The sequence below is a fragment of the Rhodamnia argentea genome, chromosome 9, assembly GCF_020921035.1.
Source record: "Rhodamnia argentea isolate NSW1041297 chromosome 9, ASM2092103v1, whole genome shotgun sequence".
Classification (NCBI taxonomy): Eukaryota; Viridiplantae; Streptophyta; class Magnoliopsida; order Myrtales; family Myrtaceae; genus Rhodamnia; species Rhodamnia argentea.
The window spans coordinates 22080588-22353275 of NC_063158.1; the positions used below are offsets into that span (position 1 = coordinate 22080588).

Genomic DNA, 272688 nt, shown 5'->3' on the forward strand with positions numbered 1-272688 from the left:
TTTTATGAAAAATGTGGCGTGGTGTGAAAAATATTTTTCAAAATTTCATTTTTCGGTGTTTTGCTTTTTATTTTTAGAACTTGATTTTTCCAATTAATTTATTTTTTCTTTTATTTTTGTTGTTTTATTTTTTAAATTTTATTTTCTTTCTCTTCTACCTTTCTTCTTCGGCTGGCCATTGCATTGTCATCTCTCTCTTCCATCCATCATATTCTGCTTCTTCAGCACACAATGAAGAGAGCTTTCGTATGGACACCACCTCGAGGAGCTTTGGGATTGCAGCAATCGGCAAGCAAGTCGTCTCTTAGATTTAGAGCCCGGCCAAAGCTATGATTGACGACCGATAATCGACCCCCAAGCCTTGCCACCAATGGGCGAGGCTTGAGCTCGCCAAATTCCAGCGGTTGAGCCTCAACCTTGCTCGAGGCTGGCGAGGCGGGCTTGAGGCCATGTGGCTCGAGCTTTCTAGCCTTGGGTGAGCTTGTCACTCATCGGTTTCGAGCGAGGCCAAGCCTTGCCGGCCTCGGACAAGGCTCCCTCTCGTCGGCCTTCGTCAAGGTCTACGATCGGCGGAGGAAGAAAGAGGAAGAAACCGCGAGCGAGCAAAGGAAGGTGGAAGAAGGAGAAGAGGAAAAAAGAAAAGAAAGAAGAAAATAAGAGTGAAAAAGAAAGAAAATAAAACAAAAGAATAGAAGAAAATGAAAAATTTTAAAAAGTACAAAAGAAAATAAACGTGAAGCAATTGATAGAGCAAAGAGATGGGAAAATGTTCTCCTCTTCCCAAAGAGAGGAAAACATTTTCCCCACTTATAACCGAGTTTTTGACATGGGTGGAAGATGTTTTCCTTGGCTTTTTTTTTTTCGTCGGAAAAAGATATTTCATTAACTCAGAGTAAAACGCAGTTTCTTGACATCTAAACAAAGGATATCTAAAATGACTTGTGGGGGGCTTAGACAGCCAATTAAGGGGGAGGGTTTTTTGTCGTTGGGCTTTTTGCAATCCAGTTTACCAGATGATTGGCTTCACGTGAACAGTAGGCTAAAGTTTAGTTTCGACAGGTAAGTTACTCTTATTAGCCCGATATAAAGAAAAAGAGAATAATTAGAGAATAAATAAATAAACAAAATTTGCAATAAAAATACAAAAAGTAATAATACAGGGAACGAGGTAAATTTGTGGATTAATGACAGTTTGATTCCTTGGCTTCCGCACATGTCATGCCATAATCACGTTCTTTGGAGCCTTTGCACATGGCTTCCGGGCATATGCACATTTTCACAAGTATTAAATCAGCGACCAATGCTAGCATTCAATCTTATAGTCTTGGTCGTAATAAATTACGACTTTCTGTCTGCACTAGTTTCTCATACTGTGACATCCCGTAATTCGGCTCGTTTTGAAGCCTTGAATAAATGAAAAGTCTCATTGATGTATTTCAGTTTAATCTCACTCGGGAATGGTCCATCTTGAGCAGACTAACCAAATGGGAATGGCTAGCTAGAAAAAATCAAGTACGTGGACCTAAGAACTTAGTCATGGACAGACTCGTTGGCCATGAAAATTGTCAAGGGAATATTTTGGACCAATATAGGCCGATCCTAGAATAATTAAGGAACGATTTGGATAATACCATACGCTTGGATCGCGGGTGGTTCCGTTTGACCTCGTATGGGTTCCAAACGTCCCTAAATTATTTTCTAACGATCGCGCCCATCGGGACTAGTGATTGACCCTCGCAATTGAATGACAACCAAGGTCGCCATGGCTCGAGTAATTCTTAAACGTGATTTTAATCATGGGTCGATACACGTAACTCCTAAAAGCGGCCTGTTAGTTTGAGATACGCTGAAAATTCTATTGATCGAGATTGATCGCGAATCGAGCTTCAAAATTTGATGTCGGACCTTCGGGGGTCTCAATAAATAAAATTTTGGACGTTTCCTCATCCTGTGTGCAATTCCTTCGCGGTTCGCCCCAAAGAGGTTCGGGAAAAGTAGATTTGGACTGGATTTGGGAAAGGACCCATTTGCCCTTGAAAAATATCCCATTTTTCACTTGGAACGAAGGGTATTTTGGTCATTTTTCCCTTTGGCCGAGTTTGACTAGTCATTGTGGGGAGAATTTTTTTTTTCCCTCTTGACTTTGTGGACCCAATTAATTATTCTTAACCTTTATTAATTATTATGTTGGCCCTCTTCTTCTTCATTATCCAAGAACACACACTCTCTCTAGCTCACTTTTCTCTCTCTCTCCCTCACTTGGCCGAATTCACTCTCTCTCACCCTCCATTGCCGAAATTCTTCAAGCTTTCACCGGAGTCGCTTTGGGTCGCTTGGAGTTGCTAGATCGTCGACGAGTCGCCGGCCATGCAAGGACCGCCGGAATCGCCGCTCGATTCAAGCTTTTCTCAACCGTTCAACGGAGGAGTTTGCTAGTTTTTGAGGTAGGATTATTTCTAAACCTAAATTAGGTAGTTAGGTTGCTAAGAGACCATGGATTTGTGAAATTTTGATGAAGAAATTGGTGGATTTGAGGTAGAAATGGTGCTGGCCGAAAATTGCAAATTTGGAGGAGAGAGAAGCATGTTCTTGCAAGGAATAGTAAATGCAAGAGGATATTGGTTTGGTCAAAGTTTAACCATGGTTACTTTACCAACCCTAGTTACTTTATGTCCAATTATAGTTATTTTATGCTATTATTTAATCATGGTTAGGTTAGATAATGACTCTAGTTAATTTTTGAACCATGGTTAGTTTATATATTAACTAGAGTTACTTTTATGTGACAATGTTGTTATGCCATGGTGCTAATTAAATGTGGCATGATTACTATAGTTTAGTACTATAGTAAAATTATTTGCACGTTAGAAAATTATTTTTGTTCGGTCCCGATAAATTCCCACGTTAGTATAATTTTAATTGTACGTTATTCATATATTGCTACGTTAGCATAATGTGGTCGAATGGCGTGGATTGGATACTATGGTAGTATTAATTGATCGGGTAGTTTGGATTAATCTTTGGATTAGCGTGAATTAATCGGGTGATCCCGAATTATTAATTCTCTAACGTAAGTGAATCACGTGGTCCCGAACTATTCTGAGAAAATATGAGGGTCGTATTCAATCAAGTCGTCTGAGGCCAAAGTGAGCCGTATTCGTCTGATTATTTGAGACCGAGGAAATGTGAGGGACGTATTCAATCAAGTCATCTGAGGCCAAAGTGAGCCGTAGTCGTCCGATTGTCCGAGACCGAGAAAGTATGAAAGTCGTGTTCAATTAAGTCGTGCGAGACCAAAGTGAGTCGTGTTCGACTAATTGTTCGAGACTTAATCCGGTCGTATTCCTTTGTGTCCGAGACCGAGATTTGTGGGTCGTATTCCATTGTGTCTAAGACCCTGGTATATATAAGTAGAGCCGTGTTCCATAAAGGTCCGAGGCTCAATGTTATGAACTTACATGATGTAGGCGGAGTAACGTGAAATATTTTGGAGTAACGTGGAATATTCTGCAGTAACGTGGAATATTCTAGAATATTTTCGGAGTAACGTGGAAATTTTCGGAGTAATGTGGATATTTATATTATGGCCCGATGCGTTAAAAATGGGCCCAGGAGCACGTAGAGTATTTTATTGTCGGACCGAGGCATGGAACGCCGAAACGGGAGTAACGTAGAATATTTGAGAAGGTGTGAGAATTTTCGGAGAAAGAATGGAATTTTCTGGAATTTAATTGTGGAATTTTTGGGTAAGAAAGAAAGAGTTGTTGGAAATTGTTGCTCGCCTAGATTGTGTCTGGAGACACTAGCGACCTGATCTAGGGTTAGAGATTTTCCTACCGAGATTTTATCTCACCCCGTCGTGGGTTCATTGTTTTTCGGACCCTCCGCCGCAAGCATGAATGATCCGACTCGGAGATTGAGACGTCGGGAGAAGTTGTGGAGCCTTTGGATGCTGAGTAGCCGCCTGAGATAGCGAGGTCGAGGCTCGGGATAGTTGGCCTCATAGTTTTTGTAGCATGTTGTATTTTGGTTGTGTAGCGGGCTTCGACCACGTGTCTTTTGTTATAGGTGGTCACGGGCTTGTACAGTGGCCCTTGAAGCCCTAGGTTTGACAGTTTGTAACAACTATGTATATGTGTACATATGTGTGTTTTTACCATCCCAAGTTATCGTAGTGTTATTGATTTTTTGAACGGAGATTGTTGTTGCTTCTGCGGAAAGATTTTATTTTGTTGGCCTTTGGATCTTGGAGAACCTGCATACGTCATGACCAGGTGAGATGTCGATGGCTCGTAGGGTTCGGGTCGTGACACATACACCCAAAAGATTTCATTGGCTTTCTTCTTATAACTACTCCATTATTGTCTCTTGATGTATTAAATTATGTCTTGAACTTGGGCCCCTCACAAAACTTAGGGGTGAGCGGTTCCAGGTTCCGGGTAGATTCCACCTGGAACCTGGAACCTACCCGCTATTACGAGTTCCTTATTTTTCGGAACCTAGAACCTACCCTCTATACCCTGGAACCTGGAACCTACCCCGTTACATGTTCCGGATCCGGTTCGAGGTACCCTAGAACCTGTCAATACAATTCGCTTTGCATCAAAATAGAAAAAAGAGTCCAAAACATCCACTTCGGAGGAAATGCCAAAGCCTATTTAGAACAATTTTCTGAGCGTTCAAAAAAAGTCCAACAATCTGGGAATATTTTTGAAAAGATCAACACCACGCCCCACATCGGTGCATGACGGGAAAGATCTTTTTCCCGAAAGGCACCCAATATTGAGGACAATGAGCTTGTACCCGGAGAATGTTAAAACTTGCAGCAAAAGTGCACAAGACTAAATCAATATAACAGGCTAAACTAGCAAACCGAAGCATCACACGTTACATAAAAATGACATCATGAAACAATTGGGGAATAGATTTTGGCTTCTAAACGAAATTGTAGTCCAGAACCATTGACATCCCATACACAATCGACAACTCACTTTAGGACAAGCATGGGAGAAATAAAGGACAGGATTGCCCAAACCAGAATCAGAGACTAGAGAATATAGCCTCCAGCCACAATTACAGGCAACTACACGCAACACACACACACACACACACACACACATAGAGAGAGAGAGAGAGAGAGAGAATTCGTTGAGAGTGCACCATCCCAGTTGAACTCGGAAGCGTCAGGGTAAACTTGTGATCAAAGGTATAATCTTTAGTCAACAGATTTGCATTTAAAACTAACAACGTTAGCCAAATCCAAAACACACAAAAGATTAGGGAAGATTAAAAGCTGCACACCACTACGAATTATTGGCAACTATCAAAACATTTGATTTTTCTGGGCCTTCTTATGTCGGGCATTCACTCTCAAAGATAGATGCTGGACCAACTAGAAGACTATCGTGCGTCCATCTCACTATCCCACTGATTTCACAAGTGCTGTGAAAAGTAGACACATGCAAGGCAGGTATCTTAAAGAGACACATACTATAATAGACCACGCAAACACAAAATGGCATTGCACTAAATTTGAGCCTGAATTCTTGACAGCTTTATGATCAAGAATTGATCATGTTTACTAAGAATTATATCATACAATCACTCCTCATTCTCACTTATGTTCGCTCCAAATCACTCAAATACTTGGAAAAGAGAATAAAGCAGTAGTAAAATTAACAAACAAGTGACAAAAGTTGTTTTGCTTGTCATCATGTAGCAATAAATTACCAGATAAAATCACAAAAATGCTCTCGCTATGTTTACCCATGAAAATGGAAACAGGTAGATTTTAGTACTAGCCATCACGTACCTGCAATTCTCAGCATAATAAATCAAGGCAATTTTGAAAATAATCATTTCTTCAAGAAATAGGTGCATCCACATGCCAAAATATTCTTTCAATGAATCAGTATAACATATCAAAGACCTTTCCAAAAATAATCATTTCTTCATGAAACAAGTGCATCGACATGCCAAAATTTTCTCCACCAATTAGCTATTGATAGGTAAAGGATCAAAAGTAGAGCTTACCCACAGCTATAGAGAACATTGTGAATCATATTTATCCCACTTCTCCTGTCAACAATAGGCAAAAAGCATTCATCCATTATTGTAAGCGCCACAGCTAGCTTGAAGTTGCATTCCACCCTCCGAGGAAGCCCTCGAAGAGGCATATCTAAATCCGCATCTATCCTGCGAATGAGAGACCATGAAAATCCACCTTCTATTTCCTGTTTGATCCCAAGATACTTCTGAAGATGTTCAAAAAGCTGCAAAATTGACAAAAACTTGAGTCACCAATACAAACTCTGCATAGATAATGTAAATCTACCCGAAAAGGAGGAGGAACTATAGGGCTAACTACACACAATCTAAGAGAGGCAACTAATGAGGAGAAGCCGTTATTTTTTAACCTTTAAACATAATCTTCTAACTTCAGATTTGTTAAAGTAAACAAAAAGAAAAAGAAAGTTGAATCAACAAGACTAGTAAATCAGCAAATCATTATTACTTTGCCGACATCGGAGATCATAATTTTCCTGGAAAACATTCATTCAATTTCCTAGCAGAATATCTGACTCAAATATAAATAGGGGCATTAGAAAGATGAAGAAGGACTGACAAGCTGATGCTTATGGCATCTATCCCTTAAAGATTAGTTAGGATGCCAATATCAATACAATCTTTTGCGAAAAGGAACATTACCTCTTGCCATTTCCCAATATCTAAGACCCAAAATCTAACCACCTGAAACCAAACGAAACAACAAACTAATATTAGTTTTAAAGTAAAATTACTGCTAACTAAACTAAAACAATTAATAGAAAGCCTCACCACATTTAGCAATTCCACTTCAACCAGTAAGCTTTAATTACCGAGGATAATATCCTCATTAAGACAATCCATATCTTAAAAAAAAAAGGAAGAGATTAAATAAAGCGTTCATTCGAAATATATACAAAGGAATTACAATATATAAACATATAAATATCACTTACCCGACTCAAACTTTTCTGCATTCTCAATGCACTCTTCAATGTTAATCGGCATACGAACGGCTCTTAACCAATCTTGAGTGCAAAGCAAAGCTTCCACAACTTTAGGAGTTAATGAACTCCGAAAGCCATCAAGTACACGACCCGATGTACTAAAAGTCGACTCCAAAGCAATAGTAGTTACGGGAATAGACAAAACATCCCGAGCCATCAAAGATAGAATTTTATATTTTGAGCCGGTAGTCTTCCACCACATCAGAAGATCAAGATCAAGAGCTTCTTCATCTTTATCTTGAAGATACTGATCAAGCTCGGATTTGTTGCCATCGTGTGCTTTTTTCTTTGAGAGAATATAGGTTTTCCGCCAAACTTGGATGTCATATTTACTGTTAGCTTCATTACCAACGGAATTGGAGCTACTACTACTAGCACTTAGACTTTGGCCACCACGGTTTTGTTTGCTTGAAGCAAAAGATTGCTCATAAAATTCATATAACTGCTCCAATGCGTTCTTCACCTTATCATACATCTCATCGATTCTCGATTCATCATCATAAATTTGTTGATAATAGAAACTCACATAATTCAACTTTTTTGTAGGATCCAACACAATGGCAATCAATACCAGCATATTCACCTTATCTAAATTCTCATAATATTTGTCAAATTTTTCTTTCATTGTCTTTCCCATAGGTCCAAGCTTAGGATCCAAAGAATCCGCCGCGTCTTTTAAATATTTGTACAAAGCAGCTATCCCCTCGAAATAACCATTTGAAGTAATATATGAACTCCCCGACATCACTTTGGTAGCTTTATAGAATTGTTCTAGAAAATCAGAAAGAATGATGGCATTTTTCCAATCATCATCTTTAAGAAGATCATGGTTAAGCTCACCCACGAAAGATAAATCCTCTTCTTCCATCCTTTCAAAGGCTTTTCTAAACTTTATGGCGGTGTTTAACATGAGGTAAGTGGAGTTCCATCTAGCAGCGACGTCAAGACAAACCGAACCTTTGTAAGTGATCCTTTCACTCTCAATGCAAGACTGAAATGTTTTGGCTCTCAAGGGAGAGCTCCTCACATATTTAATCACATTTCGGACACGTTCAATAGAAGAAGCTACCTTAGACAAGCCATCTTTCACAATCAAGTTCAATATGTGAGCAGTGCACCTCATGTGCAAGACCTTGCCATCTAAGATCAATGACCTTTCTTTTGAAAGTTTATCTTTCAAATAACCAACTGCAACATCATTCGAACTAGCATTATCTACGGTGATTGTGGACACCTTTTTTTCTATTCCCCACTCGTAGATGCATTTCTCCACCATTTTCCCAATCTCCCTACCTCTGTGACTATGCATCACCACAAAATTGATGATCCTCTTATGCAACTTCCAATTTTCATCGATAAAATGTGCAGTGAGACACAAATAGTTCATGTTTTGAATGGAAGTCCATGTATCGGTGGTGAGTGCGATCCTTGAATTATACTTACCAAAATAAGTCTTCAAGCAAGTTCTTTCACTAAAATATAATTTCATGCAGTCTCTAGCCTTTGTAAATCGTGATATATGCTTGAAGAGAGGTTGTAACTCACCGATATACTCACGAAATGCAACACGCTCAACCAACGAAAAGGGTTGTTCATCAACTATGATGAACCGAGCAAGCTTTTGCCTACAACGATCTTGATCAAAGGTCCAAGTTGATAAAACACTACCAAGACCAGGATCTCCCCCTACCTTGCCATCTACGTTGGCATTACGTGGTGCAAAGAATTTCTGCGTCTTATCTACATTGCGAGGAAACTTCTTGCACGTTGCCAAATGCTTTTTCATTGAAGAAGTACCATTAGAAACATTGTACTTTAACTGAACCCCACAATGCATGCACCTCACGTTATTTGCTTTTCTAGTCTCCTCATTTATGATTTTCGCAAAATGATCCCAGACATCAGCTGTATTTTTCTTATCACGAGGAGGAAGACTAGCGCCAAGTACCTTGTTTGTCGCTTTCGCACCCATGGTCGAGGATGGCTCTTCTCGACCTTCATTGCCCAAAAATTCCAATTCAGTGTCCGGAGTTATCTCCTCAAGTCCCTCCACCTCCATTGACATATTATCTTGATACATTAACTTCACACCTACAACCAAATAGTGTAATAAAGTTAGAAAGAGAAAAAGAAAGTTAGAAACCAAGAAGCCTAAACAGCATTTTTACATAGATGACGTATTAAGAAGACGTGCCCAAGTCTCCATAAACAACTCCAAGACTCTAGAATGAAAGCTGAAAAAGCAATAGAGCAGAAAATTTCTTTTCTCTATACATATTTCGTAGCCTACCAGCCTCCTCATCCATGAGTTGATCAAGCTTATAACTACAGAGAGCTTAGATAGAGAGCTTAGATTAGATCAAGAAATTTTTATTAATCACAGCAGCAAGAAGAAATTTTCGGATAAGACTATATTTAGCGGCGGATGCAGAGTACTCAAATAAGAGATGGACAAAGAACCCGTCATGGCTATGGGAGAAATTCACTTCATTTTATCGACTCTTCAATCACCTTTCAAATTAAAATTCAAACAAGTTGATTCACACTACAACCTGAGGTTCCGTGACCTTTTTTTGCTTTACAATAATAGTTGACTCATTCGTGCACGAGCAAATTCTGACATGATTGGACCAAAAAAAAAAAAAAATTCTGACATGATATATGGAACCCCGATTGTCTTAGACTTACTGCTCAAGAAGATCCTGAAATTGAATGTTAGCTCAACATATATGCACCACTAGTAATTGCCTGCTGTTTCTTGCAACTTTGTGCATTCTCTCAAGCATAAATTTCACTTGCGGGAGTTTGCGCCTTTAGCATATAACTCTATGCAACCATGTCCCCGTGACATGATCCGAATAAAACGTAGAAAAATCACGAGCTTCAAACATTCCTATGCCTCTGCAGCATAGTCTTCTCTGTTGCTATGTATTGACAAACGTCTACAAGTTCAGCTAACGATATCCGGAATTCTAAATCACACTATGAACAACGCCGAGATCCCTTAACGGAGAATCTAATCATGAACAACATCCTGGCAATGAACTCTCCGATCACGTACTCCCCGATCACCTTACCAATTAAAGAACTTGTGACATTGGGTGTAAATATTCTAGTTGATTCTTTGCAAGCGTCTAGGATAACGTGAAGGAAGAGATGTTCTAGTAAAGAGACAAGCAGCTACGCTAGTATTGGAGTATATTCCCGGGTCCTAAACCAGCAAAAGCATCATTCGCCTATCTATTGAACTTTAAGGGGTTCACTTAAGAGTCGCAAGAACAAGGAAAAAAGAGGCAAACAAATTGATTGTGTAAAAAGCAAAATCAACCCACAAAATCAACGAACCTCGGGCACCGTTGAGGGATGGTCGTCCGAAGTCGTCGAGGGATGGCCGTTGGGGCGTCGGTAAGGGATGGCCGTTGGGGCGTCGGTGAGGGATGGCCGTCGAGCATCGTTGAGGGGTGGCCGTCGGGCATCGTTGAGGGATGTCCCGTCGATGAGGCGATGGACGCGAGGGAAGGGCTGTCGTTGAAGGGCTAGAGAGGGAGCAAAGCTTGGTGCACGATGTGGGATGGCCGTCGGGCGTCTTGCGTTGGGAGGTTTCGGAGGATTGGAAAATTTCTCACGCGAGACAGGAGGAGATCGTCGGGCGTGCGGCGTTGAGGAAGAAGTGAGAATAGAAAGCAAAAGTACACCCACCGAAACAGAAAGTAGGAATTAGGAAATTAGGGTTTTAAAAAAGCCGATTCCGGTTCCGGTTTGGTTCCATATGGAACCGAGAACCGGAACCGGAACCGGCGATTCTTCAAAATGCGGAACCGAAAACCGGATCCTCACATATCATAACCAGGAACCGAACCGGAACCGGCGGTTCGATTCTCCGGTTTTCGGTTTTACCTCGAAACCATGCTCACCCCTAACAAAACTCCATATTTATTGGAACCGTATTGTTGCTTTATTCTTTCTTGTGATTGGTACGGTCGCTATTTCGTAATTGTATAAGGTGACCAGCACTTGGACCAAAAAAAAAAAAAAAAAAGGTGACCAGCACGAAGACTTGGACGTCTCTTTCTTCACTGGAAAAAAAAAAAAAAAGAGAGCAGTTTTTTGACCGTACAAAAGCAACTGGGAGCCCAAGGGGGTAATGAGAGGGAAAAAAAAAAAGAAAGGAAAGAAAAGAAGAGCACATAAAATATAGATTTTCTCTTGAGAGCGGCTATTCTGATAGTTTGACAATATGATCATTATTTCTGACCTCATGATTTTTTTAATTAATGAGTATTTTATATAAAACACGCGGTGATGGTGTGTGGATCTACTGTTAGAAATAACCGACAAGCACTATCGAATGTCAAGGAAGCATTTCCCATTTTCTCTTTCTTGTGTCGGGTGGTCCAAGAAGCCGTCAGAGGGGTTCTTCTTCTTCTTCTTCTTCTTCTTCTTTTCTGTTGTGGAAAGAGAGCTGTGCATAGTAGACTTAGAGAAATAGAGTCGCGAAGATAGAAAAAGGTGAACGCATTGTGATGTTCTCTTGATCGCGCGAAGGAGCCTTGAGCATAGTAGATTTTGTGCGTGAGTTTTTTTATATCCAATTGAGAGTTGTTTTAATTGTAAACACTTTGTGCTTGAGTATAATTTAGGTGTGAGTAGCACGGGCCTATTGAGCGATTGTAACTGCGATTATCCAATTATAGTGAATTATTCTTGCCGACTCTTCCCGTGGGCAACAGGTACCGACCTTTGGATCAAATCACGTAAATCTCTGGTGTCCTTTATCATTCTTCGTTTATTTCTTTGAGCTTTCACATTGACTTATTTGCAAAACTCTTGTTAGTCCCCCCGTTAATATTACAACATGATGTGTTGACGCGGTATCTTTCTCTTGCAAAGAACATCGAGTCAGAGGGAGAGAGGGAGAGAGAGATCTGCTTAAGCTGAGAAAATGACCACATTCTTTCAAACCTTTGCACATGGGGCCTGCAACTGCATGCGCGATGATCGATATAAATAGAGATGGATCGATGGGAACGGTGAAGAGGGCAGAGAAAATAACGTTTTGATTCCTTGGCTTCCGCACAAGCCAGCTATGTTGTCTATAAAAGTATTTTAAACGTCTTCAGATCTAGATCTCTAGGAGAGAGAGAGAGAGAGAGAGAGAGAGAGTATAACGTTTGATCCCTTGGCTTCTGCTCAGATATTTGTTAAAGAGGAAATGGCGATGTTAATGTACCATATGGAATATTAGCAGATCACTTCTATTTTGTTACGGTCCCATTACTTATCGGATCATTGTGTAGTTTATACCGTGCTTGAAGAACATCGCTTCTAGCTAGGAAATGGTGATTTCACATTTTTTTCCTCACATTAACTCGGTTTCTCGCTGTGGCGGCCATGGGGAATTGATCAAGTGTGATGGTAGAGGAAGTCATGGAAAAGTTGAAGATCAAACATAAATTGGTGATCGAACATTTAGCTGGACTTGACGATCAAGTAGTAGCGGTAAGCAGATTATTAGGCGTCAACTCCGGTGGTGTGCGAACGATTAAAATGTATGGCATGGGTGGTGTCGGTAAAACAACTCTCGCCAAGGTCGTATTCAACCAATTCTCTTCACATTTTGAAAAGTTTTGTTGTTTCCTTGAAGATGTTCGAGTGAAGTCATCAAAAAACGGATGGCTTAGTTGACTTACAAAAAAAGTTAATATCCGAAACTAGCCATCGGGAAGGAATAAGGATCATTGACGAGCTTGATTATGGAACGACAAGGAATGGAGAAGCACTCAATAATAAAAAAGTCTTTATTGTACTTGATGATGTTGATAACAACGAACAAGTGGAAAAATTAGTTGGAAATAGTACTTTCTACTTAGGATCTAGGATTTTGATCACAACGACAAATAAAGATGTTGAAACATTAATTATTAGGCTTATTGTGAGTAAGGGTAGTTTAGTCTTTTTCATTATTAGCGAGCCCTAATGCCCACTACATATATTGATGTAATCTGTAATTAGTTGAATAATAATTCTTCCACTTTCGTTTATAGAAACTTGCCGATATCTTAATATAAAATCTCTGCCCTCTCATTCCGCAAATCACTTAAAGGTAAGCGACAAAGTGTGGGTCAGCCTAAAAGCAGCTATTTCACTGTCATGCGGTACTTTATTTGGGAATAATACAGGTTGTATCATTGAGATTTGAATCAGGCTTGGCTCTTTGTTATCAGCCTTTGTAGCATTCGAGGTGATACTGATTTATTACGCAATTATCATTCCCACATGTAATGACAACACTTATTAACTAAGCATTTAAATCAAGGCATGGTTCGGCTGCATATGAATTTTTAGTACACTAGGGGCCTATTTGGTAACGTTTTTGTTCCAGAAAAGTGATTCTGATTAGAATCAATTTTTTTATTCTGTTCCCAAATGAGTTTTAGAAAATCATAACACATTTGGTAAATGCATAAAATTTCTATTTCCGAAACAGAAACACGTTTGATAACTGCACAAAATTTCTATTCTGAAAAATAATTTATCTTCTCAATTTGTCATTTAAATCAAATAATTACGTAATCACATTTGATGACTTTTCTCGGACCTTACAGTTGCAATCGTCTAGCACCATGACATCTGTTTGGCCAAAATAGAGATGCTTCAGGTTTATTCCTTGGAAGGATAATACGCTAAAATTGTTATTTTCTCATACTTCTCTTGAGGCTATGCATATGCTAAAGATTCTGATTATCTTTGATTGCTCATAATGAATAAATTCTATCTCCGCCATATAGGTGGCTCGGTTTTATTCTTGGATACCATACGGATGATCGCTAATGCATCATGGTGTTCCGGCAACAAATTAGATAGGGCTTAGGAAAAATTGAAAGGAAAAATAATCAAAAATAGGATTGGCCAATTAAATGTACCCATTTCTTACTTTTTGAGATTTTTTGGAAATGAATTGCCCATGAGGGGCAAAATCGTCATTTAGGAGAAATCGGAAGGTAAAATCATCAAAAATAGGATTGACCAGTTTAAATGACCCATCTCCTAATTTTTTATATATTTTTTAAAAAATTTCGAATTTTTTTTCTGATTTTTTTTCCTTTTTTCAGAATTTTTATGAATTTTCCATTTTTTGGATTTTTTTTAAAGATTTTCTGATTTTTTTATTTAATTTCCGAAAATTTTTGTTAAAAAAATTATCCGAATCGAGTCTGGTTGGCCCAGCCCACACGTCGTGGGTGCCCGACAAACGTGAGAGAAGACTTTCGTTGCCTTTTTGATTCTCAAAAAGTGTTCTTTTTTTGGAGAAGCAACTTTTTTTTGCTTCTTATTTTTGGTCCAAAAGTGTTCTCGGAAGCAAAATCAGAATCAGAATCATTTGCGTTATCAAACATGTTTATGATTCGTTTTTGTTACGAGAACAAAATCAAAAAAACAGAAACGTTATAAAACAGGCCCTAGATGTCTTAAAGAGTCTTCAGATGACTCGACTCTGAGTATGCTTGTTGAGAGAGATTTTCACATATCTCCCTGATTTCGTGAGTTGGCATGTAAAATTTCTAAGGCTAGATTATCGTCGGACTTTGCAGCTCTTTTCAAATGAAAAATTTCCATTCTCCATCATGATATTCTGAGACTGTAACATCTTCATCACTATCTATTGCTGCATACAAAATGTGAATAGAAAATGGAGGCGGGTACCGCAACGAGGACGAAGGCTTCGACATCGTTCACGACAGTGACGTTAGCATCTATGCATGGTGGCTTCAAAGAAGATGATCTAGTGTTGCATTAGCCGTGTCACACTTAGAAGCTTTCTTGGAAGAACAGGTCCAGGGTAGATTCCTAGAAGCATCTCCTAATTCGAAGTAAACAAAACAAGAGTAGACCCATACAAACCCATCACCATCCCACATTGATGCCGGAGCATCGGTACCTTTTTGAAGATGTCGATCCTCCAAGAGAGTTGCTGATTTCATGGTCATTGATCGGCTTTTTTGTTGCCGTTTTACAAGCTTGTTGTCCATTCAAAGCTACTAATCGGCTACCTATCAACCGGGAGCTGTTCTGGAAGATTTCTTTTAATGTTTGCTGACCTTTCAAGGCGTCTATTCAGCTGCCCATAAGGATGAACGGAAGTTGAGTCTAAGTTTAATGAGTCTTAAGTGTGTTGTAGTTCTTAAAGAGTCAAAAGTTCGAGTGTCTTAAGTTTTTAATACATTTTCTAGTTCCTAGGACTTTTTCTCATTTTTAGTTCTTATGTCTTTAAATGCTTAGTCTTTTTCCTATGTAGTTATCACTCATGCTTGGAGGATTATTCCATGCTCGTCTATATAAGCATGCTAATATGAATAAAAATTCAGATTCGATTGAATTCATAAACTAATTGAGTCACTGGCATAAGAAACAAGAAGGATTTCTTGTTTGGCTCTTGTCCCAAACGAGTGGCGAGCGATTTATCCATTTACGTTCTCATTTGTATTACCTATTACTTTTCTACATCAATTTGAGGTCATCCAACTCCGAACTTAGGTCTGATAAACCGAACCCGAGGTCGAGCAATGCAAATTGAGCTCGAGCACCAGCATCAATGGAGGTTGCGAGGAACCAAGAAAATGGAGAATCCGAAGTGGCCTCTTTCCTTCGACCCACAACTCCGATCTTAGGTCTGATTTGATTGGTTTTACTTTTCCTATTCACCCCACAATTATTTCCTCATGACGTGGCCTCTTTCCCTTCGACCAATATCATTCCAGCTTATGGTCTTCCTGGTCAAAAAGTCTCTCAACCACCACGTGTTGACCCGACCCCTTCCTCCGTTAAGAACATCGGGTCCGAGACAAGGAGAGAGAGAGAGAGATCTGCTGAAGCTGAGCAAATTATTGCTATGGCGAGCTCAGACGCAGGAACGTCGTCAGGAAGCGATTATCAAGTTTTCTTGAGTTTTAGAGGGCCGGATACTCGAATTGGATTCACGGACTTCCTCTTCCATAGTTTTAACGACGCTGGAATTTGTGTCTTTCGAGACGACGAGGAGGTCCGCGTCGGTGAAAGGATCGATGGATCACTTCTACGAGCGATCGACAACTCCAGGATTTACATACCCATCTTCTCTCGAAACTATGCTTCGAGCCCATGGTGCCTCCGCGAGCTCGCGCAAATCGTGGCAAGTACCTTCAAATCGGAAGGTAATAAAGCGATTCTGCCTATTTTCCTTGATGTGGAACCTAACGATGTTAAGCTGAAAACCCCATTGTATCGCGATGCCATACTCAATCTGGAGCGCGAGAAGAAGTTGAGCAGTGAGCAAGTCTATGCTTGCAGAGAGGCTCTCATGGAGGTTGATGCGATAAAGGGATGGGAAGCGAAGAAGTACAGAGGGTAAGTTAGCTAGATACTCGTGTTCCTAATTTTACCTAACACTCAATCGTAGATTTGAAAATTAGGGTACGATTGAGGTGGGAGTTTTATCATAGTAATACTGAATGATGAACCTTTGCCACGTCTTCAAAAAAAAGTGAAACTTCCTAACATGGATATTAATAGCTAGGAAGCCAAAAAAAAAAAAAAAAAAAATATTGTGGGAAGGGGAAGGAAAAAGAATGGGATAATGAAATGGCTTGCATTATTTTTAACCTGACATTTAATCTTTCAATGCATTGAACATTTTTCCTCATTTCAAATGAATAATATTTCATACATCCATTTTGCTCGAAAGTCCCAAGATGGCTGATCTCGTGGATGGAACCAAGTCAAATTTCGAGTCTTGACATGGCGCACAAATTGCCAAGAGCCTAAAAAATATGTTTTGGAGTGATGTTATTGTCCAATACGGACTTTTAGAAGATCACTACTTGATAACGTCAAGGTCTCTCTATTATCAAACCATTTCATAGTTTATACGGTGCTTGAATAACATCATTTCTAGTTAGACAATCATGATTTCGCATTCTTCCCCACTAAAATGATTTTCTATTATAACAGCCACGGGGAACCGATCGGATTGGTAGTTGAGGAGGTTGTGCAGAAGTTGAAAACAAAACATAGATCGGTGACTGAACATTTAGTTGGAATCGATGATCAAGTGGCATCTTTAAGCAAATTATTAGACGTCAATTCCAATGGTGTACGACTCATTAAGATTCATGGTATGGGGGGTATTGGTAAAACGACTCTCGCCAAGGTCGTGTTCAACCAACTCTCTTCTCATTTTGGAAAGTGTTGTTGTTTCCTTGAAGATGTTCGAGCGAGGTCATTAAGAACAGATGGCTTAGTTGACTTGCAAAAAAGGTTATTATCTGAAATCGGCCATCCTACAGGAACAAAGGGCATAGAGGAAATTGACCATGGAACGAAGAGGACTGGAGAAGTATTTTGCAGTAAGAAAGTGCTCATTGTACTTGATGACGTTGATAACAACGAACAAGTGGAGAAATTAGTTGGAAAGAGTACTTTCTATTCGGGATCCAGAATATTGATTACAACTAGAAATAAAGATGTTTTACGAATCAATACACAAAAGTGTCAAATTTTAGATTATGAAATGGAGGTGATGAGTACTGAATGTGCACTTGAGCTTTTCAGCAAGCATGCATTTAACAAAGACTCGCCTTTAGATGATTACAATGATCTTTCAAGGGAAATTGTATATTCTACTGGAAGACTTTCGTTGGCTGTTGAGGTAATTGGTTCGTTCCTTTACCACAAACCGCAAGAATTATGGAAAGAAACATTGGAAAAGTTAAGAAGAGCACCTCACGAGGATGTTTTTGGAAAATTGAAGATCAGCTATGATGCCTTAAATTTCGAGCAACAACAAATTTTCCTCGATATTGCAAGCTTTTTCATTGGTGAAGATAAGATGAATGCAATCTACATGTGGAAAGATTGTGAGTTTTTCCCGGATATTGGAGTGGATGTCCTTATTAACATGTCTCTGATAAAGATTGTGGAGAACAATAAGTTACGGATGCACGATCAACTTAGAGATCTTGGAAGAAAAATCATTCATCAAGAAAATCCAACAAATCCTAAGGAGCGGAGTAGGATATGGATGCGGGACGACGGCCTCGAAGCAATAACATCAAGGGAGGTAAAGCACTTATAGAGAACTAATTAGATTCTGGCAATAAATTCCACTACATTGACTTAGGATGCTCTATTTTTTTTTTACTTTTCCATTTTCTAATCTTTTTGCTCTATGAGATAGAATACCGATATCAGTAATTTCCCATTTCTCATTTGCAGATGAACAATAACGTTCAAGCACTATCGCTTAAGACATCTTTCCGACATCCCCATAATGTCGTCATTCGAAGTGAAGAGATTGGAAGGTTTGAACATCTAAGATTTCTCAAATTATCTGGTTTAACCCTAGTTGGCGATGCAGCAAATCATCTTACCAAATTAAGATGGATTTCTTTGAGTTGGCCTCGGCAAATCAATAAATGGCCCACCATGTCCCTAAAGAATGTAGTTGTTCTTGAATTTTATGCGGTTGGCTTCTTAGATGATTCGAGATTACGACGCTTAATTAAGGTGCATAGTACCTTTATTTCCACTTCAGTTTCATAGAAAGAAATATTTTGATTGTTTATCTATTGACTATTGCATTCATTTTGACAGATGGCAGCAAAATTGAAAGTTCTTTCTGTTAAAAATTGTTGGAACATAACTAGAACACCAGATTTTTCTGGATGCCCGAATTTAGAGAGGCTTACTTTCGAAGATTGTTTCAAATTGAGGAAAATTGACGGCTCTATTGGGATGTTGAAGTGTTCGATAGACTTGAAGATTAATCGCTGCAATTCTCTTAAACATTTGCCTGAAGAAATCGGAGACTTAGTGAATTTGCAGTATTTTTTCGTAGCTTATAGTGAAATAAAGAAACTCCCAGGTTCCTTATGGAAGATGAAATCATTACGTGAGTTGCACTTTCAAGACAACAATTATCAGGCATTAGACCTAGCAAATTCATGGGAGTTACCTAGTACTATTGGAATGCTCCAGAATCTGGAAGTGCTTCAAGTCAATAGTCCCTCCTTAAAAGGTGAACTTGCTTCGGGGATCGGAAGTTTGCCCTTTCTAAGAATCCTCAATCTATCAAGGACTGGTATTACTGGAATTCCAAAGAGCATCAGCATGCTTCCTCGACTGCAAAGAATTGAGTTGGTGCACTGTTATATGATTCAAGAGTTGCCGACGCTCCCAACAAGTTTGACTCATCTAAAAGTGTCGTCCGCATCGTTGTTAGTGATCCCGGATCTCGCAAACTTGACTAATTTGGTTGAATTGGATCTAAGTGATGGTAGAGGTTATGCAGGTCATATATTTCCTCCAGAAAAAGGAGTAGGGGATGAACTTCATCGTACCGGTGAGTTAGGGTGGATTGAGAAGTTATCCAAGCTGACCAAATTGAGCATCCGACTTCACAAAGTCCAAGTCCCTGTCCCTACTGTGATGGCTTCCCTTCCTCTGCTAAACGAACTGGCTTTGTTCGATTTGGACCTGCAAACCTTTCCGCAACTCCCCTTATCTCTGCAAAAGCTGAGCCTTCGTAATGTCAATATAGTTGGCTCACTCTCTCCGAACCTGAGAAATTTGTCATGTTTACACATCTGTTGGTCTCCAACGCAAGAAATTCAACTTGATGGGCTTCAACTTCCACAGCTAGAGGAGTTGCACGTGCTAGATTGTGGAGACCTCGGGAAATTGAGGCTATCAAGAATGAGGAAGCTGAAGGAAGTCAAGGTGTTCAATTGTCCAAAGCTAGTTGAGATCCAATTTTCTGCGGTGTTCGAATCACTGGAGGCATTGTCTATTGAAGATTGCGACTCCTTCGAAAGGATAGTTTACGAGTCTGCTGATGAGTTGATTAGTTGTGAGGGGAGACTAATCTTCCCATCTCGAGTCTTAAGTAAGTTGCGTAATCTCGCACTGTGGGGATGCCCTAAGATACTCGGCATTCAAGTCGTAGGTGCGTCGGAATCGTGGGAAGTCTTCAAACTTTGGGAGTGTCCTAATCTGCAAAGTCTCGGTGGTTTAGCAAACTTAAAGAACCTCAAGTCCTTGGATATCCGGTGGTGCGAGAGGCTACGGGTTGTCGAGGGCGTCGACGAGTTGGAATTTCTGGGCCAATTGGTGCTTGATGGATGCGAATCTTTGGAAAGGTTGATTGAAGTGTCAACCACCAAATTGCCAAATGATTGCGAAGTACTTATCGAAAGATGCAGGAGATTACGTGGAATTAAGAAAGGATTCTTCGATGGCTCCGTCCAGTCCTTAAAGCATTGTAAGGTGAATCTCATTCATTCTCTCTTCTTTCTCTTTTTGATTTTTAAGGGGGGACTTGTAATAATGCTGAGAAATAAATATGAAAAAAGAAAACAGTCAAGCCATCATCCATTAATATTTGATCTCACTTATTTTCAGCTCGTGTTTTCTCATTTTCTTCTCTTTCTTTTTATTGTATATGATAAAGTTCTACATGTGCACCAAATTAATTTTTAATGTGGTTTTCTTTCTGAAAAAAAGGTGGATGATGTATTTCTGCACCCTCCCCTGTTTTTTTTTTACCTTTCGGACATTTATTTTTGTGGTCGTCGATGCGTAGTTTGAGTCTTGGTTTTAACTTTTACTATAGTCTAAAGTTGATTCTGCACGTAAAAACTTATTAATCCGGCTAGAATTACGGACAAAACAAGTTTTCATCAAAATCGGGTAGATGGCTTCAGTATATAAAATGTGTGCGGTTGGTGATATGGGAAATCGAACTCGTGCGATGCACATAATCCATGTACACAATTTCGTTCCTTTATTATTACATGAGTCTAATTTGATTTACGATATTTTTTATATGATATTTCTTCATCTCATATAAGAATCTTTCCTCGTATTCCTATCTCAACAAATGCTGTTAAAAACTACACAAGTGACTTTCACCTGTCTCTTTCGTGGAATTTAGAACAGCTTCCGTCTATTTTCTTGTTCATAGTATACATTGATCGATATGTATAGCTAATTGATTTGATTGCATAATCTTAAACATTTCATTCCTCTTTTTTTTTTAATTTTAAACTTTGGCAATTGGTTGTGATTTTATTTTTCAGGAGTCACGCTTTCATGCTTGTTTGGATGCTTTTGAAGCTTTGAAGTCAAGTTGTGTATTGAGATGGTACTAGCATATTTCTCAAGAATGACTTGGGATACCGGGGACATCAAGTCGGGAGGCGGGTGAGACCTCATTTTCAATCTAGATAGACGAAGTGCCCTCAAAACAACATTTCCGACCCGTGAATCCATAACCGATTCTTCGCTCGAATTAGTGACTTCAGGATTGGCATACATCTTTCCTGTTGCTTTTGACAACTCGTTCAAATCGCCTGTCTTGCTTGGAGAACTGCAAAAGTTCAGTACAAGCAAATTGAGCATATGCAGAACAATGTTGTGTCAAAGGCCTAATGCAATATATGAAATCTACTTGTTAGAGCCGTGGACTCGTTCACATGACATGAGCAACGTCCTACATAGTTCAAATACGACATGACATTGATATGTCTTTTCTATAATCGGGAGTTATTTCGGTCTCAAGAGTGACTGTTATCTCAAAGAATATCGCTCTCCCGTTTCATTTGACTCAAAAGGTTCAACTCAACCATGAATATGTCTCGCTAGAGCAGATTGTGAACCCTACTTCCAGGCTTGTGGCCTTCTAGTAGTTAAATCAGTCGTATGTTACCGGAGACAAAGATGTCAATATCCTCTTTAAAGCATACTATGGTGAATTTAACACGAGTTTTCCTGGAAAATTAGAATGGGAGAAATCGGACTTGAGACACGATACAGCTAGTAAAAGTTTATAATTTCAGGTGAAAAGGCACCAACAGCAAGCAAATGATGCAGAACAACAAAAGATTTTTCACAAGAATAAACATTTGTGTTGATCAAACCGGTACATTCAGTCATTAGGAGAGTGGCCATTGTCTCAACACAAACTATGATATACAATCCAGCAAAACATAAGGTATGTTTTTTCCTATTTTTCCCTCCGGGGGGACGGTGTGGCGGTGGGAAGCACATAACCGACACTTTGATAACTCACTGTTAACTACTGTTAAGTGAAGATTGAAAATGTGGTCTAGATAGATGAAGTGCCTTCACCGATAACTCACTGGGAAAACGGAATAATAGAATTTGAAAAAAATTTCATTCAGCTAAAAAATGTATGAACATTTGTGTTGATCAAACTAGTAATACAGCAATTAGGAGAGTGTCCAATGTCTCAACACAAGCTATGATATACGCTCGAACCAAATATATATATATATATATATCTCATTCTACCCCAGTTGAAAGTTCATTGCATAGCTGAGGAGTGATCAACAGGGCACCTTCATACGTGAAGAATGTGAATTTTTTTCCTATTTTTCCCTCTTGGTGGGGGTGGGGGTGGCGGTGGCGGTGGGAAGCACATAACCGACAAATTGCTAACTCACTGTCATTCAGCTCTAAAATTACAACTTGACTAGGTACATATGCCTCACCCCTGTTGAGAAGTGGATCTCACACTGATATGGCTTCCAGTCAAAGGAGATTTGACTTTTGTCACTTTTGTGTGCTCCCTTGCACTCCCCCCCAACTTGAGAATCCTTGGTGTAACCTGTTGAAGATTGCATATAAACCATGTGATGTTATAAAGCACGGAATGTCCGATCAAAGATACTAGAATGACAAAGAAAATCTCCTCCTGGTTTCATTTAGATGTAGAGAGGCAAGTCTTTTGCTGCTAATTTGAGTAAGCTCTCTCCCAGTTGATGGATGGTTCTCAAGAAAACTGACTCTTAATTTCCTCTTATCTCTTTAAAAACTGGTGGACTTGTGGAGGCTCTCTAGAGGTAAATAAAGAGGACGACATATAAGTTGCAGGCTCTCTTCTCGGGACATTTACATGGTAGTAAAATTGAGTTAAGAGTTGCAAAAATGTCATGCTGTTGATCCACCAACTTTTCTACTGAACTCTGAAAAATGCCATCAAATGCGTCGACATGATTGCCTAAACTCGATGAATGAGTGCATCACACTGATACTCACAACAACGTGCATCTCCGTCCTTAGAAACCGGACAAGGGCCTTTTGGATCCCCTCGCCGACATATGCATGAGGGCCGCTTTCTTCAGGAAGGCCTTGGAGATCGTGGCGTGCAAGGAAGAGAATGGGATCTCACCTAACAAGACCAAGTGCAAGAGGATTTATGTGGAGTTGCATTCGAGAATGTTCACCAGCAAGCACGCTTCTCAGACGTGACAAGCCAGGAGGTCGGAGCGGAAGAGAGCGGCCGAGGCATTCAAGTTCCGGGTGGGCCTGCCGAACTCGTATTTGCGAGCGAGTGGCATTTTGGATCCGATTAAAGGCAAATTAAAGATATTTACAGTGGAAGACAGTCGATGGTAGTCTGAACTGAAGTGTATAGTTGGTTAGTGTAAACACAGAGTGACATTGGAAATTGTATGCGTCATAACGATGTAATTTCCTGTATAATAAAAGCTCAAACAACAAAATTGCAGTGTGATGGATAGCTGAACCCGCCATGAACCATTGGCTGGCGTGGTGGTCTCCATCAGCAAATACAGGATGAGCTCTGCGGTTCTTGGTTTCGTATTAGGTCGGCTGATTGCTTACTGATGAACAACAGGATTCACCTCCAGACGATGCGGGTGGACATTCTTTCGGCCGCGACGCCAAATCTGGTTGACTCTGTCTGATTAAGTGCGAGACCGATATTATCGGCCTATCCGTTCATACATGGATTTAAAATTTATTTTCTTTCTAAAAAAGGCAAGAAAGCAGAGATTTTGGCCATATTTCACTGGCTCCATTTGCCTCACCTTCTGTTCCTGGAACATGTGGCCCGGTTGGACTTTCTGAGCGTACTTTGCCGCGAGAATATGTGGCTTCCCCTACCAATTTTTCCCTGTTACTTCTGCTCTTCACAACAAAATGGAATTCAAGCTTTTGACAATTGACAAACTTTTCTTGGAATCTCTGGATTGTTACTTACATTTGTATCCACCCCGGGCTGCAAATATACTTCTGTTTGGCACTGTTTTATCTGAAGAATGACTTTGCTGATCAGATTCTCGAGTACACATGCTGTTCGACATTTCCAGAGATGATTCTTCTAGGTTTTAATGCCGACAGGCCGCGGACTTTGGCACCCAATCATCCATTCTTTGGTTGGACGTAGAAGTTGAAGTTACAGAAGTTTCCACCTCAATCTCTGGTGTACCCACACTGGCTGCAGATTGAACGTCATCAACAATACCATTATCCTCACGATCAGGAATTGCCTCAGGAAGGCGAGTTTTTGACCCCTGGTGCTCGTTCATCTCTGAAGATCTCCCTTTGCTTCCTATAATCTTCTGCCCACCTTTTTCTCCCCCAGTCATGGGTGAACGATTAAAGCCATCAACCTGTAGTTGCAATCACGAGTCGAGACTTTTGTTTCAGATGTTTCCTTTCAGTCAAAACTATAATCTCATGTATCGAAGAACAATCCGAGAAGGGTGCTTTGAGAACAAGTATTCACGCGTCTGCACTGCCATCCATCATTTGGATGATATTTGAAGTGGTTGAATGATATGTAAAGTATGGCTCACTTCAGCGCCGCGGGCATCATTCTCCACAGAGAGGTATTTGTTAAGGGGTGAATATACGTGATCCACACATGTTTGAAGACAGAATATCCAAGTTAGATTCCGCATCAGTCCCGATCTATTATCTAACGAACTATATAAGTTTCACTTACAGTTTGTCAAAGTTGAGTTTCTTTGTCTTGCCTTTGCCAACCGTATCAAAGCTAAAACCCATTGTGTCATCTTCCGCCACAGACAACGGTTTCCTGGAGGTAAGGAGCTCCTCTCCAAATTCGGCATCTGTCAATATTGGATTTAACATTGAGCTATGACCTACGTACCAGACTGTCATATAACATAGCCAGAAATAGTAATAAACAATCTTCCTTTTAACATTAATAACGCTTGAATTTGTATTTATTTTTCAAGTTTGTACGAAGTATGCTGCCCTAAGTAATTATCATGATATCAAAAAGAGTAATTAGTCATACCTCACTAAATTACCAACAATGTCCTAAACACCCATAAATACATGCCACTGTCATATATTTCTGAAGATTCGCTCTTCGTCGTTCCACAAATGCATTGTAAAGGATCTCCAATTTGAAAGCAGAGATGAAATGGACAGCTAAAGCTAATCACCACAATCATAGTAACGGTGATTTCAAGATTCCTTTACTTTGTTTCAAGTGGGACATCAGTCTCTCATACTTCTAATAAGGATTGTCTAAACAAGTTAAGCTGGACCGCAAGCGGCTCCACCATAGCTATTGCAAGTTTGCAATAATGAACAAATGCAGTACTAAAATGCTCATGCAGAGGCACAGCGTAGGGCTAATAGAGTATAATCTATGCCAAGCAAAGCCCATAGACACTAATTTAACATCAGAAGCTATAGCATTGAGTTTTAGCAAATAAATTAATGGCTGTATTATAGCTCCTCCTATCGCAATCAGATCATCTGCTTTCCAGCACAATGAAGTTCAATTAAGATGAATGCCACATAACATGTACATCAGAACAGCTACTTATAATGCCATCATTTCTCCGAAAAGCGATGCCACAGAATAGCATTATCTTCGAGTGAAATGTGTGCCCTGACAAGCGAAAAATCTCCTACTCATACCTCAGAAATCAAGACAGAGAGCAGGCAAATGCTGTCTACATAAGTGTTTATCGTGCGGTGATGGAGAGAGAAGGAATCTCCATTTCACACCCCGTTAAGTTCACTCTCATTGATTTTGGAATTCCAAAGAAGAGGAGTTGAGAGCGCAGCTCTTCGATCGGTTTGGTATGCATGCACATGAGGGACAGTGAGGGATGGGGAGGCGAGGGCGAAGATCGTGGAGGTGAAAGCGAGATTTTCAAAAAGAACACTAAGGAGTTCCGAGATTCTTACAAAGCAGAGCAAGAGAAGTTGCAGCAGCTAATCGTCTCAGCTAGGAGTAATCTCTCTTCTGTCCAGACTGACCAAGATCTCAAGGTGAAAATCTGCAGGGTTAGTGCTGAGCTGTGTCTATGGAATAAGAGGAGATACCGAGACTAACTGAGTCGCTGAGGCCTTGGCAGCTCTGAAGTGAAGAGACAATGTAACTGCGGAAACTGCTTGAGGCATCGGCTTTGCGAAGTTCCCTTGGAATCAAGTGACTCGGTACTACTGGTAATCAAGTTCAGCCGAGAGAAGTACGGAAATGTGGGCTTTTTGGTTTTTTTGTTACTATCGCTCCAAAAACTTGTTTATGCATTTGGAACATCCATGCTAGTGAAGTAGGTCTTGTTGTTGATCACGATATTGAGGGAATTGAATGGAAGAAGGAAAGATTGGTTATGGTTATGGATGGTAATACTGTTACCATGACCAAAAGTTCCTTTTCCTCCACAAGTTGTGCGCCGGAAAACTGCTGCCCTAGATGCAACATCCTTAGCACCCAAAGCATTCCCTCATCCTCCAAACAACCCAAACTCTTTGGCCTTCCGCTGTGATTTTGTGTGATGTCAGGTTGGATTTCGCCTGTGTGATAGGGACTCTATCTGCATTCGAAGCAAGACTTTCGAGTCAAGAATGCCTTTGACCTTCCAACGTTTGAAGATACCATGCGAGTTTAGCTGCAGCCTGTGCAGGGATGTGATGTCGGAGGTGTACTGATACGCTGCTGCGATCATCAACCACTCTTTCCATCCCCACCACCTTCTCTCTCTCTGGTTGATGGGGATCCCAGAGACATTGTAAGGCCTGTAGAGATTGTTTTAGGTCTGCAGGGTCTGCCTGTCGCCGCAACAAATGCGGTTTCTACCTTGACCAGAAGTGTGCGATATGCCTCTGCCTCCAGCATCTGCTCACGCCCTTAAATGCAAAAATGAGGACCTGGATTTCGTGCAGTGCTTATTGTAAGAACCTAAAAATCAGGCATATTTCACGGTTGCGTCAATTCACTCTTTCTTCCTCCACGGATCCTGCAACAAGCGCCTGCAGAGATACCACACTTTCTCCATCCAGACCACTCTCTCAAGCTCCCTCCTTACTTTCAAACCGACGAGTGAGCTGCTAGGATTCGCCTGCACAGATTCCAACTGCTCCCAAACGGGAATGCTTCCCTGATTGACATCGCCCCCATTTGTGCGAGCTTGCTTCTATTACTATCTGCAGTTGTGCGCTTCTATCTAGAAGCAAGAATTTCTTCTCAAAACTCTCACATATCATCAGCAAGGAGCGAAGGCGACGATTCCACTTTCCTAACACCCTCATGAAGTTACACTTTTGCATGCCAAGCATGCCTCTTCTCAGCATTGCGAGGCTTGCTCGGGTCCTATCTATAGAATTCCTCTGGAATATTGGAGTTGGCGTGTCCAAAAATTTTGTGCATAACAGACTATGAAAGTGTCCTGCCCTTGTCACCCGCAGCAGCTGCTAGCTCTTCATCACGCAGCGCCCGGAAGAAGACTCGTGTCGCACTTTCTACTCCTGTGACGGCAATTAATGGTGGCTTCAGATTTCCTGCGCAGAATGTGAATTCAGATTGCATCCTTCTTGTGCCTCTAGACCGATACTGAAACATCACTTCCATGAGCATAGTCTGATCTATCTCGAGGCAGCCACGGGTGCTGGAGAACGAAAAGCGAACCTGCGATGCAACTCTTGAGGTAACCAATGTGCAGTGGATCTCTACGAATTCCATCGACTTCGCATCACTTTTGAAATTAAAGTTTTACATTCTTCATATGAGATAGCCAACACCTTCGTCACCACCTATTACCGCAGGTTGGCAAATTTCGAAATACGAAAAAGGGAATGGAAGAGGATGGGGCGAGAAGGACTAGGGATTCGAGATTGATGACGACAGTATCGATAAACGAAGGTTCCGAAAAAGATGATCGGGGTCTACATCTATCCTGTGATTTCAATTAGTTCAAAATCGACCCGTTCTAAGTTTGAAAACATTTGTTTTGAGAAGTTGTCGGTAATATGTGTTGACATTAGCTATGACACAATAGAACAGTTATAAAACACGGAAACTTTGCACATGGGGCCTGCAACTGCAACGCGCATTTGAACCGATAGCATTCCATGTAATGGTCTTCGTCGTAAAAAATTATGGCTCTCTCTTTCCACCATTTTGTCATATAACATTTGATTAGTCTACCTAATGACGTGCTAACGCGGGCTCTTTCTCTGTTAAGAACATTGGTTAGAGAGAGAGAGAGAGAGAGAGAGGCAGAGGGAGAAAGTAGCAGAGAGAGATAGAAGATCTGCTAAGCTGAGCTAGCTACTGCTATGGCGAGTTCAGATGCAGGAACTTCTACGGGAAGCGAGTACCAAGTAGTCCTGAGCTTTAGAGGACATGACACCTGCACTGGATTCACTGACGTCCTCTTCCATGGCTTGACCGACGCTGGGATCTGTGTCTTTCGTGACAATGAAGAGCTCCGTGTCGGTGAAAGGATTGATGGGTTGCTTCTGCGAGCAATCGACAACTCCAAGATCTACATACCCGTCTTCTCTCGGACATATGCTTCAAGCCAATGGTGCCTCCGTGTGTGACATCCTCGTCCCACATCGCTTAGGAGGAGAGCCTTGGGCTTGTTTATAAGGCTTGGGTGCCCTTAGACTTGCAAGACGCGTTTTCCGAGCGTTGTATGGGCGACGCTCGGAGGAACAAAACCGTGAGGACTGTGTGTCCAAAGCAGACAATATCTTGCAAAGTGGCGCAGCGGAACGCGTGGGGCCCAGGCCGTTACAATTGGTATCAGAGCCGACCTCCGACCGCATGTGGGGCCGCAACGGGCGCTCGCTGGTGCCGCTGAGGGCACAGCTGGGACGCTGTGCCGCTAAGGGGGGGATTATGTGACATCCCCGTCCCACATCGCTTAGGAGGAGAGCCTTGGGCTTGTTTATAAGGCTTGGGTGCCCTTAGACTTGCAAGACGCGTTTTCCGAGCGTTGTATGGGCGACGCTCGGAAGAACAAAACCGTGAGGACTGTGTGTCCAAAGCGGACAATATCTTGCAAAGTGGCGCAGCGGAAGCGCGTGGGGCCCAGGCCGTTACAATTGGTATCAGAGCATAAGTTTGGATCTTTTAGATCTATCTAGGCATAGAAATGGGACGTTATGAGGTTGTGTGATAGATTTTAATGCGTTAGTTATTTAGATATTAAGGTAACGCTTCATTCTTGGATCCAGGTAATCATGAGTTCAGACTCAGAGCCGATTGTCTCTCTTCGTAAGAGTAAAAAGAGCAAGCGAGTTGTTACCTCTGATGCCGGGAATTTGTCTCATGATTCTCGAGGTAACGCTCCATTAAGAAGACGATATGAAAACAGTCCAGACTCTCAAGATATAAGAGATGCGCGCCAACAACCAAGGACCCAAAGCAATATATCTGAAGCTTGTCAGGTGGTGCTTGATTTCCATCGTCAGTTGAAAGAAATGGGCACATCTGGAGCGGTTCAAACTGGAGACAGTAGAGATTACACTTTTGCTCAGTTTAGAGATGCAAAACCACCGACTTATGATGGGAAAGCTGATCCTCTCGCAGCCGAGCATTGGATTAGAAAAATAGAGAAGATCTTCAGAGTTGAGGAAGTTCCCGAGAATCGAAAGGTTGATTTTGCTACCCATTGTTTGGAGGATGAAGCTGAATATTGGTGGGAGGGCATGAGGCCCGCTCTTGAAGGTAGAGATGCTATTGTAACATGGAAGGACTTTGTGAAGGCTTTTAACGCCCAATTCTTCCCACAGTCATTCCAAACGAAGATGAAGGGCGATTTTATCCATATATCTCAAGGTGACTCTACAGTTCTGGAATATGCAGGCTGTTTTAATCAGTTGAGTAGATTTGCAGAACGTTTTGTGGCCGATGAGAAAGATAAAGCTGAACATTTTCAAAGGGGTCTTCGGCCTGAAATTCGTTCTACACTTGAGCCTCTTCTTTTAACAACTTATCAAGACGTACTGGAACGAGCGATGAAGGTTGAGCAAGGAATCTTAGAGTACGGGACACATGCGACCTCTCAGCATAAGAGGCAAAAGTTTGCTAATTTCCAAGAGAGTCGTACAAGTGGTAGCGGAAAGCAAAGAGTTTTTAATCAGCTGGTGCCGCTGAGGGCACAGCGGGGACGCTGTGCCGCTAAGGGGGGGATTATGTGACATCCCCGTCCCACATCGCTTAGGAGGAGAGCCTTGGGCTTGTTTATAAGGCTTGGGTGCCCTTAGACTTGCAAGACGCGTTTTCCGAGCGTTGTATGGGTGACGCTCGGAGGAACAAAACCGTGAGGACTGTGTGTCCAAAGCGGACAATATCTTGCAAAGTGGCGCAGCGGAAGCGCGTGGGGCCCAGGCCGTTACACCGTGAGCTCGCACAGATCGTGGCAAACACCTTCAAATCAGAAGGTAATAAAGAGATCCTACCTATTTTTTTTTGAGGTGGAACCTGACGATGTTAAGCTGAAGACTCCATTGTATCACGATGCCATACTCAATTTGGAGCATGAGAAGAAGTTGAGGGATGAGGAAGTAGATGCATGGAGAAAGGCTCTCATGGAGGTCGACGCGATAAAGGGGTGGGAAGTGAAGAAGCACAGAGGGTAAGCTAGCTGCTTTTAAGATGATTGTTTCTCCAATTTTCCTTAGCAGTTCGTCATAGGTGTAAAAAATACAGTAGAAATTCCAGAAAGGCTCTCATGGAGGTCAATACGTTAAGCATTTCACCTCTTAAAGACACGATATTCCACTTCTATGGTCATCCCCTGAACAACAAATCGTAAGATGTCCACTTCAAATGCATAAATACTAATGCACGAACATTATTAACATAATCCCAAAATTGGTAATCTCATGTTGAAATCAAGTCATCACATGGGGCAATTCTAGCTAGGAAATGGTGATGTTAATGTACCGAATGGCCTATTAGAAGATCACTTCTAGATTGTTAAGGTCCCATTACTTTATCAGATCATTGTGTAGTTTATCCTGCGCTTGAAGAGCATCACTCTAGCTTGGAAATGGTGATTTTGCATTTTTCCCCCAATAAAACGGTTTTCTATTGTGGCAGCCATGGAGAACTGATCAAATTGATAGTCAAGGAAGTCGTGGAAAAGTTGAAGATGAAACATAGATTGGTGACTGAATATTTAGTTGGCATTGATGATCAAGTAGGAGAAGTAAGCAAATTATTAGACGTCACCTCTGGTGGTGTGCGACTCATTAAAATTTATGGCATGGGGGGTATTGGGAAAACGACTCCGGCCAAGGTCGTCTTCAACCAACTCTGTTCTCATTTTGGAAAGCGTTGTTGTTTCCTTGAAGATGTTCGAGCGAAGTCATCAAGATCTGATGGCTTAGTTGAGTTGCAAAAAAAATTATTATCCGAAGTTGGCCATCGTGCGGGAACAGGTAGCATTGACGAAATTGATTATGGAATGAAGAGGACTGGTGAAGCGCTATGCAATAAGAAAGTCCTCATTGTACTTGACGATGTTGATAACAACGAGCAAGTGGAGAAATTAGTTGGAAATACTACTTTCTATTTGGGATCCAGAATTTTGGTCACAACTAGAAATAAAGATGTTTTGCTAATCAATAGACACAAGCATCAAATTTTAGATTATGAAATGGAGGTGATGAGCACTGATTATGCGCTTAAGCTTTCCAAGAGGCACGCATTTAACAAAGACTCTCCTTTAGATGATTACAAAGATCTTTCAAGGGAAATCGTACGTGCTCTTGGGAGACTTCCATTGGCTCTTGAAGTAATTGGTGCGTTTCTCTATCGCAAACAGCAAGAACTATGGAAAGAGACACTGAAGAAGCTAAAAAAAGCACCTCGTGAGGATGTATTTGGAAAGTTGAAGATCGGCAATGATGCCTTAAATTTCGAGCAACAAGAAATTTTCCTCGCTATTGCATTTTTTTTCATCGGCGAAGATATGACTAATGCAATTTATATGTGGAAAGATTGTGAGTTTTTTCCGGACACTGGAGTTGCTGCTCTCATTAGCATGTCGTTGATAAAGATTGTGGAAAATAATATGTTTTGGATGCACGATAAACTCAGAGACCTTGGAAAGGAAATTGTTCGTTTAGAAAAATCCAATGATTCCTGAACAGAGGAGTAGGATATGGATTTGCAAGGAGGTCCTTGATGCATCAAGAACAAAGGAGGTAAAGCACTTCTAGAGAGAACTAATAGTTTGTGACCAAAATTCCTTTACATTGACTTAGGACACTCTATTTTTCTTTTTCTTTTTCTTTTTTTTTGGATAATTTGTTCAAGTCTATGTAGTGGAGTACTAATATTACTCATTTCTCATTGTCATTTGCAGATAAACAAGAATGTTCAAGCACTATCTCTTGATACATCTGCACGAAGTTTCTATGATGTCATTGTTCAAAGTAAAGAGATTGGAAGGTTTGAACACCTAAGATTCCTTAAACTATCTGGGTTAACCTTTGTTGGCAACGAAGCTAATCGTCTTACCAAATTAAGATGGATTTCTTTGAGTTATCCTTTACGAATCTATAAATGGACCAAAATGTACCCAAAGAATGTGGTCGTTCTTGAATTCTCAAAGGTTGACTCCTTAGATGATTCGAGATTATGAAACATAATTAAGGTATGTAATATGCCCATTTCCATTCTATTGCTAATATTTGATTGTTCATTCACTAAACATTTCATTCACGTGACAGATGGCAGAAAAATTGAAAGTTCTTTCTCTTAAAGGATGTGCTAGCATAATCAGAACACTAGACTTCTTTGGATGCCCGAATTTAGAAAGGCTTACTTTTGAAGATTGCTCCAATTTGAGGAAAATTGACGGCTCCATTGGGAAATTGAAGTGTCTGATTGGCCTGAAGATTAAAAACTGCAATTTGCTTAAAGATTTGCCTGAAAGAATCGGAGACCTAGTGAGCCTGCAGTACTTATCTGTGAATTGTAATAGAGTGAAGAAACTCCCAGATTTCATGTGGAAGTTGAAATCATTGCGTGAGGTGCACTTTTCAAACGACTTTGGTGTGTTAAGTTAAGCAAATTCGTGGGAGCTACCTAGTGCTATTGGAACGCTTCAGAATCTAAAAGTGCTTCAAGTCAATAGTCGCCTTTTAAAGGGTCAACTTCCTTCTAGAATCGGAAGTTTGCCCTTTCTAAGAATCCTGAATCTATCAGGTACTCGTGTTAGTGAAGTTCCAAAGACCATAAGCATGCTTCCTCGCCTACAAAGAATTGAGTTGAGGAAATGTCATAAGATCCAAGAGCTGCCGACGCTACCAACATGTTTAACCCATCTAGAAGTTGCATCTTCATCGTTGCGGGAAGTCCCAGATCTCTCGAACTTGACTAACTTGGTTGAGTTGGATCTAGATAATGGCGGAGGAGTAGGAGATGAACTTTGCACCCGTGAGTTAAGGTGGATTGGGAGGTTATCAAAACTGACCAAATTGAGCATCAGACTTCACAAAGTCTCTGTTCCTACTGAAGTGTCTTCCCTTCCTCTGCTAAATGAACTTGCTCTGTTTGATTTGGACCTGCAAACCTTTCCACAAGTTCCCTTATCTCTGCAAAAGCTAAGCCTTGATAATGTCAGTATAATTGGGTCACTCTCTCCCAACCTGATAAATTTGTCATGCTTAAAGCTCTGTGGGTGTCCAATGCAAGAATTTCAACTTGACGGGATTGAACTTCCACAGCTGAAGGAGTTGCATGTATCAGACGGAGCACCCCTCGAGAGATTGAAGCTGTCGAGAATGAGGAAGCTGAGAGACGTCACAGTGCAGTTCTGTCCAAAGCTAGTCGAGATCCAATTTTCTTGGGCGGTCGAAGCACTGGAGGCGTTGTCCATCCATTTTTGCGACTCCTTCAAGAGGCTAGTTTACGAGACCGCTGATGAGCTGATTAGTTGCGAAGGGAGACTGATCTTTCCATTGACGGTCTTGAATAATCTGCGTGCTCTCACCCTGTCCGGATGCCTTAAGATACTCGACGTTCGAGTCATAGGTACGTCGGACTCGTGGGAACACTTCAGACTTTTCCACTGTCCTCATGTCCAGGGTCTCGGTGGTTTATCAAACTTAAAGAACCTCAAGTCTTTGGATATCCAGAGCTGCAACAGGCTACGGGTTGTCGAGGGCGTCGACGAGTTGGAGCTTCTGGGCCAATTAATATTTTCTAGTTGCAGATCGTTGGAAAGGTTGATCGATGCATCAACCACCAAACTGCCGAATGACTGCAACGTGATTATCTCCAGATGCGGGAGACTAGGTGGGGTTAAGAACAGATTCGATGGCTCCGTCCAGTCCTTCAAGCATTATAAGGTGAGTCTGGATCATTCTCTCTTTTCCTTTTCAGAAGAAATATATGAACTCACTCTCAGACAGGAGAATCTAATTGGTGGATGATGTATTTCTGCATCCTCCCCTGTTTTTGGCAGTTCGATAAAAAGCCACTTCAAACAGGAACTAAAGCAAATCGACCATTCAAGCAGGGGGTAGAGTTGATTTCTGCTAATTACTGAACTTTTAATGCGTAGTTTGGGTATTGTTTGTAACTCTTACTATAGTTTTGTCGATTGTATACATAAAAGCTTCTTAATTTAGCTAAAAGATGAACAAAACCAATTTTCATCAAAGTTGTGATATAGCCAATAGGACGAAGTGAATTTATGTGTATGCAAATTCACAAAAACGAAATTTCATTCCGTTTTTGAAACTTTCATTGAAGACTGGTTGTGATTTTATTTTTCAGTACTCACGCTTCGACTGGACTACATGGTTTGGATGCTCGTGAAGTTTTGAAGACGACACGCGTGATAATTGTCACCATGCAGGGGACGGAACTAGCATATTTAGAAAAATGGCTTCAGATACCAAGACATCAAGTTAGGATCCAGGTTGCACCTCATCATTTTCATGCTAAGAAGATGAATTGCCCTTGTGGCAGATTCAAGAGACTTACTTTTCCTCAATTCAACATTTCTGAATTAGTTACTTCAGGATTGTCGCATATCTTTTTGATTGGTTTTGACAGCTCATTCAAATAGCCCGCCTTGCATGGAGAACTGCAAAAGTTTTAGTACAAGCAGATTAGCATATGCAATATGATGTTACGTCAAAAAGGTCTAATCCAACATATGAAATCTAGCTGTTAGCGCTGGCAATGTCTCTAACACGGGATACGGCATAACACGAGCAGCATCATACAGATACAACATGATGTTGATGCATCTTTTATGTAATCGGGAGTTATTTCGGTCTTAAAAGTGACTATCATCTCAAAGAATATCACTCTCCCATTTCATTTGACTCAAAAAATGTTCAACTCAAACATGAAAATATCTGGCTAGAGCAGATTGTGAACCCTACTTCCACGCTTGTAGCCTTCTAGCAGTTAATTCATGTCAAGTTACCAGAGACAAAGATGTCAATACCCCTCGTAAAAGATACTGTGGTGGATTTAACATGAGCTTTCCTGGAAAACTATAATGGAAGAAATCAGACTTGAGACAGAATTGCGGGTAAAAGTTTATAATCTCACCCGAAAAGGCTATAATTTCACCAACAGCGAGCAAATGATGGAGAACATCAAAAGATTTTTCGCAAGTATAAACATGTGTTGATCAAAGCTATGCAGGTAACATACAGCAATTAGGAGTGTCACGCCCCGATCCTCGAGCGTGCGGCATCCCCGCCAACTCGTCCCTCGGGTTAAAAGGATAGAGTCTCAGGCACGCTACCAACCCATGAGATTAACTATGCATGTGGAAACGTACAATATTCTCGGACAAATAAGATAGGGATAAATCAATAGGAAAAAAAACACATTAATTCAAAAACATGGTCCTATTTACAATCACGTCGTGAGTCAACTAAAATGACATGCTAATTGGTCCCATACTTCGGGACGGGGTAGGATCATCATCGTACCTACTCCAAATAGGGCTACGTCACTTTCATCCTTAGCAGTTTTTCAAGAATTACTAGCTCCATCACTTAGAACCTGAAAATGGTTTAACAACGATGGGTGAGATATAAATCTCGGTGCATCAACGTCTAAGCCCCGTTACGGCGTTGTTTCGTCCCTAGGGTCCTATCAGTCAATCACATATTGAAATATAAATATCTCAATCACATGCAGCTCCCTTGTTGAAAATCACACGGTATGCAATACTCAACATAATATGTCACACATAACAACCCATAGATATCATGTTAATCGCATACACGGATACCACACGTGGTCCAATTATTAACGGCCCATTGGTCCAATTGCACACGCAGTGTGACTTCACCACTACGCGTCACGTTGTCCCCTGTCACTACGGCAGCTACCATCGCCGTGTGATTCGTATATGGCGACACGACACGACATCTGTTCCCCGGTATCAGCTAGGGCTTCGTGCGTCCTCTGTCACCGCGGCATTCGACAATCCATGTGATCGCTTCGACTAGCAACCGCAGCTCGGCCATCGCGGCATCCGGCAAGTCGTATGATTACGTCCGGCACCTGCAGCAGTGAACTTACTTCGAGGAATAATCCATTGTGTGACCACTCAAGCATATTCAGACAAATAGCGGTTTATAATCCACATTTAGTCAAATGCTCACGCGATATGCTCACACGGCAAAACTTCTTGAGTAATCGCACAAATGCACATGTTATCTATGCAACCTCGCATTCATAAATCGGGTGGTCAAACTCCAACCAGTCAATCAATTTAACTAGCCATCCGCCAAGGTATTTCATCAATTAATCTATATGGATTATAATCGAGTGTAGATAAATAATTCAATGACAAACATTCAATTCAATTGTACATGATTAAATCCAAATCATCAATCAATCATACGCTCATCCTTGACCTATTGTTTGCTCGCGATCAAGCAAGACCAATTAATCGGTCAATTATTCAGTCCCAACTAGCCACAGTCAAATTAACCTAACTAATTAGGGCCATTTTACCTATACCGAGTCTCTAGCCTAAACCGGCCCTAATTAATCTACCTAAACATCCTAATAATCTAATTAAACTAATCCAAACATAATTAGCGACCTAATCAAGGATTAAAGGTTGACTCACAGTTAATAACTTAAGACGAGACCAGCGCCGATCCACGGAATTCCTCGGCACGAACGTTGGGCGAGGCCCGGACTTTTGGCCCACGAACTTGGCCGATCGGCCCAAATCCTCGGTCACACGGGCCAAAATTCTCGGCCCACTTGGCCCATGAGCCTGGCTCACGGCCCGGGCTCCCGGCCAACTTGGCCGGCCCACTCGGCACACCGTCCCGGCTCACGGCCTAAGTGGACTGGCTCACGGCCAGGCTCGCTGGCCCGCGAACAGGGCACCCGGGCGAAACAGGGCAGGCGAGCAGGGCACTTCGAATGGGGCTGAGGCGGCTCGTCTGGCAACCTACAGCTGGTGGCACATGGCTAGAGGTTTGTGGAAGCCTCGAGAGGTGTCGGGGGAGGTAATGGCTGCTCACGGTGGTCGGAGGCAGCTGCGGAAGGGCATAACTACAGCAGAACAGGGCTGAGGCGTGAAACAGGGGAACAAAGGCAAGGTAGGTTGGGTTAGGGGCTGTTTGGGGTTCCAACGGCTTCGGGGCTTCGTGGGGTTGCTGGTGGAGGTTCGAAAGGGCGTTGAGAAATGTGTGATGGTCAGAGGTGGGCGAAGAAGTGAGTTGGATGCAGCACAGGGTGCTGGTCCGACGCAAAACAGGGGAGGAAGCAGAGTCGGGGGCAGAGCAGGGGCTATCAGTGGCTTTTCTCCTCTGTTCCGAGCGCCGAACGACTGTAGGCTGAGGAACGGCGTCGGAGGAGGTCGTGGGTGTCGGGACAGAGGCGATAGAGCATGGAGGAGGTCGTGGTACAGCAGCTGCAGCGAGGTACAGCAGCAGCAACGTTGGTGGCAGAAACAGGGCAGTCGGGTCTAGAGCTGCTGTTCAGGCTTGATACGGTCTGTCCGGCGGCTCGCCGGCATTCGGTGGTGGTACGGTGACAACTAGGTGAGGTGGCTACAGGTGTTGGCTGAGGCTGCGGGCGTTTTGGTGGCTGGAAGGGGGCTGTCGTCCACAAAAACAGAAGGAAGGGGGGAAAAAGGCAGGGGAGTCGGTTTGGGGGGAGAGTTAACGTGGAGGAGAGAGAGAGAGAGATGATGGGTTGGCCAGCTGACTTTTGGGGGCTAAAGAGGTAAGGTGGGTCCCACTTTAAAAATTTCCTTGTCTTGAGCTCATAAAATCCTAGGGCGTTACATGGAGAGTGTCCAATGTCTCAACACAAACTATGATATACAATCGAACAAAAGATCAGTCATTTTACCCGAGTTGAAAGTCCCCTGGATAGCAGAGGAGTGATAACCAGGGCACCTTGTGTGGGAAGAAGGTAAATTTTTTAGTTTTTTTCCCCTGTGGTGGGAAAGGGTGGTAGCGGGAAGCACATAACGGACACATTGCTAACTCACTGTAAACTACTTTCAAGTGAAGTACTTGGGATTGTCTCCCAACCTGTTGAAGATTGCATAAACCCCGTGATGTTACCAAGCACGAAATGTCCGATCAAAGAAACTAGAGTAAGAAAAAGTAAATCCTTACCAAGTCTCAATTGGATCGGCAGAGGCTAGTCTTTTGCTGCTAATTTGAGTAAGCTTTCTCCCGGTTGATGGATAGTTCTAGAGGAGACTGACTCTTTAATTTCCCTTGATCTCTTTAAAAACTTTGAGCATCTCTACGGATAAAGAAAGAGGACAATATATAAGCTGCAGTCTCTTTGCAAATCCAATGAAATGCATCCACATGATAACAAAAACTCAACGAATGAGTGCATCAAACCGACACTCGGAAGAACAAGCATTTCTGTCCTTGAAACATTGAGCTACAGATGCATATGCTTTCTAAAATTTCATAAAATCAACTATCAACAGACCATGTTTCTTAAAAGGAGACATTCTCGTCCTTGTAATTTGCATGGCTGAAACTTTCCAATCTTATCTTAACATAAATCTCTGACCTTCTGAACGCACGTTGCCTCCGGAATATGTGGCTTCTCTCCACTACCATTTCTTCCCTGTTACTCTGCTCTTCACCAAAAGTGGAATTCGAACTTTTGACGATAGTTAAATCTTTTCTTGGAATCTCTGGATTGGTACTTATGCAGTGTGGTTAGAGGAAGATAAATGACGTAACAAATGATAAGAAACTACTAAAATGCACCTGATTATGAATTAAACTAGCAGTAAAAACTATATAAAATTCATGACAAATATGACTCAGAAAAATTACCATAGGATTCAAACGGGGGTCGACTATCGATCACGTGAACCCACACTTGAGAACCACATGATCAACGACCTCGATATCTGTGAAGAAAAGAATAACAAGTCTTTATTTCTTAACGTGATCAGTTACATTGACCTTTGATAAGTGCAAGACTTTAATTTAAGTGAAATATTCACTATTTAATATTTTGTGTCTTTATAAAAGATGAAACTTCAAAAAATGATTAACATTCACCGACGCCTACTATTATTTCAGGAAGCTTTGTAGTAATTTTTTTTTCTCAGTCCAATATAGAAACACTTTTGTTACCTTACTTCAGATACTGATCTACTACGCAATTATCTTTCCTACATGTTGTGAATACATATTAACTAAACCTTTAAATCACGGCGTGTTTCGGCTGCACATATATTTTTAGTACGCTGAAGTCCTACAGAGTGTTCAGATAACTCTGAATATGCTTGGTAAGAGAGATTTTCAATGTATCTCGCCAATTTCATGACTTGGCATGTAAAATTTCTCAAGCTAGATTAGCATCAGACTTTGCAGCACTTTTCAAATGGAGGTTTTTTCATTTTTCATTACGATATTCCAAAACTGCTAACATTTTTGCCACCATCTATTGCTACAGGTTGCAAAATCACAAACTGTTAAAAGAAAATGAACGTGGGTGCAGCGGCAAGGACGACGGCTTTGACATCATTCACGACAATGACAACAGCATCTACAAATGGTGGCTTCAAAAAACACAAAAAAATTGATCGGGGTCTACATCTTTCTTGTGATTTCAAATGGTTTATAATTAGTCTATTCTAAGTCCGAAAATCATTTGTTTTGACAACTTGCTTTTTAATATATGTTGCATTAGCTATGTCACACTTGGAAGAACAGGTTCTGGGAAGATTCCCAGAATCATCATCTCCTAAACTCAAAGGAAACAAAACAAGAGTCGACCCACACAAATCCATCGTCATCCCACATCCCCAGTAGAAGGACTCACCAAACGAAAACAGCCCAAAAACAGATACTTGAGTATAATTTGTCAACCAACTTTTGATTTTGCCCTCAACTTTTGTCGGTCACTTGACATCTTAACGGTGCGCGAATTTGTAGTTGTTGAGGCGATTATAAAAGGATTATTGTTATTAGTTGGTATATTTATAAGGCGTATATTTTGGCGTTTTTTTCTTTGTTGGATTTTAATCCTCGCCTAACTTTTCCCCCCTATCATTTTATTCATCGGTTGGAAAATTGTTGCCTAAATGTCAATTACCATCTTACCCTTATTATTCACTTGTGGACAAAGCTTTAATTGGTGAGTGGATTGTGGGACCGCTTGTCTTTTCCCAACCCCGTCACCACCCTTCTACCCAACCCCCTCTCTCTCTTCCACCCCAACCCCACCGAACCTCCTCCTCTCTTTTCTTCCTTTCTTTCTTCTTCTTTTTTTTCTTCTGTTTTTTTACGCCCCCCAACCGGTGCTGTCCTCCTCGCGCCACCGCACGCCTTGCCACCGTCCGCCACCCTCCGCCCGGTCGTCTGATCGTAGCCGAGCTCTTCCATCCACGCCCAGCTCCGCGAAGCCCGAGCTTCCTCCGCCGTGAACCGCCGACCTCGTGCCAGCTCGTCGCCGCGCCACCATCGTCCGCCGCTTCCTCCGTCATCGGTTGCCGCTCGCCAAGCTCGGCCCACCGCGGGCCGCAAGGACCCAGTCGGCCACCGTACCCTCAGCCGCGCGACCACCTAGATCCGCGCCTCACCCCACGCCGCCCGACCCGAGCCCCCTTCTCACCCGACCCCTCAGCCACCACCTGAGACCCACTAGATCTGGGTGTCCCGGCCGCCGGAATCGCAACCCCGCCGTCGTCCCGAGAGTGTGGAGCCGAGATTTTCCGCTCGGGTGAACAGTGCCGCGAACAGTGTTCTGGTGAACAGTAACGGTGAATAGTGTTCGGTGAACAGTAACTGAATGAACAGTGTTCTGTGAACAGTACGAGTGAACAGTGCTCGTGAACAGTACCGCGAATAGTGCCGCCGGCGGCCGCGGACAGTAATTCCGGCGGTGAACAGTAATTCCGACATGGCCTCATTCTCGGTATTTTCAGATTCAATAATGTGGGGCGCTCGAGTTAGCTGCTCGAGCTGTTATTTGTGATTAGCCCTAACTCTTGGTTGGCGCTAATTGCGTTCGATTATTAATTAGATTATTAGGTATTTAGGTAGCTCGATTAGGGCCGGTATATGTTAGAAACTTGGTTTAGGTTCATGGCCCTATTGGTTAGTTAGTCTATTAGTTAGGATTTTATGCCTAATTAGATTAGATTGGTTGATTGTCGATTGTTTGTGTTGATTGATCGCGAGCGATAGGTCGAGACAGTGCGCAATTGGAAATTGAAATTGAGATTAATAATTGGTTGTTGATAAATCGCCCAAATTGCTTGGTGTCAATCAATATAATTGCGTATACGAAAAGGCCTTGCCAATATTTGAACATGCGCGTGGCATTCGACCTAAATTTAAGAAATGCTGGTTGTAGTGCGAGTGGTACATAATGGGATAATTGTGATCATTGTCTTGGTCGTTGGTCTGGCAATCATTATCTTTTTGGATGCGCGTCTATTGTTTGCTTGTGTAGCAAGCCTTTTAAGGATTCTTGTTGTCTTTTGGGTAGCGATCATGGACTATCGGCGTCGAGAAAGTAAGGTGCGGTCCGCGAAGAGCACCAACCGACTAGTGTGCGGGACTTAGTCGGATCGTGTGGTGTATGTGATGCAAGTGCAGAATTGATTTGATTGGTTGTTTTTGGGTTTGCATTGTGTCTGGAGGGTGCTTGCGTGGTTGAATATTTGTTCTTGATGATGTGATTGCCTTTTAGGTGCGCGAATCAACGTCCTAACGGCTAGGCGTTGGCCGAGATTAATTTCTCACTTGGTAACAAGGGCGTGGACGATGAACCGGAGGATTGCGGTAGGATTTTGGGAGTGACGGGATTAACCTTACTCGCCTTGTATCTTTTGAGGTCCTAGGAAGTTGGGGTTGTATATATTTTTAGGGTTATATTGTTGTTTAATGAAATTGTTTTGATGAATTGTGTTGATTTTCTTTATATCTTTGATTATCGGGAGATTTGTTGCATGGTGTAATTTCATAGGTCGATAGCTCGGGATGCTATATTAACGAGCGTAAGGATCGTAATTAACTCCATGGTACCACTTTCCGCACCGTTTAAATTTTGAAGCTCTGATACCACTTGTTCGGATTTGGTATCGATATCAACGCTGGATTGTGCAGGGGCGTGCAATTTTGATACCACTGATGATTTATGATTTGATGTGCAAGTGCATGTGTTTGTTTGGGACATATTTCAACGAATTAGACATGTAAATGTCTTTGCATTTGTCAAGCATTTCAACTCAAACTTTGAGAAAAGTAGTAATTATATTAGCCTCCATTTTTCACCTTCCTCAGCCACAGTTTTCTGAACTACAAGTCTTCCTCTTCAACTTGGACACTTGCTGCTGCACATGATTTTGAATATCCTTCCTTCGCTCTGAATTTCCACGTCATAGGGAGCGTGCCATTTCCTTATCATCTAGAAAATGTTATGGTTTGATTGGTTTTCTTTTCCTGTTCACTGCACCATTATTTCCTCATGACGTCGCCTCTTTCTCATCGACCAATATCATTCCACCTTATGGTCTTCGTCCTAAAAAACTAAGACTTTCTCTTTCAGCCTATTCTCTCAACCACCGCCTGTTGACGCCACCCCTTCCTCTGATAAGAACATCGGGTCCGAGACAAGGGGAGGGAGAAAGAGAGAGAGACAGATCTGCTGAAGCTCAGCAAATTATTCCTATGGCGAGCTCAGATGCAGCAACGTCGTCGGGAAGTGACTATCAAGTTTTCTTGAGTTTTAGAGGGCCTGATACTCGCGTTGGATTCACTGACGTACTCTTCTATAGCTTGACCGATGCTGGAATCTGCGTCTTTCGAGACGACGAAGAGCTCCGTGTTGGTGAAAGGATCGATGGATCCCTTCTGCAAGCAATCAACAACTCCAGGATCTATATACCCATCTTCTCTCGAAACTATGCTTCGAGTCAGTGGTGCCTCCGCGAGCTCGCGCAGATCGTGGCAAATACATTCAAATCGGAAGGTAATAAAGTGATCCTACCTATTTTCTTCGACGTGAAACCCAACGATGTTAAACTGAAAACCCCGCTGTATCGCGATGCCATACTCAATTTGGAGCATGAGAAGAAGTTGAGCAATGAGCAAGTCCATGCTTGGAGAGAGGCTCTCATGGAGATTGATGCCATCAAGGGATGGGAAGTGAAGGAGTACAAAGGGTAAGCTAACTTCTCTCAAGATGCTTGTTTTTCCAATTTTCCTTTACACTTGATTCATAGATGTGAAAATTTCAGTTTGATTGAGGTTGGGGGTTTTGCCGTAGTAATACTAAATGTTGAAGCTTTGCTACGTCTTAAAAAAATATGTGAAATTGCTTAAAATGGAGTGATGTTAATGTCCAATAAGGACTTTTAGAAGATCACTTCTAGATTGTTAGGGTTTGCATTACTTTATCAAATCATTGTTTAGTATATACGGTGCTTGAATAACATCCCTTCTAGCCAGGTACTCGTGATTTCACATTTTCCCCCCACTAAAACGATTTTCTATTGTGGCAGTCACGGGGAACTCATCAGAATGGTAGTTGAGGAGGTTGTCGAAAAGTTGAAAACAAAACATAGATCGGTGACTGAACATTTAGTTGGAATCGATGATCAAGTAGCAGCTATAAGCAAATTATTAGACGTCAATTCCAATGGTGTGCGTCTAATTAAGATTCATGGCATGGGAGGTATCGGTAAAACAACTCTTGCCAAGGTCATGTTCAATCAATTCTCTTCTCATTTTGGAAAGTGTTGTTGTTTCCTTGAAGATGTTCGAGCGAAGTCATCAAAAACTGATGGCTTAGTTGACTTGCAAAGAAGATTATTATCCGAAATTGGCCATCCTGCGGGAACAAGGAGCATTAATGAAATAGATTATGGAATGAAGAGGGCTGGAGAAGTACTTGGCAGTAAGAAAGTTCTCGTCGTACTTGATGACGTTGATTGCAACGAACAAGTGGAGAAATTAGTTGGAAAGACTATTTTCTATTCGGGATCTAGAATATTGATTACAACTAGAAATAAAGATGTATTGCAAACCAATGCACCAAAGTATCATATTTTAGATTATGAAATGGAGGTGATGAGTATTGATCATGCACTTGAGCTTTTCAGCGGGCACGCACTTAACAAAACCTCTCCTTTAGATGATTACAACGATGTTTCGAAGAAAATCGTATATGCTCTTGGGAGACTTCCGTTGGCTCTTGAGGTAATTGGTTCATCCCTTTATCACAAACCGCAAGAAATATGGAATGAGACGTTGGAAAAGTTAAGAAAAGCACCTGACAAAGATGTTTTTGGAAAGTTGAAGATTAGCTATGATGCCTTAAGTTTCGAGCAGCAACAAATTTTCCTCGATATCGCATGCTTTTTCATCGATAAAGATAAGATGAATGCAATCTACATGTGGAAAGATTGTGGGTTTTTCCCGGATACTGGAGTGGCCATCCTTATTAACATGTCTTTGATAAAGATTGTGGAGAATAATAAGTTCCGGATGCACGATCAACTTAGAGATCTTGGAAGAAAAATTATTCATCAAGAAAATCCAATAAATCCTGAGAATCGGAGTCGAATATGGATTTGGGAGGACGGCCTTGATGCAATAAGATCAAGAGAGGTAAAGCACTTATAGAGACCTAACTAGATTCTGGCAATAAATTCCACTACATTGACTTAGGATGCTCTATCTTTTTTTTTCTTGTCCATTTTCTAATCTTTTTGCTCTATGAGATAGAATACTAATATCAGCAATTTTCCATTCTCATTTGCAGATGAAGAATAACGTTCAAGCACTATCTCTTGAGACATTTGGACAACATCCCCATAATGTCGTTGTTCGAAGTGAAGAGATTGGAAGGTTTGAACATTTAAGATTTCTCAAATTATCTGGTTTAACCCTTGTTGGCGATGCAGCAAATCATCTTACCAAATTAAGATGGATTTCTTTGAGTTGGCCACCGCAAATCAATAAATGGCCCACCATGTCCCTAAAGAATGTAGTTGTTCTTGAATTTAATAAGGATGACTTCTTAGATGATTCGAGATTACGAAGCTTAATTAAGGTGCGTAATACCTTTATTTCCACTTTAGTTTCATAGAAAGTAATACTTTGATTGTTTATCTATTGAGTATTGCATTCATTTTGACAGATGGCCTCAAAATTGAATGCTCTTTCTCTTAAAAGATGTAAAAACATAACTAGAACACCAGATTTCTCTGGATGCCCGAATTTAGAGAGGCTAGCTTTTGAAGGTTGTTCCAAATTGAGGGAAATTGACGGCTCTATTGGGAAGTTGAAGTGTCTGATAGACCTGAAGATTCATAGCTGCAGTTATCTTAAACATTTGCCTGAAGAAATCGGAGACTTAGTGAATTTGCAGTATTTCTTCGTAGCTTGTAGTGGAATAAAGGAACTCCCGGGTTCCATACGGAAGATGAAATCATTACGTGAGTTGCACTTTCAAGGCGATATTTATGAGGAATTAGATCTAGCAAATTTGTGGGAGTTGCCTAGTGCTGTCGGAATGCTCCAGGATCTGGAAGTGCTTCAAGTCAATAGTCCCTCTTTAAAAGGTGAACTTGCATCAGGGATCGGAAGTTTGCCCATTCTAAGAATCCTCAATCTATCAAGGACTGGTATTATTGGAATTCCAAAGAGCATCAGCATGCTTCCTCGACTGCAAAGAATTGAGTTGGTGGGCTGTAATATGATTCAAGAATTGCCGACGCTCCCAACGAGTTTGACCCATCTACGAGTGTCATCTAAATCTTTGCTTGTAGTCCCGGATCTATCGAACTTGACTAATTTGGTTGAATTGTATCTAAGTGATGGTGGAGGTTATGTAGGTGATAGATTTCCACCAGAAAAAGGAGTAGGAGATAAACTTCATCGTACCGGTGAGTTAGGGTGGATTGGGAAGTTATCCAAGCTGACCAAATTGAGCATCGGACTTCACAAAGTCGCTATTCCTACTGAGATGGCTTCCCTTCCTCTGCTAAACGAACTTACTTTATTCGATTTGGACTTGCATGCCTTTCCGCAACTCCCCTTATATCTGCAAAAGCTAAGCCTTTATATGGTCAATATAGTTGCCTCACTCTCTCCGAACCTGAGAAATTTGTCACGTTTACACATCTCTAAGTCTCCAATGCAAGAAATTCAACAGGATGGGCTTCAACTTCCACAGCTAAAGGAGTTGTTGGTGCGAGATTGTGGAGACCTCGAGAGATTGAATCTATCAAGAATGAGGAAGCTGAAGGAAGTCAAGGTGGAAGATTGTCCAAAGCTAGTTGAGATCCAATTTTCTATGGTGTTCGAATCACTGGAAGCATTGTCTATTGAAAGTTGCGAGTCCTTCGGAAGGCTAGTTTACGAGTCTGCTGATGAATCGATGAGTTGTGAAGGGAGACTGATTTTTCCATCGAGAATCTTGAATAAGTTGCGTATTCTCAGACTGTCGAAATGCCCTAAGATACTCGACATTCAAGTCGTAGGTGCGTCGGAATCGTGGGAAGTCTTCGAACTTTGGGATTATCCTAATTTGCAAAGTCTCGGTGGTTTAGCAAACTTAAAGAACCTCAAGTCCTTAAGTATCATGTTGTGCGAGAGGCTACTGGTTGTCGAGGGCGTCGACGAGTTGGAATTTCTGGGCCAATTGGAACTTCATGGATGCGGATGGTTGGAAAGGTTGATTGAAGTGTCAACCACCAAATTGCCAAATGATTGCCAAGTACATATCGAAAGATGCAGGAGATTACGTGGGATTAAGGAAAGATTCCATGGCTCCGTCCAGTCCTTAAAGCATTGTAAGGTGAATCTCATTCATTCTCTCTTCTTCTCTTTCTGATTTTTAAGGTGGACTTGTAATAATGGTGAGAAATAAATATGAAAAAAGAAAACAGTCAAGCCATCATCCATTAATATTTGATCTCACTTATTTTCAGCTCGTGTTTTCTCATTTTCTTCTCTTTCTTTTTATTGTATATATGACAAAGTTCTACATGTGCACCAAATTAATTTTTAATGTGTTTTCTTTCTGAAAAAAGGTGGATGATGTATTTCTGCACCCTCCCCTGTTTTTTTGACCTTTCGGACGTTTATTTTTGCGGTCGTGGATGCGTAGTTTGAGTCTAGGTTTTAACTTTTACTATAGTCTAAAGTTGATTCTGCACGTAAAAACTTCTTAATCTAGCTAGAATTACGGACAAAACAAGTTTTCATCAAAATCAGGTAGATGGCTTCAGTGTATAAAATGTTTACAGTTGGTGATATGGGAAATCTAACTCGTGTGATGTACATAATACATCGACAAATAGATCAAACACCGTTGACATTGATTGATATGTATAGCTAATCGATATGACTGCATAATCTTAATCATTTCATTCCTTTTTTTCAAAAATTTGACGATTGGTTGTGATTTTATTTTTCAGGAGTCACTCTTTGATGCTTGTTTGGGTGTTTTTGAAGCTTTGAAGTTGAGATTAGCTGACATGCTGGGGTGGGACTAGCATATTTCTCAAGAATGACTTCAGATACCGGGGACATCAAGTCGGGAGGCAGGTGAGACCTCATTTTCAATCTAGATAGATGAAGTGCCCTCAAAACAACATTTCTGACCCTTGAATCCATTAACCAATTCTTCGCTTGAATTAGTGACTTCGGTATTGGCACATATCTTTCCTGTTGGTTTTGACAACTTGTTCAAATCGCCCGTCTTGCTTGGAGAACTGCAAAAGTTTAGTACAAGCAAATTGAGCGTATGCGGAACAATGTTGTGTCAATGGCCTAATCCAATATCCGAAATCTACTTGTTAGAGCTATGGACTCATTCACATGACATGAGCAATGTCCCACATAGTACAAATACAACATGACATTGATACATCTTTTCTATAATCGGGAGTTATTTCGGTCTCAAGAGTGACTCTTATCTCAAAGAATATTGCTCTCCCGTTTCATTTGACTCAAAAGGTTCAACTCAACCATGAATATGTCAGGCTAGAGCAGATTGTGAACCCTACTTCTAGGCTTGTAGCCTTCTAGTAGTTAAATCAGTCGTATGTTGCCGGAGACAAAGATGTCAATATCCTCTTTAAACCATACTATGGTGAATTTAACATGAGCTTTCCTGGAAAATTAGAATTGGAGAAATCAGACTTGAGACACAATACATCTAGTAAAAGTTTATAATTTCGGGTGAAAAGACACCAACAGCAAGCAAATGATGCAGAACATCAAAAGATTTTTCACAAGAATAAACATTTGTGTTGATCAAACTGGTACATACAGTCATTAGGAGAGTGTCCATTGTCTCAACACAAACCGTGATATACAATCCAGCAAAACATAAGGTATGTTTTTCCCTATTTTTCCCTATTTTTCCCTCTCGGGGGAGGGTGTGGAGGTGAGAAGCACATAACCGACACATTGATAACTCACTGTTAACTACTGTTAAGTGAAGATTGAAAATGAGGTCTAGATAGATGAAGTGCCCTCACTAATAACTCTTTGGGAAAACGGAATAATAGAATTTGAACAAAATTTCATTCAGCTAAAAAATGTATGAACATTTGTGTTGATCAAACTAGTAATACAGCAATTAGGAGAGTGTCCAATGTCTCAACACAAGCTATGATATACGCTCGAACCAAAAAGAAAAAATATGTCATTCTACCCCAGTTGAAAGTTCATTGGATAGCAGAGGAGTGATAAACGGGGCACCTTCATACGCGAAGAAGGTGAATTTTTTCCTATTTTTCCCTCTTGGTGGGGGTGGGGTGGCGGTGGCGGTGGGAAGCACATAACCGATGAATTGCTAACTCACTGTCATTCAGCTCAAAAATTACAACTTGACTAGGTACATATGCCTCACCTCTGTTGAGAAGTGGATCTCACACTGATATGGCTTACAGTCAAAGGAGATTTGACTTTTGTCACTTTTGTGTGCTCCCTTACACTCTCCCCCAACTTGAGAGTCCTTGGTGTAACCTGTTGAAGATTGCATATAAACCATGTGATGTTATAAAGCACGGAATGTCCGATCAAAGAAACTAGAATGACAAAGAAAATCTCCACCTGGTTTCATTTAGATGTAGAGAGGCAAGTCTTTTGCTGCTAATTTGAGTAAGCTCTCTCCCAGTTGATGGATGGTTCTCAAGAAGACCGACTCTTAATTTCCTCTTTATCTCTTTAAAAACTGGTGGACTTGTGGAGGTTCTCTAGAGGTAAATAAAGAGGACGATATATAAGCTGCTGGCTCTCTGCTTGGGACATTTACATAGTAGTAAAAGTGAGCTAAGAAGTGCAAAAATGTTGTGTTGTTGATCCACCGACTTTTTTACTGAACTTCGAAAGATGCCATCAAATGGGTCAACATGATAGCCTAAACTCAATGAATGAGTGCACCAAACTGATACAACAATATGCATTTCTGTCCTTATAACATTGAGCTACGGATGCTTATGCTTTTTGAAGTTTCTTAAAATCAACCATTAAGAGTCCATGTTTCTAGAAAGGAGATGTTAATGACTCGTTGCTCTAATTTTCCATGGCAGAAACTTGACAATCTTATCTTAATACAAATCTCTGACCTCTCATTCTGCATATCACTTAAAGGGCACAGTTTTTTGACCCAAAAAAAAAAAAAAAAAGGGCACAGTCGGACCTTCCGAGCGTACATTGCCCCAAGAATATGTGGTTTCCCCTACCAATTCTTCCCTGTTACTCTGCTCTTCACCCAAAGTGGAATTCAAACTTTTGACAATTGACAAATCTTTTCTTGGAATCTCTGGATTGTTGCTTACCCGGGCTGCACATGTACTTCTGTTTGATACTGTTTTATCCGATGAATAACCTTGTTGATCGGATTCTCGAGTATACATGCTGTTTGACATTTCCAAAGATGATTCTTCTAGATTTTAAATCCGACAGGCCGCGGACTTTGGCACCCAATCATCCATTCCTGGGTTGGACATAGAAGTTGAAGTTACAGAAGTTTCCACCTGAACGATACCATTATCCTCACAGTCGGGAATTGCCTCGGGAATGCGAGTTTTTGACCCCTGGTGCTAATTCATCTCTGAAGATCTCCATTTGCTTCTACAATGTTCTTCCCACCTTGTTCTCCCTCAGTCATGGGTGAATGATCAAAGCCATCAACCTGGATATCACAAATGACTGTTAAGATCCTGTAGGTGCAATCACGACTCAAGACTTTTGTTTCAGATGTTTCCTTTCGGTTGAAACTATAATCTCATGTATCGAAGAATAATCCAAGATGGATGCTTTGGGAACAAGTATTCACGCATCTTCACTGCCATCCATCATTTAATCCCCGCGGGGCATTATTCTCCTCACAGGTGTATTTGTAAAAGGGTGATATACGTGATCAACACAAGTTTGAAGAGTGACTATCCAAGCTAGATTCCGCATCCATATCGATTGTGTCATCTTCCGCCACAGACTGACGCCTTCCCGATTAACCACTGCAGATTTCCTTAGGCCAGTCTGCCATCTGCATAAAAACTAGAGAAAAAGAGAATCTAAATAGCCCTAGAATTGGCAAAAGAAAAGGGAAAATAACTCGCAAACCCCTTTGAGTTGGCTGTACTATAGCTCCTCCTATTGCAATCAGACCATCCACTTTCCAGCACAATGAAGTTCTGTCACATAACATATACATCAGAACAGCTACTTATAATAGCATCATTTTTCCGAAAAGCGATGCCACGAAATAGCATTATCTCCGAGTGAAATTGAGCAGCGAAAAATCTCCTACTCACACCTCTGAAATCAAGACACAGAATGTAAATGCTGTCTACATAAGCGTTCATATTGCGGTGATAGAGAGAGAAGGAATCTCCATTTCACACCCCGCTCAGTTCATTCTCATTGGTTTTGGAATCCTGAAAGCGAGATTTGGTATGCATGCACAGGCACGGACAGCGAGGGATGCGGAGCTGAGGGTAAAGATCATGGAGGTAAGAACCTAAAATGAAGCATATTTCACGGTCGTGTCAATTCACTCTTTCTTCCTCCACGGATCCTGCAACAAGCGCCTGCAGAGATGCCACAATTTCTCTATCCAGGCCACTCTCTCAAGCTCACTCCTTACCTTCAAACCGACGGGGTGAGCTCCTAGGATTCGCCTGCACGGATTCCGACTGCTCCCAAATGTGCAAGCTGCTTGAATTCACCTCACCCCCATATGTGCAAGCTGCTTGGACTCTATCATGGGCTTCTATTACTAATGTCAGATGTGCAATTCTATCTAGAGCATGATTTTCTTCTCATAACTCTCACATATCATCAGCATGTTATATTATTTTATAGATAATGTGATCCCACATTTGATTTCATTAACGTTTATTGATCGCATTAACTTGAGTGATTGATGTTCTCGCCCAAGAGTTATGATGCCCAAAGTTACGATAACGTCTTGATGGACGATGTTATCCAAAGGGGTGCGAAGGGGAGAATTTAAAAGGGTCATATAAGCCAAATCCTTTATCGTCAGTTTTCATTTTTAACGTACCTACAGAACGTATATTTCTATAGAAAACACACATCATCGCTTTGAGAGGGCAATTGGCTAGATGCATCCATCGCCGATCGTTTATCGCTCTGCAAATTTCGATTTGTCAATCCTCTTCAACAATGGCTGGAGGTAAGTAAAGATTCCTTATGTTTCCGCATTCGGTTCTGATTATAGGTAATTTTGTTTGACAACATATAATTAGGACATTCAGTCTTTAGAATTTTCTTACACAGCAAGGAGCGAATGCGACAGATTCCACTTTGCTAGCACCCTCATGAAGTTACACTTTTGCATGACGAGCATGCCTCTTCTCAGCATTGCGAGGCTCGGGGTGGAGCTTGATCGTGTCCAATCTATAGATTCCCTTTGGAAGATTGTCCTCTGCCAGACTATTAAAGTGTCCCGCCCTTGTCACCCGCAACAGCTGCTAGCTCTTCATCACGCAGCGTCCGGAAGAAGACTCGTGTCGTACTTTCTACTCCTGTGACGTGGCAGTTGATGGTGGGTTCAGATTTCCTGCACAGAATGTGAATTCAAATTGCATCCTTCTTGTGCCTCTAGACCGATACTAAAACATCACTTCCATGAGCATAGTCTGATCTATCTTGAGGCAGCTACCGGTGCTGGAGAACGAAAAGCAAACCTGCGATGCAACTCTTGAGGTAACCAATGTGCCGTGGATCTCTATGAATCCCATCGACTTGGCAGCAAATTTGAAATTAAAGTTTTACATTCTTCATATGAGACAGCTAACACCTTCGTCACCACCTATTACCGCAGGTTGGCAAATTTCGACATAGGAAAAAGGGAATGGAAGAGGATGCGGCGAGAAGGACTAGGGATTCGAGATTGATGACGATAGTATCGATAAACGAAGGTTCCGAAAAAGATGATCGGGGGCTACATCTTTCCTGTGATTTCAATTAGTTCAAAATCGACCCGTTCTAAGTTTGAAAACATTTGTTTTGAGAAGTTGTCGGTAATATGTGTTGACTCTAGCTATGACACAATAGAAAAGTTATAAAACATGGAACATCTGCAACTGCAATGCGCATTTGAACCAATAGCATTCCATCTAATGGTCTTCGTCGTAAAAAATTATGGCTTTCTCTTTCCACGATTTTGTCATATAACATTTGATTAGTCTCCCTAATAACGTGTTGACGCGGGCTCTTTCTCTGTTAAGAACATCGGGTAGAGAGAGAGAGAGGCAGAGGGAGAAAGAAACAGAGAGAGATAGAGAGATCTGCTAAAGCTGAGCAAGCCACTGCTATGGCGAGTTCAGATGCGGGAACTTCTTCGGGAAGCGAGTACCAAGTATTCCGGAGCTTCAGAGGACCTGACACCCGCACTGGATTTGCCAATGTCCTCTTCCATAGCTTGAGCGACGCTGGAATATGCGTCTTTCGTGACGACGAAGAGCTCTGCCGCAGTGAAAGGATCGATGGGTCCCTTCTGCGAGCGATCGACAACTCCAAGATCTACATACCCGTCTTCTCTCAGACATACGCTTCAAGCCAATGGTGCCTCTACGAGCTCGCGCAGATTGTGGCAAACACCTTCAAATGGGAAGGTAATAAAGAGATCCTACCTATTTTCTTCGACGTGGAACCTGACGATGTTAAGCTGAAGACTCCATTGTATCGCGATGCCATACTCAATTTGGAGCATGAGAAGAAGTTGAGGGATGAGCTAGTAGATGCGTGGAGAAAGGCTCTCATGGAAGTCAACCCAATAAAGGGCTGGGAAGTGAAGAAGTACAGAGGGTAAGCTAGCTGCTTTTAAGATGCTTGCTTCCCCAATTTTCCTTAGCAGCTTGTCATAGACGTAAAAATTACAGTAGAAATTCCAGAAGGGCTCTCATGGAGGTCAATACGTTAAGCATTTCACCTCTTAAAGACACGATATTCCATTTGTATAGTCATCCCCTGAACAACAAACCGTAAGATGTCCACTTCAAATGCATAAATACTAATGCACGAACTTTATTAACATAATCCCAAAATTGGTAATCGCGTGTTGAAATCAAGTCATCAAGTGGGGCAATTCTAGCTAGGAAATGGTGATGTTAATGTACCGAATGGCCTATTAGAAGATCACTTCTAGATTGTTAAGGTCCCATTACTTATCAGGTCATTGTGTAGTTTATCCTGCGCTTGAAGAGCATCACTCTAGCTTGGAAATGGTGATTTGCATTTTCCCCCCCAATAAAACGGTTTTCTATTGTGGCAGCCATGGAGAACTGATCAAGTTGATAGTCGAGGATGTCGTGGAAAAGTTGAAGATGAAACATAGATTGGTGACTGAATATTTAGTTGGAATTGATGATCAAGTAGGAGAAGTAAGCAAATTATTAGACGTCAACTCTGGTGGTGTGCGACTCATTAAAATTTATGGCATGGGGGGTATTGGGAAAACTACTCTCGCCAAGGTCGTCTTCAACCAACTCTCTTCTCATTTTGGAAAGTGTTGTTGTTTCCTTGAAGATGTTCGAGCGAAGTCATCAAGATCTGATGGCTTAGTTGAGTTGCAAAAAAAGTTGTTATCCGAAGTCGGCCATCGTGCGAGAACAAGTAGCATTGACGAAATTGATTATGGAATGAAGAGGACTGGTGAAGCGCTATGCAATAAGAAAGTCCTCATTGTACTTGACGATGTTGATAACAACAAACAAGTGGAGAAATTAGTTGGAAGTACTACTTTCTATTCAGGATCCAGAATTTTGGTCACAACTAGAAATAAAGATGTTTTGCTAATCAATAGACACAAGCATCAAATTTTAGATTATGAAATGGAGGTGATGAGCACTGATTATGCGCTTGAGCTTTTCAGTAGGCACGCATTTAACAAAGACTCTCCTTTAGATGATTACAAAGATCTTTCAAGGGAAATCGTACGTGCTACTGAGAGACTTCCATTGGCTCTTGAAGTAATTGGCGCTTTTCTCTATCGCAAACAGCAAGAACTGTGGAAAGAGACACCGAAGAAGCTAAAAAAAGCACCTCATGAGGATGTATTTGGAAAGTTGAAGATCAGCTATGATGCCTTAAATTTCGAGCAACAACAAATTTTCCTCGATATTGCATGTTTTTTCATCGGCGAAGATAAGACTAATGCAATTTATATGTGGAGAGATTGTGAGTTTTTCCCGGACACCGGAGTTGCTGTTCTCATTAGCATGTCTTTGATAAAGATTATGGAGAACAATAAGTTTTGGATGCACGATCAACTCAGAGACCTTGGAAGGGAAATTGTTTGTTTAGAAAATCCAATGATTCCTGAGCAGCGGAGTAGGATATGGATTTGGAAGGAGGTCCTTGATGCATCAAGAACAAAGGAGGTAAAGCACTTCTAGAGAGAATTAATAGTTTGTGACCAAAATTCCTTTACATGTATCAGACGGTGCACCCCTCGAGAGATTGAAGCTGTCGAGAATGAGGAAGCTGAGAGATGTCACAGTGCAATTCTGTCCAAAGCTAGTCGAGATCCAATTTTCGTGGGCGGTCGAAGCACTGGAGGCGTTGTCCATCCATTTTTGCGACTCCTTCAAGAGGCTAGTTTACGAGACTGCTGATGAGCGGATTAGTTGTGAAGGGAGACTGATCTTTCCATCGACCGTCTTGAATAATCTGCGTGCTCTCACCCTGTCCGGATGCCTTAAGATACTCGACGTTCGAGTCGTACGTACGTCAGACTCGGGGGAACACTTCAGACTTTTCCACTGTCCTCATGTGCAGGGTCTCGGTGGTTTATCAAACTTAAAAGAACCTCAAGTCTTTGGATATCCAGAGCTGCAACAGGCTACGGGTTGTCGAGGGCGTCGATGAGTTGGAGCTTCTGGGCCAACTAATATTTTCTAGTTGCAGATCGTTGGAAAGGTTGATGGATGCATCAACCACCAAACTGCCGAATGACTGCAACGTGATTATCTCCAGATGCGGGAGACTAGGTGGGGTTAAGAACAGATTCGAAGGCTCCGTCCAGTCCTTCAAGCATTATAAGGTGAGTCTGGGTCATTCTCTCTTTTCCTTTTCGGAAGAAATATATGAACTCACTCTCAGACAGGAGAATCTAATTGGTGGATGATGTATTTCTGCATCCTCCCCTGTTTTTGGCAGTTCGATAAAAAGCCACTTCAAACAGGAACTAAAGCAAATCGACCATTCAAGCACGGGGTAGAGTTGATTTCTGCTAATTACTTAACATTTAATGCGTAGTCTGGGTGTTGTTTGTAACTCTTGCTATAGTTTAGTCGATTGTATACATAAAAGCTTCTTAATTTAGCTAACAGATGAACAAAACCAATTTTCATCAAAGTTGTGATAGAGCTAATAGGACGAACTGAATTTATGTGTATGCAAATTCACAAAAACGAAATTTCATCCCGTTTTTGAAACTTTCATTGAAGACTGGTTGTGATTTTATTTTTTCAGGACTCACGCTTCAACTGGACTACATGGTTTGGACGCTCGTGAAGTTTTGAAGACGACTTGCGTGATAATTGTCAGCATGCAGGGAACGGAACTGGCATATTTAGAAAAATGGCTTCAGATACCAAGACATCATTAGGATCCAGGTTAGACCTCATCATTTTCACGTTAAAAAGATGAAATGCCCTTGTGGCAGATTCAAGAGACTTACTTTTTCTCAATTCAACATTTCTGAATTAGTTACTTCAGGATTGTCGCATATCATTTCGATTGGTTTTGACAACTCATTCAAGTTGCCCGTCTTGCACGGAGAACTGCAAAAGTTTTAGTACAAGCAGATTAGCATATGCAATATGATGTTACGTCAAAAAGGTCTAATCCAACATATGAAATCTAGTTGTTAGAGCTGGCAATGTCTCTAATACTGGGTACAACATAACAGGAATAGCATCACACATAGAAGAGATACAGCATCATACATCGAACAGATACGATATGATGTCGATACATCTTTTATGTAATCAGGAGTTATTTTGGTCTTAAAAGTAACTATCATCTCAAAGAATATCACTCTCCCATTTCATTTGACTCGAAAAATGTTCAACTCAAACACGAAAATATCTGGCTAGACCAGATTGTGAACCCTACTTCCAGGGTTGTAGCCTTCCAGCAGTTAATTCAGTCAAGTTACCAGAGACAAAGATGCCAATATCCTCTTTAAAGCATACTATGGTGGATTAACATGAGCTTTCCTGGAAAACTATAATGGAAGAAATCAGACTTGAGACAGAATTGCAGGTAAAGTTTATGACTCCGTCTGAAAAGGTTATAATTGCACCAACAGCAGGCAAATGAGGGAGAACGTGAAAAGATTTTGCACAAGTATAAACATTTTTGTTGATCAAACTAGTAACATACAGCAATTAGGAGAGGGTCCAATGTCTCGACGCAAACTGTGGTGTACAATTGAATAAAAAATCTGTCATTTTACCCGAGTTGAAAGTCCACTGGATAGCGGAGGAGTGATAACCAGGGCATCTTGTATGGGAAGAAGGTAAATTTTTTAGTTTTTTGGCCTCTGGTGGGAAAGGGTGGCAGCGGGAAGCACATAACGGACACATTGCTAACTCACTGTAAACTACTTTCAAGTGAAGTACTTGGGATTGTCTCCCAACATGTTGAAGATTGCATAAACCCTGTGATGTTTCCAAGCATAGAATGTCCGATCAAAGAAACTACATTAAGAAAAAGTAAATCCTTACCAAGTTTCATTTGGATGTGCAGAGGCTAGTCTTTTGCTGCTAATTTGAGTAAGCTTTCTCCTAGTTGATGGATGGTTCTTGTCACGCCCCAATCCTCGAGCACGCGGCATCCCCGCCTACTCTTCCCTCGGATTAAAAGGGTAGAGTCCCGGGCACACTACCAACCCTTGAGATTAACTACGCATGCGGAAACGTATAATACTCCCGGACAATAATATAAGATAGGGATAGGCAAGTAGGAGAACACATCAATTCGAAAACAAGATTTCATTTATAGGCACGTCATAGGCCAACCGAGATGACACGCTAATTGGCCCCATACTTCGGGGTGGGGTAGGATCAACTTTGTATCTACTCCAAATAAGACTACGTCACCCTCATCCTCATCAGCTTCTCAAAGAACTACTAGCTCCATTAATTATAATCTGAAAATGGTAACCACGACGGGGTGAGATATAAATCTCAGTAAATCAACGCCTAAGCTCGGCTAAGGCATTGATTCGCTCAAAACTCCTACTAAGTAGTAACAGAGTCACAATATAAATTTTTCAGACACATGCAAGCTTACTTGCCGGAAGCCATATATAATAAAATGCAAAAATGACGTGTGATCATATCAATCAATCGCATATCTCAATGCAGATATCTCAACCACATGCAACTCATTCACCAAATTACCTCACAAAATGCAATGTTAAATCACACATGTGCAAATTACCATGCAAAATGCAGTCTTCACATCCAGCTCACCCGTGTGTGGTGAGTCGTCGTACGATATATGCTCATCTCGAGATTAATTCTTCGTCTACGTGTATCTATAGCAACTACATACAATCTGGAGGTAGAATAGCTGGATGTGAAGATCGCATTCCTCCATGTCATGGAGGATGATATTTACATGAAGCAACCAAAGGGTTTTGTGATCAGAAGAAAAGAAGATTTTGTTTGCAAACCGAACAAGTCTTTGTATGGCCTAAAGCAATCTCCAAAAATACGGTTCCAAAAGTTTGACTCATATGCCTTGAATCTTGGCTTTTTTCGGTGTGATGTTGACCATTGTGTCTATGTGAAGATGTTAGATAATGATTTTGTTATCATAATCTTATATGTTAATGATATGCAGCTAGTTGGAAATAGTATGAAAATGATCAGCACTATGAAAGGACTATTCGCAAAACAGTTTGAGATAAAAGATCTAAGCATGCAAACTTCATCTTGGGCATGCAAATAAAAAGAAAGTATGCGAATGAGAAGTTGTGGCTATGTTAGAAGAACTACATTGAAAGTGTGTTGAAAAAGTTCAACATGTCAAATTGTAAACAGTGTAGACCCTCATGACCACAAGTTCCACATTATCGGTGCTACGATACCCCAAGACCGGAGAGGAAGTTGAAGAGATGGCAATAATACCATGCTTGATGTATGTCATGGTGTGTACTCATCTAGATATTGCTCAAGCAGTGGGAGTAATTGAGCAGATGTATGTCCAGTCCAAGGAAAGAGCATTAGATTGCTACAAAGAGGGTGTTTCGTTATCTTTGCAATACATCTGACTTTAAGTTATGTTATGAAGGCATAAAAACTCAAAGGGGTAGCAAGTATTAGAATTAAACTATTTTGTGGATGCTAATTAGAGAGGTGACATTGTATCGGAAGATCAACTAGCAGATTTGTTATTTCCTTGTTCTACAAAGCTATGAGTTGGATGAGTAAGAGGCAAAGCACGATTGCTTTATCTACTACTAAGGCAAGATATATGGCTCTTAGTGATGCCACTAAGAAAGCAATCTGTATGCGCAAATTGTGTAAAGAGCTTGGTTTTACACAAGGCGGTGTGAAAATTAGGTGTGATAGCCAGAGTGATATATTCTTGGTTAAAAATCCTAGATTTCATGCAAGAACAAAGCACATCAATAGGAACCAATGTTACAAGTGAAGAGTGCATTCTATTTTACCAAGGAAATGAGTATAGAAAAGTTTGAATGGTGTACAACCGTGTTATATTTAAAGAAGCGTGCGAAGTATTCACTAAGTAGGAGAATGTTAGGGTATGGTTCATACTCCCAACAAAAATTCACAAGCGCCCTTGAGTAGTTAGATGGCTTTTTATAGTTTCAGTCCATATTTTTTTATTGATAGTTTGGATTTTGGACTCATGAATAATTATTGCTATATATTATCTTTTTCTGTTGTAATTGAGTGATGTAATAGAGAGGTGCGATGTGCTAATTATAATGAAATCATTTAATGAATTTAACCTTAATTTAAGGGTGAACTAGGATAAATCTCGTGTCTTGATTTCCTTTCCTTGCTTTTATGCTTTACTTCATTTTTTGATTTGTGCGCTGAATCCTAACATTTAATACGACATAAACATAGTAAAAGTTATACATAAATAACACGTAGAACGGCTTGCAACCCGATTTGGCCGCAGAAATGATTTTATAACGCTGATTCGCTATGGAGTTTTATATTTGTCACTGTATTTAGAACTGTGTTTGTTGGCAAGTGATCTCAATTCTTACCCTTACGTAATGGCATCTTTAAATTAAGCAATTAATAAATAAATAATTTCTCTGGTACGGTTGCCGAGCGCCGCAGCATGCTAAATCATGGTACTAAAACTTCAATTCTCCCAAATACAGGTCCAAACAAGGTCAACAACAATAGACTATGTATTCATTGCAAACCGCTCCTAATACAACTGCAGCATCATGGACATTCGCTAACTTAATATAAAATGCTAAACGAAAATTTCACATCAAAACACTTCGCAACGACTGCATAGTCCCATATCATTTGCTGCATTTACGTCTCGTCCATGCCTACGAGTAATTTAAGCATGGTGCTGCGGATCAGGACCTTCAGGACTAACCCATTTGGGCCCGTAATAACTCTCGACTTTCTCGAACTCATCACGAGCCGTCCACTTCGGCGACTCGACATGAACCGTCGACCCTCCGAATTCCTGGACGAGAGTGCGAGCCTCGGAGCCGGTCCAGGAAAAGGCTATCAGCATCAGGCACATGCATAATCCCAACCTGGCCATCGAACTTCTGATGAGATTACAATGTATGGGTTTTTGGTTGGGAGAGGACTACAATCACTTGGTATATATATAGCCCTCATCGTACCCTCAACTTTTCTCTCTCTTTCTTTCTTTCTTGTCAAATGAATAGAAGTGGCGAAACAGAGACCTTCCCACAATCAGCCAATCGGATAGGAACTCAGAGGACCCTTTTGCTAATTTTTATAAAGTCAAATCACATTCCCGACCAGTGGAGTCTTGAATACGTGGTGCCAAATCAACTCACTTGTCAGCTACTTCGTTACCAATGCCTTTCTTGTCCTGGTCGAATAGATTGGTTCTCAATTTGGCTTCTTTCTAAGTATTGTCGACTCATTCAACCTTTTGTCCTGATCAGCTAGACGATCTTCCGAATCCAACTATTGTCGTTACTCAACTTTGCATTGAGGCTCCCAATCCCGGCCGTCTCTGGTGGATTCACGCCCTTACAGAGTGTCCTTTCTTGCGTTTTGGCACCGAAGACGCAATGCCTTTTTCTTGGGATCTTGACAAATGATCCACTTAGCAACTTGATATAGAGAATAAAATTAACAAAACTATAACCTAAGCCATCACAATAAAGTGTTGGCTAACTCCATCTAAGTTATGATATCAGATCACAATATCACGAGTTCGATTATTCGTTCTTTTCACCTAAATAACTTTCGAAAAGTAATACGTTCACAGAGTTCAAACTTCCATTCTTCTATCAACGGCAATCACACCTGGGCTATTGTGATATAAAAATTACTGCACTTTTTGACAGCTTAAACCTTTGGAACTACTTATCGCACACTTGAACTCTAAGAAAACCAATGTCATTCATGCTCTGAACACTTCCAGGTGTGCGTGTAACCGTACCTGATCTCTCGCAGAACTCTAGACAGCAATTTCGCACCTTGAAGTTTCCATCAATTCTCGCATAGAGGTCATCTATAAGATAAATGAAGATACAAACTCGCGACCTTAAGCCTATTAACCGAATAGGTTGGGCATCTTCTGACAATTCAAATGTCGCACGATCCAAAATTTCATATTGGTGCAGCCCTGGCTTCCCTGCTGTTAAGAAAACACTTAAGCCTAGACACGGAGGAGTCTTTTATAATGAGCTCCAGCAGAAACCCGGGCACTCTCTAGTGAAAGGAAATAGTAAGTCGAGATTGAACAATTATGAATGTTAAGTTTTAGAAGTTGGTCCCATATTTGAAACATTGACCTCGACAGCATCCCATGAAAATAGGGAGAAGAAAAATATAGTCTTGATTCAGCAAGGCACCTGGAAATGTCCTCGGGATTTCATCCCGAACCAACAGTACACAAAAATGTAGACTATCCCTGAATCTATGCAGGAAGCCAGTCCGCTTCCATAAGTTGTAATCCAGAAGCCTGAGAAACAAGCATGCGTATACTTTCCTGATTCATAACTGCACCCAGGTTCAGAAGAGTGTCTGATCACGTGGGCGATTCACATGTTTGTAGAGGCCCATGCATGCATCTTCTATGGTCTCCTGTGATTCGGTTTTGGTATGACTCGGCGCATGTGTGTGTGTTGTGTGTTTGAGAGAGAAAGAGAGAGTACCTCAACTGATGCAACTTCAAATGTGAATCTCCTTCGACATGAGCTGTGATGCAAACTTCTGCACCCTACGGATGTTTTATCTGGTGAAGGAATTACAAAGAAATGCCAAAAGAGAGAAGAAACATATCATGGACAACCCAAAGAACATCCCGTGAAATCATTGATAACCAGAAGGATATCTGTTCATCGTAGATGGGATGATTAAGCATTAACAGATTATTGTTGTTCACAAGTGCTCGAACAAGCAATTCTTTAGCTTCTTCCTGCTTCTTCTTTAGCATGTTGCAGATCTGCAAGACAGTTCCCTTAGGCAGCCAACGTATTACCAGCAGAAGGATCACAGACATGGTAGAATAGACAAGAGGCAACAGTTCAATGCCCTTCTCTGTAATATCATCAGTCTAGTTTCCAATGGCCTTCTGAAAACTCAAATGCTTATGATAGACAATTATAGAAAATAACTATAAAGTACAAGAGATTCGTCCTTAAGGATAATTAGTTCGGCTGTCGAAGAAATCACAATTTCCATATTAGGCAGGTTCTCTTCATCAATTGATTTCTAAACTCAATACATGATGATGCATAATGTCAATGAACGCATAACCAAATTAGCGGAAGTGAAGAGCAAACATCCAGTAGTAAAATGCACAAAATCAAGAAGCTCAGGCTTGCTCATCCAATCCCCCACCCCAACAAAGAAAATAAAAAGTAAACAGATAAAAGAAATAATTAAAAGAAACTCATCTCAACCACTCATCCTGTAAGCCACAGAATGTTGTCTATGGCAACTACTCCCTGTAACTTGACAACCTCGTATTTTCTTTTCCTAGTTCTTTGTTGTCACTGTTATTGTCTCTCTTTTATAATCTTCATGGTCTCTGACTATAGTCTACAATATGCCTACAATTGATTGCCAAAGCCAAAAACTGCATAAGCAACTCATTCATAGCAAAAATAATTTAGCCACAATTCACTTACATCTTCAAGTTCCGTTGTATAAGCTTCGGCCTTTTCAACATTTTCATCACTTTCCATGATCAACGGACTTCCAACTTCGGTTGACCTCACCTCAGGAGAAATCTTAAGCTGCAATTTAGGATGGTCACCAGACAAACTGTTGGTTTTGCTCTGCTCGGTGTTCTCATGATTGCAAACCTGAAACATATAATCTAAGAAACCAGTAAAGAACAAGTTTCGACTCTCTGTTAAAGTAGAAAAACTTAAGAAGGTTCTGTCCATTTACCTGTTCTGTGACAACAGCTCCGGAGGATTCTCTGAAACTTCGGAAGTGTCAAGGGTAAGAACATTACTTCCACAAACAAAACCCAGTCACAGGAGCAGGGGTAGTGGAGTTATTAGCACTCTTCACCTTTTTATACTTGGAGATTCAGAGAGCCATTCCAGTGGACTATATGACATCAAATTGGCAACTGATCCCTGCAAGATAGACAATTGCAACTTCTAGTGCATTACAAAATAGCATCTTCAAAATTACATTCGCAACACCCTATGGAAGAGGTGTAAGGTATTACTTGAAAGTCTGAAGAGAAAACAATAGAAAGGAAACTCAGATGATTTCCCCTATGAATTGAGAAGTGGCTGGTTTTATTGATTTACCTGATCTGTGACAACAGTTTCCGAGGATTCCCTGAAACTTCTAAGATGTCAAGAGTAAGAACATTACTTCCACAAACAAATACCAAGTCACAGGAGCAAGGATAATGGAGTTATTAACACTCTTCACCTTTTCTCACTTGGAGACTGAGAGAGCCGTTTTAATGGACTAAATGGCATTAAATTGGCATCTGATCGCTGCAATATGGACATATGCATTACAAAATAGCATCCTCATAAGTATATTTGCAACACCCTACTGAAGATGTCACGCCCCGACTCTCGAGCTCGCGATCATCCCTACCTTACTCGCCTCGGGTCATAATTGATAGCGTCCCGGGTAGGCTATCGACCTATGAATTTACGGCGCATGCGAAACGTACAATCTCCCGGACAATCAAAACAGCAGGGATAGTACAAGAGGAAAATTAACACAACCAATTCACAAAACATAACTTCATTCAAAAGCCAAAGCGCACGAATCTTAACCCTACCGAGCTATAGGAAATACGTACAACCCCATACTTCGGGGCGACTCACTAAGACCTCAAAAAGACACAAGGTCGGATAAGGTTAATTCTTCGTCTACTCCCAAAAATCCTACCATAATCCTCCAACTTCAACGTCCGATGGGTCCATCATTGCCTGAAAATTGTTAACCACGACGGGGTGAGAAATTAATCTCGGTGAGCCAACGCCTAAGCCCGGTTAGGACGTTGATTCGCTCGTACACCCTAAAAAAAAGCAATCGCATCGGCACGTAACGGATATTTCAATCACAGGCAACTTACCCTCCAAGCCACACGTAATGCAATGCGGACTCGACTCAACAGTCAATCAACCAAATCAATTTACCATTCGCAAAGCATCACAGGCACTTGCATGCACGAGGACACCACACGTAGTCCATTTATTATCGGATCGACCCGTAGGTCCAGCACACTAGTCGATTAGTGCTCTCCTGGCGGGACCAGGCATCGTCCCTTACTTCCGGCGACGGCGTCTGATAGTCCATGTGACTCCGCTCGACCAACCGGAAGAGAATGATTGTCGACACGGCACGAAGCTAACAGGAATCCTTAAAAGGCTTCGGCCCATCACAAGCTGCGACCGGCAAACGTACGGCCAGAAGACAATGATCGACGCGCATCCAGCAACCGGAAGACAATGATTGCCAGGACCGAACGACCGGAAGACAATGATCGTCGGAATTATCCCATTATGTGACCACTCGGGCACTTCGACAACCACCTAGGTTCATTTCTTGGATTTAGGTCGAATGCTCATACTCGCATGTTCAAATACTTGGCCAAAGGCCGTTTTCGTGCAAAAACATGCAATTTTATCTCATACGTGGTCACATGAAAGCGCAATTTAAATTGAGTGAGAGACCAAGCAATTTGGGGCGATTAACCTCTAATCGGACCCCCACGGCAATCAACGCAAAAACGGCACTCACGGCCAACAATTCAATAATTCAATTAATCAATTGCAGCCGGTCAATTATTAATCTCAATTTCAATTCCAATTGCGCACTCGTCTTCGACCTATCGCTCGCTCGCGATCAAACAATTCAATCAATCAAATCAATCAATTCTAATCTAATCAGGCATAAAATCCTAACTAATTGGACTAACTTAACCAATTAGGGCCATTGAACCTAAACCAAGTTTCTAATCTAAACCGGCCCTAATCGAGCTACCTAAAAACCTAATAATCTAATTAATCTAATCCGAACGCAATTAGCGTCCTAACCAAGAGTTAGGGGCTAACTCACAATTTTAATAGCTCGGGCGGTCTCAACTCGAGCGGCGACGACACGAACTCGGCCCGGCCCGCGACGACGATCGGCGATCCTGGAAAATTCCTCGGCACCAACTTTGGACTTGATCCGGAAACTTGGCCCATGCTTTTGGGTACCGGCCCAAATTATCGGCCCACTTGGCCCACGGACTTGGCACGCAGCCCAGGAATAGTAGTACACGGGCCCGGACACATGGGCACAATTTCTCGGCCACTCGGCCAAGGATCTCGGCCAACTTGGCCCATGAGCCTGGCTCACGGCCCGGGCTCTCGGCCAACTTGGCCGGCCCACTCTGCCCACTCGCCAGGCACACGGCCCAGCTCACGGGCCTGCGGAATAGGGCAGAGCACGGCTGGGGAGGCTTGAACCGGGACCGTGATGGTTCTTCCGGCGGCTTGCGGGCTAGTAGCGTGTGGTGGAAGACTTGAGGGGACGTCGGAGGATGTGTGGGTGGTCGGAGGTGGTTCACGGTGGCCGGAGAGAGCTTGGACAGCAGCAAATAGAAGCTGCAGCAGGCCAAAAACAGAGCAGAACAGAGGCGTTCGGGGTTGATCGGAGGGGGTTCGGGTGGTCCAAAGGCTGGGGGAAAGGTTGACCAATATCGGGGGGTCTTCGGGGAAGCTTCAGGTGGCGGCGACGGCGCCGGCGGATGGCCGGAGGCAGCTGAACAGCGGCTGTACAGAACCGGGTGCAGAAAACAGGGGCGGCGGTTCAGAAACAGGGGAGGCTGGCCGGGGCTCAATCCGAGTTCTCCGAGCGGCGGCCGGCTTCCGGTGGCTCCGTGGGACAACTAGAGGTGGAGGACGATGGTTTGGCGTGGTCAGCGGCCAGTGGGTGCAGCTCAATCGCGGCGGAGAACGGCTGAACAGTGGCTCGGCACAAAACAGGGGAAGCTGCGCCGATGTGCTGTTTTGGGCTGAATCGCGGCGGTCCGGCGAGGTACGGGCGGCGAAACAGAGTTGAGAGGGCTGTGGGAGGGCGGAGGACAAAGACCCGGTGGTTGGTGGCGGTCCGAGGCGGTGACAAAGGCGGCTAAAGCTCGGACAGCCCACTAACCCCAAAACAGAGCACAGGGGGCGCCGGGGCTTCTGTTGGCTACTCGCAGCGGTGAACGGCGATCGGGAGGTGGCGACGAGGGAGGCTGGTGGTCGGAGGTGAAGGCTTGGGTCTGTGGTCGCACAAAATCGCCGAGGGAGGAGGCTGTTCGGCGAGGGAGGTCGCGCGAACAGGGGGAAAAAAAAGGCAACGGGAGAGAGAGAAGGGAGGAGAGAGAGAGAGAGAATCACGTGGCTTTGACTGAGGGGGAGGCTGAATTGACCAAAAGTGGGGCCCACCATCTCTTCAAAATTAATGATTTTTGTCTCACATGAATAATATCCAAGGGCAATTCCGTAATTTGACAAATCGGGACTGATCGGATTTTTGACTCAACCGATTGGGAATAAAATGTGGATTTTCACGGGTTAGGTTCGGTTCGGAAAAGTTTAGGCGCGAGGATTAAAATCCTAAGTCGCGGCGACCGAGATTTCGATACCCAATCGAAATCGAACGACATTTCGGGAATCGTCCAAAATTCGTCACTTTCGTCCTTGCGATCCGAAATTTGCACCGACTAAAATTCAATTTTCTTCCTTTTATTGAATTCGGGCAAATTACCAAAATTCGAATTTCCGGGGCGTCACAGAAGAGGTGTAAGGTATTACTTGGAAGTGAAGAGCAAACAACAGAAAGGAACCTCATATGATTTTCGCTTTAAGGATGAATTGGGAAGTGACTGGCTGTCGGTGCTTTTGCGACGATGAGCTAACCCATGCGCTGCATCACCTGGCATAGCCGTTATTTGCTCAGAGTCTCTCGTGGAACTGATTTCCTCTGTAGGATTAGAACCAAGTTGATCTTCTTTGGTTCTTGTGGCCCTGCACATATTGACATCTTGGTCTCTAAAAGTATCTATGGTTTCAAATAGCAGGACATCAAGTTAGGATGCAGGTTAGACCTCATCATTTTCAAGCTAGTAAGATGAAAAGCCCTCTTGCCAGAATTAAGAGAGGTACTGTTCTTCACATCAACATTTCTGACCGTGGAATCCTTAAAAGATTCCTTGCTTGAATTAGTGACTTCAGGATTCACGCATATGTTAACAATTGGTTTTGACAACACATTTAAACTTCCTGTCTTGCATAGAGAACTGCAAAAGTTTAGTGCAAGCAGATTAAGCATATGCAAAATAATGCTGTGTCAAAGGACTAATCCAATATATGCACTCTACTTGTTAGAGGTGGCAATGTCTAAGACAGGACATGACTTAACATGAACAACATCACACATAAAACAGATATGACATGACATTGACATTGACGCATATTTTCTATAATCAGGAGTTATTTCAGTCTTAAAAGTAAATATCGTTTAAAGGAATACCACTCTCCCATTTCATGTGACTCAATAGGTTAAAACTGAACATGAACATATCATTCTGCAGCAGGTTGTGAACCCTACTTCCAGGCTTGTAGTCTTCTAGCAGATAATTTAGTCATATTTTACCAGAGACAGATGTCAATATCCTCTTTAAAGCATAGTATGAAGGATTTAATGAGCTTTCCTGGCCAATAATAACGGGTGAACTTAGACTTGAGAGACAATTGCACGTAAAGGTTTATAATTTCAGCTGAAAAGGCTTTAATTTCCATGAACAGCAAGCTAATAATCAAGAACATCAAAATATTTTCACATATATCTACACAAGAGTTGATCAAACTAGTAATGTACAGTAATTTTACATATATCAACAAATGTGTTGATCAAACTAGTTATATACAGCAATTAGTAGTGTCCAATGTCTCAATGCAAACTATGAAAAAAAAAAATTCTCATTTCACCCTAGTTGGAAGTCCATCGGATAACAGAAGAGTAACAACCAGGGCACCTTTATATGGGAAGGAGCTAAACTTTTCCCTTTAATTACCCTTTTCTTCCTTTTCTGTTTGTATGTGGGTGGAGGAGATAACTTACACATCACTCACCCACTGTTAGCTACTCTTAAGTGAAGTACATGGGAAAAAAAAAATTACTAGAATTTCAACAGAATTTCAGACAGCTCTAGAGTTGCAACTCGATTGGGTACAGATGCCTCACCCCAGTTGAGAAGTAGGTCTCACACTGATATGGCTTCCCGTCAGAGGATGTTGACTTTTTGTTTGCTCCCTTGCCAGTGAATTTAGACTACGGAGTGGCTTTCCCGCAACTAGAGAATCCTTGGCATTGTCGCCCAACCTGTTGAAGATTGCATAACCCATGTGACGTTGCAAAGCATGGAATATCCAAACAAACTGTAATAAAAAAAAATCTTCACCTAGTTTCATTTAGATGTACAGAAGCAAGTCTTTTGCTGCTAAATTGAGTAAGCTTTCTCCCAGTTGATGGTTCTCGAGAAGACTGACTCTTAATTTCCTCTGATCTCTTGAAAAACTTTGAGTGTGCTTGTCCAGGCTCTCTACCAGCAAAGAAAAAGGACGATTTTTAACTGCAGGTTCTCTGCTTGGGACATTTACATAGTACCAAAACAGAGCAAAGAAGTGCAAAAATGTTATGTTGTTGATCCCCCTATCTTTTTACTGAACTCTGGAAATCACCATAAAATGCATCAACATGATAGCAAAAACTCAATGAATGAGTGTATCAAACTGATAATCACAAGAACTTGCATTCCTGTTAAATATAAAGTTACGGATGCATATGCTTTCCAAGTTTTCACAAAAACAACTGACAAGAGTCCATGTTTCTCAAAAGGAGACATTAATGAATCATTGCTCTAGTTTGGCATGGCAGAAACTTGCCAATACCGTCCTAACATGGATTCTCTCTCATTCATCTAATCACTTAAAGGTAAGGGATAAATGGGACAACCTGAAAACAGATATTTCACTGTCGTGCAGCACTTTACGTGGGATAATACAGGCTGTATCATTAAGATTTGTATCAGGCTTGGCCTCTTGGTTATCAGCCTTAGTAGCATTCAATGTATCAAGAAAAGGCTTATTGCTTCCTTTTGCCTCGCTTTCTGTTCCTGGAACATGTGGCACACTTGAACCTTCTGACTGCGAGTTGCCATGAGAATATGTGGCTTCCCCTGCCATTTCTTCCCTGTTACTCTGCTCCTCACCCAAAGTGGAATTCAAACCTTTGACAATCCACAAATCTTTTCTTGGAAGCTCTGGGATGGTACTTAAATTTGTGTCAACCACGGGCTGAATACGTACTTCTCTTGGTGCTGTTTTGCCCAATGAATAATCTTGTTGATCAGATTCTTGAGCACACGTGTTGTTTGTCCTTTCAAAAGAAGATTGTTCTGCAATTGAATTTCTACAAGCCGCGGGCTTTGGCACCTGATCATCCATTCTTGGGTTAGGCATAGAAGCTGAACTTACAGAAGTTTCTACTTGAATCTCTGATGTACCCACACAGCGAGTTGATTGAACATTATTAATCATAGCATTATCCTCAGTCAGGAATTGCCTCAGGAAGGCGAGTTTTTGAGCCCTGGAGCTCATTCATCTCCGATGATCTCCCTTTGCTTCCTATAACCTTCTTCCCACCTTGTTCTCCCTCAGTTTTGGGTGAATCAAGATTAAAGCCATCTAACCTGGATAGCACAAATGATTGCTAAGTTCCTAGATTGCAATCACAACTCATGACATTTCCCTTCACTTGAAAATATAACCTTATGTATCAAAGAATAAGCCCAAATGTATACGTTGTGAAGCTGTCTTACTCATTAAAATCAAAGGAGAAAGAAAATCTTTTCTTGGAATTTCCTTCATCAAGTGATTCTGCTTCATTTCTGTCCTTGTTGTATGGAGATTTCTTAGATGGACAGGAGAAATCAAGATCCGGCATGTCCACTTTGAATGATGATAACTTGTCAAAATCAGCATCCAGGTTAAAATCGACATCCCTGAAAAAGGTTTTTTCACTATCAATCCACAGAAAGCAGAGACAAATCCCACTCTCATAACAAGTAAGATTGTGAGAAGGTTTCATACTCCTTCACCATCATCCATTGTTTTAGTGATTTTTGAAGTGGTTGAATGATATGTAAAGCATGGCTCACTAAATCACCCTGGGCATTATTCTCCACCAAGAGGTAATTGTACAGGGGTCAATAAATGTAAACAATACAAGTATGAAGATAGAATATCAAAGTTAGATTCTGTCTCAATGCCGATATATTAGCTAACTTCCTATACTTCAAGTTTCACTTACAGTTTATCAAAGTTGAATTTCTTCGTCATGCCTTTGCCAACTGTATCAAAGTTAAAATCCACTGCGTCATCTTCCACCACAGACAACGACTTCCAGGAGGTAAGGAACTCCTTTCCAAATTCAGCATCTGTTGAAATTGGATTTAACATTGATCTATGACCAACATATGTGACTTTCATATGACGCGGCCAAAAATGAGTATCGGCAATCATCCTAATCAATGACAAGGATGAAACCTATTTTAACATTAAGAACTCTTTAAGTAGATTTTCAAGTACATGCAATGTATGCTGCACTAATTATTGACCATCATATCAATAGAGTCATATGTCAGGCCATACTAAATAAACAAATATATTAGGTTTTGAAACAAAGAAATATGCATCCTTGTGGTACCATTCCACATCTGAAGTGAATTAACTGTATTTTTAGATTTGTCAAGCTTATAGAGTACCTAGTAATGATTTATCCTCTTTCTGATTCACCACTGCAGTTTCCTTTGGTGATTCTGCCATCTGCAAGAGAAAGTGTGAGGATGGCATAAGAAAAAAGAGAATCTAAATGGCCCTCGGAATTTGCAAAAGAAAAGGGAGAATTAATTGCAAACCCTTTAGGTTGGCTATACTACACAGCAACCTCCTCTCTTCATGAAAGCAACATCTCTTTGCTAAAACATTGCATCTATAACATTTTTGCACTTATCTTTTGCAGAAGCATATATAAACTAGCCTTGGAGGGACCTTAGCCAGTCCATTAAAGTGAAAAACCCACAGATTGACATATAAACAGTTCATACAGGAGCAGCACTTACTTACACAAAGTGGTTAGATGGAGAGTAGCAAGCTTTAAATCTAAAATTGAGAGACCAAAAACACCCATATATACGTGCCACTGTCATATACTTCTGAAGATTCATTTTTCATCCTACAAATGCAAAGGTAATGGATCTCCGATTTGACAGCAGTGATGAGATGGACGGCTAATCACTACAAAACAGTAACGATCATTTCAAGTTTTCTCTGCCTTGATTCAAGTGGGACATGAGTCTCACATACTTCTAATATGAAATTTCTGAAGGAGTTCAACTAGACCGCTAGTGGATCCACTATAGCTATTGCAGAGGATGAACAAATGCAGTATTAAACAGTTAATACAGGGGCAAAGCACAGGGGTAATCCAGTATAATCTATGCCAAGAAAAGAACACGGATGCTAATTTAACATAAGAAACTGTAAGATTGATTTTGTGCAAATGAATTAATGGCTGTCATATAGGAGGACCTATCACATTCAGATCATCCGATTTTCAGCACAGTGAAAGTTCAATTAAAATGAGTGCTATTGAAAAAAAAAAAAAAATACATCAGAACAGCTACTTATCATGGCAACATTTCTACAAAGAGAGATGCCGCGAAATAGCATTATCTTTGTGAAACTGCCCTGAGCAGGGAAAAAAATCTCCTACTCATATCTCAGAAGTCAAGACAATGACCTGGTAAATGCTGCAAGTCATAGTGATAATTCTCTACATAAGCGTCTATATTGCGGTGAGACAGCAAAGAGCTACAGACTTAGGCTTACGGCAATTCACGCCAGAATACTCGCAGAGGTATATCAGAGAGATAAACGTAGTAAATATTTTCCTCTAAAATAACCAACTTTCATTTTCTAGATAGATCGATAAGTTGAGTCACGAGAATTGACGAGAATCGATCAAAGTTGGCTGAACGGATTGAATTGACACAAATAAAAAAAAATTAAGATTGAATTGATACAATTACAATAAATTCATAATATTTTTTGGTAATTTCAGCATCCCAAAGGTTTTTTTTTCATACAAGACTCCCAGACCAAATCAAAACGACTTTCTCGTGCATGTTTGTAAGCTAGCTATAAAACTATAAGGACAAAACTGGCGGTGGGTGGGTCTCAACCCCTCGATGTTGACCCTCAATCACTAATTTCCGGACCCTATTTTTACTACGTTTATATATATATGGGAGAGGCCGGACCGGCGAGCGGTCGACGGAGGTTCGCTTGAGCGACTCGTCGTGCCTTTGCCGGGAGTTTTCCAGATATGATTCCGATTTTGCCCCCTCCAGGAGAAACATTTTCACTGGACTCCGTTTGATTGACGGAGAATGAATAACGTGGACAATATTTTTTCAAAAATGACGATTTATAAACATTTTCGCTGGACTCCGTTTGATTTATATCGTTTAGAAATATGAATTAATTGATTAATTATTTTAAACGATAGAAAAACATCATTTTTAAAAATTATTTTTCAAATCATTCATTTTTCGTAAAATAAAAGAAACCTATATTGAAAAAATTCTAATAATCTAGATATTTCTTGACTATCGATCACGTGGACCCACACTTCGAACCACGTGATCAATGACCCAAACAGATTCGGGACATGTAGGCTCCGGTCCACATGAGCGTTTACCCTCTATTTGAAACTCGAGGAGCTATTCGTCGACTGCCACCCAAACCGATCTCACATTCCTACTGTGGTGCCAAAGAAGAGGGCAAATTTATCCGGGAGTAACTTAAAAGATGGCACGACTAGGAATTAAGTTCTAGGTCGTCCTTGGCAATTTGATTTATTGCGGAATTGTCTTTCCCGCGTGTAATGACAACAAAACTATGTGTTGAACCTTGAAACGTAGTACATTGAACATTTCGCCCCTCAAATTGGACGGGGACAAAGCCCTGCAATTACAAATCTGCTACTCTAAATATGTTTGTCACGAGAGATTTATTAGGAACGCGAATCTTTGAAGAGAAAAAACAAAAAAGGTGACAAGCGAATTTTTATGTGGAAAAAACCCTTCTAAATCAAAAACGGAAAAAATCACAGTGCCGCACTAAAAAATCTCTTCACTATCAACAAATCGGGGTGCCTCTCTCTCGGCCGGCCTTAATTCTCTCTTTTCCCTCGTACCCTCACAAGGCTCTCTTTTTCAACTTCCATGGAGGGAGCGGTTTAAGCTAGATCTCTCCATCCCCTTCTTCTTAAGTTGTTTTGGTTCTTTGTTTCATTTTCTCGTTTTCCTCCCATTTGGGAGCTTTCTCTTTTGATTTAGTCTAGATCTCAAAGTTTCTCTCTCTTGTTTTGTGGAGATATCTATCCCGATCTAATCTAGATTTGGGGGGTTTTTTGCGTGTATATTTTCGGAGTTTCGCTTTGCTCGGATTTCGTTGGTGAACAAATTCAATTTTGAGAAAGATCATATGAGCTTCAGAAAGGTTTTTCTCTTAAAGGAGTAAGATATATGCTCATTCAACAATTTCATTATGCTTGGTGATGATGTTGGGAATGCCAATCATGAGCACACACCTCCGAAAGGCAAAGCTGTAGCATTAGATAAAGTTCTCGATGTGTGTTCACTTATCAAGACGGATTCGGTGATCGGCCGCCGATTTTGGTGTGAAGAAGTTATATATGTGCTCTTTGAGTGTGTGACATATAATCTCGTTCTCATGATTTCTCTGGTTATCTAGAACTTATTTTGGTTTGAAGTTGCGTGTGATTTGTCTCGGTTTAAAGTTGTGCTCTTGGAACAGAGATGTTTCTCCATTGTATTTCAATCGAAGAAGTGAATGAAATATTTTTTTGACCAAAGAAAAAAAATCTCTTCACTATCAAATTATTTTCTTTATTCTGTCTATTTGATAACTAATTTCGTGAATTGATGTCTAATAATCTCATGCTAGATTAGTATCGGACTTTGAGGCACTTTGGTAGCACTTTTCAAGCAAAATTTTCTAATTCTTCATCACGGTATCCTGAGACTGTTAATATCTGCGCCACCATCTATTGCTTCATGTTGGAAATGTTACGAATGCGAAGAGAGAAGGGAACCGGGTGCGGCGGCGAGAACGATGGTTTCGACATCGATGGCAACAATGACGGCCGCATCTACAAATGAAGGCTTGGTGAATGATCGAGCTCAATATCTTTCTTGTGGTGTTTTTTTTTTTTTTTCTGTCATATCTCTAACTTTCATCTTTGTCTTTTTGCCGACCACGGAAGTCGAACCTCGTATCTATGCTACTAATGTCCCCCAATCCCTTTATCAATATGGTCACAATGCCTATTGCCCATATTTCTTGTGATTTCAATTGGTCTCAAAATAAATCTGTTTTAAGGCTCCGTTTATCTTACGGAAAATGTGGTATTTCTAAAAAATATTTTTCAAGAAGTCTTTTTAAAAAAAATGACCATATTTTTCGGTGTATTGCTTTTTATTCTTTAGAATTTGATTTTGCCAATTTATTTTCTTTTATTTATTGTTTTATATTTTATTTTGTTTTATTGTCTTCTACCTTTCTTCTTTGGCTGGGCATTGCGTTGTCATCTCCCTCTTCCAGCCATCCATCATCATCATCTTCTTCTTCTTCTTCAGCACAGAAAGAAGAGAACTTTCATAGGGCCGCCACCTCGAGGAGCTCTAGGATTGCGGCAATTGGCGAGCGAGTAGTCTCTCGGATTTAGAGCCCGGCCATACCTACGATCGGTGATCGATAATCGGCCGTCGAGCCTCGCCACTAGCGGGCAAGGCTCGAGTGCACTAGAATCCCGCGGTTGAGCCTCGGCCTCGCTCGAGGCGGCGGCGAGGCGAGCTCGAGGACGTCGAGGTCGAGCTTATCGGCTACGGTCTAGCTCGTGCCTTGTCGGCTTCAAGCGAGATCGAGCCTCGGCTGCCTCGGCGAGGCTTCTTCTCGTTAGCCTTCATCAAGGTTTGTAGTCGGCAGAGGAAGAAAGTGGAAGGAGCCGCAATTGAGTGGAGGAAGATGGAAGAAGGAGGGAGAAGGGGAAAAGGAAAAAAAAAAAAAGCAAAAGGACACCTGGAATGCCAATATTTGCATACGACGCTTACTTTGATGCCTATGTTTTTTTTTATATCACTTAAGTGTCAAATCGAAGAAAAAACGATAACTTAAACATCAATTCCGGTAAAGAAAAGAAATCAAATGTTGTCTTGGCGAGGGCTTGCATGACCCTCGCTACCACCGCCCACCACTGTCGGCAATGTGTGGTGAGGGTGGAGGATGGGCAGCGGGGGTTGCCAAGCCCCGACTAGTGGCCGGCGACCATCTCTAGTGGGCGACGAGGACTCAACCTCACGGATCCGGGTGAGGTGGAGCCTCTTCGGGGCCGGGCAATGCCGGCCTCATTCGACCATGGCGAGACCAACTTTATCCAACCACCGGCGGGGGTCGCCGGCCCATTCCCACCCTCGTCAACCATTGTCGACGGTGGTGGGGCGACGGCAACGAGGGCTATGCAAGCCCTCGCCGCTGCAACCTCTACTTTCAATTTTTTTAGCTTTTTTTTTAATAATTTTTTGTGAAACTCACAACGCGTCTATTTGCAATGAGATTTGCTTAGGGAAATAGAACGAATAATGCAATCTTTTTTAAAATTTTTGCCTTTTTCTTTTGCTGACTGGGATCCTCCCGTGAGCCACGTAGACGCCATATAAGATTTCCAACGACGTTCATTGGAGTTGGCACTCGAATAATTATTTTTCAAAAAAATTAGCACTTGAGTGATAAAAAAAAAATATTGGCATCAAAATGAGGGTAGTATATAAATATTGACACTTTAGGTATCTTTCTGCCGATTAATTTCAGACTGCTTGAAATGACAAGAAAAATGTAGAGCTCGATCATCTTTTGCAAAGCCTTCATTTGTACATGTTGCCGTCATTGTCGTCATCGATGTTGAAACCATCGTTCTCTTCTCCGGGCCCAAGCCCATTCTTTTCGCAATTCTAACGTTTCCAACATGAAACAATTGATGGTGGCAAAGATATTAGCAGTCTCAGGGTATCCGTGACGAAGGGTGAAAAATTTTGTTTGAAAAGTGGTACCAAAATTGCCTCAAAGTCTGATTAGTGTCCCTAGTTCGCACTCCTCCAGATTCACCTTCATTGTTTCTACTTCTTCCTTTACACGTTCAATTTTTGCGTGCTGTGTACTTCATTTCAAGGTTTAACTCATAGCTATTGTCATTACAGGCAGGAAAGATAATTCCACAATTAATAAATCAAATTGCCAAGGACGAGATCGGGCTTTAGTGTATTGTCGGTTTTGAATTTCTCATTAGTATCTGATGAGGCTGCGGTGCCGAGTGGGCAGTTGGTATTTTGTTGGTGCTTTAAACCCAACATTACGGATGAGGCAGGACAAATGTCGACTCAACACAACACAACTTCAAGAAAATCCTCCTTTAAGTTACTCCCGGATATTAGTGCCCTCTTCTTGGCACCATACTAGGAATGTGAGATGTGTTTGGGTAGGACGAACAGCTCCTCGAGTTTCAAGGTGACAGTAAATGCTCGTTTGGACCTGAGCCTACATGTTCCGAATCCATCAAGGTCATTGATCATGTGGTTCCCAAGTGTGGATCCATGTGATCAACAATCAAGAAATATCTAGGTTATTAGGATTTTTTGAAGATAGTTTTTGTTTATTTCACGAAAAATGAATGACCTAAAAAATATTCTTTAAAAATGATGGTTTGTCATCGTTTGAAATAATTAATCAATTAATTCATTCTTCTCAACCATATAAATGGTCATTTTTAAAAAGTTATTTTTCTAAATTATTCATTCTCTATCAATCAAACTAAGGATGAATAAGTCGGACCGACCGAATCGGGAACCGCCTAAACCGATGGTCCCATTCCCTATTCTAAATGGCAGCGGTCTGTTTCCAGGTTCTTAAAATTGGAACCGGTGTCTGGGTGGTCCGGTTCCTGATTCTAAAGGTATGTGACTAAACCGAACTGCACGGACCGGACTAATCGATTTTTTGGTAAAGCACAGTCCCAATGGAGGTTCAAGTGGTATTCAAGGAATTCATTAAAACATCTTGTCCCACATCAAGAGGGAGCCCCATTTTGAGCTCGCTAATATATCCAGTTGTACCTATCTTCATTTAAAAGTTTAAGCCAATAAGTTATGGACCAACTATGATATATACATTAATTCTCCGATGTGAAGACTCCCATGTGCATCCTAATAATCTGTCCCTCATGTGTGAGCTCTAGTGTTAGGTTTACTCCATTACTACACCACAATGTCCACCGGCCAAGAAACAGCGTTGGTCACTAGATTCCTTCTTTAAGATATTCACCAAACACCGATGTATATTGGGAGTGGGCCACCAATCGACCATCATTAGATGTGCTCCCCCTTAATTTAAATATCTTTCCGTACTAATATATCTCAACTTAAATCTCCATCAATGTCCTTTGGGCCAGCGTTGCTACACCACAAAGCCCACGGGCCCGAATACTGGAGATCGCCAAGAGAGAACCCAAGTTCGAGCCCGTTGGTATATCCAGTTAGATCCACTTTTACTCAATAACTTAAGCCAATGAGTTATAGGCTAATTAGGATATATTAACTACTCAACACCGCATCAATTCTTCGATGTAGAACTTCTCTAACCAACTCACATGTGTATCCTAATAATGATGTGCTTTTTTAAACTTTTCCAATGTCTCTTTCCATAATTCTTGCAGTTTGTGGTAGATGAATCAATCAATTATTTCAAGAGCCAATGAAAGTCTCCCGGTATCATATAAGATGCACGAGATGCACATAGTATAAAGTTCAAGATGTTCACGTTGAGGCAATAATACAAAACATGCACAACCATGTTGAAAGATTTTTGTAATTATCCGCATGAGAGTCTCTGTTAAATGCATGCTTAATAAAAAGCTCAAGCGCACAATCAGCACTCACCTCCTTCATTTCATAATCTAAAATTTGAGACTTTGGTCTATTGATTCGCAAAACATCTTTATTTCTAATTGTGATCAAAATTTTAGATTCCGAATAGAAAGTACTATTTCCAACTAATTTCTCCACTTGTTCATTGTTATCAACATCATCAAGCACAATGAGGACTTTTTATTATTATTATTATTGAGTGCTTCTCCCATCCGCTTCAATCCATAATCAAGCTTGTCAATGCTCCTTATTCCTACCGGATGGCTAGTTTCTAATAGCAAATTCTTTTGCAAGTCAACTTAGCCATCGGTTCGTGATAACTTCGCTCGAACATTTTCAAGGAAAGAACAACACTTTCCAAAATGAGAAGAGAACTGATTGAATACGACCTTGGCGAGAGTTGTTTTACCGATACCACTCATGCCATAAATTTTAATGAGTCGCACACCAGTGGAGTTGATGTCTAATATTCTGCTTGCCGCTATTGCTTGATCGACGAGTCCAACTAAATGTTCAGTCACCAATCTATGTTTGATCTTCAACTTTTCCATGACTTCCTCAACTATCAACTTGATCAATTCCCAGTGGCCACTGCAACAAAAAGCCATGTTGATGTGGGAAAAAATTGGAAATCACCATTTCCTAGCGAGAAGCGATGTTCTTCAAGCACGGTATAAACTACAAAATGATCCGATAAGTAATGGAACCATAACAAAATAGAAATGATCTGCTAATGGACCATATAGGAAAACCAATGAAACTCTATGGGTCTATGAGAAGATTGTGGAAACAGAGAACGTCCGACGTCGTAATATTTGTATAGACAACATAGCTGGCTTGTGGAGAAGCCGAGGAATCAAGACGTTATTTTCTCTACTCTCTTCACCATTCCCATCGATCCATCTTATATATGTATATGTGCAAAAGTTTGAAAGGACGTGGTTATTCTCAGCTTAAGCAGATCCCTCTCTCCCTCTCTCCCTCTGACTCGTTGTTCTTTGCAAACAAAGATGCCGCGTCAACACATCATGTTGTGATATTAACGCGGAGACTAATCAGGATCTTGCAAATAAGTCAATGCGAATCAGAGAATCGCAGTTATAATCGCTCCACACGGTCGTATTTTCCATGCCCATGTTATACTCAAATCAAAGCTTTTACGATTAAAATAACTCAATTGGATATAAAAGCAGCTCACGCGCAAATCTACTGTGCTTGAGGCTCCTTCGTACGATCAAGAGAACGTCATAGTGCGTTCACCTTTTTCAGTCTTCGCGAGTGGTCCTTCTCGGAGCCTACCGTGCGCGGCTCTCTGTTGGTCGAAACCCCACTTGCTTTTGTACGGTCAAAAAACCGCTCTTTTCTTTTCCAGCGAAGAAAGAGACGTCCAAGCCTTCATATTGGGAACCTTGGATGATTACGAAATAGCCACCGTACCAAACAAAGGAGATAAGGAAAAATTTTTAAAAAAGACCCCGAGTGTCTTTATTTTTGCAAATAAAGATTTAAAATAAATTTTATTTTAAATAAAAATCTAAAGTATACTTATTATGTTAAAAAAGAATTTGAAGTGTATATTGTTACAAATAAGGAGAGCCTGAGTCACTTTAGTTATGGGCATTTTGGTCATTTACTTTTTTATTTTTCTATTTTGAAGAGATTTTGAAAAAAACAAAGAAACATAGGCGAGAGGTCCTCCCGCCTGATTATTTGTTTTTTTTACACTTTTTGTTTTTTTTGTTTTCATTTAATTTAACAAAAATTAGAATTTATATTTTTACAAAAATACCCTTGATCGAGCAAAAAAATTTGGCTGGCTAGATCATGCCCTTATTTGAAAAAACCATAGCCATCTCGAGCCATTCTTTGAAATGATGATGGCACTTCAAGCTCTTATTTGAAAAAAAATGAGGGTATTTGCGGCCCTTTTTTGAAATTTTCCCAGGAAATAATAAAGCAACAATACGATTCCAATAAATATCGAGTTTTGTAATAGGCTCAAATTCGAGACATAATTTAACACATCACAAGGTAATGATGGAGCAGTTATTAGAAGAAAACCAATGAAATTTTATGGCTCTATGAGAAATTGGTGCATCCAGAAAGTCGTAATTTTATTACGATGAAGGTTATAAGATCGAACGCTATTGGTCACGGATTTAGTACTTGTGAAAACGTGCATATGCCCGGAAGCCATGTGCAAAGGTTCGAAAGAACGTGATTATGGCATGAACATGCGTGGAAGCCAAGGAATCAAACTTCCATCAATTCATAATTTTACCTCGTTCCATGTATTTTTTACATTTTTATTTTCGTTACACAATTTTTTTATTATTTATTCTCTAATGATCATCTTTTTCTTTATTTTGGGCTAATAAGGGTAACTTACCTGTCGAAATAGACAAGAAAGTTTCCGGGTTATGTAACAAAGATCAGTCCTTGTTTTGTTTCTTTTGAATTAGGAGATGCTTCTGGGAGTCTTCCCTGCGGGTCCTTCCAAGAAAGCTTCGAAGTGTGACATACCTAATGTCAACACCTAATGAAGAAAAGTTCTGAAAAAATAATGTTCTCAAATTTAGACTCCGTTTGTTTCACAAAAAATAACTTAAAAAAAGTTTTCTAGATTTTTGGCGTTTGATTCGCGAATAATAAGCTAGCTAAGGAAAACATTTTCCACCCATATCGAAAACTCCTTCACAAGTGGGGAAAATGTTTTCCTCTTTTTGAGAAGAGAAAAACATTTTCCCATCCCTTTGCTCTACCAATTACTTCACATTCATTTTCTTTTATATTTTTTAAATTTTAAATTTTCTTCTTTTCTTTATTTTATTTTCTTCTTCCTCTGTTTTGGCAAAAAAATATATTAAGCACCAATATTTGTGTACGACACTCACATTAATCGGATCATGCAATGTGTTGTACTATTTATTATCGTGTGTATTAATGCTGTCGAGAAATCCCTTTGACTTTTAATTTTCTATCAAAATAACAGATATATCAAATTCTTAGTGAAACGATATTTTACATGTAAAGCACAAGATTTAATCCTTCCCATCTAAATCCGCACAATAGACGCAAAAATTCAAGCACTTCATCCATGCTTTGGATTTTGATAATGGTAATTTTCGTAAACTCCTCAATTCCTCTTTTTAAAGGGAAACCCTACGTATCCTTGTAAGTTACCACGATATTTATAACCAAAAGCCAAAAAGAAAAATAAGGAAAATTATTTCATGACCATACAGTCATCTTACAAAATGGACGGTGCAGTTTCATAATTTTTGGCCAATGAATTGGTGGGGTTTCCACTATTTTAAAAAGTAACAAGATGAGATTTAATTTTTTCATTTAATTTTGAAAAACATTAAATTGATAATATTCAAACAATAATTAATATATAAAGAATTCAATAGCAATTTTTAAAAATAGCAGATATTATTCTCTGGTAAAAAAAAATGATGGATATTGTTCGGGTGTACTGGAGCGAAACAAAGTGGTTGCGTTCATTCCTTCCCACTAAAACAAACCGCTATATCATCTCTCCATTTATGTCCTCCCCAAATTAGACAAACCCTATCGATTCAAGGCAAAAGGACACATCAAGTGCCACGGCGCTCACTTTTGGTGCAATTTTTTTTTTGTTACTTAAGTACAAAATCGGAGAAAAAATAATCTCTTTAGTGCCAATAGCAAAAAAATTCCGGTGACCTTATTGGAGTTGACACTTAAATAATCATTTTTAATAAAAATTGACACTTAAGTGATCTCTACAAAAATATTAATATCAAAGTGAGTGCCTTACATAAATATTGACAATTAAAGTATCCTTTTGCCGGTGATTTATGGTTTGATGTGCAATTGAATATACGTGTCCGGGATACATTTCAACGAACTATACATGTGAATGTCTTTGCATTCTGTCAAACGTTTCAACTCAAACTTCGACAAAAGGAGTTGTCTTAGCTTGCAAGTCTTCAACCAGCCCCCTTTCTTGACATTTTTCTTCTTCCCAACGTTGTTGCCTTCTAGAGAAATGGTAGCCTCCATTTTTACCTTTATCAGCCACGGTTTTCTGACTACAAGTTTTCATACATGGAAAGTTGTTATAGCTTTTAAGAGAGAGAAATCGGATGGAAAACAATCGAGAAGCTTTAAGAAAAGATAGGCTGATATTCTTTAAAACGAACACAAATTTTAGGTCAGGTCCATTACTAGCATGAAATCAATTTGAGGTCATGCAACTCCGATCTTAGGTTTGATAAACCGAACCCGAGGTCGAGCAGCGCAAATTGAGCTCGAGCACCAGCATCAATGGAGGTTGCGAGGAACCAAGAAGATGAAGAATCCAAAGATAAACAAATAGAAAATTTTAGATTTCTCTAAGAGTATCCGATCGATCTGAATTTCCACGTCATAGGGAGCGAGTTATTTCCTTATCATCCCGAAAACGCTGTGGTTTGATTGGTTTTACTTTTCCTATTCACCCCACAATTATTCCCTTATGACGTGGCCTCTTTCTCATCGACCAATATCATTCCAGCTTATGGTCTTCGTTGTCAAAAAGTGCCATTCTCTCAACCACCACGTGTTGACCTGACCCCTTCCTCCGTTAAGAACATCGGGTCCGAGACAAGGGGAGGGAGAAAGAGAGAGAGAGATCTGCTGAAGCTGAGCAAATTATTGCTATGGCGAGCTCAGACAAAGAGAGAGAGAGAGAGGGAGAAATATCTGCTGAAGCTGAGCAAATTATTGCTATGGCGAGCTCAGACGCAGGAACGTCGTCAGGAAGCGATTATCAAGTTTTCTTGAGTTTTAGAGGGCCGGATACTCGAATTGGATTCACGGACTGCCTCTTCGAGAATTTGACCGAAGCTGGAATTTGTGTCTTTCGAGACGACGAAGAGCTCCGCGTCGGTGAAAGGATCGATGGATCACTTCTACGAGCGATCGACAACTCTAGGATTTACATACCCGTCTTCTCTCGAAACTATGCTTCGAGCCCATGGTGCCTCCGCGAGCTCGCGCAAATCATGGCAAGTACCTTCAAATCGGAAGGTAATAAAACGATTCTGCCTATTTTTCTCGATGTGGAACCTAGCGATGTTAAGTTGAAAACCCCACTGTATCGCGATGCCATTCTCAATCTGGAGCGCGAGAAGAAGTTGAGCAGTGAGCAAGTCGATGCTTGCAGAGAGGCTCTCATGGAGGTTGATGCGATAAAGGGATGGGAAGCGAAGAAGTACAGAGGGTAAGTTAGCTAGATACTCGTCTTCCCAATTTTACCTAACACTCAATCGTAGATTTGAAAATTAGGTTATGATTGAGGTGGGAGTTTTATCATAGTAACACTGACCGATGAACCTTTGCTACGTCTTGAAAAAAAAGTGAAACTTCCTAACATGGATATCAATAGCTAGGTAGCCACCAAAAAAAAAAAAAAGGAAAAATTCATTGTGGGAAGTGGGAGGAAATGCATTGTTTTTAACCTAACATTTAAGCTTTCAATACATTAAACATTTTTCCTCATTTCAAATGCGTAATATTTCATACATCCATTTTGCTCGAAAGTCCCAAGATGGCTAATCTCGTGTATGCAACCAAGTCAAATTTCGAGTCTTGACTTTTAGAAGATCACTACTAGATTACGTCAAGGTCTCACCACTTATCAAATCATTTCGTAGTTTATACGATCTTTGAATAAAATCCTTTCTAGTTAGGTAATCATGATTTCATATTTTCCCCCACTAAAATGTTTTTCTGTTGTATCAGCCACGGGGAACTTATCAGATTGGTGGTTGAGGAGGTTTTGCAGAAGTTGAAGATAAAACATAGATCGGTGACTAAACACTTAGTTGGAATCGATGATCATGTAGCAGCTTTAAGCAAATTATTAGACATCAATTCCAATGGTGTGCGACTCATTAAGATTCATGGCATGGGGGGTATCGGTAAAACGACTCTCGCTAAGGTCGTGTTCAACCAACTCTCTTCTCATTTTGGAAAGTGTTGTTGTTTCCTTGAAGATGTTCGAGCGAGGTCATTAAGAACAGATGGCTTAGTTGACTTGCAAAAAAAGTTATTGTCTGAAATCGGCCATCCTTCGGGAACAAAGGGCATAGAGGAAATTGACCATGGAATGAAGAGGACTAGAGAAGTACTTTGCAAGAAGAAAGTTCTCATTGTACTTGATGACATTGATAACAACGAACAAGTGGAGAGATTAGTTGGAAAGAATACTTTCTATTCGGGATCCAGAATATTGATTACAACTAGAAATAAAGATGTTTTACGAATCAATACACAAAAGTGTCAAATTTTAGACTATGAAATGGAGGTGATGAGTCTTGGATGTGCACTTGAGCTTTTCAGCAAGCATGCGTTTAACAAAGACTCGCCATTAGATGATTACAATGATCTTTCAAGGGAAATTGTATGCTCTCTTGGAAGACTTCCGTTAGCTATTGAGGTAATTGGTTCGTTCCTCTACCAAAAACCGCAAGAATTATGGAAAGAGACATTGGAAAAGTTAAGAAGAGCACCTCACGAGGATGTTTTTGGAAAATTGAAGATCGGCTATGATGCCTTAAATTTCAAGCAACAACAAATTTTCCTCAATATTGCAAGCTTTTTCATTGGTGAAGATAAGATGAATGCAATCTACATGTGGAAAGATTGTGAGTTTTCCCCGAATACTGGAGTGGCTATCCTTATTAACATGTCTCTGATAAAGATTGTGGAGAACAATAAGTTCTGGATGCACGATCAACTTAGAGATCTTGGAAGGAAGATTGTTCATCAAGAAAATCCAATAAATCCTAAGGTGCGGAGTAGGATATGGATATGGGAGGAGGGCCTTGAAGTACTAAGATCAAGGGAGGTAAAGCACTTATAGAGAACTAATTAGATTCGGCAATAAATTCCACTACATTGACTTAGGATGATCTATTTAATTTTGTTTTTCCTTTTCCATTTTCTAATCCTTTTGCTCTATGAGATAGAATACTGATATTAGTAATTTCCCATTTCTCATTTGCAGATGAACAATAACGTTCAAGCACTATCGCTTGAGACATCCGGCCGACCTCCCCATAATGTCATTGTTCGAAGTGAAGAGATTGGAAGGTTTGAACATCTAAGATTTCTCAAATTATCTGGTTTAACCCTTGTTGGTGATGCAGCAAATCATCTTACCAAATTAAGATGGATTTCTTTGAGTTGGCCTCCGCAAATCAATAAATGGCCCACCATGTCCCTAAAGAATGTAGTTGTTCTTGAATTTGATGTGGTTGACTTCTTAGATGATTCGAGATTACGAAGCTTAATTAAGGTGCGTAATACCTTTATTTCCACTTCAGTTTCATAGAAAGCAATACTTTGATTGTTTATCTATTGAATATTGCATTCATTTTGACAGATGGCAGCAAAATTGAAAGTTCTTTCTCTTAAAAATTGTTGGAACATAACTAGAACACCAGATTTCTCTGGATGCCCTAATTTAGAGAGGCTTACTTTCGAAGATTGTTCCAAATTGAGGAAAATTGACGGCTCTATTGGGATGTTGAAGTGTCCGATAGACTTGAAGATTAATCGCTGCAATTCTCTTAAACATTTGCCTGAAGAAATCGGAGACTTAGTGAATTTGCAGTATTTCTTCGTAGCTGGTAGTGAAATAAAGAAACTCCCAGGTTCCATATGGAAGATGAAATCATTACGTGAGTTGCACTTTCAAGTCGATATTTATCGGGAATTAGATCTAGCAAATTCGTGGGAGTTGCCTAGTGCTTGTCGGAATGCTTCAGAATCCGGAAGTGCTTCAAGTCAATAGTCGCTCTTTAAAAGGTGAACTTGCTTTGGGGATCGGAAGTTTGCCCTTTCTAAGAATCCTCAATCTATCAAAGACTGGTACTACTGGAATTCCAAAGAGCATCAACATGCTTCCTCGATTGCAAAGAATCGAGTTGGTGGACTGTCATATGATTCAAGAGTTGCCGACGCTCCCAACAAGTTTGACTCATCTAAAAGTGTCGTCCGCATCGTTGTTAGTGATCGCGGATCTCGCAAACTTGACTAATTTGGTTGAATTGGATCTAAGTGATGTTGGAGGGCATGTACGTGATAGATTTTCCCCAGAAAAAAGAGTAGGGGAAGAACTTCTTCCTACCGGTGAGTTAGGGTGGATTGGGAAGTTATCCAAGCTGACCAAATTGAGCATCAGACTTCACAAAGTCCCTATTCCTACTGAGATGGCTTCCCTTCCTCTGCTAAACGAACTTGCTTTGTTCGATTTGGATCTGCAAACCTTTCCGCAACTTCCCTTATCTCTGCAAAAGCTGAGCCTTCATAATGTCAATGTAGTTGGCTCACTCTCTCTGAACCTGAGAAATTTGTCATGTTTACACATCTGGGTGTCTCCAATGCAAGAAATTCAACTTGATGGGCTTCAACTTCCACAGCTAGAGGAGTTGCACGTGCTAGATTGTGGAGACCTCGGGAAATTGAGGCTATCAAGAATGAGAAAGCTGAAGGAAGTCAAGGTGGGCTATTGTCCAAAGCTAGTTGAGATCCAATTTTCTGCGGTGTTCGAATCACTGGAGGCATTGTCTATTGAAGTTTGCGAGTCCTTCGAAAGGATAGTTTACGAGTCTGCTGTTGAGTTGATTAGTTGTGAAGGGAGACTAATCTTCCCATCTCGAGTCTTAAGTAAGTTGCGTAATCTCACACTGTGGACATGCCCTAAGATACTCGGCATTCAAGTCGTAGGTGCGTCGGAATCGTGGGAAGTCTTCAAACTTTGGGATTGTCCTAATCTGCAAAGTCTCGGTGGTTTAGCAAACTTAAAGAACCTCAAGGCCTTAATTATCGTGGCGTGTGAGAGGCTACGGGTTGTCGAGGGCGTCGACGAGTTGGAATTTCTGGGCCGATTGGAACTTTATGAATGCGGATCTTTGGAAAGGTTGATTGAAGTGTCAACCACCAAATTGCCAAATGATTGCCAAGTAATTATCCGAAGATGCAGGAGATTACGTGGAATTAAGGAAAGATTCGATGGCTCCGTCCAGTCCTTAAGGCATTGCAAGGTGAATCTCATTCATTCTCTCTTCTTCTCTTTTTGATTTTTTTAAGGTGGACTTGTAATAATGCTGAGAAATAAATATGAAAAAAGAAAACAATCAAGCCATCATCCATTAATATTTGATCTCACTTATTTTCAGCTCGTGTTTTCTCATTTTCTTCTCTTTCTTTTTATTGTATATGAGAAAGTTCTACATGTGCACCAAATTAATTTTCAATGTGTTTTCTTTCTAAAAAAAAAAGGTGGATGATGTATTTCTGCACCCTCCCCTGTTTTTTTGACCTTTCGGACATTTATTTTTGTGGTCGTCGATGCGTAGTTTGAGTCTTGGTTTTAACTTTTACTATAGTCTAAAGTTGATTCCGTACGTAAAAACTTATTAATCTGGCTAAAATTACGGACAAAACAAGGTTTCTTCAAAATCGGGTAGATGGCTTCAAGATATAAAATGTGTGCAGTTGGTGATATGGGAAATCGAACTCGTGCGATGCACATAATCCATGTACACAATTTCGTTCCTTTATTATTATGCGAGTCTCATTTGATTTACGATATTTTTTATATGATATTTCTTCATCTCATATAAGAATCTTTCCTCGTATTCCTATCTCAACAAATGCTGTTAAAAACTACACAAGTGACTTTCACCCGTATCTTTCGTGGAATTTAGAACGACTTCCTCGTCTATTTTCTTGTTCATAGTATACATTGATCGATATGTATAGCTAATTGATTTGACTGCATAAGCTTAATCATTTCATTCCTTTTTTTTTTTTTTAAACTTTGACGATTGGTTGTGATTTTATTTTTCAGGAGTCACGCTCCGAATGCTTGTTTGGATGCTTTTGAAGCTTTGAAGTCAAGTTGTGTATTGAGATGGTACGCTAGCATATTTCTCAAGAATGACTTGAGATACCAGGGACATCAAGTCGGGAGGCAGGTGAGACCTCATTTTCAATCTAGATAGATGAAGTGCCCTCAAAACAACATTTCTGACCCTTGAATCCATTAACCAATTCTTCGCTCGAATTAGTGACTTTAGTATTGGCACATATCTTTCCTGTTGCTTTTGACAACTCGTTCAAATCGCCCGTCTTGCTTGGAGAACCGCAAAAGTTCAGTACAAGCAAATTGAGCGTATGTAGAACAATGTTGTGTCAATGGCCTAATCCAATATATGAAATCTACTTGTTAGAGCTGTGGACTCGTTCACATGACATGAGCCGCGTCCTACATAGTACAAATACGACATGACATCGATACATCTTTTCTATAATCGGGAGTCATTTCGGTCTTAAGAGTGATTGTTATCTCAAAGGATATCGCTCTCCCGTTTCATTTGACTCAAAAGGTTCAACTCAACTATGAATATGTCGGGCTAGAGCAGATTGTGAACCCTACTTCCAGGGTTGTAGCCTTCTAGTAGTTAAATCAGTCGTATGTTGCCGGAGACAAAGATGTCAATATCCTCTTTAAAGCATACTATGGTGAATTTAACATGAGCTTTCCTGGAAAATTAGAATGGGAGAAATCGGACTTGAGACACGATACAGCTAGTAAAAGTTTATAATTTCAGGTGAAAAGGCACCAACAGCAAGCAAATGATGCAGAACATCAAAAGATTTTTCACAAGAATAAACATTTGTGTTGATCAAACTGGTACATGCAGTCATTAGGAAAGTGTCCATTGTCTCAACACAAACTATGATATACAATCCAGCAAAACATAAAGTATGTTTTTTCCTATTTTTCCTCCAGAGGGGAGGGTGCGGCGGTGGGAAGCACATAACCGACACATTGATAACTCACTGTTAACTACTGTTAAGTGAAGATTGAAAATGAGGTCTAGATAGATGAAGTGCCCTCACCGATAACTCACTGGGAAAACGGAATAATAGAATTTGAACAAAATTTCATTCAGCTAAAAAATGTATGAACGTTTGTGTTGATCAAACTAGTAACATACAGCAATTAGGAGAGTGTCCAATGTCTCAACACAAGCTATGATATACACTCGAACCAAAAAAAACTCATTCTACCCCAGTTGAAAGTTCATTGGATAGCAGAGGAGTGATAAACAGGGCACCTTCACACGCGAAGAAGGTGAATTTTTTCCTATTTTTCCCTCTTGGTGGGGGGTGGGGGTGGGGGTGGCGGTGGGAAGCACATAATCGACGAATTGCTAACTCACTGTCATTCAAGCTCTAAAATTACAACTTGACTAGGTACATATGCCTCACCCCTGTTGAGAAGTGGATCTCACACTGATATGGCTTCCAGTCAAAGGAGATTTGACTTTTGTCACTTTTGTGTGCTCCCTTGCACTCTCCCCCAACTTGAGAATCCTTGGTGTAACCTGTTGAAGATTGCATATAAACCATGTGCTGTTATAAAGCACGGAATGTCCGATCAAAGAAACTAGAATGACACAGAAAATCTCCACCTGGTTTCATTTAGATGTGGAGAGGCAAGTCTTTTGCTGCTAATTTGAGTAAGCTCTCTCCCAGTTGATGGATGGTTCTCGAGAAGACCGACTCTTAATTTCCTCTTATCTCTTTAGAAACCGGTGGACTTGTGGAGGCTCTCTAGAGGTAAATAAAGAGGACGATATATAAGTTGCGTGCTCTCTTCTCGGGGCATTTACATAGTACTAAAATTGAGTTAAGAGTTGCAAAAATGTCATACTGTTGATCCACCAACTTTTCTACCGAACTCTGAAAAATGCCATCAAATGCGTCGACACGATAGCCTAAACTCGATGAATGAGTGCATCACACCGATACTCACAACAACGTGCATTTCTGTCCTTAGAAACCGGACGAGGGCCTTTTGGATCCCCTCGCCGACATATGCGTGAGGGCCGCTTTCTTCAGGAAGGCCTTGGAGATCGTGGCGTGCATGGAAGAGAATGGGATCTCACCTAACAAGACCAAGTACAAGAGGATTTATGTGGAGTTGCATTCAAGAATGTTCACCAGCAAGCACGCTTCTCGGGCGTGGCAAGCCGAGAGGGCGGAGCCGAAGAGACCGGCCGAGGCGTTCAAGTTCTGGGTGGGCCTACCGAACTCGTATTACGTGAGCGAGTGGCATTTTGGATCCGATTAAAGGCGAATTAAAGATATTTACAGGGGAAGATAATCGATGGCGATCTGAACCGAAGTGTATAGTTGGTTAGTGTAAACACAGAGCGACGTTGGAAATTGTATGCGTCGTATCGATGTAATTTCCTGCATAATAAAAGCTCAAACAACAAAATTGAGGTGTGATGGATAGCTGAACACGCCATGAACCATTGGCTGGTGTGGTGGTCTCCATCAGCAAATTACAGGATGAGCTCTGCGGTTCTTGGTTCCGTATTAGGTCGACCGATTGCTTATCGATGAACGACAAGATTCTCCTCCGGAAGATGCGGGTGGACATTCTTTCGGCCGCGACTCCAAATCGGGTTGACTCTGTCTGGACATTCAAAAGTTTGACTCATATGCCTTGAATCTTGGCTTTTTTCGGTATGATGTTGACCATTGTGTCTATGTGAAGATGTTAGATAATGATTTTGTTATCATAATCTTATATGTTAATGATATGCAGCTAGTTGGAAATAGTATGAGAATGATCAGCACTATAAAAGGACTGTTCGCAAAACAGTTTGAGATAAAAGATCTAAGCATGCAAACTTCATCTTGGGCATGCAAATAAAAAGGAAGTATGCAAATGAGAAGTTGTGGCTAAGTCAAAAGAACTACGTTGAAAGTGTGTTGAAAAAGTTCAACTTGTCGGATTGTAAACAGTGTAGACCCCCATGACCACAAGTTCCACATTATTAGCGTTATAGTATCCCAAGACTGGAGAGGAAGTTGAAGAGATGGAAATAATACCATATGCAAGTGTAGTTAGGAGCTTGCTGTATGCCATGATGTGTACTCGTCTAGATATTGCTCAAGCAGTGGGAGTAATTGAGCAAATGTATGTCCAGTCCAAGGAAAGAGCATTAGATTGCTACAAAGAGGGTGCTTCGTTATCTTTGCAATATATCCGACTTTAAGTTATGTTATGAAGGCATAAAAACTCAAAGGGGTAGCAAGTATTAGAATTAAACTGTTTTGTGGATGCTAATTAGAGAGGTGACATTGTATCAAAAGATCAACTAGTGGATTTGTTATTTCCTTGTTCTACAAAGCCATGAGTTGGATGAGTAAGAGGCAAAGCACGATTGCTTTATCTACTACTAAGGCGGGACATATGGCTCTTAGTCATGCCGCTAAGAAAGCAATCTATATGCGCAGATTGTGTAAAGAGCGTGGTTTTACACAAGGCGGTGTGAAAATTAGGTGTGATAGCCAGAGTAATAAATTCTTGGTTAAAAATCCTAGTTTTCATGCAAGAACAAAGCACATCAATAGGAACCAAATGTTACAGGTGAAGAGTGCATACTATTTTACCAAGGAAATGAGTATAGAAAAGTTTGAATGGTGTACAACCGTGTTAGATTTAAAGAAGCGTGTGAAGTATTCACTAAGCGGGAGAATGCTAGGGTGCGGTTCATACTCCCAACAAAAATTCACAAGCGCCCTCGAGTAGTTAGACGGTTTTTATAGTTTCAGCCCATATTTTTTTATTGATAGTTTGGATTTTGGGCCCATGAATAATTACTGCTATATATTATCTTTTTATATTGTAATTGAGTGATGTAATAGAGAGGTGCGATATGCTAATTATAGTGAAATCATTTATTGGATGTAACCCTAATTTAAGGGTGAACTAGGATAAATCTCGTGTCCCGATTTCCTTTCCTCGCTTTTATGCTTTACTTCATTTTTTTATTTTTGTGCCGAATCCTAACATTTAATACGACATAAACATAGTAAAAGTTATACATACATAACACGTAGTACGACTTGCAACCCAATTTGGCTGCACAAAAATTTGGCGCAAAATTGAAAAATGAAAGTTTGTACTTAAATAAATCACGGCTTGGTCCGATTATGATAGACGGTTTGAAACATTTTTTACTCATTCCATATAATATGGTCGTGTAAACAAATCCATGGCTAGATTCTTGCACAATTATTCATGCGTGTGCAACAACGAGGCACAATTCCAGACATCTGTGGAGTAATTGGGGAACAAATGCGTATGAGAAATGATGTTTAGAACGCTGATTCGCTATGGAGTTTTATATTTGTCACTGTATTTAGAATTGTGTTTGTTGGCAAGTGATCTCAATTCTTACCCTTAGGTAATGGCATCTTTAAATTACGCAATTATTAAATAAATAATTTCTCTGGTACGGTTGCCGAACGCCGCAGCACGCTAAATCATGGTACTAAAACTTCAATTCTCCCAAATACAGGTCCAAACACGGTCAACAACAATAGACTATGTATTCATTGCTAACCGCTCCTGATACAACTGCAGCATCATGGACATTCGCTAACTTAATATCAAATGTTAAACGAAAATTTCACATCAAAACGCTTCACAACGATTGCATAGTCCCATATCATTTGCTGCATTTACGTGTCGTCCATGCCTACGAGTAATTTAAGCATGGTGCTGCGGATCAGGACCTTCAGGACTAACCCGTTTGGGCCCATAATAACTCTTGACTTTCTCGAACTCATCACGAGCTGTCGACTTCGGGGATTCGACATGGACCGTCGACCTTCCGAATTCCCGGACGAGAGTGCAAGCCTCGGAGCCGGTCCAGGAAAAGGCTATCAGCATCAGGCACATGCATAATCCCAATCTGGCCATCGGACTTCTGATCAGATTACAATGTATGGGTTTTTGGTTGGGAGAGGACGACAATCACTTGGTATATATAGCCCTCATCGTGCCCTTAACTTTTCTGTCTCTTTCTTTCTTTCTTTCTTTCTTGTCAAACGAATTCGTCCAGCATCAATTGGAGAGGAACTCAGAGAAACCTTTATTCTATTTAGGTGAAAAGAATGAATAATCGAACTTGTGATATCGTGCTCTGATATCGTAACTTAGATGGAGTTAGCCAACACTTTATTGTGATGGCTTAGGTTATAGTTTTGTTAACTTTATTCTATATATCAAGTTGCTAAGTGGATCATTTGTCAAGATCTAGGGGTGGTGAAGAGAGTTTCGTTTTACTTGTGATCCTCATGCGCTGATCGAACGCAAGTCAAAACCGGTATGGCTGATTTGGTTGTTAGACCAATCTTTGAGAAGACAATTTCATCTTCTTTTGCTGTTTCTTTTTTTCGGATCTTTTGCCATCATGACAAGACAATCTCAGGTTTCTCATAGCTTGATGCAATTTTAGGGTTTCACGGATCTTCATGTTTGCTCTGATTTCGGGCGGCGGGCAAAAGACCTGATTACTTAATCGGCTTATGCGACTTGCCGAGTGTTTTATCTGGCCGGTTCGAACTTGTGCCCTTAGATTATAAAACAGAGATAGATTATTTGGAACACATGGCCAAGATAGGGACATATTAAAATCCTTCTATTTTTGCTTTTCTCAATTATGCAAGGTGATAATTTCTTCTAAAATCTGGTCTCACAATCAAAGTTTCATGTTAATTTTCACAAATAATATGATAAGAAAAGGGCTTTTTTCAAGAATTATTCTCCCAATTTTCTATCTTTGTATCTTTCTCAGTATCTTTCCCTTTACCATACAATACATGGAAAATTGAAAATGAAAGGTTCAATCTTTGCACCACACAGATTAAGTTTTAAAAAATTTGTGCTATTTAAGGAGAGAGGCTTAAAATTTTTGTAAAACAAGAACATTATAAAGTCAAAGCACATTCCCGACCAGTGGAGTCTTGAATACGTGGTGCCAAATCAACTCACTTGTCAGCTACTTCGTTACCAATGCCTTTCTTGTCCCGGTCGAATGGAGTGGTTCTCTAATTTGGCTTCTTTCTAAGTATTGTCGACTCATTCAACCTTTTGTCATGATCAGCTAGACGATCTTCCGAATCCAACTATTGTCGTTACTCAACTTTGCTTTGAGGCTCCCAATCCCGGCCGTCTCTGGTGGATTCACGCCCTTACCGAGTGTCCTTTCTTGCGTTTTGGCACCGAAGACGCAATGTCTTTTTCTTGGGATCTTGACAAATGATCCACTTAGCAACTTGATATATAGAATAAAGTTAACAAAACTATAACCTAAGCCATCACAATAAAGTGTTGGCTAACTCCATCTAAGTTACGATATCAGAGCACGATATCACAAGTTCGATTATTCATTCTTTTCACCTAAATAGCTTTCGAAAAGTAATACGTTCACACAGTTCAAACTTCCATTCTTCTATCAACGGCAATCGCACCCGGGCTATTGAGATATAAGAATTACTGCACTTTTTGACAGCTTAAACCTTTGGAACTACTTATCGCACACTCGAATTCTAAGAAAACCAATGTCGTTCATGCTCTTCTTAAGAACACTTCCAGGAGTGCGTGTAACCGTACCTGATATCTCGCGGAACTCTAGACAGCAATTTCGGACCTTGAAGTTTCCATCAATTCTCGCATAGAGGTCATCTATAAGATAAATGAAGATACAAACTCGCGACCTTAAGCCTATTAACTGAATAGGTTGGGCATCTTCTGACAATTCAAATGTCGCACGATCCAAAATTTCATATTGGTGCTGCCCTGGCTTCCCTGCTGTTAAGAAAACACTTAAGCCTAGACACGGAGGAGTCTTTTATAATGAGCTCCAGCAGAAACCCGGGCACTCTCTAGTGAAAGGAAATAGTAAGTCGAGATTGAACAATTATGAATGTTAAGTTTTAGAAGTTGGTCCCATATTTGAAACATTGACCTCGACAGCATCCCATGAAAATAGGGAGAAGAAAAATATAGTCTTGATTCAGCAAGGCACCTGGAAATGTCCTTGGGATTTCATCCTGAACCAACAGTACACAAAAATGTAGACTATCCCTGAATCTATGCAGGAAGCCAGTCCGCTTCCATAAGTTGTAATCCAGAAGCCTGAGAAACAAGCACGGCGTATACTTTCCTGATTCATAACTGCACCCAGGTTCACTAGAGTGTCTGATCACGTGGGCAATTCACATGTTTGTAGAGGCCCATGCATGCATCTTCTATGGTCTCCTGTGATTCGGTTTTGGTATGACTCGGCGCATGTGTGTGTGTTGTGTGCTTGAGAGAGAAAGAGAGAGTACCTCAACTGATGCAACTTCAAATGTGAATCTCCTTCGTCATGAGCTGTGATGCAAACTTCTGCACCCTACGGATGTTTTATCTGGTGAAGGAATTACAAAGAAATGCCAAAAGAGAGAAGAAACATATCATGGACAACCCAAAGAACATCCCGTGAAATCATTGATAACCAGAAGGATATCTGTTCATCATGGATGGGATGATTAAGCATTAACAGATTGTTGTTGTTCACAAGTGCTCGAACAAGCAATTCTTTAGCTTCTTCCTGCTTCTTCTTTAGCATGTTGCAGATCTGCAAGACAATTCCCTTAGGCAGCCAATGTATTACCAGCAGAAGGATCACAAACATGGTAGAATAGACAAGAGGCAACAGTTCAATGCCCTTCTCTGTAATATCATCAGTCTAGTTTCCAATGGCCTTCTGAAAACTCAAATGCTTATGATAGACAATTATAGAAAATAACTATAAAGTACAAGAGATTCGTCCTTAAGGATAATTAGGTTGGCCGTCGAAGAAATCACAATTTCCGTATTAGGCAGGTTCTCTTCATCAATTGATTTCTAAACTCAATACATGATGATGCATAATGTCAATGAACGCATAACCAAATTATCGGAAGTGAAGAGCAAACATCCAGTAGTAAAATGTACAAAATCAAGAAGCTCAGGCTTGCTCATCCAATCCCCCACCCCAACAAAGAAAATAAGAAGTAAACAGATAAAAGAAATAATTAAAAGAAACTCATCTCAACCACTCATCCTATAAGCCACAGAATGTTGTCTATGGCAACTACTCCCTGTAACTTGACAACCTCGTATTTTCTTTTCCTAGTTCTTTGTTGTCACTGTTATTGTCTCTCTTTTATAATCTTCATGGTCTCTGACTATAGTCTACAATAAGCCTACAATTGATTGCCAAAGCCAAAAAGTGCATAAGCAACTCATCTATAGCGAAAATAATTTAGCCACAATTCACTTACATCTTCAAGTTCCGTTGTATAAGCTTCAGCCTTTTCAACATTTTCATCACTTTCCATGATCAACGGACTTCCAACTTCGGTTGACCTCGCCTTAGGAGAAATCTTAAGCTGCAATTTAGGATGGTCACCAGACAAACTGTTGGTTTTGCTCACCACCCACCTGGGTAGCGCAGCTGGCTTGCGCACTCTTCCTCTCGCAAAAGGTCGAGTGTTCAAATCCCAGAGGCGTCGCAGGGTGACTTACCCGGTGGCACGTGTGTGGTGGCTAGCACGTGTTGCCCCCAGGGTTTACCCCCCGGCTGCCGGCCGTGCGGGGGTTCCCTGGGTCATCAAAAAAAAAAAAAACTGTTGGTTTTGCTCTGTTCGGTGCTCTCATGATTGCAAACCTGAAACAAATAATCTAAGAAACCAGTAAAGAACAAGTTTCGACTCTCTGTTAAAGTAGAAAAACTTAAGAAGGTTCTGTCCATTTACCTGATCTGTGACAACAGCTCCGGAGGATTCTCTGAAACTTCGGAAGTGTCAAGGGTAAGAACATTACTTCCACAAACAAAGCCCAGTCACAGGAGCAAGGGTAGTGGAGTTATTAGCACTCTTCACCTTTTTATACTTGGAGATTCAGAGGGCCATTCCAGGGGACTAAATGACATCAAATTGGCAACTGATCCCTGCAAGATAGACAATCGCGACTTCTAGTGCATTACAAAATAGCATCTTCAAAATTACATTCGCAACACCCTTTGGAAGTGGTGTAAGGTATTACTTGAAAGTCTGAAAAGCAAACAATAGAAAGGAAACTCAGATGATTTCCCCTGTGAATTGAGAAGTGGCCAGTTTTATCGATTTACCTGATCTATGACGACAGTTTCCGAGGATTCTCTGAAACTTCTAAGATGTCAAGAGTAAGAACATTACTTCCACAAACAAATACCAAGTCACAGGAGCAAGGCTAATGGAGTTATTAACACTCTTCACCTTTTCTCACTTGGAGACTGAGAGAGCCGTTTTAATGGACTAAATGGCATTAAATTGGCATCTGATCCCTGCAACATAGACATATGCATTACAAAATAGCATCCTCATAAGTATATTTGCAGCACCCTATTGAAGAGGTGTAAGGTATTACATGGAAGTGAAGAGTAAACAACAGAAAGGAACCTCATATGATTTTCGCTTTAAGGATGAATTGAGAAGTGACTGGCTTTCGGTGCTTTTGCGACGATGAGCTAACCCATGTGCTGCATCACCTGGCATAGCCGTTACTTGCTCAGAGTCTCTCGTGGAACTGATTTCCTCTGTAGGATTAGAACCAAGTTGATCTTCTTTCGTTCTTGTGGCCCTGCACATATTGACATCTTGGTCTCTAAAAGTATCTATGGTTTCAAATAGCAGGACATCAAGTAAGGATGCAGGTTAGACCTCATCGTTTTCAAGCTAGTAAGATGAAAAGCCCTCTTGCCAGAATTAAGAGAGTTACTGTTCTTCACATCAACATTTCTGACCGTGGAATCCTTAAAAGATTCCTTGCTTGAATTAGTGACTTCAGGATTCACGCATATGTTAACAATTGGTTTTGACAACACATTTAAACTTCCCGTCTTGCATAGAGAACTGCAAAAGTTTAGTGCAAGCAGATTAAGCATATGCAAAATAATGCTGTGTCAAAGGACTAATTCAATATATGCACTCTACTTGTTAGAATTGGCAATGTCTAAGACAGGATATGACTTAAAATGAACAACCTCACACATAAAACTGATATGACATGACATTGACATTGACGCATCTTTTCTATAATCAGGAGTTATTTCAGTCTTAAAAGAAAACATCGTTTAAAGGAATACCGCTCTCCCATTTCATGTGACTCAAAAGGTTCAAACTGAACATGAACATATCATTCTACAGCAGATTGTGAACCCTACTTCCAGGCTTGTAGTCTTCTAGCAGATAATTTAGTCATATTTTACCAGAGACAGATGTCAATATCCTCTTTAAAGCATAGTATGAAGGATTTAATGAGCTTTCCTGGCCAATAATGACAGGTGAACTTAGACTTGAGAGACAATTGCACGTAAAGGTTTATAATTTCAGCTGAAAAGGCTTTAACTTCCATGAACAGCAAGCAAATAATCAAGAACATCAAAATATTTTCACATATATCTACACAAGAGTTGATCAAACTAGTAATGTTCAGTAATTTTACATATATCAACTTATGTGTCGACCAAACTAGGTATATACAGCAATTAGTAGTGTCCAATGTCTCAATGCAAACTATGACAAAAAAAAAAAAAATTCTCATTTCACCCTAGTCGGAAGTCCATCGGATAACAGAAGAGTAACAACCAGGGCACCTTTATATGGGAAGGAGGTAAACTTTTCCCTTTAATTACCCTTTTCTTCCTTTTCTGTTTGTATGCGGGTGGAGGAGTGGCAGTGGGGAGGAGATAACTTACACATCACTCACCCACTGTTAGCTACTGTTAAGTGAAGTACATGGGAAAAAAAAATTACTAGAATTTCAACAGAATTTCAGACAGCTCTACAGTTGCAACTCGATTGGGTACAGATGCCTCACCCCAGTTGAGAAGTGGGTCTCACACTGATATGGCTTCCAGTCAGAGGATGTTGACTTTTTGTTTGCTCCCTCGCCAGTGAATTTAGACCACTGAGTGACTTTCCCGCAACTAGAGAATCCTTGGCATTGTCGCCCAACCTGTTGAAGATTGCATAAACCATGTGACGTTGAAAAGCATGGAATATCCAAAGAAACTGTAATCAAAAAGAAAATCCTCACCTAGTTTCATTTAGATGTACAGAAGCAAGTCTTTTGCTGCTAAATTGAGTAAGCTTTCTCCCAGTTGATGGTTCTCGAGAAGACTGACTCTTAATTTCCTCTGACCTCTTGAAAAACTTTGAGTGTGCTTGTCCAGGCTCTCTACCAGTAAAGAAAAAGGACGATTTTTAACTGCAGGTTCTCTGCTTGGGACATTTACATAGTACCAAAACAGAGCTAAGAAGTGCAAAAATGTTATGTTGTTGATCCCCCTATCTTTTTACTGAACTCTGGAAATCACCATAAAATGCATCAACATGATAGCAAAAACTCAATGAATGAGTGTATCAAACTGATAATCACAAGAACTTGCATTCCTGTTAAATATAAAATTATGGATGCATATGCTTTCCAAGTTTTCACAAAAACAACTAACAAGAGTCCATGTTTCTTAAAAGGAGACATTAATGGCTCATTGCTCTAGTTTGGCATGGCAGAAACTTGCCAACACCATCCTAACATGGATTCCCTCTCATTCATCTAATCACTTCAAGGTAAGGGATAAATGGGACAACCTGAAAACAGATATTTCACTGTCATGCAGCACTTTACTTTGGATAATACAGGCTGTATCATTAAGATTTGTATCAGGCTTGGCCTCTTGGTTATCAGCCTTAGTAACATTCAATGTATCAAGAAAAGGTTTATTGCTTCCTTTTGCCTCGCCTTCTGTTCCTGGAACATGTGGCACACTTGAACCTTCTGACTGCGAGTTGCTATGAGAATATGTGGCTTCCCCTGCCATTTCTTCCCTGTTACTCTGCTCCTCACCCAAAGTGGAATTCAAACCTTTGACGATCCACAAATCTTTTCTTGGAAGCTCTGGGATGGTACTTAAATTTGTGTCAACCGCGGGCTAAATATGTACTTCTCTTGGTGCTGTTTTGTCCAATGAATAATCTTGTTGATCAGATTCTTGAGCACACGTGCTGTTTGTCCTTTCAAAAGAAGATTGTTCGGCAATTGAATTTCTACAGGCCGCAGGCTTTGGCACCTGATCATCCATTCTTGGGTTAGGCATAGAAGCTGAACTTACAGAAGTTTCTACTTGAATCTCTGATGTACCCACACAGCGTGTTGATTGAACATTATTAATCATAGCATTATCCTCAGAGTCAGGAATTGCCTCAGGAAGGCGAGTTTTTAAGCCCTGGTGCTCATTCATCTCCGATGATCTCCCTTTGCTTCCTATAACCTTCTTTCCACCTTGTTCTCCCTCAGTTTTGGGTGAATCAAGATTAAAGCCATCCAACCTGGATAGCACAAATGATTGCTAAGTTCCTAGATTGCAATCACAAGTCATGACATTTCCCTTCACTTGAAAATATAACCTTATGTATCAAAGAATAAGCCCAAATGTATACATTGTGAAGCTGTCTTACTCATTAAAATCAAAGGAGAAAGAAAATCTTTTCTTGGAATTTCCTTCATCAAGTGATTCTGCTTCATTTCTGTCCTTGTTGTTTGGAGATTTCTTAGATGGACAGGAGAAATCAAGATCCGGCATGTCTAAGTTGAATGATGATAACTTGTCAAAATCAGCATCCAGGTTAAAATCAACATCCCTGAAAAAGGGTTTTTCACTATCAATCCACAGAAAGCAGAGACATATCCCACTCTCATAATAAGTAAGATTGTGAGAAGCTTTCATACTCCTTCACCATCATCCATTGTTTTAATGATTTTTGAAGTGGTTGAATGATATGTAAAGCATGGCTCACTAAATCGCCCGGGGCATTATTCTCCACAAAGAGGTAATTGTACGGGGTACAATAAATGTAACCAATACAAGTATGAAGATAGAATATCAAAGTTAAATTCTGTCTCAATGCCGATTTATTAGCTAACTGCCTATACTTTTAAGTTTCACTTACAGTTTATCAAAGTTGAATTTCTTCGTCATGCCTTTGCCAACTGTATCAAAGTTAAAATCCACTGCGTCATCTTCCGCCACAGACAACGACTTCCAGGAGGTAAGGAACTCCTTTCCAAATTCAGCATCTGTTGAAATTGGATTTAACATTGAGCTATGACCAACATATCTAACTTTCATATGACGCGGCCAAAAATGTGTATAAGCAATCATCCTAATCAATGACAAGGATGAAACCTATTTTAGCATTAAGAACTCTTTAATTAGATTTTCAAGTACATGCAATGTATGCTGCACTAATTATTGACCATGATATCAATAGAGTCATATGTCAGGCCATACTAAATAAACAAATATATTAGGTTTTGAAATAAAGAAATATGCATCCTTGTGGTACCATTCCACATCTGAAGTGAATTAACTGTATTTTTAGATTTGTCAAGCTTATAGAGTACCTAGTAATGATTTATCCTCTTTCCGATTCACCACTGCAGTTTCCTTTGGTGATTCTGCCATCTGCAAGAGAAAGTGTGAGGATAGCATAAGAAAAAAGAGAATCTAAATGGCCCTCAGAATTTGCAAAAGAAAAGGGAGAATCAATTGCAAACCCTTTAGGTTGGCTATACTACACAGCAACCTCCTCTCTTCATGAAAGCAACATCTCTTTGCTAAAACATTGCATCTATAACATTTTTGCACTTATCTTTTGCAGAAGCATATATAAACTAGCCTTGGAGGGACCTTAGCCAGTCCATCAAAGTGAAAAACCCACAGCTTGACATATAAACAGTTCATACAGGAGCAGCACTTACTTATACAAAGTGGTTAGGTGGAGAGTTGCAAGCTTTAAATCTAAAATTGAGAGACCAAAAACACCCATTTATACGTGCCACTGTCATATACTTCTGAAGATTCATTTTTCATCCTACAAATGCAAAGGCAATGGATCTCCGATTTGATAGCAGTGATGAGATGGACAGCTAATCACTACAAAACAGTAACGAACATTTCAAGTTTTCTCTGCCTTGATTCAAGTGGGACATGAGTCTTGCATACTTCTAATATGAAATGTCTGAAGGAGTTCAACTAGACTGCAAGTGGATCCACTATAGCTATTGCAGAGGATGAACAAATGCAGTATTAAACAGTTAATACAAGGGCAAAGCACAGGGGTAATCCAGCATAATCTATGACAAGAAAAGAACACAGATACTAATTTAACATAAGAAACTGTAAAATTGATTTTGTGCAAATGAATTAATGGCTGTCATATAGGAGGACCTATCACATTCAAATCATCCGATTTTCAGCACAGTGAAGTTCAATTAAAATGAATGCTATTGAAAAAAAAAAAAAAATACATCAGAACAGCTACTTATCATGGCACCATTTCTACAAAGAGAGATGCCGCGAAATAGCATTATCTTTGTGAAACTGCCCTGGGCAGCGAAAAAAATCTCCTACTCATATCTCAGAAGTCAAGACAATGACCTGGTAAATGCTGCAAGTCATAGTGATAATTCTCTACATAAGCGTCTATAGTGCAGCGAAACAGCAAAGAGCTGTAGACTTAGGCTTACGGCAATTCGCGCCAGAATACTCGCAGAGGTATATCAGAGAGATAAACGTAGTAATTAAGAAGAGACTCTTCGCTGTGCCTAACGTACAAAAATCAGAGAAGATGCTCGAACGAACTCTATAAGGCCAATCTACATCGATCACAAAGAGATCTTCTGAAATCACATGGACCTAGAGTCCAAAGGAACCTCCTCAATTGAAAAGTTCGCATCTCATCAAGTTCACCATTGGAAAACTACGCGCCCTCATGAAGTACCTCCGCTTAGCACTACGAAGCAATCAGCGAACGCCGATATTTCGAAGGTACGAGCCAGGAAGACGCAACGAGAACTCCTAAGAAGCCATAGCAGAAGGAATCGACGGGTTACAGAAGTTCAAGATTAATTCGCATATGTCAACACAAGATGAATTGCTATACCGAGACAACCGGAGGATCTATGGTACCTCGCTTGCGATTGCGACAGTAAGCGAGCGAGCTCGAGCGAGGGAGAGAGAGAGAGAGAGTCGACTGGGTTTGAATCGAGATGAGAGAGAAGTAATCTGGTTTTCTGAGGTTTTGAACGGCGACTCTTTTTATATATATGGTATGGGAGAGGTGGGACCGGCAAGTGATCGACGGAGGTTCGGTTTGATCGACTCGTCGTGCCTCCGCCGGGAGTTTTCCAGACATGATTCCGATTTTGCCCCTCCATGAGAAACATTTTCACTGGACTCCGTTTGATTGCCGGAGAATGAATAACTTCGAAAATATTTTTTCAAAAATGACGATTTACATGGTTTAGAAAGATAAATTAATTGATTAATTATTTCAAAAGATAACAAAGCATTATTTTTAAAGAATATTTTTCAAATCATTCATTTTTCGTGAAACGAACGAAATCTATCTTCAAAAAATTCTAATAATTTAGATATTTCTTGATTGTTGATCACGTGGACCCACACATGGTAACCACGCGATCAATGACCCGAATAGATTCAGGATATGTAGGCTCCAGTCTACATGAGCATTTACCCTCGATTTGAAACTCGAGGAGCTATTCGTCGATTGCTACCCAAACCCATCTCACATTCCTATTGTGGTGCCAAAGAAGAGGGCAAATTTATCCGGGAGTAACTTAAAAGATGGCGCGACTAGGAATTAAGTTCTAGGTCGTCCCTGGCAATTTGATTTATTGCGGAATTATCTTTCCTGCGTGTAATGACAATAAAACTATGAGTTAAACCTTGAAACGATGTACGTTAAACATTTCGCCCCTCAAATTGGACGGGGGACTAAGCCCTGCAATTACAAATCTGCTCCTCCGAATATGTTTGTTACGAGATATTTATTAGTAACGCGAATCTTTGAAGAGGAAAAAACAGAAAAGATGACAAGCGAATTTTTACGTGGAAAAACCCTTCTAAATCAGAAACGGAAAAAATCACGGTGCCGCACTAAACAATCTCTTCACTATCAATAAATCGGAGTGCCTCTCTCTCAGCCAGCCTTAATTATCTCTTTTCCCTCTTACCTTCACAAGGCTCTCTTTTTCAACTTCTATGGAGGGAGCGGTTTGAGCTAGATCTCTCCATCCCCTTTTTCTTTAGCTTTTTGGTTCTTTGTTTCATTTTCTCGTTTTCCTCCCGTTTGGGAGCTTTCTCTTTCGATTTAGTCTAGATCTCGAAGTTTCTCTCTCTTGTTTTGTGGAGATATCTATCCTCATCTAATATAGATTTGAAGTTTTTTACGTGTATATTTTTGGAGTTTCGCTTTGCTCGGATTTCGTTGGCGAACAAATGCAATTTTGAAAAAGATCAGAGGAGTTTCGTAAAGGTTTCTCTCTCAAAGGAGTAAGATATACACTCATTCAACTATTTCATTCTGCGTGGTAACGATGTTGGGAATGCCAATCATAGGCACACGCTTACGAAAGGCAAAGCCGTAGCATTAGATAAAGTTCTTGGTGTGTGTTCACTACTAAAGACGGATTTTGTGATCGGCCGTCGATTTTAGTGTGAAGAAGTTATATATGTGCTCTTTGAGTGTGTGTGATCTATAATCTTGTTTTCATGATTTCTCTGGTTATCTATAGCTTGTGTTGGTTTGAGGTTGCACGTGATTTGTCTTGATTTAAAGTTGTGCTCTTTGAACAGAGATGTTTTTTTATTGTATTTCAGTCAAAGAAATGAATGAAATATTATTTTGACCAAAGAAAAAAAATCTCTTCACTATCAAATTATTTTCTTGGTTTTGTCTATTTGATAACTAATTTCGTGCATTGATATCTAGTAATCTCACGCTAGATTAGTATCAGACTTTGAGGCACTTTGGTAGCACTTTTCAAGCAAAATTTTCTAATTCTTCATCACGATATCCTGAGATTGCTAATATCTTCGCCACCATCCGTTGCTTCATGTTGCAAATTTTAGGATTGCGAAAAGAGAAGGGAACCAGGTGTGGCGGCGAGAACGATGGTTTCGACATCGATGACAACAATGACAGCCACATTTACAAATGCGGGCTTGGCGAATGATCGAGCTCAATATCTTTCTTGTAATTTTTTTTTTCTATCGTATCTTTAACTCTCATCTTTGTCTCTTTACAAATCGCTGGAGTCGAACCCCGTATCTATGCTATTAATGTCCCCCCAATCCTTTTATCAGCATAGCCACAATGCCTATTCGCCACATTTCTTGTGATTTCAATTGGTCTAAAATTGATATGTTCAAGGCTCTGTTTGTTTCATGAAAAATGTGGCGTTTTTGAAAAATATTTTTCAAAATTTCATTTTTCGGAGTTTTTTTTTTTTAGAATTTGATTTTTCCAATTAATTTATTATTTTTATTTTTTTATTTTATTTTCTTTGTCTTCTACCTTTCTTCTTCAGCTGGCCATTGCATTGTCATCCCCTCTTCCATCCATCATCTTCTACTTCTTCAACACACAAAGAAAAGAGCTTTCGTATGGACTTCACCTCGAGGAGCTCTGGAATTGCCGCAATCGGCAAGCAAGTCGTCTCTTAGATTTAGAGCCCAGCCATAGCTATGATCGACGACCGATAATCAACCCCCAAGCCTTGTCACCAATGGGCGAGGCTTGAACTTGCCGATTCCGGCAGGCTGAGCCTCGAACTCACTCGAGGTTGGCGCGGCGAGCTTGAGGCTATGTGGCTCGAGCTTGCTAGCCTTGGGTGAGCTTGTCACTCGTAGGCCTTTGTCGAGGTCTACAGTAGGCGAAGGAAGAAAGAGGAAGAAACTGCGAGCTAGAAGAGGAAGGTGGAAGGAGGAAGAAGGAGAAAAAGGAAAAAAAAAAGAAATAAGAAAATAAAAGTGAAAAAGGAAGAAAATAAAACAAAAGAAAAGAAGAAAATGAAGAATTTAAAAAAGTATAAAAGAAAATGAACGTGAAGGAATTGACAGAGCAAAGAGATGAGAAAAAGTTCTCCTCTTCTCAAAGAGAGGAAAATATTTTTCCCACTTGTAACCGACTTTTTGACATCGGTGGAAGATGTTTTCTCTGGCTAGATTATTATTCGCAAACCAAATGCCGAAAAATCTAGAAAACATTTTTTTGAAAGCTATTTTCTGTAAAACAAAGGGAGCCTAAGCTTTTTTTTTTTTTTTTTTTTGTCGGAAATAGATATTTCATTAAGTCAAAGTAAAACTCAGTTTCTTGACATCAAAACAGAGGATATCTAAAATGACTTGTAGGGGCTTAGACAGCCAATTAAGGGGGAGGGTTTTTGGTCGTTGGGCTTTTTTTGCAATCCAGTTTACCAGATGATTGGCTTCACATGAACAGTAGGCTAATGTTTTGATTCTTGTACTCGGCCAATTTTTTTGCTTGCAGACATCCACCCAGCACGTTCCACGGACTTTGATTTGCGCCCGAAATGGAACCGGATCCCCTAACATTAAGCAATGTTAGGGATGACACGATCGATTCGGGCCGTTCAAATAAAAAATGGACGGCCCGGATTGATTCACATAACTTTCTTTAAAATTTGAAATTTCCCACCAAAAAATTTTCCTCCCTTCTAAAGGGTGATGTGGATGAATTTGGGCCGTCCATTTTGAAATGGACGGCCCGGATCCCTCAATGTCACTCCTACCTTTATGGTAGGGGATCCGGATCCACCTGAAACATAGCTTATCAACGAAAGGCTATCACTTTCCGGTTTTAGCTTCAGTTCAGTTTGTGCATTCAACTCCCAGTTCTCTTCCAAGTACACCGGAGACTCCAACAGGGCTAGGGTTTCAATTTCAATCGCGGAAGAGGCTAGCTTCGTTTTTGCAAATCCATCCACAAGACAGCCTTTTGAGTCTAAGCTTGAAAAACACTGTTTTTTGAAAATACACTGTTTTAACATTAGGTATGTCACACTTCGAAGCTTTCTTGTATTAAATCAGCGACCAATGCTAGCATTCAATCTTATAGTCTTGGTCGTAATAAATTACGACTTTCTGTCTGCACCAGTTTCTCATATACCCAAAACATTTCATTGGCTTTCTTCTTATAACTACTCCATTATTGTCTCTTGATGTGTTAAATTATGTCTCGAACTTGAGCCCGTTACGAAACTCCATATTTATTGGAACCGTATTGTTGCTTTATTCTTTCTTTTGATTGGTACGGTGGCCATTTCGTAATTGTATAAGGTGACCAGCATGAAGACTTGGACGACTCTTTCTTCGCTCGAAAAAAAAAAAAAAAAGAGCAGTTTTTTGACCGTACAAAACCAAGTGGGTGCCCAAGGGGGGTAATGAGAGGGAAAAAAGAAAGGAAAGAAAAGAAGGGCACATAAAATATAGATTTCCTCTTGAGAGCTGCTACTACGATAGTTTGATAGTATGATTATTATTTCTAACCTCACAATTTTTTTAATTAATAAGTGCTTTACTAAAACACACGCCGATAGTTTGTGAATTTATGGTTAGAAATAACCGACGATCTTATCAGAATGTCGTGGAAACATTTCCTGTTTTCTCTTTCTTGTGTCGGGTGGTCCAAGAAGCTATTAGAGGGGTTCTTCTTTTTTTTTTTTTTTTTTTCGTGGAAAGAGAGCCGTGCACAATAGACTTAGAGAAATAGACTCGTGAAGACAGAAAAAGGTGAACGCAATGTGATGTTCTCTTGATCGCGCGAAGGAGCCTTGAGCACAGTAGATTTTGAGCGATTGTAACTGCGATTATCCAATTATAGTGAATTATTCTTGCTGGCTCTCCCTGTGGACAATAGCTGCCGATCTTTGGATCAAATCACGTAAGTCTCTGGTGTCCTTTATCATTCTTCATTTATTTCTTTGAGCTTTCATATTGATTTATTTGCAAAATCTTGATTAGTCTCCCCGTTAATATTACAACATGATGTGTTGACACGGCATCTTTCTCTGCAAAGAACATCGAGTCAGAGGGAGAGAGGGAGAGAGAGATCTGCTTAAGCTGAGAAAATAACCACATCCTTTCAAACCTTTGCACATGGGGCCTGCAACTGCATGCGCGACGGTCGATATAAATAAAGATGGATCGATGGGAACGGTGAAGCGGGTAGAGAAAATAACGTTTTGATTCCTTGGCTTCCGCACAAGCCAGCTATGTTGTCTATAAAAGTATTTTAAACGTCCTCAGATCTAGATCTCTACGAGAGGAGAGAGAGAGAGAGAGAGAGTACAACGTTTGATCCCTTGGCTTCTGCTCAGATATTTGTTAAAGAGGAAATGGCGATGCTAATGTACCATATGGAATATTAGCAGATCACTTCTATTTTGTTACGGTCCCATTACTTATCAGATCATCGTGTAGTTTATACCGTGCTTGAAGAACATCGCTTCTAGCTAGGAAATCGTGATTTCGCATTTTTTTCCTCACATTAACTCGGTTTTTCGCTGTGGCGGCCATGGCGAATTGATCAAGTTGATAGTTGCGGAAGTCGTGGAAAAGTTGAAGATCAAACATAAATTGGTGACTGAACATTTAGTTGGACTCGACGATCAAGTAGTAGCGGTAAGCAGATTATTAGGCGTCAACTCCAGTGGTGTGTGACTAATTAAAATGTATGGCATGGGTGGTGTCGGTAAAACAACTCTCGCCAAGGTCGTATTCAACCAATTCTCTTCACATTTTGAAAGTGTTGTTGTTTCCTTGAAGATGTTCGAGCGAAGTCATCAAAAAACGGATGGCTTAGCTGACTTGCAAAAAAAAGTTAATATCCGAAACTAGCCATCCGGTAGGAATGAGGATCATTGACAAGCTTGATTATGGAACGACGAGGAATGGAGAAGCACTCAATAATAAAAAAAGTCTTCATTATATTTGATGATGTTGATAACAACGAACAAGTGGAGAAATTAGTTGAAAATAGTACTTTCTACTCAGGAGCTAAGATTTTGATACAACAAGAAATAAAGATGTTGAAACGTTAATTATTAGGCTTATTGTGAGTGAGGGTAATTTAGTCTTTTTCATTATTAGCGAGCCCTAATGCCCACTACATATATTGATGTAATCTGTAATTAGTTGAATAATAATTCTTCCACTTTCGTTTATAGAAACTTGCCAATCTTATCTTAATATAAAATCTCTGCCCTCTCATTCCGCAAATCACTTAAAGGTGAGAGATAAAGTATGGGTCAGCCTAAAAGCAGCTATTTCACTGTCATGCGGTACTTTACTTGGGAATAATACAGGTTGTATCATTGAGATTTGAATCAGGCTTGGCCTCTTTGTTATCAGCCTTAGTAGCATTCGAGGTGATACTGATTTATTACGCAATTATCATTCCGACATGTAATGACAACACTTATTAACTAAGCATTTAAATCAAGGCATGGTTCGGCTGCATATGAATTTTTAATACACTAGGGGCCTGTTTGGTAGCGTATTTGTTCCAAAAAAGTGATTCTGATTAGAATCAATTTTTTATTTTGTTCCCGGATGAGTTTTAGAGAATCATAACGCGTTTGGTAATTGCATAAAATTTCTGTTTCTGAACCAGAAACGGGTTTGGTAACCGCACAAAATTTCTGTTCTGAAAAATAATTTATCTTCTCAATTTGTCATTTAAATCAAATAATTACATAATCACATTTGATGACTTTCCTCAGACCCCACAGTTGCAATCGTCTAGCACCATGACATCCGTTTGGCCAAAATAGAGATGCTTCAGGTTTATTCCTTGGAAGGATAATACGCTAAAATTATTGTTTTCCCATACTTCTCTTGAGGCTATGCATATGCCAAGGACTCTGACTATCTTTTATTGCTCATAATGAAAAAATTCCATCTCCGCCATATAGGTGGCTCGGTTTTATTCTTGGATACCATACGGATGACCACTAATGTAGCATGATACTTCGGCAATAAATTAGACATGGCTTAGGAAAAATCGAAAGGAAAAATTACCAAAAATAGGATTGGCCAATTAAATGTACCCATTTCTTACTTTTTGAAATTTTTTGGAAACGAATTGCCCATGAGGGGCAAAATCATCATTTATGAGAAATCGAAAGGTAAAATCGTCAAAAATAGGATTGACCAGTTTAAATGACCCATCTCCTAATTTTTTTATATTTTAAAAAAAATGGAATTTTTTCTGTTTTTTCCTTTTTTTTTTAAGAATTTTTATGAATTTTCCATTTTTTGGATTTTTTAATGATTTTCTGATTTTTTTTATTAATTTCGGAATTTTTTATTAAAAAATTATCCCAATCGGGTCTGGTTGACCTAGCTCACACCTCGCGGGTGCTCGAAAAAAGTGAGAGAAGACTTTCGTTGCCTTTTTGATTCTCAAAAGTAGGGGTGTGCAACCGGACCGGGTTTGCCCGGAACCCGGATCGGCCCACCCGAAAGACGGGGTTGAGAATCGGTTCTTGCTCAAACCGGTCCGGGTTTCGGTTTCAATTTTTGGGAACCGGTTGAAACCGGTCCGGTTCCCGGTTCTAGGTGGAAACCCACCCGGACCGGTTTTAGAACCGGTTTTTAGTTACTTAAAAAAAAAAAAGAAACCATAATGTAGTGTCCAAATAACTATGATTTTGGTTTTATGCCCGTGGTGTTTGAGTTTTCCTGGTGCTGATTCATGCGCGTTTAATGTGGTGTCTTTTAGCATGTTATTTGGATCCTACAATTTCAGTTATTTTTTAATGGGTACAATGAAAATTGAAGTGTGATAGAAAAACTTGCACTATGTTAATTCAACGTTTTGGAGGATCATTGTTACTTTTGATGAATTTTAACTTTTATTTTTTATATCAAGGTTTGTTGCTTTTGGTGGATCATACTATTATTTATTATTATTTTTTTGATTGTTTCTTTTGGTGTATTATAATTTTTGTTGCTCATTTCATTGATGCTCATATTATTTTGATGAAAAAAAAAAAGAAAACAGGTTCTCGGATAGACCCCGAAACCGGATTGAAAAATAGGGTCGGTTCCAAAACAGGTTTCAAGATAAACGAGGGTCGGTTCTCGGTTCCAAAAGCGGGAACCGGTTATAACAAAATCGGTTTCGGGGTCTAGGTCTGGATTCGGCCCACCCGGCCCATGCTCATCCCTACTCAAAAGTGTTCTTTTTTTGGAGTAGGAACTTTTTTTTGTTTTTTATTTTTGGTCCAAAGTGTTCCCGGGAGCAAAATCAGAGTCAAAATCATTTGCATTATCAAACATATTTTTGATTCTTTTTTGTTACGGGAACAGAATCAAAAGAACATAAATGTTATCAAACAGGCATTGGGTGTCTTAAAGAGTCTTCAAGTAACTATGAGCATGCTTGATGCAGCTCTTTTCAAATGAAAAATTTCCATTCTCCGTCATGATATTCTGCGACTGCTAACATCTTCGCCACTCTCTATTGCTGCAGGCTCAAAAATTTACAAAATGTGAATAGAAAATGGAGGTGGGTGCCGCAGCGAGGACGACGCCTTCGACATCGTTCACGACAATGACGTTAGCATCTATGCATGGTGGCTTCAAAGAAGATGATCTAGTGTTGCATTAGCCGTGTCACACTTAGAAGCTTTCTTGGAAGAAGAGGTTCAGGGTAGATTCCCAGAAGCATCTCCTAATTCAAAGTAAACAAAACAAGAGTTGACCCATACAAGTCCATCACCATCCCACATTGATGCCGGAGCTTCGGTACCTTTTTGAAGATGTCGATCCTCCAAGAGAGTTGCTGATTTCATGGTCATCGATCGGCTTTTTTGTTGTCGTTTTACAACCTTGTCGTCCATTCGAAGCTACTAATCGGCTACCTATCAACGGGGAGCTGTTCTAGAAGATTTCTTTCAATGTTTGCTGACCTCTCAAGGCGTCTATTCAGCTGCCCATGAGGATGAACGGGAGTTGAGTCTGAGTTTAATGAGTCTTAACTGTGTTGTAGTTCTCAAAGAGTCAAAAGTTCGAATCTCTAAGTTTTTAATACATTTTCTAGTTCCTAGGACTTTTTCACTTTTCTAGGTCCTATATCTTTAAATGTTTAGTCCTTTTCCGATGTAGTTGTCACTGATGTTTTGAGGATTGTTCCATGCTCGTTTATATAAGTATGCTAATATGAATAAAATTCAGATTTGATTGCATTCATAAACTAATTGAGTCATTGGCTTAAGAAACAAGAAGGATTTCTCATTTTGCTCTTGTCCCGTATGAGTGACGAGTGATTCATCCATTTACGTTCTCATTTGTATTACCTATTACTTTTCTACATCAATTTTAGGTTATCCAACTCTGATCTTAGGTCTGATAAACCGAACTCGAGGTCGAGCAATGCAAATTGAGCTCAAGCACCAGCATCAATGGAGGTTGCGAGGAACCAAGAAGATGAAGAATCCGAAGATAAACAAATAGAAAAATTAAGATTTCTCTAAGGGTATTCGATCGATCTGAATTTCCACGTCATAGGGAACGCTGTGGTTTGATTGGTTTTACTTTTCCTGTTCACCCCACAATTATTTCCTCATGACGTGGCCTCTTTCTCATCGACCAATATCATTCCAGCTTATGGTCTTCGTCGTCAAAAGTGCCATTTTCTCAACCACCGCGTGTTCACCCAACCCCTTCCTCCGTTAAGAACATCGGGTCCGAGACGAGTGGAGGGAGAAAGAGAGAGAGAGAGATCTGCTGAAGCTGAGCAAATTATTGCTATGGCGAGCTCAGACAAAGAGAGAGAGAGAGAGGGAGAAATGTCTGCTGAAGCTGAGCAAATTATTGCTATGGCGAGCTCAGACGCAGGAACGTCGTCAGGAAGCGATTATCAAGTTTTCTTGAGTTTTAGAGGGCCGGATACTCGAATTGGATTCACGGACTGCCTCTTCGAGAATTTGACCGAAGCTGGAATTTGTGTCTTTCGAGACGACGAAGAGCTCCGCGTCGGTGAAAGGATCGATGGATCACTTCTACGAGCGATCGACAACTCTAGGATTTACATACCCGTCTTCTCTCGAAACTATGCTTCGAGCCCATGGTGCCTCCGCGAGCTCGCGCAAATCATGGCAAGTACCTTCAAATCGGAAGGTAATAAAACGATTCTGCCTATTTTTCTCGATGTGGAACCTAGCGATGTTAAGTTGAAAACCCCACTGTATCGCGATGCCATTCTCAATCTGGAGCGCGAGAAGAAGTTGAGCAGTGAGCAAGTCGATGCTTGCAGAGAGGCTCTCATGGAGGTTGATGCGATAAAGGGATGGGAAGCGAAGAAGTACAGAGGGTAAGTTAGCTAGATACTCGTCTTCCCAATTTTACCTAACACTCAATCGTAGATTTGAAAATTAGGTTATGATTGAGGTGGGAGTTTTATCATAGTAATACTGACCGATGAACCTTTGCTACGTCTTGAAAAAAAGTGAAACTTCCTAACATGGATATCAATAGCTAGGTAGCCACCAAAAAAAAAAAAAAAAGGAAAAATTCATTGTGGGAAGTGGGAGGAAATGCATTGTTTTTAACCTAACATTTAAGCTTTCAATACATTAAACATTTTTCCTCATTTCAAATGCGTAATATTTCATACATCCATTTTGCTCGAAAGTCCCAAGATGGCTAATCTCGTGTATGCAACCAAGTCAAATTTCGAGTCTTGACTTTTAGAAGATCACTACTAGATTACGTCAAGGTCTCACCACTTATCAAATCATTTCGTAGTTTATACGATCTTTGAATAAAATCCTTTCTAGTTAGGTAATCATGATTTCATATTTTCCCCCACTAAAATGTTTTTCTATTGTATCAGCCACGGGGAACTTATCAGATTGGTGGTTGAGGAGGTTTTGCAGAAGTTGAAGATAAAACATAGATCAGTGATTGAACACTTAGTTGGAATCGATGATCATGTAGTAGCTTTAAGCAAATTATTAGACATCAATTCCAATGGTGTGCGACTCATTAAGATTCATGGCATGGGGGGTATCGGTAAAACGACTCTCGCTAAGGTCGTGTTCAACCAACTCTCTTCTCATTTTGGAAAGTGTTGTTGTTTCCTTGAAGATGTTCGAGCGAGGTCATTAAGAACAGATGGCTTAGTTGACTTGCAAAAAAAGTTATTGTCCGAAATCGGCCATCCTGCGGGAACAAAGGGCATAGAGGAAATTGACCATGGAATGAAGAGGACTAGAGAAGTACTTTGCAGTAAGAAAGTGCTCATTGTACTTGATGACATTGATAACAACGAACAAGTGGAGAGATTAGTTGGAAAGAATACTTTCTATTCGGGATCCAGAATATTGATTACAACTAGAAATAAAGATGTTTTACGAATCAATACACAAAAGTGTCAAATTTTAGACTATGAAATGGAGGTGATGAGTACTGGATGTGCACTTGAGCTTTTCAGCAAGCATGCGTTTAACAAAGACTCGCCATTAGATGATTACAATGATCTTTCAAGGGAAATTGTATGCTCTCTTGGAAGACTTCCGTTGGCTATTGAGGTAATTGGTTCGTTCCTCTACCAAAAACCGCAAGAATTATGGAAAGAGACATTGGAAAAGTTAAGAAGAGCACCTCACGAGGATGTTTTTGGAAAATTGAAGATCGGCTATGATGCCTTAAATTTCGAGCAACAACAAATTTTCCTCGATATTGCAAGCTTTTTCATTGGTGAAGATAAGATGAATGCAATCTACATGTGGAAAGATTGTGAGTTTTCCCCGAATACTGGAGTGGCTATCCTTATTAACATGTCTACGATAAAGATTGTGGAGAACAATAAGTTCCGGATGCACGATCAACTTAGAGATCTTGGAAGGAAGATTGTTCATCAAGAAAATCCAATAAATCCTAAGGTGCGGAGTAGGATATGGATATGGGAGGAGGGCCTTGAAGTACTAAGATCAAGGGAGGTAAAGCACTTATAGAGAACTAATTAGATTCTGGCAATAAATTCCACTACATTGACTTAGGATGATCTATTTAATTTTGTTTTTCCTTTTCCATTTTCTAATCCTTTTGCTCTATGAGATAGAATACTGATATTAGTAATTTCCCATTTCTCATTTGCGGATGAACAATAACGTTCAAGCACTATCGCTTGAGACATCCGGCCGACCTCCCCATAATGTCATTGTTCGAAGTGAAGAGATTGGAAGGTTTGAACATCTAAGATTTCTCAAATTATCTGGTTTAACCCTTGTTGGTGATGCAGCAAATCATCTTACCAAATTAAGATGGATTTCTTTGAGTTGGCCTCCGCAAATCAATAAATGGCCCACCATGTCCCTAAAGAATGTAGTTGTTCTTGAATTTGATGTGGTTGACTTCTTAGATGATTCGAGATTACGAAGCTTAATTAAGGTGCGTAATACCTTTATTTCCACTTCGGTTTCATAGAAAGCAATACTTTGATTGTTTATCTATTGAATATTGCATTCATTTTGACAGATGGCAGCAAAATTGAAAGTTCTTTCTCTTAAAAATTGTTGGAACATAACTAGAACACCAGATTTCTCTGGATGCCCTAATTTAGAGAGGCTTACTTTCGAAGATTGTTCCAAATTGAGGAAAATTGACGGCTCTATTGGGATGTTGAAGTGTCTGATAGACTTGAAGATTAATCGCTGCAATTCTCTTAAACATTTGCCTGAAGAAATCGGAGACTTAGTGAATTTGCAGTATTTCTTCGTAGCTGGTAGTGAAATAAAGAAACTCCCGGGTTCCATATGGAAGATGAAATCATTACGTGAGTTGCACTTTCAAGTCGATATTTATCGGGAATTAGATCTAGCAAATTCGTGGGAGTTGCCTAGTGCTGTCGGAATGCTTCAGAATCTGGAAGTGCTTCAAGTCAATAGTCGCTCTTTAAAAGGTGAACTTGCTTCGGGGATCGGAAGTTTGCCCTTTCTAAGAATCCTCAATCTATCAAAGACTGGTACTACTGGAATTCCAAAGAGCATCAACATGCTTCCTCGACTGCAAAGAATCGAGTTGGTGGACTGTCATATGATTCAAGAGTTGCCGACGCTCCCAACAAGTTTGACTCATCTAAAAGTGTCGTCCGCATCGTTGTTAGTGATCGCGGATCTCGCAAACTTGACTAATTTGGTTGAATTGGATCTAAGTGATGTTGGAGGGTATGTACGTGATAGATTTTCCCCAGAAAAAAGAGTAGGGGAAGAACTTCTTCCTACCGGTGAGTTAGGGTGGATTGGGAAGTTATCCAAGCTGACCAAATTGAGCATCAGACTTCACAAAGTCCCTATTCCTACTGAGATGGCTTCCCTTCCTCTGCTAAACGAACTTGCTTTGTTCGATTTGGATCTGCAAACCTTTCCGCAACTTCCCTTATCTCTGCAAAAGCTGAGCCTTCATAATGTCAATGTAGTTGGCTCACTCTCTCTGAACCTGAGAAATTTGTCATGTTTACACATCTGGGTGTCTCCAATGCAAGAAATTCAACTTGATGGGCTTCAACTTCCACAGCTAGAGGAGTTGCACGTGCTAGATTGTGGAGACCTCGGGAAATTGAGGCTATCAAGAATGAGAAAGCTGAAGGAAGTCAAGGTGGGCTATTGTCCAAAGCTAGTTGAGATCCAATTTTCTGCGGTGTTCGAATCACTGGAGGCATTGTCTATTGAAGTTTGCGAGTCCTTCGAAAGGATAGTTTACGAGTCTGCTGTTGAGTTGATTAGTTGTGAAGGGAGACTAATCTTCCCATCTCGAGTCTTAAGTAAGTTGCGTAATCTCACACTGTGGACATGCCCTAAGATACTCGGCATTCAAGTCGTAGGTGCGTCGGAATCGTGGGAAGTCTTCAAACTTTGGGATTGTCCTAATCTGCAAAGTCTCGGTGGTTTAGCAAACTTAAAGAACCTCAAGGCCTTAATTATCGTGGCGTGTGAGAGGCTACGGGTTGTCGAGGGCGTCGACGAGTTGGAATTTCTGGGCCGATTGGAACTTTATGAATGCGGATCTTTGGAAAGGTTGATTGAAGTGTCAACCACCAAATTGCCAAATGATTGCCAAGTAATTATCCGAAGATGCAGGAGATTACGTGGAATTAAGGAAAGATTCGATGGCTCCGTCCAGTCCTTAAGGCATTGCAAGGTGAATCTCATTCATTCTCTCTTCTTCTCTTTTTGATTTTTTTAAGGTGGACTTGTAATAATGCTGAGAAATAAATATGAAAAAAGAAAACAATCAAGCCATCATCCATTAATATTTGATCTCACTTATTTTCAGCTCGTGTTTTCTCATTTTCTTCTCTTTCTTTTTATTGTATATGACAAAGTTCTACAAGTGCACCAAATTAATTTTTAATGTGTTTTCCTTTTGAAAAAAAAAGGTGGATGATGTATTTCTGCACCCTCCCCTGTTTTTTTGACCTTTCGGACATTTATTTTTGTGGTCGTCGATGCGTATTTTGAGTCTTGGTTTTAACTTTTACTATAGTCTAAAGTTGATTCTATACGTAAAAACTTCTTAATCAGGCTAAAATTACGGACAAAACAAGGTTTCTTCAAAATCGGGTAGATGGCTTCAAGATATAAAATGTGTGCGGTTGGTGATATGGGAAATCGAACTCGTGCGATGCACATAATCCATGTACACAATTTCGTTCCTTTATTATTACGCGAGTCTCATTTGATTTACGATATTTTTTATATGATATTTCTTCATCTCATATAAGAATCTTTCCTCGTATTCCTATCTCAACAAATGCTGTTAAAAACTACACAAGTGACTTTCACCCGTATCTTTCGTGGAATTTAGAACAGCTTCTGTCTATTTTCTTGTTCATAGTATACATTGATCGATATGTATAGCTAATTGATTTGACTGCATAATCTTAATCATTTCATTCCTTTTTTTTTTAAACTTTGACGATTGGTTGTGATTTTATTTTTCAGGAGTCACGCTTTGATGCTTGTTGGCATGCTTTTGATGCTTTGAAGTTGAGATTAGCTGACATGCTGGGGTGGGACTAGCATATTTCTCAAGAATGACTTCGGATACCGGGGACATCAAGTCAAGAGGCAGGTGAGACCTCATTTTCAATCTAGATAGATGAAGTGCCCTCAAAACAGCATTTCTGACCCTTGAATCCATTAACCGATTCTTCGCTCGAATTAGTGACTTCGATATTGGCACATATCTTTCCTGTTGTTTTTGACAACTCGTTCAAATCACCCGTCTTGCTTGGAGAACTGCAAAAGTTTAGTACAAGCAAATTGAGCATATGCAGAACAATGTTGTGTCAATGGCCTAATCCAATATCCGAAATCTACTTGTTAGAGCTGTCAACTCGTTCACATGACAGGACCGGCGTCCTACATAGTACAAATATGACATGACATTGACACGTCTTTTCCATAATCGGGAGTTGTTTCAGTCTTAAAAGTGATTATTATCTCAAAGAATATCGCTCTCCCGTTTCATTGGACTCAAAAGGTTCAACTCAACCATGAATATGTCGGGCTAGAGCAGATTGTGAACCCTACTTCCAGGCTTGTAGCCTTCTAGTAGTTAAATCGGTTGTATGTTGCCGGAGCATACTATGGTGAATTTAACATGAGCTTTCCTGGAAAATTAGAATGGGAGAGATCAGACTTGAGACACGATACGCCTAGTAAAAGTTTATAATTTCGGGTGAAAAGGCACCAACAGCAAGCAAATGATGCGGAACATCAAAAGATTTTTCACAAGAATAAACATTTGTGTTGATCAAACTGGTACATGCAGTCATTAGGAAAGTGTCCATTGTCTCAACACAAACTATGATATACAATCCAGCAAAACATAAAGTATGTTTTTTCCTATTTTTCCCTCCGAGGGGAGGGTGCGGCGGTGGGAAGCACATAACCGACACATTGATAACTCACTGTTAATTACTGTTAAGTGAAAATTGAAAATGAGGTCTAGATAGATGAAGTGCCCTCACCGATAACTCACTGGGAAAACGGAATAATAGAATTTGAACAAAATTTCATTCGGCTAAAAAATGTATGAACGTTTGTGTTGATCAAACTAGTAACATACAGCAATTAGGAGAGTGTCCAATGTCTCAACACAAGCTATGATATACACTCGAACAAAAAAAAACTCATTCTACCCCAGTTGAAAGTTCATTGGATAGCGGAGGAGTGATAAACGGGGCACCTTCACACGCGAAGAAGGTGAATTTTTTCCTATTTTTCCCTCTTGGTGGGGGTGGGGGTGGGGGTGGCGGTGGGAAGCACATAACCGACGAATTGCTAACTCACTGTCATTCAGCTCTAAAATTACAACTTGACTAGGTACATATGCCTCACCCCTGTTGAGAAGTGGATCTCACACCGATTTGGCTTCCAGTCAAAGGAGATTTGACTTTTGTCACTTTTGTGTGCTCCCTTGCACTCTCCCCCAACTTGAGAATCCTTGGTGTAACCTGTTGAAGATTGCATATAAACCATGTGCTGTTATAAAGCACGGAATGTCCGATCAAAGAAACTAGAATGACAGAGAAAATCTCCACCTGGTTTCATTTAGATGTGGAGAGGCAAGTCTTTTGCTGCTAATTTGAGTAAGCTCTCTCCCAGTTGATGGATGGTTCTCGAGAAGACTGACTCTTAATTTCCTCTTATCTCTTTAGAAACTGGTGGACTTGTGGAGGCTCTCTAGAGGTAAATAAAGAGGACGATATATAAGTTGCGTGCTCTCTTCTCGGGGCATTTACATAGTACTAAAATTGAGTTAAGAGTTGCAAAAATGTCATACTGTTGATCCACCAACTTTTCTACCGAACTACGAAAAATGCCATCAAATGCGTCGACACGATAGCCTAAACTCGATGAATGAGTGCATCACACCGATACTCACAACAACGTGCATTTCTGTCCTTAGAAACCGGACGAGGGCCTTTTGGATCCCCTCGCCGACATATGCGTGAGGGCCGCTTTCTTCGGGAAGGCCTTGGAGATCGTGGCGTGCATGGAAGAGAATGGGATCTCACCTAACAAGACCAAGTACAAGAGGATTTATGTGGAGTTGCATTCAAGAATGTTCACCAGCAAGCACGCTTCTCGGGCGTGGCAAGCCAGGAGGGCGGAGCCGAAGAGACCGGCCGAGGCGTTCAAGTTCTGGGTGGGCCTACCGAACTCGTATTACGTGAGCGAGTGGCATTTTGGATCCGATTAAAGGCGAATTAAAGATATTTACAGGGGAAGATAATCGATGGCGGTCTGAACCGAAGTGTATAGTTGGTTAGTGTAAACACAGAGCGACGTTGGAAATTGTATGCGTCGTATCGATGTAATTTCCTGCATAATAAAAGCTCAAACAACAAAATTGCAGTGTGATGGATAGCTGAACACGCCATGAACCATTGGCTGGTGTGGTGGTCTCCATCAGCAAATTACGGGATGAGCTCTGCGGTTCTTGGTTCCGTATTAGGTCGACCGATTGCTTACCGATGAACGACAAGATTCTCCTCCGGAAAATGCGGGTGGACATTCTTTCGGCCGCGACTCCAAATCTGGTTGACTCTGTCCGGACATTCAAAAGTTTGACTCATATGCCTTGAATCTTGGCTTTTTTCGGTATGATGTTGACCATTGTGTCTATGTGAAGATGTGAGATAATGATTTTGTTATCATAATCTTATATGTTAATGATATGCAGCTAGTTGGAAATAGTATGAGAATGATCAGCACTATAAAAGGACTGTTCGCAAAACAGTTTGAGATAAAAGATCTAAGCATGCAAACTTCATCTTGGGCATGCAAATAAAAAGGAAGTATGCAAATGAGAAGTTGTGGCTAAGTCAAAAGAACTACGTTGAAAGTGTGTTGAAAAAGTTCAACCCGTCAGATTGTAAACAGTGTAGACCCCCATGACCACAAGTTCCACATTATTAGCGTTATAGTATCCCAAGACTGGAGAGGAAGTTGAAGAGATGGAAATAATACCATATGCAAGTGTAGTTAGGAGCTTGCTGTATGCCATGATGTGTACTCGTCTAGATATTGCTCAAGCAAAGGGGAGTAATTGAGCAAATGTATGTCCAAGTCAAGGAAAGAGCATTAGATTGCTACAAAGAGGGTGCTTCGTTATCTTTGCAATATATCCGACTTTAAGTTATGTTATGAAGGCATAAAAACTCAAAGGGGTAGCAAGTATTAGAATTAAACTGTTTTGTGGATGCTAATTAGAGAGGTGACATTGTATCAAAAGATCAACTAACGGATTTGTTATTTCCTTGTTCTACAAAGCCGTGAGTTGGATGAGTAAGAGGCAAAGCACGATTGCTTTATCTACTACTAAGGCAGGATATATGGCTCTTAGTCATGCCACTAAGAAAGCAATCTATATGCACGGATTGTGTAAAGAGCGTTGTTTTACACAAGGCGGTGTGAAAATTAGGTGTGATAGCCAGAGTGCTATATTCTTGGCTAAAAATCCTAGATTTCGTGCAAGAACAAAGCACATCAATAGGAACAAAATGTTATAGGTGAAGAGTGCATACTATTTTACCAAGGCAATGAGTGTAGAAAAGTTTGAATTGTGTACAACTATGTTAGATTTAAAGAAGCATGTGAAGTATTCACTAAGTAAGAGAATGTTGGGGTGCGATTCATACTCCCAACAAAAATGCACGAGCGCCCTCGAGTTGTTAGATGGCTTTTTATAGTTTCAGCCTATATTTTTTTTATTGATAGTTTGGATTTTGGGCCCATGAATAATTACTATTATTTATTATCTTTTTCTATTGTAATTGAGTGATGTAATAGAGAGGTGCGATGTGCTAATTATAGTGAAATGATCTACTGGATGTAACCCTAATTTAAGGGAGAACTAGGATAAATCTCGTGTCATGATTTCCTTTCATCACTTTTACGCTTTACTTCATTTTTTGATTTGTGCACCGAATCCTAACATTTAATACGCCATAAACATAGTAAAAGCTATACATACATAACACGCAGAACGACTTGCAACCCGATTTGGCCGCACAAAGATTTGGGTCAAAATTGAAAATTGAAAGTTTGTACTTGAATAAATCACGGCTTGGTCCGATTATGATAGACGGTTTGAAATATTTTTTACTCATTCCTTATAATATGGTCGTGTAAACAAATCCATGGCCAGATTCTTGCACAATTATTCATGCGTGTGCAACAACGAGGCACAATTCCAGACATCTGTGGAGTAATTGGGGAACAAATGCGTATGAGAAATGATGTTTAGAACGCTGATTCGCTATGGAGTTTTATATTTGTCACTGTATTTAGAATTGTGTTTGTTGGCAAGTGATCTTACCCTTAGGTAATGGCATCTTTAAATTAAGCAATTATTAAATAAATAATTTCTCTGGTACGGTTGCCGAGCGCCGCAGCATGCTAAATCATGGTACTAAAACTTCAATTCTCCCAAAAACAGGTCCAAACGTGGTCAATAACAATAGACGACGTATTCATTGCAAACCGCTCCTAATACAACTGCAGCATCATGGACATTCGCTAACTTACTATCAGATGCTGAACGAAAATTTCACATCAAAACGCTTCACAACGACTGCATAGTCCAATATCATTTGCTGCATTTACGTGCCGTCCATGCCTACGAGTAATTTAAGCATGGTGCTGCGGATCAGGACCTTCAGGACTAACCCGTTTGGGCCCGTAATAACTCTTGACTTTCTCGAACTCATCATGAGCCGTCGACTTTGGGGACTCAACATGGACCGTCGACCTTCCGAATTCCCGGACGAGAGTGCGAGCCTCGGAGCCGGTCCAGGAAAAGGCTATCAGCATCAGGCACATGCATAATCCCAACCTGGCCATCGAACTTCTGATCAGATTACAATGTATGGGTTTTTGGTTGGGAGAGGACGACAATCACTTGGTATATATAGCCCTCGTCGTACCCTCAACCTTTCTCTCTCTTTCTTTCTTTCTTGTCAAACGAATAGAAGTGGCGAAACAGAGACCTTCCCACAATCAGCCAATCGGAGAGGAACTCAGAGAAACCTTTTGCTAATTTTTATAAAGTCAAGGCACATTCCCGACCAGTGGAGTCTTGAATACGTGGTGCCAAATCAACTCACTTGTCAGCTAGTAATGTACAGTAATTTTACATATATCAACATATGTGTTGATCAAACTAGTTATATACAGCAATTAGTGGTGTCCGATGTCTCAATGCAAACTATGAAGAAAAAAAAAATTCTCACTTCACCCTAGTTGGAAGTCCATCGGATAACAGAAGAGTAACAACCAGTGCGCCTTTATATGGAAAGGAGGTAAACTTTTCCCTTTAATTACCTTTTCTTCCTTTTCTGTTTGTATGTGGGTGGAGGAGTGGCAGTGAGGAGGAGATAACTTACACATCACTCACCCACTGTTAGCTACTGTTAAGTGAAGTACATGGGAAAAAAAAAAATTACTAGAATTTCAACAGAATTTCAGACAGCTCTACAGTTGCAACTCGATTGGGTACAGATGCCTCACCCCAGTTGAGAAGTGGGTCTCACACTGATATGGCTTTCCGTCAGAGGATGTTGACTTTTTGTTTGCTCCCTCGCCAGTGAATTTAGACCACTGAGTGACTTTCCCGCAACTAGAGAATCCTTGGCATTGTCGCCCAACCTGTTGAAGATTGCATAAACGATGTAACGTTGTAAAGCATGGAATATCCAAAGAAACTGTAATAAAAAAGAAAATCTTCACCTAGTTTCATTTAGATGTACAGAAGCAAGTCTTTTGCTGCTAAATTGAGTAAGCTTTCTCCCAGTTGATGGTTCTCGAGAAGACTGACTCTTAATTTCCTCTGATCTCTTTAAAAACTTTGAGTGTGCTTGTCCAGGCTCTCTACCAGTAAAGAAAAAGGATGATTTTTAACTGCAGGTTCTCTGCTTGGGACATTTACATAGTACCAAAACAGAGCTAAGAAGTGCAAAAATGTTATGTTGTTGATCCCCCTATCTGTTTACTAAACTCTGGAAATCACCATAAAATGCATCAACATGATAGCAAAAACTCAATGAATGAGCGTATCAAACTGATAATCACAAGAACTTGCATTCCTGTTAAATATAAAGTTACGGATGCATATGCTTTCCAAGTTTTCACAAAAACAAACTAACAAGAGTCCATGTTTCTTAAAAGGAGACATTAATGGCTCATTGCTCTAGTTTGGCATGGCAGAAACTTGCCAATACCGTCCCAACATGGATTCCCTCTCATTCATCTAATCACTTAAAGGTAAGGTATAAATGGGACAACCTGAAAACAGTTATTTCACGGTCGTGCAGCACTTCACTTGGGATAATACAGGCTGTATCATTAAGATTTGCATCAGGCTTGGCCTCTTGGTTATCAGCCTTAGTAGCATTCAATGTATCAAGAAAAGGTTTATTGCTTCCTTTTGCCTCGCTTTCTGTTCCTGGAACATGTGGCACACTTGAACCTCCTGACTGCGAGTTGCCGTGAGAATATGTGGTTTCCCCTGCCATTTCTTCCCTGTTACTCTGCTCCTCACCCAAAGTGGAATTCAAACCTTTGACGATCCACAAATCTTTTCTTGGAAGCTCTGGGATGGTACTTAAATTTGTGTCAACCGCGGGCTAAATATGTACTTCTCTTGGTGCTGTTTTGTCCAATGAATAATCTTGTTGATCAGATTCTTGAGCACACGTGCTGTTTGTCCTTTCAAAAGAAGATTGTTCGGCAATTGAATTTCTACAGGCCGCAGGCTTTGGCACCTGATCATCCATTCTTGGGTTAGGCATAGAAGCTGAACTTACAGAAGTTTCTACTTGAATCTCTGATGTACCCACACAGCGTGTTGCTTGAACATTATTAAACATAGCATTATCCTCACAGTCAGGAATTGCCTCAGGAAGGCGAGTTTTTGCGCCCTGGTGCTCATTCATCTCCAATGATCTCCCTTTGCTTCCTATAACCTTCTTCCCACCTTGTTCTCCCTCAGTTTTGGGTGAATCAAGATTAAAGCCATCCAACCTGGATAGCACAAATGATTGCTCAGTTCCTAGATTGCAATCACAAGTCATGACATTTCCCTTCACTTGAAAATATAACCTTATGTATCAAAGAATAAGCCCAAATGTATACATTGTGAAGCTTTCTTACTCATTAAAATCAAAGGAGAAAGAAAATCTTTTCTTGGAATTTCCTTCATCAAGTGATTCTGTTTCATTTCTGTCCTTGTTGTTTGGAGATTTCTTAGATGGACAGGAGAAATCAAGATCCAGCATGTCCACTTTGAATGATGATAACTTGTCAAAATCAGCATCCAGGTTAAAATCGACATCCCTGAAAAAGGTTTTTGACTATCAATCCACAGAAAGCAGAGACATATCCCACTCTCATAACAAGTAAGATTGTGAGAAGCTTTCATAGTCCTTCACCATCATCCATTGTTTTAGTGATTTTTGAAGTGGTTGAATGATATGTAAAGCATGGCTCACTAAATCGCCCCAGGCATTATTCTCCACAAAGAGGTAATTGTACGGGGGTCACTAAATGTAACCAACACAAGTATGAAGATAGAATATCAATGTTAGATTCTGTCTCAATGCCGATTTATTAGCTAACTGCCTATACTTTAAGTTTCACTTACAGTTTATCTAAGTTGAATTTCTTCGTCATGCCTTTGCCAATTGTATCAAAGTTAAAATCCACTGCGTCATCTTCCGCCACAGACAACGACTTCCAGGAGGTAAGGAACTCCTTTCCAAATTCAGCATCTGTTGAAATTGGATTTAACATTGAGCTATGACCAACATATCTAACTTTCATATGACGCGGCCAAAAATGTGTATAAGCAATCATCCTAATCAATGACAAGGATGAAACCTATTTTAACATTAAGAACTCTTTAATTAGATTTTCAAGTACATGCAATATATGCTGCACTAATTATTGACCACGATATCAATAGAGTCATATGTCAGGCCATACTAAATAAACAAATATATTAGGTTTTGAAATAAAGAAATATGCATCCTTGTGGTACCATTCCACATCTGAAGTGAATTAACTGTATTTTTAGATTTGTCAAGCTTATAGAGTACCTAGTAATGATTTATCCTCTTTCCGATTCACCACTGCAATTTCCTTTGGTGATTCTGCCATCTGCAAGAGAAAGTGTGACGATAGCATAAGAAAAAAGAGAATCTAAATAGCCCTCAGAATTTGCAAAAGAAAAGGGAGAATTAATTGCAAACCCTTTAGGTTGGCTATACTACACAGCAACCTCCTCTCTTCATGAAAGCAACATCTCTTTGCTAAAACATCGCATCTATAACATTTTTGCACTTATCTTTTGCAGAAGCATATATAAACTAGCCTTGGAGGGACCTTAGCCAGTCCATTAAAGTGAAAAACCCACAGATTGACATATAAACAGTTCATACAGGAGCAGCACTTACTTATACAAAGTGGTTAGATGGAGAGTTGCAAGCTTTAAATCTAAAATTGAGAGACCAAAAACACCCATATATACGTGCCACTGTCATATACTTCTGAAGATTCATTTTTCATCCTACAAATGCAAAGGTAATGGATCTCCGATTTGACAGCAGTGATGAGATGGACGGCTAATCACTACAAAACAGTAACGATCATTTCAAGTTTTCTCTGCCTTGATTCAAGTGCGACATGAGTCTCACATACTTCTAATATGAAATTTCTGAAGGAGTTCAACTAGACCGCTAGTGGATCCACTATAGCTATTGCAGAGGATGAACAAATGCAGTATTAAACAGTTAATACAGGGGCAAAGCACAGAGGTAATCCAGTATAATCTATGCCAAGAAAAGAACACGGATGCTAATTTAACATAAGAAACTGTAAGATTGATTTCGTGCAAATGAATTAATGGCCGTCATATAGGAGGACCTATCACATTCAGATCATCCGATTTTCAGCACAGTGAAGTTCAATTAAAATGAATGCTATTGAAAAAAAAAAAAAACATCAGAACAGCTACTTATCAGGGCAACATTTCTACAAAGAGAGATGCCGCGAAATAGCATTATCTTTGTGAAACTGCCCTGAGCAGCGAAAAAAATCTCCTACTCATATCTCAGAAGTCAAGACAATGACCTGGTAAATGCTGCAAGTCATAGTGATAATTCTCTACATAAGCGTCTATATTGCAGTGAAACAGCAAAGAGCTACAGACTTAGGCTTACGGCAATTCCCGCCAGAATACTCACAGAGGTATATCAGAGAGATAAACGTAGTAATTAAGAAGAGACTCTTCGCTGTGCCTAACCTACAAAAGTCATAGAAGATGCTCGAACGAACTTGATAAGGCCAATCTACATCGATCACAAAGAGATCTTCTGAAATCAAATGGACCTAGAGTCCAAAGGAACCTCGTCATCTGAAAAGTTCGCGCCTCATCAAGTTCACCATCGGAAAACTACGCGCGCTCGTGAAGTACCTCCGCTTAGCACTACGAAGCAATCAGCGAACGCCGATATTTCGGAGGTACGAGCAAGGAAGACGCAACGAGAACTCCTAAGAAGCCATAGCAGAAGGAATCGACGGGTTACAGAAGCTCAAGATCAATTCGCATATGTCAACACAAGATGAATTGCTACACCGAGACAACCGGAGGATCTACTGTACCTCGCTTGCGATTGCGACAGCGAGCGAGCGAGCTCGAGCGAGGGAGAGAGAGAGAGTCGACTGGGTTTGAATCGAGATGAGAGAGAAGTGATCTGGTTTTCTGAGGTTTTGAATGGCGACTCTTTATATATATATATAGCTTTGGGAGAGGCGGGACCGGCAAGTGATCGACGGAGGTTCGCTTTGATCGACTCGTCGTGCCTTCGCCGGGAGTTTTCCAGACATGATTCCGATTTTGCCCCTACAGGAGAAACATTTTCACTGGGCTCCGTTTGATTGACGGAGAATGAATAACGAAGAAAATATTTTTTTAAAAATGACGATTTATATTGTTTAGAAAGATGAATTAATTGATTAATTATTTCAAACGATAATAAAGCATCATTTTTAAAGAATATTTTTCAAATCATTCATTTTTAGTGAACGAAAGAAATATATCTTCAAAAAATTCTAATAATTTAGGTATTTCTTGGCTGTTGATCACGTGGACCCACTCTTGGGAACCACGTGATCAATGACCCGAATAGATTCGGGACATGTAGGCTCCGGTCCACATGAGCATTTACCCTCGCTTTGAAACTCGAGGAGCTATCGGTCGATTGCTACCCAAACCCATCTCACATTCCTACTATGGTGCCAAAGAAGAGGACAAATTTATCCGGGAATAACTTGACAGATGGCGCGGCTAGGAATTAAGTTCTAGGTCGTCCTTGGCAATTTGATTTATTGCGGAATTATCTTTCCTGCGTGTAATGACAATAACTACGAGTTAAACCTTGAAACGAAGTACGTTGAACATTTCACCCCTCAAATTGGACGGGGGACAAAGCCCCGCAATTACAAATCTGCTACTCTGAATATGTTTGTTACGAGAGATTTATTAGGAATGTGAATCTTTGAAGGAAAAAGAATAGAAAAGAAGACAAGTGAATTTTTACGTGGAAAAACACTTCTAAATCGGAAACGGAAAAAATCACGGTGCCGCACTAAATAATTTCTTCACTATCAACAAATTGGAGTGCCTCTTTCTCAGCCGACCTTAGTTCTCTCTTTTCCCTCTTACCTTCACAAGGCTCTCTTTTTCAACTTCCATGGAGGGAGCGGTTTGAGCTAGATCTCTCTATCCCTTTCTTCTTAAGTTGTTTTGGTTCTTTGTTTCATTTTCTCGTTTTCCTCTCTTTCGATTTAGTCTAGATCTAGAAGTTTCACTCTCTTGTTTTGTCGAGATATCTATCCCGATCTAATCTAGATTTGAGGTTTTTTGCATGTATATTTTCGGAGCTTCGCTTTGCTCGGATTTCATTGGTGAACAAATTGAATTTTGAAAAAGATCGGATGAGCTTCGTAAAGGTTTCTCTCTTAAAAGAGTAAGATATACGCTCGTTCAACTATTTCATTCTGCTCGATGATGATGCTGGGAATGCCAATCATAGGCACACACATCTAAAAGGCAAAGTCGTAGCATTAGATAAAGTTCTCGGTGTGTGTTCACTACTGAAAACGGATTCGGTAATCGGCCGCTGATTTTGATGTGAAGAAGTTATATATGTGCTCTTTGAGTGCATGACATATAATCTCGTTCTCATGATTTCTCTAGTTATCTAGAACTTATTTTGGTTTGAAGTTGCGTGTGATTTGTCTTGGTTAAAAGTTGTGCTCTTTGAACGGAGATGTTTCTCTATTATATTTCGATCGAAGAAGTGAATGAAATATTAGTTTGACCAAAAGAAAAAAATCTCTTCACTATCAAATTATTTTCTCATTTTGTCTATCTGATAACTAATTTCGTGAATTGATATCTAATAATCTCATGCTAGATTAGTATCAGACTTTGAGGCACTTTGGTATCACTTTTCAAGCAAAATTTTATATTTCTTCATCACGATATCCCGAGACTGCTAATATCTTCGCCACCATCTATTGCTTCATGTTTCAAACGTTAGGAATGCGAAAAGATAAGGGAACTGGGTGCGACGGCAAGAATGATGGTTTCAAAATCGATGACGACAATGACAGCCGCATCTACGAATGCAGGCTTGGCGAACGATCGAACTCAATATCTCTCTTGTGATTTATTTCTCCATCATACTTCTAACTCTTATCTTTGTCTCTTTACAAACCGCTGGAGTCGAACCCCGTATCTACGCTACTAACGTCCTCCCAATCCTTTTATCAGCATAGCCACAATGCCTATTGGCCATATTTCTTGTGATTTCAATTGGTCTAAAATTGATCCGCTCTAAGGCTCTGTTTGTTTCATGAAAAATGTGGCGTTTTTGGAAAATATTTTTCAAGATTTCATTTTTTGGTGTTTTTCTTTTTATTTTTAGAATTTGATTTTACCAATTAATTTATTTTTTTTTTTTTTTTATTTTTTTATTTTATTTTCTTTGTCTTCTACCTTTCTTCTTCGGTTGGCCATTGCATTGTCATCTCCCTCTTCCATCCATCATCATCTTCTTCTTCAGCACACAAAGAAGAGAGCTTTCGTATGGACACCACCTCGAGGAGCTCCGGGATTGCGGCAATCGGCGAGCAAGTCGTCTCTTAGATTTAGAGCCCGGCCATAGCAATGATCGACGACCGATAATCGATCCCCAAGCCTCGCCACCAATGGGCGAGGCTTGAGCTCGCCGTATTCCGGCGGCTAAGCCTCCACCTCGCTCGAGGTCGGCGAGGAGGGCTTGAGGCCAATGAAGACTTTTTTTTATTATTGAGTGCTTCTCCATTCCTCGTTGTTCCATAATCAAGCTCGTCAATGATCCTCATTCCTACCGGATGGCTAGTTTAGGATATTAACTTTTTTTGCAAGTCAACTAAGCCATCCATTTTTTGATGACTTCGCTCAAACATCTTCAAGGAAACAACAACACTTTTCAAAATGTGAAGAGAATTGGTTGAATACGACCTTGGGAATAATACAGGTTGTATCATTGAGATTTGAATCAGGCTTGGCCTCTTTGTTATCAGCCTTAGTAGCATTCGAGGTGATACTGATTTATTACGCAATTATCATTCCGACATGTAATGACAACACTTATTAACTAAGCATTTAAATCAAGGCATGGTTCGGTTGCATATGAATTTTTAGTACATTAGGGGCCTGTTTGGTAACGTTTTTGTTCTAAAAAAGTGATTCTGATTAAAATCATTTTTTTAATTCTGTTTCCGAACGAGTTTTAGAGGATCATAACGCGTTTGGTATTTGCATAAAATTTCTGTTTTCGGAACAGAAACACGTTTGATAATTGCACAAAATTTCTGTTTTGGGAAATAATTTATCTTCCCAATTTTTCATTTAAATCAAATAATTACATAATCACATTTGATAACTTTCCTCGGACCCCACAGTTGCAATCGTCTAGCACCATGACATTTGTTTGGCCAAAATAGAGATACTTCGGGTTTATTCCTTGGAAGGATAATACGCTAAAATTGTTATTTTCCCTTGCTTCTCTTGAGGCTATGCATATGCCAAGGACTACGATTATCTTTTATTGCTTAGAATGAATAAATTCCATCTCCGCTATACAAGTGGCTCGGTTTTACCCTTGGATACCATACGAATGATCACCGATGCAGTATGATACTCCGGCAACAAATTAGACTGCACTTAGGAAAAATCGAAAGGAAAAATCACCGGAAATAGAATTTGCCGGTTAAATGTACCCATCTCCTAATTTTTGAGATTTTTTGGGAACGAGTTGCCCATGAGGAGCAAAATCGTCATTTGGGAGAAATCGGAAGATAAAATTGTCAAAAATAGGATTGACCAATTTAAATGACCCATCTTCTAATTTTTGAGATTTTTTTTTGAAATTTTTGGAATTTTTCTGATTTTTTCCCTTTTTTAAGAATTTTTATGAATTTTCCATTTTTTGGATTTTTTTAATGATTTTCTGATTTTTTTATTAATTTCAGAAATTTTCATTAAAAAATTCATCTGAATCGGGTCGGGTTGACCGGGCCCACACCTCACGGGCGCCCGACAAAAGTGAGAGAAGACTTTCGTTGCCTTTTTTATTCTCAAAAGTGTTCTTTTTTTGGAGAAGCAACTTTTTTTTGCTTCTTATTGTTGGTCCAAAAGTGTTCTCAGAAACAAAATCAGAATTAGAATCATTTGCGTTATCAAACATGTTTATGATTCTTTTTTGTTACGGGAACAAAATCAAAAAGAATAGAAACGTTATCAAACGGGTCTTAGGTGTCTTAAAGAGTCTTCAGGCTACTCTGAGTATACTTGTTGAGAGAGATTTTCACATATTTCCCTGATTTCATGACTTGGCGTGTAAAATTTCTCAGGCTTGATTATCGTCGGACTTTGGAGCTCTTTTCAAATGAAAATTTTCATGATATTCTGAGACTGCTAACATCTTCGCCACTATCTATTGCTGCAGGTTCAAAAATTTCCAAAATGTGAATAGAGAATGGAGGTGGGTGCCGCAGTGAGGACGACGGCTTCGACATCGTTCACGACAACGACGTTAGCATCTGTGCATGGTGGCTTCAAAGAAGATGATCTAGTGTTGCATTAGCCGTGTCACACTTAGGAGCTTTCTTGGAAGAACAGGTTCAGGGTAGATTCCTAGAAGCATCTCCTAATTCGAAGTAAACAAAACAAGAGTAGACCCATACAAATCCATCACCATCCCACATTGATGCCGGAGCATCGGTACCTTTTTGAAGATGTCGATCCTCCAAGAGAGTTGCTGATTTCATGGTCATTGATCGGCTTTTTTGTTGCCGTTTTACAAGCTTGTTGTCCATTCAAAGCTACTAATCGGCTACCTATCAACCGTGAGCTGTTCTGGAAGATTTCTTTCAATGTTTGCTGACCTTTCAAGGCGTCTATTCAGCTGCCCATGAGGATGAACGGAAGTTGAGTCTAAGTTTAATGAGTCTTAAGTGTGTTGTAGTTCTTAAAGAGTCAAAAGTTCAAGTCTCTTAAGTTTTTAATACATTTTCTAGTTCCTAGGACTTTTTTACCTTTTTAGTTCTTATGTCTTTAAATGCTTAAGTATTTTTCCTATGTAGTTGTCACTCATGTTTGGAGGATTATTCCATGCTCGTCTATATAAGCATGCTAATATGAATAAAAATTCAGATTCGATTGAATTCATAAACTAATTGAGTCATTGGCATAAGAAACAAGAAGGATTTCTTGTTTTGCTCTTGTCCCATACAAGTGGCGAGCGATTTATCCATTTACATTCTCATTTGTATTACCTATTACTTTTCTACATCAATTTGAGGTCATCCAACTCCGATCTTAGGTCTGATAAACCGAACCCGAGGTCGAGCAATGCAAATTGAGTTCGAGCACCAGCATCAATGGAGGTTGCAAGGAACCAAGAAGATGGAGAATCCGAAGATAAACAAATAGAAAAATTTAGATTTCTCTAACAGTATCCGATCGATCTGAATTTCCACGTCATAGGGAACGAGTTACTTCCTTATCATCCAGAAAACGCTGTGATTTGATTGGTTTTACTTTTCCTATTCACCCCACAATTATTTCCTCATGACGTGGCCTCTTTCCCTTCGACCAATATCATTCCAGCTTATGGTCTTCGTCGTCAAAAAGTTTCCCAACCACCACGTGTTGACCCGACCCCTTCCTCCGTTAAGAACATCGGGTCCGAGACAAGGAGAGAGAGAGAGAGAGAGATCTGCCGAAGCTGAGCAAATTATTGCTATGGCGAGCTCAGACGCAGGAACGTCGTCAGGAAGCGATTATCAAGTTTTCTTGAGTTTTAGAGGGCCGGATACTCGAATTGGATTCACGGACTTCCTCTTTCATAGCTTGACCGACGCTGGAATTTGCGTCTTTCGAGACGACGAGGAGCTCCGCGTTGGTGAAAGGATCGATGGATCACTTCTGCAAGCGATTGACAACTCTAGGATTTACATACCCATCTTCTCTCAAAACTATGCTTCGAGCCCATGGTGTCTCCGCGAGCTCGCGCAAATCGTGGCAAGTACCTTCAAATCGGAAGGTAATAAAGCGATCCTGCCTATTTTCCTCGACGTGGAACCTAACGATATTAAGCTGAAAACCCCACTGTATCGCGATGCCATACTCAATCTAGAGCGCGAGAAGAAGTTGAGTAGTGAGCAAGTCGATGCTTGCAGAGAGGCTCTCATGGAGGTTGATGCGATAAAGGGATGGGAAGCGAAGAAGTACAGAGGGTAAGTTAGCTAGATGCTCGTCTTCCCAATTTTACCTAACACTCAATCGTAGATTTGAAAATTCGGTTATGATTGAGGTGGGAGTTTTATCATAGTAATACCGACCGATGAACCTTTGCTACGTCTTGAAAAAAATGTGAAACTTCCTAACATGGATATCAATAGCTAGGTAGCCACAAAAAAAAGAAGAAGAAGGAAAAATTCATTGTGGGAAGTGGGAGGAAATGCATTGTTTTTCAATGCATAATATTTCATACATCCATTTTGCTCGAAAGTCCCAAGATGGCTATTCTCGTGTATGGAACCAAGTCAAATTTCGAGTCTTGACTTTTAGAAGATCACTACTAGATTACGTCAAGGTCTCACCACTTATCAAATCATTTCATAGTTTATACGATCTTTGAATAAAATCCTTTCTAGTTAGGTAATCATGATTTCATATTTTCCCCCACTAAAATGTTTTTTTGTTGTAACAGCCACGGGAGGCCGATCGGATTGGTGGTTGAGGAGGTTGTGCAGAAGTTGAAGATAAAACATAGATCGGTGATCGAACACTTAGTTGGAATCGATGATCATGTAGCAGCTTTAAGCAAATTATTAGACGTCAATTCCAATGGTGTGCGACTCGTTAAGATTCATGGCATGGGGGGTATCGGTAAAACGACTCTCGCTAAGGTCGTGTTCAACCAACTCTCTTCTCATTTTGGAAAGTGTTGTTGTTTCCTTGAAGATGTTCGAGCGAGGTCATTAAGAACAGATGGCTTAGTTGACCTGCAAAAAAGATTATTATCCGAAATAGGCCATCCTGCAGGAACAAAGGGCATAGAGGAAATTGACCATGGAATGAAGAGGACTGGAGAAGTATTTTGCAATAAGAAAGTGCTCATTGTACTTGATGACGTTGATAACAACGAACAAGTGGAGAAATTAGTTGGAAAGAACACTTTCTATTCGGGATCCGGAATATTGATTACAACTAGAAATAAAGATGTTTTACGAATCAATACACAAAAGTGTCAAATTTTAGATTATGAAATGGAGGTGATGAGTACTGAATGTGCACTTGAGCTTTTCAGCAGGCATGCATTTAACAAAGACTCACCTTTAGATGATTACAATGATCTTTCAAGGGAAATTGTGTATTCTACTGGAAGACTTCCATTGGCTATTGAGGTAATTGGTTCATTCCTCTACCACAAACCGCAAGAATTATGGAAAGAGACATTGGAAAAGTTAAGAAGAGCACCCCACGAGGATGTTTTTGGAAAATTGAAGATAAGCTATGATGCCTTAAATATCGAGGAACAACAAATTTTTCTCGATATTGCAAGCTTTTTCATTGGTGAAGATAAGATGAATGCAATCTACATGTGGAAAGATTGTGAGTTTTTCCCAAATACTGGAGTGGCTGTCCTTATTAACATGTCTCCGATAAAGATTGTGGAGAACAATAAGTTCTGGATGCACGATCAACTTAGAGATCTTGGAAGAAAAATCATTCATCAAGAAAATCCAACAAATCCTAAGGAGCGGAGTAGGATATGGATGCGGGACGAGGGCCTCGAAGCAATAAGATCAAGGGAGGTAAAGCACTTATAGAGAACTAATTAGATTCTGGCAATAAATTCCACTACATTGACTTAGGATGCTCTATTTTTTTTTCCTTTTCCATTTTCTAATCTTTTTGCTCTATGAGATAGAATACTGATATCGGTAATTTCCCATTTCTCATTTGCGGATGAACAATAACGTTCAAGCACTATCGCTTGAGACAGCTGGCCGACGTCCCCATAATGTGATCGTTCGAAGTGAAGAGATTGGAAGGTTTGAACATCTAAGATTTCTCAAATTATTTGGTTTAACCCTTGTTGGTGATGCAGCAAATCATCTTACCAAATTGAGATGGATTTCTTTGAGTTGGCCTCTGCAAATCAATAAATGGCCCACCATGTCCCTAAAGAATGTAATTGTTCTTGAATTTAATGAGGTTGACTTCTTAGATGATTCGAGATTACGAAGCTTAATTAAGGTGCGTAATACCTTTATTTCCACTTCAGTTTCATAGAAAGTAATACTTTGATTGTTTATCTATTGAGTATTGCATTCATTTTGACAGATGGCCTCAAAATTGAAAGTTCTTTCTCTTAAATATTGTCGGAACATAACTAGAACACCAGATTTCTCTGGATGCCCGAATTTAGAGAGGCTTACTTTCGAATATTGTTCCAAATTGAGGGAAATTGACGGCTCTATTGGGAAGTTGAAGTGTCTGATAGACCTGAAGATTGATTGCTGCAGTTCTCTTAATCATTTGCTCGAAGAAATCGGAGACTTAGTGAATTTGCAGTATTTCTTCGTAGCTTGTAGTGAAATAAAGAAACTCCCAGGTTCCATATGGACGATGAAATCATTACGTGAGTTGCACTTTCAAGACAACACTTATCAGAAATTAGATCTAGCAAATTCGTGGGAGTTGCCTAGTGCTGTCGGAATGCTTCGGAATCTGGAAGTGCTTCAAGTCAATAGTCGCTCTTTAAAAGGTGAACTTGCTTCGGGGATCGGAAGTTTGCCCTTTCTAAGAATCCTCAATCTATCAAAGACTGGTATTACCGGAATTCCAAAGAGCATCAGCATGCTTCCTCGACTGCAAAGAATCGAGTTGGTGGACTGTAATATGATTCAAGAGTTGCCGACGCTCCCAACAAGTTTGACTCATCTAGAAGTGTCATCCGCATCATTGTTGGTGATCGCAGATCTCTCAAACTTGACTAATTTGGTTGAATTGGATCTAAGTGATGGTGGAGGTTATGTACGTGATAGATTTTCCCCAGAAAAAGGAGTAGGGGAAGAACTTCTTCCTACCGGTGAGTTAGGGTGGATTGGGAAGTTATCCAAGCTGACCAAATTGAGCATCAGACTTCACAAAGTCCCTATTCCTACTGAGATGGCTTCCCTTCCTCTGCTAAACGAACTTGCTTTGTTCAATTTGGACCTGCAAACCTTTCCGCAACTCCCCTTATCTCTGCAAAAGCTGAGCCTTGATAATGTCAATGGAGTTGGCTCACTCTCTCCGAACCTGAGAAATTTGTCATGTTTACACATCTGGAGGTCTCCAATGCAAGAAATTCAACTTGATGGGCTTCAACTTCCACAGCTAAAGGAGTTGCTGGTGCGAGATTGTGGATACCTCGAGAGATTGAGGCTATCAAGAATGAGGATGCTGGAGAAAGTCCCGGTGGGCTATTGTCGAAAGCTCTTGAGATCGAATCACTGGAGGCATTGTCTATTGAAGGTTGCGACTCCTTCGAAAGGATAGTTTATGAGTCTGCTGATGAGTTGATTAGTTGCGAAGGGAGACTAATCTTCTCATCTCGAGTCTTAAGTAAGTTGCGTATTCTCAGACTGGGGCAATGCCCTAAGATACTCGACATTCAAGTCGTAGGTGCGTCGGAATCGTGGGAATACTTGACACTCTGCGATTGTCCTAATCTGCAAAGTCTCGGTGGTTTAGCAAACTTAAAGAACCTCAAGTCCTTAGGTATCGAGGGGTGCGAGAGGCTACGGGTTGTCGAGGGCGTCGACGAGTTGGAATTTCTGGGCCGATTGGCACTTTATGAATGCGGATCGTTGGAAAGGTTGATTGAAGTGTCAACCACCAAATTGCCAAATGATTGCGATGTAAGTATCGAAAGATGCAGGAGATTACGTGGAATTAAGAAAAGATTCTATGGCTCCGTCCAGTCCTTAAAGCATTGGAAGGTGAATCTCATCCATTCTCCCTTCTTCTCTTTCTGATTTTTAAGCCGTCATCGATTAATATTTGATCTCACTTATTTTTTTTTTTTTTTGGTAAGGTATTTGATCTCACTTATTTTCAGCTCGTGTTTTCTCATTTTCTTCTCCTTTTTATTGTATATGAGAAAGTTCTACATGTGCACCAAATTAATTTTTAATTTGTTTTCTTTCTGAAAAAAGATGGATAATGTATTTCTGCACCCTCCCCTGTCTTTTTTACCTTTCGGACATTTATTTTTGTGGTCGTCGATGCGTAGTTTGAGTCTTGGTTTAACTTTTACTATAGTCTAAAGTTGATTCTGCACTTAAAAACTTCTTGATCCGGCTAGATTTACGGACAAAACAAGTTTTCATCAAAATCGGGTAGATGGCTTCAGTAGGCAAAATGTGTGCAGTTGGTGATATGGGAAATCAAACTCGTGCGATGCACGTAATCCATGTACACAATTTAGTTCCTTTATTATTACGCGAGTCTCATTTGATTTACGATATTTTTTATATGATATTTCTTTATCTCATATAAGAATCTTTCCTCGTATTCCTATCTCAACAAATGCTGTTAAAAACTACACAAGTGACTTTCACCTGTATCTTTCGTGGAATTTAGAACAGCTTTCGTCTATTTTCTTGTTCATAGTATACATTGATCGATATGTATAGCTAATTGATTTGACTGCATAATCTTAATCATTTCATTCCTTTTTTTTTTTTTAAACTTTGACGATTGGTTGTGATTTTATTTTTAGGAGTCACGCTTTCACGCTTGTTTGGATGCTTTTGAAGCTTTGAAGTCAAGTTGTGTATTGAGATGGTAATAGCATATTTCTCAAGAATGACTTCGGATACCGGGGACATCAAGTCGGGAGGCGGGTGAGACCTCATTTTCAATCTGGATAGATGAAGTGCCCTCAAAACAACATTTCTGACCCTTGAATCCATTAACCGATTCTTCGCTCGAATTAGTGACTTGAGGATTGGCACATATCTTTCCTGTTGGTTTTGACAACTCGTTCAAATCGCCCGTCTTGCTTGGAGAACTGCAAAAGTTCTATACAAGCAAATTGAGCATATGCAGAACAATGTTGTGTCAAAGGCCTAATCCAATATCTGAAATCTACTTGTTAGAGCTGTCAACTCGTTCACATGACATGAGCAACGTCCTACATAGTACAAATACGACATGACATTGATACATCTTTTCTATAATCGGGAGTTATTTCGGTCTCAAGAGTGATTGTTATCTCAAAGAATATTGCTCTCCCGTTTCATTTGACTCAAAAGGTTCAACTCAACCATGAATATGTCGGGCTAGAGCAGATTGTGAACCCTACTTCCAGGCTTGTAGCCTTCTAGTAGTTAAATCAGTCGTATGTTGCCGGAGACAAAGATGTCAATATCCTCTTTAAAGCATACTATGGTGAATTTGACATGAGCTTTCCTGGAAAATTAGAATGGGAGAAATCGGACTTGCGACACGATACGACTAGTAAAAGTTTATAATTTCAGGTGAAAAGGCACCAACAGCAAGCAAATGATGCAGAACATCAAAAGATTTTTCACAAGAATAAACATTTGTGTTGATCAAACTGGTACATACAGTCATCGGGAGAGTGTCCATTGTCTCAACACAAACTATGATATACAATCCAGCAAAACATAAGGTACGCTTTTTCCTATTTTTCCCTCCGGGGGAAGGGTGTGGTGGTGGGAAGCACATTGATAACTCGCTGTTAACTACTGTTAAGTGAAGATTGAAAATGAGGTCTAGATAGATGAAGTGCCCTCACTGATAACTCACTGGGAAACGGAATAATAGAATTTGAACAAAATTTCATTCGGATAAAAAATGTATGAACATTTGTGTTGATCAAACTAGCAATACAGCAATTAGGAGAGTGTCCAATGTCTCAACACAAGCTATGATAAACGCTCGAACCAAAAAAATATATATATATCTCATTCTACCCCAGTTGAAAGTTCATTGGATAGCAGAGGAGCAATAAACGGGGCACCTTCATACGCGAAGAAGGTGAATTTTTTCCTATTTTTCCCTCTTGGTGGAGATGGCGGTGGCGGTGGGAAGCACATGACTGACGAATTGCTAACTCCCTGTCATTCGGCTCTAAAATTACAACTTGACTATGCACATATGACTCACCCCTGTTGAGAAGTGGATCTCACACTGATATGGCTTCCAGTCAAAGGAGATTTGACTTTTGTCACTTTTGTGTGCTCCCTTGCACTCCCCCCCAACTTGAGAATCCTTGGTGTAACCTGTTGAAGATTGCATATAAACCATGTGATGTTATAAAGCACGGAATGTCCGATCAAAGAAACTAGAATGACAAAGAAAATCTCCACCTGGTTTCATTTAGATGTAGAGAGGCAAGTCAGTTGATGGATGGTTCTCGAGAAGAACGACTCTCGATGAATGAGTGCATCACACTGGTACTCACAACAACGTGCATTTCCGTCCTTAGAAACCGGACGAGGGCCTTTTGGATCCCCTCGCCGACATATGCGTGAGGGCCGCTTTCTTCAGGAAGGCCTTGGAGATCATGGCGTGCATGGAAGAGAATGGGATCTCACCTAACAAGACCAAGTACAAGAGGATTTATGTGGAGTTGCATTCGAGAATGTTCACCAGCAAGCACGCTTCTCAGGCGTGGCAAGCCAGGAGGGCGGAGCGGAAGAGAGCGGCCAAGGCATTCAAGTTCTGGGTGGGCCTGCCAAACTAGTATTTGCGAGCGAGTGGCATTTTGGATCCGATTAAAGGCGAATTAAAGATATTTACAGGGGAAGATAGTCGATGGTAGTCTGAACTGAAGTGTATAGTTGGTTAATGTAAACACAGAGTGGCATTGGAAATTGTATGCGTCGTAACGATGTAATTTCCTGTATAATAACAGCTCAAACAGCAAAATTGCAGTGTGATGGATAGCTGAACACGCCATGAACCATTGGCTGGTGTTGTGGTCTCCATCAGCAAATTACAGGGTGAGCTCTGTGGTTCTTGGTTTCGTATTAGGTCGACCGATTGCTTACTGATGAACAACAAGATTCACCTCCAGAAGATGCGGACTGGACATTCTTTTCGCTGCGACGCCAAATCTGTTCGACTCTGTCTGATTAAGTGCGAGACCGATATTATCGGCCTATTCGTATGGATTTAAAATTTATTTTCTGTCTAAAAAAGGCAAGAAAGCAGAGATTTTGGCCATATTTCACTGGTTCCATGTGCCTCGCCTTCTGTTCCTGGAACATGTGGCACAGTTGGACTTTCTGAGCGTACTTTGCCACGAGAATATGTGGCTTCCCCTACCATTTTTCCCTGTTACTTCTGCTCTTCACAACAAAATGGAATTCAAGCTTTTGACAATTGACAAACTTTTCTTGGAATCTCTGGATTGTTACTTACATTTGTATCCACCCCGGGCTGCAAATATACTTCTGTGTGGCACTGTTTTATCTGAAGAATAACCTCGTTGATCAGATTCTCGAGTACACATGCTGTTTGACATTTCCAAAAATGATTCTTCTAGATTTTAATGTCGACAGGCTGCAAGACTTTGGCACCCAATCATCCATTCTTGGGTTGGACATAGAAGTTGAAGTTACAGAAGTTTCCACCTCAATCTCTGGTGTACCCACACAGGATGCAGATTGAATGTTATCAACGATACCATTATCCTCACAGTCAGGAATTGCCTCAGGAAGGCGAGTTTTTGACCCCTGGTGCTCGTTCATCTCTGAAGATCTCTCTTTGCTTCCAATAATCTTCTTCCCACCTTTTTCTCCCTCAGTCATGGGTGAATGATTAAAGACATCAACCTGTAGTTGCAATCACGAGTCAAGACTTTTGTTTCAGATGTTTCCTTTCAGTCAAAACTATAATCTCATGTATCGAAGAACAATCCGAGAACAAGTATTCACGCGTCTTCACTGCCATCCATCATTTGGATGATATTTGAAGTGGTTAAACGATATGTAAAGTATGGCTCACTTCATCACCGCGGGCATCATTCACCACAGAGAGGTATTTGTTATGGGGTGAATATACGTGATCCACACATGTTTGAAGACAGAATATCCAAGTTAGATTCCGCATTAGTACCGATCTATTATCTAACGAACTATATAAGTTTCACTTACAGTTTGTCAAAGTTGAGTTTCTTTGTCTTGCCTTTGCCAACCGTATCAAAGCTAAAACCCATTGTGTCATCTTCCGCCACAGACGACGGTTTCCTGGAGGTAAGGAACTCCTCTCCAAATGCGGCATCTGTCGATATTGGATTTAACATTGAGTTATGACCTACATATCAGACTATCGTATAACATAGCCAGGAATGGTAATGAACAATCTTCCTTTTAACAATGAACAAATGCAGTACGAATTGGGCCCGGCCCGATGACGATCGGCGACTCGCGGCCCGATCAAACTTCGGGCTTCCAACTTGGTCAAAGGTGGCCCAAAGACTTGGCGACACTCTGAGACAGCGGCATGGGACCCGAGGTAGCTCCTGGCGGTCGCCGGTGGCCGGAACAGTGGCTGGCCGGCCGTGAACAGCCCTCGGGTAGAGGAAAACAGAGCAACACAGATCTTTTGGGCCTGAATTGGGGGGTTTCGGGTGGTTCAAGGCCGGGGGAAAAACTCTGCCAAGGTCGGGTGGTGTCCGGAGAAGCTGCAGGTGGCGGCGACGGCGCCGGCGGACGGCCGGAGGCGGCTGATCGAGGCTGCACAGAACCGGCGCAGCAAAACAGGGGGTTCGGGTCAAAACAGGGGAGGTTTGGCCGGGGGGTAATCGAGCTCCACAGACTTCAATCAGCCTCCGGTGACCTTGGGGGACGGTGAGGGGTCGAAGGCCGCCACTGGGGGTGGTCTGGGATGGCCGGAGTTGGCCAGAGGGCGGCGGTTCCGGGCGAAGCAGCAGACCGACGCAAAACAGGGCAGGCGGGCTTCAGGCGGCTGTTTACGGCTTCCGGGGCGGCGCGCGGCGGTGGGACGGCGTCTGGGGGTCGAGGGGAAGACAATGTGGTCGTGGTTGGTGGTCGAAGGCGGCCGCAAGGGGCTGGCGGGGCTTGAACAGCCCACGGACGCGAAACAGAGCAGGAGCCCGCCGGGGCTGTTTCGAGTCCGGCGGCGGCGAACGGTGGTCGGAAAAGTGGCGTCGAGGTGGCTGAGCGATGGTGGGGGCTTGAGGTGGTGGTCGCAGGCGGTGGTCGCACAAAAATCCACGGATGAAAGAGGAAGATGTGTTCGGTTAGGGGGGCTCGCGCGGGTGAACAGGGGAGGAGGGAGGAAACCAGCGGGAGAGAGAGAGAGAGAGAGAGAGAGCACACTTTGACTGGTTGACTGGGGTGGGCTGATTTGACTGAGGTGGGGTCCACCGGTCTCTTCGAAATTAATGAATTTTATCTCACATGCATAATATCCAATGGCGATTTCACAATTTGATAAATCGAGACTGATCGGATTTTTGGCTCAACCGATTAGGAATAAAATTTGAATTTTCATGGGCTAGGTTCGGTCCGGAAAAAGTCTAGGCGCGAGGATTAAAATCCTAAGTCACGGTGACCACGATTTCGAGACCCAATTGAAATCGAATGACATTTCGGGACTTGTTCAATTCGTCACTTTCGTCCTTGCGATCCAAAATTTGTACTTTGCCAAAATTCAATTTTCTTCTTTTTATTGAATTCAGGCAAATTACATAATTCGAATTTCCTAGGCATCACAGCATCATACATCAAACAGATACGACATGATGTTGATACATCTTTTATGTAATCGGGAGTTTTTTCGGTCTTAAAAGTGACTATCATCTCAAAGAATATCATTGTCCCATTTCATTTGACTCGAAAAATGTTCAACTCAAACACGAAAATATCTGGCTAGAGCGGATTGTGAACCCTACTTCCGGGCTTGCGGCCTTCCGGCAGTTAATTCGGTCAAGTTACCGGGGACAAAGATGTCAATATCCTCTTTAGAGGATACTATGGTGGATTTAACACGAGCTTTCCTGGAAAACTATAATGGAAGAAATCGGACTTGAGACAGAATTGCAAGTAAAAGTTTATAATCTCACCCGAAAAGGCTATAATTTCACCAACAGCGAGCAAATGATGGAGAACGTCAAAAGATTTTTCGCAAAGTATGAACATATGTGTTGATCAAGCGGTACATTGTAACATACAGCAATTGGGAGAGTGTCCAATGTCTCAACGCAAACTATGTACAATCGAACAAATGATCAGTCATTTTACCCGAGTTGAAAGTCCATTGGATAGCAGAGGAGTGATAACAGGGGCACCCCGTGTGGGAAGAAGGTAAATTTTTTAGTTTTTTTCCCCTCCGGTGGGAAAGGGTGGCAACGGGAAGCACATAACGGACACATTGCTAACTCATTGTAAACTACTTTCAAGTGAAGTACTTGGGATTGTCTCCCAACCTGTTGAAGATTGCATAAACCCCGTGATGTTACCAAGCACGGAATGTCCGATCAAAGAAACTAGAGTAAGAAAAAGTAAATCCTTACCAAGTCTCATTTGGAAGTGCAGAGGCTAGTCTTTTGCTGCTAATTTGAGTAAGCTTTCTCCTAGTTGATGGATGGTTCTAGAGGAGATCGACTCTTAATTTCCTCTTATCTCTTTAAAAACTTTGACCATCTCTACGGGTAAAGAAAGAGGACAATATATAAGCTGCAGTCTCTCTGCAAATCCAATGAAATGCATCCACATGATAACAAAAACTCAACGAACGAGTGCATCAAACCGACACTCGGAAGAACAAGCATTTACGTCCTTGAATCATTGAGCTACGGATGCACATGCTTTCTAAAATTTCATAAAATCAACTATCAACAGACCATGTTTCTTGAAAGGAGACATTCTCGTCCTTGTAATTTGCATGGCTGAAACTTTCGGGTTTTTTTCCAATTTAATTTTTTTAAATTAAATATTTACGAAAATATTTTTTAAAAATAAATATATACCGATTTGGGCCTCGCTCGGCGGTTGGGTCGCCGAGCGAGGCCCGCTCGGCACTGGGCTGCCGAGCAAGGTTTGCTCGGCGGCTGATCGCCGAGCGGCCGGGCGATGGGCCCCGGCAGCCCTGCCGCCGAGCGGCTAGGCCCCACCCGGCGTTTTTTTTTTTTTCCTTTTTAAGTGTTTTAATTATTTATTTTTATAATATTTAGTTTATTTCGTATTTTTTTAACATGTTATATTTATTTTGTTCATAATTTTTTTTGCGAAGCTTATGTTTATAACATAATTAGTAATAATTAATAGAAAACATTGTTAAGATCTATAATTCATAAATAATGTTGTAATTATGTAATTAATTGAAAATATTCATAAAAAAAAATTGGTAAAATATATGTTGGAAAAAAAAAATGCGAAAACGAACACGGAACACAAGGATTTATGTGGTTCGATTAAGGTGATCTACGTCCACGGATGAGGCAAAACGAAATTGCACAATGATCAAGGAGAGTATAGATTACAGAAGTCGATTTTCGATCGAACAAAAGTACACGGCTCACTCGTCTCTCACATAAGGAAAATCTTCAATAGCAAACGAAAAGAAACTCTACCCGCAGTATAAAAAATAGGGCACAAAAAAAAAATTCTCGGGGGCGTTGCCCCCGAACCCGCACGCAAATCTATTCGCACCGCAAAGGAGATTTGTTCGCTTGCTTCGAGTTGAGCCTATCGGCCCAATTCTCCGCATGATGAACTAAATCTCAATTTTTCCTCCACTTTATGGGCCGCACAAAAATATGTCGAGTCGGGTGATAAACCGGACCGGGTACATAAAATTCAAGACATATTTAACAATATATGAAATTAATTGAAAATATTCATAATATAAAATTGGTAAAATATTCATATAAATAATATTGTAATTATGCAATTCAATCGGCTAAAAAGATTAAAAGAAGAGGAAAGAGGGAAAGGAGGGTTCATTTGATATCAAGAAGTAGCACCGATGGGAGAAAAATGGAAAATTGACAAGGAAAACAGCCTTTTTCCCACACAAAAAGAAAAGCCCGGCTTTTTCCTAAAAAAACGCCGTTTTTCTTGTAATTATGTAATTAATTTAAAATATTCATAAAATGAAATTGGTAAGATATATGAAAAAAAAAATGAGATTTTCATAATATATTCATCTATTGGACAGACATAAATCCAACCGGAAGGTGAAATGGTGATGTGTCAACAACCGGCGGATAGGGTCGACGATATCAGATCGGGCTCAAATTCGGTCGATCGAAGGGAAACGGCGTCTTAATTAATATACATTGCCGTTGACGATAATGAACGATGGATTTTTGCGATTGGGGATTGTGTAGATGGGTTTTTCTATTTTTTTAGTATTTTGGGGATTTTTTAATTGCAGCTTTGTAATTTTGGATTTTTAGAAATTATGAAAATCTCAATACTTAATATAAGTATCAATAATTAAAAAAATACGAAATGAAACAAAGTTGGTAAGATATATAAAAAAAATATGTTGTAATTAATGTTAAAATTTATTAAGATCTATAATTAATAAATAATATTGTAATTATGTAATTAATTGAAAGTATTCATAAAATAAAATTGGTAAGATATATGAAAAAAATGAGATTTTCATAATATATAACAATCGTCAACCGTAATTACATATACTAATGATGTTGTCCTCCTCTATGACCTCCCGTTCCGCAAGTAAGTCGTCTCCGTTGTTCGGGAAGTCTAGTATTGTATGGACGTCGAGGACGAGAATCCGGATGACTAGGATGTGTGGATGACGAAGGCATATCTTTCGCAAATATGCCCCGTCCGGATGGTACATATCCAACTGTATGAGGGTACTGAGAAAAAGGAGAAAAATCGGATCCATAAGGCTCGGCAGAAGTAGCCGGAGTCTGCGGCAGTGTATTGTCGGGATATTGAAAATCGGATCCCCTGTGAGATGGGTCTGCAAACCGTGAGAACCCGGGAGTGAAATCGGACCGGCGAAATCCCGGAGTGAACCCCGGAGTGAAATCGGACTCGCCAAACCCCGGAGTGAACCCCGGAGTGAAATCTGTCATATGATACTCCAAGGGATATGGGACGACATGACCACCTGGATGATCTCGAGTAGCCCTCCGCATTGGCTGAACAGTCTCGGGAGGGTCATCATCCTGCGGTCCAACGGGTCGTCTTAGTAGTTCTTGGTTGGGGCGGTGGCATCATTGTTATTCGTCTTTCCTCATTCTGAGCGTATAGCATTGCCCTAGCTATATTCCCCACAGCTGCCTAGGAGCGACGAGATGGGTTGACGTTATGTATGGTATGCAAAATTTGTTCAACGCCATCACCCCGGTAATGATATCAAAATTAACAAAAGTTATGAAATGATAATATATCACGTTACTAAAAAATAATTAACGAATGAAATTGAAAGTATTTGCATGAATCGTTACACCCATTGCGGCCTCTGGAATAGAAATCCACCTTCGGGTATGTCTACGGTACCACTCCATATATCCCGAATGATAGTGAAGTGCCTCCGTTGCGGGATCACCATTAACAATGTAATCGATACGACGATCCCACATATCAATGCACCGTCTGTGTTTACCTACCCAATCCTTGCCAACCGGCCTTAATTCAATATCATGCAACGCGGTATGATCACGCGGACGAGTAGGTATTGGCTGCTGCATACCGAACCGACGAAGTACTCGATCTAGATAATACCACTCAACTATCCGAAGAATGATGAGTGGGACACGAGCCCTCCAACTATCTTGTCCCTGCCGGCAGTAATATGGTAGAGCCTCTAGAATGTCATTGGGGTATGGCTCCCAAATAATCTGGTATGGTAATAAAACATATTAAATTAAATCAATAATTAATTTATAAGCTAAAATTATATTAAACTTGTTGGTTGCTATCATTACTTACGTCTTCTGATCCCATTCTATCAAGTTGATAGCGCAAATGTGGCAACGTATGTGTAGGGACCTCCGTTGTCGGTAAGCCTTGACTCCATTTGCATAAAGAAAAAAAAATGAGATTTTCATATATTATACGCACTGCGAAAAATTAATGACTGATGAACTAAAAAAATAATAGATCACTTACCGACTACCAAGAGGTGCATCTTCTAAAGGATCACGATGCGCCAAGGATGGGGCGACACATTTGAAGCGCTCGCATGCCCAAATCTGCAATACATGTAGGGCACCTCCAATTTGATGCTTTGATGGATCGGTTGCACTACATAGCTCCCGATATAACCATGCAAGCGCTGCTGAACCCCAACCGCACTGCGTAGGGTTATTGAGGTCCGCCAACAGTGGAAAAAACAGCAAACTAGCCCGTGCCCCTGATTTATCCGAAAAAATACATCCTCCAATTAGACGGAGAATGAACGCCCTAGCATGTTGTACTATCATAACGTCATCGGCATCCGGAGGGAGATCATCAAAGTGTTCTCTCAGCCAACTTAAGTTTATCTGCGTCCCACGCAAATTAGGCGGGCGAGCACCAAGTAGATCATCACGGAGAGTACCCCGGTTAAAATCAAGTACGCCCGAATCGCACGTCCATCTATGGGCAGCCCCCGTGATCACCGCTATATCCTCAAGCGTAATCGTACATTCACCTTCCGGCATATGGAAGGTGTGGGTCTCGGGTCTCCACCGCTCGACCAACGCAGTAATCAAATGCCAATCTAACCGAAAATACACCATCATATAAACTCCATAAAATCCCGAAGCTTGAAGATACGGGAGTATGCGTTCATCAAGTTCATCCACGTGCAACATGGATCGCCGACATCTAAGGAGTGCATTTTCATCTGCCTGTGAAATGTGATATGAACTGTTAGCAGCAATTTTGATATTGGGGTTACGAATGGCAGATGAACTACTAAAATTCTCAATTACCCGACCGTTCCATACGGTCTCTGATCTATGACGGGCCTGTCGTGTAAGTAGTGAATCATCCTCGAGTCCCGGTTGAATATGAGTCCTTTGTGCCATATCTACAATTGTCATATTATGTCCATCATTAAATTGACATATCTAATGTACATATGGAACAGAAGCAATGAATAAATATTGTGCAACCGTGATATTATAACATCATAATAAATTAATAAATGCACATGCGGACGCCTAAACAAAACCCGAATGCAACGAAGCAAGATGATCCAGGACATCATAAAAACAAACATCACATAACCGAAAACCAAATTACACAACGAGTTCAAAGAAAACGGATACATCAGATCCGGGTTCGAAGCTTACAACAAAAGACTACCAAATGGAGTCCCACAGTCGGGTCCAAAATACCCCTAATCCTAAGAGGGCATAAAAAGGTAGATAATATAGCTACACCTAGAGGACAGGCCTACTATCCTCGGTTAAGTCCTCATCGGCTATCGGGTCGTAGTCCATAAAAGCGTCTCACACTTCATCCTCCTCAAGGTCAGCCTCGGCGTTCGGTAGGGCCTCCAACTCGTCCTCCATCTCGGGTTCGGACTCGGAAGGTTCTCCGGGCGCGACGTCCGCATCGGAGGGCTCGACGATCCGATCATCTCGCGGGGGTTTGGGGGATTCCGACCGCTCGCCTTCAAGCTTGGGCTCGTGGTCGCACACTTCACCATCCGCGGGAATCGTATTAAACCCGCCCGGAATAAGACCATTAGGTACCTCAAAAGTTCTAAGCGGTCCATGTTCTACTTGTCCCTCTCTATAGAACCAAGCTTGATAGGTATGTGGGACCCAGTCATCACCCCCTTCATCGACCCACACTATGCTTCCCTTCCTAATGTAGACCTTATCATCACCTACCGGGAATTCGGTGACCATCGTATCAATGTCCATCGGTACCCCAAAACGCTTTGGCGGCATAGCTAGAGGTTAGGGTCTGGAAAAGGTTGTACCACAACGGGGTGAGATTTCATCTCAATAAGTCAACCCTAAATTGTTAATACGGCGGTACTACTTCCGAACAATTCTAAAATGCGTTATATACAGTCATTAATAATCAAATGACGATACATCAACAACAATTCAAGAATTAATATAGAAGTGGAACTAGACTTCATATTATATCATTTCAAGCAACATAGATTCATAAGTCTATAATATAAAATGTTAGGATAGTCACAGAGATTCTCAACTCGATGGGCGGGCCCGCGTATTAACACCTCAACCAATCATCAAATATTATTTCGCACATCCAAAATCGAGTATTAAATGCATCAATAAAGCAAGTCGTCCTATCCACGACTACATTCTATAACCGAACATAACTCATCCTAATTTACTTAGCCTTTTATCAAGAGTTACGGTCGAAATTCGGAATTTCACACCACCTGTGTGCACAAGTACTCCTATTATGCCCCGATTTCCCACATATCGAGCAATGGATGCGGGAATTGCTACAACTCGGTGTCCTCCAGTCCATCTCATTACGTATACGTGATGCACGGGGCCTTCCTTTCTTCCTAATGCGTCTTGGGTCCGGTACTAATGGCGGTGCGTCGGGTTCGGACCATTACTCAACATGCCCCAACGGATAAAACATATACCGATAGCATCGAAGAGTTTTATCCGGCGTGTAGCACTCATCTACGTACGGCTCGTAATCAATTCCATATGCTTGACATGCTGCAATTACGTGGGAACATGAAATTTTAATCTCTTGAAATTTTCCACATGTGCACGTTCGCAGGTCTAGGCGCACTATCTGTTTATGGCCCCCCGATCCTCTTGATCCGTCACGTCCAGTTTTAACTTCGAAAATCCCTCCATCGTAGTCGAAACATGTAACTTCGTGCCTATTTGCACGTTGATCTTTTTCCCGAGTGTTTGACCAGCAAAATGTGTAAATACATGTTCTTGGTCCTTCTGCATCCCGTACTTTGTTCTTCTTGTATCAAAATAGTGGACCAATTGATAGAATATCTTCTCCATCATAGCTTTTATTGGCGGACCACGATAACCCTTCAGCATGCCATTGATCGATTCAACTAAATTTGTTGTCATCGCTCCATATCTTCTCCCTCCATCATAAGCCTTCGTCCATTTGTCCCTTGGAATCCGGTCACACCATGCAGTTGTGCGTGCATCCATACCCCTAATTTCGTTCATGATACCATCGAACTTTCGCTATTGATTCGCGTAAGTTGTATATTACAATAATAATTAGTACTTCCTTCTCAAATATTGTCAATACGTATTTTCATCAAATTTTAAAATTTCAAAATTCACCTGCCGCTTTAATAAGGGCTTTGCCTTCGGCATTTTTGAATTGTCTGTTATAGTTGCTTACAAGATGACGAACGCAAAATCTGTGGTGGCCATATAGAGGACGCCACCCTGCTGTCTCCATTGCTCTTTTAATCCCCATATGTCTGTCCGATATTACACAAATATTGTCCATACTAGTAACATATGTCCGCAACGGAGTCATAAACCGAGTCATAAACCAAGTCCAATTATCAATATCTTCCCGATCGACTACAGCAAATGCCAACGGGAATATATGGTTGTCGCTATCAAGTGAGGCCGCTACAAGGAGTGTTCCTCGGTATTTCCCGTACAAATGAGTACCATCAACAAATATCACGGGCCGACAACTTGCGAAGCCTTCAATCGTCCGCTTGAAAGTCCAAAACATCCGGTTGAAATCGGTGCAGCTTTGATCTACGTTCATGTGATCATCGATCACAAAATAAGAACCTGGATTCCTTACCATCATTTCGGTCATGAACTTTCTCAACATACCGTACGACTCATCCCATCCTCCAAAAGCTTCGGCAATCGCCATTTGTTTAGCTGCCCAGGTTTTACGATAAGTAGGTTCGAAATGCAGCTTGTCTTGAATCTCCGCCATGAGTGCCTTGATTCTGATATCTGGTTGGGTGGTAACCATTGCTTTTATCTGGCTGCATATGTATCTCTGATCAAGTTGTCGATGGTCCCGTGACATTTGAGGATGACTACATGTGTGTGGCCCATTATACTTAACTATTTTCCAAAATAGGGTACCCGTTTTGTAAGACGCGCGGAGTCTCCAATTACATGGTCCATTTCGATTACCGCACCTTATCACATATTGGGACTTATTTGTGACATTGCTGCGAAAGTGATGATTTCTTATCGGAGAGTACTCTTTCGCAGCCAACCGTAACGCGTCCCGTGATGGAAATAACATACCAACATCAAATTCTTTTGATGGATCAAATAACATACGTCCCGGCTTGGCTCTTATATCGACTTGCATCATATCAAAGTCGATCTCTGAATATGGCGGCGGATGTACCAATGGCAATATGGGATTACTACAATGGGTGTTGTAGTAAGCCTCCATATTGTCACCTCCGATATCTTCCTCATCATTGTCATCACTGTCTATCCATTCATCATCTTCTTCATCGCTATCATCTCCATCATTATCATCATTATGATAGGGGTCCACGTACTGATTATGCACTCCAACTTCATCTTTATCGATATTACAACCTTCCTCGCCTGAATCATTTATCACTTGGTGTTCAGCTATGGTTGCATAAAACTGTAAAAACCCCGTAGCACCAGTCTCAAGTGCAAATTGCTTGATCATCCTAACGGTACCATCATCACGCACCTCCGTGATGTCGTATATGACACAATTCGATGTTAAAATCGGGAATCTATATATCGCCTTATGAATATACTGGTTGGGTGTTATATTCAACGCGCTCTCTATCGTAGCACGTAACTCATCAAATGTTGATATGTTTGCAAACTCGAACATGATAGATTGTCCGCCTTCGTAATCATGTCCATATTCTGTTTGCACTATTCTACCTCCCCAGTATACAATCGCAACTAATGAAGATGACATTCTGCTAAATAAAGAAATTACAAATTATTTCGCACATACAATTCAGTAAACATTGTCCCGAGCTCATTAACAAATTAATATTATAACAATTAATATATCAAATGAATTGAAATAAATGTATCATATATTCCTAAGGATTTGGATGGGGAAATAAAAAAAAATTCAGAGCCAATTTGTCAAAAAGGGAAAAATCTTCATTTTAAAAAGCACGGAAAGTCAAATTACTGAAATAAGGATTTGCCCAGTTAATTGTGGCCATTTACTATTTTTCGGGATTTCTCGAAATTTTACCCCTTTTTTTTTTTTGGAGAAATTTTCCCATAAGAGAAAAATTGTTATTTTTTTAAAATCGGCAACCCAATATCAATAATAGTCCATGGCCAGTTGATTTTGCCATTTACTATTTTTCGGGATTTCTCGAAATTTTACCTATTTTTTTGGGAAAAATTTTCCCAAAATGCCAAAATTGTTATTTTCTTTTAAATCGGGGGCCGAATATCAATAATAGTCCATGACCAGTAGATTTTGGCCATTTACTCTTTTTCAGGATTTCTCGAAATTTTATTCATTTTTTTGGGAGAGATTTTCCCTGAATGGCAAAATTGGGGTTTTTTCCTAATTTATTTTTTTTAAAAAAGTATTTACTAAATTATTTAAAAAAATTTTGATTGTGGCCATTTACTCTTCCACGGCCGAGCGAGGCCCAAATTTGTAAATATTTTTTTTATAAATTAATTTACTAAATACTTTTTTTACAAAAATTAATTTGGAAAAAAACCTGCAAAATTCTTATTTTTTTAAAAATCGGGGGCCAAATATCCATAATATTCTATGGCCATTCATTGTGGCCATTGCAGCATTGAATTGTTCAAATTTTCAATGTTTTTTTCCTATTTTTTTTTCTTTTCTATGCTTTTTATCAATTTTTAATTTTTTTTATTTTCTTTTTCCGAATTTCCAAATTATTTTAAAAATTATTTTTTTTGACCGGGTCAAATTCGGCCTGCAATTCTCGGGTCATCTGATAACCTAAAAATGAATATGGACATAATTGTGAAAATGAGTCCAAAAAAAATTTAATCACATTAGTCCAAACTTTTTTATTTTCCTTGTCTCCAAGTACGGCTCTACCTGTTAATTTTTTTTTTAAATAGAGCGCTACAAAAAGCCATGAAGGAGAACACGATACCATACTTCGACATAGGGTAAATAAAAAAATTCGCCCTAATCTCGTTGATTTTTTTTAATCGGGTCAAATGCGGTCCTCACTTCTAGTATTGGCTATCCGATAACCCTTTTTTTAAGTTATTTTCCTAAAAATTCATTTTAAACTTTTAAAACAATATTTACATTCACAATAATTTAAAAAAAATTACTAATAATCTATATGTAACATAAATGATTCAGATATAAATAACAATCACATAAATAAATCTACACTTACCAAACCGCAAAAAATAATGAAAAAGAAATTTACCTCAAATTATCGAGAGAGCGCACGCACCGAATGAGGAGCTCAAACTGTTAAGAAAAAGTACCGAATTAATTTAAATATTAATATAAAAATATAGTACTAACAACATATAAATAAAAATTCATACTTAACTATAAAGAAATGTGTCTAAGGGAGAGCGTTTGAAGGACAGTAAGAGCGTCTAATAGAGAGACAGTTTGAAAGAGGGAAGAAATGAGAGAATGTTTTGAGACGGACGAAGAACGTTTGAAAGAGAGGGAGAGCGACAAAGCGTTTCCAAAAAGAGAAGAAATGAGAGAAGGAGAGGAAGAGAGAATTTAAAGAAGTGAAGAGAGGAGCAGCAGCATTTTGCGCACTTCAGGCGTCGACGCCGCAGTGCGCAAAATGCGGGGATAGCGGCACGAGGAGGAGGGGGAGGGGGCGGCACGGAAGAGAGGGGAAGGGGAGGCGCCACGTAGGGGGGGGGAAGGGGGGGCGCCGCCCGCTCGGCAGCTCCATTGCCGAGCGGGCAGGGTGGGCCCCGGCCCCAGCTCGGGCAAGGGCCGCCGAGCGAGACCCAAATCCGTATATACTTATTTTTAAAAAATATTTTCGTAAATATTTAATTTAAAAAAATTAAATTAGAAAAAAACCCGAAACTTTCCAATCTTATCTTAACATAAATCTCTGACCTTCTGAGCGTACGTTGCCTCCAGAATATGTGGCTTCTCCACTACCATTTCTTCCCTGTTACTCTGCTCTTCACCAAACGTGGAATTCGAACTTTTGACGATAGTTAAATCTTTTCTTGGAATCTCCGGATTGGTACTTATGCGGTGTGGTTAGACGGAGATAAATGACGTAATAAATGATAAGAAACTACTAAAATGCACATGATTATGAATTAAACTAGCAGTAAAAACTATATAAAATACATGACAAATATGACTCAGAAAAATTATTATAGGATTCAAACGGGGGTTGACTGTCGATCACGTGGACCCACACTTGAGAACAACATGATCAACGACCTCGATATCGGTGAAGAAAAGAATAACAAGTCTTTATTTCTTAACGTGATCAGTTACATTTTTTTTTTTTTTTTTGGTAAGGACGTGATCAGTTACATTGACCTTTGATAAGTACAAGTCTTTAATTTAAGTGAAATACTCACTATTTAATATTTTGCGTCTTTATAAAAGATGAAACTTCAAAAAATGATTAACATTCACCGATGCCTTATATTATTTCAGGAAGCTTTGTAGTAAATTTTTTTTTCTCAGTCCAATATGGAAACACTTTTGTTACCTTACTTTAGATACTGATTTACTACGCAATTATCTTTCCTACGTGTAGTGAACACATATTAACTAAACCTGTAAATCACGGCGTGTTTCGGCTGCACATATATTTTTAGTACGCTGGAGTCCTACAGAGTGTTCAGATAACTCTGAATATGCTTGGTAAGAGAGATTTTCAATGTATCTCGCCAATTTCATGACTTGGCATGTAAAATTTCTCAAGCTAGATTAGCATCAGACTTTGCAGCACTTTTCAAATGAAAGTTTTTTAATTTTTCATTACGATATTCTGAAACTGCTAACATTTTCGCCACCATCTATTGCTACAGGTTGCAAAATCACAAACTGTTAAAAGAAAATGAACGTGGGTGCAGCGGCGAGGACGATGGCTTCGACATCATTCACGACAATGACAACAGCATCTACAAATGGTGGCTTCAAAAAAACAAAAAAAATTGATCGGGGTCTACATCTTTCTTGTGATTTCAAATGGTTTATAATTAGTCTATTCTAAGTCCGGAAATCATTTGTTTTGACAACTTGCATTTTAATATATGTTGCATTAGCCATGTCACACGTAGAAGCTTTCTTGGAAGAACAGGTTCTGGGAAGATTCCCAGAATCATCATCTCCTAAACTCAAAGGAAACAAAACAAGAGTTGACCCACGCAAATCCATCGTCTTCCCACATCCCCAGTATAAGGACTCACCAAACGAAAACAGCCCAAAAACAGATACTTGAGTATAATTTGTCAACCAACTTTTGATTTTGCCCTCAATTTTCGTCGGTCACCTGACATCTTAACTCCATGGTACCACTTTCGCACCGTTTAAATTTTGAAGCTCTGATACCACTTGTTCGGATTTGGTATCGATATCAACGCCGGATTGTGCAGGGGCGTGCGATTTTGATACCACTGATGGTTTATGATTTGGTGTGCAAGTGCATGTGTTTCTTTGGGACATATTTCAACGAATTAGCCATGTAAATGTCTTTGCATTTGTCAAGCATTTCAACTCAAACTTTGAGAAAAGTAGTAATTATATTAGCCTCCATTTTTGACCTTCCTCAGCCACAGTTTTCTGAACTACAAGTCTTCCTCTTCAACTTGGACACTTGCTGCTGCACATGATTTTGAATATCCTTCCTTCGATCTGAATTTCCACGTCATAGGGAGCGAGCCATTTCCTTATCATCTAGAAAATGTTATGGTTTGATTGGTTTTCTTTTCCTGTTCACTGCACCATTATTTCCTCATGACGTGGCCTCTTTCTCATCGACCAATATCATTCCAGCTTATGGTCTTCGTCCTAAAAAACTAAGACTTTCTGTTTCAGCCTACTCTCTCAACCACCGCCTGTTGACGCAGCCCCTTCCTCTGATAAGAACATCGGGTCCGAGACAAGGGGAGGGAGAAAGAGAGAGAGACAGATCTGCTGAAGCTCAGCAAATTATTCCTATGGCGAGCTCAGATGCAGCAACGTCGTCGGGAAGTGACTATCAAGTTTTCTTGAGTTTTAGAGGGCCTGATACTCGCGTTGGATTCACTGACGTACTCTTCTATAGCTTGACCGATGCTGGAATCTGTGTCTTTCGAGACGACGAAGAGCTCCGTGTTGGTGAAAGGATCGATGGATCCCTTTTGCGAGCAATCGACAACTCTAGGATCTATATACCCATCTTCTCTCGAAACTATGCTTCGAGTCAGTGGTGCCTCCGCGAGCTCGCGCAGATCGTGGCAAATACATTCAAATCGGAAGGTAATAAAGTGATCCTACCTATTTTCTTCGACGTGAAACCCGACGATGTTAAACTGAAAACCCCACTGTATCGCGATACCATACTCAATTTGGAGAACGAGAAGAAGTTGAGCAACGAGCTAGTCAAAGCTTGGAGAGAGGCTCTCATGAAGATTGATGCCATCAAGGGATGGGAAGTGAAGAAGTACAAAGGGTAAGCTAACTTCTCTCAAGATGCTTGTTTTTCCAATTTTCCTTTACACTTGGTTCATAGATGTGAAAATTTCAGTATGATTGAGGTGGGGGTTTTGCCGTAGTAATACTAAATGTTGAAGCTTTGCTACGTCCTAAAAAAATATGTGAAATTGCTTAAAATGGAGTGATGTTAATGTCCAATAAGGACTTTTAGAAGATCACTTCTAGATTGTTAAGGTTTGCATCACTTTATCAAATCATTGTTTAGTATATATGGTGCTTGAATAACATCCCTTCTAGCCAGGTACTCGTGATTTCACATTTTCCCCCCACTAAAACGATTTTCTATTGTGGCAGTCACGGGGAACTCATCAGAATGGTAGTTGAGGAGGTTGTCGAAAAGTTGAAAACAAAACATAGATCGGTGACTGAACATTTAGTTGGAATCGATGATCAAGTAGCAGCTATAAGCAAATTATTAGACGTCAATTCCGATGGTGTGCGACTCATTAAGATTCACGGCATGGGAGGTATCGGTAAAACAACTCTCGCCAAGGTCGTGTTCAATCAATTCTCTTCTCATTTTGGAAAGTGTTGTTGTTTCCTCGAAGATGTTCGAGCGAAGTCATCAAAAACTGATGGCGTAGTTGATTTGCAAAAAAGATTATTATCCGAAATCGGCCATCCTGCGGGAACAAGGAGCATTAATGAAATTGATTATGGAATGAAGAGGGCTGGAGAAGTACTTGGCAAGAAGAAAGTTCTCATCGTACTTGATGATGTTGATAGCAACGAACAAGTGGAGAAATTAGTTGGAAAGAGTAGTTTCTATTCGGGATCCAGAATATTGGTTACAACTAGAAATAAGGATGTATTGCAAATCAATACACCAAAGTATCAGATTTTAGATTATGAAATGGAGGTGATGAGTGCTGATCATGCACTTGAGCTTTTCAGCAAGCATGCGCTTAATAGAGACTCGCCTTTAGATGATTACAACAATCTTTCTTCGGAAATCGTATATGCTCTTGGGAGACTTCCATTGGCTATTGAGGTAATTGGCTCGTTCCTCTACCAAAAATCACAAGAAAAATGGAAAGAGACGTTGAAAAAGTTAAGAAAAGCACCTGACAAGAATGTTTTTGGAAAGTTGAAGATTAGCTATGATGCCTTAAGTTTTGAGCAACAACAAATTTTCCTCGATATCGCATGTTTTTTCATCGGTGAAGATAAGACGAATGCAAGCTACATGTGGAAAGATTGTGAGTTTTTCCCGGATACTGGAGTTGATGTCCTTGTTAGCATGTCTTTGATAAAGATTGTGGAGAACAATAAGTTCTGGATGCACGATCAACTTAGAGATCTTGGAAGACAGATCGTTCATCAAGAAAATCCAATAAATCCTAAGGAGCGGAGTAGGATATGGATATGGGAGGAGGGCCTTGAAGCACTAAGATCGGGGGAGGTAAAGCACTTATAGAGAATTAATTAGATTTCGGCAATAAATTCCACTACATTGACTTACGATGCTCTATTTTTTTTTTTCATTTTCCATTTTTGTTATTCTTTTGCTCTATGAGATAGAATACCGATATTAGTAATTTCCCATTTCTCATTTGCGGATGAACAATAACGTTCAAGCACTATCGCTTGAGACATCCGGCCGATATCCCCATAATGTCGTTGTTCGAAGTGAAGAGATTGGAAGGTTTGAACATCTAAGATTTCTCAAATTATCTGGTTTAACCCTTGTTGGTGATGCAACAAATCATCTTACCAAATTAAGATGGATTTCTTTGAGTTATCCTCCGCAAATCCATAAATGGATCACCATGTCCCTAAATAATGTAGTTGTTCTTGAACTTTATGCGGTTGACTTCTTAGATGATTCGAGATTACGAAGCTTAATTAAGGTGCGTAATACCTTTATTTCCACTTGAGTTTCATAGAAAGTAATACTTTGATTGTTTATCTATTGAGTATTGCATTCATTTTGACAGATGGCCTCAAAATTGGAAGTTCTTTCTCTTAAAAGATGTAAAAACATAACTAGAACACCAGATTTCTCTGGATGCCCGAATTTAGAGAGGCTTACTTTTGAAGATTGTTCCAAATTGAGGAAAATTGACGGCTCTATTGGGATGTTGAAGTGTCTGATAGACTTGAACATTAATCACTGCAATTCTCTTAAACATTTGCCTGAAGAAATCGGAGACTTAGTGAATTTGCAGTATTTCTTCGTAGCTTGGAATGAAATAAAGGAACTCCCAAGTTCCATATGGAAGATGAAATCATTACGTGAGTTGCACTTTCAAGGCTATATTGATGAGGAATTAGATCTAGCAAATTCGTGGGAGTTGCCTAGTGCTGTCGGAAGTCTCCAGAATCTGGAAGTGCTTCAAGTCAATATTCGCTCTTTAAAAGGTGAACTTGCTTCGGGGATCGGAAGTTTGCCCTTTCTAAGAATCCTCAATCTATCAAAGACTAGTATTACCGGAATTCCAAAGAGCATCAACATGCTTCCTCGACTGCAAAGAATTGAGTTGGTGGACTGTAATATGATTCAAGAGTTGCCGACACTCCCAACAAGTTTGACTAATTTGGAAGTGTCGTCCGCATCGTTGTTAGTGATCCCGGATCTCTCGAACTTGACTAATTTGGTTGAATTGGATCTAAGTGATGGTGGAGGTTATGTGGATCATATATTTCCACCAGAAAAAGGAGTAGGAGATAAACTTCCTCCTACCGGTGAGTTAGGGTGGATTGGGAAGTTATGCAAGCTGACCAAATTGAGCATCAGACTTCACAAAGTCCCTATTCCTACGGAGATGGCTTCCCTTCCTCTGCTAAACGAACTTGCTTTGTTCGATTTGGAACGGCAAACCTTTCCGCAACTCCCCTTATCTGTGCAAAAGCTAAGCCTTGATAATGTCAATATAGTTGGCTCACTCTCTCCGAACCTGAGAAATTTGTCATGTTTACACATCTGGAGGTCTCCAATGCAAGAAATTCAACTTGATGGGCTTCAACTTCCACAGCTAAAGGAGTTGAACGTGCTATATTGTGGATACCTCGAGAGATTGAGGCTATCAAGAATGAGGAAGCTGGAGAAAGTCAAGGTGGTTTTTTGTCAAAAGCTAGTTGAGATCCAATTTTCTACGGTGTTCGAATCACTGGAGGCACTGTCTATTGAATTTTGCGAGTCCCTCGAAAGGATAGTTTATGAGTCCGCTGATGAGTTGATTAGCTGTGAGGGGAGACTAATCTTCCCATCTCGAGTCTTAAGTAAGTTGCGGAATCTCGCACTGGTGGGATGCCATAAGATACTCGACATTCAAGTCGTAGGTGCGTCGGAATCGTGGGAATACTTGCGACTTTTGGCTTGTGATCATGTGCAAAGCCTCGGTGGTTTAGCAAACTTAAAGAACCTCAAGTTCTTAAATATCGAGGGGTGCGAGAGGCTACGGGTTGTCGAGGGCGTCGACGAGTTGGAATTTCTGGTCCGATTGGGACTTTATAAATGCGGATCGTTGGAAAGGTTGATTGAAGTGTCAACCACCAAATTGCCAAATGATTGCGCACTAAGTATCGAAACATGCAGGAGATTACGTGGAATTAAGAAAAGATTCGATGGCTCCGTCCAGTCCTTAAAGCATTATAAGGTGAATCTCATTCATTCTCTCTTCTTCTCTTTTTGATTTTTAAGGTGGACTTGTAATAATGCTGAGAAATAAAATATGAAAAAAGAAAACCGTCAAGCCATCATCCATTAATATTTGATCTCACTTATTTTCAGCTCGTGTTTTCTCATTTTCTTCTCTTTCTTTTTATTGCATATGAGAAAGTTCTACATGTGCACCAAATTAATTTTTAATGTGTTTTCTCTCTGAAAAAAGGTGGATGATGTATTTCTGCACCCTCCCCTGTTTTTTTTACCTTTCGGACGTTTATTTTTGTGGTCGTCGATGCGTAGTTTGAGTCTCGGTTTTAACTTTTACTATAGTCTAAAGTTGATTCTGCACGTAAAAACTTCTTAATCCGGCTAAAATTACGGACAAAACAAGTTTTCATCAAAATCGGGTAGATGACTTCAGTATGCAAAATGTGTGCAGTTGTTGATATGGGAAATCGAACTCGTGCGATGCACGTAATCCATGTACACAATTTCGTTCCTTTATTATTACGCGAGTCTCATTTGATTTACGACATTTTTTATTTGATATTTCTTCATCTCATATAAGAATCTTTCCTCGTATTCCTATCTCAACAAATGCTGTTAAAAACTACACAAGTGACTTTCACCTGTATCTTTCGTGGAATTTAGAACAGCTTCTGTCTATTTTCTTGTTCATAGTATACATTGATCGATATGTATAGCTAATTGATTTGATTGCATAAGCTTAATCATTTCATTCTCTTTTTTTTTTTTTTAAACTTTGACGATTGGTTGTGATTTTATTTTTCAGGAGTCACGCTCTGAATGCTTGTTTGGATGCTTTTGAAGCTTTGAAGTCAAGTTGTGTATTGAGATGGTACACTAGCATATTTCTCAAGAATGACTTCGGATACCGGGGACATCAAGTCGGGAGGCAGGTGAGACCTCATTTTTAATCTAGATAGACGAAGTGCCCTTGAGGCAGATTTAAGAGAGCTCCTGTTATTCAAAAACAACATTTCTGACCCTTGAATCCATAAAAGATTCTTCACTCGAATTAGTGACATCTTTCCTGTTGGTTTTGACAACTCGTTCAGATAGCCCGTCTTGCTTGGAGAACTGCAAAAGTTTAGTACAAGCAAATTGAGCATATGCAGAACAATGTTGTGTCAAAGGCCTAATCCAATATCTGAAATCTACTTGTTAGAGCTGTCAACTCCTTCACATGACATGAGCAGCGTCCTACATAGTACAAATACGACATGACATTGATACATCTTTTCTATAATCGGGAGTTATTTCGTTCTTAAGAGTGCCTGTTATCTCAAAGAATATCGATCTCCCATTTCATTTGACTCAAAAGGTTCAACTCAAACATGAATATATCTTGCTAGAGCAGATTGTGAACCCTACGTCCAGGCTTGTAGCCTTCTAGTAGTTAAATCAGTCGTATGTTGCCAGAGACAAAGATGTCAATATCCTCTTTAAAGCATACTATGGTGAATTTAACACGAGCTTTCCTGGAAAATTAGAATGGGAGAAATCAGACTTGAGACACAATACAGCTAGTAAAAGTTCTATAATTTCAGCTGAAAAGGCACCAACAGCAAGAAAACGATGGAGAAAATCAAAAGATTTTTCACAGGTATAAACATTTGTGTTGATCAGACAAGTAACATACAGCAATTTGGAGAGTGGCCATTGTCTAAACGCAGATTATGACGTAAAATCCAACAACTGTTAAGTGAAGTACATGGGAAAACGGAAGTAGTAGAATTTGAACAAAATTCCATTCAGCTCTAAAATCACAACTTGATTGGGTACATATGCCTCACCCCTGTTGAGAAGTGGTTCTCGCACTGATAATCTTTGGCATTTTCTTCCAATATGTTGAAGATTGCATAAACCTTGTGATCTTCTAAAGCATGGAATGTCCGATCAAAGAAACTAGAATAAAAAAGAGAATCTTCAGCAAGTTGATGTACAGAAGCAAGTCTTTTTCTGCTAATTTGAGTAAGCTTTCTCCCAGTTGAAGGTGGTCGAGGAGACTGACTCTTAATATTCTCTGATCTCAAGGCTCTCTACAGGTAAAGATCGAGGACAATATATATGCTGCAGGCTCTCTGCTTGGGACATTTACATAGTAGTAAGAGTGAGCTAGGAAGTGCAAAAATGTTATGCTGTTGATCCACCAACTTTATTACTGAACTCTGAAAAATTCCATCAAATGCGTCAACATGATAGCCTAAAGGTAAGAGAGAGTGTGTGGAAAAGGTCTATTGCTTTCATTTGCCTCACCTTCTGTTCCTGGAACATGTGGCACAGTTGGACATTCTGAGCGTACATTGCCACAAGAATATGTGGCTTCCCCTACCAATTCTTCCCTGTTACATCTGCTCTTCACCCAAAGTGGAATTAGAACTTTTGACAATTGACAAATCTTTTCTTGGAATCTCTGGATTGTTACTTACCCAGGCTGCACATGTACTTCTGTTGGTACTGTTTCACTTGATGAGTAACCTTGTTGATCAGATTCTTGAGTGCACATGCTGTTTGACATTTCCAAAGATGATTGTTCTAGGATTTAACTTCGACAGGCTGCAGACTTTGGCACCCAATCATCCATTCTTGGGTTGGACTTAGAAGTTGAAGTTACAGAAATTCCAACCTGAATCTTTGGTGTACACACACAGGATGCAGATTGAACATTATCAATGAAGTTTTGAAGACAACTTGCTTTGACTGGACTACGTGGTTTGGACGCTCGTGAAGTTTTGAAGACAACTCGCGCGATAATTGTCAGCATGCGGGGGACGGAAATAGTATATACAGAAGAATGGTTTCAGATACCAAGACATCAAGTTAGGATCCAGGTTAGACCTCGTCATTTTCATGCTAGAAAGATGAATTGCCCTTGTGGCAGATTTAAGAGACTTACTGTTCTTCTATTCAAAATTTCTGATCCTTGAATCCATATAAGATTCGCCACTTGAATTAGTTACTTTAGGATTGTCACATATCTTTTCTCTTGGTTTTGACAACTCATTCAAATTGCCCATATCGCATGGAGAACTGCGAAAGTTTAGTACAAGAAGATTAGCATATGCAATATAATGTTGCGTTAAAAAGGTCTTATCCAACTTATGAAATCTACTTGTTAGAGCTGGCAATATCTCTAACACAGGATGCTACATAACAGGAACAGCATCATACATACAACAGATACGACATGACGTTGATACATCTTTTCTGTAATCAGGAGTTAGTTCAGTCTTAAAAATGATTACCATCTCAAAGAATATCACTCGCCCATTTCATTTGACTCAAAATGTTCAACTCAAACATGAAAATATCTGGCTAGAGCAGATTGTGAATCCTACTCCCGGCTTGTAGCCTTCTAGTAGTTAATTCAGTCATATGTTACCAGAGACGAAGAAGTCAAAATCCACTTTAAAGCACACCATGGTGCGCTCAACATGAGCTTTCCTGGAAATTATAAACATTTGTGTTGATAAAACTAGTAACATACAGCAATTAGGAGAGTGTCCAATGTCTCAACACAAACTATGATATACAATGGAACAGGAAGTTTCTCATTTTATTTAGCCGAAAGTCCATTAGATAGCAGAAGAGTGGGCTTGTCTAGGACTGACTCTTAATTTCCTCTGATCTCTTGAATAACTTTGAGTGGGCTTGTCTAGGCTCTCTACAGGAAGAGAAAGAGGACAATATGTAAGCTGCAGGCTCTCTGCTTGGGCATTCACATAGTTGTAAAAGTGAGCTAAGAATTGCAAAAATGTTATGCTATTGATCCACCTACTTTTTTACTGAACTCTGAAAATTGCCATTAAATGCAGCCTCATGATAGCCAAAGCTCAGTGAATTGTGCATCAAACTGACATTCACAGTCGAACCTTCTGAGCGTACTTTGCCACGAGAATATGTGGCTTGCCCTACCATATCTTCCCTGTTACTCTGCCCTTCACGCGAAGTGAAATTCAAACTTTGGCCGATAAACAAATTCTTTCTTGGAATCTCTGGAATGTTACTTAAAGCTGTATCAACCCTGGGTTGCACATGTTCTTCTCTTGGTACTTTTTGATCTGATGAATAACCTTGTTAATCAGATTCTGGAGTACACATGCTGGACCTTTCCAAAGAAGATCGTTCTAGGACTAAATTTCTACGGACCGCAGACTTTGGCACCCGCATTCTTGGGTTGGGGATAGAAATTGAAGTTACAGAAGTTTCTACCAGAATCTCTGGTGCACCCACACAGCTTGTAGATTGAACATTGTCAATGATAGCATTATCATCAGAGTCAGAAATTGGCTCCGGACAGCTAGCTTTTGAGTCCTGGTGCTCATTCATCTCTGAAGATCTCCCTTTGCTTCCTGTAACCTTCTTCCCACCTTGTTCTCCCTCAGTCATGGTTGATTCAAAATTGAAACCATCCAACCTGGACAGCAGAAATGACTGCTAAGACCTTAAATTGCAATGACTTGTTTCACATGTTTCCCTTTAGTTGAAAAAATAATTTCACCTTTCAAAGAATAATCCGAGATGGATACATTGTAAAGCTGTCTTTACTCATTGAAGTCAAAGGAGAAAGAAAAGTTCTCTTGAAATTTTCTTCAACAGGTGACTCTGCTTCATTACTGTCCTTGTTATTTGAAGATTTCTTAGATGGGCAGGAGAAACCAAGTTCTGGCATGTCCACTTTGAAGGATGATAACTTATCAAAACCAGCATCCAGGTTAAAATCGACATCACCGAGATGTATCCCCTCTCATAACAATTGAGCTTGTAAACAAGCATTCATGCATCTTCATTGTCATCCATCTTTTGCATGATATTTGGTAATTGTACACGGGGGAATATACGTGATCAACTTAAGTTTGAAGATTAGAATATCCAAGTTAGATTCCATATCCAACCAGTTTATTATCTTGCCAAATATACTTAAAGTTTCGCTTAACCGTTTTCCAAAGTTGAATTTCTTCATCTTGCCTTTGCCAACTGTGGAAAAGCTAAAACCCATTGTGTCATCGTCTGCCTAAGACAATGACTTCCAGGTGGTAAGGAACTCCTGTCCAAATTCAGCATCTGTTGCTAGGAATTAACATTGAGGTATGAGCTATATATCAGACTGTCATATGACATGGCCAGAAATATGAGGAAACCATCTTCCTATTAATGACAGAGATGGAAAACCTATTTTAACCGTAACAAAGCTTTAATTTCATTTTCAAGTTCCGTACAAAGTATGCTGCGCTAAATATTGGCCATGATATCCAAAAGAAGTAATGAGCAGGTTCTAAGCAAATTAATTAGGTTCTGAAATCAAGTTGACTCTATTCTTAGATTTGTCAAGCTTACAGAGTACCCAGTAATGATTTATTTTCTTTCCAATTCACTGCTGCAGTTTCCTTCTGTGATTGTGCCATCTGCAAGGGAAAGAGAGGGGATAGCATAACAAAAGGGAGATCCAAATGGTCCCAGACCTTACAAAAGCTAATGCCCTCTCTTCATAAAAGCAACATCTCTGTGATAACTTTGCACCTATAACATTTATGCACTTATTTTTTGCAGAAGCATAGTTAGAACCCACAAGTTGACATATAAACAGTTCATACAGGAACAGCACATATTTATATAAAGTGATCAGAGGGAGAGTTGCAAGCCTCAAAATTAAACTTGCGCGACCAAGAACACACATATGTACATTCTGCTGTCATATATTTCTGAAGAAGATTCACTCTTCAACCTTCCGCAAATGCAAAGGTAAAGGATCTCCAATCTGAACGCAGCGATGAAATGGACAGCTAGTTGCCAAAATTACAGTAACGGTCATCTCGAGATACCTCTGCGTTGATTCGCACAGGACATGAGTCTCCCGTGCTTCTGTCTGAAGAAGCTCAATTAGACTGCAAGGGGAGTCACTATAGCTATTGCAAAAGATGAACAAATGAAATATTAAACAGTTCATGCAGGGGCAAAGCAGAGACCAGTCCAGTATTAATCTATGCCAAGCAAAGAGCCAAAGATGCTAATTGAACATGAGAAACGATAGCATTGAGTTTTATCTCCTCTAAAGAGATACCGTACAATAGCGTTACCTTTGCGTGAAATCTGTGCCCGGAGCAGCGAAAAATTTCCTACTCATACCTCAGAAATCAAGACAGGGAGCAGGTAAGTGCTGCAAGTCGAAAGTGATCTTCTCTAGACAAACTTCTAAATTCCAGTGAAACTGCAGTGAGCCATTAAGACTCCCAGAAATGGGCTTACAGCAATACTCAACATGAATTTTTCTACGAGCTTGAACGCCGGCCTGCTCACAGCGATACATCGTAGATAAAGCCAATCAACATGCATCACAAAGAGGTAAACTCAATTTGTGATTGGGAGAGAATAAAATATGATAAAAGATAAGAAAAATGAAAGAAACCAAAAGAAAAAAATGAGCTTGGTAAGTAACCCGTGTGAGGATTGAAATCCAAAACTAATTAATAAATTAGACGGAGAGAAGTTGAAAAAAAAAAACAATCTATTTAGGCTCCATTTGTTTCGCGAAAAATAATTTACTTAGAAAACATTTTCTTAGAAGAAAAAATCGTTTATATCGCCTGAAATAAGTAATCAATGAAAAATATTTTTATTATGTCTAATCAAGATAAATAAAAATTGGTAACTCAATAGACAAATGAGCAATAGAAGGAACAAATAAACATCAGTAAGTAATTCAGATAAGAGCCATTAATAAAACTAGTTGACAGTTTAATCCGAGAAAAGTTGGTAAGGCACTCTAATTCAAATTGGTAATTTCATATGAAATTTAGTAAATTCAAAGTGTCGGTTAGTTATTCAAATAAAAGTTAGTAAACTAGTAAAAAAAAATAGCTAATTGCAAAAATTATAGGAGAATTGGTAAATTTTTTAAAGTCATGTTAAGTTAACAACAAACTACTTAAAAATAATAGAAAAGATTTCATGACAAGATTTACGTTTTTGATCGTAGATCCACATATCATTCTTGCGTGTTTTGCATAAAATCACTTATTAATTGGAAAATCGTGGGATCAGAAATAATGACGGTATTGTCAAACTGTCAAGGTAGCAGCTCCCTAAAATTAATCGTCAATCTTTTTTTTTTTCACCAACAATTTTTGAATCCTCACAAACGCTTATTCAAATCTATCCGTATGTAAAAACAAAATGAATGTTTTATAACAGGGAAGTATAGAATTGTGGCTGCATTTCTCCCAAAAAAAAAAAAACTTCAATTCAACTTTCAGGATATGGCATGAAAAGCTCCACGTCTCGCATCCACCAAACTCTAAATGCCATTGACAATCCCAACCACACCCTTTCTCTTTTGAAAAAAAAAGTTAGATGGCATCCACAAAAATGTGGACCGTCGTATATAAGTCCCTAACAAAGTCATACTCTCCCAATAATTTTTCCGAATTTCATGTACCAGAAGAACAACCAATCGAGCAATGAGAGTCCAAATCCTCGAAACCAAACTCATCCAACCCTCTACACCGCCTCTCGCTCAAGACCAGGTCCTCCCTCTCTCGCACCTCGACGCCGATCCCAATCTCGACGTCACATTCCGTTACCTCCGCGCGTATGTGAATGTCGACCGAACGAAGCATGTCCAAGATCCGTACCATGTCGTTGCTGGAGCGCTCTCCGGAGCGCTTCCTTACTACTACCCTTTATGCGGCACCCTTCGCCGTGACAATGGCAATGATCATCGCCGCCTCGAGCTACATTGTGCCGCCGGCCAAGGCATGCCGCTTGTCCATGCCACCGCTAATTGCACTCTCCATGCGGTTAAAAACCTCGATGATGCGGACTCGGGTTTCTTGGAGAAGCTAATACCCGATCCGGGTCCAGAGGAGAGTTTGGTCAACCCGTGCATGCTCCAAGTCACGGTGTTCGAATGCGGGGGGTTTAGCTTGGGCGCCGCCATACACCACGCCATGTGCGATGGGCTCGGGGCGACCCTGTTTTTTGGGGCGGCAGCGGAGCTAGCTCGCGGGGCAGACAGAGTTTCCATCGAGCCGGTGTGGGACCGGGATGTCTTGTTGGGGCCGAGGAACCCGGCTCGGGTCGAGGCGCCGGTTGGGGATTACTTGTGCGAGAAGGGTCGGAACCCGTACGATGATGAAGAGAACTGTGCGTTCGTGAGGGAGTTTTTCCACGTGAGAGAGGAGTGGTTGGACAGGCTCAAGGCATTTCTGCTGGAGAAGTGTGGCCAGAGGTTCACCACATTCGAAGCTTTGGGTGCATTCATTTGGCGAGCAAAGTGAGTCGTTTTCATACACCAACCATTCGAGATTACCTTAGGCTTATCCTTCTGATTACACGGTCAAAATAGAATTTTTTCACATATGTACATCTGTCCCGGTCACAAACTCTTGACTTTCAGTTGATGCGCAATTCCTAAAACAGGGTCAAGGTATCAGACATTCCGGGCGACGAAACGGTGAAATTCTCATACTCGACGAACATCCGCAAGCTGCTGAAACCGCCATTGCCGGTCGGCTACTGGGGCAACGGGTGTGTCCCAATATATGCCCAACTAACGGCGAAAGACTTGCTGCAAAAGCCGATTTGGGAAATCGCGGAGCTGATCAGGAAGAGCAAGCGCAACGCAAACGATGAGTACGTCCGCTCGTACATCGACTTCCAAGAAATGCATAGAAGGGAAGGCGCCTCGGCAGGTAAGAAGGAGAACCCTCCGTCAATTTCAAGATTTACATTGCATAGCATGTGGAATTTGATCACGACATAGGATCACATTATAATCGTGGAGAGACAAGCCAATCAATTTTCATTCTTTATGTAACGAAATAGCATCCAATTTCCCACAAATGGGCACACTTACAGTTTTACCTATCCTAAGGTCTTCCTTAGGAGTACGACATTGTTTTTCTCTCAAATTCAGGCGATATCTCGTGAATCCGGGGATTTGTACTTCTAATTGAAGTAGTCGAATGTCTGAAGAATCCCGAACATCCAATTTAACACACGACATTGTCAGTTTGACTAGTATGTTGCGGCAATTTTTCAAATGTTAGTAAGCCTTTCGGTAGGAGTTCATGGCTTGAACACCCTTTTCTATTCTTTGTTCAGGCAAGAACGTGAGCGGATTCACGGATTGGAGGCACTTGGGGCACTCGGCGGTGGATTTCGGGTGGGGAGGACCGGCGAACGTGTTGCCCCTCTCGAGGAAGCTCTTGGGAAGCAACGAGGCTTGCTTCTTCCTGCCTCGTTCAGAGGCCGGAGTCGGAGATCCGAGCGACGGCTTTAGGGTTCTGGCGAATCTGAAGGGCGAGTGCTTGTGTGGTTTTAGGGAGGAGATGGACAAGCTTGGGAAGATGGAGTTTGGGTTCGCTTGATGTTAGAGCAAAGACGCTTTGTTGGCTCCTTCATCGCACTTCATGTCGACAATTTATGCGGTTCCTATGCTATTTATGTGATGCGATGGATCGATCATATTTCGAATACAATGAAGGTATTACATGTTAAAACCAGCATTCGTGCATGCAATTCAAAAACGAAAAATCAACGGAAGAATTCTATAGTCATGAATGAAGAGGCTATGCCCATGGTACTAAAAATCTCGTTTGAATCATATCACAACTACAGCAAGCAGAAGCCTAAGGCCTCAAAGATTAAATGGGGCCCATCTCTTCTATTGATAAAATAAAACGCCATCGTTTCTTAACATATATTACGCAGACTAAGTTTATTCTACCAAATTAATCACGCATTTCAAGAATTCAAATGACCCATGCTGAATCATGCAAAAAAAAAAAAAAAACCAATCAAAATTCAATCGATGGAAGAACAATTTTTTCCTCAGTTTAGACAGATTATGCCTTGCCCATAAATTCGCTAAATAGGGAAATTAAGATAAGAAAGGAAGATTACAGGAAATCCTTGCCAGTTCAAATAACACGCATCGCTCGTAAAAGATGTTTAAGCATATTTTATGAATCGGTCACCTTGTCAAAACAATAGCCTTTTTTTTTTTTTTTGGGTCGGAAGCGCAATAGCTCGAGTTGTTAGGAAAGCGAGTCAATGATGTATATCAAGCATATTTATTGATCCCGTATCCAATGCGTTTGATGTAATATTGTTGGCTCTTCGTTGTAGCATCTTATGCCTGTTTGACATGTAAACCATAACGATGAAGATAGGCTGGGCCGAACATGAAACGAAGTCCAGGAGGGGCATCCTGAAATCTATTACCTTATCCTCAAAGTCACGAACCAATAGGAAAATTCCACAGAAAAAATAAAAAAAAAAATCCGCTGAAAATCTGTGTGAGTGTAGTAAGAGAAGCACTAGCTCAGTGACGCGAAGCCATGGCGTCTCTGCTCGGAACTTCTCCCACAGCAATCTTGGCCTCTCGACGCCTCTCTTCGTCCTCTCCCTCCTTCGCCCCTTCAATTTCAGGTGCACTTCCCTTTACATGTTTCTGAGACTTTTTCGAGCGTTTGGGGGGTTATTGGAACGACCCATTTCGTTTGTGCTCTTTTATTTGCTCAAGTTCGACTCTTTCGAGCTCGGGGTTTATGAGAATTTAATGGGTCTGTGGATTTTGTCCTTTGTTTTGAAATTCTTATTTGCAGTGCAGAATCATGGCAAGAAATGCTATGGAGGGATTGGGTTTCGGACCAAGAAAGGAAGGTCTCCGCGACATCTTGCCGTCACCAATGTTGCAACTGACATCAATTCTGTCGAGCAGGTGTTGATTGATTTCTTTGTTTTTCTTTTTAGCTCTATGTATTTGGTTTTCTTCAAGCACGTCACTGTGGAATCATATTTTTTGAGAAGTTTGAGCGAGAGACCAATGTAGATTGATACTTCAAATTTGCCCATTGCTGTTGTATCTTGACAATTCCTGAGTTTTTAGTGAAAGGAGAGAAAAAATGGGCTGCTTCCACTTTATTTGCCGATGAACAGGTTGCATGTTCTTTGGGATGAGAATTTCTTAGGCTGAGGCATTACACTAATCGAAGTTGATTGGGAAAAAGAAACTGCTTTGCAGTTGATGGTTGTTTGAGGGCAGTTTTGTTGACTGAAGTGAGAATTATTTGGGAGAGAATGATGGATTGCTTCTGTAGGATTTTGTGAGCTATATCATTTTCCTTTTTCAGGCTCAGAAGCTTGCCTCTAAGGAGAGTCAGAGGCCAGTCTATCCTTTCGCTGCTATAGTCGGGCAAGAAGAGATGAAGCTATGTCTCTTACTGAACGTGATTGATCCTAAGATCGGTGGGGTCATGATCATGGGAGATAGGGGCACCGGAAAATCGACAGCCGTCCGATCATTGGTTGATTTACTCCCTGAGATCCAGGTAGTTGCTGGCGACCCGTATAACTCGGACCCTACAGATCCAGAATCCATGGGGGTGGAAGTTCGGGAACGAGTGATACAAGGGAAACAACTCCCCGTCATGTCAACCAAAATTAACATGGTGGATTTGCCATTGGGAGCCACAGAAGATAGGGTTTGCGGTACGATCGACATTGAGAAAGCCCTCACTGAGGGTGTCAAGGCATTTGAGCCAGGCCTTCTTGCTAAAGCTAACAGAGGGATTCTTTACGTGGACGAAGTTAACCTTTTGGATGATCACTTGGTGGATGTTCTTTTAGATTCCGCCGCCTCGGGATGGAACACTGTGGAGAGAGAAGGAATTTCCATTTCGCACCCTGCTCGGTTCATTCTGATTGGCTCGGGAAATCCTGAAGAAGGGGAGTTGAGACCGCAGCTTCTTGATCGGTTCGGTATGCACGCACAGGTAGGGACTGTGAGGGATGCGGAACTGAGGGTGAAGATCGTGGAGGAGAGATCGAGATTCGATAAGAGCCCCAAGGAGTTCCGTGATTCTTACACAGCAGAGCAAGAGAAGTTGCAGCAGCAAATATCCTCGGCTAGGAGTAATCTCTCTTCTGTCCAGATCGATCGAGATCTCAAGGTGAAAATCTCCAAGGTCTGCTCCGAGCTGAATGTCGATGGATTAAGAGGAGATATCGTGACTAACAGAGCAGCTAAGGCCTTGAGTGCTCTGAAAGGAAGAGACAATGTAACCGCAGAAGATATCGCCACTGTGATTCCAAATTGCTTGAGGCATCGACTTCGCAAAGATCCCTTGGAATCAATTGACTCGGGACTACTGGTCATCGAGAAGTTTTATGAGGTTTTCAGCTGAGGCAGGTAGCGAAACAACTTTTTTTCCGTTTGCTGAAATTACTTTTTCTTCCCCCTTCCCACTGTAATTTTTGCATTGTAGTTGTTCTTTAACGAATGAAATGTTAAGTGGAGTGGCGTTTCTGTTCTATTGGTTACTATCGCTCCGAAAGCTTGTTTATCATGTGGAACATCCATGCTAGTGAAGTAGGCCTTGTTCTTGATCATGATACTGAGGAAACTGAAAGGGAAGAAGGAAAGATTGGTTATGGATAGTGATCCTGCTGCCAAACTTCTTTTTCCTCCATTTGCTTGTGATTCCAAATGTTCGATCTGCGATTCCACGTGGGATCATGAGACGGTCGCTATTCTTAAGCTGAAAGTTCCCATTGCAGTTGAGTGCCTATTGGTTGCAGTGTTCCTTTTCCTCTATTTGTATACATAGTAATGTACTGATAGAATTGCAAGAAAAGCTGAGAGCAGATTCTAGGATGTGGTAGAAATGTTGGAGGGCTAATTTCGGATAGGACAAAATTCAAATAAGTAAATTATATAGCACATATATACAAGTTGAGGAAAAGAATTCTGTTGTGTAGGCAATCACACCTCTGTCAGCTGTCTGGGAACTATCTTTCTTTTTCTTTTTTCAAGAGTTAAATATTGTTTGAGTAGGACTTTGTCATGGCAAGAAGAGATGAAGCTGTGTCTCTTACCGAACTTTCGGCCGCACAACCAAGACTCAGCCTGCCGAGGGACATTCACATTCGAGGCAAGAGCATCGAGTTCATGAATGTCCATTGACCTTCATTGTTTGAATAGCCAAGATCAGGTGTGTCACCAAATGTTTTGCAATTGAAGCTCTGAATGAACATGCACTAGAGATCTAGGCGACATTAGCATCAGTCTTTAGCACTCTAGTATGCGGAACTATGAGAATCGATACCCAAATATCCATCATGATTTCAAATTCGCTACAACATTCAGTCTTTCAAAGGAATGAGTTTCTCGATTATTAATCGATGCTAACCGGGTTGGTAGCTCAAATTCAGGTTTCTGTCTCTACATTAGATGAACAAAAATTGCTACTCTCACACTGTCAAGATTGGGACTGTATTGAGATTGTTACTGATTATGCAACAACACAGAACATCCTAGGAATGCCAAAATTTGGGACAGAGCTCTGCAAATGCTGGCGGCCGCTGGTACACGATGGATGCGGTCCTTATCAATATTCCAGCTGTTAGAGCAAATATTCCATACTTCTTATCCGCTGTTTGATAGTCGAAATGATGGAGCAGATACTTATCTCCCATCCACTCCCTCTCCTCCACCCTTCTGTTTTCGTCCTGAAACACATCGGCGAAATTCAGGCTGCTTATTAAGTTTCGTTTCTGAGTTAGAGGCCGAACGTTTTCCCAACGAAAAACCAGGAGCATTCGCCATACCTGAAGAAACATTTCTAATGGTGCATCAAAGACGGCTTCCACCTCGGCTGGATTTGGGGCTGGACGGTACGCATTCTTGTCGGAAAGAATGCCAACCACAGGAACTACCGTCATGCCTATCTGTTCAAATTGAAGACGGCAAAAGAAGCGTCAGAGAGCAATGTTTCATGATCTATTTTTGGTCGTAAGGTAGGCGAGATCAACTATATGTTGCTGATTATTTCGCGATTCCAGCACTAAATTCTCAAGAAACATGGAGACTGCAGTTTGCTGCGGCCTCTCATTGCAACTATCGGTACTCTCATCTCCAGCATAGCTTCCTCATCTCTGCGAGACGACATCGTTCCGAGAAAACGGCTAGCTAAGCTCCCGCATCACTGAAAAAACTCAATTGTGAAGATAGACCAAGAGGGCAAACAGTGGAGACTCATGTTGCTGCAATAGAACCAATGTATATGCACAAAGCCGGATTAATGTCCTCACCTTGGTCACAAACGGTTGAAGAACAGTGACGACTTCAACGAGAGACGGGTCCAACCCGATCTCCTCCTTGGCCTCCCTCAAGGCCGTCGCTACGTCGTCGGCGTCGCCGTCCTCCCGTTTCCCACCAGGCAATGAAACTTCTCCTGCAAAAATGGAAATACACCGCCCAGCTTATGTTCTCACTCGTGCGTTGAAACCAGAAGTGAGAACGAGGAAGGCCTTAGTTAATAATTTTTTTTTTCGGTCTGAAGCCTTAGTTAACAATTGACGAGGTAGCAAAGTAATAGATGTTAATTGGAATCTTGTCGATGATATTGTTAAAACTCAACGATAGTTCTTACAGTTTCATGTTTGCAACGAAAGCCGGGTTTAATTTATTTTCAATCATCGTCGAACAACTTTTCAGCTTTATTTTCAGCACTTTAGATCATGATCACTTAAAATTTAGTAACAGACGCCATTGTTTACCTAACTTTTTGTCTTCCCAACATTTTTTAATTATCCACTTTCTTAATCAAATTTTCAGCTGCTTCTACAAATTATGATCAATTGTCATAATCAAGACTTTAAGTACGGACGCCGTTGTTTACACAACGACAACGCGCTGCGAATTGGTAATAGGCCTTCCGGCCTGTGGGTAATTCGTAACTAAGTGCAAACCGTGAGGACCTGAAAGTGGAAGGAACGCCTACCAGGGTAAGCAGAAAGCGTGGAGGCGCGTTTGGTGAGGAGGACGCGCAGATCGCTGCCGTGGCCGCTGCCTTCCAAGAGGCAGACGAGGACCGCGGCTCTCGCCCGATTGGGCCTGCGGTGGAGAGACTCTGTCGTGGTCTCCAACCTCCGGCCGACGACCGTTTCGGAGCAGTCTGGCTTTTCGTGCTGCTGCTGCCGATCCGTTTGCCCAGGAGGAGGCGGCTTGTAGAGACGGAGCCGTCGCGCCAGGGTCGCGAGCCGGTGGGATTCCGGGAGCGTGAGCAGAGAGGTTGTTGATGGAGTAGTTGTCATGGTTCAGTTGGTGCATTGGTTGGAAAATGGGCAGCGTACTATATAGGTACGAGGGGGAGGAGGAGGAGGAGGAGGAGGTACCTTGGGTTACGGTCGTGCCACGTGTCATAACGGGTCAACAAGAAGAGCCTGGCCTGGACAGCCCGTTCCCGTTCTCGGGTCCATCCATTGATCACACCCAACTTCTACCACAAGACTGAGAATTACAAGACATTGAGTGACCAAGTCATGTTAGGAAATAAACTTGATAGCGAACCTCTGTAACAGAGTATCCATGGCTGGCATTCAGTAATCCTAGAGTACTCGAAATGAGCGGTAACCTTCCGCCTGCCTGGGCATTCTTGATCGTTTGGTGTGCACGCACAGGTACGGACAGCGAGGGATGCGGAGCTGAGGGTATAGATCGTGTAGGAAAGAGCGAGATTCGATAAGAACCCCAAGGAGTCCCGCGGTTCTTACAATGCAGAGCAAGAGAAGTTGCGGCAGCAAATAGCCTCGGCTAGGAGTGATCTCTCCCCTGTCTGGATTGACCAAGATATCGAGGTGCAAATCTCCAATGTTGGATCCGAGTTAAATGTCGATGGGCTAAGAGGAGACAAGGTGACCGTGGAAGATATCGCCACTGTGATTTCTAACAGCTCCAGACATCGGCTTTGCAAAGATCCCTTGGAATCAATTTGCCGAAAGTTCCTTTTCCTCGATTTGCTTGCACTTTGAAATGTTTGATCGGTGATTCCACATCGGATTATGACCCGGCCACGATTTTCAAACTGAAAGCTTTCCATTACAGTTGTGTGCTTTTTTCAAACTGAAAGTTTTCGTATACGTAGCACAGTAATGATCGAATTGCGAGAAAAGCTAGAAACAAATTCCAGGAATGTAGTGAATAGGAGGGAGGTGCTAATTCACGGATAGCTAACAGATATCAAATTCGATACCGAGCACTGTTTGATCCAAGGAATGAGACTTATTGACACTTACCAACTTGGGAGCTCAAATTCAGGTTTCTGTCTCTGTACATTGGAATAAAACAGATAGCTACTCTCAGAATGTTAAGATCGGAACTGTATCGAGATCGTTACTGATTATGCAACAACTCAGAACATCCTAGGAATGCCAAAACTTGGGACAGAGCCCTGCAAATGCCGGCGGCCTCAGGTACATGATCGATGCGACCCTTATCAGTATCCCAGCTGTTAGAGTGGATATAATGTAGTTTTTATGTGCTGTTCAATAGTCGAAATGATGGAGCAGATACTTCTCTCCCATCCACTCCTTCTCCTCTGCTCTTCTGTTCTCGTCCTGCAACGCATACATGAAAATCAAGCGGCTTCCTAAGATAAAACTTCTCGCTGGAGCGAAAAGTTGTCCCAAAAAAAAAAAAAACGAGGAGCAACTGCCATACCCGAAGAACCATTTCTAAAGGCACGACGAAGATTACTTCCACCTCAGCTGGATTTGGAGCTGGACGAGTATGCATTCTTGTCGAAAAGAATGCCAACCACAGGAACCTCCGTGATACCTATCTATTCAGATTGAAGACGGCAAAAGAAACTTTAACAGAAATGTTTTCAGTCACGAGATTGGCAAGATCAACAATATTTGCTCGTCTTTTCGCAGTTCCAGCACTAAATTCTGAAGAAATATGGAGACTGCAGTTTGCTGCAGGCTCTTGCTGCAAGTACAGGTACTTTGATCCCCAGCATAGTTATTAGTTTCCTTATCTCAACGGCACAAACATCGTTCCGAGAAAACGACTAGCTAAGCTTCGTCATCACTAGAAACTTAATGCGAAGATGGATCAAGAGGGCAAACAGTCTAGACTCATGCAGCTGTAATGGAACTAATGTATGCACAAGCTGGAATAATGTCGTTACCTTGGTCGCATATGGTTGAAGAATGGTGACGACTTCAACAAGAGATGGGTCCAAGCCCGATCTCCTCCTTGGCCTCCCTCAAAGCCGTCGCCATGTCGTCGGCATCGCCTTCCTCCCGTTTCCCACCGGGCAATGAAATTTTTCCTGCAAGAGTGAATATTAGCCACACGGCTTATGTCTTCACTCATGCATGGAAACCAAACCAGAAGTCATAACAACGGGGAAAAATGACACGACAATGATATCGGTAAAAGCATGTAAACCAGTTGATATATGTCCCTGTTGATCAAGGTTTATTATCTTATCTTAACTTCTTCATGTGTGTTGTGATAGGAAAAAATGGATAAATTACCTAGCTAAGTCTACTATTCGGTGGCCAATTTAATCCAACACCTTTTAATTTTGCTAATTTGATCCTAAAACTAGGGAAATTTTGCCTAAGAAATCCTTCAGGCCAATTTTGAATGGAAATCGTTGACGTAGACGCTGGTCATCCTACGTGACATAACCGTGATCGATGTGGACAATTTTTGTAAATTTTTTTACAAAAATGAATTTTCTTTTTCCTTTTTTTTCTTTTCTTCTCCTTTTTTTTTTTAAATTTTTTCAATTTCCGGCGAACAAAACGCCGGTGATGGCTAGCCACGAGCAAGGGACAGCCCGCACTGGCAAACAAGTAATAATATTTCTATTTTTTTTTTTTTTTTGCTTCTTTACTTTTTGTCTTTCGCATGGGCTAGCGAGGGCGGCCCTCGCTCAAGATCGGCAACCTGCGTCGGCCATTGATGAGGCCTAGTGGTGGCCGACGGAGGAAAAAAGTGAAAAAGAAAAAGGAAAAGGAAAAAAAAAGTAAAGAAGAAAAACATACAAACTAAAAACATTAATAAAAATTGAAAATAAAATAAAATTTTATTAAAAATTATCCACGTCACCGCCGGTCATGCCACGTAGAACGGCTAGCGTCTGTATCAGCAATTTCTAGTCAAAATTAGCCGAATAGACTCAATTGACAAAATCTAAAAAAGTTTAGGACTCAATTGATAAGCATTTTAAGGTTGAATTGGCAAATATGCAATAGATTTAGGACTTGTTGGACAACTTTCATGTCAAACATCGACAGCTCATGCAGCTGCACAAATTCAGCTGCTTCGCGAAATTATGCTTAATTATTACGAAACGACGACGTTAGATATAAACTACATTGTTGTCACCATAACGTCCTGTACTGAAATGCTAACAAACCTTTCGGCCTGGGGTCACTCCTGACTAATGCCAAATATAATGCCCGAAAAATCGGAGGAAAGCCTACCAGGGTGAGAGGAAAGCGTGGAGGCGCGTTTGGTGAGGAGGACACGCAGATTGCTGTGCCGCTGAGGGGGAAGTATGTAACATCTTATCCCACATCGCCTAGGGATTGAGGTCTTGGATAGTTTATATAACTAGGTCCTCATGTGTGTCCAAAGCAGATAATATTTAGAGCGTGATGGGCCTAGGCCGTTACAAGTTGGTATCAGAGCCAACTCCTCGCAGCGTGTGGGGCCGCAGTAGGCCGAATGAGGTCTTGAATGGTTTATATGGCTAGACCCTCCTTAGACTTGCAATACGCGTTTTCTGAGGGCTTGTAGCAGCAGAGCCGCCACGCCAGGGTCGCGTGCCAGTGGGGGTCCGGGAGCGGGAGCGGAGAGGCTCATGACGGAGGAGTAGTCATGGTTCAGTGGGTGGGTTGGTTGGAAAGTAGGCAGTTGCATTATGTAGGCAAAACGTGGACGTATCGTTCAAGTTTCATCGCACCTAACTTCTAGCCCAACACTGAAGTGTGACAAGACATCGAGGGACCAAGTAATGTTAGGAAATAAAACATCATACCTAACTTCCAACCCAAGGACATTGAGTATCTATGGACAGCAAATTTATTTATAAGGATAGTGTTGTTGGATATCGATTAATTTTGAGAATGCTAAAAAGAGAAAAAAGGCCAAATTGTCCAAAACCGTGATTACTCATGACACGAGATGATCGGCATTATGAGATCGTTGTTGTTCCACAAGAAGGGCGGGGGCATCAATGAAGACGCGGGTTCTGATAATCAACCTCTACCTCGCCCTGATGTCGATATATATTTGGTTCAGCATTTGCAAAGGACTCTAGGGCTCTAAAGTCTCTTGACCAAATAAAAATAGCATTTGGGTCATTTTTTTTCTCAAATTTTAGAAAATGCAATCGCATTTCCAAAGGCCTTTAACCCAAAGTATCTTTGAAGGTACTTTGAAAAGCTGCGTTTCTGGAATGCAACTAATTTATTTTTTTTTTCTTTTAACTTTGTCACTCCACCTACCGCCACATGTCGCCACCCGCCGACCGCCGCCCACCACCACTATCGTCGATCGATCGCGCCGCCGACCACCTCGACCACCGCAGTCGCCGACCACTACTAACCGCCACCACCGCCATTGTCATCACTAACCACCACAGCTGACCGCCGCTCCCATCGCCGCCCCCATCGCCGCCGACAATCGCCACCACCCCAACGGACCACCGACCGTCACCGTCGCCAACCATCGCGACCACCGTCGCCATCACCGACCGCCACAATCACCAACCACTGCCCTTGCCGTAGTCGCCGACCCCCGCCGTCACCGATCGCGGCAATTGCCGCCTGCCGACCACCACCCGTCCACCGTCACTTTTGTTTTTTCAAAAGTAAAAGTACTTTACAAAATGTATTTTTCACCAAACAGTATTTACATCAAAGTTGTTTTCCAATATGTTTTTAAAATACACTTCACCAAACATATGTGCTAAACCAAACGAGCCCAAAGAAGATATTATTCTTGAGATTAAAGCTTCTGACCTTCTTGAAAACATTGGCAGGGTGTTGCAAATTTCCTTCTTTTTCTGGTGAATCTCTTGGTTGCTTTCTGCTTGGCCAGTTTTTGCAATTCTTTGCTGGTATACTATGGTTTCGCTCATCCATCCATATGAACTGGGATAACCAGATTCCTTGGAGGCAGCTGCAATTTGAAAATATTTGTTCTAGCATCATTGAGTGATCCAAAATCATAATGAAAGGCGTCGGCTTTTTCATCTCCGGGCCGCATATACTCTTACTGCTTACTAGCTACTCCGATGATACTGTAGTCTTTGTTTGTTATTGCAGAATGAGTGTTTACAAATCTATATAGTCTTCATTCTACCTCCAAGAGGCGACAACTAGATCTTTGCCGTGACAAATGCTTGAATTTGCAATCTAAGCCTATGTTGTCTCACTAGCTGATTGGATTTTGGCCAGGAGCTTGAATTGTTGCTTCGGTAGGACATTCAAGTTGCCGAAGAATGCTGAAATGTAGATTTTTTCCTTCTTCCGGGAGGCTTTAGTTCAAGATAACTGAATTTTGGTGGACTGTAGATGTTAGAACCGAACTTTCCCATCTTCATGTGCTTAAAGAACTTGCAGTCCATGTATGCAAAGCTAGGGAGATGATAGTCTGCAGATGCTTGAGATAAGTCTGTACAAACAAACTACACACATCTGATGTTCGTTTTCGAGGAAATAATTAGACAGGCAAGCTTCCTGACAAGTTGATTCATAATCAAATTCTGCATCCCGACATCAATACTCTGATTCATAACACAGAGCGCTCAAGTCTTGCACTTCAAAAATATGATATTTATCTGCTTTAACTGCAGAGAACGACAATCTTGGATGTTGACTGCAGCAGTGAGTCCAATTAACTTCCATAAGAAAATAAGTTTGAAACATCAAACAGAAAGACGTTCGCCTGACTCTGGAATTCTTTTCATCTTGGTAAGTGCCTCCGCATTTTCTGTTGATTATTACTTACTGTGGAGGATGAGTCTATACATATGATGTTAAAGAGGAACATGGCTATTCACCACATCACATGGCAGCATCTTGTATCCATTTGTTGGCTAAAGAAGTCTGTTTAGTAAGAGAGCACTTCTGTAATGAAAGCGCACCATGGGCAAAACACATTTGATATGAGTAATTAATGGGCAATGGCATCCATTGCAGACGTAAGCACCCAGATTCGGGTTCCTTATCTTCTCACAAAGGTCACAATAGTACTCACTGGTATCATCATCGATGAACGAAGCGTAAAGTGTGAGTTTGATAGAAGTTAATGGCAATCTTTTATTGTAGTGGAAGGCAATCTATTATGATTAAGATTGCACTGCACACAACCATATAAGTCGAACCTGCAAAATTTACCAGATACTGCATAGGAAGCACGGTTCAGTAGATCTAAATAAAGAAAGAGTATATGCTCGTGGAGGTGATATTTCAAATTGGGCCTTTCAAAAGTGCATGGAATGTTGAAGTGATAGTCACATTCCGTGCAGTGAAAGACAGAGCGTCGACACTCTTCAAGACATATGTCAACAGCCCTCCTTCCTTAGGATGTGCAGTGGTGAACAGGTTGTTGCATAACTGAGGGCAATTCAGCACATGATTTGTGGAGCAAAAAAGAGCAGCTCTCCTCCAGCCAGCGATAGGCTAAACATTTGACACATTGATCACGATCCTTGCACGTACCATCCTTCATATGACAGTTCGAGTCACAGAGGATGATCGTGCAGTAGAGAAAGAACAGGCAATCAAGACAACCGTAGACCTCACCTGGTATGTTAACTCTTCACAAGCTTTGCACCTGATTCTGCTTTCGAGTTTCATGTGGAAGACCAGTGGATGCTGATGGTCGAAATGGTAAAAAGCCTGAGTCCTTAGTGCCTCCAGATCTTGCGAAGATAGAGTCAAAAGCCGTGCAGTCCATTCGGGGCTGAATTTGCATTCGCTGCTGTAGGAAACCATGGCAGGCATTACATTTAGCTCCTCCAATTGATCGAAAGCAAGAGAGAGGGTGATCATTGGAAGACAGTGTTGCATCTCTGGAGGAGAATAGGCACAGCTTTTGTGGAGTAAGAATATGCACGCATAACCTCCGTAGATCTCCCCCAACATCACTTGCTCGCAGGCTTTGCATTTGATTCTTTTCATCCCGAGATGATGGAATGTCAGCGGATGCTATGAGCATTGTTGGATGGTCACAATTCTGAGAATCCTCATGGGGTTTAGTTGTGACTAGGCTGGCAGACAAGCAATATTAGGCCGTGAAGTAACAATTGACGCATCCGAATGGCAAGAGAAGCTTTTCATATGTAAAAGCAAAATATTGATTGGAACATACATCACTAGACTGGTCAGGTCACGTAATTGCTCGTGATCAAGTTTGTTAGGAAGATGGACAAGCCTCGACAAGCCATTCCCTCTTGGTCCATCCATTGATCACATCTAACTTCCACCACAAGACTAAGTGTTACCAGACAATGAGTGACCAAGTTTGTTTGGAAATCAAATGACTGCGCAGCTTCAAGATGAGCATTTTTAGATACCATTCAGTGATCCTAGAGTACTCAAAATGAGCAACTTCTTAGGAACAGATCAGAGAAAGCATACAGCAATTGGAACATGACATATATATCATTATTTGAAGAGGTAAACAGAAATTTGGGATGTGATTTGAGGACTAAACCGATAATTTAGATGCAGATGGTAATAAATTCTTTTCTCTGAACTCTGAAGGTTAGCCATTTTTGTATAAAGCGTGGGATCGCAGGTATCATAAAGCAAATCAAATGATGTTAGCCATGGATTCGGTATTGCCATCTCCGATGAAAGTAAAATGTGGGATAAAATTTTGGCCACGGAAACTGGAAAGAGCAATGGATGATTCATCTTCAGTGAAAGCATGAGCCACAGGCAACACAACAGTATCATTCTCTTCTCGGCTGACCATTCTTCCTTCTCGGGCAATTGTTTCTATCTACTTCATCAGTTATGTATGCTACCCCTTAAATCCTTAGGAACTTCTCATCAGTCGCAGGGTTTGGTTACCCAAAACCAACTTGGCTTCGCCAAAAATCCTCATCTCTAGAAGCCTGGCCGGCAAGGTCTCGCTCTGGCGGTAAGGTTCTCAACCTCGCCTTGCTCTTATGGCATGCTCTCTGTCCCCTCTGCATTCCTAGGCGTCATATGGTGTCGTATGGTCATTTCTAGCTGTCAACATGACGTCAAATTGTTCTGGAGGTTAAAGCTTCTGAATTCTTTGAAAATATCTTGAGCATCACAGTTTTGCTTTTATTTTTTCTGGCAAATCTCTTCGTAACTTTCTGTTCAGCCAGTGGATCCACGTATGTTATTTTACAGATTCTTTGCTGGTATACAGTTGGGTTTGTTCATCTATGGATGCCTTGGAGACATGAGCACAGCTGCAATATCAGAAGCTTTGTTCTACCATCAATAGAGTAAAGCAAATCAAATGAGAAATGTGAGTTTTTTCACCTCTGTCCCAATGCACGGGTACGCTTACTAGCCAGACTGATGATAATTTTGCTTGAGTTTTCATTGCAGAAGGACAGAGTGGTAACATCATATAGTCAGCATTTTACCTCTGAGAGGTGACAACTAGATCTTTGTTGCGGCGAATGCGTCAACTTGCTTCAGCAAATGAGATTCATTAAGACAGCAACTTCTTTTGTGGTGTATCCTGTATGTATCAGGAAGCTCTTGGATCTGACTAATGCAATCTAAGACTATGTTGTCTCTCTGGCTGATTGGTTTTTCGGCCAGGAACTAGAATTGTTACTTCAGGGAGGTGGTCTGCTGCCTCCCCAATTCTTTTCTTCTGGATAGGTGCCTCCCCAACTCTGCAACTACATGCACTTCGCTTGCAGCTTTTTGAGACCAGCATTGCACGTCTTCTTTTAAGTACCTTCAATTGTGTGCTGATGGAGGTGATGGCGATCTTTTATTATTGGTGGTAACTGCGGAAGGCAATCATGATTGACATTAAGATTGCACTGTGCAAAAACGCAAAAGTCGAATGTGCAATATTTACCAGACACTGCATAGGAAGCGCAGGTCAGTAGATCTAACATAAGAAATTGTACATGCTCGTGGAGGTAATGTTTCAGAATGGGCCTTTCGGAAGTGCATAGAATGTTGAAATCGAAGTCGCATTCTGTGCGGAGAAAGACAGCTAGACCTTTTGACATATTCATCACAAGCCTTGCACGCACAATCTCCTACGGCAGCAGATGACCGCGAATTGGAGAAAGAAGAGGCAATCCAGACAAGCATAGACCTCACCTAGCATGCTCTATTCGCGAGCTTTGCACACGATTCTGGTCTCAAGTTTCACGTGGAAGGACAAACACCAGCAGATGCCGATGGTCGAAATGGTTAAAAAAACTGAGCCTTTCTCGCCCTCCAGATCTCGCAAACATAAGAGTTATAGCCGGCGAAGTCCATGTCAAGGCTGATACTGCATTCGCTGCAGCGGGAAACCATACAGCCGGCATTACATTGGAGGTCCAGCGATCGATCAAAAGCAAGAGAGAAGGGTGATCATGGAGAGACGGGCATTGCATCTCCAGAGGGAGATTCGGCGCAGCTCTCGTGAAGAAAGAGTATTCATAGACCTCATCACAGGCTTTGCATTTTATTCTACTATTCAACCCGAGATAATTTCAACCAAAAAAAAAAAACCAAGATGATGGGATGTGAGCAGATGTTAATGAGCAAAACGTTGGATGGTCTCATTCTCAGAATCCTCATCAGTATTAGCTGTCGTCTCGGCAGACAAAGCAATGTCGGGCCGAGCAGTAATGCTCAACCATCCAAATGGCAAGAAGGAAGCCTGCTCAAGCACATGGCAACTGCGACGACCCTCATCGTCCACCTACTGGGTGTTCAAGAGGGGGCGGTGGGCGAAACGGGTTTTCTAGGGGGGGATAGCAAGCTAAATGCAGCGTGACTCATGAAAGAAGAATTGGCGCGATTCGCAGCAAGCGGGATGAGCTGTGGATCGGAGATCAGCACATTGCAAGCAAGTACAACCTTCGCTCAATTTGAACAGGAAAAGAAAAGCCCTTCGCTTAGGTTTCAGTGCGGAGATTCAAGGCACGATCACTCAGGCAATTAGGAAATGCAAAAGCGTTTTGAATGGAGCAATACTTGCCGAGTGATATCAACACGAAGCAAATGGGGTGAAATAAATTGTACCCACTCCCATACGATTTGATGTCGTAGTGTTAATGTGTACAATTTTTATTGTATTTTTACCTATGCTTTAATGGAATAGTTAATAAATCTAAAGGGGCCCACGAGAAGTTTCATAATGTTCATTTATAGTCAGCTGCAATGATAATATAATATACAAACTAATGGATAAAACCCCAACCATCGTATAAGGTCATAAAGGTGCATTCACCTTCGGCTAGTCTATAATTCTTATCCAACTTACTATAAAAGTAACTCACTCAAGACTATTGCTATAACAGTTTCATAAATTGCCAGAATGGATGTGTAGAGCTACATTAAGGAAAAGGGAAACCAGAGCAGTGTAGAGCTTATAGGTTCTTGGAAGCCATTCTATTCTAACCTAACTTTACTAGAAACTAGAACAGTCAGATTGTGAACCAAATTCAACTACTACAATTTCTTTTGCTGCAACCGTCAGCCAAAGTAATCCAAAATGCACAACCATCTGAATAAGGTACAGCAACAAAGTACACTGGTGACAACTGGAAAGCAGGCAAAATATGGCAACCAGAAAATATTGTATGGTCTAAACTCAAATAAAAAAAAGGTTTAAATGATACAGGTTACATAGTCTATTGATCATGCAATCAGACCAGTCCATATAATTGAGCTTAAATCAACCAATGCTATTCTACAAGCAAGGGAGACGTCTCCAAGTTACATGAGCATGCATCTACTTCATTCGACTAATGGGAGGCAAATGTGGAACTGAAAGCTGCAGGTAGCTCAAACCAAACTAAGTCGACTAGCTTTGTATAAATTACAATCAGTGATGTGAGTCCAGGCCAAAGTTACCAGCTAAATATTTTATCGCACATCCTAAACTTCGTTCGCATCAGTAGAACAGTCTCTTGCTGACCTCAAACCTAATACAGAGTCCCGCATATGTTGCATCAGGCATGGCTGCAGTCTACCGATAATTTCTTCCTCTTCCACGTCCACCCCAACCCCTTCCTCTTCCTCTCCCACCGCCACGCCCACCCTGGGACAAACCCTCAAATGCTCTATTAACTAATTGGTTCTGCACACCACCCGCTCCACGACCCTTTTTCGATGCCGCATTACTGGAACCATTCACAGCACTAGTGGGTCGTTTTCCTCTGCACAAATGATGATATCAATAAGCTGATACGTGAGAAGGAACCCCATCGATCATCATAACAGAAGATAAAGCAAAGACATGCGAATCATTCTCAACAATCTTTCTGCTCCTTCAGGGATTGTCACCAATGCTGTTAGTTGGAACAAGCAGTCAAAGCTTGATAACCAAAATATATAGAATTCACATCATTTCCATGAATAAGCATCATGATCTAACATATTCGATAGAAACCCAAACTCAATAACATAATTAGAGTCATTTCCTAGTGTAGAAATTTACCAGTGACCAATGACGGAAGTAGCTAAAGTATCGGCAGCTAGAATTGATATATATAACCCACCACAAGCAAATCCAATAACAAACTCATTGAGGAATAAAAAGAACATAAGCATCAGTATTTTCTCCTACCCGGTCCCCGTTTTTGTCGTAGGTGCAGAAGTTTTGACTGCCTCTTTCCAGGAGAGATTGATGCTCTTGTCTCCAATAAATGAAGGTGTCTTTGAATGCAATGGCTAAATCAATAGACCATAATATGAGTTAGTTCTCACATGCCATGAAGACAAAACAGTCAGTGATAAGTTGACTCATTCACCTTAGTCATGGCAAGGATATTATTGCAGGTTCGCAGTCCAGACGTAGTGTTCTGCTTCTGAATTTTCTGCATAAAGTACATGGTGTCAGTTGCATGGAACAGAACCTTTTAATAATAAAAGACGCAAGCATTGTCATAACAAACAGACAATGGTATTCTTCTCTTCATCGGTCTTGGCAGCTGACATTGCTTTATTATGCTCAGCCATGCCCTGAGTTAGCTTTTTCATGGTGGCCCTAGTTAACTCCTCAACAGTAGTTAATCTGCAGCCAAAAACGCCATGGAAAGATTAGGAGGTAAATTACATACTTCAAAATACCGACTTACTTGAAACAAGTAATTTGCAACGAAAATCAGAACTACTGGTTCATATTATTCCCTCCAACTTTCACTTGTGAGGAAACGAAAGGCAAGAGGAAAATTAGAAACACTACGTGGCCATAGCAGAAGTAATTGCAAGATAACAAGTCAACAAGGATCATGCAAGGGCAATTTAGCATATATAGTGCAGTACTTTCAGCTAGTTCCATGAAAATGTCAATCCTTCAAAGAATATAGAAGCTATATAGCATCGCACTATACCAACCATTGTTGAGAAAGTGAGATTGAAAAGCCATAACCAATGCATGCGCAACTTCCATTGGACAGGAAGGAAAAGAGGAAAAACAGCCTGGCATTTAAAGAAACCTAAATTAGAACCGGAGATGACAAGGAATCATTACCTCTCAGTGAAATCCTTATAATGCTCTGAGAAGTCCTCCCCAAGCCTGTCAGATGGTTGGCCAGTCACTATCTTGTAACCACACAGACTATTGGTTGCATTTGGTGCCTATAATGCGACATCATCAGAATAAAATCTCCATATACTTCAGCTGTAAGTTGGCAAAGCAGGATGGGAATGTCCGACCAACCTTGTGTGCCAAATGGTGAAATGCATATAACAAGCATTCTACATAAGAAAAATTCATTTCTTCTCCTGTCTTTCTTCGAGGCATGTACTTCTGAAAGAAGCAAACTGATAAGTAAGATCCAAGATATACACATACAACTTACGTTACAAACAAAATGCAAGTGTTCTGTCTAGTCTATATTGCATCAAGATAATTAACGTGTAAAATGCATTGTCAAATGGACTGGAAATCACAAAGCGAGGAAGAAATAGAAATAGATGTTTCGACTGGAGCTTATGATGGTTCCTTGTTTCTGACACCAAATGTCTGACACATTGTTTGAAGACCTAGGGAAGTGGAGTTTAATTAAGAATTACTGATTAGACAGTAACTGGAGATGTTTTCTCCATTCGAGTAAGAGTTTAGTATTCCTTTCCCCATGATAGGATATGCAATTTCCTTCTTAGAGGTTTCCATATTGAATGTTTCTTGTTTACCTATTTAAGTTATATTTCTCATTGAGAGATACCCTATTTGATCAAGGAATGAGTAAAATTTTAGAAGAATCTATTTTTAACATCTATAATGATCTTTTTTAAACTATGTGATGCAATTCTTGTCTTAAGTGGTAATTCTTAAGACACTTGAATGTTAAGCTTAGGAACCTTTGTATGAAGCCAAAAGAAAATTTAATCCTTTGGAGATATTGTTCTCTGTCAGTTCTCAATTGAATTGGGCTCACTACTTTGAGACTTATTGACCTAAATCAGTTTCTTAAAGCAGTATGTATGTACCTTTAGGAGCTGAACAATTGAAGGAAGGGTTTGGCGTGAATCCTGCGGCATCGTGTATGGTGAAATCTCAGCAAGAGCTTTTAGCAGATCTAACTTTCGTTCCTCAGGAAGCTGCCAGTAAAAGCTTTGTCAAATATTACCTTCCAAATAATTCCTTATCGTTACAAAGAGAAAACTCAGTCAAGAGGCCCACACATAAGGGGGCCAATATTGTATTGTGTGTTTGTTTGGAGAAGGCTTATGACTATTAGTCAAAAACATTGCTATTCTTGAAGATACAAAAAAATCTGAATGGCTTTAAATGCAAAGATTTCAAGACTTGAGGTGTACAACATAAGAATCCACATTGAGCCATAGTCAACCATAAAAAATACGACCCCAAAGCAAAAAAATAAAAACAAAAAACTAGGTCGATGTTAAACGTTTTACAGAAGAGAGAGAGAGAGAGAGAGAGAGAGAGAGAAACCCAAAAGGTTAGCAAAATAACGATGTGAAATCAAGTGCAAAGAAAAAGAACAAAAAATGTTACAAGACCAGGCACACGGTTAAATCGTGGCCGGCTGACCATCTTTATTTTACAAAACCATGCAGCGGCAAGATAAACCACAAGTTAGTCAACCAATACCTTATCAAAAACAGGCAGGACCTCCTTATTTAGATAATTGAAGAACTTGCTACTTGGGGCACCCCTCTGTCATCGAAGTTCATTGTAAGTTGACATTATTTGATTAAATATGGACAGTACTCAAAACAAAAGGAACTAAAAGTACAAAGCTTACCACAAAAAAAGGAGAGGCCATGAACAAACATGATATCAATCTGTCTATGTGGTCAGTATCTGAGACCTGCATTTTGAACATTGTAGATCATGTCACGATACCACAACAACAAGAAGACAGAGCCTTATCCTACCAAGCAAGACAATATCGTGATAAAGCATTAGAAGAATAGATCATATGAGAATAGACAGATTTGTCAGAAATTCTAAGTTAGGAATAGGTAGACAGCCATCGGAATAGAAAATGAATAACCTCATAATATAACTTAATGCCATAACGCAGAATCTTCAAAGATCAGCCTTCAGCTATATTTCATAATTAACACCCAAATCTTTTACTTCCCTCGAATGAAAATTCATGAGGGCTCCCTTAGCCTAAAAAGCACCTCCTCCAAGGGAGCCAGGTGAGCTGGACAACCCTAATCTGCCATTCTTTTGCTATACTATGATTTTTTCTATACAATCTAAAAATGTTAGTGGTTCTCCAGCATCTATAGAAAAGGAAGAATGAATTTGATTCTCTTTCAAGTGATTTGGCAACCTCTTCCACCCAACCTCTCTAATCATCTATAAATATGTGTATGTTAGGAAACAATCACATATTTTACCAGTATAGTGAAGAATCTCGATTTTTTCTTCATTCTTATTGAGGAATGGATATAAATCAAAACAAAAAACACGACGAGCTTTAAAAATCCATGCAGTCGACACTACATAATGTGAAAGGGCTTAGTTGTTGCCTTTGTCACCTAATCTTATCACAACTTCCATGTTCTTGTTTATTTGTTATCTAGAACGAATGTGCATGTGCCATAACAAGATGTCATGTAGCAACTAGAAAATTAAAGAATGGAAAAGAACTTCCTCATTAAAACAAATTCACGAAATAAAGGTCAGCAGAACACAGAAAACAGCTGGACCAGGCTGCTACAAGAGGTTACATATTTTATTTCTTTTCCATTCAGAAGATTTCACTACATCAATACTAGTCCTTTACAGGCCTTGTATCACCCCTAAATATTTCTACTAGTGCACCCTTCCGACTACTCCCCCCACACAACCCCAAACCCTTGCCTTCCCAATCATCGGAAAAGGAGGGAAATTCCCTGGGCTCTTCTATCGATGTGTAATTGCATTACTCAGGCAGTATATTTACATCTACGATACTCAACCACAAACTTACTTTTGCTGCTCCTTAACTGCTCAATAAATTCTGACACTTGACTTCATTCTAAAAGGACAATAATCAGTCACCAATCTATTCAATACACCCACACACATTAAGATTATTACTTATACTGATCTGAGATAGGGCAACTTAGCAACATTTTACTTGATAGAAGTGGCCCAAATAGTGGATATATCGTCACCAAGCAAGAAGCCAAATAACTATCCGGGAGTCTAGCTCATAAGGCTATATTACAATCCTCCCACAGCCATAGGCCTATAAAATATGTGCAAAGCAATCAGACTGATATTGCTAATAAGAATTTATTGATTGTAGCAGTTTTCCTGCTGGTATTTTTTCTCCCTTCCTAAGTCAATAGCAACCATCATAAGATGGATGAGTTGTTTCTACAGAAGAAGGATTCAAGTACATGGAAAAATAACAATGAAAAAATAAAAACAACTAGAATAAATGATAAAGTAGCAGACCATCCCCACTAGCGGGCACAGTAACAGAACCGTTAACAGAAAGTTGTCTTTCTTACAAGGATGCCACTCAAGAATTTGTTTGTAATCAGGCACATACCGTGAATTGTGCATCTAAATCTGCCTGTGCTTCAACAAGCCCGACAAGTTCTTTCATGCGCTCCGGAGGTGCTTTATCCCCAAATATAGTCAGGCTTTTCAGAAAGTCCATAAACATTCTAAATTCTGCTCCAGTTACATCTTCCAAACTCTGAAATATGAGTCAGCCACATATAATGAGACATGGCAACAAGAAAAGTTCGGGCTAATTCTATTAAGACACTTTCACTCAATTAAGAAATAAACATCAGTGAAGGGACTATAAAAATACAGAGGAAAAATAAAAAGGACCAAAAAAGCATACTTTTTTAATTAGATCCGTTATATGTCTTTCCATCTCCTCCTGAGGTTTCAAAAGTTCTGTTTTTAGAGGGAACACCTGCAAATCCAGTCTATTAGTCCTAAATAACCTTTTAATTACAAAAGAATTGTCCCAAAGTAGGGTGGAAGTGGACATCAAAAAATTTCAAATTTTATCTTTTTCAACAAGTCTTCGAACCTTATCTTTTATGTAATTTAAAATCTTCTCCCGGATCAAGTCATCAGCACTCGGTTCATCGACATTCGCAATGCGGCCAAACAAGGCTGACAAGGAGGCTGCACCAATCAAAAAGTTTCACAAAAAGCAGGGCATGTCAAACATTAGCTTATCTCTGCAAATCAATCAGATTCAAAATGTTCTCAAGTAGACAAGTCAAAATAGGCTCATGCTGCTCATCCTGCCAGAATGATCTTCATGAATGAGAAAAGAAAAATAAACAAGTCCACAGGTCCACAAGTTTAAACTAGAGCATTTCCAATTGCTATATATAAAAAACCCAAATGTTGAATACAATGTCAAGTAACTTACAAGAAACTAGGAGCAAGGTCTATGTATAATCAATTCTTCCAAAGCGCGCCCCGTTCGCACCGCTCACAACAATCCAATTAGTTCTCCATGCAGAAAAACATTAGACATTCCATCCTCTAAAACCAACACCTTTTGACTACAAGCCTGATCACTAGTCTCAGATGCTACCAAAGAACTCAATTTCATCCACCAAATGTTGTACTAGAAACTGATAAAAATCAGCAGAAGATAAGGAAGTACTGATTGAAACTATAAGGTAAAGGTAGATCAGAATTTGATCCGTTTTGTTTATTCCTCATAACATGATATGCTTATTCATTTTTTTTTTCCTAAAAGCAGGGTAACAGGACACAAAATCATGGACTAACTATATACTTGGCTTTAGGTTCCAAAGCCACCTTCATGTTTGCAAAATTGAGGTTGACATAATCTATGACTGTTTTTATTTACTTCCAGAAACAAAATATATGTTCAGCATTTATATAATTGTAACTCCCACTATCTTTAATTTTGAATTTATACTGTATAAAATTCCAAATGGAAGAACACTCATTTTTTGGGAAGGGAATATATTAATTATCGTATTCTAGAGTTTCTCCTACTGCAATAATATCACAATCCTCAATATCAAAGCAACATTCATGCTATCATTGGATGGTTGATTTGAAGTGAAGTTTTCCGAGGACAGACAAGAATGGTTCGATCAAGAAAAGTATACTAATAGACGACAAACAAGCACAACTTAATCCTGGAAAATCATTATCCATCGACAACCTCACGAAATTCATATATAAGAAGTCAAACATCACTGTACCATTCTAATACATCCATTAACCTCAGACAACACATGAAACTATGGAATAGTACCAATATGCAGAGCTCAGGAACATGAAATAGGTGACTTCAACATTGACTGAAGTTACATGGATTATCACCTTTCACATCCTGTCTCAACAATGACATGAGAGCCTTGTGCACTGCATCACGCTCAACAAAATCCTCTACAATATAAAAGCAGAGACTTTGGCTCAGTTCAGAGTTTATCTATGGAGAAAGAAAGATCCATTGTAAACCACCGAGATCACTCAATGTACAGCTAAGTAATCAGAGAGAAATCTAGATTTACCAGCGGCAAGGAGTTGCACAAGAAGGTAAACAATCTTAGGAATGTACTCGGGTGTATCCTTGCAAAAAAGTGGAAGCCCCCGAATGGCTTGCACTCGGACCTGCACAATATGCTAATCATCAAACCTCATATCATCTCCAATACAAGGAAGGGCAATCAATTTCCAAACGATACAACTGAATTGTATTCCAGTCACTTTAGCATGAATGAAAGAGCATAACTTTGCCAACACAAAACTAGAAAATCAAAAAATTCAAGGCTCCTCATAACAAACTGGACATATTTTCAGTGTCACTTAACTAAGCGGAGGAAATTGTTCCATTTGATATCAACATCTTTCTCGCTCTAACTTCCCTACCCCCAACCCCCCACATCTTAGCAACCGAATGCTGCTCTGCTCCTCAATAGACTTCAGCAAATGTAAGCACATCACAACTAAGTCGACACTTAAAATAGTCAAACACCAACCCCGAGATCTTCTTCCTCGAGCAAATCGACGAGACACTCGACAGCAGGGTCCCACAGGTCAGGAAAGAACTTGAAGAACCTCGGAATCAGCTGCGCCGCCAACTGCTTCGCCTTAATGCTCGACTTCGCGGCGTCAATGATCCCCTGATAGTCCTCCACATTCTGCAAAACAACACAGCACCCAGAAGAAAAACCGCAACAAGCTCAACTAAACACCAACACATGCCACGCCCCCACCTCAGACCCCCACTTTCCCAATTTGAAGAAAACAAAACAAACAGAAAAGCGACAAAAGAGCGAATTGGGAGACGAACCTGCGACTTGTCCTTGGACTCGTTGAGCCGCTCCCCGAACTCGTAGAGCTTCTCGATGTGCTTGGCGTCGTCGGTGGCGTCGGCCATTACTGAGAGCGAAATCGAAAGAAAACGAGCGTGACTACTTCATTTCTGCCCCCGGCGACTCCGCCGAAGAAGCTGATGACGGACAGGCTCTTCTCCGTCTGCTGCAAAAAATTCGAATGCGATTGGAGTAAGGAAGAAGCTACGTACTTGTTAGGGTTTTGTGAGGGATTGGGCAGGAGGAGGAGGAGATTGGAGCGGCGAGCGGCGAGCGGCGAGCGGCGAGCGGCGAGCGGGGGCGGGCCGGCAGAGGAGTGAGGGTTTTTAACGGGGAACATCCAGAAGAAAGCTTTTTTCCCTCTTTCGTCTGTCTGGCCTCAGCCAAATCGGCCGAGCAGGAGGGGCTTCTCGTTGGACGAAACACCGAAACGACGCGCCGTAAGTGGTGAAACGACAAATGTCGCGTCGCGTACCTCGGGTCAGATCTCGCGTTTCTTCTCTCCGTGCGACATATCCATGATTAGGTTTTCCTTTTTCCTTTTCCTTTTCCTTTCCTTTTCCACACCATAGTAGAAGACAACTGGTCAATGGTCAAGGTTAGCTTGTAACGAAATAAATGATTTTTAAATTTTGACTCAATATGTGATGTGATTCATAAATTTTGAAGTTATTCATTGCGATCTCTGAAATTTAACTCAATATACGATGCGGTCTCTAAATTTTTAATTTGTTTAACGCGATTTCTGGACTTTTGATATATATTTAATTTAATGCCCGAACCATATAAAAATATTCATAATGTTGTTCTTCCAATTATTCAAGTTCATGGACGACATGGAATATTTTCATATGATCCATGAACTAAGTTGAATATGTATCAAAAGTCCAATGACCACATTACCAATAATGACTATATAAAAAAAAAAAAAGGCATTATCTCTTTTTCACGAGGATGGTGTATCAAACAAGGCAAAATAACATAAATAGTCCATAAACTTTGATTCAATATGCAACATAGTCCATAAACTTTTAATTTGACTAATATGGTCCTTAAATTTTAATCCAATATGTAATATGGTCTCTAGACTTTTAACTTGACCCATATGGTTCCTAACGTTCAACTTAGCCCCTGAACTATGGGAAGATGTTCAATATAGTCTTTCCATTGGTTCAAATTCAAGGATTAAGTCGAACATTTTTCAAAAGTTCAAAGATCATATTTGTCAAATTAAAAGTCCATGGGCCACTTTACATAATGAGTTAAAGTTCATGGACCATATTGATCAAATTAAAAGTTTATGAATTACATTGCATATTGAATCAAAGTTCATGGATTATTTATATCATTATCCCATCGAACAAAGACGCGTATATTACGATGCCATGGATGAGACTCATAGAATGCTGGCAATAACAATATGGTCAATTACACCACGTCATCATCGGCAACTAATTTATCCATTCGATAAAATAGTTGCTGATGTTTCAGAGGATATTGAAATTTTTAATATTTCATTACTTCTTATGCAAAAGGGAAAATGTTGCCATATCAAAAGCTTAAGCGCCTTGTTCGAGATCACTTGCTTGCATATATGTTTGCTAAAAATTTATCGACAGCGACCTTCGACTGGTTAGCATCGACTCACGGATCGAAATGACTATTTCCTAAGTCACGTCATAATCCTCTCACACTAAATGTACAAGAAAAGCATGTAAATAAGATTATATGAGAAGTGAACTGATTGAAAATAAAGGAAGTAAATCTTGTCCTCTTCACGTGTGCTCTTCTATAGTCCACATATGGTTAGTTAGTAGGCCCTCCTAATAGCAAGTCCCACTCATTGTGACTTAATTTCGACTCCGCACATGATGGCGATAGACAATTGATCCTGCGTAAGGAGCTCGACTGCGATAATTGCTTGACCGGACGGCACTAACTGCTGGACTAAAATATCTTTTGGTACGTGTTCCCGCAATTACTCTTTCTACTCTTTAATCCTTCGCATCGATTTGATTTCAGTCAAACTTCGTGAGCCGATTTCTATGTTTCCCGACCCGACCGGCATTGACCAACGGGCAGTCGAGACAAGAAAGTCGTTTCCTATCTGGCCTTGATTTGATTTTATTGGCTTTGAAGCTCATGTTTGCCCATCGGCGACATATCCACAATCAATATCAGGTTACATGCGCCGGTCAATACAGCATTTACTTCTTCGCTTATTGACATGCAACATTTCCCAGTACTCGGTCAACACTAGAAATTGACCCGCTCGAAAAGATTCCTCTCTGTCTCAATAGTCTTAACACTTTCATCAGCATTGGACAGGGTCAATACCATATTCAAAGTCACAGAACATGTATCTTTGACATCAAAGATGGCGTTTTTAGCGAACCAACCCCATAACTCGAACTTGTTGCTTCGGACATTGCATGCCTGATTTTCTCTCCCCAAAAATACACATATTTCTGACACAGGCTTCATATCATCAAATGACAAAGATGAACTCTCTCCTCTTCATAATCTCGAGAGAGAGAGAGAGAGAGAGAGAGAGAGCTACCAAAAGACAAAGCCCCACCATTCCAATGCATAATTCTGAACAAAAGACGAGAAAATTCATGAGCAAATTTGCATCTAGTCTCCGCTAATCAGGATGATATCCGTTGGTATCGGTGACACACCTCCACTCTTATGACCCTGTGAGTAACTCTTCCAGGGTGTCCAGAGAAAATCATGTAACGATGAGAGATTACAGAATGGGCATGTCCAATGCCTGTAACACATCCTTGAATTCAAAATCCCGCGTCTGTTTGTTGAACCGCTCAACCAGCTTGTACCTTGTATCGTTCAAATAGAAGGACTGGGCTGTCTCCAGAAGCCATTTTGCCTCTGAGTCGCTCAACTTGCTGGTGAACACGACATCTCCACGAATAAGAACCAAGTCCTTACTCTCTGCAAATTCCGTGTAGAAAGTTACAGTCATATAAGGAGATGCTTGAGTTCCTCTTGCCTTGTAATCTTCAAGACCGGTGAAAAGCATGTGTGGCATTTGTACTGTAAAATGTCAAAACAAAGTCTAGATTAGTAAGTCAGTAGAGACAGTTCTGTCTTCTGAGCTTAGTAGAGGTCTTCAAATACCGGAAAAAATTAAATACGACGAAATGACAGCCATTCACAGCATCCATAATACTTCACATATATCAAAAATATTTTTTCAGCTAGGGCTGGCTAACTAAATGACTGTATCGTGACTGTTACATTTTTAACACAAAACGTAATAATCTGAACCAAGTGCCACTTATCAGAAAGAAAGCAACAATCATATGAAGCCAGATTCCAGTCCCGTAAGATAGTCTTCCAACAAATGCATTGAAGCAGAACAAGCACAGCAAGATGCTTCCCTAAGCAGTAGCAATTGTATGTTTTTGGACATGTTGTAGCTTTACACAAAGCCATGACAAAAACAGGGCAAAGATGTGTTGATGCTTCTTCATCAGCATTTCTCATGTCGGCAATATAATCAGAGAGATAACAATGGTAAAGCAGCAGTAGTTCTATAAAAAGAGAGAATGACCTAGTGGACAGGATTTCAACAGCTGAGGCTCATATTAAGGGGTTATGATACAGAAGGAGTTGGAAACAGTGTAGATTCTAGTTCTACGATTGTCAAGATATTCTACTCCAATCATTGTACCAAACTAATTGCTGACAAATGAAAGACATCCTCTCTCCAAAAGTGAAGAAGTTCCAAAGTTATTAGGCGGTATACAAAGGCATTTTTACTTATCAGCTGGATACAAGATTCAGATAAATAAGAGGCTCGAAGGTCCAACTTAGTGATTGCTGCCATCGCTCAACTTATTTGTAAACACTAGTTTGCATGATCAGCTATTTGAAAAGGGAAGCAAATCATTCATAAGAACATCAAGTTAAATGAGCAGCTATGCTACGAAATAACAGCATAGAGGGGAAAAAGAAGAGAGCTTAAGCAGAAAACAGCATAGGTGCTCCTAATGTTCAGATACTCATCTCATGCTTGAGACCTAATAACCTACCCGACGTTGTTCGTCTAAATGAGTATTATAACCACGTATTCTATGCAAGAAAAATCAGTCGATGTATTGGTATATCTGTTCGAAGATTAGAGAGAGTACCTTGAGCAAACATCGTTGTATAACCACTTCCTCTCCATAAAGGAATGACAAAATATCGGCTGTATATAAATAGAAGAATCACATATCTCACATGTTGGGGGAAAGAGAACATAATTCAGATAGACAGTGAAAGCATTACCAATCAACTGATCTTTGCTCTAGCAGACTATAAAGTTTTGCCTTCATAGAGGTGCCGACATGACCTCGCCCAAGATGATACTGAGAAAGTACAACCAATTACAAAATCAAATTCACGAAAACAAACTTCACTGAAAATTTAATTTATACTAAAGTCTACTAAGATATCACAATGGATTAAGCAAAGCATAAGCAAATGAAACAGATTTCATTGAACTCCAATAAAACTCCCACAATGTTTCACCAGTACAACAGCATGATATTGACGATAAGAGGTATTCAAAGCACAAGCATGACATCAAGACAACAAGCACCACGAGTTATCATAATGAACACCCACAACCTTCCACTATATTATTCCTAGCTATCTGGCACAGTCCATAAAACATGCATTTTGGTCAGTCAATAATTTGAGCTAGAAACATAGTGTCAACCTTTCGGAAACCAAGACTGCGAGAAAGACGAATCTGGGAGCATAAAGCTACAAGCAACACATCAACCTTCAGTCATTTTGATGCCTTATATTCATGTAACTGTCAAAATTCATTGTGCTCTAATTTTCCCAATGACACAGAAATTTGAGGTTTAGGATGTCACTAGATTTTTATCATCTAAGAAAAACAACAAGAAAAATTTCAGTTTCACCTGTCACCAAAATCTTCTTAAGACCTTTTCCAAGCCTCTCTGGTTCCTTCAAATTCATAAAACAATTATTGAAAAAAACCAAGGATGACACACAAAAAAGAAACTTTTCCTTATAGAACCGAAAGAAAAAGTTTAATATCATATGCTGGGCATTGTGCTTTATAAAGCTTTGTTCGAGGCACTGAAGAATTTTACTCCCAATATGTGATAGGTATCGTGTAGTTGGGGGGAAAGGGCAATTCCAATTGACAATCAGTAGTAATAGACGGGCGTTAGCAACCATTACTCATCTGCTCAGGCCTGCTATGCTAACATATTTTTCAAAACATTATCTAATAGAAGTTTGCAAGTTCACTCGTTGCGTGATTCCATAAATTTGGTATTTTGGATTAGTACTTTCGTCCACAAAGGCACCTATGTTAATGCATACAACTCGTAATAAAGAAAACAAATGTCTAATCCACACCAAAGGATTGTCAACATGAACCAAACAATTAAATGCAACTATTGTCTGCTATTGCAAGGGATGAAGTATGTGAATAGCTTTTCAATTGATGACTTCGTTAGCCATTTTGGCCTTTTAACAGCGGCAAAAATGAGATTGTAGAAAAGTGCAAGGGCAGGAAACTTAGAATTGTCGCAGCTTGTTCCGCGTTGCTCCAGATACAACACCAAGACATGCAATATTGTAGCATATGACTACCAATCAACAAATCTGTAATGATTACTTTTTGAAAAAAAGAAAAAATCAATCACGATTCATAAGCAGAAGAGCCAACACCTGAAGCCATAGAACTGAGATTGACGAGCAAATTATGCAAGGACACGTAAATCCCCACCAATTTACTCGGAGCTGTACTATATCATTTGCCGCTAGACTGCGAACATTCTACAAATACAAAAACAAAGGTACCCCAGTACTAACCTAGTGACTATACTTAACTGAGGAATATCATCAAACAGATAGGCGTCCATCTAACGAGCTTCTGAATTGACTTGTTCCTAGCAATTCCTAGCCCCCCAAGAACAAATACAATCTCTATAGTGCATCGTAAAACTTAAGAAAACACGCATTTTAGACACATCAAGAGCAACAGTATAGAAGCGATGGACTTAAAACGCTTACATCATCCCAAGCTGAGGTTATCTCCTCGGACGAACGATCCTTCACTCTCCCCACGTCCATGATCGAATCCAACGGCTTGGGCTCCAGCGGCGCGAACCCGGTGGCGAATCTCGACGTTCTGCAGGAACCGAGCGAAGCCCATCTCAAGAAATCGCCCGGGATCGCTCGCTGCTGCTGCTGCTGCTGCGTCCTTTGGAGGTTCGATTGCGTTAGCAGAGTCGATGCGGCGAAGCAGCATCTGGGCACAAAAGAAGAAGGAGAAGCAGGAGATGTCGGCGACGGCGCGTGGCGAAGGAGCGTCAGCGTAGAACTAATTCCTTGCGAAGCTCGCCACGACGAACGCTGCATCGCAAAGCGAAATGCTCGAGCGTGCGAGGCGAACGAACGAAGACGCTTGTAATCGAAGGAATGCCGTCGTTCGTGTTTGAATCGAATGTTGTTCGGAACAAGTCCGGGTCTGATTCTGAGCTAGCAAAGCGAAGTGTCTGGCGATCGGCTCGTCAAGGGGAATTTTGTCGAACAGACTTGCCTATGCATGGTCTCCTCGAGCAGCGCATGTGATGATACGGGGGTAAATTTGCAACTTCTACAACAAAGAATGCGCGAAATGGGAGTTTAGGAGAAAATTTGGGTACAAAAACGTATTTTAAGATTTGCAATCGTAGTGGCTTTGAAATTAACTAATGGAATGCCAAAGAAGCTAACGGCCTACATGGCAACGATTCTGATTCGAAAAAGTGATTTTGATTAAAATTATTTTTTCTAATTTTTTTCATTGAATGAGTTTTAGAGAATCACAATGTGTTTGGTAATCGCATAAAATTTATGTTCCTAAAACATGAACGTGTTTGGTAACTACACAAAATTTTTGTTCCCGAAAACAATTTCTCTCCCCATTTTTTTATCATTCAAGTCAAATAATTACATAGTTACTTTGTGAAATTTTATCATACATTTCCAATTAATTGAAAATTAATTCATAGTGATTCTCTTATATAACATATTACATATTGCATATAATTTTTTTTTTCGTGCTATCCCGTCTAATTGTTGTATCATAACGAGTCATTTTAAGCTTAAAAAATGATAGACCATATTGGGTTAATGTGTGATTTCAGAGTAGCTCGGGCCCTCGCAGGCCTAAACAAAATTGCAACAAAGAAATATTAAATTCGATCTTAGTGTGATCGATGGTATGTAATTGTGTACATGCAAATGAAGTCGCCGTCGGCCTTTAAGGAAGGTAAATCAGAAACCATATCAAATGGGCAGAAGAAACCATTCGATTCTATACAACCAGAGAAATTTAAGATCCGGGGACTTGGTTGTGTTGGTATTTCCACCGAAGCTTTTTCGGCATCGAAATTGAGTGTTTTCTAAACGTGTTTTATGCAAATTTTTAATTCATTTTAAAACCTATGAGGCAAGCCAATGTTAAGTCTTCACGCAAGCTTGTTTTTGTTTTTTTAAAAATTTCTAAAACTAGACTAAGTTTAAAGTACTTAAACCTAGGCAAATCACAACTAATGAAATCAAGTGTACAATCAAGGAATCATGACATTGATAAATTATGCCATAAAGCCCTAAATGTTTAGAGAAATGTGGTTCGGATTTAATTTCAAAGATGTTTATGATTTTCCTAAAAAAGAATAAAATCTAGGGAATCTAGGTCCAAATTTATGAAAATGAAGTCAAACTAGCCTAATCTAAGTTTTTTCTATTTTTAGGAATTTTCTGAATTTTTTTATTTTTTAGATTTTTATTTATTTATTATTTATATATTATTTTTAAATGAGACCACATTATGTTTTAGGTTAAGTGAAAAGTGATGATAGAACTAAAAGGAAAAAGTGAGAAATATGGAAACTTCGTTCTGTTTTGTGATTCTCAATTGTGATTCTTTTTTCGGAACCAACTTTTTTTTGTTCTTATTTTTGCTCCAAAACTGTTCTCGGGAATAGAATGAGAACCAGAATCATTTACGTTACTAAACATGATTCTCATCATTTTTTATTCTAAAAAATAAAATTAGAGAACCAAAATCATTGTCACGCAGCCCTAAGGTTTGAGCAGAAGAAAGCTGTCTTTGACCCCAAAAAAAAAAAGCTGTCTCAGGTGTCGACAAGTGGTGCCGCCTCGCTCGTTGGGTGTCCTCAAAGAGTCTACATTTTCCATATATGTTTTCGTTTTTGTTTAGACACGTATGCCATTTCCTTTTTTTTCTTTTTACTTTTTTGTTTTTGGTCGGAGACACATATGCCATTTCAAAGTACATGTGATTTTCTGGTAAAAAAAAAGTACATGTCATCTTTCGACCCAAAAAAAAAAAAAAAATTACATGTGATCTACTGACCTAAAAAAGGCACATGTGATGTGGTGACCGACCCACAAAAAAAAGTTGCATTTGTGTCTGTGGTAACAACCCTTCACGTCACTATATAAAAGGAAAATTCCAAATAATAACCTGAATGAAATGCCTTTATTTTATCAAATAATGATCGGAAATGGATTTTATTTCAAAAAAGAGCTTGAAATGCCCTCTTTATTTCAAAAAAGGGTCTGACCAACAAGAGTCTTTTCCTCATTTTTTCTTTAACTTTTTTCCTTTTTTCTTTTCTTTTTCCCCTTTCTTTTTTCCTAGAAAAACCTTATCTTCTAGCTGGCGGCCGGCCAAGCCACCCACCGACGAGGGCGGGGCAAGGCCGGCGAGGCGAGCTCACTAGGGTTAGACGAGGGCTACCCTCGCCTTGCCAGGGTGAGGTCGCGAGCCAAGGGTGGCCCTCGCCTAGGTGAGCGGTGAGGGGGGCCCACGTCAACCTCGCTCGGGCGAGTTGAGGGCTACCCTCGATCTTGACCAAATTTGGGGAGGGCGAGCAACCTTCGCCCGCCCTCACGTGTGGCTAGCTTGTCTAGTCACCGGCGAGAAGATAGGGAAAAAACACAAAGAAGAAAAAAAAAAAAGGAAAGGGAAAAAAGGAAAAAAAAAAAAAAAAAGGGAAAAAACTTTAAAATAGGAAATTATGAAAATGCCCATAGTCTAGCCTTTCTTTGAAAAAAAAATAGGGCACTTCAAGCCCTTCTTTAAAATAATATTTAATTCAAACCCTTATTTGAAAAAATGAGAACACTTTAGGCTCTTATTTAAAAATTTTCCCATATAAAATTATTTATCAATAAAGCTAGCCCTCAAGGCTTGGGAGAGATGTAGAGTTGAGCGTGATTCAAGGGTAAATCTAAAATTGGAGATGGGTAGATTTCGGGTTCCAAGTAGGTAAAACTTGAAACTTGCAGCCTATAGCCTATAACAAGTTTTTGCATTTTTATGAATATATGTCTTCATGCGATCTTACGGTACTCCAAAGGGTCCGATGATGAGTGTGTAATCTAAAACCAATAATATGATCTTTCATGTCCGACAATATTTATGGCTAAGATTTTATTTTGTTAATTTTTTATATTTATTCATATGTCTAATTTTGAGTCGTAGTTAGTGCATTGTAGTAGTAAATAATGGTCATTTAAGATGATAATTCACAGCAATTGTTCAATTAAGAATATAGGTTAAATTGGGGTAGACATTGGAACCGACCTTAGAACCTACAATAGAGAAGGTTCTAGATTTCATATTAGGAGTGAAACCTATGCGAAACTTGAAACCGTTCTTCCTTAATTGAACGGTGGTGTCCAAAGGAAGTTGATGCCCTAAATTAGGGGAATCTTGTAATACCCGAGTCCCATGTTGAATGGTAGAGAGACAATGTGAAACGGGTCATAAATACGTTTCTTGTTTTTAGACTCGTTTGGTGTTGTTTAAATGATTCAAATACGTTTTTGTGTTCTGCTCTATGTTTTTTAGAGTATTATACCCTGTCTTCTGTTCATGTTTGTCAATTTGACATGAGTATGCAGCATTTATATTGTTTGAAACGTAATTTAGTACATTTAATACGTTGTCTAAATTATTTGTTTGTTATTATTTTTGTGACTTTTAAATTGATTACCCAAAAAAAAAAAAAAAAAAAGCTCCTCATTGTGATTAGAATATGGCATGTTTGGAAATTTATTTTGGGATCTTTCTGAAAAACATAATAGGAAATAAAAATACAAACTTAATTAGAATAAAAAAAAAAAAAAAAAAAAAAAAAAGCTAAAAGCCAAAAAAAATTAGATTTAAAATTGTTCTAAAAATAATTTTTAAATATAAATTTAAATTGAATTTAAAATAGGCTTAAAATTTTACAAAAAACTATTTTTTAAAAAAAAAAAAGGGGAATTTGCGAGATTTTTTTTCAAATTTTAGGTTTTTTTTATTTTTAAAATTTTTTAAATTATTAAATTAAAAATATAAATTTTTTTTTCCCCGTTTCTTAAATTTTTATTTTTATTAATTTCCTTAATAAAATTTTATTACTACACTAGAATTAGTTTTTAGCAATTTTTAAAATTGAATTTTAATTTATTTTAATTTATGTAAAGTTGAAAATCCATGTAGCTTTTTTTTTTAAAATATCATTTTATATTAAAATTTTAATTATAGTTTAAGGGATAGTCATAGTATATCGTGCAAAAAAGTGCACCCAAAGTGTTCCAAAGCAACCACCCAAGTGATGGTCGCTTGGGGTCTCAGCTTCTTCGTGATTAGTACGTTGGTAAACAGTAAGACTAAAAGGCTATTTGATTAGAATATGGCATGTTTGGAAAATTATTTTGGATCTTTCCACTTGGGTCACGCAGGTTTTTTTAAGAAAAAATGACTTTTTTTTTTGCTTCTTCCGAAACTACACTAGAATTTTTTTTTTCAATTTTGCCCTCATTTTTTCTGTCATCTTCTCTTCGTGAGGACAAACCCGGCTGAACCGAGGCAGCCACCCAAGTGATGGTCGCTTGGGGTCTCACGACCTCAAACTAGGGTCACGCGGGCAGGGCCGGGGTCGAGTGACCTCAAACAAAGGTCGGGGGCGGCTTGGGTCCTTCATTGGAGCCGGCAAAGGTTTTGAGTTTGTTTAATAGAAAATAAAAAAAAGGACAACAAACAAAGTCCTTTGCAAGAAAAAATTTTGCCCAATACTAATTACGCTAAAGTTATTTTACAAAGGATTTTTTGCTAAGAGCAATTTCATTCCTCCAAAACCTTTTAGGCTAAATATAAACACAATCTAAATCTTTTGGTGTCCCATCAATCCCTTTTGACGTCCTCAATTATTTAGAACACCCTTCAATTTCAGCATCAAAGAGATAATGTTTTTACATCAAATTGAGAAGGAAAATGGGTGGCAACCTAAATAATTTTGATCTTAAAATTTTCTGATTCTGCTCCTAGGAATACTTTTGGAGTAAAAATAAGAATAAAAAAATATTGATTCTTTGTTTCAAAATCACTTTTAAGAAACGAGACCAACAAAGTAAGAATACTCTCACTTTATTTCATCCGCCACCCCTCGCCACTGTTCATCCCAACCGTTGCCGCCCTCCTCTGCCGATTGCCGCTAATCACCAAAGAAAAAGGAAAATAAAAATTTTTTAAAAAAATTAAAATAAAAATTAAGTAATAAAACAGTACTTTTTTATGATAATAAATAGTTTAATTCAAAATTAATTGCTTAAAAATATATCATTTAAAAAATTAATAATTTTTTGAAAAAAAAAAATTCTATAGAGTTGTATCGCATTCTTAACAAATTATAAGAAACAAAAATGCCATGATTTGGTTAAATAAAAAAAGTTTTTAAGGACAGGTCAGGTATAAGTTTGGTTAAATATAAAAGTGTTTAAGTACAAATTCGTGGCAAAAATTCAAGTGCAAATTGCTTACTAAACTTCTGTTTTTTCTTAAGGATCTTGCATATGTCTTTATATTCAACTAAATAAATAGACTAATAATTTGCATTCGTTTTATTAGTGATGATATATATATTGATTTTATAGTGATTAGACGTAATTATTTGACTTAAATGAAAAAAAAAATTGGGAAGAGAAATTATTTCTGAGAACATAAATTTTGTGCAGCCATCAAACGTATTTTTGTTTTAGGAATAAAAATTTTGTGCTGTTACCAAACACATTCCGATTCTGTAAAACTCGTTCAGAGAATAGAATCAAAAGAATCAATTCTGATCAGAGTTGATCTTTTGAATTAAAATCGATGCTAAACGCGCCTGAAAATGGCTTGCGCGAACTTTTCCCAGCTTGTTATGTGACAACTCTTGGATTTCTCCTCCATCGTGTTTCTGGATGAATGTGAATGGGGACCCTCCAGGTTGGCCAGTTAGGTCCAACTCGTCTGTCACCACGCCACGTTACTGATCATGCTTCTGCCTCTGTGTGCACCCATCATATTCACTGTGCATTGCACTGAACTGTGGATATCAATCTCATCAAAGATGTCTCCTTTGTCAAAAGGGTAGGTCAGAAAATTCAATCCCTGGGACAGAAATTCAACTCTGGCGCTCCCATCCTTTTGGGTCGAGAGGGCAACTTCCGTGTCGAGTGGGCATCTGTTCTGGATAGGAGATTTATCGTACTCAATGCAAGTTTCAAGACACAGCTATAATTCTGACAAGACGGAAAACCTAACAAGTAAAAGAGAGCATGTATCGCTGGTATGAAACACTAGTCATCTTATTTGGTATCGATTCGAGCATTTTAACCACGCGCTATCTCAGTAATCGTTAAATTAAGGGTGTAAAAGACCGCTCGTGCAAAGTTCTTTTACACTAAGGCTGTAGAAGAATAAAGGGAGCCGAGATTTTATTGCCACTTGTATTTGGAATTATGTGGCCAGTGAAGGTAAATTTTACTAAGCAAAAGAGTTAGCTGGCCAACTTGTGGTGCAACAGTTCGATAAAAAAAAAAAAAACTTGTGGTGCAGCAATGATGCTGTTGACAGATGAAAAAACTAACAGTCCAGTTGATCCAGCTAATGACTAATTCTGGCTATTCTGAACAGTGAGAGCACAGAACAGGATTAGCTGTTTTTCCCTGCAACCATCCTTGCATGTCCACAATGCAAGCTTCTCTATTACTAATGTTGATGCATAAAGATATGCAGATAATGTATATAAATATATATATGTATATATATTATGTTTCATCTTTCTCAGTCCAATAATTTGAATGGACAGGGAATGGTTTGAAGAGTTATTAATAAAGTAAACTATCTTATCTCTAACACTGATAATGAGGATGCTCCACCTACATTGGGTGTTCGTTTTCCTTATTCAATGCATATGTTCAGATCATAGCATTGGCATTAACTCTTTTTCATGGAGCAACTATTATCTGCTCGGGTTATCCCATATCGATTATGGACAAGAATGGTAATCGGTTTATAAGTGTGAGAGAAAGTGCCATTCTTTGAACTAACTTTTAGGATAAGAGAGACCCAATATCACTCAACACTAGTATCAAAGCCCAGGTTACCAACAAATCTAGAGTCAATAGTCACACGGAAGGGAAAATCGGTTGTGGAATGGGCTGGTGGTTACTTTTTAAACGTTAGGGAACCCTCAATCAATATCGATACCTAATTATGGATGAAGAGAAGAAAAGGTCCTATTGTTCCTGTAATTAAAGAATGAAAATCGATTTTTAGTGATTTTTTTCTACCTCTTTCGCCTCTTCTTCGCAACACAATTTAAATTCATAATGATCGGTGTTATCTTTCTAACAACACGCAAGAAAGCATTGTACCTCTGAAAGAATAATTACAAAAAAAAAATCCTAAATTCATTGAACTGATACCCATTTAGTCCTAAACTTTACAATATGGCTAGTTTTGTCCCAAACAACTAATGATTATGACTAATTTAGTCCCAAACAGTTAATAATTTGTCAATATCATCCTTTTGGCCAGAAATGGCTGATATAAACGCCAGTCTTCTTATGTGAAACAATCGGCGCCGACATAAACAACTTTTACAAATTTTCAAAAGAATTACGATTTTCATACAAATTTTTTTGTTCTTTTTCTTTTTCTATTCTTTGTTTCCCCCTTTTTCCTTTTAAACTAAAGTCCGTTGAGGGCCGCGACTCTCGCCTGTGGCAGGCAAAGGCTTCGCGACCCTCACTAGATCCGGGCGAAGGCTACAACCCTTATTTACAGCCAGTACGTCGGCCCATGGTAAAAAAGAAAAGAAATTAATAAATTAATAAAAAAAATGCAAAATTTGTCAATATTAGTGCCCGTGTATTATAGAACAAACGACATCCATGTCAGCGATTGCTCATAAAAATTGTCCGAAAGAATTATATGGACAAATTATCAAAAGACTTAAAACTAAATTAGCTAGATTGAAGGATTTAGGGTCAACATCAAGAGATAAACTTCACATATCTTGTGTACTACTAGTTTTTGTCTTCCATAAGTGGAACCCAGCAACTCCACTCAAGTTCAAAAATTTCCGGTGGACACATGTTAAATGCCCAACTAACGTTACCAACATCACCTCTGTCCCTATTTATTACCAAGTGGGAGTGCAACTACCTTTGCCCACCCATAGCTCACAGACACTTCCTCCCTCCCTCCGTCTCCACAGTCCACGCTGTTTCTCAAGCTCCTCAGCCTTTTGCTCGAGCGGCTGGTCGCGGAGGCAACGGCGGCGAAGATGAGGGCAGGGGCGGAAGCGGCAGCGGCGGCGGCGGGGGTTGCGGCATTGTTGGCTTTGATGCCACTGCTCGCCCAGGCCATTGCCATAGACAGAGTGAGGCAATTGGCAGCTAAAAACAACGTGACCTGCGTTCTGGTCTTCGGGGACTCGAGCGTTGACTCAGGGAACAACAATGTGCTCCAGACCACAATGAAGAGCAACTTCCCTCCTTATGGAAGAGACTTCTTGAATGGCCGCCCAACTGGGAGGTTCTGCAATGGCAGGCTCGCCACTGATTTTATTGGTATTTCATGCACCTTGTCTCTGCTATTTCCACTTTATTTTTCTTCTTTCCACACAAAAGAGTTGGACCAAAGTGTCCCTTCTCTACCAGCTTTTAGATTGATCACCTCTAGGACATTCAATTAAGGAACCAGACATGAGTTCTTGGAATAGTTATTAAATGCAAACAATGCTTGTTGTTGTATGATGCATTCATTTGAGCTAAAATACAGCTTAGCAACCATTAAAAAGGAGAAAGATCTACCAATCTAGGGGGCCCAGAAAGGTTATGGGGGCTTGATTAGTACATTAAATTTAGAAAAAAGTAGTTTCTTGAATCTGTGATGATATGACAAAAATGTGGAGAGTAATGGTTTTGATAAAGGTGCCAATTGTTATGCTGCTCGAAGGGATGATCTGTTTCGAGAAGAGTAATTTTGAATAGAAAACGTAGAACCTACCATGTTATAGTGAGTTAAATCGGAAATCAAGCTGGTTTCAGAGTAGGCCTGAGAACAATGCTTATCTACATTTTTGTTTTTCATTTTTTTTAATTATTTTTAAGTAAGTAGTATAACTATTATTTTAAGGCAAAAAAAATACCATGTGAACAATCTGTGGGACAGTAGTAGTTTAAGACATTGATTGACTTCCTTACTCTCTCAAGTTTGAAATTCATTTCTAATATATCCTTTATCTTTAAACAAAGTTTTAAAAAAGCGACCAATTCTCAATATAAAACTAGAAACCGAACCGGTTCAGTAAGGCCAATTCAGTTCGGTTTCGGAATTGAACCGGCTCGATCGCTCCCCTTATGTGCTTGTATAGATCCTTGGATTATTTTGGCAACGTATGTAGGAAGAAGAAGCTAAACCTTTTCCCATATGATGCTGAAATCAGAAAAAGAGGGAATTACTTATATTGAGCAACATGAGAGGAGATGTACGACTTTTTCTCATTTTTTGTACCCTAGTATGAAAAGCAGTGAGTGCAGACATTGAAGAATTCAAGGAAGCAACATTCATTTTTAAACTTATGAATCCAAAATGTCATTTATTTATGCCTTCCTGGGATTCGGCTAAAAAGTTCAGGAGACTTTGAGATCATGCATGAGCATTTTTGGCCTCCCCCACTTTATGACATTCCAAAAAACCAAGTCAACCCCTGTGACAAATGGGACAAGTTTGAGAAAACACCATAAGTTTCAGTTCTTTTTTTTCTCTTTTTTAGAAAAAAGAAATTTACAGAAATTTATGCTAAGTTAAAATATTTTCTCAGACAATCACGAGAAAGGACACCAATGCCCATCTTTTGTGCTAAAATTTCAAGTGGACCAGACTGCAGCTTTAAGTATAATTTTCTTTCATTAAATTATACCAAACCACATGATACCTCACTAATCTTTATATGCAAAGCAATGCACAAGTCAACACTAAGGCAATCTTAATGCACGACGCCGGATCAAGAAAGTTTATCGAGAAAACTCAAACCCTAACACGATGCAAACATAATTAACTCAAATGGCCTCGCCGTACATGTCATTTCATTTTACACACGAGCCATCGGTTTCTTGGTCGTGCACATGACGTTATTTCTTCATGTGGTCGATCCCGGTGTCTAAAGTGTGAATTTAAGGTGGACTATGTCTGGATCAATTTTGATGATATGCGCAATATAAGTTGGTAATTGACTTCATTTTTGTGCTCCCTCGTAATTTTTCAGCCGAGGCACTTGGGTACACCAAGGCAATCCCAGCATTTCTTGACCCGAAGCTGACCAAATCGGATGTGCTTCACGGGGTCAGCTTTGCATCCGCTGCTTCTGGGTATGACGATTTCACTGCCAACATCTCGGTGAGCTTCGTAAAATTTAATCTTTCTTCAGACAAATGGAAATTTCTTTGATCATTTACCGATGAATCGGTTTGGTTTGTGGGATAGACCGTGCTCTCGGTATCGAAGCAGCTGGAGTACTTTCTGCATTACAAGATCCACCTGAGCAAGTTCGTGGGTGGGAAGAAGGCGGAAGAGATCATCAACAATGCAGTGTTCGTCGTGAGCATGGGAACGAACGACTTCATCCAGAATTACTACCTGGACCCAACTCGTCCCAAGCAATACTCCTTGCAAGCCTACCTCAACTTTTTGATCTCCTGCATGTCTCGTGACATTCAGGTCTCTCTCTCTCTCTCTCTCTCTCTCTCTCTCTCTCTCTCTCTCTCTCTCTCTCTCCACACGGCATCGAATTCCTATCTAGACCGACTCCATGTAGACCGGATGAATCACAGTCGATGGTTATGGACTCGTGATAAGATCGATCGCTAAGCTTCACCTAATCCAGCATGGACCGGATCTGGTTAAGTACTTCGCCACCCGTGTGCTCGCTCATACATGGATTGGAAATTGATATTTTAGTTCTTTATGCACAACAAACCTAGGAATCAGAATATGTGAGCCTCTTGATAGTGATGAGCCTATCTAGAAGACATGGGATGATCATCCAAAAAGTCCTTAATCTATTGTATGGCGGTTAATTCAGTCCTAAACTTTTTATTTGTATCATTATAGTCTTAAGCCTTTGAGGATTTGTCAATTCAGTCTTAAATCTTTCAATTATGCCGATTTAGTCCTAAAACTTTTGATCATTCGTCAATGTAGTCCTTTTTGCCAATATAGATTTAGGACTAAATTGGCAATTTTAAAAAGGGTCAGAACTAAATTGACACGATTGAAAGATTTAAGACTGAATTGACAAATCGTCAAAAGATTTATGACCGAATCGGCACAATTGAAAAGTTTAGAACTGAATTGGCAACCGTACTATAGGTTTAGGACTTTTTGGATAACTTTCCCCAGAAGACACACATCCTCGTACTCATGTTCTTTCGTATGCCAATATCGTCAAGAAATGGACGACAAAGAAAGCACGGAGAGAATCAGTATTCTTTCGGGTCGCAGGATCTATCAACCGGTAACTTAGGCCAGCCAGGGCAAGGTCATTCAACAGTAATGCCGGTCCCGTAAGGGTTCCATCGATGACTATGGATCTTATCTCCATCTCCCTTGTTCGCAACAGAGAAGGCAGTGGACAGACAGACGCATGAAGGCTGTAGTACTGAATGGGGTCCTGTAAAAATGTAACGTCCATACGAGGATGATCTGTGTTTTTTTTTTTTTTTTTGGCCCATCTCGTGTTGCAGGAAATGCACAGATTGGGAGCCAGGAGATTGGTCATCGTCGGGATCCCGCCTCTGGGATGCTTGCCGCTTGTCAAAACCCTAATGGACACGGCCACTTGCCACCAAGACTACAACAAGATATCTTCCTCTTTCAATTCTCTGACTAGGAGAAGACTGGACTCCCTAAGGAAAAGCAAAGGGCTCAAGACTGCGTTCGTGGATGCTTACGCCATCATCCAAGACGCGATCAACCGCCCCGGCAGATACGGTCAGTGCGGGAGAATTTGTCCAAAAAGTTCTAAATCTATTGTATGGATGTTAATTCAGTCTTAAATATTTTAATTGTGTCGGTTAGGTCTTAAACATTTCAATTGAGCCAATTTAGTCTTAAATCTTTTGACGATTTGTCAATGTAATCATTATAGCCAAATATCCAAAAAATAAATTTATGACTAAATTGGCAAATCTTCAAAAGCTTTAGGACAAAATTGATAAACCATCGAAAGGTCTAGGACTAAATTGGCATAATTGAAAGGTTTATGACTGAATCGAGTGACGTACAATAGGTTTAAGACTTTCTAAATAATTATCTAGTGGGTGTGCGCCATGCGTTAACGGCTGCGATCACAACTTACATATTTAATCTGTTCATGTCGATCATACAAAGAGACTTAAGTTTGTCGAGCAATATGGCAGGTTTGACGGAGACGACCAAAGGGTGTTGCGGGACAGGAACGGTGGAGTATGGGGAATCATGCAAAGGGCTCACCACATGTTCGGAGCCGGAGAAGTATGTCTTCTGGGACGCCGTTCATCCGACCGAGAAGATGTACAAGATCCTTGCCCTCGAGGCCATTGCCTCGTTCGACGAAAGCCTTCTTGCCTAGAACACCTCTCCGATGTCTTTCGGGGATTCTCGATGTTGTGCCGTCGAATTCAATCTTGCTCCTAGGACATGATTCTCCACTAGGCAGTCATGTGATTTCATCGTTCTAGCTGGTATGTGTGACTAATAGTGTTGACTCGTATTCCCGATCGAAGCGATATACGTCACCAATAGTTCACTTTCGGTTGTAGTACGAAGCGTCGTTTGCTCAATGTTTCGATTCTTTTGCCAACGAGAATAGTCTATCTGTTCCCATTTTTTATCCGTCGACTACTAATCGGTTCAAATCAAATTATTATCCGTCGTCTACTAATCGGTTCAAATCAAATTCTTACTTCCAAAGGGTATAAGAACGTGGATCGGTGGGTGTATCCGCAGTACTCATCCGATGTACTAGATTGACACGAAAACATTAGTTTTATGCAGGGAGCAAAACTTGAAACTAATAACCGAATCGATTATGCTAGGACCCGATCAGCGATCACGTATTGAACCGGCTTGTTTTAGAGGAATCTCATATTTGTATATACCTTATGACTAGTAAAGTCTTTGTGGTTGAATGGTCTTGTGTGCCTACTTCAAGCTGCAAATCGTGAGTATCCTTCTCCCTCGTTGCATTTCACTATTTCCTTTATGCCCATAAGATGTATAAGATTGATTCTAAAACGGTTCAATCCTAGAACTGGCCTGCTTGATTGGTTTTCTGGTTGGAACCAAGATCCAGACTAATTCTTGTTGGAGCTGATTGGGGTAAAGGCCGGTTTGGCCGTCACTCACGAGGCCATCACCGCTCGAGAATTGCCGATGTGTGAGGCTCAAGTGTCGCCGGCCTATGGCGACGCTCAAGCTAGCTTGTGGCCGGCAATCGACCAAAGAAGAAGAAAAAAGAAAAGAACAAATAGAAAAGAATTAAAAATTTTGAACTTACAATAGGAAAAGGAAAAATAAAAATAATTAAAATGAGTGTACAAAGAAAGAGGAGAGAAAATGATTTCCTTTTATTAAAAAGAGAAAATCATTTTCTCCACTCTTGAAAGTGCTCTTTCCATGAGAGGAAAACATTTTTCTTCACTCATTTATTCTCTGAAACGAACATAGAGAAATCCCAAAAACATTTTAAATAGAAATTATTTTCCGCAAAACGAATAGAGCCTAAAGTCTGGTCTTTGTTTCATAAACAAGTTGGGCTCCGGTGATGGTGATGCCACACTGTAGATGCTTAGCTAGCTATCACAAAGCTTTGAAAACTGAAATATAAATTTGCATAGCTGCTAGTATATATGGATAATGCACACTTTATAAAAATATATATGTACCATCAATTATCAAAGGAATAAATAACTTGCCATGATGTGCCAGTGTCACGTACTAGAAGTTATGTAACCCAACCGACCGATGACATAGCATAGATGATCAACGAGACTTAAAGTATCTTGATCTCTAGTGTTCTTGAGTCCTTGAGAATATTTTAGGGACGGGCAATACTGTAAATGTATCATATTCTAGAGCATTCTTGTCCTAAATGTCTGCAGCTGGTAGATAGGGAGATGCAACCTCCACCATTAGATCTAGAGTCGATCAACGCTAGTCATTAAAAGACCTCATGTATAAATAGGGAGCTCTCCCCTCACTTGTAATCACCCAACACATTTTCAATAGAAACACTTTCTCTCCCATAGCTTCTCTCTCTACTTTCTCTCTCTACGATCCAAGTGGGCTAGTGAGCGATTGATTCTTGGGAAAGGCTTGGCTTGGGTGTCTCACAATCCAAAGAGCCTAATTTTGAAACGGTCGGCGTTCACATCGGCGATTTTCGATCACAATTGGCCGAATGAGCTGAATTGACCAAACGCGAAAAAGTTTAAAATCGAATTGACAAAATTAAAAGTTTTAAAACTGAATTGACAAAAATGTAATAGGTTGTAAGACTTTTTGGACAATTTTCTCTTACTAAAAGGAGTCACTCCGATGAAGGTGCAAAACTTTTAACTCGGGCTCCCATCATTACGGTGATCGTTCATGTTGTCCATCCGAAAACTTGTCTTTTGGTTGCTCCCATCAAACATTTTCGGTGGAAAGAAGAGGAATAACCCAACATCTTGGAGCATTTGATGTGGGCACGCTTCATTAATAACATTCCACTTCTACTTAGGAACAAGAGCCATTCGTTACAAATTCAAATTGAGAAATTGAGATGCCACATTTATGGGGAAATATATCAAGTGCACTACAAAGTTGTGAGTTAGTGAAACAGGATCCAATATACTATACTGCAGGTTAGAAAAAAAGTGCCTGCCATCAAACATAAATGCCAAAGCTAATGCAGCCATGAAATGTGTCGTTTTAGAGGCTGATGAAGAACAAATATGAACAAGAGTAGGAACTCCCCTTTTTCCACTTGAGAGCATTATCAAGCATGAAAGCAAGATTACACAGAGCACTAGTGGCACATCCACATACATTCTGAAAATAACATTGTAAATTACACTCAATTTATCTGATTTCATGTTCATTCACCAAACCTTGTGAATTCCATAATTGAGTGGTTCCGTGGCATTTAATTCCCTTTTATTTTCTTTTTTTATTTTAATTTATTTTTTATTTTTTCCCCTTGCTTTTCACCCGTAGTCGGTCTCGGGCGAAGATCGGCCTAGCCTCGGGCCGGTGAAGCCACCCCCGGCTAGTGAGGGCTAGCCGTCCTCTGGCAAGCAAGGGTCACCTTGCCTAGGCGGCTCGTAGGCCACAAGCAAGGCCGACCCTCGTCTAGTGGCCGACGAGGATGATCGTGCCCTTGCCATGTTATTTCAAAGAAGGGCCCGACAAATAACAAAGGAAAAATAAAAGAAATGCAAAAAATGAAAAGAAAAAAAAGAAAAAAATTAGAAAATGACTGAAATGTCATTTGTCGGGCCCTTCTTTGAAATAACAAGGATACTTCAAGCCATTATTTCAAATAAGGCCCACTTCAAGCTTTTATTTGAGAAATGATGACAGTTCGGGCCTTTATTTGGAATTTTCTCTAGATTTGAGCAGGCCCATCAGTACGTTCTCGTACATGTTTGACTCCATCTTTTTGTGGATTCGGCCCCACTAAATTTTGAAATTGCAAACTTGACCGCGTTAGAACTTAGAAGGCCCAAATTAGAACGAGAAAAGCCCAAGATCTAGAAAACTCATTCAATTATTTTTGCAGCATTTTTCGGGAATGCTTAAAACTAGAAGCACGAAAAATGTTTTCGGACCATCACGGTCTATATAACATTAGAAAACTAGAATTGATGTGTGACAGGAAATTTAAAGAACAGAAAGAGAAAGAGATAATAATAAATAAATAAAAACGTTAACCCCAAACTTTCACAAACAAATTTGAAAGTATGGTCCTCTTAAATATAGGCTCTAAGATGGAGCGGTTCCGGGATCAAATCTATCCTATTTGTTTTATAGAAATCTCATGACCGATATTACACACACATACATACATATATATTTTAACTCATGACTAGTAAAGTCTTGGTGATTGAATGGTCTTGTGTGCCTACTTCAAGCTGCCGTTCTCCCTATCACTATTTTCTTTATGCAAATGAGTTGTATAAGTTTGGTTCTAAATAGGTTCGATCCTCAAACCAGCCTGCTTGGCGGGTTACCGATTGGAATTGAGATTTGGACTAGCTCTTCTCTATGTTACACGGACACGGGACACGACACGCGACACGACTTGTTTGACGAAAGATTCACGGAGATTTGCCTCGTAAAATGTCGAGATTCCCAGCTGCTAATCTTGATTAGCAAAATTCTGTTTCTCTCTTGGATTGATTTCCTCATCTATTTTGTTGTTTTCCTTCTTCGTTAGTTTTGTCTCTATACTTTCTCGTCCAAAACTTCCTTCTACGTGAAATATTTTTCTTAGACTAAGAACGTCATTGGATCCTAGACTCTCCATGAGATTGACATAAATAAACTAAGAGAAGCAAGTCGAGAGTCATTCTCGTGGATTCACAAGAGGGAAGGAAAGAGAGGAGACTGGGTTTGACGAAAGATTCACGGAGTTCAATGGGCTCAACGCTCAATCCCGAAGATTCAATTAAGGATAGAGTTACTGCTTAAATCCATTTGGCGCAACTCCAATTAAAGGACATAGTCAATCTCTAATTATCTATTTAATGAATGATTAAGTAGCGGAGTCAAAATTTAGAGGTCGAAATTCAGTAGATTTTTATTGCACAAAGTCTCTTAGTAATATCATTTTTAACTTTATTTATTAATTTTTTTACTTTAGTGTGCATTTTTTATCGGATAACATATACCAGTGAAAGCTTAAAATAAGTTAAATGAGTAGTATAGGTTTTTCTAGAATATTAGTGTGTTTTCGTGATATGGGTCAAAACAGGTCGGGTCGGGTATAAGTCATTAAATATGGGTCAAAACGGGTTAGTTGGATCAATACAAGTCGGACCATATTTGAACCGACCCAAACTCGACCCGACTCGACCCACCCGTTTGACACGTCTACTTGAGGGTGATAGAAAATCAAATTAGAAGGAATGCTTTTTCTACGATGGGTTTTGGCAACCCGATCTATCATCTTATTTCCTTCTCTGTCACAAGGGGCCATTCTTAAGTATGAAAAAAGATTCAGCTAAGGCTTTCTTGATAAGTAACATTACCTTCCGCAAGGGCTGATCTGTGCTACTTAAACACCTTATCAGATCAGACCGATCTAAGAGTAGTTTCAAAATAGCTTCAGATATCGATCGAAAGTGTTGTGGGGTTGCAATAGAGCGACCACTTTGGTTTTCATAGCAGAGGCGCGAGCAATGGAGGGGGAGCAGAGGAGTGATACCTTGAGGCGGCACGGCAAGAGCAGAGGCGCGAGCAGAGACCAGCGATCAAGGCGACGAGTTGAGGTGCAAGCAGAAGCTAGTCGACGGTCGCGAGAGGGAGAGGGAGAGGCCGGCGCGAGCAGAAGCAGGCGATGGGAGTCGGAGTCACGATGGGAGCCGACGACGGCGGCAAGTTGCAAGAGGCAGAGGGAGAGGCCGGTGAACACTCAACAACGGCAAGAGGGAGAGGGAGAGGTGAGTCGGGCAACCGAAAGGGATGACTTAGAAATTAGGTCAATAATTGGGCATTTTGTCTATTTTAACACCGTCCCTCACGTGTCCGTGTAGTTGACCGCGAGTCCGGACTCGGACACGCGTTGACCGCGTATCCAAGAAGAGTCTGACGGTGTCCAACCGTGTCGGACACGTGTCTGAATCTGACACGTGTCCGACACGGAAAAAAATTCCAAAACTGCAAGTCCGTGTAACATAGCACTTCTTCTTGGAAATGATTGGAAAAATGCTGGTTCAGCCTGGTGCCCCGGTTGGACCGGCCCGATTGCTCTACCGGTCTACCCTACTAAATATCGTTAGCCGCTACTCACCACAACACTAATCTGGTGCAGGACTTTTTCGCCACACCCTCGCACGTGTGCCTTGCTATCCTCAAACTCGAAAGGAAAAAACAAAGAACAAGTTCATGCTCAACTTCTGTTAGTGCAATGAACTTTTACGATACACAGCTCATGATATACAGTATACGAATATACACTTCTCTAAGGTGCGCACAACATCCAGAGAATCACCACATCCTTCGCAGCGAGCCACCGAAGGATTTCGCGAATCATAACTGGCAGGGAAAAATAACAATGTAGTAGTAGTAATAACGAGGCCGCGAGGTCGAAGATCGAGCTAGTCTCGAATGATTGCATCGACGACGGGGCGAAGCGTCTGGAAGACCAGGTAATAAGTCTTGTCGGAGGGGTGTATCGAATCCCAGAACACGTATCTGGAAGCATCCGGGCACACGAACGACTTGGGGTTGCACATGAACGACGCCTCGAGCATCCCAGTCCCGCAACATCCGCTCAGAGCTTGGTCGAACCCTGCATCATTTCGGAAATAAAAACGTCAGAAAAGGAGCGATCTGATCAAATGAGAAAGAGGGTAAAGATCGAGGGACTCGCCATAACTCGGGAACCTCTGGATCACGTCGCTCAAGGGTTGGTATATGTCTGCGTAATAGATTCTGGAGCCTTGACTCGCCAAGCTGCTTTGCATGGAGGCCAGCTCCTTCTGGAGGAGGGCGTTGTAGTCTCTCGCCACCGACGAGAACTGGTCCATGCAGCCTCTCTGCAGGAGGGGGCTGTTCGAGTTGAGTGTGATCATGATGGGCAAGCAACCCATCGGAGGCAGACCCACCACGCCCACCCTTCTTGCTCCTTCCTCCCATAAACCCTGAATTCAGGAAATTAGAGAGGCATAGAGGCAAAAAAGTTAGAGCCCAATTGGAGTAAAGTAAGCTACTAGCCTAACAGTCTGACAGTCATACAATCTCCCAATCAATAAGTGTTTTATTCAAATCACGCGGTGATAGTGTAGGTTAAGATTGCACTATCTCTGATGGTACTGTCAGAAAAGCAATTTCATGAAGTAAATTACACAAATTGGCCTTCAAAACTTGAACTATCCAAATTATTGATCATGCTGGAAAACTTGGGATCGATGCAATCGAGTTACATCTTAAACTTGTTTTCAAAACGTGCAATTACACTCTTTGCAGTTTTAGGACTTCGGGAAATTTTTACAACTTAATTACCCTTTTTTGTGACTTAAGATTCCATTGCACCGATCGAGAAGGTCTACGACTTAACATCGTTTGTTTTTAGGTTAGGTTTGGGACTTCCCCTCTGTGGATTAGTGAATTCTCGAAGGTGTACTGACACGAGTACTGAATTCTTAGGCTGGTGGATCTCTATCTGATGGGGAACCGAGAGAGCTCGTTGACTAGTGAGGACTAGTCTCAACGGTACTGCCAACTTTGAGACCCACCTATTCAATTGCGGATGATCGTTCTCAACCACCTCCCTCAGTGGCCTATCCACAGATTGAAGATGGAGAATTCACATGAGCTTTCTCTGAGAAAGCCAACAACATAGGCCATCAAATTCCAAAACATTCGAATTCACTTTCGATCCGGTCATTCTAATTACCGGCCCCGATCTCAATCTCGATCGCCAGCTTACATGGAGGCTGAAAGATGCTGTCGGTAGACATCACGACGACTTTGGTACTTAGTTAATATAGTGTTGGAGTGTGGTTCATACTCTCTTGCGATAGGAAAGTACATAGGTCCCCGTCCACACCGAGCGAGCGAGGTGCGGGGGAACTGCCCCGACGAGAGTCTCAAGGGGCCAGCACCTCTTGGACTTCAGATGACTTTTATGATTTAAGCAAATAATTTTTCGTAATTTGAACTTAAGTTTGTGAATAGCTACTGCTATATATACTCTTTTTTATTTTTAATTGAGTAATGAAACAAGAGATACAAAAGATACGAGGTGCTAATTATAGTGAAATCCTCTACCGGACGTAGCTCTAGCTTAACGGTGAACCAGGATAAAATCTTGTGTCTCGATTTCTCTGTCTCGCTTTACGTTTTACTTCTATTTGATTGTGCGCCGAATTCTAACATATAGATCACTCAAATCTTAGTAACTTTCATTTCCAATCACTTGGCTTTTAATTACTTACATACCTATTCAATATAAGTCACTTTCAATCATCAAAAGTTAGCTCGAAGTCTATATTTTGTAGTATGTGATCGTCTTCAATGAACGAAATTAATGAAGCCGAAATGGAAGGGGGTGTAATTTGATGTTACGTTCTCGAGGACAATACAGGATCAGAGAGAATGATATACCTTAGTGAGGTCTTTCACGTGTTGCAACAAGAATTGCTGGTAGGTGGCGACGGTGAAGTTCCGCCGCCGGACGGGGACAGTGAAGTAATTGACGACGAAATCGTTGGTGCCGGCGCTCACGAGGAAGGCAGCCTTGTTGATGTGGCGCTCCATGCTTTGCTTCCCCATCGTCGACGCGAGCCGCTTCTTGTACTCTTTGAAGTACTCCAGTTGCTTTGGCATTGACACCACATTCTGCAAGGTTGTTCATACACAAACGTAGTTTTAAACACACAATTGGAAATATTAGGGGACCCAAAAAAAACTTTGGGAGCCCTTTTGCATTCTATGGCTTGTGCATTTTCCGGCGTGCCGGTGACGGGTTTTCTTCTCATTTACCAGCCACTCGGAGGCGGAGGGTCGGCCTAGTGCTGGCACCGGCAACCTTGTGGCATAGTTTTAAGGGTATTGTTCTCCAAGGCAAAAGTAGAAGGAAATTTTGAATTTGAAACAAAGAGAGAGGGAGATGTACGCTAAGAGCTGGTGTTAAAGGGTCGTATCCAGAACCAGCAGAAGCAAAGCTCACACCAGTCTTCAAATCCTCAAAGCTAAGGCTTGGGTCCAAATACGCCGGCACATAGTCTTTAATCCCGATGTACGATACTGCGTTGATTTAGAAAACCAATGCAATAAATACAGCACGCTTTTCAAAGATTCATGCAGCCTAACTAAATGTGCTTTCCGATATCTTGCAGAAGTGGCCAAACACCATCGTCCACGAGAGGAATCAAGAGTCCTATGCAGACTCACCGATGTAGTCGCTCGCCAGCCGGCCGTTCGTGAACCTCCCCGTCGGCACCTGGTCGGCGAAATCCCTGCCGTAAGGCGGGAAGTCGCTCTTGAACGCCGTCCTCACGTAGTTATTGTTCCCCGGGTCAACCGTCGAGTCCCCGAAGACAAGCATGGCCGAGACCGTGTTGTTCAAGGCCCGGGCGCGCTTCGAGGGGAGAGCTCGAAGGGCCCGCAGGGACAGGAAGAGAACGAGGGCTCTCAAGAAGAAGTGTCGGGCGCGGCATGAACGATCCGTCCGCATCTTCGGTCGCGGAAGTGATCGAGGAAACAAGGAGCGACGCGAGCGAACCCGGGGCTCCATCTTTATAGCTGCATTGAGTTGCTGCACGAGTTCGGTCAAGACAAGACTGACGAAGTCGGTCAGCTTACGACAGGAAAATTTGTGGGGAACTTAGGCGTGGTTGTCTCTTGCGCTGTGGTTGGTTGGCTATGGTTTGGAAATCATAACGTTTGGATTTTGCCATGCGTTTAAGTCTTTTGTGTCTCTCTCAACTACCTTAGGTACTAGAGCGAGAGCATATTCGTCACTGGGTCAAGAAGAAACGATGTTTCCAAGAAGCGTGAGTTGTGCAAGTTAACGTAGCTTCAACATTTCTTGTCTCGCATGCAGAGAATGTCGTCGTAAATTGAGTGTGGTATTAGTATACTAAAGATCCAAAATAGAAGATATTATTATACTAATTAAGTTTGGTTTAGCCGGGCTTTGATATAAAGAGCTTCTACTTAAGAAAGAAAACTTAAGCTGATCGGTGGTTGAGAGTGATCATATGTAGATGAAACTCCTTTCCTACTCAATGAGTGAGTTTATGTAATGAACCTACATGTATTCACCTAGTTCGCTTTTAGCTGAATTTCTCACGCTCTCTAGCCAAGACCCTCGATTGGAAATTATTCAACCCAAGTAGATCATCTACGACATTTGTCAAATTGGGGTCACCAATCCAACACGTGAGAACACAAGCATCCCAGTCAACAATACGCATGTATCCTATGGCGCTTCTGTCATCCCGCGACTTGAATCATTCATTCACCCATATCCGCTTCGTTAGAGAAGCGGCGACTCAATGATATCGCCGCCGGTGTCGTAGGAATTCCAATGTATACCTAATATGAGTCCTTGCGCACACATTCCTTCCTCCGTTTCGGATCATCACAAGTCCCTCGAAATGTCTTCTTGGGACAAATCGCAATTCCCAACATTTCTTTGGACTCTTTTCTTTTTCTTAGTGAATAGAGCCTCTCGTCTTCTTCGACTGTCTGCGTTTAACTTTGGCAGCTGCATGAACGATCCATCTTTATCTTCTGATGGCAGACTCGATTTCAAAGAAAGAAGCAGCCAACTCCCTCTTTCGTCTCCAGCCCTCCCAAGCCTTCCAATTCAGTGTAACGTTTGATTTCACATTACTTGTCGTGTCAACTCGCCTCCAAAGTCCTACGTCTCAGCTTCACACGTGTAGCTGGTAAGTTCACATTCATCCGACACGTGTAGGTCATTATGGCTTCACTAGACTACAATACATATAGTTAATTTCATTTTGTACTTTCTAGAGTTTGGTTTAATTCCATGTGATCTTAGAGAATGCAATTTTTCGTATATCAAGGCTTTATTTGTTTCGCGAAAAATAAGTAATTTGAAAAATATTTTTCTTAAACAATTGCATGTGTCGCTTGAAATAATTAGTCAATGAAAAAATTAATCACCACTAAGAATTTATGTCTAAACATTTGCGAAGAGGATGAAAATATTTTTCATTTGCTAATTTTTGTAAGCGATATAAACGATTATTTTTTAAAAAATATTTTTTAAATCATTCATTTTTCGTGAAACAAATCGAATCTAAATGGCGAAAATTATGATGGGCAAAATTAGAAGAGGAAAAATTCAAAAAAAACTTCTTTTTTTTTTAAGTGACGGGCTGATTCAATAGAAGGTTCTTCAATAAGCAACCTCTTGACTGAAGAACCTTGCGGTTGATGTAAAGTAAGGTCATGAGACACTCTACATATTCTTTTCCAAAAGAACATATTATGCTTAGGCATTAGAATGCGTAAAATTAAGTGGAGAAAAGAACTGCCGCGCAATAGGCGGATGAAGACATTAAACCCTTGAAAAAAAAAAATTAGCAAGAAAGAAGAAGATATGTCTACACATGCCTGTTTCTCCAGACTATAAATAGAAGAGGTTGCTCTATAACCAAACCCTAATCTAAGTAGAATTTGAGTCATTCACCAACCCTAATCGAAATAAAATCCAAGTCATTCTTGTGTTTAGTGATGAAATATCGCAAATCGCTTGCCTCTAAAATTCACACGCTCTTTATATACGTGCGGTCGCCCTCCATCTATCAATTTAAACATTTAATTTTGGACCTCCTAACATTTAGGATCACATTACAACTTGCCAAAAAGCAAGGATACTTAACATTCTTGGAGTGAATAATATCATTTAGAAAATTTTCGAGTGATTTGGGTAACCAAGTTTCAAGTGAGAGAATAATTGTATGGTTACGAACTTAGCAACGATGTTAGCTTTAACAGTGTTTACATGTTCGCGCACCGAACCCGAATGAATACGAATTTAATTTTCCAAGTTCTTGTGACGCAAAATCGATCGTGCATCTATTTTTGTGCTAGCTAAGTTAATCACTTGTTTTAGAAAAAGAGTCATGTTTTCATTCATCCCTAGTTAAATGAGATTTCCTCCTACCAGCCATCTAATTGGTGAGTTATATACACATGGACATCACCCGCATTTATCTATAAAGATGGTCAACCGAAACATCATGTCATCGATTCCCAAGCTGCCGTTAACAACCTTTACGAGCATGGATAGACCAAAGATCCCGAGGTATGCCGGTGACGGTCGCCCCGACCCCGGTCCCGGCCATGCAATCCTCCTCTACTCGAGTCTTGTCGATTCTATGTTCACGATCTCCAATAATGCAACGACATTGGCCTAAATCTCTAAGTTTCTTCGTCTGCCAACTCCTAGAAGTAATGCATGTCCACACAAAAGGACAGCTTATGTTCACAATATTACAGATCATGTATGACAACACAGACTTTATAATATTTGGGTAATTTATACACATCACGTATCTAAACATGTAATCTAAACTTATTTTGTTAGGAACGCATAGTAGAAGTCCGACACATTCACTCGAGGAGATTGCCAAGAGAGAGCCCAAGTCCAAACCCGTTAATATATCAAGTTGAATCCATCTTTACTTAAAAGTTTAAGCCAATGAGTTAACTATCCATGTCAAACACCGGAACAAATTGGAGGCCCACCAATCAACCATCGGTTCTGATCCCAATTGTTGAAAGTGCACAGTAGAAGTCCGATACCTTTACTAAGGGAGATCGTCAAGAGGGAACCCAACTCCGAGCCCGTCAACATATCCAATTAGATCTACCTTCACTCAAAAGCTTAAGCCAATAAGTTAGGGGTCAACTATGATATATTAACCGCTCAACGCCACATCAATTCTCCAATATGGAGCTTTTCTAATACAACCCACGCATGCATCCTAATACATCTAACACTTAAAAAAAGATATTACTAATAGGAAAACCGACCACATAGTGCAATTGTACTGCACACATGCATTACCTTTCTCCTTCTATGGAGTTAGACGACACTGATGGCCACAATTTATCTCAGTGCATTAAATACAAAGTCAGGCATTAAAATATGTGGCTTACTTTTTGATTTTAATTTTTGGGGCCAGTATGGATACCAATTCAATTATGAGATTTAAAAAAAATTTATTTTAATCCTAAGTCTTTGCGCGAAATTCCTACATGGTCCATCAGATCAACCCGTCGGCAATTTCCGGGTAAGATATCAAAACTCATTATTGATCGATGAGTTATTGTGCATGCTTGAATGGTTCAATTACGTATTTCTGACACAACCTTCATTAATTCTATGTACCGGACTTTGGGTCATTTAATTGCAGGACCACGATGGACCCTAGTGTCGGTACTCTTTCCGGAGAAGAGCTGTCATTATTAAAATGCTTTATGCCCTTCAGAAGTTCAACCCCAGCAACAGTAAATCAACTGCCGGAGTGAGTTATTTTTAAGTATGTAAGATTACTTTTTGTCACCCCATTTCTTTCGCAAAAGGTAAGTAATTTAAAACATATATTTTTTTCTAAAAATGATTGCATACATCTTATAAAAATAAATAAACTAAAAATATTCGCATCTTCTATGAAAATATTTGAACATAAATAATTAACGACACTGAAAATATTATTCATTAATTAATCACTTTAAACGATATCGATGATTATTTGTAAAAAAAAATTAAGAATTATTTAATTTTTTGCGAAACAAAGTTTGGTCCATACAGCACTGGACTCTGATTTTCGTCGCTAGGTGTGCAAAATCATTCGAATTGCCACGTCAAGACATTTTGATGATGTGATGGGTGGACGTGATGAAGGATATTGAAGTTTGGTCGCTATCGGCCTTACCTAATGAGATGACAAATCGAGATCGCTCAGTATAGGGTTCCGGTTGTTTATTTGTGGACGACCTACTAATTAACTAATCATTATCTTGTATTTTCACTATATTTTTGTAAATTTATCTCAAACCATCCATGCTTAACTGCCACCGCCACCCCAGTGAGTTGCCCATCCACACGCAAAAGGTGGAGGGGGCAACTCCCCATTCGACATGGGGAGAAGAGATGTTGATTAAAATTAGGATCAGTTCTACCCTATTTTGGCTAAAACGCTCTTAATTTTAGTTAATTAACTAGAATACACTAATCTCTCTTGTTTAATATTTCTTTTTGGGAGAATTGCACCAACTATCATAAACATTCAATGCAACACGAGTTGAGACTCTCTCGAAGGGAAACACTTATGTGCTTTTACTTCAAGGTGGTTAACTGATTATCAAGGGAATTCGGACGGTTACTCGTGTGAGGTGGCACACGTACTTGGCACGGGGTCTCACAAGCCCTACCGGTCACAACGTTTGTTGACTCAATTGGTTATGATGATTCTTCTTCCATCCATCTAAGTGAACATGCATTTTGAATTTGTAGAAGAGCATATGACCATCACAGTCAAAACAATTAAGAAAGTCAACTAAGCACGACAACGATATGGTGTCAGGCAAAGAATATACACCCTAATGTTGTTAAGCCTCGAGACAGGATCCCGTGAGCTAAGTCCTAATGTAAACAGGCGATTACTCTAAATCTAGAAAATGAGACGCTAATTACGATGGAATTCAAGGACGCATGAATCAAAGCTTAAACCCTGACATGCAACTCCAAACTGAATGTAATTCCATTTGTTTTTCTTTCTCTCGTTTATCATCTTTTCAACATTATGATTTTATCTTCTTCTTTTTTTCATTCATGGTAATCATGATTTGAAACCCAGTTACACTAAATGCAATTCGGAAAATCATAATCTGAATGCCATGCTTGAATCGACTCAAATGCGACGCAATCATGCAATTTTGATTTGAAACCAATACACACATGTAAATGTGAGATTTCTATTTTAAAAGCATGGTCATGGTGCAGGCCAACATGGTCATGGTATAGGCCATGATTACGCCTGTCTTGTAACGGAAAAACTTATATGATAAAAGCATGGTCATGGTGCAGGCCAGCAGCATTTGAGGCTCACCAATAGCCATTTATTGTGCTTTAAAAGGTACCCAGAGATCATTACAACTTGAGATTGATTACGCTTGTCTCGTAATGGAACGGGCTCCAAACCTCAAGAATCATTCCACATTTATTTGAAGCCGAACTTCAAGTTGCAACTTGAGGTTGGTTACACCTATCTCCTAATGGAGCGGGCTCCAAACCTCAAGAGTTATTTTATATTTGTCCAACGTTGAACCTCAACACCCCCCCCAACCCCCACAAATGGTACGGCAAGGTGCATTTGAGGCTCATTAATAGACATTTATTGTGATTGCGAAGTACCTAAAGATCACTACAATTTGAGGCTGGGTTACGCCTGTCTCCCAACGGTGAGGGCTTCAAATCTCAAGAATAACTTTCGATCGCTCCTCATCAAGTCCGAACCAAGCGCGACTCCAATCAAACCCAAATCATCCATGGTTCGGCCATCACACCTGAGCCAACCGGGGTCCAGTATGTGAGAGATCGGGTCGAGCGGTCTCTTGGAGGATCGGTTCACTCCTTCTTACGCACTAGACACATGCAACCCTATAATCTAATCCTACGTCAGCTGTGATGTAGGAATCTCATGCGCTGGGCTGAAAAGGGGATACAAGTGGGCCCAATCCCACATTTGGGCTTAAAAGAGGCTGGGCCAGTTTCTAGGTTAGTTCAAGAGTCGAAAACATCTATGTTTGGTCTGAAATGCTTCGGAAACAGAAAACGTCTGAGCATATATGTCGTGACCTAAAAAAAGAATTATTTCGGTTAATGGATAATCAGATTAATTTTAATAACTAACCTAATACGGACTCTCCCAAGCCCTACCAAATCGCAAATTTGGTTAATTAGAATGATTTTAACTTTGAAGTCGCCACTAACCATTTTGGATAGGTTGGTTAGAAACCTAGATAAAAATTACAGGATGACTATTTTTATTCCAACGAACCAGAGTTTAAAGATTCGGGGACTTGGTTACATAAACTAATTAAAGCTAATTCCCTTTCGGTTCCTTAATTCCATGAGATGTCCTAAATCGACGACTCAAGCTTGATTGAATTTACTTTAAGCTCGAACGAGGTGTTTTTATGTTTTCACTTATTTAAAATGGGTGCAATGCATGACATTCAAGACTAACCTATATGCCGAATTTATATAATTAGATTAAGCATGCAAAAAAAAAAAATATCAACTCAATGCGACATTCAAAGCAACATGCAAACAATCATGCAATTAAATATAGTAAAAGACTATATGCAACATGCAAAAAATTATGATTAGATTGAGTAGCATGCAATTTTTTATTCAAGCAAAATAATCACTCAACTAGATTAACATGGAAAAAAAAATAGGCATGCAACATATAATAATAATAAATAGGCATGCAACATATAATGTGCGAAATTACTATGTCATGTAGACATGTAGACATGTAAAAATGCTATTTTTTTAAACATGGAAGTCAATATGCAAGTGATACTCGAAAATATGAATTTGTGGATAGTATGTCCTAATTTTCAAAAAAAAAAAAAATAGATGATGGACTTAGATGATACTCGAAAATATGACGCAACCAAAAGATGATCCGAGATATAAAGTGAGCAGATTTTTTTTATTTTTCGGCAATATAATATGCATGAAACCAGAGATATGCATGATATTTTGAAAATATGGAATGCAATATATGATTCTCGAAAGATATGATGTAATACAAAGATATGCAAACATGGGTATGCAAAATATGACATGTGAGATATGCATGAGGCAATGCAAGATATGAACATGAATTTTTTGTATTTTTTTATAGATTTTCGGCAACTTAAGCACAATCATGAGAGATTTCATTATCTCAAATTTTATTCCAAATTCTCCAATGAGATAAAGTTTCTAAGAAACTCTATCTTCCTAAAAATTTTAATTAAAACACAGCTTCTAGAAAACCGTATTTTACTAAATCTTTTAGGAATCTTAACATGGAATCAAGATCAAGACAAGACATCAATCAAGATAATCACAAGATAACAATCAAGATCAATCAGGAGGAAGACATGAATATTGCTTTTTCAAATTTTCGAAAAAAATAGATATCCCTAAATCCAAAATGGGCTTGTGGAGATAGCGAATTGGATCTAAATGGCAATAGATCAGATTCGCTAATTTCCCTTCTTTAATAAGCTAGAGGGTCTTACTCGAATAGTAACGGGTAAGATTATCCAACCTAATATAGACGTTGTATATTAGGAAATTAAATTTCCTAATTTAGATTTAGAAAATTTTTTTAAACTATTCATGAAATTGTGTCAATATAACAACCAATCATGCAATTCAAGAGCAATCTTTCTTTTTCCAAAAATTGATAAAAGTAGAGACTTTGATGATTGATCTTTTAAAGAAAAATAGTCCCTTTGATTATCAAAACCGTGGGTCAATATAAAGGTCATGTTTTTTCAATCTTTGATAATACAAAACATGTCAACTCAAGAGGAATTACATGTATATGCAAACAAACGCCTACATATTTGCAATCAAAGACAGAACATTTACCGGGTAATGAGCTCAAAATTCTGCGCACGCACAAAGCGATAATAGTCGACAAAACGAACGCCTTTTGGTCTTGATTCGCAGCATATTGGAGTTCCAAATAACAGCGAAAAGGACTTGATGGACAGCTGCTTGGGTAGATGGTGGCTGCAACTGAGGTGGACAAGAGACGTCGGGACGTGGAACACCACCCGCGGCTTGTCTCGGACCGTCCCAGAAACGATGAAGACTCGCGAAGTGTAGCAATGGTGGTCGTTCACTGGATGCCAAATATCTCTTGAACTTGTCCTAGGAAAGATCTTGAAATATTATGAAGAAAAAGACAAAAGCTACCGATCTCCTTTTCCTTTCTTCTTAGCACGTCTAGATTCGCTAATTTCCCTTGTTTGTTGATGTTCCTTCCCTCAGTGGAAGATGAGATGACGAGAGTTGATGATAGTGACCTCGAGGAAACTCTTCGTGGCCGTCCTCTCTCCCTCTTCCATGACTTTCTCTCTCTTTATTGTGCTCTCCAAAAATTCTGAATGTGTTCAAGTGCGGAAACACCACCCGGGGGGGTGTTGTGGGGCGGCTTTCAAAATTATCTATTGAGCTCGCTCAACTGCAGGATAGCGATGCCTATAAAGAAGTGAAAATCAATAGAATAACCAGATTCCAGCCATACTATTTATATTGGCTCCTAGACAGGAATTTCTCAGTTCGTGGGATCGGCATCAGCAATCTCATCGATTGAGTCTCATCGGGCGAAGGTATAAATGCAATATAAGAGTAGGAAATCGCCCCTGTCTTCGAAAGTGAGCAGTAGAGCCGATCTTTTTCTTTTGAATCGAGTAGGGAGGTCTAGTGAATGGAGGTAGCCATATCGGAAGGACTAGTAAATAGAGAAGAAGACATCCATCCCCCTTCTTATAAACCCATTGAGTGGACCATTCTCTGTATATAATTCTTATAAACCCATTGAGTGGACCATTCTCTGTATATAATAGGTTCAAAGGGGCAATGTCACTTGTAAAGCTCTTTCGTCAACTCTTTCTTTCAATACTTTCTCAAATGCTGCCAAGCTGGAACCGAGAATGAATCCGTAAGCAAAAACCCTAAGCATAAGCTAGTATTTATAGAGAAAATTGTTACGAGCTTGGGGCATAAAATTTCTCAATTTTTGCAAAATAAACTCGAGCTCAAAGGACAACTTGAATTAAATCCCAAGGGGCTAAATTGCACTAAATTAATTTATTTTTCCCTAAAAATTTCGGCTAAGCCCATTGTGCTTTAGGTAAATCGAAATTCATGTATTACATGGGCTTGTTGTGCATTTTTTGGACTTAAATTAGGCTTTTTATAACTAATCAAATATTAAAACTAAAGCATTTGTCTAAATTATAATCTCCAGAATTGGTTCAAATTTTCAGCACAAATACTCAAGAATTTGCCCGTCAATCTAGGTCCAAATCGCCCGTCAAACTAAGTCAATCTCACGTCACCAAGGCAGATCGATACTAATGCAGTACATACGTGATAAAAATAAAGTATGTTATGCATGAAATTTATTTTTGGCGAGAACTACAGTTAATTCTCATTTTTATGAAATATGACTGATTTAAGAAAAACCAAAATTTAGATGTCAATAGCTATGTATATGTGTGTGTGTGTATTAACGTCTTCATTGCTTGCATAACTTTGTTTTGCTCTTTTCCTTAGAAATGATCACTCGATGTGACCAAAGTTAGACACATGATTAGAGATACAGTGAGGTGCTCGGCTTGCGTTTTGCATAGGCAATGACTGTAATCACGATCCCCGAATTTCATGTGGGGAACATAAATCGCGACCGACGTGAGTAGATCCGTCAAATAAAATGTAAATAGCCCAGTCAATTTAACTCTAATAGTTATGGCTAAGATGTCTAAAAAATAGTTAAAACCCAACATGACAATCGTAGCTAATGAGATGGCCACAAGCCGGTTTGGGCCCGGAACCGGGCCATTGACTCGGCCGGCCTGTTCCGAGCGAGAACCGGCTCGGCCCTCACTAGTCGGTTAAGGTTCAGCCAATTTCAGAACAAGCCAATTAGCCGTTGGGCCTAAGCCCAACGGCTTTAAGCCTTTAAAAAAAATCGAGGAAAGAGCCTTTCCCCCGAGGGCCGCAGCCGACTATTGCATTGCAACGGATTTCCCCCTTTTTATTTTTATTTCTTTTTTTTTAATTTATTAAAACTATCCTAAATCTCTATAAATACCCCTCTCCCTTTCATTTTTTTTTTCTCACAAATTCTCTCAATCCTAACTTAATTCTCTCAATTTTCTAAATCCGTTTTCCACTCGATTCTCTAAAAAAAATGGCAAATGGAAGCAAATCTGGTGACAAGGGAAAGGCCACAATGCGGATGGGGAAATCCGATTATCCTCATCCTCATGAATATGATCATCGTGAATTTGCATATTGGATAGACAAGGATGATAATATCAACGTTATTCCCAATGTCGAGCACGTCCCAACGCAAGAAAGTCTTCATCTTCCTATCGGTATCGAAAAAACATCGACAACACGGGAGTCGAAATGGGAGGATACATCAAACATATGAAAACACTTCACAAAGAAACATTTAGGCGAAAACAAGTATCGGGTAAAATGTAAATATTATGGGACAACACACAATTTTATAGGTGGAGGCGGTTATGAAACATTTAAACCGCATCTGAGGTCAAAACATGTAACGCAAGCGGAGATCGACGCCAACCAACAACAAATTTTCAAGTACGCCAATCCTAACACTCCTCCTTTATTTCGTTACAATAAAAAAATTTATAAAGAAACATTAGCTCAATATGCTACCATTGATCGTTTACCGTTTAATGTTGGTAAAAATTTTATTATAATTTTTTTTATAAACACTGCATGTACTCCGCAAGCAAAACCCGTTCCGAGAAATACTCTTAAAAGGGAAATTTTTGGGCTTTATAAAAAAGGAAAAAAAGATTTGAAAAACTTTTTTACAAATTTCAATGGACGTATGCATATAGGTAGCGACATTTGGAGTGATCCTTAACAAACTCATTTTTATATGGGTATCACATGTCATGGATAGGTTACGATTGGAACACTCAAAAAAGAGTTATTGCATTTCGAGTTTTTGATAATAAGCATACAGCTAATAATATTTATAGAGTAATTAGGTAAGTTTTAGAAGAATATAATTTAATTAATAAAAAAATTTCAGTTGATTTTGATAATGCTGCGGCAAATACCGCTTCCATTCCCGATTTAGAAAATATTTGTAAACCCACTTTTGGTGGATAATTTTTTCACAATAGATGTGCTTGCATGTTTTAAATTTATATGTACAAAATGGTTTAAGAACTCTTGATACTTTTCTCAACCCAATAAAAAAAGCAATTCAATTTTTATGGAAATATACCTAAATTATGAAAGAATATGGTAGATTTTGTAAAGCACATAAAAGAATACCAAAAAAATTTCCAAAAGATGTTCCGACTCGTTGAAATTCTACCTACGAGTTGCTTAATCAATCTTTTGCTTAAAAATATTTATTATGGACGTTTATTTCAAATAATGTTTTTGAAATTAATTTATTCTCACAAGAGTGGGATATTTGTAAAAAAAAAATTGGATTTTTTAAAAGTTTTTAACGATGCAACTTATAGTTTATCTGATATTTATTATCCTACTACGCATTTATTTTTAATAGAATATGTTAATATTGCTGGTGTTTTTGAAGAATATGAGAAAGATAATCAATTAGCTCCGACTATTATAGCAATCCAAGTAAAATGGCCGCTTTATTTCGAATAATGTTTCTGAAATAAATTTATTCCCACAAGAGTGGGATATTTGCAAAAAAAAAAATTAGATTTTTTAAAAAATTTTAACGATGCAACTTATAGTTTATCTGGTGTTTATTATCCTACTATGCATTTATTTTTAATCGAATGTGATAATATTGATGGTGTTTTTGAAGAATATGATAAAGATGATCAATTAGCTCCGACTATTATAGCAATGTGAGTAAAATGGCCGCTTTATTATACCGAAATTCCTCTTATTTATTTGATTGCTTTTATTTTCGATCCACGTATGAAATTAAATGGTTTAGGTGATTATATGAATAGCTATTATGAATATTTACATTTGAATGAAATAATAAATGTTAGAACTATACAAGCAGCGGTTAAAGACACAATAGTCGAATTGTATAGTGAATTTTATAGTATATATGGTTTAGGTGATAGTGGATTTTCCCAACCTAGTGATGTACAAAGCGGGGAGAATAGTAAAATTAGTAGATGGTACAAAATGCTGATAAATAGGCAAAAAATACAAAATGGAGCAACAAGTAATATTTCTGAAATAGAGACCTATTTAATCATTTCTTCTAAGTTTGGTGAATTCGAAGGCACGAATTTTTCAATTCTAGAGTAGTGGAAGAGGCATTCAACTCAAATCTCAACCCTCACTCTCATCGCAAGACAGATTTTAGTAACCCATTGTTCAACAGTTGCGGTTGAATAAGCATTTAGCGCTGGAAAATTAATTTTGGACAATCGATGTTCAAAATTACATTCGGATTCGGTAAAGGCTCAAGTTTGTCTCGATAATTGGACAAAGGCTCAATTTCTACAACAAGAGATGGATCGCCCCGTAGAAGCCGAATTCTTCGATGATGATGATGGAAGTACCACAGCCACAACTACCGGAACGAGTAGCAACGATTGACGATAAGGTAAGTTTGGGTTTTCAAAGCTAAAAAAATTATGTATACTTTGATTCTTCTATCCCCAAAAAGATATGTAGGCGCTTAATGATAATTCATTAAGTTCAAGCCCCCTTCCCCCTCCCTTTTTTCCCCCAAATTTGATTACAATGTAAAATTTAATTATAATTTATATTTATAATTTATTATTTTTATTCCATAATTTATTATTTAAAAAATAAATATAAAAATTAGAACCGGAACCGACCCTTGAATCGGTCCGGAACCACCGTTTCAGAATTGTAATCGGGACTACCCCTTAAGGGGCCGGTTCCAATTCGGGGGTGGCCACGAACCGGAACCGTCGGTTCATGAACCGAAATCGGCCGATTCCAAATAGTGGCCACCTCTAGCAGCCATCTAGATTCCCTTCTCAATCAATTTGGGCACCCGAATCCACCACCCATTCTCAATGCAAGAACTTCTCATTTCACAATTGTCAACAATTTCACCCAAAGTATAAAAGCTAAAAAACAATGGTCAACTCCCAATTACTAAGTAATCCAATCCAACGGCCAGAATCGGTTTTCCTCTTCTTGTTCTCTTTTCAATTTATTGACTTTAAAGAAAAACGCATCAATTCCCGAGGAGTATGTATCCGTGGATCACGGCCTAGCATTTAAATCAACGTAGTGGTGCTGTCTCCAACCATCCAAACAAAATTAAAAAAAAATATTGAATTCCAAAATTAATGTCATCTTGTCATGCCACAATAAGTATTCATAACAGAATGTTTTCGTTATGTTGAATTATTTTCTGGAGTCTTCTAAGTGATCCAACACTCCGTTCAAATCCCCATGTCATCACCCATTTATGATCTTGAGTCCTTACTGAAGTACCCAAAAAAAATGGAACGAGTAATTTGGGCACCATTATTAAGGATGTCAATTGTTCAATTCCGTTCTATTTTTCAGGAAAACTAAACCGAATTATTAGGATGTACACTTGAACCAAACCGAATCTCGCATTGAGCTGAATATGAATCAATTCGGTTTGGCTTTTGATTTTTCTTTTTTTGATTTTTACTTTTATTTTTATTTCTCCTTTTTCAGATTAAATCTAGTGATTCAAAAAATTTTGGTTCGGTTAGCCGTTCGGTTCAGTTTTTCAATTCGGTTTTGACACCCGAAGCCATTAACAATCGCTAGATTTAGTCTGAATCGTGCATGGCATACCATAGGAAAAATTGGGTTTGAAACTTATATGGATGGTACTCTTTAACTAAATCAATTTATGGCTAATCCCCTAATACACTAGTTTTGCTTATTGTCGTAGTAAAATTTTGAGAGAGATATTTCAAGCCAATCGCATCATATTTTTCGTGTTTATTTTACACTAGTGGTATATCTTATGTATCTTATTTTACGGGAAAAATTTGAATGAGAGCTTGAAATGGGGGCCATACTTTTAGAGGAACTCCGGAATGTACTTTTTTGTCTCGGATAATACTGCTAGAATGACTAACTTAGTCTCCAATAAGCTCTTGACCTCACCAGCCACCGACCGGATCTTAGTCGGCCAACTTGCACGTATAGCTCATGTGTTTTAGTTTCTTCCAATCGAGTCGCCTCTAATGTTGGCGTCCAAAATTGGTGCATGACTGCAAACTATTACGAATACTCAGCAAAAGCTCGATACCTTCACCTGGGAAGATCACCAAGAAGGAGCCCAAGTCCGAGCCCGTTAACATATATAGTAGGACTCAACTTCACTCAAAATACTCAAAAGTTTAAGCCAATAAGTTATGAGTGAATTAAGATATATTAACAGCTTAAAACCACATCAAAACTCTGATGTGAGACTTCTCTAATTCAACTCGGACGTGTATCTCAACAATCTTTTTATCACATGTGAGTTCGGTGTTAGGTACACTCTCCTTTAATTTAGGTATCCTTCTACATCAACTTATCTCAATTTTCAATCTCCAAGATGCAACTATTCACAATAAACAACTAACATCAACTACTAACCTGGGATTGTATTACCTATGATCTCTATCTCGTATTATCAAACCAACTGTCCATGGTCTCCTCTCGCCAAACTCGCGTACTAAACCAACCGCCCATCGTCTCAATTCACCAAATATCGAACAAATTGGGGGATGGACCATTGGCACTAATACTATTATTGGGAGCCCATAGCAAAAGTCCAATACTTTCACTCAAGGTGATCGCCAAGAGAGAGCCCAAGTTCTAGCCCGTCAACATATCCAGTTAGACTAACCTTACCCCAAAAGATTAAACCAATGTTATTAGCCAATTAATATATTTAACTGCTTTGATACCATTTATTAAAAGTGCGCAGCAGAAATTCAATACATTCACCCAAAGAGATAGCCAAGAATGAACCCGAGTACAAGCCCGTCAACATTTCCACTAAGAATCATATTCATTCAAAAACTTAAACCAATGAATTATAGATTTGTTAATATATAGGGAGCTACTAGCTCGACAATCTGACAATCTTGTCGGTTATTTCTGACCACGCAATCTCTCAATCAATGATTGCTTTATGCAAAACACGCGGTGATGGTGTATAGATTTACGGTTGATATTGTATTATTCCCGACAAGATCGTTACGAAAATATTTTCCTAATATATATTAATTGTTCAACACTATATCAATTTTCTAATGTAGACTTTTTAATAAATATTCATGTGTGTATCTCAACACAAACAACATGCTAAGACGAAAAGAGAAAAAAAAGCCATCGTCTTGGTGGGGGGTTCAAATTGTGTAGGCTCATAGAGGGATCTATGAAGTGAAAGCCGACGAGAAAACACGATCGCAAGAACCGGGGATGTTCTTTCTTTTTGTCCGTATGTAGCCGATGCTTGAAGAGAAAGAACAAGAAACGCAATAGATTTTTCTCTCTACCAAACGTCTTGATTTAACATTGACTTACCCCCGGATACATCCCTTTACGTTTTTCTTTTCATGCAAAAATATCTGAAGACAGACTAGACCGGACCAACCACGTCACCATCACTCCTCCGTTCTGCGGAACCTTATTCCCTTCCTTTCCGCCCCGCGAGTGTCCGTCATCCACGTCTCTCTCCCACTTTAGAAGGAAAGCCAATGTTGACCTTCAAAGAGAAGTCATCTTGATAGGGAGGTTCCATTGTAATGATTCTTGATTCGGATGATGGTGGTGTTACAAGGGAGAAATTGTGTTATTTCTTTCGGACCGACCGACGCGGAGGGATTCTTTCGAGTTCCGACACTCTATAAAATGTTCAAATTGGACCGTAATCGTTTCATCGTTACTCGTATCCCTCGAAATGTCCAACATCAGCAATGGCTCGTCACCGTAGCCCCGCGGAGATGCTCCTAATTGGGTCAGATTAGTCACTCGAGATATGTCGAAATTCATCAACATAACACAAGTAAATGTGCTATTTCTTCCGAATTGGCCGACGTGGAACGGTTCCGTTGAGTTGCAACACTCTCTGCAAAATGTTCAAATTGAACTATAACCATTTCATGTTACCCGTACCCCTAAAAGGTCCGACATCGGTGAGGCGGCCGTTACCGTAGCCGCACCGAAATGCTCCTAATTGGGCCAGTCTAGTAACCCGAGATATGTGGAAATTTGGTAGACCTAACACGATATTAATATATCTATTCATTATTGATCTTATACTATGTATTTTTTTTTTTTCCATTTTCAAAACCTCAAAAGCGGGAGGGGTTAGCTATTCGTTATATCTCGATCACTCAATCAAACTCAAAGACTGTTAGAAGCGGTTCGCACATAAAAAATATGCACCAGTCCCACACTACAACAATTGCCAACCGCAACCACTCCCATCTCTCCCCTTTTCCCTTCACCGAAGCCCCTTTTTACACAGTGCTTCTAATTTCCCCCACCATACTCGAAGTTCATAACACAACAACACGGATGCCGAAACCTTCGAACAAATAGAGAAATTAATACTTCTTTCTGCGTTTGACGAGTCGGACCCTTTTCAAATACGTGCAAGAAAGATAAGGATTGGGAAAAAGAAAAAAGGGGGCAGTTTGAAAGTGTGAGTGGTTTTCGGAGATTCATCGGTCTTCTTTGGTCACTCCAACGTTTGCTGAGATTGGCCAATCTTAGCCTCCGCGGCCTCTCTTTTTCACTCGTTTTACTAACTCTAGCCACTTGATTCCTCTCTCGCGGTCCGAGGGCAAGAAGTGGTCGAGAGGGCTTGGATATTGAGCGATTTCTAACGGACTTCTAAGATGGCAAAGAGGCAGGAATGAACCGAATTGCACGCCGAATACGGGAAGAGCTTGCCTAAAATATATATGCAAAAATTGGAATTAACTCACGTAGTTGTCAATTGAAATGGCAGCAAGTTTTGTTTTGAAACTCCATAGTTGAGCATTCTTAGGCTAGAGTACTATCGGGATGAGTGACCTTCTAGAAAAATGTATTCTTGCATGCCAAAGAACAAAATCGTAAAACTTGATATGAGACAAGCTAAAGTAGACAATACCTCGAGTGAGTTAATACATGCAATGGTTCATCGGTAACTAAGGGTGACAACTCAAATTAACTTGACCTTGCATTGTATATACACCATGTCAATCAAAAGTGAATAAGTAACTAAGTTTTTTTTTTATTTGTTTCTTACAAATAGCACAGATACCCCATCATTTTTCTTGACCTTGCTTCACAATGAATGCAGAATTTTTTTTTTATGAAAAGCTTGTAGAATACTTCATGTATTGTGATTAATTTGATAGAACTTTTGGAATATGCTTATGTGATAGTTTTTTATTTACTGTGAGATTGACAGTATATTATGAACCATAAAAATTAAAGAGCAATGCTATTTTCACTTCTATTTTGGCTAAGACACTCCTTTTTGCTAGTTAATTTACTAAAATAGCCTCCTCTTTCTTCAATTAAATATTTCTTTTTCTATCAGGCTAATCCACAAATCTTATTTTTAGTCGATCCTGATAAAAACGGAAAAGGAAAATTGATCACAAAATAGAAAATATTAATTTGTTAGAAGCAAAATAAAATGTCGAACATATTTGTATTTAAATATGATTAAAATAGATAAACACAAAGGAAAAAAAAACATGAAATTTCATGCTGTTCAACTTTTGATATAACTTCGACCAAAAAAAAAACTTTTGATATAACGAAGGGAATTAATATCGATTATAAATTCAATCTCATAGTAAGTGGACAAAAAATTTAAAATATGCTTAAAATTTTCCCCAAAAAAACTTATGCTAGTTTGAAAGTGTAGAATGTGTAAATAAATTTTCAACCCTATCTTGCAATTCATATTAAATGTGAAAAGCTAAAAAAAACGCACAAATAAGCGATTCTTAACTTTAAAAACCTACAAGTTTATTTGAAAATTACCTACAAAATCAAAATATGCGTGATAATTATATTGGATTTTAAATTTCAACTTTGAAATAAAGTTTTCCTTAAATTATTTCATAAAAAATCGACAGTTAATTGTGTATTCATAAGCCGTTATAACTAGAAATTTCTAATATTTTATATAGATTTCATAAATTAAGAATAACGAACTTCTCTAGGAAAAGTGATAACATGATGTATTATAGAATGATATTTTATTGAGTGTAATTTGACATTTATATTGTGAATTTGATATTCGAAAGGAAAAATAGAAATAAATGCAGTTATGTTAGTTAGGTTGATTAAAAAAAACAATAACTTACCAAGGAAGAAGGGTATTTCGATTTATTGATTGAAGAGAGAAGTGCCTTAGTCAAAATAGGAGTAGAAATAGCGCCACCCAAATTAAATAACAAATAGATATATTGCGGGATCCACTCCTTCTTGAATTTGTGGCCAACATGCTATTATTCTCACAGTCATCCAAAAATTGTTATGCTAGCAAAATCCTAAAATTTTTAATTCCTTCCATTTTCCTTGGGCACGCCCCACAAAGCACATCGGCTAGCTAAACATCTCCCAAAAAATCTAGGGTTGGGGATCCAACTCGCCACCTCCTACATGCCTCTCCCTCGCTAGACCATGACTAACAGTTTAATTACAAAGTTTCTTTGCCCAAATTACATTTATCATTTTAATCGTGTAATCAAACGATCCAGAAGTTACACACATTAGTGAAGGAATAGAATTTTAATTTATCGGATAATCACACTTCGGTCTCACCAGTGCCGAAACTCGAGTTGGCTACTTCATTCCTACTTCTCTTTGTCGCTGATTAGCTGATCTTGACTGGGTTTCGAAAACAAAGTTTATTAGAAAATTAGCAAATGTCCAATTAGGAAACGTTTCCACGAACATCGAAAATGATATGATCACCCCATGCTCGACTTCCGGGACACTAAATGGCACAGCCATGTCACATTGCCATTACATGATCATCGCCTAGGGTTTCCAGCGTTCGTCGCAAGTACACAAGATTAGACGAAGCAATCACACTTTGTGGACTAAAGAAAGCGAGAATAGCAATAAAAAGGAAGAAAATGGATAACAGAAAACAGAAGCAAAAGGAGCATCTGACCTCCATTCATATGTCGATCTTAATGTGTTACACAATTCAGCAAACTTCAAGTTCTCCAAGACCGACCAAAAACCCCATTCATACGGAATTTTAACTTAGACCCACTGTAATGTAAACCCTAATACATAGAGAGAGAGAGAGAGAGAGAGAGAGAGAGAGAGAGAGATGTGAAGTCAGCACAGTGACCAAAGCTTAGACAGCTTCTGCTTTCCTCCTCAGCCTCCACGCGTGTTCATATCTGCAACCAGAGAAAGACGCAAGCGAATCGAGATCAAAAAGACAGTAAATGCTGATTAACAAGCAAAGTTCAAACTCAAACAGGAACTAACAAATCAGTCAGTTCTTCACTGCCCAACACATCTTTTCGCGTGTTCATATCTGCAACCCGAGAAAGACGCAAGCGAATCGAGATCAAAAAGACAGTAAATGCTGATTAACACGCAAAGTTCAAACTCAAACAGGAACTAACAAATCAGTCAGTTCTTCACTGCCCAACACATCTTTTCGATTCACCAGTCAAAGTTTCTCTCAACCCTTTAAACCGTGAAAAGATCTTGACCAAAAAGAAAAAACATATTACGTCAGGAGTAACCCGATTCTAGATAAGATAATGATGATGATGATAATAATCACCAGATAATAAGAGGCGCCGTGCTGGAGCGGCTGAAGAGTGAGACCCCATTCATTGGTGAGAACCAGCTGACCCGAGGCGTTGATGAGCACCGCGTCATCCCCAAACGCCGCCCTCACATTGAGCGGCCCGGGCGCCACCTGGAACGCCATGTCATTGATGAACACCGTGGATTTCGCCTCGTCACCGGCCTCCGGAACACCTGCACGCACCCTATCATCTCTATCCTCCTCTCAAGTCTCGACTCTAACGCATGCATTTGCCAATTTATACATACGCTTACGCACATGAGTCCAAAGCAGTGGTCAAATACATTTAAATTCAAAGACTTCGTTTTCTCCATGCACACGTTCGTCTAGACAGAGATTCCCAAAACCCGGATTCAAAATCTAATTCAGACTCTTCACCATTGATTGGAATAGTTACAAGCATTCAAATAAAAAATTCTTTGTTTTAATACATCAATCACTTCCATGAGACCAGACCTACACTGACGTGAATGTATAACACATGATCTTTAAACAAATTTAGAGAGACAAACATATATTCTTGTGTCCTTGCTTATCCTCCTTTTTGACCTACATTCTGTGTTTTTATCTAATGTTTCCAAAAAAAACCTGGCGCTAATGTCGCTGCACACCTATTAGGAGGCAGACATTGTCTGCTCACACCATTTAAATACTGACTTAAATATAATTAGCGCAGAAATTTTTGCAGTCGGATCAAAGTGAAGAGCTTTCTCACCCTGGACATTGTGGATGTTGGTGCTTGGAAGATGAAAGCTAGTAGTGACAGTTGTGGGAACAGCACACTGAGTCGTCCCTATAGGGTTGATCACAGAATAGTTATTACCCAGAGAGCTTGTTGGCAATTGCATCATCTTCACCTTGTGATGATCACTTTGCCCTAGTTTCTCAGAAGCAGCTGCATTGTTGCTGCTGTTGTTGCTGTTCATGATCTCACTAAGTAGAAGGCTTGTGCAAGGGCCGATATTAGGGCTTTGTTCATGAGAGACTTGAACCACACTTGTCGGTGGAGAGAAGCAAAACCCTTGACCAGCTTGAGTGAAACCACAAGCGCTCACGCCCTGATGACTTTGTTGGGGGAAAAGCAAGGACGGCTCGGTGAAAAAATCCCCATGATGGGTCTGAGAGAAGTAGGCCTGGTTCATGGAGAGAACTGGATTTGGGATATCGAGGGCGTCCGAGGAACATGGGCCTAGGGACAAGTTTGTCTTCTTGGACCCAGTTGGAGAGGTCCTCTCAGACGAGGAGGACGACGAGGATGAATTAGGAGCTGTGATGGCGGGCGACATTGAAGATGTCATTGGATGGAGATTGTGGTTGTTGTTGGTGCTGGTGTTTTGGTTTTGTTGTTGCCTCTGTTGTTTCGAGGTCTGGAGGTGACGGAGCTTGTGCTTGCTTCTAGATTTCCGGTTCTGGAACCAGTAGAACACATTGGCGTCGCCGACTTGCCCGTACTCCTGCAATTGAGCCCTGATCTTCCGAATCTCATCCCTCGGGGGGTTGACCATCCCGGAGTCGAAGATCGCCTCGAGTATGCGGATTTGCTCCGGCTTCGGGTTCCACCTTGGCTTTGGCTCTGGGGTTCGCTCCTCGCAGCCTTGAAAGAAACACAAATGAGCCCTCAATTATACAACTCCGTCAAGCTCTACACAGAAAACCCATGAAAAAAGTTGGCCAGGACACTCAAGTTCGATTGTTTCGTATTCCATTTCTGTTAATGGAATTCTATGTAAATCCAAGAATGTTTAGTTGTGTTGGGTCTTGAGAATTGATTGTGAGGACCAAATTACTTTGCCAAAATCAAGCTGAAAATGATGGAGGAGTAAGATCAAAGCCATGATTGGCAATATCATGGGTTGTTTTTGCATGGCGGGCTAGAGAGATAGACTGACGAGTCGAGGATCAAAAGGGGTCCAGAAAACGATGAGAGAAAATCATAACTCATATCATATATTCTCTCAGAAAAAGGGTTAAAACCTGCACAAGAGAAAAGCAAGTTTAATGAAATCAATTGATATGGTCATCACCTGATGAGTAGGGCGAAGTTCTGTGGCATCCGCTTGATGACAGGAGAGAAGGGTTGAGATCATGCTGCCATTGATGAGGCTGCGTGTTGCAGGGCTTGGACTTGAACATGCTGGGCCAGTGTCTATTCGACGAAGCCATCGATAGTCTCTTGCAGCAATAGGAATATGAAGAAGATGATCTCTCTGAGCAGTCAGCCAAAGAGAGAGACACAGAGAGAGAGAGAGAGAGAGAGAGAGGGAGAAAAAACGCTGCAAAGAACTCTTTTGTCGCTCTCCTTGTTTTAGGGTCACTGTAACTTCGATAGCCAAGAGCACCTCCTCTCTTCTTATAGCCTCTTCACTTTCACCTACCCTCTGCAAAATTCAGGCCATTTTTTTTTTTTCCAATTTAGTGCACAGTCCTTAACCCATCCCCCACCCAAGAATTTCATTTTTCATAAAGAAAATGAAAGAGGAAGGAAAGAAAGAAACCCTAGCCGATCACACCCATCAAAAAGAAAAAGAAAACCCAATTATGAGATGTGAAGATTTGATTTTTAGTTGAGTAAAATAGGCAAGACCAACAACAGGAATCGCCTGCGGAGACATAAACAAGAAAGGAAATGGGAATTGAATGAAAAGTGTGGGATGAGTACAGTAACACCCATACCTTGGCTTCGCCTTACGTATTATACTTTGGCGATAGGACTGAAAGTTACTACCATTGCTTGCGTGCATACGCTCAAAGTACAATAACTTTTTCCCCAATTCCTTCCCCTCAGGATGAGAGGCAGGGTGTACATGGAAAGCTACACATGTTGGGATTTTTATTGGGAATTTTTCAGGCTGAGAGAGAGAGAGAGAGAGAGAGATGTTAATGCAGAAGCTATGTGGGTTGAAGAGAGAGAGAGTGCAACTTTGAGTCTTGATCTGATCTGTTTGTCTCTTTCTTTCTTCTTTGTTTGTTGCAATTACTGTTACTTTTTTCTACTCTCTCTCTCTTTCTCTCTCTCTCTTTACATTGTGTCACTTGGGTTTGCTTGCAGGGAGTATTAATGGGGGAGTGAGAAGAAGAAGAAGGAGAAGAAGAAGAGAGATTATTCTAATGGAAGCGGTTGTTGCAGAAGTAAATACAGGGGTGGTGGTGACGACTATGAGTTAGTCTTAGGGTTTGAAAGTCAACGAGAGAGAGAGAGAGAGACACTTTTTTAGGGTTTGTTTTTTGTTGTTTTGATTGATAAAAGCGGTGGGAAATTAATTGCGAAAAAGGGGATTTTGTTATTTTGAGCATAGCAAGAAAGGGCCTCTTTTCTTCTTGGTTTGGATTGACTCGAGGTTAATTAATTAAGTTTTGATCACTTAATTAACCCTTTGTTTCAAATGATGCATTTCCATCGGTCAATCTTTCCGAATTTTATCTCAAAAGAATGTGTTTGTTGAAACCCTTTTTTGTTTCCTTCTTTCAAATAACACTAATGTGGCAATGGCATACACTGGACACAAGTCTTGATCTTCATCATCCATGTGACTATGTGAGTAAATTCTAAGGAAAGCTGGACAGAATATGTAACTCTGAGTTGAGTTTAATTTACTTTTTCGGCTCGATTGTCATAAGTTAAAAATCATAAATCAGTTTTTTGCAGAGTCAAAACTGACTTTTATCAACGAGAAGATTGTTAGGACTCATTCTTTTATGGATTTACTATTAGAAATTCAATGTGTAATCTTAGTATTTAATGTGTATTCCTCAATAATCCCATTTTTCAATTATTCAACCATTTCATATTACTAAATGGAAATAATACCTTGTTAATTTATGGCAATATCATTTTTATGCGTGGTTTCAACCCGGAAGGATCAATATAAAAGATTATGCAAGTATTCTATTGACTTTTTGGGCTATCATTCAAGCATTGAGAAAGGACAGATGTATAGAACATTTAAACGAGATAATGCTTTTTCAACTCTCTTAAAATGGAATCTATTCCAAACACATATGCCATGGTTCGAGGAGCCGTATGAGGTGAAAATCTCACATACAGTTCTATAGAGTGGCAGTAAGAGTGACCTATCTGTCAACTTTTCCACTATCACCTCCAAAAAATCAAACTCTGCTTATATACCTAGTATCGCCTAAAATTCACAAGGGAAAGGTTTATTCAAAGTCACATTACAAGAGCCTTCTTTTTTCAATATATTTCTTTAATTGCAGAACACAAGATCCATTTATATAGATAAAATAGATCTATCAGATCATATCTTCATGTACTAAATCCAAATATTTGGATATCGATACATACGATATCTTCTTTCGAATAAGCCAATTTATTTGGGACCCTACGGATCCACTCTTTTTCCTATTCAAAGATCATCCCTTTTCTCTGTGTTTTTACATCAATAATTCTTTGCAAATGAAGAGATGTCAAAGGGGCTTCTTGCTTCCCAAACATATCCCCCTACATCAAAACATATTTATTCTTAATCCGAGGGAGAAATGCACTGGAGTATCGATGTGCACCATGCACCTGAATTTATGTGATGTACATCATTTACAAAAAAAAAAAAAAAAAAGCCATTTATGGATATTATTAGGAGTTTCATGCAGATCTAGTGGAGTCCCTTTTTCATTCTACAAGGATCAAGACCAAATGAATCCTCATTCTCTTTCTGTAAAAAAAAAAAACAATCATCAAAAACCTTCTCGACGGATAAAAATAATATTTTTTGTGAAACTATGATTTTTTTAAAGGAATCAACTTATCAATCTATCTATTTTTTTTTTTTTCAACTATGATTAATGGATACTTTTCGATCATGATTCTATACTTGCTATCAAGAAAAGAATTACAATAGCTAAATGATTATGTGCAATATCAGCTAACCATAGACCTCCAGATATCGGATCTAATCCTCCACAAAAAGTAAGAAATTTCACATATTTTAACTAATTCACCGCTCGGATCCCACGCGTTAATAGAAAGTTGGATCTACATTAGGTGTCGCTTGAATCGCCCCATCTATCCTCTTGAGGAGAGATTTGGTTTCACACCCGATTTGAACAAGAGAAGTACACCATGCTAATGTGCCTTGGATGATACACATTTTAGGGTGAGGTGCTGAGGAGCACATTGAACTATCCATATAGTCGAGAGCGTAAAAAAAATGTTCTTATGATAGGTCCTGTTTCTGATAAGAAATATAGTGAAGTTTCCTTTCCTATTCTTTCCCCGAACCCTACTACTAAAAAGGATGTTCACTTCTTAAAATATCTCATATATGTAGGCGGGAACAAAGGAAGGGGTTAGATTTATCTGAATGCAAATGATCATATCTATATAGATGGATCTTATATATATTGTATAATGAAGTAGAGTGGATATATAGGAATCCAAATCCGTCGAATCACTCATGTTATGATCTTCTACATCTTAGGTCTTCATGTTCCGTCATCTGGCTTATGTTCTTCATATAGTATTCAGACTAAATGACTATATGAAATTATGTAGCTACTTCCACATATTATGGGTAATGTAGGAGATATCTTTATTTTTCCTCATGAAAAAATCCAAGTGACTCTTTCTTAAATCCAATCGATCTTTTCGTTGGCGTTTGCCCCCGATCCAATCGAGGAATTGAATATATTTATATGTAAAAATAGAACATTTTGTCAAGGTTTTCTTTGATAATGATTTTCAGTGCATCCTATGGTTCTTCAAAGAACCTTTCATACATTATGTGACCGCTAATTAGAAATTAACCCAGTAAGGAACTATAGAGTCTATGAATACCTCATAAAGATTTCTTTCTATGCATTGTGTTCATTTAATTAATTTCAAATAAGTCGCATCTTGATTAGACTACAAGGACGATAAAGCATGGCATGCTCTGGTTCACTCATTATGATGATAAAATATAAGCCCGCCATGTTTCTTTTAAGATTTTCTTTTCCCAGAGCAAACTTTTAACGGTGTAATTTTCTTTATGTTTAGTTCATTCACTTTGTAATCGAGCTCTACAAGAACCTTTTCAAGAAAACCCGATGATGTATTAGTGATTAGAAGAATGCATATGAGGAACTAATAAGTTCCGGCTTGTGGTATTCCTTAGGACGCAAAAGAAGACCTAGAGCAAAACATCTTTCTTGTAACTTTCTATGTTACACTGGGTTTCGTTTACGTGGAGGTCATCACAAAAGTTCAAACTGATAAATCATGTGGAATGAACGGGGAGACTCACACACGGGAAACCGACTTTGGAACCATGTTAGAAAATCAAAGTTAGAAGCTTATACTAATAGGTAGAGGAAGATAACATATGTATAAAACCCATTGATACCCCATAAACAACTAAAGAAGTAGTGTGGGATACTTTGATAGTCAAAAACATTAATATACAAAACTGTCATTTTCGAACAAAACCACTAACTACTGAACCAACTCGTTACTCTTTTTATTTTTTAGAATTTTATGACAGATATGCTTGCCGAAAGATTAAATGATTTTGGTTATCTACTTATGTACATCATATTACAAATTGGGACATTAATAAGTAGATACTATGTTGACACCATATTTACTAAGACTAGCAGCGGTCCAGGATAGACCCCGGAAACAGACCGGATCAATATTTTGCGATCTAATTTCAGCCAGAAATTGTCACATTCTCGGTCCCAAAAATTGGGCACTGGTATTGTGCTGTTCGGTTCCGTGGTCGTGGTGCTAAACCGAACCAGTGGAATGACCTTGGACCGAATCCATTTAAACTATATTTGTTGCTTGTTATACTTTCAGATAATTTGAATTTGGAGCGATCTGTTATGGATGTATGCGGTTCTATAACTCATGTCTTATAGTTATGTTGCATGTTTCGAACTTTTTTACGTTTATTTATTTTAAGTGTTAATTTTTTTATTTTTTTTGGTTGTTGCTTTTGGCAAGTGGACATTTCTGTTGTTGCTTTGGCTCTAGTTTTGCTTTATTAAGGTATGAGTTGGACAATTCTTGTTGCTTTAGATTTCCGTTTGGCTTTTACCGGTGTTTTACTTCTTCGTCGTTTTGTTGCTAAGTATCACGGTTCTAAATATTGTGTATTGATGGATATATGCAATGAAAAGTAAGCTTGTCCTCTCACGAAATACAAATGAATGAAAAAAAAAAAAAGAATCAGCCGGTTCCATGAACCGACCTAGAACCGGACCAAACGAGCACGATCGGTTTTAGGGTCTACGGATTAGTTCCAGGGTTTAAAGTACGGGAACCAATCATGGTTCCGTGTTCGGGGTTAGTCTAGCCTAATACAGAAACCGATCACCCATAAGATTTATGAAACTTACAAGTTAGCTTTTATGAATAGTGAGTCCAACTCTTTATCTCGGGTCAAAGCATGTGAATTCTCTCTTAGCTAGTTTGCTGCTTTGTCAGATTATATTTTCCTCTCTTTTCAAATTGAGAGAGACATCACTTGTGTTGAGATAAAAATTACGTAATCTTTTCCTCACGAATTAAGCAAATATATTATCGAAATATCATATATAAAATGCTTAAGCTATTTGATGAAAGAGGATAGCCACTTACATAGGGTTGGACGTCGAGAGAGCCAACAAGATACACTTTCACCATCGAGTGCGTAAATTTCCTCACTCCCTACCCTAAATTGAGATTTGCAAACTTCTTGTCTTGCTCCTCAACATTTTGCGCCACCCAGATTTGCATGTACTATGTCGATAACCCTCAAACAATGGGTTAAGCAATATATGCTTAGTCCATGGAATAGAAGAACAAAGAATGATGCGAGTGAAAACATGTAGGTACAAATGAATGCATGTGAAGAAGATGGAAGCTGATCGCTCAAATCTTCGAATCGATTGTCAATTTGTCTCGTACAGCTGAAACACTAGTTAATTACACGGGCAGGGCATAGTATGTTGGAGTCCCTTCGCTTCTCACCATTTAAAATCAATTTCGAAATGATTTTTTTGACTTAACTTGACATTATTATAGAACCGAGTCCTCGAATAACGAATTTGTGAACCCAAATCAATCCATCAGGTTAACTTTCTTAGATGAAACAACGTTAATAATCTTGTACAACCTTATAGATGTTATCCCAAGTTAGAATCACATTGGTAAAATTACCAAAAAAGCCCTAAACCTATTGTAATTGTGTCAATTTAATTCTGATTTTTTTTTTTGGCCAATACAAATCCTAAACCTTTTGCATTATGTCAATTCATATCATTCGGCCAATTTTGAGTGGAAATTGATGATATGGACGCCGACTTTCTTACTTGGCGCAACCGGCATTGACGTAAATATTTTTAATAACATTTTATTAGTTTTTTTAATCTTTGTATTTATTATTATTTCTTTCTATTTTTATATTTTCTTTTCGTTCTCTTTACTCTCTGTGTGTGTGTGTGTGTGTGTTTTTTTTTTTTTTTTTGGGGGTGGTTCCTGGGGGGCCAAGGTCACCAGCCAACACTTGCAAGCCACAGGCAAGGCTACAGCGGCATTCATGTCGGCGATGTCGCTCAAAATGGGCTTAATAAACTAAATTAATACAAATGCAAAAAAATTAATACTCAATTGACAAACTGAATTGGCACAACTGAAATAAATTTATGACTTTTTTGGAAATTTTGCCAAATCACATTGAAGATCCGATGCTTTTCGAGGCTCGAAATCACGGTACAACCACGTCAACTCGACTAATCCCCCCTCGAGAGATATTTGTTCTCGTTTGCACATTAAATTATCTTTGGAGGGGGGCACATGATTGCATTGAATGAGGAAGGGGGGGAAAATGTCTTCAAATGCCGCATGAGATGGGTGTGGGGGTCGAAGCTTGAATTGCGCTGAGCAAGCTGAAGCTCTTGTTGCAAACGTGCAAGCAGTAAATACAGCACTCTCTCTCTCTCTCTCTCTCTCTCTCTCTCTCAAAGGACACCAACATGCGATCATTTAATGCGCTCGATCTGCTTGCCCATGCATTCTTAGTTGGACCTATTCTTCCCTTCAATCTCCTCTCGTTCGGGCACTGAAAATTGAGCGACCAGATCGTCAGAGTTCTTTTTCCACTGTTCCTTCCATTCTTCGTACGCACCAAGCATCTCCATCTTATGGTGACCAACATCCTCAGTGTAATGCGAATGACACAAGGAGCGCCAATAGAGTGAGGGATGATACAATGGATCTGCAGTTCGCGATTCTACAATAGATAGCGGATCGGACAACTCGCGGTCCAAATTGGTCGGTGGTCGGTGCTCAAATGTCGTGGCCACATCGAATTTGGGCCACAGAGATCTAAGTCTTAGCTTAAAACAAGGAATGCAAAAAGACCGCATGCCCAAGCTCAGAGCCTTAAAAGTTATGGCCGACTAAGAAAACCACATTTTCCATAGAGGGATTGTCACGAACTTTCCACACGCTAGTATCGGCCTCTTGGTTTCATTTCAACCGGCTTCGCAGGGGGTTAGATCTTTACATTTGGTAGCCGATGCATTAGGTGCCTCTCATCCATGTGAATGCGTCAACTCTAGCTATACCATGTGTATTCCTTCTTCCTTCACTTAAAACAAAAGAAAGGTAAAGAACCACTTCCATCACTCTGTTGGTTGGCCGATGGCTCAGTCTACCACATTTACAAAGAAATCCATGAAGGCCATGTTTGACTTCCAGAGAACATTCTAATTGACAGGATACATGTGGGTGCATCCCCCAAGATTGTGGATAATGTCCCCATTTATACCGCACTGATCATAGGTCTCCGACGTAGAAAAACACAGAACAATGGGAAGATTTTGTGAGATATTTAAGAATGATATCGAATCTGAGCACCACAGACCAGACCCAACACAACACAGCTACAATCAAGTTAACGGTCGCAGACAAAGTTCGGAAAAAATAGCCCCATGGGTTGTTTTAAGCTGATATGGAATTCAACTGGCGAGTACCTCGGTCCACAATATAGTCACCTAGTTCTAGTATACACTGGGTCAATCTAACTATTTACTGAATCGTGATAATATTAGGCACGTTTCAAGTTCCGGTCTCAATTGAAACTAGTTTTCAGGTGCATTTAGCAATCAATATCGAACACGGGACAAATTTGAGATTGTAATTGGGGTTAATGGGACTTGGGACGGGGTCAACCATCGCAAACCCACCCCCATTGCCATCCCTAGTCAGTACTTCTCGACGGACTGCCTCAATGGCACTACACATTCTTTTAGCAGCAACAAATGAGAGTATTCCCAATAAAAAAGAAACAAGGGACTGTAATTCTGCTTTTCAAATCTCATGAATGAACGAACTTAGGTGGAAGGTGAAGAAGGCCTCCTTCCAGGAGTAACAATACAGTTTATACTGCTACAGTGGCTGGTGTAGTAACCGAACCGGATTGACAGTATTCAATTAAAACAAAACTGGGCATGGTTTTATACTTAAGGGGGGAAGCGCCATTCATTTACATTAAAATTTTTGTTAGAGATTTATGGGGGCTCTAGATTTACATTAGAGTGCTGTTGATCGAAATGGACCTTCATTTCACAAAAGACAACTTGCTAAGAAACACTGCACATAAGATTACCATATACATTCTTCTGTTTCGTCAGAACCATGGAACAGAGATCCTCCTAGCGCAATCCAGTGCCTCAAAAAAGAGCTGCGACGTCTCTTCTGGGTGCAAAGTCTTATCGCCTAAGACTGGAATATATGCAACAGAGTAATGGTCAACAACCGATCAGAAGTTTCGTACCAAAAACATGCAACAACAAACTGTTGCCATGACAGACCAGGTTTATACATTGTTAAGGGGTTTCATCTTTCTCCTGCTCATTAAAGTACAAATATATATCCTGGTCAGTTTTAGAACAATAAAAAACGTGTAACAGACTGAATTAAACTGTGACAAACATGTAAGGATAATGAGCACCAAGGCGAGGACTTGAGGGCTAAGTAAAGAACGGACTGTACACGATGCTATTCTAACCTTGTAAAAGAACAGCATCACGCTAAGAATGGCTTTCCAGCTAAACATTAGAATGACAACAGGAGCGGAATAGAAAGCCTGATTCCAGGAAAGAGAGAAGTATGTGCCTAATGTTAGATCAGCAGGCCTGGTGCAGATGTCGCAGGTCGCAATGGAAAAGCTAGAAAGAATGCATTAAACCAGAATTACACTCCATAGTCCATCCTATAGTATTCCTCCTTTTTGTGAGACCAGTAATATATAGGTACCAGGTAATAGTCTACAACTAGCCAGAAAAGCTTGGCACATTCTTAACAGCATACAAAATAGTAAGGGCTGAGGAACAAGACCATGAAACTTGCACTCAGAGAGTATAATAATGATGGAATATCAAAGTAAAAGAGACCTCATCTGAAGGAAGCGGATGATCACAAGAGCCATGTACAATCAAAGAACTTAAGCTAAGGCAATTGCCAAATAAACAGCAGTTTGAGTACATCTCCAATTAAACCCACCACATGCTCTGAATTGCATGATAAGCATAAAGCAACCTCTCTTATGTGGATAATGTTAAAGAAGAAACAGGGCGCATGATCATTGATATGCAAGCAAGACAATTTCAGAAAAGATACAGAAGAGAGAGAAGAAAAAAGAAACTTTTGAACAAGACAAAAGGTCCATTCATACTATCTTAGAAGAAAGTCCCTTATTTTTTGTTTCAGATTAGTCACGAAAAAGTCGCTAAACTATCTGCTCTAATTTCATTGCCATAAGCATATGGGCGAATCCGCCTGGAAACAACCAAGTTTGCTGAAGCAAGGTGGCATCTGAATAAGTTAAGACTCAGACCCATGCAAATATTGATCAGACCAGGGCACCACCTTGTCTACATGGAGACTGTTAACTTTTTTCCCTCTCATATTTATTATGCATACAATAATCAAAGGGTGAAAAGATTATGAAAGGACGGCCCGTCACTATACAGTCCTGACCATGACCAAAGACAAGAAAAGGCTATGGACTGAAGAATATTCAACATCACCAGGAGGTTTCTACATCTCAGTAAACCTGGTGAGCAATGCTGAATCTATAATAAAGGACTACATGACCAATCAACTGACAATAGTATTAAGCCCTCGCTCCCTCCTAAGTTCATATCTCTAGTCCCAAAATGTTTCCTTATTTCATAGCCAGAAATCTCAATATTGACAATGGGAAATTTTGCTATCTCAATATTGTTCCCCCAATTTCAATTTGAGGTCTTAACAAATATATTTGAGTGGTATAAGCAGAGAACCTCCCTACAACTTGGCTGGCGAGCCTACCTTAAAAAAAAAAAAAGGGCATCTTGAGTTTGATCAAGATCGATTTTGAACCAAGCACATCGTTATCATGCACCCGCTCGAATCAAATCTTCCAACCATGTAAGCACAGCATCTCCTCGACACCATTTTGTGGGGGACATGTATTTAGGATTCAATTCTCCATTTACCCTCGTTTGCAACACAACTCGACATGAGTTCACCAAATGCAAATGCTCGTAAACAAGCCATAATCTCCCCATCAACCTATCACACTTCACAATATCATAGAGCTGTAACAACTTAGGAAAGCAAACCCGAATTTCCAGTCTTTAATATAAATGAACTCACAGTACTATCCATCTTCTACAAATTAAGCCACTGCGAAACCAATAATTATTATACGCATCGTTGTAGCATCAATATTACCAACAAAACAAGATTTCTAACAATTCCCTGTCTCACATCTTCCCACGAATAAAATCCCACTGTTCATCAGGAAAAAGAAAGGCAAGGAAAGGACTTTAGTACCTACAACGGCAATCGCAACGCGACTACACGCTCGCTTTCTCCGACGCGTCCTTCTTCGGCGAGTCGGCATCACTCGGGTGCGTCGAAGGCGCATGCGAATCGTCCCCGATTGACGGCAGCGGATTGCCGCCCTTGATGAACCAGCCCAGGGCGAAGAACGCGGCTCCGGCGAGGATCGCCGTGCCCCAGGCGTGGGAGTACCACCGGCTGTACTGCCGGATCGCGAACCGCCACTGCTCCCGCAGCGTGACCGGGTCGGGGTTCGCCGCGTCGGGCCGGTTCGGGTACTTGATCCGGTGGCCGGAGAACTCCTGAGCGTGGGGCTCGCCGCTCGGGACCTCCGCCGAGGGCGGAGGAGGGCGGGAGGAGGTGGCGGGGCTGGATTCTTGGCGATCGGTCATGGCGGTGAAGGAGGCGGTGGTGATTCCGAGTGTGGATTGAGGCCGAAATGTGTGTAGAAGGTAGGCTCGAAGTGTGGCTCGGGGGAGAATCCGCCCAATGTTGATCGCGGGCCGTTGATCGTTGTAGAGTTGATATAATCAACGGTAATGGTTATATGCAATCGATGGATGCGGGTTCAGACAACTCTGCGCCATATGACACTTCGTCTGTCTGTTCAAGGAGACGAGCGACACGTCGGCAGACTGCCTGCACAAGAAGTGCGTACTCCCCATGCGAAAATCTCTAAAAGAAAACAGACAAACTAGAAGTAAAAATAATAAAAGAGAACATTTTAGTTTATTGCGAAAAATAAATAATTTATAAATTATTTCTCTACTAATTATCGTTTCTAATAGTGACTTTTGTATCGCTTAAAAAAATAAATGAAAACGAAAAAATATTTTTATTATCCCTCAAAATGTAATATATTCTTGCCAATAATTAACAACGAATTTTGTTAAATAATTATTTCAAACGAAACAAATAATTATTTTCGAAAGATTATTTTCTAAATCGTTTATTTTTTGCAATGATAATGATGCCTGCTTTTTTATCTTTGATCGATACACATTACATTTTCTCGATTACATCAAACACGTCCTTGGTTGAATTTAATTAAATGAACTCTATGGTTTAAATGGATATTATAACATCGATTAATAAGTTTATGTTTGGAATATTGTGTAATTTAAAAACTATAGTTGAAAAATATCGCGTTGCTTGTTATTTTAGGATTCAAATCTAACAAGAAACATAAATTTCAAGGAAAACAAATCAATTGAATAAACAGCATTGATCGAATACGTTTCGTGTATGAAAATCAAATTTAGCGTGACAATCACGGCAACAAAATGAAGTATCTCGAGGCAAGCGCACAGGAGGAAACATTAAAATAAAATCAAATATGTACATATTGTTTTTTTTAAGATACTTAATTATATGTTTGTAATATCCACCTGATGTATGTAAATATTTATCATAGACACCTGTCATTCCATTTCCCCCTTTGCAATGATCTAACGCTATCAAATTTTCTTGTGGGATTTATATAAAAAAAAATTAATCTACTTTTATCAAAGTTCAATGTTGCTAAATTTTTATTTCCTATATATCTATTAAAAGATAAGAAACACTATTTTTATATTTTTAAAATAAGGTAGTCAATTTTGTGCTCTTTCCATTTTCGCTCATTTGCATTTGTGGTACCTTTTGAACCATTGATCTTGCATCTTTGCGAATTATACACATCTCATGTTACTCAAAACCTCGAAAGTAAGCGTAGAAATACACTAAGGCTCCGTTTATTTAACAAAAAACAAATAATTGAAATAATATATTTTTTTAGAAATGATCGTTTGTATTACTTATAAAAATGAATGAAATGAAAGTATTATTACTGTTCACAAAAATGTTAAGACATAAATTATTTCGATAATGAAAAAAAAATCTCTTTGATTAATTATTTCAAATGATACAAGCGATCTTTTTTTCCCCCCATGAAACAAACAGAACCTAACAATATACTATCTCAACCATTTGACATGCATTATGACTTCGTTTGTTTCGCAAAAACAAAGAATTATTTTGAAAATTTCTTCCTAAATATAGTTGATTATATCACTTTTGAATTTGAATGAACGAAAAAATATTTTTTTATTCACGAAATTATTTAGATATGAATTGCTATCAACGATGAAATCATTTTTTTATTGAATAATTATTTCAAGCGATATAAATAATTATTTTTAAAAATATATACTTTTCAAATCATTCATTTTTCAGTTAATTTCTACCCAAACAAATGAAGCGTAAAATCCTGTATAATCGATACCACGCAATCCACGGCAACCGGCCATTTGGGATCTACTTCACCCAACTTCACTAGAGGCACGAGAAGACACAATACGTTACCGTTTGAGCCACCCGATGACGCGGCCGAGACATGTGTAAGCTCAGTTGACCTCGGATGCCTTGATGATGCAGCACAGCACTAGCAGGTAGACGTGCAAAACAGCCCGAGAGAAACCAGCTCAGGAAATAATTATTAATTAGCAACCCCATAAAGATCATGCGTTCTAGTTGAAAGTACTTTGTGGATGGTAGCGAGCTTAAAACACCAGCCATGGCATATACAACCCAAGGAGTACCACATTCATGGCTACAGCACAGTAGTGTATTGCTATATGATTTTCATAAACTACAACAAGCCAACATGCACACACTAGGTGATTCCCTCACCTCACCTTACAAATTATTCTCTAGGTCGCCACCGTGCCGACGCCGGCAACACTCAAGCGCTTAAAAACTGGAAACGGCGTGTGACCAGTAATCACATGCTTTAGAAGTTCATGCATCCGTGCTTATCTATTCAACAGAGTAGCTTCTGCATGCAGCTTGTTTCCATCCTAAGCAGCTTCCTCTTCCACGTTGTTAACCCGTTCACATTCATCAATCCACTCACTGTATCTGCAAAAGTTTCAAATCCTTTTGAGAAAGAGGGGGAAAAGGACGTATAAGATGGAAATGAAGAGGAAGCTATAGCCGCAATGAACTTACATGTCTATTGGCTCAGTTAAAGCTGCGGAAATTACAAAGAAAAGTGGGTCAGGAACAAATCACAGAAAAAGATCATTTCTGGGAGAGGAGCAAGAGCAACATCAAAGAAACAGAGTGAATCACATATAGCTTAAGGCACTACACATTCTTAGCATCTAAATCACCCTAAACATTGAGGCAGTCAAGCGGTGAGAGGTCTGATAAGAAGAATGTCAACTCACTGCTTTTACATTTCAAAATGAAAGAGCTAAAGTATCATATAAACATTATTCAGCACCAGTTATGACTTTCATAAAAGACGAAAGTCTGAACAAGAATTCGAGTGTCTTCAGAATATGGTTTTCTCTGCTTCCTTATGACAAATCAAATCTATACTGTTAAACAATACTACTGGTAATCTTGAACTGATTTAAAATAGCAACCCAGATCTCATGCATGCAGAAGCTATTTGTACCACCCAAAAATATCCCATAAAAAAGCACATACATGTCGCCAGAACTTTCTTCATCGAGTCATTATAGGAAGATGAATAGACTTCATCAGTATCGTTATGAACATATAGCACGTTGCAATCAGCAGGAAGTACAGAGGAAGCATACCTGTGATGGTAGTGCTGAAGCTTTCCTGGCAGATCCCGCATACAGCTTCACCAATAAGGTTCTTCATATCACTGAAATGAAAAAACTTAAGATGAGAGTGCAATATCTCTAAATAAACACCCCCAGACATTTCCTCACTTGATAACTCAATCCTCCAATTTCCCTTCCAAGTTAATGCCCTTCTAATTCCTATTCGACACTTCCAAAGAACATAATTATCTGTGACACAGCAACTTCGGCAACAAACTCTTTCTAACCCTCAAGTTAAGTAACTGGAGTTTCTTGGCAAGCACATGGATCCGGTGCATAATGAGATTACGATTTCCAGACATGCCAGGCTCCAAGAGAAACTATCCAGAAATAAGAAAAAAAGGGAGAAGACGAATACAAGAGACACTTGCATGCGACATTCAACACTTGTGCCATGGTTGCAGAATGGACAGCTAAAGACCGTATCTAGCTTGTCCATTCGCTTCCTAGGAGGTGGCTTCGCCCTGGACTTCCTCTTTCCCATGGCTTAAGTTCCTTCTGCATGTAATGGTATTTAGCAAGAGAGTCAGTAAATAAGAGCAAAATATAGTAGAATACAAAATTCCACAAAATGTAAAATTCAAGAGCTTAACCAAAAGGACTCAGGAATAACCCCATAAGCTTTAGTTCTAGACCATGAAAAAGGCCATACAATCCCTCCCAGAAGGACTAAAAGGTCCATGCATCAAAAAGACAGAAGTGTGCTCCGAGACCGAGGACTACTTTCCTCAGGGAGCTGGATTCTAGAGTGATAATTTCAATCAATCCAAATAGAAATTCCAGCATGATAAAGCTTGAATCCCATGTTTACAATTAAATACCGCAGGATATCCACAATTTACAAAAAACACACTCTAGAAAAGGACTCCTACTGATCTTCACAATGACCACAACATGCTATGGGAGGAAAAGCGCAGATCTGGATATAAGTAACTTGACAAGGATCTTGCTTGCATATTCATGCCCATGGATTCCACACAGAAGCCTCAAAGCCAGCTGATACTTATCCGTCGAGAACTCCATAAATTTAATGATCTAGCTACTACCAAGATTTCCTCTTTCGGTTTCGTCAAACAAAAGAATTTGTCGCCCCTCTCCAGTAAAGAACCAAGCACCTAAGCTGACCATCTTTCCTTAATCCCGCACAAGCCAGCCCTTAACAATTTACAAAATCTAATTCATGCTTCTTTACGTACAGGACCGATTGAAGTTGGTTCTGGTACCATGTTAATCAGCAACCTGGGAGGGACCAAAATTAACCGATATGCCGATTTTGCCGAAAGATAAATCAACTCGAACAACTCTCGAGCACGAGCACCGCGAAAGCATTTAGCAAGTGCAGAGTTAATTAAAGAAACAAAAAATTCTCGCCGAAACTTCATCCCTCAAATTCTCCCAGAAACATATTCATCCAATCACAGCCGTTTACGAAGATGACCCTTGATTTTTGGTTCTTCGTCAGGAACCGCCATGCCCGGGCGACGAGGAGAAACGTGTCTCCCCTCGGTAAGCGATAACAACCCAACCCGAAGTAAAGCCGATTGGCATCCACAAAACGTCGGAAACAGAGTAGAGAGCGAAGGGAGGTACCGAGATCAAAGAGGAAAACCGTGGATATATCGAGAGATGATTGAAACCCCCGGAGATGGCGAGTTCCGTCGACGAGGGCCGAAGGAACCAGACAGATGGAGACGTGGAACTGGAGAAGACTTAAGAAGAAGAAGAAGAAGAAGAGGAGGCCGAACGAGAGTAGAAAGTTCAACCTCATCTAAACGTAATTTCTAATCTAAACTTGTCGTCTTGTGTACCCATGCCTTAAAAAATAATAAAAAATCTTGTCCATTTCGCGAAAATATATAATTTATAAAAAGAAATTTCTTTAAAATCTTGTTTGAAATAATTTGGATGAAAAATATTCTAGTATTGATCATAATTTATTTTCTGAATCATAAAAAAAAACTATTTATTTAAATTTATGAGGGATATAAACAATCATTCTTCTAGTCAAATTTATCTATTTACTCAATAAGAATCATAATAATAACTTCAAAATGGCACCCTGAAATTTTTATTAGCGATTCACTTTTAGACAAAAATTGAAAGGTATCAAGGAGATCGAGAGAGGGAGAAGGTCAGCAACCCATGCCGAACCTAGGACAGGGTCACAGCCCTCTTTTGATTTTAGCAAGGGGCCTATTACCTCCGGTCAACATGGTTGCCGGCCATCGCGGGTAGGGCGACGGCCATAGGCGCTCTTTCACCTGTATTATTATGTCTTTAATTTTTATTGTTTTTAATTGCCTTTAAAAAAAGCACAAAAAGGAAAAAAATTTAAAAAAAGTAAATCACAAAAATGTCCTGGAGACCATACTCTTTTTTGAGATTACATAGTCGCTTCAGGCACTTATTTGAAACTATTATGCCACTTCGAATTCTTATTTGAAATAACGCGCGCTTCATATCTTTATTTGAAAAAATCAAAACATTGCGAATCCTTATTTGTAATTTTTCTATTTTTTTCTCCTCGTCTTTTGACCAAAGAAATTAAGTTTATCTCCTTTTTTTGACATCCTTTTATTTTCCTCACTCTCTCCTCCTTTAGTAAATAACGCATATTCACGGTACTCGCAACACTTAAATGGGTCAGAAGTATAAATATGAAATTTTTCGTGAAATGAAAATTAATTTGAGATAAATGCATCATGATTGGAACAAAAATTAATTTGAGATAAACAAGTCATGGATCACCGTCTCATAATTTTTAACGATATTAACTCAAAAAAAGAAGACCAACACGAGTGGGAGCATGAGTAAGTGAGTTTACGGTCCCTCGTGAGTATGTGGCTGTGTTTTAGTTTCACCGTTAGATCAAAAGGTAAAAAGAATCACAACCGTTCAGGCCGAGATATTGATCACCAGATAAAAATCAAAAATTGCGTTCAAGTCCCCGGGGTTTATTTGACATAAAGTTTTAACAAAGGGAGCACTCTGAAATTTCTCGTTCATTTTACGCAGAGGTATCAAATGAATGGATCGGGTCGGATTTGAGTCGAGTCAAATATGGTCTGACCCATATTGATTCATTTAATCCATACCCATTTTCATACAATATAAATTTTATAACTTATATCCGATCCATCTCATACCCAATCCGATCCGTATTATTATTATTATTTTGATCGGATCTGTATTACTTAAATAGTCATATATTTAATCAAATCATAAAATATCTATATTATAAAATTAAACAATGTAAAACTATTTTGTCGACTATGACGGCCCGCCACCGCCCACCGCCACCGCCCACCGCCGCCGCAGCCGTATAGCATATAAAAAGTACACCTAAAATAAAAATGAGTTAAAAAATGAATTAAAAAGGCATATTCACACCCCTAATTTTACGGGCCAAAAAAGAAGTATTTGCGGGTTACTTTAGAAATTAAGTTTTGCAGACGAGTCCATTTTCATTCCTCTCTTAAAGAACGTTTGCAAAGCGACCCCCAGCCCTTGGCTTCACTCTTCCGTCTCCCCCTGCTTCACCGAGAAATGTCACTCCTTCACTCTCTCTCTCACTCGTCCGCTCTCTGCACGCTTCACCATCGTCGTCATCACCGTCGCTCCATACTCCACCTCAACAAGCACCTCCGGAGGCCGCCCTCCACCCTCTCCTGCCGCAGCTATCCGCGGACCCTCCCGTCCTCGGAGCAGGAATTCCTGGAGGCCATCGCCGACTCCGACGAAAGGCTGTTGCCCTGCGTCAGGACGTACGAGAACGACTCCGCTCGGCTCAGCCTCGTCGGGGCCGTCGACTCCCGGCAGGCCTTGACCGCGGCAGCGGCTGACGGCGGCGAGGCCGCGAGCGAGCACGTCCAGTCCGGTGCCCGCGCGATGGTGGTCGAGACTGTGTATCCTGGAGGCGCTGAGGGTCGGAGCACCGTTTCCACGCGATTGGTGAGCTTTGATTGTTGAAGCCGCGGGTCTTGTTTATTTTTCAAATGTAACCGCTGGCATTTGCTTGCTGTTTGGGGCATGAGATGGGCGGAAATAGCTAAGGAAATGTGAATTTGACGGGGCATAATTGCGATTGACTGGAAAGTGACACGTTTAAATACGTTTTGAACTTAATTGATTTGAAAAATGATGCGGAATCGCATGATTGTATCGTGGAAATCGTTTTCTGATGATGTTAATTAGGTTTTTCGAGTAATTTAATAATGACGCAAAGCCAATAGGAATTACGGCCATCTGCAATGAGGCAACATGAATCGGCATTCTTGCCTGAAATCGATGTTTTTCTGATTGGTGATAACACCAGTTGAGAAACTCCTGGTTTCAGAATCACGCCTGATTGATTTGTGCCTAGGAAATTAGGAAGTGTAGGTTTTGAATTCCTTAAACATGTTTCACTGTGGTAGGTTTGCATTTTGGTTGTCATTCCTGATTAATGATTTGCTACTGTGGGTACTGTTGGACACGATGTACTGGCTATGGAGACTGAAAGCTTCCATGGAATTTGACCTTGCATGAACCTGATCAATCAATATCTTTTCTAGTCAAATAACGGATTCTTGGCTGATGAATGATGTTGTTTGGGCAGTATTTCACTTTCCTTCATCCTGTCGCAGCATCTTTTTGGAACATAAGTTGCAGACGGTTTTTTTTTTTTGACAGCAAACTTCAATTGCGCATCAAATCTTTCTCTGCACATCATGTCCCCCTGTGATTTAGATACAAGATGATGTGTGTCCCCAGTCAGGTTGGACTATTTTGCCTGAATGAAAGAAAGTAGGTACTCCTCAAATAGTGCTTTATTATGCTTTGGTGTAGGCAGTGCATTTCTCTTATCTGTCCAACTACTAGTTGCAAAAGAATGGCTTGAGATATTACAGGTGTAAGGACAGCTCTCCTGATATTACAATCATGTAGCAATTTGTGAATATAATGTACATCTCTTTTCCTCCCCATATTTGAAATATTTCTGTAAGCACTTGCTTGTAATACATTGCTCATCAACAGGCCCTCAGGTTATAACAACTGTCACTTTCTGATGGTTTGTTTTGATAATTTTGGCTTTACGGCTTATACTTAAGTGCTTCAAATCTCAAAATAGGTTTATCTGAAATAGTATTTCAATAATCATATAATGAGTTACCATCTTTCTCAGATGTTCTTATTCCTACCGTCTTTTATTTAGTTTTTGCCAGCAAGGAAAGTTAAAGAGAAGGCAAGCCAACTTAAAATTACCAATGACATGCTGGGCAGTTCAACATCAAGGAACATACTTGCCATGACATTTAGACAAGTAGTTGTGCAGCAGCTTTGGAATTTTCAACTAGTATTGTTTCATCCTGGAGCTGACCGAAATATGGCAGATCTTGAAAGCCCCAGAGAGGTGAAACTTCTTTATACTGGACAGCTTTTAAGCATTTATAAATTTTCCATTTATATCAGTCTAAAATGACTTTATGCTGGCATGTCTGTCCTCCAGGTGCAACAATGATACTGATGGCTTCAGTTCTCTTATGCATTAGGTCCCTTGGTCCTTTGCCCTCAGCTCATTGGATGAAGGAGTCATTTCTATGCTTGCTGAAGTTGTTTGTACATATGCTCTTTCAAGTACTGAACAACTTGTACTTGGCAATGCACACGAAGAATTTTTTAGAACTGTCTCTCGATGGTTCAGGAAACCCGGAAGGTTTTCTTCAAAGGATTCTTCAGTTATTTTGTGGAAGTTATTTGAATATGATATGGTTGAAAATGCCACAATTTTGCTGGAACAATTTAGCGCAAGCAAGGGAAAAAATCGGCTTCATAAATCAGGATCTAAGCTCTTTGGGTGGAAGCAAGCTGTGCAGTCTAAACTGGAGAAGATTGGTGGTCCTGACTTCTGTTCTTGGTTAAGTGAATATGTACCCGCCTACCGGCTACAAGTGGATACTCAAAAGCTGAAGGATCTGAAATTAGACGGCTGGAGACAACTCGATGGGAGTATGCAAGAGGTTCTTTTGACGCAGTCCCAAATGGTACCTTTCTTCTTGTCTTTAGCTTATGCCTCGACTGTATTTTCGTTGTGTTTAGCAGATGCCTTTTGTCAGCACTCCAGTATGATTATTAGTTTGATCTTTGAAGTCTATAAGTGATTATTTGGAAACTAAATGTTGATGTCCTTTTCAAACTAGTTGCCCTCATTCAGTCTCACACTTGGAAATTATTTAAGTGTTAGGTTGATGTATCTAAATTCCAGTAGTAAATGGTGTGCACTATGCATTTTGACTCTTGATGGGATTTGCAGGCTGCATTGACCAACATACTAGATTTGTTCTATGAAGACGTATATACGCTGCCCACCAAAGAGCTTTCATGTCACATGGTCCTGAATCCTACCATCTTGTCCAATGAAAAGGTAGCTGAAGCATATTCCAGTCTTTCCTATTATTAGAACTGGTATTAATCATCGACGCCTTTATATCACCATGCTTCCATGGTCTGTTACGTTATTTAGAGTTTTGTGTCCAATAGAATATTTTCAGATTGGTTAATCGTATTTAGTGGAGACAGCAAACTATTCAAGTAGTCTATGTACTTGCTATTGGACAAGGGAACACGGTTTTTGCACATATCCATGAGATACTGTTTTTAAGTCACAGAATCTTGGTCGTTCCTGCTGGACTTAATGAGAGAAATTAACCAGGAAATTGGAACTTGGATTCCATCAAAACTTGTCAGAAATTATTAGTCTATGCTGGATGACTAATGTAGACATTATCACCCTTAGGTGTGGTTTGTGGTTTTTGTTAATTAACAATTTATCGACCTTTGCCCACCTTGCAACTTTGATATTTGATCTGCTTTGTACGCTGATGTGAATGATCCTTTGTAATGATTTTTTGATTCTCTCCCTTACATAGAAAAATTTACTCTCACTGTGAGATTTCATCTCGTATTATTTCATTTATGTTCCAGTCTTTATTTTGTCAACTTCTCTAATACCATGCATGCACAAGTATTTTTATGTATTTAATAAGCAAAATTGTCTAAGACGCGTTGATGACCAATTTCAATTGGATTACCTTTCTAATCCATTCAATGCATGCATTCTTCATGCCAAAATTAATGACAAGATACTGGCACTGATTGACCATGAAAGTGGCCCTTAGGGATTGTGACTGAAATGGACTTCCAAGCAGTTTGTAGCAACTTATTAAAAAGGATATGAACATTACTATATTCTGCGGCAACGGATAAGAAAGTTTACATGTTTTTGGCCTTCAGTTATATACAAACGTCCAATTTTTTTCTCCTTCTTACTTGGATACTCTTTAGATAAACAAACCTTGGACGCAAAATGCTTTAGTAATCTCATGGACCTGGTAAAAACGCATGTGTAAAATGGGATATCAAACCGCATCATGCACTTGAATCACACACAGAACCGCATCATGCGCTTGAATCACACACAGAAGCCCATGCAATAATGTGCGCATATTTCTTGTCTCTCTTTCCAAGTTTTAGGTTTGCCACTAGATAAGATGGTGCTAGTAAAATCAGAATTTTTGAATTGTCAAGCCTTCCAGATTGTTAGGAGAAACTGGTGGCTAACATTGTTTAATTCAGTCTGCTGAGAAACAGTTACTGAACGATGACTAACGATGCATCCTGTGATTTAGGATAGATGTAGTTTTATTTTTATTTTTTTTTTGTCAAATATTGGAATAGATGGAGTTCACCATGAGCAATTCCAGAACTTTTCTGAGCACTGTCCCATGTACAAGTACGAGATCTTTGTGAATTGTATGTTGTAAGATATGCTTCATTAACAGTGGTAGAACATCACGTGTTTGATTTACCATTTGTACTCGGCTGATGTGATGTTGGTGTAAATTAACAATACTAGCTTTATTCATTTGTGCAGTGGAGCCCATCCTTATTAAAGATGCTTTCTCTTGCCCTTGCTGGTGTGATTATTGCCGTTGCTCTCAAAGCTTTTGGTCAAGGGTTTTTGCCTCAGTTTACCAAGGAAAAGAGATACCTGAATGGGCATGGAACTCCTCCATCTGAAATTGACAGTTTGCAAGATGAGCGGTCCGATCAAGCAAAAGTATAGCCTGAAGATGACAACAGGATTTCGTCTACCATAAGCGCTTATTGGATCGGTCTCCGTCTTCGTCCCATGCCAAGGAAACATTGGTTAGTATCCCATGAAGTCACTAAAATCATCAAGCAGAGATATGCAATATTAGTATCTGAAGCTGCCATTTTAGTGATTAGGCCGTGAAGATAGGATCAGACCTTGAGAATTATTTTTTGGTCTAAAGATTTACTTAGGGTCCTTTGTTTTTTTTTTTTTTTTCCCCGTTCTGTTCTAAAATTTGCTTAGAAGTACCGAAACAGTGTATTTCAGCGGCTTGGTCGTCTTGATTTTGTGACTACTGATAGTCTACTTGTTTTGCCTGCTCTCCAATGTAACATTATGGACTTTGGTTCACCAATAAATTAGGCTAGGAAGTAAAATAAACTTTTCACAGAACTTACAGTAGTTTCTTATACAAGTCTCTTTAGAGCATCTCCCTTTAAAAACTCTCTCTCTGTCCCTCTCCCTCTCTAGATGTTAAGTGCCGCATGCTCGCGATCTCAAGTATCGGCGTAAGCCGCATCTCCAACCCACGGAAAATCGACACTGTTCGTTTTTTGTTTTGTTGGCAAATGTCAGCAGTGTCAGGATTCGGTTCCGTGTTAAACTGGTTACGTGATGCGAACGATCAATATTTTTCCAATTCTTTCAGTCACCTAGTCTTAGCACGTAGTACAAAATAGTAGTAAAAAATGAGTTATTTTTCCATCATTGCCTACGTGCGCGCATTGCGACCCTTTTCACAATACGAGGAGTAGGGAGCTCATGAAATTGTCATGCACGAGCAACATTGCACGACTACAGCATGAAAAATTTGAATTTTTCCACCATATTCGTGTGATATCAAATCGACAAATCACGTGATATAAGCTTTATGCATTTATAGATTATTCTGGAAATTCACTTTTGAGTACATGTATCCTTCCTCGCTTATTAAAGCTGGATCTTTAATTAATGCATTTAATTGATTGCTCAAAAGAAATTTACAGACATACTATCCGTAAATTTGAGTTAAATTAGGTCGAGAGACCATAAGAGAAATCTCACCCTTAGAGCAAAGCGTAAAAGTATTTAACTTTCTGGGTCTGGGCAGATCCTCCATACTTGTCGGGCCTTTGACCCGTCTAATCAGGTCCACACATTTAACACGCCGTGAGCCCAATCATTCATCTTGATACCAGTCGGCCCAAAAACTGTTCATTCTCCGTTACTCATTGCATTTGCCAATGAAGCGATGGTTGACCAGCATGGACTCCCCCAGCAAAGACAAAACTCGTCTAGGTAAGACACACGCCACGTGGAGGATGCTGATAGGGTATCATCCATTCGACCGTAGAAAGTAAAGCATTATCGTTTGTTCGTGACTTTTTCGTAATTATATTATTGAGGATACTTGATTGGATGAACGACACCGCATCAGCAGACGTCACGTGATATAAGCATTACACATTAGATTTTTCTCCAGATGAAAAATGTCGTTCGGTTATTATTCTTTTTTATGTCAAAGACCGAACTAATTGAATTCGTACGGACGGACAATCTCCCAATGTAATCTAATATATTTATTTTGGCCAAAATAAGTTTAGTACATAGTGACGACCAACGGATGGGTTTTGGATCTCTCGCACCCTGATAACAATAGCGGAGCTCGCCTAACTGTGACTAATGAATCACTAGTAGTACTCAGTGAGGACCTCTTGGTAATCTCGAGTACTATGTCCTGTTTTTTAATCTTAAGTACATGAAATTTGCATACTATTCAACAATTGGCATCATAAGGCCACATATTTTTTCTGTAATTTACCGAAATCTCGATGTTATGTGAGAACTTAACCAGAAAGCAGTTCTAGACAAACAACCCCACATCTCAACCGAAAAATGTGTTCTGGACAACTAAAAAAAAAGTTCGAAAAATCCAAATTTTGATATAGACAGCCCTATTTTCACCCTCTATAAATCTGCCTAATTTTTCACCGAAAAGATAAAACCTCCCTAACCAATAAATTGAAATTTAAAGCGGTGGGCATGTCATATTTTTATGTAGAATTTAATTGTCATAAGTAAGAATTTCACATGCTTGGTTTTTGCTTATCGTGGACACTATGTTTTCTTTTTTAATATTGGCTTTTACTTCCGTAGAAATTAGTTTTGCCGACAAGGAAAATTTTTTAAAGAACCTAAGTCTATTCTATGTTGCCGAGCCTATTCATGGATCACTTGTTTATATACTTACACTTTTGTTGTGCATAATGTAGATAAACATATTATGGAATTATGCAAATGAGGCGTTGGCTAAGTTGGTGAGATCTCCGGGCCTTAGACAGTTAAACCGATGAGGTCCCAGGTTTGAATCTCCCCGGTCGCGTCTTGAGGGACTTAACCAGTGGCATTGGCGCTCATACATACCCCCACTACCCCGAGGAATAGTGCATTGCACGTGGAAAACCTCGGTTACCAAAAAAAAACATATTATGGAATTATAGGATAAAGCAAAGTGTAAAAGTATTGAACTTTCTGGGTCTGGGCAGACCCTTCACACTTCCCGGGCCTATGGCCCGTCCAATCAGGCCCGTGATCCAATCACTCATCTTGACATCACTCGGCCTAAACTCTTCGTTCATTATTAATTATTGCATTTGCCATTGAAGCGATGGTTAACCAGCATGGACTTCCAATGCTTAGACAAATTCGTCTAGGCAAGGTACACGCCACGTGGAGGATGTTGATAGGGGGCATCATCCGCTCAACCATGCAAAGTACGGTGTCATGGTTGGTCGTGATTTTCAAGGATTACATTATTGAGGATACCCGATTGGATGAACGACACCACGTCGGCATGTCACGTGATATAAGCGTTACACATTAGATTTTTCTCCAGAGAAAAATTGTCGTCCGGTTATTATTCTTTCTTATGGCGAAAGATCGAACAAATCAAATACCTACGAACGGACAATCTCACAATGTAAATTTTCATTTGACTAAAAGAAGTTACTACATACATAGTGATGACCGACGGATGGGTTTTTGACCGCTCGCACCTTGATAATAATAGCGGAGCTCGTCTAACTTTGACTAATAAATTGCTAGGAGTGCTGAGTGCGGACTCTCTGTAATCTCGAGTACTATGTCCTTTTTTCTATCTTTAAGTATATGAAAACTTCATAATATACAACAATTGGTATCGTAAGAATCCGTATTTTAATATGGACGTCGCTATTTCCATCCTCTATTTGGCTAAATCTACCCAATTTTGTCAAAAAGATAAAATCTTCCTATCCAAAAAATTACAATTTAAAGTGGTGACCATTTTAATTCCTTATGTAGAATCTAATTGTCGGTTCACAAGTTTTGTTTTTGTTTATCGTGGGCACTGTGTTTTTTCTTTTTTTCATGGTCGGATTTTACTCGTGTAGAAATTAGCACCGTAGCCAAGGAAATTTTTCAAGAAACCTAATTCTATTCTACATTGTCGAGCATAATAATGGATCAATTGTTAAGTATAATGTAGAAAAATTTAACTTGTACAATCTTTTTAACACAATCACTTGTCTCTAAACTTACACTTTTGTTGTGCATATCACCATGAAACATTTTCTTGTCGGTCGTCTTTTATATACATAAACATATAATGGAATTACAGGATAAAAGAGAAAAAAAGACCCTCTTTAAAAAAAATTCAAAATATAACCACAGTTATATTCCCCAACGTGAAACTTTAACAAGTAAAATTTAATTAAATTTAATTGCAAAAATTAGAGACTTTTTTTTAATTCATCATATTGGATTGACAAGACTTACTATCTTCCCTCAAGAAGTGTCTACAGAAAAGTTATCATGATGCATCGTTATACATTAACTTTTTTCCCACCTATGATTTTAGTGTATTTCTATATACCCTTATAAAGTCTTTACATGCTCTATGTAAAAATATCTCACCAATAGTGAGGTAAAAATATATTGTTTCGTAGAAGTTTCTCTTTTCGGTAAAACTTATTTCTACAGAAATAAAATCTAAGACTCTGTTTGATTCGAAGAAAATGAATAATTTGACAAAGGAAACGTAATACTTTTAATATGCATGTGATATCCACAATAAATAAAAGTAAAGCATGCGAAATGTTTAATTATGGCAACCAGATCTAGATAGGATTAAAAATAAATAAATGGAAGGTGGCAGAACGGACATTAATTGCGGGTACCTGAACACATTCTCTGTGCATTTCATTTTGACCCCCGACTCTCGTGATGCTTGGAAAAATTTGTCTTCCTGTCATGAATATCTGACATACAGTCGGGCGTGTTCCTCCTGAAAAGATCAGGAAGTACTCCTAGATTTAGTCATAGAGGTTAGCTTCCATTAGAGGTGTGCAACCTGATTAGGTTTACTCAGAACCTGGATCGGACTGCTCGAAAAATAGGTTTGGAGATCTGTTCTAAATTTTGAAAACCGGTTGGAATTGGGCCGATTCTCGGTTCTAAGGACCTAGGAACCGGACTGGTTTTGGAACCAGTTTTTAGCTACTGTTAAAAAAAAAAAAACTAGTTTGGCTCGCTCACCTCTTCTTTTTTGGTGGATTGTAATTTCTATTGCTCATATTAGGGATTGTTGCTTTTTGCGAATGGTGAGTTTTGTTATTTATCTTTTACTTCGAATCGTTTCATTGCTACTCATTTTATTTTGCTGAAAAAAATTAAATCAAAAAATAAAATAAAATAAAATTAGGTTCTTGGGTAGATCTTGAAATCTCCCTAACCAATTAATTGCGATTTAAAGTGGTAACCAAAATCACAAGGAAGAATTTCACACACGTTTTGTTTTTTGTTTATTGCAGGCACTATATATTCTTTTTGACATGTTGAATTTTACTTCTGTAGAAATTAGTTTTGTCGATAAGGAAGTTTT

General features: G+C 40.0%; 15 protein-coding genes, 3 long non-coding RNA genes and 7 pseudogenes across 28 annotated transcripts; 14 read left to right on the forward strand and 11 right to left on the reverse strand.

The window, feature by feature from the left end:
• Positions 1 to 16067: 16067 nt before the first annotated feature.
• Positions 16068 to 142383, forward strand: LOC115733990 (annotated as a pseudogene).
• LOC115749715 lies at positions 24365 to 26516 on the forward strand. Its single transcript, XR_004016385.2, has 2 exons — positions 24365 to 24957; positions 25941 to 26516. It is a non-coding gene; the product is annotated as an uncharacterized LOC115749715 (long non-coding RNA).
• Positions 43174 to 47478, forward strand: LOC115731073 (disease resistance protein L6-like). Its single transcript, XM_048284809.1, has 5 exons — positions 43174 to 43801; positions 44141 to 44338; positions 44474 to 45248; positions 45403 to 45693; positions 45781 to 47478. Exons 1-5 carry the CDS (start codon positions 43308 to 43310, stop codon positions 47476 to 47478), a joined length of 3456 nt encoding a protein of 1151 aa, XP_048140766.1. The 5' UTR covers positions 43174 to 43307.
• Positions 53443 to 56387, forward strand: LOC125316475 (disease resistance protein L6-like). Its single transcript, XM_048284810.1, has 4 exons — positions 53443 to 53936; positions 54403 to 55510; positions 55960 to 56172; positions 56289 to 56387. Exons 1-4 carry the CDS (start codon positions 53443 to 53445, stop codon positions 56385 to 56387), a joined length of 1914 nt encoding a protein of 637 aa, XP_048140767.1.
• On the reverse strand, positions 62084 to 71703 carry LOC125316668 (annotated as a pseudogene).
• Positions 83516 to 88054, forward strand: LOC125316476 (annotated as a pseudogene).
• Positions 96022 to 104019, reverse strand: LOC125316664 (annotated as a pseudogene).
• On the forward strand, positions 113611 to 141206 carry LOC115733861 (annotated as a pseudogene).
• LOC125316667 (disease resistance protein L6-like) lies at positions 134077 to 136424 on the forward strand. The gene is made up of 2 exons (XM_048285569.1): positions 134077 to 134673; positions 136111 to 136424. The coding sequence occupies exons 1-2, from the start codon at positions 134180 to 134182 to the stop codon at positions 136244 to 136246; spliced, it is 630 nt and encodes a 209-aa protein (XP_048141526.1). The 5' UTR covers positions 134077 to 134179; the 3' UTR covers positions 136247 to 136424.
• Positions 142384 to 142390: 7 nt separating the features above from the next.
• Positions 142391 to 142736, forward strand: LOC125316669. Its single transcript, XR_007199761.1, has 2 exons — positions 142391 to 142504; positions 142623 to 142736. It is a non-coding gene; the product is annotated as an uncharacterized LOC125316669 (long non-coding RNA).
• A 14663-nt stretch (positions 142737 to 157399) lies between these two features.
• LOC115733031 (disease resistance protein L6-like) lies at positions 157400 to 161732 on the forward strand. Its single transcript, XM_048284811.1, has 4 exons — positions 157400 to 158053; positions 158392 to 159499; positions 159651 to 159947; positions 160035 to 161732. The coding sequence occupies exons 1-4, from the start codon at positions 157560 to 157562 to the stop codon at positions 161730 to 161732; spliced, it is 3597 nt and encodes a 1198-aa protein (XP_048140768.1). The 5' UTR covers positions 157400 to 157559.
• Positions 161733 to 163934: 2202 nt separating this feature from the next.
• LOC115730663 lies at positions 163935 to 167136 on the reverse strand (annotated as a pseudogene).
• Positions 167137 to 169123: 1987 nt separating this feature from the next.
• Positions 169124 to 171239, forward strand: LOC115739832 (spermidine sinapoyl-CoA acyltransferase). Its single transcript, XM_030673111.2, has 3 exons — positions 169124 to 170003; positions 170150 to 170421; positions 170834 to 171239. Exons 1-3 carry the CDS (start codon positions 169189 to 169191, stop codon positions 171097 to 171099), a joined length of 1353 nt encoding a protein of 450 aa, XP_030528971.2. The 5' UTR covers positions 169124 to 169188; the 3' UTR covers positions 171100 to 171239.
• Positions 171240 to 171905: 666 nt separating this feature from the next.
• LOC115739731 (magnesium-chelatase subunit ChlI, chloroplastic) lies at positions 171906 to 174121 on the forward strand. Its single transcript, XM_030672956.2, has 3 exons — positions 171906 to 172162; positions 172339 to 172454; positions 172867 to 174121. Exons 1-3 carry the CDS (start codon positions 172072 to 172074, stop codon positions 173917 to 173919), a joined length of 1260 nt encoding a protein of 419 aa, XP_030528816.1. The 5' UTR covers positions 171906 to 172071; the 3' UTR covers positions 173920 to 174121.
• Positions 174122 to 174827: 706 nt separating this feature from the next.
• Positions 174828 to 177010, reverse strand: LOC115739732 (nudix hydrolase 15, mitochondrial-like). Its single transcript, XM_048285566.1, has 5 exons — positions 176518 to 177010; positions 175826 to 175968; positions 175343 to 175462; positions 175013 to 175243; positions 174828 to 174979 (listed from the first exon to the last, which is right to left on the reverse strand). Exons 1-4 carry the CDS (start codon positions 176828 to 176830, stop codon positions 175049 to 175051), a joined length of 771 nt encoding a protein of 256 aa, XP_048141523.1. The 5' UTR covers positions 176831 to 177010; the 3' UTR covers positions 174828 to 174979; positions 175013 to 175048.
• A 730-nt stretch (positions 177011 to 177740) lies between these two features.
• Positions 177741 to 181284, reverse strand: LOC115739733 (annotated as a pseudogene).
• A 6050-nt stretch (positions 181285 to 187334) lies between these two features.
• LOC115739739 (apoptosis inhibitor 5-like protein API5) lies at positions 187335 to 195789 on the reverse strand. Its single transcript, XM_030672968.2, has 17 exons — positions 195730 to 195789; positions 195496 to 195584; positions 195182 to 195343; positions 194714 to 194813; positions 194523 to 194588; positions 193237 to 193334; positions 193042 to 193116; positions 192739 to 192888; positions 190987 to 191052; positions 190833 to 190898; positions 190208 to 190318; positions 189435 to 189524; positions 189246 to 189352; positions 188672 to 188786; positions 188524 to 188589; positions 188340 to 188443; positions 187335 to 187929 (listed from the first exon to the last, which is right to left on the reverse strand). The coding sequence occupies exons 2-17, from the start codon at positions 195580 to 195582 to the stop codon at positions 187740 to 187742; spliced, it is 1653 nt and encodes a 550-aa protein (XP_030528828.2). The 5' UTR covers positions 195583 to 195584; positions 195730 to 195789; the 3' UTR covers positions 187335 to 187739.
• Positions 195790 to 197791: 2002 nt separating this feature from the next.
• Positions 197792 to 202117, reverse strand: LOC115739740 (protein ATP11, mitochondrial). Of its 3 annotated transcripts, none has more exons than XR_004015276.2 (5): positions 201581 to 202116; positions 199811 to 199890; positions 199672 to 199730; positions 198199 to 198571; positions 197792 to 198112 (listed from the first exon to the last, which is right to left on the reverse strand). XR_004015276.2 is itself a non-coding variant. In XM_048285565.1 (5 exons), exons 1-4 carry the CDS (start codon positions 201926 to 201928, stop codon positions 198267 to 198269), a joined length of 792 nt encoding a protein of 263 aa, XP_048141522.1. In that variant the 5' UTR covers positions 201929 to 202117; the 3' UTR covers positions 197792 to 198159; positions 198255 to 198266. The 3 variants fall into 3 exon arrangements, 2 of the variants coding, with proteins under 2 accessions (XP_048141522.1, XP_030528829.2); XM_048285565.1 differs by having other exon boundaries at positions 197792 to 198159; positions 198255 to 198571; positions 201581 to 202117; XM_030672969.2 differs by having other exon boundaries at positions 197792 to 198571; positions 201581 to 202115.
• A 7932-nt stretch (positions 202118 to 210049) lies between these two features.
• LOC115739804 (GDSL esterase/lipase At5g45950) lies at positions 210050 to 214768 on the forward strand. Its single transcript, XM_030673073.2, has 5 exons — positions 210050 to 210469; positions 212170 to 212300; positions 212388 to 212621; positions 213647 to 213893; positions 214322 to 214768. Exons 1-5 carry the CDS (start codon positions 210184 to 210186, stop codon positions 214510 to 214512), a joined length of 1089 nt encoding a protein of 362 aa, XP_030528933.1. The 5' UTR covers positions 210050 to 210183; the 3' UTR covers positions 214513 to 214768.
• A 5240-nt stretch (positions 214769 to 220008) lies between these two features.
• On the reverse strand, positions 220009 to 223506 carry LOC115739803 (GDSL esterase/lipase At5g45960). Its single transcript, XM_030673072.2, has 5 exons — positions 223044 to 223506; positions 222766 to 222896; positions 222255 to 222488; positions 220519 to 220789; positions 220009 to 220437 (listed from the first exon to the last, which is right to left on the reverse strand). The coding sequence occupies exons 1-5, from the start codon at positions 223384 to 223386 to the stop codon at positions 220244 to 220246; spliced, it is 1173 nt and encodes a 390-aa protein (XP_030528932.2). The 5' UTR covers positions 223387 to 223506; the 3' UTR covers positions 220009 to 220243.
• Positions 223507 to 242554: 19048 nt separating this feature from the next.
• LOC115739665 (WUSCHEL-related homeobox 9) lies at positions 242555 to 245527 on the reverse strand. The gene is made up of 4 exons (XM_048285341.1): positions 245251 to 245527; positions 243942 to 244820; positions 243200 to 243399; positions 242555 to 242804 (listed from the first exon to the last, which is right to left on the reverse strand). Exons 1-4 carry the CDS (start codon positions 245387 to 245389, stop codon positions 242799 to 242801), a joined length of 1224 nt encoding a protein of 407 aa, XP_048141298.1. The 5' UTR covers positions 245390 to 245527; the 3' UTR covers positions 242555 to 242798.
• A 7960-nt stretch (positions 245528 to 253487) lies between these two features.
• Positions 253488 to 256595, reverse strand: LOC115739805. Of its 8 annotated transcripts, none has more exons than XR_007199754.1 (3): positions 256033 to 256595; positions 254325 to 254377; positions 253488 to 253931 (listed from the first exon to the last, which is right to left on the reverse strand). XR_007199754.1 is itself a non-coding variant. In XM_030673079.2 (2 exons), exon 1 carries the CDS (start codon positions 256427 to 256429, stop codon positions 256052 to 256054), a length of 378 nt encoding a protein of 125 aa, XP_030528939.2. In that variant the 5' UTR covers positions 256430 to 256595; the 3' UTR covers positions 253488 to 253931; positions 256033 to 256051. The 8 variants fall into 8 exon arrangements, 6 of the variants coding, with proteins under 6 accessions (XP_030528939.2, XP_030528935.2, XP_030528940.2 ...); XR_004015287.2 differs by having other exon boundaries at positions 256029 to 256593; XM_030673079.2 differs by lacking the exon at positions 254325 to 254377.
• On the forward strand, positions 255567 to 255971 carry LOC115739806. Its single transcript, XR_004015288.2, has 2 exons — positions 255567 to 255736; positions 255805 to 255971. It is a non-coding gene; the product is annotated as an uncharacterized LOC115739806 (long non-coding RNA).
• Positions 256596 to 258579: 1984 nt separating the features above from the next.
• On the reverse strand, positions 258580 to 261410 carry LOC115739812 (transcription elongation factor 1 homolog). Its single transcript, XM_030673086.2, has 5 exons — positions 261245 to 261410; positions 260026 to 260152; positions 259625 to 259695; positions 259026 to 259047; positions 258580 to 258935 (listed from the first exon to the last, which is right to left on the reverse strand). Exons 2-5 carry the CDS (start codon positions 260136 to 260138, stop codon positions 258875 to 258877), a joined length of 267 nt encoding a protein of 88 aa, XP_030528946.1. The 5' UTR covers positions 260139 to 260152; positions 261245 to 261410; the 3' UTR covers positions 258580 to 258874.
• Positions 261411 to 263171: 1761 nt separating this feature from the next.
• On the forward strand, positions 263172 to 268178 carry LOC115739811. 2 transcript variants are annotated; one of them, XM_030673083.2, is made up of 5 exons: positions 263172 to 263605; positions 264849 to 265046; positions 265186 to 265677; positions 265947 to 266057; positions 267567 to 268178. In XM_030673083.2, the coding sequence occupies exons 1-5, from the start codon at positions 263201 to 263203 to the stop codon at positions 267756 to 267758; spliced, it is 1398 nt and encodes a 465-aa protein (XP_030528943.1). In that variant the 5' UTR covers positions 263172 to 263200; the 3' UTR covers positions 267759 to 268178. The 2 variants fall into 2 exon arrangements, with proteins under 2 accessions (XP_030528943.1, XP_030528944.1); XM_030673084.2 differs by having other exon boundaries at positions 267570 to 268178.
• Positions 268179 to 272688: the final 4510 nt, after the last annotated feature.

Coding starts and splice junctions, on each gene's coding strand:
- LOC115731073 (XM_048284809.1), top strand. CDS start 43,308: ATGGCGAGCTCAGATGCAGCAACGTCGTCGGGAAGTGACTATCAAGTT. Junction 43,802..44,140: donor GAAGTGAAGGAGTACAAAGG/GTAAGCTAACTT, acceptor CTATTGTGGCAG/TCACGGGGAACTCATCAGAA. Junction 45,249..45,402: donor ATGCAATAAGATCAAGAGAG/GTAAAGCACTTA, acceptor TCTCATTTGCAG/ATGAAGAATAACGTTCAAGC.
- LOC125316475 (XM_048284810.1), top strand. CDS start 53,443: ATGGCGAGTTCAGATGCGGGAACTTCTTCGGGAAGCGAGTACCAAGTA. Junction 55,511..55,959: donor ATGCATCAAGAACAAAGGAG/GTAAAGCACTTC, acceptor TTGGATATCCAG/AGCTGCAACAGGCTACGGGT. Junction 56,173..56,288: donor AGTCCTTCAAGCATTATAAG/GTGAGTCTGGGT, acceptor TGTTTTTGGCAG/TTCGATAAAAAGCCACTTCA.
- LOC125316667 (XM_048285569.1), top strand. CDS start 134,180: ATGGCGAGCTCAGACGCAGGAACGTCGTCAGGAAGCGATTATCAAGTT. Junction 134,674..136,110: donor GAAGCGAAGAAGTACAGAGG/GTAAGTTAGCTA, acceptor TCTCCGATAAAG/ATTGTGGAGAACAATAAGTT.
- LOC115733031 (XM_048284811.1), top strand. CDS start 157,560: ATGGCGAGCTCAGATGCAGCAACGTCGTCGGGAAGTGACTATCAAGTT. Junction 158,054..158,391: donor GAAGTGAAGAAGTACAAAGG/GTAAGCTAACTT, acceptor CTATTGTGGCAG/TCACGGGGAACTCATCAGAA. Junction 159,500..159,650: donor AAGCACTAAGATCGGGGGAG/GTAAAGCACTTA, acceptor CCCATTTCTCAT/TTGCGGATGAACAATAACGT.
- LOC115739832 (XM_030673111.2), top strand. CDS start 169,189: ATGAGAGTCCAAATCCTCGAAACCAAACTCATCCAACCCTCTACACCG. Junction 170,004..170,149: donor GCATTCATTTGGCGAGCAAA/GTGAGTCGTTTT, acceptor TTCCTAAAACAG/GGTCAAGGTATCAGACATTC. Junction 170,422..170,833: donor AAGGGAAGGCGCCTCGGCAG/GTAAGAAGGAGA, acceptor TTCTTTGTTCAG/GCAAGAACGTGAGCGGATTC.
- LOC115739731 (XM_030672956.2), top strand. CDS start 172,072: ATGGCGTCTCTGCTCGGAACTTCTCCCACAGCAATCTTGGCCTCTCGA. Junction 172,163..172,338: donor CTTCGCCCCTTCAATTTCAG/GTGCACTTCCCT, acceptor TCTTATTTGCAG/TGCAGAATCATGGCAAGAAA. Junction 172,455..172,866: donor ACATCAATTCTGTCGAGCAG/GTGTTGATTGAT, acceptor TTCCTTTTTCAG/GCTCAGAAGCTTGCCTCTAA.
- LOC115739732 (XM_048285566.1), bottom strand. CDS start 176,830: ATGACAACTACTCCATCAACAACCTCTCTGCTCACGCTCCCGGAATCC. Junction 175,463..175,825: donor TTCAACCGTTTGTGACCAAG/GTGAGGACATTA, acceptor CAATTTGAACAG/ATAGGCATGACGGTAGTTCC. Junction 175,244..175,342: donor CATTAGAAATGTTTCTTCAG/GTATGGCGAATG, acceptor GATGTGTTTCAG/GACGAAAACAGAAGGGTGGA.
- LOC115739739 (XM_030672968.2), bottom strand. CDS start 195,582: ATGGCCGACGCCACCGACGACGCCAAGCACATCGAGAAGCTCTACGAG. Junction 195,344..195,495: donor AGTCCAAGGACAAGTCGCAG/GTTCGTCTCCCA, acceptor GTTGTTTTGCAG/AATGTGGAGGACTATCAGGG. Junction 193,335..194,522: donor GTTGAGACAGGATGTGAAAG/GTGATAATCCAT, acceptor TGATTGGTGCAG/CCTCCTTGTCAGCCTTGTTT.
- LOC115739740 (XM_048285565.1), bottom strand. CDS start 201,928: ATGCAGCGTTCGTCGTGGCGAGCTTCGCAAGGAATTAGTTCTACGCTG. Junction 199,731..199,810: donor GAGCAAAGATCAGTTGATTG/GTAATGCTTTCA, acceptor ATTTATATACAG/CCGATATTTTGTCATTCCTT. Junction 198,572..199,671: donor TACAACGATGTTTGCTCAAG/GTACTCTCTCTA, acceptor GACATTTTACAG/TACAAATGCCACACATGCTT.
- LOC115739804 (XM_030673073.2), top strand. CDS start 210,184: ATGAGGGCAGGGGCGGAAGCGGCAGCGGCGGCGGCGGGGGTTGCGGCA. Junction 210,470..212,169: donor GCTCGCCACTGATTTTATTG/GTATTTCATGCA, acceptor GTAATTTTTCAG/CCGAGGCACTTGGGTACACC. Junction 212,622..213,646: donor GCATGTCTCGTGACATTCAG/GTCTCTCTCTCT, acceptor CTCGTGTTGCAG/GAAATGCACAGATTGGGAGC.
- LOC115739803 (XM_030673072.2), bottom strand. CDS start 223,386: ATGGAGCCCCGGGTTCGCTCGCGTCGCTCCTTGTTTCCTCGATCACTT. Junction 220,790..222,254: donor ACGTGAAAGACCTCACTAAG/GTATATCATTCT, acceptor TCCTGAATTCAG/GGTTTATGGGAGGAAGGAGC. Junction 220,438..220,518: donor CCAGAGGTTCCCGAGTTATG/GCGAGTCCCTCG, acceptor GAAATGATGCAG/GGTTCGACCAAGCTCTGAGC.
- LOC115739665 (XM_048285341.1), bottom strand. CDS start 245,389: ATGGCTTCGTCGAATAGACACTGGCCCAGCATGTTCAAGTCCAAGCCC. Junction 244,821..245,250: donor AACTTCGCCCTACTCATCAG/GTGATGACCATA, acceptor GTTTCTTTCAAG/GCTGCGAGGAGCGAACCCCA. Junction 243,400..243,941: donor CAACATCCACAATGTCCAGG/GTGAGAAAGCTC, acceptor GGGTGCGTGCAG/GTGTTCCGGAGGCCGGTGAC.
- LOC115739805 (XM_030673079.2), bottom strand. CDS start 256,429: ATGACCGATCGCCAAGAATCCAGCCCCGCCACCTCCTCCCGCCCTCCT.
- LOC115739812 (XM_030673086.2), bottom strand. CDS start 260,138: ATGGGAAAGAGGAAGTCCAGGGCGAAGCCACCTCCTAGGAAGCGAATG. Junction 259,696..260,025: donor ACAAGTGTTGAATGTCGCAT/GCAAGTGTCTCT, acceptor TTTTCATTTCAG/TGATATGAAGAACCTTATTG. Junction 259,048..259,624: donor CTTCAGCACTACCATCACAG/GTATGCTTCCTC, acceptor TAATTTCCGCAG/CTTTAACTGAGCCAATAGAC.
- LOC115739811 (XM_030673083.2), top strand. CDS start 263,201: ATGTCACTCCTTCACTCTCTCTCTCACTCGTCCGCTCTCTGCACGCTT. Junction 263,606..264,848: donor GCACCGTTTCCACGCGATTG/GTGAGCTTTGAT, acceptor TCTTTTATTTAG/TTTTTGCCAGCAAGGAAAGT. Junction 265,047..265,185: donor ATCTTGAAAGCCCCAGAGAG/GTGAAACTTCTT, acceptor CTTATGCATTAG/GTCCCTTGGTCCTTTGCCCT.